The sequence below is a fragment of the Rissa tridactyla genome, chromosome 7, assembly GCF_028500815.1.
Source record: "Rissa tridactyla isolate bRisTri1 chromosome 7, bRisTri1.patW.cur.20221130, whole genome shotgun sequence".
In the NCBI taxonomy this organism is placed as follows: domain Eukaryota; kingdom Metazoa; phylum Chordata; class Aves; order Charadriiformes; family Laridae; genus Rissa; species Rissa tridactyla.
In genome coordinates, this window is record NC_071472.1 from 53,681,733 (window position 1) to 53,947,395 (window position 265,663).

The window sequence follows — 265,663 nt, forward strand, 5'->3', positions numbered from 1 at the left end:
ACACTACGTTCCTCTCTTCCCTCTTCTATTTTGTTCTTTCTTTTTTTTTTTCTTCAACGTCTTTCTACTTTCTTTTCCTTTTCTTTTTTTTCCTCTTGTTCTCACTTAGTTGTAGCCCATTCTCAGAAGTTTTTTTGCACATAATTCTGGTATCTGCATCACAGAAATAACTCCAGTTAAACAGCCCTCGTGTTCTAGGCTACTAATCTTTGTAATTTCTCTGTGTAGGAAAGGTAGATAAGATAGGCTAGGTATTGCTCCATGTTACTGAGGAGGGTGGGTTTGTTTGCAGAAGTGACAGTGATGGGTTTTTTAAAATGTGATAAAATCTCTTTTTCAGTAGAACCCTATATTGGGAAGTAAGTGGTCAAGGAAACAATTGCTGGACTGGAACAATCTTGTTTATAACAGCCAAGGGAAGTATAAGAATAATTCCAGGTATGAAACACAGAACAGTGACAGGCCATTTCGTTTCAATTACTGAACAGAATGGTGTTCTCTGTATCTGCTCTTGAACGGTCAGGTGCTTATTACTCTTAACATCTAGGCGGTTTTTTGACGAGCACTATCATCTGGAATTGGTTTGTAGTAGAGTTAAAAGTTGAAATTTGGCTATTCCAAGAAGGCTGAATAAATCGTCCCCTAATGGCAAGCCTTAAAATACCCGAGATCTAGATGGATCTCTTTTCTCCCCAGTCACAAGCAGGATATCTGCATCTGTTGGGGGGTGCATGGCGGGGGGGGGTCATAGGTCTAGTACTGCAGTAATGGACGACATGGCTGTAGAAAGCTCCGTAATTGCACTTAAAAAAGTGTTCACCAGATTATTTTTCTCATATTCATAGTAGGAATTTTTGTGAAGTAACCTGCAGGTTAATTTCCTTTGTCATGATTAGTTAGCTGCTCAAGGATTCGATTAATAATGATTTTGTTCTGCAGCAATTTGAAGAACTTCCTGTCGTTACCATGGGAGCAGTCAGTGTTTTCTATTGCTCTATCTGTAAACCAAGTATCTTGGAGGCAAAGATAAAGAATCTTTTCTACATAAAATCTCTTGGTAGATTTGTAAAGTCTGCCGTATGGTTGTTTCGTGCTAATACCTATGAAACGGCATCCGCAGCAATTTGACTTTTCTAAGTCCGCTGGGAGTAAAATGGAACATCAACAAAGTTTGCGGCCATAAACACAACCATAAATTTAAGCTTCTTGGAACTGTCTTGACACATTGTAACTAGTGGAAGCTAGTCTTGAACTTAATTGTTGTTTCAGCTCGCACCTACGCTTAGTATAAATACCGAGGTTCATCTCTTCCTCTCACAACAGGGCTCTGAACCAAAGACTGCAGTCAGTCAAGGTCTTCTCCCAGACCACTCGGGGAGTTCTGCTCCTGTGCTTTGAAATCGGAACTATCTGTAAAGAATAGAGAGATTTACAAACTTACCTTGGAAACATGGAACTGCGAATTGAACGTATTCCTACGGGAGAAATCATCCGCGTGGTTAGTCGCAATGGAGAACGCAAGACTGTAAGCTTTGTTTTTATTGTGTTCTTTTCCCTTCTTGCAGTGTTAGTTACAGGATAACCAGTTTAGTAACCGTTATTCTGAACTGAGAAATGCTAGGGCAAAAATAATGAGGCTTCCGCAAGACTGGCTGGTCATCGGGGTGAGTGTAGCTGTGTTGTGAACAGTTTTCTCTCCTAGGATGAAATCGGTAGCAATGAATGTTAAGTGACTGGGAGTTTAGAACATGACTAAAGTGCATTTCCTGGAGAAATACTTCAGTGTACCAAAGTTGGCCTGACTTGCAGGTGGTGTATTGGCTCAGCCACAGTTATTCTACCAGAATTTTGGGAGCACTTTCAAACTACAAAGGAAGGGAAACAGCTTTGAAAAGAGTATTTTGATCCTCTTCAATATCGATTGTCCGTATTGTCACTGCATTCATGCCCTGAATGTTACAGGAAGGTTCACACGTCAAAAATTTAGTGGTAGAGGAACACATGAATGGACCGTTATTAGTATCTTGAGGAATGGGGTATTCTGTTCACTTGTGATTTTTTTTTTTTAATTGGGTTCAGGGTTTGTTCATAAGCAAATGGAAAGTCCACGAGCAGATTATTTCTGTTTTTGACATGGTAGATGTAAGTGGTTAAGAAAGACACAGTACTTTTATAAGAATAATTTCAGTTTTCAGTACTTGGAAGGAATGGCCATTGTGTGTTTTGCTTCAGAATATTTTCAAACTGGATTTGTAGACTTGCTAATTAAAAGAGTCTAAGCAGAAGGAAGTGTACAAAAACTTTTAAAAATCCTCCTTGTGTTTAAATGTACCTAAATGCAACTGAATTTGTATCTCTTTGTCATAGGTACTTCTAATAGATTTTCCGTTCTGGTGGCAGATTGCTCTGGGCAGGGCCATCTTGTACTGAAGCACACATCTGTGCGTGTCGCTGCAGTTTCCTAGCATTGTCTTTCTAGTAAGTAATCTGAAACTCCATCTGAAAATTAGCTAAGGCAATTTGCTCTGTGGATTGCACAATTGTTAGGTAGAGTCATTTTACTGCAGAAAAACCTGAGAGGTCTGCCTTGTGGGGAAAGGAGATAGTGGCAGTTGTGGTGTTCTTTGGTTTCCAGTAACTGGTCCGGGAATGTTACTGACTTATTTGTAGTGACAGTAGAGGACACTGGCTGGACTGAATCGCCTTTCCCAGAGGGAACTGTTCCTTTAAACCTTACCCCCAATAGCGTGTGCCAGGATCCTGGGGGAGACATCAGAGAGAGAAAAGCTATTAGTTCAGCTTTCTGAAAAGTTTTAAATACTCATTAGCAGTCCATAAAACCGTAATTTGCTACTTTGAGGACAACAGTCTGTGTTTGTCAAGTACGGTTGGTGCTGCAGGAGTGGCCAGAGAATAGTAGTTTCTGATGTCCTGTGCTTAATACAATAGTTAAAGATACTTTGAACTGTTGCAGGAATGGGAGCTGCAGAGCTTTACTGTTGCAGCTCCGTGTGCTTCAGGCTGTTAGAATTAAGTCATATGGAGAATTTCCTGGGGATTCTGGCTGGAGTGCCTCTGGTATTTCGCACGTAGGTGGGATGAACCAAGATACGTGTACCTGCATCCACCCCGGCTTTTGGGCAATCGCTCCAGAGCGGGCTTCGAAAGATACGCTTTTGGTGATTCTCCCAAACGGGGGTCTGCAGGGAGGGGATGGTGAAATCCTCCCCGGTTTTCGAGGTTTCTCAGTTGTGCGCGGGGTGGGGTGGAGGGGGAGACAGGTGCGTCTGTAATTGCGGGCAACAGGAACGCGAACCGGTGCAGTGCGGAGGCTTTATCAGCAGGATGCTGCTGTCCCGAGCAACGCCATCAGTGCGAGCGGGTTCCTGCCCCCGCGGAGGAAGAGGTGGGGGTCCGGGTGCTGCGGGGCCCAGCGCTCCCCGCTGCCGGGAGGTGCGGGGGGAGCCGCCGGTCGCCGCGTCCCGCCCCGCCGAGCTGACGGCAGGTGAGGGCGGAGGCAGGGCCGCGGCCTCCCCGCCCGCACTCCGCATGCCCGGCGCTCGGACATGCTCACTAGCGGCGCGGCGCGGGCTCCCGTGGGCAGTCGGTGCCGAGGGGCTGGCGGAGCCGCCGTAGGGCCCCGAGCCGCGCGTCCCGGAGGCGCCGAGAGCAGGTGAGCGGGGCGGCGAGCAGGGGGGCTGGGGGGGGCGAGCGGCGGGGACGGGCCGCCCCGCAGCCCGAGGAAGGGGGAGGGGGAGGGATAACCGCGGCCGCGATCACCCGCCCCGTGCTCGCCCAAAGGCACCGGGGCTCGGCCACATGGCCGCGGGCTGCCGGGAGCACGCTGCCGGCTCCGGGAGGTGCAGGGCGGCAGCCGGAGGCGGCACCGGACGGTCGGGGCTTTGGCCGTTCCCCCTGGAGTCAGCGCCCTTCCCGGAAACTCTGAAATTTCCACGCTAGAAACAAATGACCCTTTGAGAGTAGCCGGCATCCTGGAGGGTTCCCTCCGCTCCCCTTCCGTAGCCTTCCTAAATACTCTCCGTTAACGCTTCTCTGAGTTTAGCCCAAATACAGGGAGGTCCTGCCCGGAACGGGGTGAATCCTGCCGGGGCTGGAGTGGGAAAGGTGTGGTTGGGCGTGGGGGCAGGAGAAAGGCAGCTCCTGAGCTGGAACGTGGCCCTGTCACGGCCAGCATGTCAGGGAGCTCCTGCCTTATTCTTCTGAAGAATGGTTTTCTGTACGTACCGAGCTTGTTTTCTACGTTCTCCAGCTCTCATGTGCTCACTGGTGATATGTCCTGCAGTTATATTTATTCTGGAGTAATTCTTCCTTGTTTGCCAGTTGCTTGCGCCGGTGCCTAAAAGCACTTCATGAAGAAAGCTCGGTATTTTTAGTCCTCACTTACAGGTGGGGATGTTGTCAAACACCGTAACTTCTTTAGCTTAGACCACAGGTCTGTCTCCCTGCTGAGACTCGAGGGTCCCCATCTGTTGTGCTGCTTTCTGTGCCAGTCTTCCCCTTTTCTAATACATGATTTATGGAAGGAGTCTGACTCTCTGCTGAATGAATGTCTCATTCTAGTAACTTGAACTTTCCAAGTAAGCCGGCTTGATCTGCATCCTCATGTTTGGGGGGATTACAGGATAAAAAACGATTCTGGGTTACAATGCAGAGATTATTCTGTTTTTTATTCTTTCTGTAATAGTTGCTTGAGGTGGAAGGCTTCTCCGGAACTGCTTGTAGATGACAGCTGCCCAGAGTTAGAAAGTGACAAATGAAAAAACTTGCTTGTTTGGTGGGACAAGCCATGAACACAGAACCACATCTTAGAGTAACTGGGAAGAAAGACATTTTTCTTTTGTCTCCTTTTGGAGCAATAGACAATTACCAGCTGTCAGCACCTTTTCAAAACTCTTTTAGAAACTGCCTAAGGCTTACAGAACTGATGAGTTCTTAATTTTTACGGTAGGCCCTGGTATGGCAACCACTGTCATAACGCTTAAGGATTTTCAGTTTTGATACTGGGTGAAATCCTGTGTTTTAGGGAGGGCCAGGGTAAATATAAATCTTGTCTTCTGTTCTGCCTGGCAGGGACCAATGGAGTGGTAGACTGAACGCATGCTAGCCTAATTTATCATGACATAAAGGACAGATTTACTTATTTTTTTTTGAAGAAAAAAAGAAGTCTGAATCATAATACACTAAGGGAGTGAGAGATCCCATGTGACTCAGGATCCAGAGTGTGTAATTTCTGTTGTCTTTTGCATAACTAATAGCAAAGAAACTTGTGATTTATGATGCACCATCAGAATTTATAGTATAGAGAAATCATATAGATCCTGACGCAATCATTCAAGCCAGGTAGAAGTTTGTTTGTTTGGGTTTTTTTTTTTTAAGTTTGGCCTCAGCCCACTGGAGGTAGGACAGTAAAAAAACTGAGGGCCGAGGAAGCTTAATAACAGATCAAATGTGGTGTTTCTTTTCTATAAATGAGCTCAAGCTCTGTGGAGGCCTTTATGCAAAGGTAAGATAGTCTGCATCTTGTTCCAGTAGAATTCAGGCATTTGGGATTTTTCCTGTTGTTTGTAGTGTCATGTTGCTTATAGGACCCAGCCTCATTGTGTTGGGAACTGCGTGCTTTCTAGGAACAGTACAAATTCCTCTACCGCTGTCAAAATGGCCAGTCTGCACCAAATGCAGGAGAAACAAACTGCAGCAGCTGGGCACAGTCACAGAACAACGTATAAGCTGTAGCTCCCGTGTGTCTCAGTCCATGGGCCCCTCCCTCGGCTGTGCGCTCTCACCTGGCAGTTCTGAATAGTTCCAGCGTGCAAAATGTTGAGGATGGCTGGGCTGGAGCACTTTGCCTGCCAGTTCGAAGCAGTAATGGGTGAGGACTGTTCGCAGAGTGCTTTCAAATAACTAATGCCTTCTGTAGGACGAATTTATATCTGGGGAAATGCAATGTGTTACTGGCACTGCAGAAAAGGAGGTGGAGAGAACTGAAAGTACAGCTGATTTTCCTTAGGATGGTGTGTCCTACTGCCCTTTGTAAGGGATGCAAATGTAAGTAAATCACTTGTCCTTTCATACAAGCTAAAGAACCATTTATAAAGGCGTATTTATATGTTTCTAAATGTTGCTGTGGGGAAAACCATCTCTCTTGTGCTTTGGCATAACTGTATTGATGACAGTCAAATGTGGTTAACTTTTCAGAACTTTTCTAAATTAAAACTGAGTAGTCAAAACAAATAGGTAATTTGTCTGGAGCAGTTTCCCAGCTCAGCTTGTCGTGTGAGCACATGAACGTCTCCACCTGCACAAAGAATACGATGGCGCAGGGAGAAATGTCGTGGATCAGGTGGGGATTGCTCCATTGGTAGCAGCCGTGCTTTGTACTGGCATAAAGCAATTGCAGTTATAGCATGTGTTTGTCTTCCGCCAGGGATTTTACTGCGTTATATACCGCTTTATAACCAACTTGTGAGTGATGTGGTTGGCTTTGATGAGGATTACTATTCCTGACTTCGATAGACACCATACATCTAACCTTCTATCATCTTTCTTAGTGGATGAGGTTTGAATGGCTTGTCTTTCTGTGAGATTGTAACACAGTTATTTTTCTGCCCCGAGGGAGCCACTTTTACTGTGCCTCTGTGTGGATTGAATGATCTCTCTGCTGGAAAATACCCTGCTCTGTGTTTTGTACCCTCCCCTGCATACTGTACTCCTTGGTGATGCATTAGTGGGGTCGGTGGCCAGCCCTCCTCGCAAAGTATTAATAAAGGTGTAAGCAAGTGGTATAAGTAAATATGAAAGGCTAACGAAGTTTGTTATGACATCTGAGTGGACAAATCTCAAGTAATTTGTTGCAACTGAGTCATGTTCTGTGGGGGTGGAAGGTCTAGTATTCTTTAAAGCCCTGCCCTGCATTATTAAATACTCTTCAATACACTAAGGAGCAGCAGGGCCGGTACCTTTTCTGTTTAATATATGTCTTTAGTGTAGACTGTCCTGTATTAAATTCCTGTACTGGAAGGCGATAAAGGTTAGTATTTAGAATTCCTGTGACATTTCTGCATGCATGGATAGCTGTCCCTGGCAGCTTTTTTCTTTAGGAAAGCACTTTGTCACGTGTGAATGACCAGCTAGCTGTTCTTCAGGGGGACACTTGCAGCCCTTTAACCGGTACATTGACCTTGGTCCAGCTTGGCCACCACCCTTCCTGTAATTCAGTTCAGCAGCTGATAATAAATGGCAATAGATTTTTAACATTTGGCAGTACCTTCGGAGTGCTACAGTATTTGTCTTCTAGGGAGTAAGGTGCTGGAGCTGGACGACACAGCAGCCTGCAGTTATTGGAAAGTTTTGTAACCAAATGGGCAGTCTAATTGTTGGTGGCAAGGAATGTTATGTCAAAATGTGTTCTGATTTTTGCCAGGAAATGGACAGTCTGTGAATGACCAAAAAAAGCCTCTATCCACGCTGTACCAAACAGATTTTTTTTTTCTCATAAGGGAGCTTTCTAAAATCATTCCTAGGCAAAAGTGCATGTCGACAAAAAGACAATTACGGTGGCCTTCAGCCTGCTGTTTGGATGCAGACGGGACCTCATAAGCTATAGCTGCTTTAAAAGGCTGTGCCTTTAAATTATGATTTCAGTAACTGCTTTTGAAGGCACTGTTCTGGTAAAAGTTTACCACGGATGTTTGACTCTATTTCCTTGTAGTGTTCTTATATCTGACCAGAGATTTCACCCTTACAAAAGGTAATGTGGAGATGTGGTCCTAATCTTTGAGACAGCGTGTACTCATAGCTGGAGAACAGCCGTTGTAGTGGTTTTAAGACTTCAGGGAAACCTTTGGGTCTTAGCAGCCAAGGCTGCGTTTCATTAGTTAGAGTGATCTGTGGTGCCTTATGCCAGCTGACCATCACCAGGTGTATTTGTCCATTTTACTAATGAAGAGGAGGATTATTGAAGGAGCTGTAACTCAACTAGAGACCAGTGTTTGTCAGAGGATTTTGGTGAGCTTACAGTTGCATTTTTTTCTTCATTACCATATACTCAATATTTTATGGCTGTCTTTACATCTGTTTTTACCACCTGCTGCCTGGCCTAGATGGCATATTCCTGTCCAAGAAAGAATCGTCTTCACTTCAGAGCTATAATGACAAACTGAGAACGGCAAAGAGGGTAAACTGGGCGCTCTCACTGTGCTTATTGTTCATGGCTGAAGGGTCCAGTTAAGTCAATGTCCAGTTATATCATGAGGAGATAGGGATCTGTTTAGCTTTTTAGAAAATTAAATTCCACTGAAACAGTATAACTGGAACCACAGAAGTAGGAGGAAAACTATTTTCCATTCTGAAGTATGTCTTTGTGTAGTGCTGCGAGTTGGGTTTTTTAAACTTGCTAACAGTAACTAATAACTTCTACATTATACACTCCACACTGAGTCATTGTTTACTCAGGGAAATGACTTTCAACAGCCAGACCTGTTTGCTAACTTTAATAACTAAAATATGCAGTTCCACGCATTATAAGGCAGCACACTATAATCAACATTTTTTAAAAACAAAACCGGACACATATTTGCAACGCCACACAGTGTTGCATTATAAGTGGTATTTCTGCAGTTCAGGTTTTGGTCTGCAGCAAAGGCTGGTGTGTCCAATGGTGCAGTTTTGAGAAGAGGGAGGATTATTGCACAAAACTATTGTTGTTTTTTTTCTAGAGTTGTATTGAACCTTCCAAATTAGAGACCAGAAAGCCTTGTTCTCTGTCCACACATCTTGTTGTTTTAAATAACAGGTTGTCTTATACTCTTAGGATTTTGGAGTCTGTTCAGAATTGCCTCTTCTGCATCTTGGGAGGGAAAGCCACACCTTTGCACCAGGAAGCCAGGAATTCTCTGTCAGAATTTGAACTTAGACAGCAAAACAGATGTTTCTTTTGCTTTATTTTAAGCAAGCACTGAAGTTCAGTTGTGAGCAGTTTTCTTGCCTTTTCTTGACTGTTTATCTGCTATTTTGTGTTCGCACTTTATTTTCTCATGGATATCACAGGTAGCTTTCCTATCCATCCATTACAACTATTAAGATTATAATAACAGCCAGGGTTTCTATACCGGATTGTTTTTTGGTGTACTGAACAAACAACGCCAAGTGCACACAATGCAACTCCAATAGGGTTTCTCCATCGGTTTGTTCATGCGGGAATGGAGTGGGGGCAGCTGAGCGTGCCTGACTCGCGTGTGAAGGGACAGTGTGGGAAGAGTGTTTGGACTGTTAAAATGTAACTTCTGAAGATATTTCAGATCTTCCTTTTGCATTTATGCATTTCTGAATGTTGTGGTCCGTTCTCTTTCCTTTTCCTTCAGAGCTACTAAGTAACACATAATTAGAAAAATATTGCAGCTTGGAAGAGAAGATTCAAAGCAATATAATTACTGGAAAAGCATAGTAATGTATAATGAAGAACTGTTTTTATGTCCGTTGCACCTTCCCAAAAACAACAAACAAAAAAAAGTACCTATCACATTTCTCAAGGAAACCAAATGCTGCATTTTGAAGAGTGTATTCAAAATGTGTATTTTGGGGGTAATAGAAGGGATGATTTATGCAATTTTATGAGATATTTCTAAAACAGGCGTGTGAGAGTCCCCAGAACATTTAAGAAAAACATGTGACGACATAATGACATGGGCACAATATCTTTTATTTTTGCCCGATAATTAAAGAATACATGGGTTGATGGTTATGGGCCATTTATATATTTGGGTAAAGCTTTCGGACATTATTTGTCTCAAGTATAAACTAATCTTATTTGAGATAACTGCATCCCAATACAAGGAAGAAGTATAAAGGAAAGGAGAGAAAAAGAAAAAAGAGTCAAAGACCTTTTCCCGGAGATTGCTGTAGGCAGTGACCACCTTGAAACCATCCTCTGCTGCGTTGGTGAGATCAGGGGGTGCCTGGTGCTGAGCGCATGGCAGGTAGCAAGTGTTGGGAGTGAGGACTTCTGTGTTGCTCTGGCAGCTTGGTCATGAGGGCACCATGTGAAGAGGAAATGTTGCAAGAGACGCGGAGTTCTGTATGCAAAAAACTTGTGGAGCGAAAGGGGGTGTTTGATCTCTCTCTTTAAACAAACCTGACCGGTTGCCAAGTGTCTGTTTCTGCTCTGATGATCCCTTGTCTAGGTGGGAACGAGGGGAGCTCCTTCCAACCTTAAGCCTTGAATGTATTTACCTGGCAACTGCTGCCATCCAAACCACTTTCTTAGGTCAGTTTGCAATGGGAGGAAAATTCCTCGGAGTAGCTCTGTGTAGGATGAGAATGTGAACTATGTCCAGGCTGAAGTCCATGGAACATAGAAGCTGCGCTCACGTAACTGTTTACTTTTTTCCTAGAAGCTTCAGGTAAGTTGGCTGTTTGTTGTTGAATGCATTTTTGCCTGAAATACAGGCCATCAGAAATAGGTAGCCTCTGTGAAAGGATCACATTGCCACCTGAGTGGAAACAGGGAGTGGAAGAAAACCAGTGTTGCTGCAGGTTGAGTGCATGTGTCTGGAAAGAAATCTTTTCCGAGCATTGTACAAGCAAGCTATTACTTCATGAGGAAGTTTTTGCTGTGACGAATATTGCTTTTTATTTTGGATAGGCTAGAAAGGTAAATTCTTGTGTAAAGCTCTAAAAGTAGCTGTGAGCTTGGTACCTGGCCTGTTTTGAGCAGTGAATTTCTCTGGTTAATTTCTCCAGCACTGTGCTGAACTCTTGAAAGTGCTTTTTAGGCCATGCTTTCACTGGCCCCAAACCAAATTATCTTAATTGCAAACCACTTATCTGAACTGATGGTTAGTCAACACAAATGTGACACAGTGCTTGTTAGAGTAGAAAATCAATCGGTGTTTAGTGTGGGCTGGATTGAGATTTGCGGATTTGATAGGGAACGAGAGGGTTCATTTGGGTCAGTAACTGGTGCGGTGATGAGTGTGTGAAGTCAGCTTCCCCCCTCCTGCGTGCATCCAAGCTGAGTCCAGCATCATCAGCCCTTGTTTCTAAGGCACCTGCCAGAAAGTGTCAGTTCTTCACAATCTTGTTGAATAGCAGACCAGTGCATTAGCTAGGCACGTTTCTGCTTCTGGTGTGACATATGTACCCGCATGCGTCAGGTTAGGTCATTTATATTGCTGATTTGTGATCATGGAACACTACGGCTGACAGTCTGTAGCCTCTAGTGTCATTCCTGTCCTTTTTGTGGAGGCTGCTGGTGGTGATAATATGATAATACACATGCATCACTTCTCAAGGTTTTAAACATTTGGAGGCACGTATATGTGTAAAGGGTAGGGGACAAAGCAAGCAGCCAGAGAGTCTTAGAGCTTCCTCCACATCGCTCTCAGTGAAATGCCCTTTCTTTACCTGTCTGCCAGGAGGATGTAGTCACCCAGTAACTAACATGAAGTTCTATTTAAGTCGGTTTTGCTGTAGTTCTCCACTCCCTGCCTTGTACCTGCACTAGCATCCGTTTCACCCTTTGGTTAATCAATTGAAACAAAGTTTGGAGAACAATGATGAAGGAGAAAAAAACAAACAACCTTTCTGTTTGTTTAGTTCCCTGAACGGTCTCATCACAGAGCTGAACAGATCTCTGTCCCTGTACAGAGGAAGGAGTGGGCCAGGACAAGCACAGCTGGGGACAGAGGATATCAGCTGTGTAGGTCAGCTTACAACAGCCTGAGACTGCTCTCTGGCACCTTGGAGGACACTTTCCGTGCTCTTTTCACCCTGGAGAAGTGTCTGTAATGTAACATCGTAGGAATGATGGCTTGTGTAGCCGTTCTCTTCCTATGCTACTGTTTTTTGACCCTTGAAGTCAGTGGTAGTGAGGAGAAGTTTGAGTTTGCTAGAAGGTTCTGCAGTCGTACTGGGGGACTTTTGTGCCCTGGTGTGTGGGCTGGTTGGCACTAAAACCTCCCAGCTTGTGGATGTGGAGCTAGGCCAGCTGTTTGGAATGTAAATGGTAATTAGTTGTTTTTTAAATGTTGCTTTTATTAAGCTTTACAAATAGGATACACTATCTGCAGTCCACTTCTTGTAATGGGGATTCCCAAACTAGAATACTTATTATAGCTCCTGAGCAGCACAGTAACCATCTGCCCATGGAGTGCCTGCATTGCTGTTGCCCATTAACGTGGTATCAGGTCAGGAACAGAGGGGCACTGATAAATCCTGGTGCAGCCAGCCAGGGAAAACCGCGCTTAGATACTGAGCCAAGGGAAACTGGTGTCTGTTCTGCCACTTGCCTAAGCAGCATGCAGAGCAGGTGGGGTTCAAAGTGGGGAGCGTGCCCCAAGTCAGAGGGGTTGGCCACGGATGTCTGGTGTGTTTTGCTCTCTCTGGAATAAATACACCTCTGCTGCTTCCCAGAGCATTGCCTATCGTGGGAGAGCCAACGCAATGAGGGCCTGGAGGGAGGACCCCCTGCCCAGCTGAGGATGCGGGGATGCCCACTTTTGCACTGGCTTTCAACAGGTCTAAAGGTTCAAAGGACTTTTGGGCCCTGTGGGACTCTTTACCAAGGTATACGTGTGGGGATAGTAGGACAGGGTTACTGTGTTGTGGTATCTGAGCATGACGTTGTAATCGACGCAGACAGAAAGGGTAAGGGAGAAGGAATTCATTTGGCTGCCAAAACCTTTCGTGCGAGAGGTTGGATCTGGACGGGTGCCCGTTCTGGGCATACACGCAGGTTCCTGCAATTTGTAGCTGCTATTGCTGTCACCACCAGTAGTGGCACCCAAGTAAATAAAATTTCGGAACGCCATCCTGCAATAGAAACTTCAAGAGGCTATTTCTAGACGGAATTGAAGCTGCATGTGATTTAGTGGACTGTAGCCTCATTGTGAGGGTAGAAGGCAACCAAAAGTGGTTTGAACTGGAATTCTTTAGAGTATTGTTGCTAATGCTGGAGTGGGCAGATGGATTAAACTATTTTGGAGCTGTACTCCTTTTTGATACCATACTATCACTCTTGTTAAAGAGGCTTCATAACCAGCTAAAAAAGCTTGGCAGTTGCTAGTGCAAGCCCATATTTTTAGGTGCTCTATTGATTTTGTTGATTCCGCCCCCCCCCCAGAAAAAGAGATGTTCTGGCAAAAGACAATTAAAGAAACAGCTTTAAAATGTATATACTAAACACAAAGATTATGACCCAGCAGGTAAACTGGAGCAGCAGAGGCAGTTATGGGTTAGCACTTGGATTTGTAAATTTTGGAATTGTAGGGTTCAGCTTTGCAGAGAACGGTAGTACCTGCATGTCGCTACTCCTGTGACCCATCAGCTGTTCCAGTAATTCTCCAGAACATGGAATTTGTCAGATCACCAGACAAGTGTGTGCTGCCTTTGTGCTGCCTGTCACAGACACCAGGAATCCCAAGAATGCGAAGGACACTCGCATTCCAGTTCTGTGTGATCGCCCCTTCCCTCCTCCTCTAGGGGCTAGCGGAAGCAGGAAAGGGGGTCAGGCTCGAAATACAAAAATGAATTAGTGAATATATAGTAGATAACGCCCATCACTCGCTGTAGTTTGCCACTCCCACTCCCCCCTCATTGTGGAAAGTCTGATTAAAGTCAGCCTCTCCGCCCTGACTGTCTGAACCATACATACATGCACAAATGCCAGATTCTCTTCATTCCAGGCTGCTGACTTCAAGAAGGACTTGCTCTGACAAGCTGGAAATGAGGGCTGGCAGCTTCGGCTGCAACTCAAAGGCTTTATCTCTCTTAAGACACTCTTGCTAACATTTCCCACCAATACTGTTCTGCTGGTAGGAGCTGTTGTATACACAGGACGCCATCAGGCACTTATGAATAAAGCTTTACGTTGTGTAACTCTCCTTAAAACAGGCGCTGAAGACTTCACAGAGCAACTGGCATCAGGCCCACAGCAGAGCTTGCTCTCCTTGCGCTTCAGCCTCATTATTTGGGGAGCGGTAGGGAGAGTCAGCTCAGCCTTTTGATTCTTTTGTGCCCCTACCAAGAGCTGGTGTTCTTAACAAAAAGTCTACTATCCGGCCTTCAGCTCCCACTTTGAATATGTCCCTCGGCTGATGGTGCACGCACCTCCAGCTTTCACAGCATATTCCTGCAGTTCATCACCTTGGCCTCTCTCTTTCCTCTCTGAACTGAACTCCCCCCTGGGTATCCCTTCACTTCTTCCCCACCTCACCACAGCAAGCACAAGTTCTTTGACTTCTAGGATCACTCTGGCTCCACCAGCAACTTGTTTCCCTGATCTTGCCTCCTGGCATTATTGCTTCACTGCTGCTTCTGCTCGGTGAAGGATGCCAACTGTGTCTACCTGTTAGGGTTTCTTTGCGTGAGCTTTTAAGCTGTCTGCTTATGGTGCGTATGCAGTCTTTCACTTAGGACATTTATACTCCCTGACCTATCTCAATCAATTGTTGAACTCAGCCTTCAATAAATGCTTTCCTGGAGTGGAACCTATTTGAGAGATGTCATAATGGTTCTATAGAGCATCTGCGCCAGTAATTGCAAGATGGCCAAGCTCTTACGATGTTATTTTTCTTTCAAAATGAGTATTAGAGCAAGTATATTTTTACATTCATATAATATTTATGTGGAATTGAGATAGTGCATCAAGCTTAAAGTTAAGGCATGCACCCAGATATAAAAATTTATCGTAAATCAAATTTGTGTAGTCATTATGGTTGTGACGTGATTTGGGCTTAATAGGGTATCTTTGTCATCATCATATTGCTTCAGAAGCCGCTTGCCACTGTTATTTTAGGTTGTGGAGGGTGTGTACATGTATATTTTCTAAAAACCGTAAGATCTACCAGTATCAATGTCTGCCCAGTACTTCACAGATTTCACAACTGGCTGTTAATAGACAAAACTTTTTTTTTTTTGGTCTGATTTTTGAGGGAGGGCTGTTTTCACAGAGGCTGTGGCCTTGACTTATGGCCATATAACTAATCATGTTGAGCAGAGAAGGGATCCTGCTAGCCTCAGCTCCAAATCCTCTCTCTTAACCATAGGACTGTGCTTTCTGGACATGGTGTGAAAAAGATTGGTGAAACAAAAGCGCTCGTTTCCCCTTATCTAGCTTAACGTGCAAAGAGCAGGCAGTCCCGAAGCAGCGATATGAGAGAATCAGAATCAGCATTGTAGTGAGGATTTTGAACAAGAAGCCGGCATGAGGTACCCATAGCATTTAACCTCTGTGTTTTATTCATCCTGGAGCAAGTGTAATTTAAAGTGACACCTCTATAATTGATGAAGTATCTTTTTACCGTTTGTTTAATTACCAGTTTCAATGTCTAGAAAGCAGTGGATCAATAATTTACAGCGATGAGCTTCCCTGTGTCCCTCTGTTTGTCTAGTTCAGCCATACAAACAATAGCTCCTGAAACAAACCCTCAAGTTTTGATGCTTTTCTTTTTCTTTGTGATTTAAAAGAGATTACCTCTCTTTTTCCTGCCACGGGTGTACTCCAACACAACTGAAGCTGATGGCAGAGCTCCCCCTGACCTCAGGGAAGCAAGGTTAATCCAAGGCTTGCTGGGCACACTGTATCAGCTCTCATCTTGTTGCAGTCTCCTCTCCTTATTGCTACAATAGCAAATGATGCTGCTCTGGCAATATCTGAGAGCTGTTAGAAAATTTAAGCAAAGGAACCAAAGCTGCTGCCTGTGTTTTATATGTATGTCTTACCTTATAGGCTTTGATAAAGTCTATTGATTTTTCTGTGGGATATACCTATTCTTGAAACTCATGGGCCCTTCTTTCAGGTTAGAGCTCAGATTCCCTCATGGTCCTGCGTCACTCACTACGGAATCTGTGCCTGTCGAACCAGAGGAATGAAAGTGTTTCCTTCTCAGTGCGATGAGTCTTCTGACAGTTCCTGTCATCATGCGAGCTGCCATGGACAGTAGGGTTTGCCCAGGCAGCATCACAACAAAAGGTCGAAAGATCCCCAGCCACTATGAGATCTCCAAGTCCTTGCACCTCTAGCAGGATGTGGCCTTACATGGGAAGGGGTCCCACCTATGCACTGGTGGCCTCAGGGCAGAAGAATACCTTTCACTTCTTTGAAGCTGTGCTCATCATCTGCATCAGCACAAGTGGATGCTTCCCGTTTCCTGCCTTTATCCTTAGGGGTGCTGGTCCTCCTCTTCTAATGGAGAGCAGAATGCTGTGGGACAGTTGGTACTTCTGTTAATGTCACAGCTGTCACAACCATCTGATTATACCCAAGTAACAGGAGCTGTGAATTCCTTCAGGATCTCTCATTTGAGTTGGAGGTCACAGCCCAGAACTTTTCTTTGAAACGGTAAAAGTAAAGGGTCAATAGGAAGATTGCCGGGCCTGCCTGTGACTACCTATTTTATCTGCCTCGGCAGGATTTATATGGTTTTTCAGCCACCCAATGTAGGACTAGAAGTAAATCAGAGAGCGAGAGAGAAAGGATTTGGATGTAGCCACAGCTGGGGAATGAATATTTCCATTCACTGCATAGGCCCATGTTTATCCAGATGTGGAACATGCATTCCTGAGAACCACAAAGGAATGGCCTCCTTGATTATTCTTTAGTGTGTATTTTGTCTTTGTTTTTGATTAAAACTATGTCCCTATTAATGCAGAAAATGTTGAAAATGCTGTGAGCAGGATAGCGTGGTTGTACTCCGTGTAGCAGGATAGTGAGCAGGGAGTTGAAACTGTCTCTCGGAGACCAGATATTCCTACACTTCAAAGGGTACTTATTAAGTTGCAAGCCAGTGACTTTTTTAAAAATTTATTCTTTTTTTAACATCAGCGCCATTACTTCTTTTACTTTAAAAGAATCCTGATTTAATGTAGTTCTGGTTCAATAGGAGAATCAACTTTTAAAATGTTGGAAAACGATATTCTGGATCATTTGATGAGTGCAAGCTGATGCTGGTGGATGTGGAATTCCCTTCTGAAATGATGTCTATATTTTCCAAGCATCCTGGAATTCTTCTGCCAGCATGATGGCAACTCATCATTCCCTTTTTACTGTTAACTGAGAATATATCTATTTTTGGATAAAAATGTTTGCAATTCGCACAAACATTAAAGACTTTGTTCACTGTGGGATCTGTGGGGTTGTGTCAGCCTGGTCAGAAGGAGATTACCTCAGACAATACCCTTCATCTGGTGGCTTTTACCCTCTTTTTCAGAAGCAGCAGAACAGACAGGGTAAAGGGAAGCAGTTCAGACATAAGCCAGCTGCAATATCATCTGCCCACGTGCTCCTGTTGGTTGCCAGGCCTCAAGGCTGACACGCTGCCAGATAGCCAGTCTGCGCTGCGCGTCGACTTTTCTTTCGGCCGCTTTTGGAAACTGCTTAGGCCATTTCTTTTAGCGTAATCTGGAATTTCTACAGATCATTGGATATTCTTGTTTTTGGGTTCGTGATCTAGTTTTACTCCAGACTGTTGTTGAAACTCTTTCCTTAAACTTTTCATAGGGGACTTATGCCATCACAATAAATGTCAAATGCTCTTTGTTCCCTTACAAAGAAGGGTTTGAAAGAAGTTCAGTGCCATATGTGTTCCTAATAGTTTTACTAGAACTTATTTATAACTTCTCACTGTCCCAAAATAACTGCCTGCCTTAGGCCAAGAAAGTCAGTTTGGGACAGAAGGGGAAAAAAAAGTGGTGGAAGTACAAATTGTGCCTGTAAACTCCACACTTATAAATCATCAAATTAAAAACTACTTGACTTGTTTGAATGTCTAAAGCGTTGAATGTGCCCTTTTTCTGGGCTCACAGAACTTGGCTGCGCTTGGTATTTTGTTGTTTGCTTACAGCATTGCTAAGTTTGCATTAAAAAAGAGTCACACCCAGAACGAAAATAAGAACTCGTTTCTCCCAGGTATCACCCGCTTCTGGCAGCAGAATGAGATGTCGCAAGAATGCCTGCAGATCGGTGTGTTCTTTTTTTTCCTTAAGGGACCTATAGACACTACATGGAAAAAACCTGTGACAGATGCTGTTGTACCAATATGAAACATTGCTCATAGCGACATTTCCCTAAATTCGGGGTACAGATTACACCGATATATACATCTTTATGCTCCTATAAACTTTCCGTACTAGGGATTTTGTTATTCCACTGACAGGAGGGGGGAGTAGAAGTAGTTGTTGGGGCATCGCTCATGTACAAGCGATTTTATAAAAAAAAAAAACCACCAGAATCTCAGGAAATAATTCCACACGTGATCTTCTCTCCTGTGCTCTTCAGGAAAGTTTTAGTCATTTGGCCTTTATTTTTCTGACATTGGAGCCTTCAATATATCAATATAATCTGTATATTACCTGTGCTCTAGTCTCCATGTAACAGAAAAGTTCATGGTTTTGACAGCAAACCAGGAGTTCAACAATAGCTTTATTCAGACTTTACGCAAATGAAAAGCTTCACATTAACTAAGAGAAACAATTTCATTTGGCTATTTTGGAGGGAGGTATTTCCTTTTTAAACTATTTTTCATAGTACCAAATGGTCGGGGTTTGGGTGTGGTGTGTTTTAATGCAAAGCTGCATTGATGAAAGTTGTCAATTAAAAGAAAAAAGGGCAACGTAGGACAAGTCAGTCAAGTTTAGTTGTTTCCTATAAAGCAGTCTGATATAGTAGATAAATCTGTTACTTGGATTTCTGTAAAGTGATGTATGTTGACACAATTAAGAATAATGTCATTCAGCTAGCCTTCCCTAGGTTTCAGCTTTAACCCACTAAAGAAAATAAAGCAGCTTAAACTTACTGTTTTGCTGTCAGCAGTTCTAAACAGACAATTCCTATATTTAGAGAAGAATTTTACCATTATCATCGGGGGCAAATTCTCAGGAGAAGCCGGGGGAAGCTTGGGATCCTATCAGTGTAACATTGGTAGGGACGGTTGATCTCTGCTTCCAGATTCCTAGTCTCATACCTGTGATTCTTCTCACTTTTTAGAGCCAAGAGAAATATCTTATTTCTCCTGGAGCAGACTTTTTGAAACTGAACAAACAACTTACTGACTGCATCCTTTGACTTGGTACGAAAAATAAGTAAAGAAGACAACAATATTAGGGGCCAGGATTAAAGGTGAGACTTCGTAATGGCTTAGATGCACAGGGAGCTAGTTCCCAAAACATTGTTTTATCCAAAATTAGTTAACTTTCTGATACCACTGACCACAAGCAATACCAGCACAGACCATCTTTCTGAATTGCTTTATAATTGTTATGCAGCAGTTACTGCATGAGAAAAGAGGCATAAGGGCATTTAATCTAAAATGCTTTCTTGTAGTTGGTTTTCTCTAAGAGTTGTAACCATTTGTTTAGTGGTTCTGCCTGTTGCCTGCACTTGTTTTCACCCTCACCATCCAGGCAAGAATGTGAAATATGTAATTGGACAAAAATTAAAGGTCAGTTTAAAACTCTTCAGAAATCAAGATGTCCCTAAAGATAAGTTAAATACGAAACATCCTCTTGGGACAGAATTGCTATATGCCCTGGAAAGCTTAATACAACCTTTTCTGGGCAGGTAGTATGGGGACAAGGTGTGAACAACTGGTGAAGAACGTACCTGAGAGCCTGGTTACACTGGAACAATCCTCTTGAACGGTATAGGGAATGGTAAATCTCAGCCGTGGTCTCATCGGGACTGTGAAGCTCCTGAAGCTGTGATGCAGAGGAGTGCTTCTGCCGTCGAAACTCTGTCTTACCGTCTCATCAATGAGCCTTTCATAAGGCTTGGGTGTTTTTTTTTTAAGGCGCTCAGCCTGACTTTGTCATGGCAAACTGACCGTTTCAGCTCAAGGAGGTCTCACCAGCTAACATGTTGAAAGTCTTGGCTGCGATTTGCCCTCAAGTTCCTCTGAAAGCCGTGTAACTCTGCAGGGCTGCATTTACAGACAGAAGAGAGGCAGGAGGTAGCAGAGCTACAGACAGAAAATTATTTGTACATTTTGTCACAAGCATCTATTGCTGTCAGAAGAAAAAGTCTGGGTGATAAACCTGTCTAGGAATTTACATTGTACTCATTTCCATGGCAGCTATGGGGCTGTGTCAGACTGTGTTTGCTCAGCAGGCTTCTCTGCGCTGGGAGACGAGAGATGGAAAGATACCCCTCGCTGGGGATCACAGGGGAACGCTCCAGATACATCACTTTATCCAAACGAGGTCTTTGTGAGCATTGTTGTAGGAACTCCCTGTCATTTGTGTAAGAAGGAGGAAAATGCGGCTTTCACTGGGGTCGCAGGTTTTGTGTCTGTTGAAGTGACAGTAGAACGTGTGCATCAGAGCTACGATGGCAGCTCCAGACAGGAGTCAGTCTGACAGTTCTGCTGAGACACATGCAGCTTGTTGTAGTTCCACGCAGCTGCTGCTGAAACTGTTGGCCTGCGAGACATTAATACGTACAATTACGTGGGAACGCTTGGAAAATTTAGTTAAATGGCTCCTTCCACAGGTGCCCAACACCTTTACAGTTTGAACCAAAATGAGTGAGAGCTGCCCAGGTCACCAAACGCAGCAGCAAACAGTTGTGCTCCATGGAGGGCAGGTGGGGGCTGTCAGCCTTCCTTCTCCATTAGCGCTGGCCACGCCATGCTTTAGGACAGGGATGTGTCTTTTCCTCCCCTTTCCGAATCAGAGATGTGCTCGGCCCTGGTTTGCAGGTGCTACTCTGTAGATTTAAAAGCCTGCTCTGTCTGTCTTTTTCCTCCCATGAAGAAAAGCAGGGGCATGATAGAAAAAGGACAAAGCAGCTCTAATTTGTACATTTAGTTTTGTGTTTGGGGCTGTGGGAGAGACCCTTCTCTGCTCAGAAGAAGTCATCACAGGTTCAGTGCTGCCCATCTCTCCGGAGGGGAACCTTAGGTTACTCCACGCTGCCTTCCTGCAGAGGACTGATGTGGGAAGAGCCCTGCTCTGCCTGTTGTGTCCCTCCTCAGTGCTCTTGTATGTTCTTCTTTTCCAGACTGCAAACAGTTTAGTGCTGCTCTGGCCTTATATAGTAATTTCCTATTATTAGAAACATTTCCTTGGGATCTTTGCTTAGGGAGTAGCAGAGGGAAATCCTGTTTCCTTCATCTAACATGCAGGCAGAGCACCAGTGTTCACTCTTTCCTTATCTAGTGTCGATAGAACAAGAAGTTTTTGTTATGATATGCTTTCCAGTCTTAATCCCTTTCTAACACTAAGCCTCAGAAATGCAGAAAAAGAAACTGGAAGGAATAGGAACTGTCAGCCACTAATGTGAGCTGTAAGGCGTTGTCTGCAGCCTGTGAGTTCTGCCTCTTCTTTCTCAGCCATGTTTTTCTCTCTCGGATCTAGTCGTCCGGATGGGTTGGAAAATAAATTCTCTTTTTCATGTTGTTGAAAAATAGTGTGAATAGGGTATTCCACCTGGGTCTGCCGGGGTATTGATAGAGAACTAATGGCTGTGTTAAAAAAGAGAAACAATTATATATTAAGGAGGGATAAGTTTTTGGTTTGCGTGCAACAAGAATGTGTTTTTAAAGGAGAGGCTGGTCACTGAAAGCACAGAGATATGCACGGGCTTTGAACACTTAATTTTTCCTGTGAAAACATTTTTTCCCCTTAAAAGGAAGATGTAGGTCCTGCCACTGGGAGTGACTGTTTAGAAAGTCAGTTGGGAGGAATGCACATCAGCTGAACTGAGTCAGGCTGTTTGTATTAACAGCTCCCTCAAAACGGCTCTACTTGTGCTTGCCACAGACGCGGCAGGGGAGCTGCTTAAAAATGACTGTATCAAAGTAAAGGCAAAGCAATCAAACTGAATTAACTGTTGTTTTTAAACTCTCTGCTATTGAAGCTGGTTCGGCAATTACGGTTGGATTCAGAATGGGCAGGGTGCGTTTGTAACATCAGCGGAAGAGGCGACTGTTGCTGTAGCAGAGCCGTAGCACGGGGCAGCGGGCGAGTGGGACAGGGTGAGAGCAGCCACATGCGTGAGACAAACTGGCATCGTATTAGGGGCATCTGGTATTTATAAAGTGGGACTTTGTTCTGACGGTCACTGTCAAAGCCAGTCATCCATTTCTGTTTCACTGGTTCAGCAGAGAGCAACAACAAGGAAAATTTATCTTAATTTGTTAGATTAACCCAGTTTCGGTTTTCACTCACGTCACAGACCCAGAATTATTGTGTGTGTGCGGGAGCCATAACTAAATACGAGTGCTGCGTATGTGCTTTTTAATCTGCCATTTCTCAAACGCATCTATCATCAGAGGTATCAAAATAGTGAACAGCACTGACAGAGAAGGTGTAGCAAGGAGAGGTGTGTGTCTCCATCTTCATTTTTTTCCCTAATATTCTTATTTATTTGTGAAAGACTGAGCTTGGGAAGACGAGGTGTTTAGTGTTCTCACTGTTGAAGCTTTCTTGAAACAAACAAAACCAGTATTGACAGTTTTAGGCATTACAAAGCATAAATTAGAATCCAAAATAATAATTTAAATATTCTTTGTCTTCTGGTTTTTGAACCCTTTTGGCCACACCTATCATGTTTTTAAGCTTTTGTCTATAATCGTGCAAACGCATTCACACAGAATCGGAGAATTCGGAGAACTCGTGATGATGTCATGAAGTTTGCAGTAACGTTAAGGAACTTTACCATCTTGAGACACCTTTTGAGTGAGTATAACGGGTTTTTAATTTAACCTCTATAGGTCTGGAGTTTCATAATTGACCAGGAATGTTGTGTCTCCAGGGACCAATGTCCTATGTCCTGGCTTCTGTTCCTCACTGCTTGTTCAGGGGATAGCTGGCTACTCTCTGCATGGGGAATGAGGAGATGCATTAATACAAACAAAAAGAAGGTAAAAACCAGACAATTGTTAGCGGAGCTAATGGTAAGGGGAAGAGGTTCTGCCTCGTTATCAAGCCTGTTACAATATTTAATGTTGCTTCTTTGGCAGGGCATTGATTTATCCAGTTATTGCGCAGTGAGGTGTTCGTCCTCTGCTGGAACAGGGCTTTTTTCCTAAGCAACGGGCCAAATGTCCATCAGAACCTCCAGTTTCTGTTATAGGGTGTCTTGGGAATGTGAGGCATTTTAATTAGTTTTAGATCAGTATAGCCTGGACAGCAGGACACACGTGATAGGTTAAAGAAATTTCTATTTTTTAAGACGTTCCTCTGACCTGCGAGAGGAAGGGCTCTCAAATTCCTGGCCTGTTTGGGGTGGTTTGTTTCCCATGGTATCTTTGCCAAGTGCTTTCTAATTATGGAATGTGTGTTATTCTGTAGTTCTTTTGCAAGGCAGAAATAACGAATATTATAAAAATCCAGAAAAAAGATAATATATATATTGATAGATGAACTTGATGCATTTTGCTTTTGGAATCATGTAGATGGGATCCATATTGATTTTTTGAACAGCATAAACCCAAGCGAGCGCCTCTTACCTCCAGATTTATTTTGTGCAGTGGAATCTGTGTGACGGAGGGGAAGACCGGTTTGCTGATGGGGCTGAACTCTCTTTTTCAGCCCAGCCACTGCTTGGGGCTGTGGCTTTGCAAGTCCCGCGCTGCGCTGTGAGCCCGTCGGAGCAGGGCCGACAGGAAAGGCTTCCAGTCCCCTTGCTTTGAATGTGAAATTGTATGCAGGGAATCAGCTGCTTATCAGCAACCAGCAGAGCAATCCCAGTGCTCTAATCCCAGCTTTGTATGAGTCACTTCTAACTGGTGAGGCCTGGAAAACTTGATTCATACCTCTGCCTGTAGTTGCCTGTACTGGTGATACCGACCTAGCCAGCCGTCCTCAGCAGAAATCACAGACAAGGGCTGGGCTCTGTTGCTGGAAAGGAAGAGCCCGGTTTTATCACCTTAGTAGTCCGGGATCAACATCTTCTAAATCAAAATTACGTTGGTTATCTCTGCTTTCCGATTATTTTTTTTTTTTTTCCTTTCCCCTCCCAATTTAGGCTAACCCACACACAGCAGTGCTTTACTCACCAACAAGAGCAGGGCAGTAGTTCCACTACAGAAAAAAACCAAAACATTTTGAGTAAAGATCTTCACTGTGATTAAATAAATAAAAGGGTTCTCCCGCATGAAAAAGCCAAGGGAAATGTGTAAAAACAAAAAATAAAATCCACAAAACAACAGCAAAAAAAACCCCCACAAAAGTACTTCTGAATGCTGGGCTCATATATTCTCCTCTTACGTGGCATTTTCAGGGATGAGATGTGTTCTGAGAAGTTTTAGGAGGTGTAAACTAGGGGAAAGGTGAAGTTGTTAATGTGAAGATAACTCTGTGCTAACACATACCTTAAAATTATATCATGAGTTTTATTGACTCTGTTGTTTGGCTGCAGCTAGACTGATTTGAGAAATTATGATGGAGAACTGACATTCTCCTCCTGAAGAATTAGAGCCGCCAGGCTACAGCTCTAATTGTACTTGGAAAACTCCTGGCTCAGGGCTTGCTGTTGGGATTCAGTGATGGCTGATGCCGCTCAATTTGGGAAACGTAGCTTAGATTACCTTTGATCTTACCGGTGCTCCTGCTCTGAGCAGGGCTTTGGAGTTAACTGTGCATTTCTTTCAATGCTCTGAAATACACCAATGCTAAATCCCCCTCTGAAACGTGTCCTGAGGCTGCCTCCGTTATTAATTCACCAAACTCCTCAGTTGGCTGACGGTAAGAAGTCAATAAAATTCATGCCAAATGGTTGTGCAAGAATTGAGAAGTACCATGAATAATTTTTCCAAATGGAATCTGACGAGGGCAGAAGAGCTGGTGGCACCACGGCTCCTTTCAGAAGTGTTATTCAGGCTTCGTCACAAACCCTTGTAACTGCTGGCACCTTCTTCCTGTGAGGAATGACATCCACCGCAGCGCAGGATCTCTGGGATCGATGCCTTGGGTCAGAGCTAATTAGAGAGGAGCGCTGCACCGAACCACGGACAACATCTGCTACATCGCTTGGGTTTTAAATAGCCTCCTGTCTGAGCAGTGGCCATGCACGGTCTTGTTTTGCTTTAAAAAAGCTTTAAAATAACGCAAGTAGCTTTTTGATTTAAATCATTTTACTTTAAAGCTTGACTTTACCCTTTCTGTAATAGAATTTGAAAATAACGCATTTTGATAAGAAAAAAAAAAAAAAAGAAAACACAACAACCCTCTGTAAGCAGAGCTGACTCCAGATAGCGCCAGTCATGAAATATCAGGAGTCGAGGTTGGGAATGAGTTCATGGCTCTGCGTGTTCAGTGGTTAGAGAACCTGCCTTTTGGTGTTGTAGAACTTGGGTGATGACTGCCACGAGGGACTGCTGGAAATGGATTCCAGCAACTGAGATGCTTGTCAGGGTTGGTTCTGGGCAGATACGTAGCGCAGGGCTTACTCAGTTGTGCTGCCTGTGTTCATATCTGATCTGAGACTAATACACCTAAAAAGGCTCCTTAGCCCTTTAGGGAAAGAGAATTGGTTTATTTCCACTTTCTTCTGTTATCCTATGATCAGGAGGAAAGCCTTCCCCTCTTAAGAAAAGAAAAATCATGTCCTCCAAAAGAGTTTTATGATGACAAAAGGGCATTATTGAGTTTGCCACCTCTGTTTGCCTGCCTGTGGTAGTGAACTGGTCATGATAGCTGACATTCAGTGTGATACCTGAATTTCAGAAGTCCTTGAGCAGATGCAATAGGGAGTCTGCAGTAGTCTCTTTTCAGAAGATGATGCACAGCAGCAAAGATTATGTTCCCACTAATTTTGATAAGGTTCTTGTAGAAAATTACATGTTGTTTGGATCAGGCTGATGTTTGGCAAATGCAAATGTGGTCCCCTGCATTTAGAGCAAATGGCCTCTGAAGATTTCAGCTGGTGAGTTTGCAGTCTTAGACTGTTTGAGACCTAACTGCAGGTGCAAGTTAGGTGTTTTACCTTGTTGTGTGTGTGTGTGGTGCCCTGTATGGTGTGGATAAACCTGCGTCTCGTTTGTAGCCATTTGCCATGCTCTTGGCTAATCACAGAGTCCCATATTACAGATCATTTGGAGGGGATCCGTTAGGAGGGTGGTATGGAGGAGAAATGGGTGGCAATATTCTTTGTGCAGGTTGCGATTATCTGTGTCGGGACACATGCAGATAGAAACCCATCATCTTCGTTAGCTGCTACGAGTCAGATCAAACGGCTGATGACTTTTTTAGTCACTGATGCTTGGGAATGGAAGGTCCTCTGGCTTGGGGCAGAACTCATCTCCTTCAGGGTCTGCCTGCTCGTAATGTCAGCTGCTTGTGACCTGGAATACCTGAAGAGTGGTACACTTTGGCTGAGCCCCGTGCCAGGGCAATGTACGCTCTGTAACAGATCTATAGCTTTATTTGCTATACCTGTAATTAGTTTTAGGGTGGACACATAGCTTAGACGATTGAGGAGCAAAATAATTAATAGAATCATAGAATAATTTTAGATTGGAAGGGACCTGTGGAGAGCTCTGGTCCAACCCTGCTTCCAAGCAGGGACGATTTAGATCAGGTTGCTCAGGCATTGTCTGGTTGAGTCTTAAATATCTCTAAGGATGGAGTTTCACAACTTCTTGGGGGCCCTGTTCCAGTATTTGAGAGCACTCATTGTGGAAAATTTCCCAATACCTAACTGGAATTTTCCTTCTTCCAGCTTGCACCCATTGCCTCTTATCCTTCACTTTCCACCTAATGCTAGCAAAGCCTGTGTATACGTTTTGATGTTTGCAAATGCCCGTATCTCTGGAGGGTGGGGTGGTTTTTCACACTTACGGTGTAGCTGTGGCCATTAATTTTTTTTGTGAGAGACCAAACTTGATGGCCTCAGAGACAGCTAAATATGCTACTTCTGTTTGCAAGGGTTGGAGACGAGGGACAACAGTGGCTTGACTGTCTCCGACTAGGAAGGGTCTTACTTGGTAGTGCAGGTTACTTTGCGATGAGGACCTCAGGGAGCTCGATATAGAGCTGGTGTTAGCCAATATGCTGGGTCCTGGCAAGGGCAGACACGGCAAACTGTCTTACCCCTGCACTCTTCGTGGTCCTTCGATTTGCCGCGAGAAGCGACTACAAGTGTAATTGTAACCCTGGGGGGATTTTGCTGTGGTTGGGGGGAGCTGGGGGTGGGTTTGGGGAGCTATCTTGATGCTGCCGCTGTTTCAGTGCAGAAACATGCCGTAACGGAGCTCGTCACTGCCTGTCCTGTTTTGCTGTGGTTTTGCATGTTGGGCTCTGCACCAGGTTTTCCAGCGCCTGTGATTACTTTTCTTTCCGTTTTTCCCTGTCGTTGGGCAGCGGGGACTCCGCAGGCAGAGGACAGCTGACTTCTCTTGAGCTCTGTGCCTCCCTCTCTCCCCTCTGGGAGGGGAGGAGAATTCCTCTCCCTCTCCCTGTAAAACGCCCTCCCCAGGATGCTCCAGTAGGAGCTGGTGGGAGGGAGGGAATTCTGACTGCACCGAAAATGTCATGAAAAAAAAAAAAAAGGCAACTGACAGAAGAGAGGACTTGTCCTCAGATTCCTGCTTTTTGCAGCAGCGTAAACTAAGTCTCTGCAAGGGCTGCGGGAGCTGGCAGGAGGCAGAAATGAAGTTCAGAAGCGCGGTAAGTTTTATTCAACTGTTTTCGTGGTTTTGCAGCTTTCAGATGTGTGTCTGGGCTGAGGAGAAGGGAGATACATTTTCAAGGTTTCAGCAGGAAAAGTGAAAGGCTTCAGCCTGCTTTGCGGAAGACCCTTTCGTTGGAAAAAGGGGTTGAAATAGGATTAACAAAAGCAGGAGATTGATGTTTTGAAGAGGAAGGCAAGGTGGGAGTTGAGAAAGTGGGAAGAGAGGGGGGGAAAGCCGTGCACTGCGTTAGGGGAGAAGGGTGGAGCTTTGGCTTGGGTGGAAGGGGCATGGGGATGTGAACGTACCTACTGCCGCCGGGCTCTGCTTGCGTCCTTCCCAGGGACATGGGCTTCTTTCTCTGACCACCACCCTAGGGAAGGGCAGGAAATACCTGCTTAAGGACTCATTGCCACTCAGTTCCTCCAGGCTGCATTTGCTTTAGCAAAACTTTGTCCATGTTTTAGCGGCAACCAGAAAGCCTGGGTCTGTGTAACTGCATCGCAGGACAACCACCGGGAGCATAGAAAAACGAGTATGTGGCAAAAGATTGAGAAGACTAGGATTGTTACCTGGAAAAAGAGATGAGTAAGAGAGGAAAAAGGAAAAAAAACCAACCAAAACAATAGCGCCACAGAGAAGGCAGATCATGAGCTGTGTTGTAACATAGGAAGGGGGACATTAAGTGAAGTTAAAGGTTGCCAAAGAGATGCAAAGGTTATTTTCATACAATGCATAACTGAGCCACGGAATTCACTGACACTGGAAAATGTTGAGGTCAAGAATGAGGGAACGTTATAAAAAAGAGAGCATGTGGGCTTTTGTCTGGATAAGAATGTTCAAGGCTTTAATTGGTAAACTTACCAAATTTAGGAAGAGAAGGATTGAAAACGTCATGTCTGTAGATTTAAGCATTCTGACTGTTGAGGAAGAGTTAGCATGGGACGGGAGTATCCCGTACCTGCTCAATCTAGAGATCCGTACACGTTTTCCGGAACAGTCTGGTGTTGACCACTGTCTGAGAAAGGGTCTCGGCGATGAAGGGGAGCACAGAGCTTCTGGAGGACCTGCCTGGTTCCTCCCTGTGGCAGCACATTTGAAGGTGGAGATGATGGTGCTGGAGAGGCTTGTGCTTGGATTGCTATTGGCGTGGAGGACTGCAGGAGCCAGCAAACCTCTGCACAGCGGTGGATGTAGAGAAAGGGTTCTAGGTGTGTGACGTGAGTGTGTGATAAGCAGCGGTGTTGTCTAGGGCGGTGCTTGATATTCTCCGAGAGAATATGTGGGTGTGGAAGTGCCCTTCACATGCCCTGGGATTGCGCTGGAGCACTTGTTCTGTTTGGAAAGTTTTACTACCTTTGAAAGACATAATGGTCTGAAATGGTTGTGTGGGGTGTGTGGAATCCAGCGGAGAAGGTGGGAACGTCTGGTGTGGGGAAGGCCAGAGCGCTGCAAGGGCATAAGAGTGTGAGACCCGTGGTGTTTGCAGGGAGAGAGGCAAAAGGATGTGTGCGTTTAGGGGGAAATAGAGCAGCAGTCGTCAAAAAACAGTGAAGAAGAGCACAGGGTCAGCACCCCCCTGGTGGGGGAGCAAGTGTATGCCATGAGTCCTATCTGTAGGGCAGCGTTTGAATTCCTGCTCCCTTCTCACCTGCTCGGTGGTCTGGTCTGGAAGTCAATGGCAAAACTTCCTCGGAAGGGCAGTGATCCGAGTTTTTGCTTTTTTATGCCACCTGTCTGTCTGCTGGAGCTACTGTGGGATGTACAGGCTTGTGACCTGCGGTCGCAGGTAGTCCTGCTATGTATGTGATCAGCAACATCTTTTAATGAGCAACAGCTTGTGACATCTGGTCAGGAGCAAAAATGTCAGCTCCCTAAATATAGAAATTCAGTGTATTTACTTTTCCAGCCTCGGCGATCTTTCTGGTTTGCCTAGTTCAATTTCTTACTGCTGTTTTATACTTAGCTTGCTGATTGAAATACAGCATCCCCTCTTAGGGCTAAACATTTTTCTTCTCCTTCAAATCTGTTCTTCTAACTACTTTTTCTTTTCACTACTAATTGCTGCTTCTTTTTTGTAATTTACTTCCCACTGCCTATCCCCCCCCCCCCAAAAAAAAAAGTAAAGTCTAAAAATTATAATTACGTTATAAACATTGAACAAATGATATTACCTGCTTGCCGTGCAAATCTCCATGGCTTTCTTTGGTTCCTGGTCTGTCATAATTTGCATTTCTAATTGACATTTGAGCTCCTCAGGTATGGATTCTTACTATCCTAAATGTTGCAAGTGTCAAATGTCATTGATTAATATATTAAGAGTCGTAATTACTTGCAGCAACATCCACACCCTGGATTGTTGTTTTTCAAAAGATTAAATTTTTGCTTTCACAGTTCCAACTCCCCACGACCTACATGCATTAATAGATACTTAAAATAATGCACAGAGTGTGATACATTGCTCACATTTCCCATTCTGCTTGCATTTTAGGGTGGGAGATTAAATGTCTCTGTAGCTTGGAAAATGAGGGAGGCAGAACTTTAAGGTCTAGGCAATTTGCTAGTGGGGACAGCAAATCTTTGTCAGAGCAGAATAAGCTTGCTTACCCTGTATTTCCGATTATTTTATGTTTTAATGTATTCCAGTCTGTCCCTACTTAAAATATGGAAGGCTTCAAAAATACATTTTTTTACAGAAATTAGGCAAGGAAGTGGCAATTCTTTCTCTTTCGTATAATTTTTTAATAGCGTATCCTATAGTTAAATCCATTCATCATGTGCTTTAGGATCGGGAGGGAAGTTTCAGAGAGGGAGAACCAGGTTCTGAGCATGGGCAAGTGCTCCCTGACTCCAGACATTCCTTTGTTGGCGATGTATTGCTCTAAAAGAAGCAAGAATAAAAACTGATTCTGCTATAAATGGTCCTCGAGTGGCCGCTGCTGACATGGTATCTTTTTTTGCAAGTTGAAGTTGCTCCTTTTAACTCTACTGGTCTGCGTCATCTGAGTTGTTATCTGGCGTTGATCCCGTTTGATCTGACAGCTCTGATTTTTCTTAGGGCAGCTTACCACCTTCTGTGCTCTTCATTGGGCTAACATAATTAAAAGCAAAATAAAACATTTTTTTTATTTTGTTATTACATTTTTTCATTAAGCAAGTCCAATAAGTGAGATTTGGGTTGTATAGATTATTGTCTGAGCTCAGATGGCTTCAGAAAGCGTGGGGTTGGTTGCAGAGGAGTTTTTACGTGAGATACGGAGTTGCCTCTCAGGGAACCCTCTTTCCAACCCAGCTGTCGACCAACAGAGTTTTCTGTGTCCAAAATGTGCAGTTAACTTTCACTGTGGTGAAAGGGAGGAGGATCTGAAGTGGCTACACTTTAATCTGTCAGGGATTCGCTGGCAGGCGGCAAGTGCTTGACTTAAGATCCCTTGGTCCGCGTCCACCTCAGTTGTTTTCATTATTGCTTTCTCCACGTAGAAAGAAAGAAGAGCTATCCCGTTCTGCACCTCAGGAATCGACGCCCTGAATAAAATAGTTGATTTTTGTCTGCTCTACTGTCTAGCCCACGCCGTGTCCAAACCCTTTCCCAGGCTATAGAGTGGAGTAGAAATCAGAGGATTTTTTTTTTTTTTTTTTTTTTTTTCTCCCTTCCTGCAGCTTTGGCATGGCAGGGAAGAATGTCTCGCTGTCCAGGAGACAAATGTGTTTTAACTGCCACCTCCCCACAAGAAGTTCGTTCTTGGTTCAGACTTCTTATTGTCTTCCAGAATCTAATCTGAATTTTCCTTCCCTCTCACATTTGGTTCTTGCCTGTTCTTCCGTTCCCGGCTTTGTAACTATTTCTGGAACCCGCAGATCAATCATCTTTCACTTGATACCAAGATAAAGATGCCTGCCTCTTTCCATAAGGCACCCGCTTCCTGCCGTCGCTTAGTGCAAGTCTCCTGGTCTACGGATGGATACTGGCTAATCCGTAAAAATGCATTGTCGGAGGAAAATATTGAAACATAAATTTTTAGATGTCGAGGCAGAAATCTTGTTTACGTTGTGTGACTTTTCTTTCTAAATCAGGTGATTATAAAGTTTCCCTATTCCGTGTAAGACCATTCGCTTTGGGAGTTCCAGGTGGTTTCACAAGCATCGCTCACGGATGCTCCGGGAAGGTGTGAGTTGCCAGAGCTGCCCATTCTCTCAGCGATCAGCAGCACTTGTGTGTCTGGAACTGCTGTGCCAACACTGACCACTCCGGTACCCCTCGGGGAACACCAAGGCTGGGAAATTCCTGTGTAAAAGACTCCTTCCTACACACATGCTGTGCTGTGGGGTATTGCGTGGCCATAGACCAGCCGGTGGACAAAGCCATGGCAGGAGTTTCTTGCTCAGTTCACATCAGCCCTGAACTCCCGTGCTGATGGCAGAATTGCCCTCCATCTTCCATCACAAAAGAAGATTTCCCCGATGCGCTCGGACTGAGCGACTCAAGTATTTTGGATTTTGTCGTGCAGAGCAAAAGGTCTCGGTTTTCATTTTTGAGGTGTGTTTTAGATCTCCAAGTCCTAAGCAGAGGAAAGTCTTTATCAGACTTTGGCATTTAGCGTCATTTAAAAGAAAAATATTTGTTTACACCTTCACAATACCATGTCAGAGACTCACTAGTTCAGTTTAGGAAACTCTCCGGTATAGTCTTGAGTGCTTTTGTACTCCCAGGAGCTCTTTGTGAAGGGTATTTTCTGGTCTTGTTGACTCTGTTGTATGAATACAAAGAAAAGCTGGAACCTCAGCCAATGTAAACCTGGCTCTGCAGGCTGCAGTCAGCGGCACCAGTTTACACCAGCTGAAAGGCTTTCCCAAAATTTAATCACAAGGAAGAAAAAGGCATGTGGAAGTGGTACCGCTGTGGTAATTGCACTGGCTTGGTCCCCACCATTCAGGAGTGACGGCTTTTCCTTTCCTGGCGGTGAGCCACTGTTGTGCTCACGGCTCTGGAGAAGAGATTAAAAGCAAAGAGCGGGTTAAAATAGTGTGGGAATAAGTCCCTTGGAACTGCACCTTGGGGTGGGATTGAGAAACGCCGTGGCAAAAATCAGCCTGGGCTCTCTCAAGCAGGAGTGACCTTTAGGACGGTGATTTTTAGCATGGGATGAGAGACCGGTGTGAGAGAAGGCGCAGGCACTCCTAAGCCTATAGGCACCAAGATCAGATGGAGATTGCTCAGATTTTTGTAATTCCCAGTTTGCAGCCTGTGCTGGGTGTGGTGTTAGCATGGTATATCCTACAGAGGTTGGGATCCTGAGCACGGTCCTTCTCCTGATTCCTATGGGCAGGGTGAGCTAACCTGTCTACCTGTTCCTGTCAGAAGGACACCTTTCCTCCTTGCCCTGCATCCGACGCCCACCTTGATCCCATGGTAAGGTGATTCAGCTCCTTACGCTGGCAGAACAATACCAGCCGCTTTTTTTTTACCTGCTCATTGTTTTGCTGGCTTAGTGAGTTGCATCGGTTCAGTTTAGAGACAGGTAATTTCTCGTGTTAACTCATGCCGGGAAGGCACATCCAGAGGAGGGATGCGTTCTGGTTTGGTGGTGGTGGGCCCTTAGGCTGCACCTGCCTCTTAGGTGGTAGTTGCACAAGCACTTAGAAAAGGCAGGAACTGGCCCAGCTGCTGAAATACTTGCCCCTGCCCATCTCCACTGTGGCTGAGCCACCAAATCTGTCACCCATTGCGAGCGATGATGTGTGGAACCAGTGTAGGAAAATGACCTGGATTAAAATAATAAAAAAAAAAAAAAAAAAAAACAAAAAAAACCCCCCAGAGTTAGTTTTAGTCCATGTCAGATTTCCAGTTTATTCTTCTAGTTTATTGCACAAGTGCTAGAGCCCAAGGGCGCAGCAGCAGAGAGGGCAGGTGAGATGGCATGTTGCCTGTGTTCTCGGCATCGGAACAGCTCATCATCTGCTCCGTTCTCTTAGCGGCCTCAAGGAAAACTCATTTTCACAAAGACGGGTCTAATCGGACCCTCACGGCCTGTATTCTCCTAATTATCTGGAATACATGCCCCCTGCCGCGGGGCTTTTGGAGTTGTCCGAGCTGATCTCGAGCATAGCACCGAGCAGGGGCTGCTGTAAATGAACCGTACAGCAGCCGGAGGCGTTTTGGCAGAGATACATCTGTCCACTGCAAAGACGCTAAGGGAGCCACTCCTGTCCACAGGCAATGCTCTAATGGTTAATTAGCTGCACTGGAACATATTTAACCCCCCAGACTGCATTTTCTAGCGTTAATTTACAGCCACCGGATTCGATGTCTGCCTGCTAACACAAAATAACTAACATTGTAGTTATTTTAATTTATTCAGTGCCTTAATGTCACACTCATCATTCAATAGGAAGATATGATCATCATTGCGATTTTTTTTTTTTTCTAAATACTGTTGTCTTTCCCCGCTTTCTTCCTTCTGCATTACTTTTCTGTTTCCGTTTTGCAAAAAGTATTTATTTCCACCTCCTTTTACGTTGCATCTGTTGAAGTTATTGGCAGTCAAATAGTTAATGTTGACATTTTAAGTTGGTGGTGGACTTGGACGTAAGCAATAAAGCAAAGGAGCAAACGCTGGCACAGAGGAACACACATTGCTCGGCTGCGGTTTATGACTGATGTTTATATTTGCATTGAACTTAGGCTTGGGAGGGTCCAACACTGCGATTAAAGTTTATATTCTGGAGAATCCAACAGCATCAGGTCGACTAGGTAACCTGGTCACATTTAATTATGGCTGAAAAGTTGCATTTAGGTGTGGGGTTTTTTGGTTGGTTGGTTGGTTTTTTTTTTTTATTTTTAAAGCGACTGAAAATTCCAGGTAGTTACGTTGTTCTCACGGAGAGAGTTTGTGGCTGAATGAGAAGAAAAAAGCGTGGGGGAAACTGAAAGCTACTTAGCCTTAAATGCCAGTCCCAGAGGAGGTGGCCGAAGTGCAATTTTCTGGGTTGTAAGTAGGATATAGATTGCTTCTTCCAGAGGCTGGATGTGTACAGCTGGGAGCAGCTTGTCCTGAGCGGGAGGGAGTGGCTGATGAAAGAGCTGCTGAAATTGCTAAGTGACGTTTTCTGTGAAAGTCTTTAGGATTATATAAACTTGGATTAACCGTGCGAGGGTGGAAGTTTCTCCTCGGTCATTTTTGAGGCAGCTGTGTTTTAAAACTGTTTTCATAAACTTACCCACTTGAAAACTAGTTATTTTCTTTTGGGTTTTTTTTTTTGGCCTTTGTTCCCATTACCTTGTCCAAAACCTGCTCGAGAATTGCACTGTTCTGATAGAAGGATTCTGATTTCTAGAGTTTATTTCTATGTGATTTATCTCTGTTTCCTTTGCCCGTGTCGTCCTGTATCTCACCACCTTCCTTCTCCAGGGCTTATCCCTTTCCTCTTCACCTCGGTTGGCAAAGAGGGTAGAAGAAGCCAAGAAAGCATTTTGCCGAAGATGTGGAGGAATTGGTTTGGAAAGTTTTGGGCATTTTAAAAAAAATTACTTATGAAAGTATCTGCATAATTCCTCCCAAACTGGATCTTTCAAAGCTTAGAAATCAGGCCTTCCAGACCATAAGACTAATTAAAAAAAAAAAATAAATAAAAAGGGAGATTAAAACGATATTTCGTTGTGGTGTTTGAGCCATTAGAGTGGATCGGGATTGGAGATTTTCCTAGTACCAAGTTGTAGGAGCTAATTTTTCTTTCTGAAAGCTGCTAGTTTCATTGGATGACTTATGCCCAGGCACTGGGCTGTTGGGAAGGAAGCCAATTGTAACTTGCAAAATAGGCAAAACTACCCTTGTAAATGATTGGTAAGTCTAAGCATCTGCAGACTGAGGGAATTTGCACCCGTTTGGGCCCAAATTTATACTTCAGTGGGTCTTACCTTGATTACTACTTAACAAAACTTTAGCTAAATTTTCTTCTGACCAAGGTTGGTTTTATTTTTTTTTTTTTTTTTTTACTTTTCCCCTGCACACCATCAGTCCCAGTGCTCTGACCACTATTATATCTTGAGAAGGAGCAGAGAGGAACTACCTGACAACGTGAGTCGGCAAAAATCGTCCCCATCGTTGTGCAGGGATTTGGGGCTGGAGGACAGCGTGGCGGCAGGGAGTCCGGCGTCCCCGGTTTGTGACGCTGCTACAGGAGAGGGTGCCTGGGCTTCGCTGTTAGTGCCTGAGCCCGCTTGGGAACGAGCTCCGGCAGTGTTTGTGCCGGTGATGGTGGCACCCCAGAACCAAAAACAGATTCTCTGAAATGCATTAGTGCGTTAGGGAAGTGATTTAGGAGAAGGGTGCCCGCTGTGAGGAGTTTGCAAAGTAATTTAAGAATATGATAAGGAAACGCAGACAGATGTGAGGCAATTTGTTTAGTACCTTCTATCTCCCGTCTATGATTTCTGTAGCGTCTCTCGTCGTCTCTGCCTTCTCCATCATCTGTCCATTGGGTAGAAATTTTCCCTGCAAGTGGCGACTGAGTCACTTGGTGCACGTTTCCTCTCCCGCTTTTAGTACGTGAGGTAGCAGTAAGAAGTCAGCAGACCTGTGTTTTCCAAAGATGGTTGTGTCTGAGCCGCATCACGTTGAAAATGTAACCTTTAAAAAGAGGGTCGGGGAATAGAAGTTGCTTGATGCGTGGGACAGATGTTAGTGTCACAGTCTAAATTAGCAACGGTGGCATGGGATGTGGAAATGCCCATTTCTCATTCGTTCTGAAGTTTCCCAGAATTTTCCCATTGGGTATCTTGCTAAAGCTTTTAAATTGGTCAGCAATGTGAAGCTGTTTGCTCATGAGATGAATCATCATTAGTCATAAAAGATTCCTTACCTCGAAACGACTTCCCGTTATGAAATGAGGGAGAAAAGCAGAGAGGAGGACACATTTCAGTCTCACTCCTGCTAAAGGACGCCTGGGAAAGGAAATCCAAGTTTTATTCATTTCATGAAATGCTTGTTTCATTGATTGATTCCTCTAAAGTGATTGGAAACTTAGCAGTAGCTTTTCCCTAATGCTGGCTTGTCTTCCATCAAAGCAATTAGTATAAACCAACGGATAAAGTGTTAGTATACATCGACGAGCATTTTCAACAGTAGTGGGATTATTCTAATATCCTCTCCTGGTTATAGGTTGTCCATGGGTAATTGTGGTTAATCGTTCTTGTATGGAGGCAGCGAGCTGCGGACAAATACACAGATATCCCAACTTTCCTCTGCTTTTGGTTGCAGGGAGCGGGGACTAACGGTATTCGGCTGACCATGGAGAGTGCTCTGACGGCCCGCGACCGTGTCGGGGTGCAGGATTTTGTCCTGCTTGAGAACTTCACCAGTGAAGCAGCGTTCATTGAAAACCTGCGTAAGCGCTTCAAGGAGAACCTGATCTATGTGAGTAGCAGAGTCGACAGACGTCGAAGTGTTCCTCAGTGACCTGAATTCGGGCGTTTCCTACAGAAGCCATGCCACAGCTTTGCTCTGCAGTTGGAGGGATTTGGAGATGGTGGTATCAGCTTTAACAGCCCATGGTTGCTTGTGCCAGAACCAGTCTGGGATGCTGTCACGTTAACAGATGTAGGGACTCGTTGCAGTGCTCCAGTTGAGCTCTGCTGGCATTTACGGGTCTTGTCAGCTCTGAACATCCAACTCACACCACATTCTTCCATTTCGTGAATTCACTCTGGTGGGCTTTCAGCAGCCCCAGGCTTGAACTTGATCCTAAATGGTGTATCAGAAATAATCCAGTATTTGTGCTTGTTAGAAGCACTAAAACCGTTTGCCAGGGTAACATGTCTAGCGTAACTCCCGCAATGTCATTCTCGCTGCGCTAGGAGGTCACTTCTCCAGCCCCCTTGGCCTCTTTCAAAGCCCTCAGCAGCATCCCCAGTGCACCGGGGCAGGCGGCCCTGCCCTTGTCAACAACATCGCGCCTTCAGAGCGGTCTGGGCTCTCGGAGAATCCGCTGCCAGACCTTCTGTAACCTCTCTACTTTGTGTTCTCTTTTCCAGACATACATTGGCTCAGTTCTGGTGTCTGTTAATCCATACAAGGAACTGGAAATCTACACTAAACAGAACATGGAGCGATACCGTGGTGTCAGCTTCTATGAAGTTTCTCCTCACCTGTGAGTGGCCTGTGGGTAAACAGTGCGGTTTGTGCCGTTCCCACGCAGGCGTGTACAATAATGACATGTGAAAACAAGCAAATAGGACTTTTCCTTGTCCCAGATGCAGCACTAAAACTCATAGGGATATAAAGGATCCTTCGGAGGGTGTGGTGTACAGCTCTTTCTATTCCTGTTCCTCTCTCCAAAGAGGATGAGTTGCCTTTGCGAGAGCGGTATTTGGAAAGGGAGTTGGTTCCTTCCTGGCTGGAGGAACAGAGCTGCTTACCCAGCCCTGGCAGGACCGGAGTTCATTGTTCCAGGGTTACTTGGGGTCTGCGTGGCCGGGCTGCGAGTTTCCCCCGCTGCTGCGTCGCTCGTTCAGCACAGGGCTAACCGGGGGAAAGAGCGTGTCTGTATGTGCGGGGGTTTCTTTCCTACCTCTGCTGTTACTGCCCGACCAATATTTATCTGGTATTTCCCTTGTTGCTAAGATACCGTCAGCCTGTTGGAACACGGAATGTATTTATTTACATGGTCTGGCCTGGTGAGCATTCCCAATTTCCCATTAAAAAAAAAAATAAAAAAAAGTTTGAGGTTTAAAGTTATTTTTGAAAGCATTTGAATTTTTTTGTCGGACTGAAAGAGAAAGATGACTAAGAGCTGAGGACATTTGGCTCCAAAATGTTTTCTTTCAGGACGAAGGGCCAAATTCTGAGCACCTCTTGGAGGTTTTTTTGTGGTGTTTTTTTTTTTTTCTTTTCTTTTTTTTTTTTAAGAGGTCTTGGAAGAGTAAATGATATTATTTTTGAGTGAAATATTTGGGTTGTTTCTTATTACTGGCACGTAGCCCGGGAGAGTAAGCAAAGCAGAATGCGCTGCAAGCACAGAGAGGGAGAGAAACACCATCACTTGGGAACGTCTGAGCACTTGAAGTTGTATTTTTTTAATGATAGAAATGTGATTATTGTAGTGTTTCAGACTTTTTGCTGGACCTATATGGGGGACTGTTGAACTTGAAAAATCCTGCATTCAAACCTGCTAAGCTCTCCCCTTGATGCAGATGTGTACCAATGAGTCCTGTGTCCGGTTCTGGGCTCCCCGGTTGAAGAAGGCCAGGGAACTGCTGGAGAGGGGACAGCAAAGGGCTACCGAGGTGCTGAGGGGACTGGAACACCTCTCTGATGGAGAAAGGCTGAGGGATTTGGGTCTCTTCGGTCTGGAAAAAAGACAGCTGAGGGGGGATCTTACCAACGCTTATAAATACTGGAAGGGGGGGTGTCAGGAGGACGGGGCCAGGCTCTTTTCAGTGGTGCCCGGGGACAGGACAAGGGGTAACGGGCACAAACTTGACCATGGGAAGTTCCATCTCAACATGAGGAGGAACTTCTTTACCCTGAGGGTGGCAGAGCCCTGGCACAGGCTGCCCAGAGAGGTGGGGGAGTCTCTGTCTCTGGAGACATCCCAAACCCGCCTGGACGCGTTCCTGTGCCACCTGCTCTGGGTGACCCTGCTCTGGCAGGGGGTTGGGCTAGGAGTTCTCCGGAGGGCCCTTCCGACCCCCGCCGTTCTGTGGTTCTGTGTAAATGCATCGTGTCTCTGTGCAGGTGCCCCGACTAAAGAGATCTGCCCCGAGAAAGTGACTGGCAGTGGCTTAAATCAGCGCCGGGCAGTTCTGGTGAAGCAGCCGAGGGTGCAGGGGCAGCAGCTCTTCACTCCGCTCTCAGCTCTCACTGTCCAACTGTTGTTGCCCCGTAGGTTCCATTCAGTCCTGCCTTCACCTGGCCTGGACGCAGCCACTTCTGCCCGTGATCAGGGCACTCTCAAGGGCTGCTTTGTCCTTTGGTGAGAATTTTGTGATTCTCTGGAAAATCACTGGGGCTGTGGCTGCTTTTATATTTGTGTAGGAGGTACAGGACTGAGCACGATGGCAATGATCACGCATAATGTGTAGCACTGTCAGCTCTGCTTTAATTCCTGTATGTGCTACACAAAGTGACTTAAATCACAAAGTAGCTGATTATTTCTTAGGCAGTTCTCTTGTTTTAAATAGTCCCATAAGAAACTGTAAAACCTGCAGCTCGTGAGAACTGCACCGAATACCGGTGCTGCTCCAACTGGGAAAACAGTATTTTTTTGTTAACTGTTTTTAGTGTCCCATTAAAAGACATTACATTATTTGATTATTTACATTACATTATTTGGTTATTTATGCATTTAAAAATATTCTGAGGAGCACTGAATTGCTCTTTAGTGTAGTACTCTCTGCTTCTCTTTTTACAGTATTTCAGGTGTCTCTTTTCCTCTTTCTCTTATTCTAAACTCATTCTAGAAAGCCAAAATACTTCAAGATTGCTATTCCAGTGTCACGATAGTTTAAGGCTAGACCCAAGCGCTGGGTTCTCTGGGAAGTGCGTCACACGTAGTCACTTAAAGGAGAAAAGTTATCCCTATGGGCTTGAAACGCAGCACACTTCCCAGAGTGATCTGTCACATCCTGTCCTATTTATAGCCGGGGGATTCAGAGATGGTGACTACAAATGGGACCATAAACATCTTTAAGTAAAGTGATCCTGTATGTGGTGTGCATGACCGCCAGCTTCCTGCGGTACTATAAAACCCCCCAATAAAGGCACGCAGTCTGGAGGGAGTTCTTTAAATTAAATTTACATTTATTCAACTGTTCAAAATACTCCAGAGACAGAATTTGGATGGGGAGAGAAGGACTGGATGACTTTAGTGGGGTAAGTGTGCAGTTGTGTTGCTAGGTAGCTCATTGGTGTTGCCTTAGCACCGAGTATTAATAGACTTGAGAAGGCCACGGCTGTTATTTTGGTGTGATTATTTGTAATTAATTTCACAGCATGAGCATTTAGAAAAAAAAAAAAAAGGGGGAGGGGAAAAAAAAAAGGAAAACTAGTTAAAGGTTGTCAAGTGTATGAAGGCAGGATATCTGCTTCATCACCACATGGAAGACAGCTGAAAATATTGTTATGGAGGTCTCATATGAGCGCATTATGAAGGGCTAATGCTGCTCTTTTCTCTTACTCTCTTCCATCGCCCCTATCTGCTCCTTCTCCTCTCGCTCCGGAAGCAGGTACCACTATTGTCAGACTCATCCTCACGCTCTCTGGTGGTGTAAAAGCGTGTGCGATTCTTGTTATGAGACCCCGTCTGGCCTGTTGCAGGGAGGAAAAGAGAAGAGAAAGAAAAAGCAGCAAAGGAAGAGCGGGGCTCCGGCGCCAGCAGCGGCAAACCCTGGCTGCACGCAGGCGGGAGGAACCCTCGAGTGTTTTGGGTAGCATTTGCCCTAAGTTGGATGGAAGCTTATGGAGCCTGCAGGATGCTTATTAGTCTGTGCTGGCTTATCCAATTCTTCCTGCCATCCGAGAGAAGCTGTGAGAGGTTGGGCTGTTGTGGAGCCACCCAGATAGCAAAGTGTAGTTGTGACCTTCCGAGCGTATCGTCACTTAATAGATAAATTGGTATAAAGATCAATGGAAAACGAGATGTTTCCTGAATGTAAAGGGTTTTTTTTGTCCTGCAGGACCAATGTTGAGAGATCATGTATATTTAGAAAAGTAAGTTTATCTGCACCGTTTAGTCGTCTTCTACAGAAACTCTTATCATTGGAGAGACTCAGAAGAACGGTTTTTAAAAGAATTTGATAGATTTGTGCTATCACGCTGCAGAAGCTTTGCTCGGTGGTTCAGATGTGTATGTAGTGCATGTATGGTCGTTAAGAGGTGTCAGAAAGTGCTCACCGCGATCTCCTGTCTCGTCACCAGTGCGCAGAAGCAATATGCTCGTACCCAGCCCATGGACACATACTTCTCTTTTAGTCTTAGTTGAGGAGTCTCTGCCCTTCACCTGTGGAAACAAACTAACGCCTGGTTGTTGTTGTCCCTTAGCTACGCCATTGCAGACAACTCGTACCGCTCCCTGCGCACGGAGAGGAAGGATCAGTGTATTCTCATCTCTGGGGAGAGTGGGGCTGGCAAAACGGAGGCCACCAAGAAGATCCTGCAGTACTACGCCGTGACCTGCCCGGCCAGTCAGCAGGTCGAAACCGTGAAGGACCGTCTGTTACAATCCAATCCTGTCCTGGAGGTAACCCTAGAGCGGGGAAGCTTGACATTGAGCCACACCAGCAACACTCACATTTTCCAGCTGAGGGGGTGGGGGCAGCCGGACCCCACGGGGCCTGGCTCAGCTGTCGGTGCAGAGCCGAGAACGTATCCTGGGAACGCTGTTTCACGGCGTGTGGGCTGCACACGGGGGAATCCCGCTCTGCTTCCCAGCCAAAGAAACGGCCGTCTGCCGCTGAACTCGCTGGCCCTTCCCGTCCCACCGGGAGAAGTTCTGGAGTGGGCCGGCTGCCGGCAGAGAGAGGCGTTCGGCGTGGGAAGCGTCCTGCTGCGCTGCATCAGCGTGCAAAGCCAGGAGCGGACAGACGCGCTGTGGGCAGCGTTGCCCTCTGATAAATGCATTTGTGGGTGCATTTTGTAGTGCTGTGGTGTCCTCTAGTGTCCAGTCCCGAGCTGTCTTTATAGTCCCCTTTGATATTTCCGCTCCGTACTCAAACCATGCTGCAAACCGTGCTGCGTGTGCGGGAAAGGCGTGCTCCCCAGGAGAGGGGGGAGCCTGGCAGGATTGGGCTTTTAGGATAGTGCCTGCTGCGAGCGGAGCTGCGGGTGACCATAAGGAAATAGCCGTGATGAAGGATGGAGCTTTGAAAAGACTGTCAGACGTGACATATGTTGTCAGCAGTCAACTGGCATTAAAATCAGCTTGCTGGGGGAGGGCGGAATTGTTTTCAGAGACATGCTCCATCTGCAGTGCTTGCACTGGGTATAAAGATCAGCATTAGAATTCGGGTAGCAATCTGTTTCCTTCTTGGTTTCCCTTGCAAAAAGGACAAACCCAGGCTTTAATGGCTGCAAATAAACAACTGGCAGCTTCATCAAAGTGTTTATAAATAATCTTATTAGATACTTATTTATTTTTCTCTAATCGTTTTCATTTCAGGCCTTTGGAAATGCAAAAACCCTTCGGAATGACAACTCCAGCCGATTTGGGAAATACATGGATGTGCAGTTTGATTACAGGGTAACTTAAAATTTACTTTGTACTTCAGAATTGGTCGCGGTCATAGCAGGCCTCTGTTGCCTGTGCTGCCTTCTTGTACTGATGTGTGTGTGGAGCGATGGTTTTGCATTCCTTTGATGACAGTGGAAGCAGAGTCTATGGTAGCAAAGCTTGGTTCCAGAGGATTTTGTAGAACACACTTCCCTTTCTTTCTTCCTTCATTCCTCTATATTAAGAGGCAGTGAGATTAAATCCTCTTCTGGGGTATATGTGCACCATGCAAATGGATGTTCCCAAACGAAATCCCCATGAGCCAGCTGTGATCTGAAGATAATCTCTGTCCTGTGTAACTTTGCATGGTGTTTGTTTCGATTCTGCTCCAAATTGTCCCACACTACGAAGATGAACGTGGTGTGAGGACTGAGTATCTTGGCGTACTGCAGTCTTTTAATTTCTGTTGAATTCCTTCTGAGAAGGAATTTTACCCAAGTCAAGATCCCATTCAGTATGTGCAGTAGCCCTGATCTGTGTAATGGCATGTTATTGTCACTTGATGGCTCGTTTTGCATACGCGTCAAAACTCCCGTTGCCGCTCTGTTTTAGCCGAAACAGAGATTGTGATACAAAACAACAGATAATTTTCTGTCTTCATAAGCTATCATTTTGTATACTATTTGTTTTTGAATGGACCACCAAGAAGCGGAAATCTTTTCCCCTCTGTGTATGAACTATTTCAATGTATCTGGTTTGATTTAGGGGGCTCCTGTGGGGGGCCACATCTTGAACTACCTCCTGGAGAAATCCCGAGTTGTGCACCAGAACCATGGCGAGAGGAACTTCCACATTTTCTACCAGCTGCTAGAAGGAGGGGAAGAGGACTTACTGCGAAGGCTGGGCCTCGAAAAGAGCCCGCAACAGTATCACTATTTAGTAAAGGTGTGCATTTTTGCGTTAACTAGTTATTCTGATAATATTGTTATATTATAGAACTGATACTTTCTCAGATGACTTTGTAGTTTCCTTCCCTCATTTCAAAAATAACACCGCGATGACTGCTATAAAAATAAGCACATGGCAGAAGCGCATCGAGCACGAGTAATGTCCTTGACAATTATTTACTTACTTATATCAAATTGTGTCTTTTTAGGGTCACTGTGCAAGGGTCAGCTCCATAAATGATAAAAACGATTGGAAGATTGTGCGAAGAGCCCTGTCCATTATAAGCTTCAATGACAACGAGGTGGAGGTAAGACACGTTTGGCAGCACAGCTGATTTTCCTGCTCTTGAGGAATTTTTCTGCTTTGATTTGTTATTTCTGACCAAAGGCAGCCTTCAGAGTGAACGTATTCTCTGCAAAAATTCTGAAAAAAATACAAAATGTTCTTGTAAAATGTTAATTACACGCAAAAATCTCGCTGCCTTTTCTCACCGTGCTTTCATTTCATCATCCTGGCTTCTGACTGTTGCTTCCGTCCTAGGATTTGCTGAGCATTGTGGCTAGTGTCCTGCATCTGGGCAACGTGCAGTTTGCTGCTGATGAGCAAGGAAATGCTCAGGTCACCACAGAGAATCAGATTAAATACCTGGCTAGGGTGAGTACCGCCAGTTAGAGAGATATGCCGTTAAAGATGAATTAGAGAGCTTTCCTTATTTTGAACTTGGTACCATCGTATCATTTTAGAATATGATTTAGAAGGTTTCGTAAGTTTACTTTTATTTGACCTAAATAAAATGCAAATATTAACATCAAAACCCTTTAATTGACAACTTCTCTATTTACCACTTGATTGACCGCTGACTTGAGGTTCTTGCCTTCAGGCAGTGGGATAAGAATAGACCTACTCCGGAGAAGAGTTTTAAAGAAAGAACCACCCTTGTGGCCTTGCTCAGTCGGTTCTTTGTGCCAGAACAATCAAGCCAATTTATTTGTTAGGTCGCATCACTGCCAGAAAGGGGTGGTGTGTGGGAGGCAAGGGAAGGATTGGCGCTGTGTAAAGTCTTGCAGTGAGAATGGGAAATGAAGGGTTGTTCCACTGGACCGTGCGTTTGAGGACTAGCCTTTCTGGTCTCTTAAAACTAGTACTGATAAATTGAACATACCGCTTCATAAATTAATTGAATAACCTACTGTTTTGCAGCTTCTAGCAGTTGAGGGCTCTGTTCTTCGAGATGCGCTGATCCACAAGAAGATCATAGCAAAAGGGGAAGAGGTGAGAACGTGAACTGCGGATCTGGGAGGTGCATGGAATTAAATCAAGCTAGCGATATGCCGTCAGCGCTCTTACCAGAGCGAAACAGTCCAGTTCTCACTTGTCAAAGGAGGTTGGCAGTGCAAGTCCCACAACCCGATGGTGACTTGCAGCCTGTACGGCTGGGAGACGATGATGTGAGCTGAGCCCAGGCAGGATGCCGTTGAGTGGCTGTTTATTAGCAATGAACTAGGGAAACTGAACCCCTCAGTGGAATGGCTGTTGAGTGGCTTTTTTTCTCCTTCTGCGTGCAGCTAATCAGTCCCCTGAACCTGGAGCAGGCAGCCTACGCGAGGGATGCGCTTGCTAAGGCGATATACGGACGCACTTTCTCCTGGCTGGTCAACAAAGTTAATAAGTCTCTTGCTTACAAGGTAAATGAACCTTTTGTTTGTTGATCTCCAACCAAGCGTGAGAGGAAGTTTCAAATCTTTTAGCTGCAAAGCAGAGAAATGGTAAGCCCTATGCTGCACAGTGATTTCTAAATTAATTTGTTTTCCATTAAGAAGAGGGTAAGGAATTAATGCTGTAACTAAATGGGTAAGATCCCGTGATGGGATGGATCGTAGCTGTGAGTACAATATCAACGTTTATTTTTTGCCATGTTGCAGGAAGGAGAATTTCCAGGCTGGAGAAGTACAACAGTTCTAGGATTGCTTGATATCTATGGATTTGAGGTTTTCCAGCACAACAGGTTTGTTTCAGTCGGTATCTTTGAGTTTTGAGTAAGCTCTGCATGACTTCAGTCATCGTAGTGTTTTCTCTCCATTGTGAAATAAGACATTATTCCATCTGTGGTCCTCTTAGTAAGAGAGAAAGAGATGGCATTTCAACTTTAGGAAATCAGTTGAGTAACTGATAATCACAGGGCTCCCAGCACTCGGGGCATCCAGCTAATATTTAGCATTTACAGCTGTTAATGTTCCTGGTGTTTTAAAGAGATTGTTGTCTTTTGGGGGCGTATTCGTGCGATAGCTTGAACTCTGCCTTTGTCTGGCTCTGGCACAGTGGTGGCTGTTGTTGTGGTGTCGTTCCACGGTGGTGTGAATGGGGAAAACCACCTACGAAACTCCAACTGTGTCAGAGTCTGGAACCTGACTCTGGCTCATAGCAGTGAACCAACCGAGACTCTCAAATGTGCAGCCTTATGGGCACTTCTTAAAAGTTTTTGTGTTCTGCCCTTCATGTCTGTTTTTCCCTCCTTCTGGAACTCTTTCACGAGATCCACTGAATAATAAACTTACTAAATTTATACGTGCAGTAAATAAACATTTCGCAAAATCTGTTTATCCTGATTTAGACAGAGATATATTCATGCTGCTGCCCGCTAATTATAGCTTCTTTTGTTTGTGGTACAATGTTAGTGATTATTTTTCTGATTTTTGTTTGCAGCTTTGAGCAATTTTGTATTAATTATTGTAATGAAAAATTGCAGCAGCTCTTCATAGAGCTCACGTTAAAGTCAGAACAAGAGGAATACGAGTCGGAAGGCATAGCGGTAAGAACCAGCATCATCACGTCCTCTGTCTCCTTTGTAGCACCTCCTGCAGGCCAGAGGACAGATTGGAAAAGGAGCTGCTAATAATGGTCTGCAAAGTAAATGAAATAAAGCTCTCTTTTTTTCCTTTCTTTTCAAAACGCTTTGGTAACTGTGTGATACAGCTAGAAGTCAGTAATGCCATTCCAGTCTTTTATTCTGATAGAAAAAAATGCTTTTTAAAGGGAATGTTTGGAAAACAAATTTGATGAGTGAAAAAGCTTTGTTTCAAATTTGACAGAAAGATTATTTAAGTAAGGTGCTGTCTGAAATGCTCTGAAATGTTCATGTTTTTTTTCCAGTCTAGAATTGTTTTCACCCAAGTGCGATTTCTTTTCTTTGTAGTGGGAACCAGTTCAGTATTTCAATAACAAAATAATTTGTGATTTGGTGGAAGAGAAATTCAAAGGTATCATTTCTATTCTGGTGAGTTGACGACGCCTTTTTAAATTAAAAATTTTATAGAATCATAGAACAGTTTGGATTGGAAGGGACCTTTAAAGGCCATCTAGTCCAACCCCCCTGGCATGGGCAGGGACATCTTCAACTCGATCAGGTTGCTCCGAGCCCCGTCCAACCTGACCTTGAATGTCTCCAGGGATGGGGCATCTCCCACCTCTCTGGGCAACCTGGGCCAGGGTTTTACCACTTTCATTTGAAAAAAAAAAAAAAAAAAAAAAAAAAAGTCTTCCTTATATCTAGTCTAAATCTTCTCTCTTTTAGTTTAAAGCCATTACCCCTTGTCCTATCGTAACAGGCCCTGCTAGAATGTTTGTCCCCATCTTTCCTGCAGCACCTCTAGGGACTGGAAGGGGCTGTAAGGTCTCCCCAGAGCCTTCTCTTCTCCAGGCTGAACAACCCCAGCTCTCTCAGCCTGGGGCAGTGTAGTGGAAAACATGGGGAAGAACACGGGGAAAAACCAAAGATCTAAGCTTTTATTAGGATTATTTGGGCAGGTAGGAAGAGCTATGATAAACTGACCAGTGACGCCATGAAAGGTCGTATTGTATCACCTCCCTCTGCTCTCAGGAAAGAAACTTCCAATCCAGGCAGTCCGGAAGGAGGCACATGTTTTCCTTTTCAGCTCAACAATTCTTCTTTTGTTGAACTAAGAGCTGGCCTACCTGTTAAAAGGCCACAGGGTCACACTGGGGCAGTGTTTCAGTGAGAGAGAACTAGAGCTGCCCTGTGGGCTGACGAGCGCAGCAGGAAATCGATACTAGAATGTGTGTGTTTGTAGGATGAAGAATGTCTGAGACCTGGGGATGCCACAGATACAACGTTCTTGGAGAAACTGGAGGAAACTGTGAAGAACCACCCTCATTTTCTCACGTGAGTGTTCCCATAGCAGTTATACCGGTAGGATCCAAGCGTGTGATAGAGGCTAGAGCCTGAATCATTCCTAGATGATGTTATAAGTCATGGTGTGTATGGCAGTAGCGTCCTAGGTATACTGGGTCCCGCATAAAAGATGATCATGTTTTCTTTTGTAAAGAGCTTAGATGGTGAGTTAAGGTAATACAGAATAAGTTGTCATCACTAACTGCCTTGCTTTTCTCAAGACTATGCTTCAGAATACAATAGGAGCAACACAACCCTTGTTACTGACTTCCCTCTTCACCGATCTCTTCTTGGCATCCTACTGCTAATACGTCCAAGGAATTCGCAGGCTGCGGCTTCTTGGCTCTTCCAGGATCTGGCCCAATAACTGAGGTGTGACAAAGGCGCTGGTTTGGGGTATTAGGCCAGATCATTCCTCAGCATTGATGACTTGAGTTAGACGTAGGAATAAGTAGAACGTGGAGCAGAATTTTACCGGTAAAAGTAGTGTTCAGAGGTGTATATGCATTAGAACGATTAAGCAGTGTTCGCGCTTTTGAAATTGAGAGGCTTATATTGCACTAACTCACCTTTGCGCCCACCCGCTTCCCACATGATCTTGATACCCTCCTCTGACCTGGGTAACCTGTCCGTGTTGGCGCCGCTCCAGTTTGATGGGCGCGAATTCCACATTTCACCTTTCAGACTGTTTACTTCAGTTTTGGAGCTCCAAACGCTTTCTTATTCTTACTAAATGTTCCGCTTGTGCTCAGATGAGGCTCCGTACGGCATCTCGGGACTATGCCAGCCTGCTGCCAGTGACATCGCTGCCCTCTCGCCTGCTGCCTCTACTCTGATTTCATGTGCGCACAGAACCGCTCTGCAACCTCGCCAGGAAGCTGAAAGTTCATACTTTTGAAATAAACATAAATACATTTTATGACATTTTTGTCATTTGCTGGTTGATAACTCTTTATTTACTTTTGGTCTTGAAAATCGGCAAGGAAGATTTATTCTCCCGCCCCTCCGCTGTGTTCCGCTCTGGGATCAAATGCCATAGTGCTCTTTGAAGTGATTCCCCCCAGTAAAACAGATGTTTGTTCCTTTTATTTCTCATGAAGCTTCTTTGCTTCCTCACCAGGCACAAGCTCGCTGACCAAAAGACTCGCAAATCACTGGGGCGGGAGGAGTTCCGGCTTTCGCACTACGCTGGAGATGTCACCTACAGCGTTGCAGGTAAGTGTGTGCGTCATCTCCGCTGTCTCTCGCTCTTTTCTCCTCCTCTCGTCCTCTGCCCTTTGAATTAAAACAGCTTCGCTACATAGTAAAGAAATACCTCCACGCATCGTTTCATTAACCAGTTTAATTTCCCATCTCAAATTCCTGCCTTGTTGCGAAGTTCCTGCGGAACCGCGGTGGCAGCCTGAGCGGTTTCTTTTTCTTCCAGGTTTTCTAGATAAAAACAATGACCTTCTCTTTCGGAACCTGAAGGAGGTGAGTGTGGACGGAGGACGTTTCCAGTACGCAGCAGAACGAGGAGTAGGGTTTAAAATGGGGTGGCACCTGAGGGGAAAGATTCTTCTAGACTCCACCTGGAGAATGCCTGTGCATAGGGCTGCACTACGAAAAGACAAATTGAGGTGCCCAAAGTTCATTTTCTTATTAAAAAGCAAAACTAAACAAACAAAAAAAATCCAAACAAATGGTTTTGTCCCATGTTACTTTGATGGTTCTCTGAAGAATACTCTGTATTTTATCTCTGAAAATGTCTCTCTGCAGACCATGTGCAACTCTGAGAATCCTATCATAAATCAGTGTTTTGACAGGACGGAGCTGACAGACAAAAAGAGACCTGAAACGGTAAGAACACCAGAGCTGGAGGGAAGTGGGACTGTTTCCTCTTTCTAAAAGACGTGTCCTGTCTAACGTGGTAATCCAAATGCAAGCCTCTTACATTTAAAGCTGGGAAACTGAGGTTTGTTCTGCAGTCACAAGCGCTAGGGTTAAGTCATTGCTTTGTACATGGTTTTCTTTCTTTTCTCCTAGGCAGCAACTCAGTTTAAAAACAGCCTCTCCAAACTCATGGAAATTCTGATGTCCAAAGAACCCTCCTACATTCGTTGCATGAAACCAAACGATGCTAAACAGGCTGGTATGACCCTGCCGACTCTTCCTCTTTTTTTTTTTTTTTCTTTTTTTCTACGACAGCTATATATAGACCACTAGATCACAGTCAGTGAGGCACAGAAAGGCGGTCAAATGAAGAAGTCCTGCAAGATTTTTTCCTTTTGGGTTTGTGCCAGAGCTGCTCGTAAGGAGATGGTGGCAGTACCAGCAGCCAGGAGTCGGAATGGGGGCACTGGTCTTGGGTGGAGTAGGGTCATGTTTAAAGTGAAAAATTATTGACCTACGTAACTTCCTTTTAGTGACCTTTATTCTCCCTCATTTCTTCCTCCTGTAGGCATAGAACATCCTAAAAGAGAACTCCTTTTTGGAACTAAATATAAATGTGTAGTAAAGGATGGGTGGGAAAGACTGAAGACATAAAGTAGGTTGTGCGGGACTTGCACCATGAGGATGGGTTGGAGGTTAAAGATAACTGCATAAGATATAACCAAGAACTGAGCATTCCTCTTCTCCAGATGAAGGCACAGCTGCGCATTAATCATGTTTCTCTGTTTTCATGCTCTCTCCAAGATCGATTTGATGAAGTTCTAATCCGACATCAAGTGAAATACCTAGGCTTGATGGAGAACCTCCGGGTGCGCAGAGCTGGGTTTGCCTATCGAAGAAAATACGAAGTTTTCCTGCAGAGGTAGGATGACCTTGGACTTCTCTTTCCTTCTGCTCTTGGTCCCACAGATGTTTGAGGCTGGGGAACTGTTCTGAACAGCAGAGAGACAGCCCTTACACCTGACAGGCTTATTTTCTAGAGGGAGCGAGAAGCACGGCCTCTCGCCCTTTCCGTTGCCCTGTATGGACTGGATTTCTCTCCCTAAGGTTTCTTCTGCTCTCAATTTACAGGTACAAATCACTTTGTCCAGAAACGTGGCCTACGTGGGATGGACGGCCCCACGACGGGGTGGCAGTGCTGGTGAAGCATCTTGGCTACAAACAGGAAGAATACAAAATGGGACGGTTAGTTCTTCTGTTTTCTTAATTTGAGATTATGAATCACTGGACTTCCACGTCGCTGCTTTTAAATAAGGCTTCTCTATCTAATGGGTGAGGAAAAGACTAGAGATCCCAAAGGGGATGCTAAGGGCAGGAAGCAAACTTCTCCGGCATGTTAAACGTAATTCTGCATTTCTATTTCTAGAACAAAGATTTTTATCCGCTTTCCCAAGACCTTGTTTGCAACGGAAGATGCTCTGGAAGTGAGGAAGCAGAGTCTGGGTGAGTCACACACACTGCAGTAGCTTCGTGGACAGTTAGCTGTCTGTTTTCTGATTATTATTTTTTTTTTTTTTGCTTTTTGTTGGGAGAGAGATTTTTTTCTTTAAAAAATTGACTCTCTTTCTACCAAAATCTGCTTGGTCACAATTTCCAAGCTGCTGTTTTTCTTGCCATTTCAGCAACCAAAATGCAGGCCACGTGGAGAGGTTTCTACCGTCGAAAGAAATTCCTGCACATGAAACACTCAGGTATGAGAGAGAGAGAGAGGAAAGGGCAGAGCTGGGTAATGGCGTGGTTTGAAGTGGCCATTGCTGTCAGAGGTGACTTGCGTTTGATGTGCAAGAAGGAACATTCCCAAAGCCTTGCTGGAAGGAGCGTGGAAGCCGTCGGTGTGGTACCCAGCCCTTCCGCCCTTAGCCTGTGAGACTCCGAGCAAGAGAAGCAGACGTAACTCTTGTTCACGCAGCACTTCCCACCTGCTGGGGCTTTTTATTGACATTCATCCCTTGTATCATATTATTAAGAACTTATATTCCTTCCTGTATGCCGCATTGAAGGCTCTTTATTTCCAGAAGGGGCTTTCTTGAGCACTCTTTGTTGCCAGTTTCGTGTCAAGTCAGCATTGGTGCATGAAGGAGCTCGCTTTGTGTAAAATCTCCGTATTATTTTCAGCAATAGCAATCCAGTCCTGGTGGCGGGGAACCTTGGGACGCCGAAAAGCTGCCAAGAAGAAGTGGGCAGTAGAGACTATCAGAAGGTGCGTAAAGAATAACCCAAGCCATCAAATGCTTATTTCTCAACAATAGGATGATAAAAATAAACTTTCTCGTCACTTCAGTATGTTTTTTAATAAATTACAACTACTGAGTAAATTCCAGAAAATGGTTTGGTTGGAAGAGACCTCTAAATATTGCTAATTTTGATCACTTTTCTAATAAACATTTTCTCTTCCTCAGGTTTATTAAAGGTTTTATTTACCGGAACCACCCTCGCTGCCCAGAGAATGAGTATTTCCTTGATTACATCCGCTTCTCCTTCCTGATGAACCTCAAGCGTAATTTACCAAAAAATGTTTTGGACAAATCGTGGCCAACTCCTCCTCCCTCGCTCTGTGAGGTAGGCACAAAGCAGCGGGTCAGGTCAATCACAGGCAGGATGGAGGAGGCTAACGGCAGCGTTGAAGACCACGGGCCACCAAAGGCCTGCAGGGACCCTCCTGCTGTCAGAGAAGAACGAACCAGGTTCTCGCTCAAGTTCCACCTTGCATTAGCATCTCTGCTGGTAGAATTAATCCAAACATCATCACACAGGTGTAACTGGTGTATCTGTAAAATTATCAGACCTATAGCATTGGAAGTTCTTGGGAGTCTGGTGCTGTTGCAACACCATTTTCTACTGGTTTTCTGAAATTTCTGAAAATTTTCTTCCCTTTTTCTCTGAACAAATTAAGTTCCCCCTGGACAGTGAAATTGGCTGCAATGACAATGTGATTGCCTGCGAAGAACGTATTAACACTTCCTCTATTGCCATTATTATTCTGCATCTGGCAGAAGTGGGGTTTTAGCTCATCAAAACAAAATAGTGCGGAAAGGCCCAGTTATCCAAAGGTCTTTGTTTGGTTTGCGGGTACAGCTGGAAGCAAGGAAAGGCAGAGCAGCGTCAAGTGGGGTGCTCCTGGTGTTTGTTCTCCCTTCTAAAGCAGGTGGAGAACCTCTTAGGTGGAAAATCAACTTCCTATTACTTAATTAAGTAACAAAACAGTATTTTAATTCAGCAACGCATTTTCTGCAGTTGCTTCTCCTCTGCCTGCACTGTTTGTCGGGTAATTTTGAGCTGTTTTCATGTCCTGTGCCACTTCTTCAGGCGTCCCAGCTCCTGCGCCAGCTCTGTATGCAGAACATGGTCTGGACCTACTGCAAGAGAATCAGCCCCGAGTGGAAGCAGCAGGTACGAGACAACTTTACGTTATTTCACAAACTGCGCTGGTGTTCCCAAGAAAAGGAGGGGGGTTACTGTAAGAAATGAAGGAGGGGAGCAGCCGGGCGGGAGGGACAAGGGCACCGCTACAGCAGCCGTGGGGAGCTGGAGGAACTCCTGAATCACTGCGTTCTGCGGCGGTCGGTTAACAACTCCACAAGAACGTGGGGGTTTTTTTGTTAGGGACAGAAAAATAAAAGAGCAGAATGTGCCTTAAATAAAAGAAAAAGCATTATATACATATTCAGTATTAAACAGTGGTGTTGTGTATGCCCCTATATAATTTTTATCCTGAAAGGCCCTGTTATTCTTCCCATGGAAGATAAAAAATGTAAGAAGCTGCATTATTCCACTTGTACCGTATAAAGTAAAGAGTAGGAATTCTGCAGACACAAAACTAGTCATTTTCCAAACAGAGAAGTTACATGAACAGTTACAGCTGCTGTTCTAGGTAAAAAGAATAAAAACTCCACTGAGATTTGATTCATCTTAGTCCTGAAAAGGTAGGGGGAGGGAATTTTTTTTTATTTTGCAAAAAGGCTCGGTGAAGGGACATAATAGGAAATGCGTACATTAAACCATTTAGATATAACTGTTAGGAGATGATAGTAATAGTTGCCATTAAGCTTTTTTTTACTGCTTAGTATATCATACTGCGTGTGAAGGCCTGCAAAGTATTAAGCACATGTAATGAAATGCCGTAGATTAGTTAGTGGCTGAGCCTGTGATTAAGGACACAGGATTAATAGCAGCCATTATCGAGCTGGAGGTGGAAACTCAGCAGAACACTTTCTTTTCCCCAGCAAACCAGACTCACTGATAAGGAGCATCTTTTATCCGCGTTTTTACCCGTAAATCACCCAGGTACTCCATACCGTGCAATAGCACCCAGAACGTGCATTTGCCCTGAATCACGCAGAAGGGCTTTCCTGTCTCCTCGGTCCCTGGTTTTGTTCTTGTTCTGAAGGAGCACACGCTGGGAGCCAAGAGCACGGGTCATATTTACAGTGCGGGGTGACCGCGTCCTGGACTAATGCCACCGTGAAAGGGACCAAAGGTTTATGGTGACTAATCGCCTGAGCGGGCCCTCCCAGGGCACTATGGTACCTCAGCGAATGGTACTGTTTGTCAGAGGGGGAAAAAAAAAAAAAAGAGAAAGGAATTTCTTTTCCGCCCTAAAGATAGGGGTAGCTGTTGAAAATGTAAAAGGGAGGTATGGAATACTTTGGGTAATTTTGTGACTCGTATGATTCGGGAGGTCAGAACTAGATGATGACTGCTAAAAGAAACAAAAAGGGAACATCTCCTTTAAGACAAATTGATTTTTGTTCTGGAGAAATTTTATCCTAAACAAGAATACATCTTTCGTCCTTGCAGTTGGAACAAAAAGTAATCGCCAGTGAGATTTTTAAGGGTAAAAAAGACAATTACCCTCAGAGTGTTCCGAGACTCTTCATCAACACTCGACTTGGTGAGTAGGTGTTGCGAAGTTTAACGGGAAGAAGCGGGGGGGGATTAATCTACTCTCTTCTTGCTAGAAGTTTCTTTCTGACCTCCGCCTCTTTGGTTTTAATTATAGGTAATGAAGAGATAAACGCTAAAGTCCTTCAGGCTTTAGAAAATGAAGCAATTAAGGTGAGATGTGTGTCCTAATACTTTTGTCAAGCTTCTAGGAAGACAGGAATATCAGGAAGAGTAGATTTCTGGAGAAAATACAGCAAGAATTTTACATTCTATTAAGCGTAATGCCTTAGAAGATAGTCTGTGGGCCGAGCTGATGGCTCAGAAATACAATGTGGAGATTTGGGCAAGTTTAATTATGTCAGTTGAGAATCGAAGGGGTCGCAGGAAAGGAGAAGCCTACACAGCCTGAAACTAAACCTGGATTTGTCAAGCCCGCAGTCAGACAGCTCAGAGCTCCTTTAAGTCAACAAGGAAATCGGTGGCAGAACTGAGAATAGGACTCCAAAGAACTGTCTCCATTCCCAGTTTACCAGCCCCCGGTCCGTACCTCCCCCGAGCTCTCTAGGCTAGAGGGAAGGCAGCCGACAATTAAACACGTTGCGTTTTTAGCACTGTTAACACTAATTTCAGTATGCAGTTCCTGTGATCAAGTACGACCGGAAAGGATACAAAGCAAGAGCGCGGCAGCTGCTTCTTACCCAGAGCGCAGTCGTCATAGTCGAAGAATCCAAAATCAAACAGCGGATCGACTACGCCAATCTGACAGGTAAGAATGGTGACATAAATGGGGTTTGGCTCACTGGACTGAAGTCAGGCCTCACCTTGGCTACAGATAGATAATAAACAATAATCAATTTGCATTTGTCCTGGACAAGAATGGAATTATCTGATACCGCAAGCATTTTAAGTCTGTAATATCTCGAAACCGAATTTTTCTAAAATTAAATTCCTTAAAATGTCACAAAAATTACTCAATTCGTCTCCCCCAAGCCCCCTCTTAGGTCATGCCCCCATTGCGCATCTCTCCCGCAGGGGAGTTGCGCCATTGTTAGGTGGCAGCTGCCCAGGCCGCTGCTGCAGCTTCCAGCCCTCGCAATGTCCGCCAGGGAGTGGACAGTCTGAGAGGGAACTTGGTCAGAGAAAACGGCCGAGTCTGGTGCATTCTCCTCATTACTTGGCTTTGTCCGAAACCTCTCACTTAACAAACAGCTTCAGCTTCGCTACGGTTCTTCTTTACAGGCAATTTTGGTGCTAATCATTTCAGTGTTAGCCTGAGGCAACTAAACCGCATTTGTAACTGTCGCCCTGTGAAGTGGTTTCCAAGGGCAACACTAATTTTGGGTTCTGTGACTCCCCTAAGACACCGTGATGGCAGAGAGGGCTGTCTCTCTCTGCTGGGTCTGGGCTAGCTCGATTTAAATAGCTAATCCGGTTTGTGTCCAGTGTCAAGATATTAAACAAAGTCCAAAAACAAACTATGAAGAAACAGACCCTCCTGAAACACAGCGTAGAGCTCCTTAACTCACCCCTACCCACCTGCCCCGGGGAGAGGATATTTTTCATGGAGCAAACGTGAGAACTCACAGCAGAGGCTGAACCCCTCACTCCCTGCATGGTCGGACGGCGTTGCTGGCCGGATGAGCAGAAATGCTGAATTCAGAGCCCGAGGCGGTCGCGGGACAGCATAGGGAGAACCGACAGCAGCTCAGGGCCGGACCCGCGAGGACCAGCGAGCGGCTGCGGGTTCAGCCTGCCCCCAGGCCCAGCTGCCGGGCAGGCAAGGAGCTCACGGCAACGGTAACGTCCTGGAGCCAGGCTCCTGCGGCAGCGCTGGCCTTTCTTACCACACGTGGGAAAACATGTAAGACAACAGTGACCGCATTGTTCCACTTGTCCCTCTCCTCATTAGTACCCCAGTACTCGCACCACTCACCCCCCTACAGGGCTAGAACGAAGAGTGTGTCCAGTGGGTGCTGAAAAGTAAAATTTCGGTCCTAGGTCCCTTAACTGGCCAAAGTACCTCTTTTTCAAGTCCGTGAGGGTGATGGGAGTTTATAAACAGGCATTCTTCCTACTCCTGATGGACAGAGGCATCTGAAAGTTTCTTTTCCGTCTCCAAGAGCACAGTTATGAGCCGATTGTCACCTTGCAGCCTCTTCAGCCCCTCTGCTGTCATGTTAGCGCAGCGCTTCCGGGCAGCTCCTCAGCTGTCGGGTTACTTGGCGTGAGAACGACAGTTGCTGCGTTCCTGGGAGAGGGTCTGAGACACACGCGAGACTCCTCCGGAGCTGGGTTGGGTGTCAAACGGCCGTTCTCTGTTGCAGGCATCTCCGTCAGCAGCCTGAGCGATAACTTGTTTGTGCTGCACGTGCACTGTGAGGATAACAAACAGAAGGTAACGGGAACTCCTCCGTCATTTCTCCAGCCACCTTTAGAAAAAGTTTTAAAGGCAGAAAGAGCAGAAGATCCAGCTGGGAGCCGGGGGGGCACACGTGGTGACACGTATATAACTATTTGGTGCCAACTCTAAGTAGCATTTCACTTCTGTTGACTCGTGCTCACAGATGGGGTTCACCAGTGACTTGGTCACTGGCGGGATTGGTGCTGTCCTTGCCCCCATTAATTGATACCCTGTAAATAAACCAACTGCCCTCGGTGCAGCGTGACCCACAACAGAGACCCCGGAGATCTCCGCCAAACCACGGTCCGCTCGGAGAAGCGTTTTTCCCATGCTGACCTGCAGAGAGAGTTCTGTCCCTGTTAATTACAGCATCATCATTTTGGTGTACTGACACTGTAAAGCCACGACCGTAAACCACCGTCTCTTTTCCCTCCCAGGGAGATGTCGTACTTCAGAGCGACCACGTGATCGAGACGCTAACAAAAACAGCCATGCAGGCAGGCAAAGTCAACAACGTCAACATCAACCAGGGCAGGTGAGTGGTTTTCTTGCGTCGGTTCCGACGAGAGCTCTGCTTCAGCATTAAAGGGCTACAGAAACATACGGCATCAAAAAGTACTAACGCATCTTAACTCAGGCTCCCCTTCCCTGAACGAGCGGATCTGTCACAGCGAAGCATCGGTGCGAAGCTGCCACTTGCACGGGAAGAGGGTAAAACTAAGCTAGCGCAGAGGCCACAACCACTCATCAAATCTGTTCTTACCTCTTTCTCTTGGCAGCATAAAATTTACAGTCGGGCAAGGCAAAGAAGGCATAATTGACTTTATATCGGGATCAGAACTGCTTATAGCCAAAGCCAAGAACGGCCATCTAACAGTGGTGAGTACAGGCCCAGGCTGGTGAGAAACAGTAGTTCACTTACGGTGGATCCAGGCCCAGACAAACCCTGTTTGCAGCAGACGGACACGTGCCGCATGCCGAACGCGCTGCCCTGCCCTGCCAGCCTTTTCCCCAGTCGGAGCCGTGCGTTGGGCTTCTCTTCCTGCAGTCTTGAAAAACCGCCAGGATTACTCAAACCTATCAAGTGATTGTCCTATCAATCGCTTCACCCCCCCGCCAATTCAGGCTTTAACGCTGTACTCTGTTGCAAATCAAATTTTAGCAAGAGGATTTAAAAACGTAGGATGCAAAAAAATAAATCCTCTTCCCTTCTCACATTGTTTGTAGTCTTCCCGCTCATCAGACAGAGTCGTGCAGTTGATTTATGCGTTGTCAGATTAGAAGTTGTTCAGAAAAGAATCCACAGGACGCTGAGACTGCACGCGCCCCCCTGCCCTGCAGGCTGGCCGGCCTCAGAGCAGCGCTCACCGTTCCCACTCCGCGCCTCACTGGAACGGCCCAGCCCGTAGGAGCCGCGGATGTAGCGCTGCCCTATGGAACGCCTACAGACACTGCTCAGGAAGAGAGAGTAGATGTGCACGGACACGCTCAAGTGAGGATCGGGCTGCTTTTATTTGCTGTTAACAGCAAACCAAGTAACTTCTTGGACTATGAAGAAACACATCCTATAATTTTTTTTCCCCCCAGCTTTTGCAAGCCATCCCTAGGAACATTATTTAATTATTATTATTTTGCCCCTCTGTCCTCCTTCCTAGGCCATGCAAATTTGTATTCTACCGCTAGCCTAGGGAGAAGTTTTCCATATAACCTCAGGAAGTGGGGTGTAAGAGCACCCCGGACTCCTCGAACTCACAGACTTGCCAAAATCTGCTTTTATTTCCCGCTGGGACTGGGCAACTTCAGCACTCGGGAGCAGAGCAAACGTTACGTACTGTAGCATAACAATTCCACAAGCCAGTCTTTGGTGCTCTTTAAAGATGTTTAGGAGCTAAAACCGTTGCAGCATCTTTGTTTTCAACACCCCTTCTAGCTTCTCTGTCTTCTCCTGCAGGTTGCTCCTCGTTTGAATTCTCGATGATAAAAGGTGCCACCGCGCCAGGACCTTTTCCTCCATCAGCCTGACTGCACCCTATACAATCGGCTGGACATTTTTCCCAGCAAAATCCCCCCCTCCTTCCTCGCTTCGCTCATTCTGTTTATCGTTACCAAAGACCTGCACTTTCAGAAAAAAAAAAAAACCCAACAAAAAACACAAAATACATCTTGCTTTCTTGTCTTAATACGAAAAGTTCCAAAAGAAAGGCCTTCTCTTCCTTACCTTAGTGGCAAACGCACGGGTCCAAGGCGATGGCCGTGAAAGCATGGCTCATGAAACGCGTTCAGCTGGGCTTTGAGGGAGAGGCAGCTCTGACTCTTATCAGAGTTTAAGCCCTGATGGAAACGACCAAAATTTGTGCTTGTCGTCATCAAAAAGCACAACTAGGAAACAAATAACTCTGCTGCTTTGTCAGCCAAATCAACGACATGCCAAACTTTATATTCCAAAAGAATGTTTTATGAAGAATTTTGCTCTGAGACGTTTTGATGCTTTGTGTTACAATATATTAAAGCCATATTGTGTAAATGAGTAAAACCCTGTAAATACTTTATAGCCGAGTATGAGAGATGCACTACAAGAAAGGGAGTTGATGTGGAAACTCTTTATGTTTTAGATTTGGAATTTTTGTTGGTTTTAGTTTATTGATTATAAGGTATTAACCTGAGAAACCCATCACGTAACTTCTTCACTCATCTGGAGTGAGAGACTCTCACCTTTTTTTGAAGTCACTTGTCCCATTTGTTGCTCTATAGTAATATTTTTATACCGTAGTAACTTTTTTCATATCCACACATCCAAACAAAAATGTTAAGTAATAGAAACTGCAGAGGTCACCACTTCTCCGCGCTGCTCTAGGCTGGAAATGAAACGTGAGCTTTCTCCCTCACAGTTCATCAGGCTCAGAGCAGCACCTTCAGAAAAAGTTGCTTTTCCTCATTTTTAGCGATAACTGGAAGTTTGAGTTCCCACGATAAAGCTCCACAATGTTTCTACAAACGCCTCTCAGTACTGCCTTAAGAGGAAGAGATGGCTGGTTCAGCACTGCTGGCATTACTGACCATCTGCCCACAGCGCCTTCGCATGGAAGCGTCTTCCCAAGCGAGCTGTGTCACTCCACTGCTAACCCAAAGCTAAAGGGACACGCGTCTCGGACACTAACTGGGCTCAGCCTGCATCACCGGGGTTAATACTAAGCACCTTTATTTAACAAAGAACCCAAATGGCTACAGGGTGGCCAGCTGCGTGTCAAATACCTGCTGACTGCAAACCACAGCTCCAGCTTCCATTTCCAAGTTCTAGACCTCAACCAGTGCATTTTGCACCCGACTTGCCTTAGAAATCCTTCACCTTCCACCTCTATCCCGATGCAGTAGCAACAACAGTTACAGCAAGCCCCAAATAAAATATAACCAAACACGTTGCCACTCACGTACGATGGGCTCGGTCTCCTACTCTTTGGTTTCTGACATGACGCAGTTGTCAAACACTGCCCCAGGCCTGGAATGCTGTATACGCGTAGTGCATATACGCCATCCCTCTGTATGTGCTCCGCTGTATACACTGATCAACGCTCTATACGCTATTATATAACCTCTTCAAGACTACGCTAAATAAATTTTTACAAAAAAAAAACCCCACAAAACACTTTGTCTTTGTTGTATAAACTCTTTTAACACTTAATGTTTTTGATAGGGAGGGTACCTGAATCTTTGGTTCTCGGGCCCATCTACTGCAAGGAGCAGATTATTGCTAGAGATTCCCAGGCCATCGGCTAAGCCGGGCGGACGCGTTAAGATTAAGGTGTTTCCCTTCTCTCCATCCGCGTAACTGGGCTGGCTGAGGAGCGCTGTGAGGGCACGTGAGAGGAATGCACCGACCAGCTGAGGGCTTTTTGTGCCTTCAGGAAGGGAAAGAGGGACACATGGTGTGGAAGAGCTTCCGACTCCTGCGCCGGAGGCTGGGCTCGCAGCCGGACTACTTACGGCTAAGACTGGGATCTTACTTTAGCTCATATCTGAAGAGCAATGCTGTTCCTTCTCTTTTTGTCTCCCCCTCCAAGTGTTCCTATTACAAGCAACAAAGCAAAGTTATTCTTGCCGAAACAACTAAAAATATAAAAGAAAGTCGTGGTAATATTTGGCATTTTTAATTTAGGTTTGTTTTATTTAAGTTTAATGTTAATTCCATGCTGTGTTTCAGTAAGAACAATACAGATTCTGTATCTGTGGCTCCAGTCAGATATCCAGTAGTACAAATTAGCTTCAAGTTACACATACTGAACAAAAGAGGTTGAGCGAGCGAAGGGAGATGGGGAACGGGGAGGGAGAAAGAAAAAATATTGAACACGCATGCAGGCTTATCAATGCCACCTTCAATGCTAACCTGCTTTGAGGAAAAGTAAAGAATAGGCAAGAATGAGCAGCCACGGATTGTTGAACTGTTACCAGCACCATGATTTTCAGCAACATTTCAGCAGTTTGGAAACTTTTGTTTTTATACAGTAAAACCACTACAATATATGTCCCAATGCAACCTGTAACTTCAAGCTAAACACCTAATTAAGTTTAAACATTGGTATAAAATTCAGTTTAAACAGTTATAAAAAAAGAAAAATGCCACCACATGCGCACTACCTTGCCATAACGAATCTCTCCCCTACAAGTCTAATGGCCTTCAGGTGTAACATCCACGGCTGATGGCAATCACCACATCTGGCAGGAGACAATACAGTAATGCTGAAAGAGCCTTTACGCAGTCCTGTTAGTGTCTTAAAGAACCTAAAAGCTGGCACCAGTAAAATCCACAGAAATTCACTCTTGCCTTTTAAGAACTTTTAAACTGTGTAAAAAAAAAAAAATAAAAATAAAGAAACCCAACAGGGCAGGAACCTAAATTCTGAGACCCAATGTAAAAGTCAGATTTGGTGGTTCTCAGAGTGACACTGAGGGTTTTTGTGGGGAAGGGGAAGGGTGGTCAGAGATGGGTTCTCTTGTTGGCCTTTGTGTCTCACTGGTTTTCATCTTCCACATCCTGCAGCGCTTCTTTATTCTGTTCTTCACCTATGAAAGTGTCAAAGTAAAGGAAGATGTTAACTTTGAGAAGTGAGACCTGCAGAATGGTTTAACGAGCATCTAGAGATTAATAGTTTCATGCAAGCACACACGCTCGCTCACACGCTTGCAGAAATGACACACACACACACTCATAACGCAGCTAGTTCTGGGGTGAAGCGTTTCCATAGAAATTAAGCCTTATAATCACCTCGTCACATTTCATACAGAACTGCAGCACGAGCTATTAGACAACGTACTCTGTCATAAGGACAAACAACAAACCACCATTTCAGAACACTGAGATTGCGCCTGTGATCGGTCCTGTTGATCAAGGGATGAACAGCCAAGACAAAAGTCATCAGAACGGCTGTAGATCAACATCCTTAAGTCAGAAAATACCTTCCCAAGAACTTCATCTCTACTCCAGAGCGCGCTAAGGACATCTATTCACTAGCTACAGAAATGAGACTAAAACAGTTTTTGGAAATTAAACTTCTTTTTTTGCCCAAGTCCACTCAAGTCTCAACAACAGCGAAGTTGCAGTCGATTTTGTAACACTGATGTCGTGTATTTATTAAAAGTACCAAAGGGAGTGTGAAAGAACGTCCCTGCTTCAAGTCCAACGTGAGAGGAAACCCCCTCGGCTTGAGGTCATTAAAGGAAAACATTTTGGGGTAATTAATTTCTCTTGAAAAATTGGCCAGTTGGGACCTACTCAACCAGGCTGCGACATGCAGTGAAATGGAAGTCTACCCATAAAGGCTCTTTGGTTGTACCGTAGCTGCCCCTGGGTGAGCTGCATGCGATGCCTCCGGCACGGCTGTGCCGCATTCCTGCTGCAACAGGATAAAGTTTAATGTACTTCAGCTAGTGCCGTAACACATGCACGATTAAGTTAATTGATAAGAGAAACTGAAAAATGTTTTCTTTACAATTATCCTTAACCATGTGAGATGGTACTCTCTTAAGGGCAATAAACAAAACCTACCAATTAAGTTAACTTGCAATAAAATCCAATCAAATGAGACTAATGACTTTCAGCATATAATCAGAATGCCTGCTCAGAGCATGTCCAGATTCAGAATTATCGCTAGGTACAATACAAGGTAGATTCTGGAAGAGGTGGCCTAGGAATACGAGGCATCTGACATTCGGCATCAATAAAATTTACAGTTAAAGTTACAGAACAGATCATTTAAGAGGAAAGCAGAGGCCCTGACCCAGGAAGACTATTAAAAGAAGATCTGAGCATGCTCTAGCCAACACACTTAAGCAAGTACTCCTTTAACAGGCGATGGTGAAAGTACTTTTCATGCCCAAATATTTTTAATATCCATCCAGGTATGCAGCTCAATTCCCAAACATGTAAGTTACTTTGGATCTTAGTCAAGCGTATTGGACCTGGACAGGTCCTGGAACGGGTCACAAGCTGGTAGAACATTGCTTAGCCCTGGAATGGAGTCAAAGATACAAGCAATTTATCAGCAGCGAGAGAGTGGCAGAGGCAAGCATGATTAGTGATCGGAAGAAAACGGACGCTGAGAAGTTCATTAAGCCATGACGAAGACTTACAAAGTAGAGTTTTTAGGAAATGAACAGTTGGACTTTCCTTTAGGAATCTATACAGCAGGAAAGAAGGGGAAAACAGGAATCATATGAAGACGACATTACAAGCGTGAAAATAAACTAAACAGCTCGTCTATGACATGGTTAAAAGATACAGTAAGTGAGATGGAAGAGTGCAGCAGCTGAGTAACACCTGATTTTACAGTCATTCCCTACAACCTACACAACTGACATCAAAGCACACAAAAGCTTAATGCAGAAGAACAAGCCTTTTTCGAGTCTCCCCCACCCCTTCGGAAACTGGTAATTGTGATGATCTTTCTCAGCACCACTATTAACTTTTGCCGATCTTCAAAGGCTCCAACCCATTTCAGAAATACGGAGTTATGGAAACAACAGCGTATGAGCGTGGTATGAAGAAATGAGAAAACTCTGCATCTATGTCTAACCATTATGCATAAACACCGTATTTTTTTGTGGACATAAAGAACTGCACCACGATTTTAGTAGTTCTGCAGCATTTTCAATTTTGCAATCATTATCCTTCTGGTATGCATGATAAACAGTAAATAGGATAATCTGAAATACTTACGAAGAACAAAAATATCTGTTTTCATGCTATTGATCTAATTATTAAACAAGAAATTTGAAACTAGATTATGCCAAAAAAAAGCCCCCGTTAATCATCTTGTTGAACTTCTCTGATATGCGAGATAAACAAAACAGACATTACTCAGCTCTCATGCAAATATCAACAGCTTTTGGAAGATGTTCCAATGCCACTGTCTTGCAACAGCAATCCGGCTATTTTCTCAGTGTTCCCACAGAGCGCAAGGATATTTGCATCCACCAAAAAAGCATAAAATAGAAGGTCGTATCTTAATTGTGGGAATTCGGAAAAATTTCTTTTTCCAATGCCTAACCATGGCAAGGAAGGCATCTACTAATACCTGCCGTATTTCGAGCAGAGTCTGTACAGACCCATCCAGGATACACACGTGTGCTTCCGCACCCTTCGGTAATTTTACATCTCTGAAAGCAAGATGGGATCTCTTGCAAAAGACTTAAGCAAGAGACTTAGATGTAGCATAACCTAGGAGCCAAGACCCCGCAACAGTGACAGTTTTCCCAGTTCTGTCAAAAGCCTGAAGTAATAGGGACAAATCGTGACCTGCAAGACTCGGTTCCCATGATCTACGCAAAGAGCTAGAAGCTATCAACTAACAATACTTTAGAACCAACCCATCAACCCCACAAACACGGGTAGCCAATAAAAATTTAAGAGATTCTACAACTGCTTTCAAATGGACACTACACCAACAGAGTACTGCAAAGTAATGCTATACGGTTATTGCCATGCTTCAACTAACATCTTACAAAAAAAAAAATAATTTAAGGCATTTATCTGAAGTTAAGCAGCAACGTTGTTTCAAACCTCTGTGCATTTCTGAGTACCCAACAGACTGTAAATAGGACTGACTTCCTCCGTCCCCCAAGTTAAAAGAAAGACAGCCAGCTCTTTCCACGTGTCTCTCCAGGACATGATTTTTGCAGAAGAAAATGTGAGTTTACCCTTTCTAGACAGAGAATATGTTTAATTCACTACCAATCATCTGTGCAACAGAAGGCGTAACTCTAAAAAAAAATATACAAGAGTAAATTTATGCTTCGCATTGTATGTGAAAGAGGAAAAAGTCCATTTAGAATGCAAAAGAAAACCCACTTAAAAAACTTTAAATAACTATTAAGTGTTAGTAAACAGGAGTAATCAATGTCCCACGCTCTGGTACTGCCAGAGGACGCATTCAGTATTTGCTCTGGCAACAGCCCACTTCAGGAGTCACAACCTAGCATTTTTGGGAGTATTAAAGTACTTTAAACATCTTAAGTAGGAAATTAGATTCCCCCAAGCTTTTTTTTTTCTCCTGCCCTCGTAACGAAGTATTTTACAAAATCCCTTTTCCTTTTTCCTCTTCTATTCATACTCGATTCTTCATAAGAAGAGCGAAGATACAGAAAGCGCTGTAAGGTGAAGTCATTAGTATGATGGTGGTAAGCCTTCCACTAAAATGCCAGCAGAAATACTGAGTGACCTGAAAACAAGGGGGAACTAAATCATTTGCAGGACTCCCTCCTGCACCAGAAATTCACATCCGATTGGAATGGCAGCCATAGATGAACATGACAAGCAATAGGAAAGAAGAGCTGAATGACACAAAGTCACTGCTTTTAAAATAATCAGATGACTAAACAGCCAGGTGGGGAGAAAAAAAAAAAAAGTATTAGTGTTACTAATTCTACACCACCTGCCTTCAAGTGAGAGCTGAAAAGCTTCTCGGAAGAAGCTAGTGTCACCCCATCAACTTACCCACTGTTAAGAAAAGACACCCGTTCAGGCAGGTCAATTATTAGGAAAGACAGAAGTAAAACACCACACCAGTCTACATCTCCACGCTGTTTTCTGGGCAGAGATGGGGGCCAGCAGCATTTTGGAACAGTTTACTTACCATCACCCTGCATGTCTGAAGTCCATAGTGTCAGATTATCACGTAACAACTGCATGATAAGTGTAGAGTCCTTATAGCTTTCTTCACTCAGTGTATCCAGTTCTGCAATAGCATCATCGAAAGCTGCTTTTGCCAACCTGTAAGCACAGAATAAAGTCAGATTTAACATCGGTTGCAAAACAGATTTCAGCAGCACACAAGTTAAACCTGTGCCTCTGAACACCTATCTTCTAGTCTGGCTACACAACATCCACAGCTTCTGCAACAGTGGTTTTTTTATATTAACAGTGTTCAGACATTCAACCAAGTATCTCCCTCCCAGCTTCAAAACCAGTCACTTTGTGTGCTTAAGAACAGTATTTTTTTTTTTCACTCAAGAATATGGGTTTTATTAAATATTTCTACATCTTGAAGTACAACTGATCAAGGTCTCCTAAAAGCTTAAGAGAAAGTATATTACATACCCTACAATGATAGGAATAGAAGACAAACGATATTTCCTTCAATCCTCACTTTCATGCTTATATCAGCTGAATCTCTAGAGACAGATGAGCTATTGTCATTCTATAAATGCCCAGAGTTCACAGAAATTAGTAATATGACCCCTCTTACCTTGTATAACAGCCAACAGCAAGAGAGGCAAGTTAAATCATCTCACACTTTTTGCGGGGTAAGGGCATGCCCAGAGTTAACATGGCAAGCTGTTAAACTGCCATTAGTTGATCAATCCAAGTTATCCCTACCCTGCTTCCCATACATAATCTACTCCCAGATAAACAAATGGGTTTGGACTCAAGAGAAAATGGCAAAGTTGAAAATCTTTCCAATTAATTGACCTCAAACAGAGCAAGTCATCAACTACTAGCAGGAAGAAAACCAGCCCAGTGTTCCCACTGAAGAAAAGCAGTTACCCAAGCAGCAACCATTTCTGACTTGTTTGGTATTCACATAAAAATTTCCCAACTTGCCAGTCACTACCTACCTGCAGGCACGATCAGGAGAATTAAGAATTTCATAGTAGAATACAGAGAAGTTGAGCGCAAGTCCTAAGCGGATAGGATGTGTTGGCGGGAGTTCTGTCATTGCAATATCACTAGCAGCTTTATAAGCCACCAAGCTATTCTCTGCAGCCTCCTTCCTGTCATTCCCTGTGGCAAACTCAGCCAGATACCTATGGTAGTCCCCCTTCCTGAAAACAGAAACAGACGGTCAGTAGTCCCTACTTCCCCACCAGCCACTAAATTAACAGCTTGGTTTGAAACTGACGTCTATATATTCACACTCAGAGGACGCTGCTGCTGGATTACTGTCTAGGCAACAGTGCATTAGTACTCGAGTGAATTTTAAGCCATCAGGCAGGAAAAACAGTTTGGGTTCATTTTCTTGTGTTAGTACATGAAATCACAGTATTACCTTCTACATTATCAACTGTCTCTGTACAACTGCATCTCACATAAACCAGACAAGTTTTTGATCTGAAGCACAGAGATAATTCCACTAGAGGGGAAAACACTCCTGATCTTTTCAAGATTTAAACTATGCTTCAGAGAGTACAAAATATGCAAATTAGCAACACAACAACATACTCCAAGGCCAAGTTCCATTTGGTAGTGCAATTTTTAAGTTGATACTACACAACAGTTATCTGCCTACCTAATTTTCTTCTCTTTGTCAGTGTACAGCTCATGCAAGAAAGCACCTCATTTAAAAAAAACGGTTGTTTCTTACATCTAAGAGCTGCACAACAGCTTATATTAAGTTCTCATGACCTTATTCCAAACAACATCATCTATCCAAACCCACACAATCAGGACACTTAACACCTCAAAGTTGTCAAAAAGGAATATTGGTTAGATATGACCAAACTGCCTTCTTTCTAGAAGCAGTTACCGTGGTTGAGTGGGCAGCAAACACAGGTATAGCTACTTTATTTCTGTATCTAGTTCAAATACAGTAAGAGGTCCTTACCTCACCAGAGGATACTTACATTTTGTAATAGAAAACCTTGGACTCGCCAGTGTTAGCTGCTGGAATGAGGTGTTTGTCCAGTACATCCAGAATGTCACAACAGATTAACTTCAGTTCAGTCTCAACCTATAAAAAAATCCAAAACAAAAAGGAGGCCAGGTTAGCACATAAGACTAAGAGCTATTTCAAAAATATCCAAGTATCAAACAGGTAACATCATAAAAATCCAGAGAGGGGAGGACAGAAGGGAAAAAAAACAAAACCAAGAACAACAAATTCAGCTGTTCCACAGGTGCACTAAGCAAAACAGTTCTGCATAGTTAGCTGGCACACAAAAAAAGGCAAGGACTGGTGTATGATGAAATACATAACTGAGTAACGGAATTATGAATTCCCTGGAAGACATCTTGCTAGACAGCTGCACTAAGTCTGTCTCAGGATATAATTCCTTATGCAAGGCTTGCACAACTCCTAATTTCTTAAGTTTTTGATCCTGGAAGGCTGCCCTAAAAGTAGCAACGGTGAATGGGACAATTTGAAGGCAATTAATACAAATAAAGCTAAACTCCATTCTGCCCCAGAGTTAAATGACACCTTCAGAACAAGGTTCTAGTGACTACTTGGGAGACAAAGCTCTAACAGATAAAAATCACGGTGCATCACAACAGAATAAAGATGTGCCACACAAACAAAAAGGTCAGATACAAGAGGAAAACAAACTCCAGAGGGTACAAACTTTAGAAGCAAGCACAAAAAGCCAAAGCACAACAACTCTGAGAAAAAGCAGATGTCATCTACGCTAACAGTGTGATTTGTGGTCAAAGAAAACCAATATATAAAGCCTTACTTAAAACCAGATAGTGTGTTTTAATAGCCAAAGCTGAAAGCAGAGTCACATCACCTTCCATTTTTTCTGATTTAGAGCATAAAGCAAGGTCTATGAGGTTAGGTTTTACCACAGAAAGTTTCGCACCTGACAGCAAAGAAACTAAGCATGCCCAAAAAAAGCTAAAAACTGTCTTTTCACACCACCGCTGCCAAACCCAGACTTGCTCTCAGCACCCCGTGTCATTCACAGTAGGTGTGGTTTGTTAAGTGCAGACAGTAGCCTATTGCTGCTCTTTCATGATTTCACAGTAACTTTCATAGCTACAGCTGAAGACAACTTTGTCTCAAGCTACTTTTATTACTCTAAAGTAGACATTTTCAAGCAAAGACATCAACATTAGTTTCAAGAAACTACCAATAACTGCACGTCTTGGATCACATGAGCAACCCCACTTAGTCCCCTATCCCTTCCTATTCTTCCACCCATGAAGTTATATGTCCTTCATTCTTTAAGCATTTTTCTTGCCATGTAGTACTTTTTTCACCAGATAGCTCCCAAACTATTGGAGTTTGTAACCACAACACCTATGCCAAAAGCTGTTAAAACTACATATCCAAAATAATGTTAAACTGGCACATACTTACACATACCAATTTGTACAAAATGACTTAACAGATTTGCAGAAGTTCCTTTGGAGAAATTAATCTACAGCAAATTTCATATACAAACAATGTCAGAATGCCCTAACATTCAGGGAAGGTTTAGATACTATAAAGTTACATGACAAACGCTTATGGAAGTTGCTGAAATATGGTCACTTCAGAAGAATCTACTTCATATATTCTTGGGCTACAAAAGCTATAAAACCTTTGGCCAGCAGTCAGTTCCTGCAAACTTCTTTCCTCTTGATCCTCTTTTTCAATGACTTCTTTTGCAGAGAGATCTTCAGCAAAACTGCAAAGAATTAAATCAGTTTCTAGTCCTCTTTTGTTAAATAACCGTACACGTACAAACTTCTTTTTCATCTCAGACAGACCTTTTTCAGCTTTGCTTAAAGGATCAATCACACAAGTTATCAGAGATCAGCTGCTGTCCAGGGCAATGTAAATGTCCTGACTAAGCTTAGTTTAAAAAGATTTAATACAAATCGAGTTGATTAAGAACAATACAAAAACCCCACAACAAAGCCCTAAAAGCTCTTCTACCAAAAGCATCTGTTCTAGACAGAGTGGCTCAATGAGCTCTGCAAAGCAGCAAACCAGCATGAGAGCCCACACTAAGCCTTTTAGAGCGCTCAGAAAAAGTAGGTTTAGGGTCTATCACCATTCCAGCTTCAAATACAACAAATGGTACTACAGGCTCTGACCAGCAAGGAATGACTGGTCACGCCAACGGGTGCATAGAAGCCTCCACAATCCACCCTGCCTCTCCTTCTTTTAACGGTAGTGCTGGCTTAATCAGATTCCAGACTGTGTTCTTAGCTCTGCAGATACAAAAGCTTGTAAACCACCCAGCGATCTAAATAAGGAAACTTATTAGAAGCAACCAGGAGAAGGGTAGCCTGTACTAGTTCGTTGACCTGTTTTAATACGTAGGCCCCAAAATAGCTGCACCTCACAACTGAGATGCAACATGAAACTAGAACGGTAGGAAACAGTTGCTGAAGCCTGTAACCTACCCCCTCCCACCCTGCCAAAACAGACCGAGCACCCGCATTTATGCCAATTCATAGCCTAAGCTTTCTAAGAAGAGGGGAAAGAGAAGAGAGCCCTGCAGCTACCCTAAAACACAACCCAGGTTGTAAGTCAGAGCACTAGAAACACATACATTCTCACATGCCACAAACACAGACCAGTAAGAGGAAGGTGAATACTTGTCCTATGCTATTAGGGAAGGGATTTGGTTTTACCGTAAGGAAGTGAACTGCATTATGTGCAGACATACAGCACTTCATCCTCTCAAGGACAAAGAGTGCAAGCTTCAGTGTGTTCTCATCTACAGAGATGCAGTCAGATGAGAAAGCCAGAAGCTCTACATTTGCGTATCCAAATGGACCAACAGGACACAGAAAAGCAGCCTCTGTACAAAGGAGGCAAGTAAGCGGCATTTCCCCCCATGGCTATGTATGTGTTTTGCTACATTTATCTTAAGTGGCTTGGGTAAAGGCACAGCCTGGCATCTTCCATCATCTCTCAAGTGTTGCCTAGTGCATGCCTCAGTAAAAACCAGCCTGGCCCTATGCTGACAACACCATCATCCCTTGAGTTCTTCTCCAAGTCACACTGGCTAGTAGCTCAAACAAACTCCAAACATTTTTAAGAGCATGTCCTAAATTATAATAAATACTGATGTAGACCAAAACCACCAAACAATTACTTTCGCACAGTACACCTTCCATTTCAACTCAGGCAGCACTCTACCGCTGAGCAAGGTCACACCTGGTTCTAGTGGGAGGCAAGAGATGTGTTTTTCTACAGATGCTGGTTCTCTCCAACTCCCCAGTGCTCTAAACTTGGCCTGTCAGTCCCCAGACAAGCACTGCGTTGGGGTTTTTTCTTCAGAGCCTTCTAAGACTGGGAAGGGTCTTCCCAACAATGCTGAACTTACTCTGAAAAATGTTACAATAGTGGGTATTTGTTGACAAGGTAGCATAACCAGAACTCTGCCAAGCCTGGACCTCAGAGAAGCACTGAGCATGTCAACAGGGCAGTTGTGCTATTGTTCCGGCAGCGGCAGCAAGAAGCATCACCCAAACCTCTGCAGTATGTTCTTCAGGCCCTTACTGGTCCCATGCCATCTTGCCAAACCCTTTAACACTCTCCTTATAGCAGATGCTAACTCATACTACCTCTCCCAGCAGCCACAAACAGGATCTGGTCTTCAGCTACAGACAATACAGAGAGGCCACTAGGAAAAGGCAGACTAGAGCTGAGTAGACTCAGCTGGCCTTTCTCCAGTACAGAACTACATTACAGTTCTCCACAGCCCTCTTCCACCTAAAGCTGCTGCGATAGCTATTCCCTTTAAGGATTTAACAGCTGAAGATACTGTTGGCATGGCACTGCACTTCATGTGGCCTCTCCCTCTAGGTACTTCAAGGACTACATACATGTATTTCTTGCACACCAGCCTGTTCTGCACGACACCTGGTCTCTGTAAAGACAGACATGCAGAACAATGCCTTTTTTACGGTCCTTTCAAAGACAAGAAAAGAGTCTTTTCGCTATTAAAGGATCTTTGGCAGAAGATAGTAACCACCCACAAAGCGCTGTGCAAAAAAACCTGGAAGCACACAGCATAAGACAAATTTAAACAATCATCAGATAGCTATTGTCTTATTTTGTTTGGTCTCAGAAAGATTTTATACACCCATCAAGAAATGGTATTTGGAACTGTATGTAACTGCCAGAGCCTCATCCCATCAGCATGCCAACATAAAATTAGAAACTCACAACTTTAACAATTCCATAGAGCAACAGAAACCCTGTGAGTCAACAGAAAGTAGTTCAGAGCCATTCCTGAGAAAAGATTTCCAAGCCAACATCATTTCCATTGGTAGTATATGAATCAGTGCCAGGTGATATAATACACTCCACTGTTTCTCTGGAAGTGAAGATCTGAACCATGTGGAGGCACTTGTCCCCAAATAATGGATATTAAGTCTTTGCAGAAATGTGTGGGATTTAAATAGCATGGGAGCATGCCTGCTCCGTGCTAAACCATCACTTAAGGAAGGGGGGACGGGAACAACAACTCGCTGTTCTAATAGCTGAAGGTTTCATTAGCCCTTACCGATGACTGTCAAAGCTTGCTCCAAGTTCTCCATTTTAGGTAAAGTTGCACAGGCTGACTAGACTCAGCATGAAGTTATGTGCATCAATTTTTCCCCCTCTCAAGAGAGAGAAAATAACAAGGCCCTAGAGGTTATTACACACGCAAGTTTCACAGTTGAGATGACCACGACATCTTAACATCCCCCATCCCCAGGAACATGGAGTGCTTTATCTGAAAGTGACTGCTTTAACTGCTACCAGTGTAACTGACCAGCTTAGGGACAAGGAAAAAGAAAGAAAAATTTGTAATTTAAGAACTAGACGCTGTCAGAGAAGCCATACTATCTCAGCACTCACTTCAGCACAGGCATAGCTGTCTGAGCTAATAATAGGTCTGCCAGTTCAATTGTACAAGACTAACTAGGCAACTATTCTTCACTGCGTCACCCAACTGCTAAGCACTGAGTTTACGGCAACGCCCACCAAGTTTTCATCTGGGGGAAAAATTAACAAAACAAGGCCAATTGACATGAAATGCAACTATCACAACGATAAAAGGTAGAGGAGTCAAAGAAAGTGGCCATTTGGCTTACACCGCCTGTGTTTATGCCAGGAACAACACTGAAGATCCCTCCCCAATGTTGGCATTTCAACAAACAACGTTAAGATTTTGAAGTCTGTAGGACAGGGTACTGCAATAGCACCAAGCGTCAAAGTCTGTATGAGCCAAAGCTGCTTATCAGAACTAGAAGCTTAACAGCCAAACACTTCTTTTGACATGGTTAGTTTTCCAGAAAAAGTTGCTTGAGATAAGTCAGGTTGGAGGGGAAAGAATAAGGCCTCCTGAGCACATGCAGCCTCACACTCGAGTAAGCAGGGAAGAAGCAAAGTGCCAGCACAGCTCAAATGCTTAGCAGATACGTAGACGCACTGAAGGAAAATCCCTCCCTTTCTCTTTGAGCCTACTGCCCTTTTGAGTGTTTACACAAACACACCCAACCTCTCCCCTTCACCAAGTATATCTGTTCTCCAGACAAGGAAAAGAACTTCATCCTTTCAAGACTGTCACCTTATTACAGCTCACCATACCACAGGCAACCTAGAATACCAGGGCAGTTTATGGCAAAGGTAACAAAACTGGACCTTAACTAAATGGCATTATGCTACAACACCAACTACATCTTACCATTTGCCGATATTCCCGAATCATTTTTAATTTATCTTCTCCACCTTTGTTTTCTTCTTTCTGTTCAATGCTGCTGATTATTCTCCAGGAAGCTCTTCTGGCTCCAATCACGTTTTTATATGCAACAGAAAGCAGGTTTCTTTCTTCCACTGTCAACTCCACATCCATACCAGCCACTTTCTTCATTGATTCAACCATTTCTAGGAGGAAAAGGTCAGACAATTATTCTCATAGCTAAAGCATCTTTCAAACCATTCAAAAGAAGTTGTATGTTAATGATAGCTTATGAAAACAGGCTCCCTCCTCCTTTCATACACAGTTATTCCTCACTTTTATACCGGAATGTTCCAAACAAATCAATGAGCATGTACACAAAGGAAGTATCTGATGTGCTTTTAAATGCATTTGACAAGGGTCCCAGAAAATTCTTTAGAGACAGTTGTTTTGGGTTTTAGTTTTTTTTTTTTTTTTTTTAAGAGACAGACAAAAAGGATTCAGCATTAGCAGCAAACACGTTTTTCACAGTGGATAAGAGTTATCAGCACAATCCCACAGGAATGCGTGTTCTTCAAAGTGTTTCAGAAAAAGCAGCAAATAGGGAGAAAAGCATGAGCAAATATAAGCTAGCTTTCAGCACAGTAAGGATAAATTGAAGAATACAGAATGCTCCACTGATTTTTTTTTTTTAACTGGAATATAGTGTAATGGGGTAATTAACCAAAAAATACAATCCAGATTTGAACAGATGTAGAGAGTACGAGTACTGTTATTAGGGAAATAAGTCAAAGTTCCAAGATGAAACCACCAAAAGAAAAAGTAGGTGCTTGGAGAAGTAACAAAAAAGTCATCCTGAGGATAACCAGAGCAACCATATCCACCCATGCCAAGCAGCTATTTACACTGAAAAGTAACACACAAAATATAAATTTATAATTTAAACTTTTTGAAAAGGTCTTCTAAACCTGAGGTTAAAAAAAAATATTACTAAATATACATTTCCTACACTCAAGTGGAAGGAAAACCTTGAACTACTTAAGATTGGTTATAATCCTTTCATTACCTAACCACATTATGATTGCTTGTGATGTATTAGAAAAGTAAAAGTCAAAAATGTTAAATATAAACTAATTAAGAGCCTACTATGAGACATCCAGGAATGAAAAGCTTTGTCCTGCCACACAGTGCTTCAGTTCATTCACCATTTACCTTCCAGCTTCTAGAACTGGTTGTAATCCCACAGACAGAAAACAAGACCGTTAATGAATGAGACTAAGCCCCAACTATCCCATCTATTCAACAGGACAACTGTTTCATAGCTATTTGCCAGGTAGAGCGACACCAGAATGAGAGAGAATCATACAATCATTTAGGTTGGAAAAAGACCCTTAAGATTGAGCCCAAAAATATTTAGCTTCTGCCAAGAGCATGATGTTGTGATTAGGCTACGCCTCCCATAATATGAAGCTTTACTATTCTGTGGTCTATTTACCTTGCCCACTCATCATCCCTCCTCCATCACTTTACCTCCTTATGTTTTGCTGTGTCATGGCAGCATAAGCAATGGGAAACTGATGAAGCTTAACTGTCAATTTTTCCCTTGGGTGACAAAACTCACAATCATAACAGGCATAGACTATTTCAGCAATGGAAATTGTAGGCTCAATCTTTTTCCCTGGCAGAAGCAATGTTATCAGTCTCCAACAGGTCTCCATGCGTGCAGGACAAAATTTTATAGTGGCTCTACTCTTACCAGAAGCAGAAAAAAAAACCATCCTTACCTCTACCAGTAGATTTTCCTTCTCCAGATCATGGAGAGTAACAACAACAAAAAAACCAATAAGGATTTGATAAAATCTTTTAGAAAACACCACCCTACTATTGTAAAACGGTAAACTGTTTTTGCTGAAAATTTCAAGAGTTGCCCTAAAACATTCCACATACATACAGTTAATATTAACATAAGCATACAATCTTGTAATTTAAGCTAGCTACAAGTTAAAGGCAATATGATATAGTTACAATATGCAACTTAAATAATGCAAGGACTATGACTTGTTTCCTGAAGGATGACCCTACCATCTATACAGAGAATTTACTTCAAAGCTGTAAATTTTTTTAAATTATGGGAGTTAAGTCATCTCATATTTTGAAGTTTCTTAAAACAGCAGAGCTACGCCCAAGACAACGTGCCTGACAATTAATTTTTGTGAACAAAGATGACGAATGAGAATTAAGACTTGCACTCTCTGCTACTTGGGTACCTTTGCCAAGCTCCAGCAAGAAATGCAGGGCTTGTCTTTAAGCTTAATGTTTAACTGCCCTCAAATAAGAGTAGGAATTGAAACTGCACTACAGCCACAATTTAAGAAATTAACCTGTATTTGTGAATGCACAGCCCTCCCTTCAACCATTAGCTGCAGAAGTTCATGAGATGAAAAGATATCCTCTATGTAAATACAAATCATTTAAAGTGTAGGAAAAAAGAGGGGGTAGTCATACCATACTATTCATCCATGATGTTCATTCCCAAGCATCCACCATCAATCTGAAGATCTTTAGTCAAACACACAAGGTTTTACATACATGGCGCACTTAACTAAGCAAGATCACATTAACGTTGTCCCATCACATCTTCTCTGATGTTATGAAGACCAGAGGAAAGTGAGTAACACTAAAACCTTCTCTGGAAGTGGAAGGTTTCTCAAGTACACCATGTCTTTTTTAATTACACTTCCAGCCTTGTGCACCCTACCAGTAGTCTCTAGCAGCCATACAGCAACACAATTGGGATTAACTACAGAGCATTTCAGTCACTAAGGGATGTACTGCAACACTTTTACAGAATTCCTGCTTCTTCAGGAAGTAAAGTAACTATTCATACCTATCTCTACAATAAACAATGATACAGATGTAATAATTACTCCAGAAGCGTGGAGGTGAGAAACGCGTACAGTAACAGTTTCCAAGATCTTCTGGCCTATATCAGGAAATTGCAACAACTAGGGAAAAAAATGAGCAAGTTTTATCAAGTGTACTACAGGTTTCCTTCACAATCACTTCCCTAGAGGCAGACTGGTCTAACATGGAAATTTACAAGGAAAGAGAACTACACACAAGACTTGCTGTTCCCTGTAAACAGGTATCCGATTCTAAACATACTACAGATGTAATCAACTGCTTATCTTCTGCAGGATTTTACCCATTGCTAGTCTAAAAACCTACAAGCCCTTGAAACGGAGGTCCAGCATCACTGCACACTGGAGGACAAATCAAATTTAAGCTGAGCAATAGCTTTTACAGAGGCATACCTAAGACCCAGTCCCACAAGAAGCACGGCCTCTGTCAGTACATATTAGTCCTTTTGCATCTCTTCAGTCTTCTCCAGAGAAGGTCATTAACTATCACCTTGTAGAACCACCATGACCACAGAAACAATGGTGTCAAAAGAAAACTGCTCAACTACCAGAAAATAGGCCTTGTCACCCCAAGATTTTTACGGCTGTGAGTTGTTAATAAACCAAACAGACTTTTTACCAAGTGACAGTAGTGAAGAATAAGATGCTGGAGGGCAGGGGGAAGCACACGAGGTTTTCTACATTTGCACAGAAGCACAAAATCCTCAAACTTCAACAAGTCTTCATAGTAGATACATACTCTCTTTTAATACACTGACGAAGGGAACTGAAAGGTCTTCCCTTCAAAATCTTAATCCTGTTACTAGTTAAATACACAACCACAGATTAAGATCTCACCCTAAACAAGTGTCTTACACAAAGAGAAAAGATTTATCAGTCTACCCACAAAACTCTTGGAGAAAAAAGTTTCCAGTTTAGTAAAGAGCCCAATTTTACCTACAGTACAAAAATCTTGGCTGGTATTTCAACAAGACAAAATAATTTCATACATATACCTTGGTCTTCCACGGTAAAGCCATAATCCAGCCCTGAAAGTTTAAGCCTGATGAATAATCTTAAGAACGCAGGCAATACAAAAGCAAGAGGACTGCGTATCAGTATCTTCTCCAATAGAAAACTAATTCTATACAAAAAAAGAGCCATATATGCCTGCCTACAGAACAAATATTTTATATTTTAAGTGCAGCTTTACCTATCTGGAAGATTTCACAAGGAGGTGAAAAGCTCGGAGACCATTCAAGACAAAACACAAGTCTGAGATTACACCTCAGTAAGAAGGATTAGTGCAGTAATGACAACTTGTTGCATACACAATCCAGAGATGCTTACACTGCGTTATGGACAATGTAGTGTTATACAGATTCTAAAAAGACAGAGATTGTAGTTTAAGTGGTGAAGTTCCAGCCTTTCAGTTGATTGTGGCTGTCACCTTATTATGCCACCATCAGAACAGGAAATCCCAAGAGTGTAAAATGTGGAAGGATAGGGGAATATTCTGGAGAATGACATGCTTGCCCTAGATTTATATCCCTCCCCAGGCATTTGCTGTTGGTTGTTGTAAGAAATATCGCAATACATAGACATTTGGTCTCATCAGGTTTGTGTATTATTACGGAAAAAAGGCACTTGAGACTCAAAACAACTACCTAAGATACAAAACTGTAATAATGCCCATGCCATTTTTTAAGTTCCCACATTCTACTACTATGACTAAGATGCTTGATTCCTCATCGCAAACACTGCTGACTCACCTCCAGCCACTGCAGAGTAACAGTAGGGACACACACATGCATAGCTTGTAAAACAAAAAGGTTTTGGACAGTGGTTGCCACTACAGTAAGTGCTACCTAAAAAAGATTTTTAAGACAGGCTGGTACATGGCTTGGGATTGGGTTTTTTTGTTTTAATATGAAAGACAAAGATTATGCCTTACTCTAAGCTAAAAAGTAATGGCAAAGTTTAAAAGTGATGAGAAGCATGCCTGGTAACCACCTACTAGGGACCAACCCACAGAATTTGTACAAAGGGCACAGTTGACAAGGAAACTTAGTGGGTAACAAAATAAAGACTGCCTCTTTGCCAGATAAAGATGAGAAACTAAGTATTTTTTCTTCTCAAACTCTAGAAATCCAAGCATCTCAGGGGAACTGGAATGTCCCTGCATAAGAAAATACAGAAACAGGTGATGTACAGCAAATTTAGTGGAAAGAATAAAAGCCTTCCCAATACAGGATACAAATACAAGAAACAGCAGGCCATACCAAGGAGTAGCCAGTATCTGACAATCCTATCAAAGTTTGTGCTCGTACCAGAAACCACTTGGCCTAAACAAGGGCTGATGCACTAAGGAAGAGAATCTGTTGGGGCATAACTACAGTATTGGCAACCTCTAATTCAGGTTATCATATAGCGATTAAGTCTCTCATTAACCATGATGCTACGCTTTCCAAATTTTTTGTTTGTTTTACGAAGCATCTAGTTATATAGCTTATGACAGGGCACACCTAATCTGACTTTCAATAATAGACAGTATCTACTTCAACCTCACTGATGAAGTAACTATCCCTTGTCACCACACCCACTGCTTTAACATTACCGCAGGAAAAACAAGAGTTAGAAAATCTATTAGTGGTGTGCTTAACTACCAAAAGAGGAACTACGTAAGTGCGAAAGCTTGTTAAAATAAGAACAAAAAAAGAGCTTGTTGAGTAACGGTGGTACAGAGATGACTTGATGGTCAGGCATACTGAAGGCTCAAATCAAAACAAACCTTAGGAAAACCCAGAAGGTGGCATTCTTAAATACTATGAAGTTGATAGTAGCAGAAGCACAGCACTTCAGAAGCCTCAAGCTGTGTTTTAAGTTTAATCCTTTCTATTCTCCTTATCTAAGTGGAATAAAGCAGACCAAGATCTTCAGGCTTCTAAGCTGCTGCTCAGTATCTATTTCAGCATTTCAGGAGCTAAAAGCTGCAAATAAGCATCCAGTGGGATGTGACGAATACGGCAGAAAAAACACACGTTCACCACAGAATACTGCAATATTCAGAGAAGGCTCAGTACTAGTCTTGTACTTGTTCATTCTTGGAATGAACAAGAAATGATCAGTAGCAAGTCTCAAGAACTCAAAATAAAGCATCTGATCCTAAACCGTTGTGCACAACCTCAGTTAAGACTAGCAGCAGCAGCAAACAAAGTGGCTAACACTGATTTTCAAGAAGGGTTCCAGCAGACACTCAAAAGGAACTACAGAACCATTAACCTAACACTCACAAGGGGTCAAGTTAACAGGAATTACATAAAAAAGAAAACCCTGAATGATTGGGTATATGCATAAACCATATATTGTAGAGCATGGCCTTCTGTAAGTGTAAGTAATGCCTCACAAATCTACTGCGATGCTTTGAATGAGTCAAGCATATGGATAAGGAAGACATGATTGATATAGTCTACCTGGATTTCCCAAAGGCATTTGACAAGGTCCCTCACCCAAGGTTCTTTAAGGAACTCAACTGCCATGGGTTAGGAAGGAAAGTCCTCACATGGATAAACACTTGGCTGAAAGACAGGAAACACGGCATGAATATAAGACTCAAGTGTTCAGAATGGAGAAAGATCACCCATGGAATCACACAGTGATCTGTGCTCGGAAGCATGCTCACATTTATAAAGTAATCCAGAAAAATGGAAGCAAGAAGTACTAACTTAGCAGTAGCAGCAAACTGCTGAGAACAAAGGAAAAAAAAAAGAGCTGAAGAAACGGGGGCAAGCGTATTTTCTTCATTAAGTGATCAGTGTAACTGTGAAGATAATGTTCACAGATTGCATTTTCCCTATACCGGCATACCTCCACCTGCCAACAGCGGGCACCATTCTATTCACTACAATGATTTGCTCCAAATTCAAGCCAAGAGCATGTAGGGCTCATTTTTTCATCCATTAGGAACTCTTCTTCCCAACACACTATCACATTGCCCGCATTAGGTTCCTCCGTTGCCTTAAGAAATCCTGCATTTGGCAAGTAAGACTTAAAAGATGGCTAAACCAGTACGGCAGCTTGCAGGGATGTGGGCAGGTGGCTTTCCCCTCTATCCGTATCAATGTCTTCATGCCAGCTCAACACTTCTTTGACCTCTCAACTGGGCGATTCAGGTCACCAGCTCAGAAAACAAAAAAAAAAAAAAAACCGTGCTTGTTATTTAGCGAATTGAACTGGCTCTAAGGGTCAGACTAGAACCCAAGTAAACATGAAAAATAGCCAGGGAAGAGGACATCCCTCTTTCAATATCAGATTAGCTCACCCCACTTTGCAGCACTGCACCCTTAGTTTCTAAAAGCATAAAATAAACACAACATTTATGCTTACACACTACATAAATTTTTGCAATTTTTCTTCAAAGGTCTTCATGTGCTTGGAGCGCCTTGAGTAGATTATTACAGGCAATCAAAAGCAGGGTGCAACTGAGGTACTAAAAATTCATAATCCTACCTTAAGATCATTATCTAGAGCATGCCACGCTTATAACAATGTACGAGTTTTATACAAACGAGCATAAAGAACCTAACAACTATATTCCCAGAAGTTAAGACAGCCAACAGGCGGGGGCAGGGGGGGGAAACACCAAAGAATACCCATCCTGCACAGTGGCTTAGACTATGGGGAAAAAAAGAAAAAAGCAGCAGGTTATCCTGCTATTCCTTGTATAAGGTTTGTAACAGCTGGTGCAGCCAAGACACTTCCAACATTTCACTGCATGACTCTGCAATATACAGTTCTACAAAGCATACTTGTACTGTCACGAATTGGAGAAATACATGGGTTAAGGCCAAATTATCCAAGTAACAGTTGTATTTTCTGCATAATCAATCCTATCATAACTATTTCATGCAACAAGAACATAATTTCCAACTCATCACTATCATATCATCAAGCTGTGAACATATGCTTTTCTAAATAAAAGAGGGTTTATCCAGCATTTGTAACAAAAACTTTAGTTTGAAAGCAAACATGGGCAAATCTAAAGACTGAGCCTCATCATACATTTCTCTTCTTGATCAAGATCTGCTACTAAGTAATCTTCTAGTACAAGTAACTCAAGAGTACTTGAGTGTAATGGACACCAACTCAGCTACTGGACTCCTTGCAGAGAACCAAACCGTCTGATTTTAAAGGTTTGTCTCCTTTGGTTGCTCTTGGTACCTCAGAAGAGTCAAGAAGGCCATTACAGAAAAGGGCCTTTTCTCACACAACTCTTTATGATCAGAAGTCAATTTTTATTTAGTGTATAAACAATTATCACTTAAAAAATTAACAATCTAATCCCTCCAACATTGTCTTGGCCACACTCTTAGATTCCTATGCTTCTTAGGGACATGCTGAGATTTTTCTGCCATTTAGCACTTTCACATCTACCCACTGCAGAGACAAAGAGCAGTCATACCCCACATCACAACAACGTAAGACCTTTGACAGACAGGTATTAAGTATTAACCATTAATGTGGGGAAAAGGAAAAAAATAAAGCCCACCAAAAAAACCACTTAAGTGTGCTTGACATTTGCTTGAAAGAGATGGGTCCTCTGCAAACTGAAATTAATATGCAACTTAAATTCTAATTTGTGACAGTTTATTGATTCTTCATTAAGCTGTAATTTCAAGACCTGTTACTACGAAACATTTTTTTCTAAAATGAGTTCAAATCTTGAATTAAGTCCATTACTGCACACCTTACTGCCTTCATAATAAAGACGCATTTCCCTGACAGACAATTTATAAAAACAGAGGAGTCAGCTGTTAGCTCGCTGTATTGGGAGCCAGGAGAGCTCTCAAACAGGTGTTTTTTTTTTTTCTTCTCACCTGTACCTTGATCTATTATCTGTTTTTTTGGGGGGGGGAAAAAAAAAAAAAGCCCCAACTATTTCTCATCACCTAAAGTCATACCGTATGTAAATCTGAAGCCGTATACTTCAAGACCTGTAGTACAAAACTGCTGCTTAGAGTTTAAGTATCCACTTGCAGACTACCTTGTGTCATAGCAGGTTTCTCACCTGATTAAAAGAAAGACGTTACCTAGCTTCCACAATGAGCAATGTGGACACAATGGTTTCGACGTTCAGCAGCAGCCTATGGGAACGCAGATACACACATTCTCTTGATAAAAAGAACTCAAATGCCAGTAAGGTAATTTCACAAGCCAACACAATGTCACCTACTGCAATTGTTTTCCAAAAAAAGACAATTTTAGTTCTGTATTATTCTATTAATACTAGTCTTTGAAGGAACAGCAGTTAAGTGAGATTTCTCACAAAGCTTCCTGTATTGTAAGTAAGCTTCCTGGCATTTTGTGATTTGTCATGACATGCCTGAGCAGATCTGTGACGATAGTAAGACACCCAAATCTCTTAATATCTCTAGAGATCAGGGCTTAAGTGCTACTTACACTGCAAAAGTACCTAGAAAGTTGTCCCTTTAATCTGGGCCAATGTACCGAGGACAGCATAGACGCAGGCCTAGGTTTCCAACGATTCACAAGTATACCTTCCAAGAGTTTGTAAATTCCCTAAGTGGGTCAGGTAGGTAACACCAGAGAAGCGAGTCAGATGCCCACCATCAGTGCTGCTATAAATGCCATAAACCATACATAAAAAACAACCCACCACACAACACTCTGTTAAAGCCTCAAGGAAAAAGAAGATGGGGCAGAAATTAATGCTATCCTAACATTAAACATGAGAAATTGTCATTCCGCGCTCACATTCAAGTTACACAAGAGATTTGTATTCCAACATATTTGTAGGCAGTACTTACCATCACACCATTTTATATGTGCCAATTAATAACTATGACCTTATGATTGTGTATCTCAAAGATCAAACTGAAGAGCAAAATTAAAAATAACTTAACACTTTCACCATACTGCTTCCCACACAATTTTGTTCACAGAATTATTTAACAGTCTCAGCTACAATCTTGGCAGAACTGCTGTATTTCATATAAACAAGAACAAACGATGCCAATAATTTTTAATTGTTTCAGCTGAACAAGAATACAGAATTAGATGCTAAAACAGTATCTACAGTACATATTCTTCCAGTCCGTAGACATGAGAGACACGAAGATGCATTTAGAACAGCTAGCAGAATGAGAGGGTGCACCTTAAATGTGTTTACCCAACTTGATTCCAATAAATTTTGGAAGTCTAAAACCCACAATGTTGATTTCAACATGACAACTTCAAGTTTAGTGTTCCCTCCTAAATGAAAACAGTCTCATTACTATTCTGAAGTGATACAGCATAAGAAGTCTTTTACATTTTGATCTAGCCAGTGTGTTTCGCAAACAGCCATGATACTGGTAGAACAGAAAGTCCATCAAGGGAAATGCTGCACCAAGGCAATCCCTACTAATCAATTTTTATTAGTTGACAGGAAGGGTGATTGTTTTGCACTGCAGATCTCTACAATGGGTAGAGTCTGATTACCTCCTAAAGAACTGATTTACCCCTGACTTAAGGGAACACCAGAAAGACATGCCTCGAAAGCTCCCGAAGACAATGAATCCTACAGGACGTTGGCCAAGCATCCACAGAATCATAGAATGGGTTGGGTTGGAAGGGACCTTAAAGATCATCTAGTTCCAATCCCCCTGCCATGGGCAGGGAACACCTCCCACTAAACCAGGCTGCTCAAAGCCTCATAGAGCCTGGTCTTGAATACTTCCACAGATGGGGCATCCACAGCCTCCCTGGGCAACCTGTTCCACCACCTCACCACTCTCACAGTAAAGAATTTCTTCCTAGAAACCCATCCAACTTGGGTTTCCACTCAAACCAAAGCCAACACCTTCAGTTGCACTGACTCACCCACACCAGGTAGGGAACCCTTTCCTCCCTACTCACCAAACCAACTCCAGGAATGCTGCTGGAACTGGGACTGAGGGTCAGGGGGAAGGAAATGCATCTTCCCATCTCACACCCTTTAGGGCAGGCAATAAGATACTGAAAGAAACAAAACCCCGGCAGAAGCTGCACTCTTACTGTGGGATACGGAATTGCATACACCCCTCTGCCCAAGTCAATTGATTTGTACCCCTGTATCTGGAGGGTTGTTTTTTTTTTTGGGGGGGGGGGGGGGGGGGGGGGGCATTTTCTTCTGTAAGTCCTTACAGTTATTGTGGAGACTATCTGACTCATGTCACTTAGTGGAATTCTTAGTCCTACCTAATTTCCCTACTGGAACTGTCACAGAAATCAGTCTTATTTAGGCCTTCCTTTTTTTGTTGTAATTTCTATTTTCCTCCCCAAAACATGCATTTTTCAGATGTTCTGCAATAGTACTATCAGCAGCTTTCTAAGCACAACTCAGTAAAAGTGTCATCTGGCGAGAACTTGATCATGTTGTCTATGAAAATTATGAACAGAAAGTATTTGGAGTGTCGTCTTACCTCTAAATGAAGTGTAATTTCACACATTTTACATACAAGAGTATTTATTTCACTTGAAGTGAATACACATAAGGTCTTAGGGCAAAAGTAACAGCCCCAGAATTGTAGTATCACCGAGAAAATTAAAGGCCCTTTCTATTACATGCAAGGGAAACAAACAGGTTTGAAGAAACAGCCACAAGACAAATGTTTTTGGGGCAACAGACACCATCCAGGGTTTCCAGTTCCTCCCCTCCACCAGTTTTCCCCCAAATATGAAAAACTCAGGCATAGCGCACAAACTTACAGGGGAAAAAGAATGAAAAGATGATGCTGGAAAGTAAAATGAGCTGTAGTAATTTCTACCACATAATGAAAGCGTATACATTTTCTTTAGGCAATTAAGTACCAGGTACTCGATCCCTCCAGGGTAAGAGCTCGCTCTCTCTGGGTTTGCCAGGGGCAGCAGCATCTCCAACCGCAGGTAAAGGAAGAGAAAGAAAAGCGCTAGCCCCCTCCCCCGGGACCCACCACGGCGAGCAAGCCTCTCGCCAGCATCGCCTCCCGAGGGGCGAGAGAGCCGGGCACCCCCCTTCCGGAGAGCACGGCACTGGGCGTTGTCTGCGGCGAGGCGACCTCAGCCCCACACCGCGGAGCTCAGCGAGGCCCGGGCCGAAGGTAAGCGAGGCCCGGGCCGAACAGAACCACCTCAAGCCGCGCCGGTCAGCGGCACGAAGAGGGGTAGTGGGGTCTCTTTGTCGAGCCCCCCGAGGCGGGGGCGGCTCCCCTGCCCCCCCCGGGACTCGCCCTTCGCGGCCGCCATTTTATTCCCGGCTTCTGCCGCCACCGCCCCCCGAACCGGGCCCCGCCCAGGCCCAAGCCACCCACTTGTTCAGGCCCCCCATCCCCAGCTCCACCAGCCCCTCAGGGCGCTCCCAGTCGCCATTTTGTCTGTGCCCCCCTCCTCCGCCCCTACCCCCCCTCCCCCGCCCAGCCGCCATTTTGTGGCCGCTCCCTCCCTCCCTCTCCCCTTGGCCTTGCACGGCCTTCCTAGCCAGCGCTCACCATCGTAGCGCTCAGCCTGCTCAGCCAACTTGGCCTGATAGACGAGGTCCTCCCGATCGTCCATGTCCTGCAGGCGGGGCGGCGTCGGGGACTGCACGGGGCGGATGGAAGCCGATGGGTCTGGGGGGCTCAGCAGCTACCAGCTCGCTGCTCTCCGGGCAAATATGGCGGCAGCACCTCCTCCCGCTGCATCCGGGCACTTCCGCGAGTGCGCGCATGCGCCCTGCGGCCTCCCATGGCAACGGCGGCTCCTTGGCAACGGGCGGGAGGTGGGGGCCGGAGCCGCGGCGGCGGGAGGCGGCAGCCGAGGCGGGGGGCGGCGGGGCTGGAGCCGCCCGTTCCCCCGTCCGGTTGTGGCGGGGCCGGAGCCGAGAGGGCGCCGTTGTTCTATGGAGGCGGAGGGGCGAAGTGTGGGGCCGGTGGTGGCGGGGTGGGGCCGGGCGGCGGGTCCCCGCCGGGCTGCTGCCGTGAGGGCGGTCCGGGGGCGCTCGGGGAGAATGGCATTTCCCTCGATGCATCTGGTGTCTTTCTCTCAGGGAACGTGTTTCTGCCGCCCTCAGACGCCGACAATGCTATTCGAATACCTCTCTGTGTGGTTTTGAACAAATCGCCGGTGTGCTCCATCCTTAACGGTGAATCTAGACACGAGCGAAAGGCAGAAGGTCCGATTTAGCAGGTTTCTGCAATCTCTCCAGGGTGTTTAGTCAAGCACAGGATCACCTCCAATGCAACGTCTGACATACAGCATGATTAATTTCACAGCTTTAAGAGGCTAGAACTTGAAATTGAATGTTTCACAAGTTCCTCACAGAGTTCTTCTGAAAAAATGGAGCATACACTGAAATAATTGAGATTAACGCCTCAGTTTGCAGAATTAGAATGGTTTGAGAAAACTAAAACGGATTATGCTTGCCTGGTATAAATTTAATCTTCAAAGATTTGCTCCGGGTAGCTGTGAATGAAGTCTCTAATCTCTCTTTTTCCAGGGTCTCCTAGGACGAGTGGGTTTAGAAACTCCCGGCCTTCCTGAGGTGGAGAAGTGCACAAAGGCCTCGGCAGTTTTGGATACACAGCAGAAACCGAGCAGGCCCTGGCACCTCTTGGATGCAATATCAGGTACCCTCCTATTTACTCTATTGTGCCCACTGAAATGGCCTCCTGATGCGCGACTGAGGGCTCACACCGTAAGCACCATTTAAAGGACATTTTTTTTTTGAATCGTTTATTGTTTCCTGATTCATTTTAACACACTTAATTTCAGTTGGTGAACAAGAGCTTTAGGGTATGTAAAAATTACATAACATTACGATTTTCTTCCAAATAAACCTAAAAATGTATCAGAGTGGTGTTTATATCACTGTTTGCCTACTCAAAAAATCAAGGGTCTGTTTCCATGGGATATTTTGGGCCCTGACTTTTTTTCACATCTCAGGATTATCTAATCAGAATTCCATAAAAGAAAAAACAAAGACATTAGTGTGTCTGGACTAAGGTGAAAATTAGGTGTCAAGTCCAGAAAAAAAAAATTGCTGTTTTCAACTTAGTCAAAATATGATCAGAAAATGCCGATTTTGTTGAAATTGTGAATCATCATACACCTTTACCTCTGAATTGTTTGTAAATACATGCTGCCATTACCAAGGCAGTTCTGGTAGGCACCCCAAAGATCCCAGCAGCATACAGAATCACCACTTATTTGTGTAAATATACTAAATCTCATTGCAAGACTTGCAAATCGCCTCCGCACTTCATAAATCTTGACCAAGACAGTCTGTTTTTCAGCACCTGAGACTTAATTTTGTATGGGAGCTTGCACAACAAATTAGATCTGCATCGATTTAGGAACTTTTCTGTGATGCTCACGTTCAGCAGGTACTCAAGTTATAGAGAGCCCAACAACACAAATAAACCAGGCTACTTCAGGCATACAGTTGCCAAACGTGAGGTGCACGCTTGATACACTTACTCAATTATAGCTTATTGTCTAAACACTTCAAATATTTTTGAATGCACTTGTTACAGGTGGCATGCGAATATTTGGAAAGTCGTCAGGGATCTGGGAAGCATGAGGAGTAAACAGTCTAATGCAGGGAAATACCGAAAGCATAATTTGCTGATGCAATCCTTGCTTGCCCCTTGCACCCTCAACTTTTACATAAGTTGATTCAACCTCTACTGCAGCCAAAAACCACTGTTGGAAGGAGGGACAATAATTTTCTGCATGAGCCCTGTGTTACAGCAGCTCACAGAGTTCTGTGAATACCAGTCCGAGGTTAAATGGCAGGAGGGCATGACTGTCAGGGAAGCATGGAAAGGCATGTAGAACCTCTTCCTTTTGGCTGCAGTGAGCTCCGAAATTATCTCAGGTAATCTCCTTAAAAAGCACTCTTGCATAGCAGCTCTGCTGCAGCCAAGTTGCGTGAACGCTGGAGCAAAGCAGTAGGCAGTACTTTTACCTACGAAAATTTAATTTTTTTCCATCTGAAGCTGATAGAGTAACCTTTATTGTGTGGAGACGTAACAGGAAAACTTGGCTGACATCTCAGTACACTTAAATGTGAAGTCACTCATTTAGCAAATAACGTCCCACTTGAAGACTCCACCAAACAGCAATGACCGGGAAAGTTATCTGTAGTAGCCGGCCAACTGAATATGAATCAGCTAAAATATGAGTCATCACTGTAATGCAGTGACTAAGAAAACAAATGCTGTCCTTACCCTTACCAGCAAGGAAAATGATTACGGTAGTACCAACGCTAACAAGACTGAGTCCTCGTATACTTTTACAATGGACACGTACAACATGACCTTTTCCATGTAGCAAGAGCCTGTGGAACTGGGGAGCACCTCCCGAAGGGATTTTGGAACGCCTCAAGGTTTTGGTCCATGATTAACTACGGCACACCACGTTAAAGAACGCACTAGCATGAGGCTAGAACTGTTCTTTGGTGTACACCCCAAATTAAAGTGTGTCTGGCTTTAGATATAGTATTGCCATCAAGATCCTATCCTTGGAGGCCTAGAGGCCACTTCCCCTTGCAGCTTTTAAGGAGAACAATGGCAAAAGCAGGTCTAATGCAGATGCATGTTACAGATGTTCTCCCACATGGATAGAGGCGTTCTGGTCCTCATTTTCTGTGCCTCATCCCTTGACAGTACACTGCAAATCTTAGTCTTTCATTGAAACAGTGCTCTCCCACTACCACACTCAGAAACACGTCCGTCTGAACCATCAGTAGACTCTTGTACAAGATTCTTGTTGGTTATTAATTTGTATCCTTAAATCTACATTTTTACTAACAATTCTGAAGAATGAATAAGCAGCTTATTCATCTTTCCAAACAGACACACACAATCCAAAGAATCACCAAACTCTTTCCTGATAGCCCGTGTAGGTAGAAGTGAGAACAATAGCTACAAAGTCTCATCTTAACACTCCTCATGAGCCCTCTTCTGCACTGAGAATATACCTTCCCTCCCCACCCCTTTGACTCAAGGAACTCAAGCGATTACAGAAAGTCACCTTGTTTCAAAAGGCCGTAAGATTTTACTGGTTGGTAAGTTATTTTAGTTACCTCAGTTTATTTTACTTCTGCAAGTGTTAATTCTTTTCATACGAGTACGAACAATTAAAAATGGCCATGCCTGCAATTCTATGTTTAGATTATTAAATGCAAGTATTCCAATGACAGCTAATTGAGAGTGACACCAAGTCAAAGTTTTGGCTATACTTTTATTTACTTCACGTACTATGAACATATACATTACATGCTACAAAAAATAAAAAAAAAAAAAAAAGACTTTAACTGTCAAGAAAGTGGATAGTGTTATAATACAATGGCACATGTTCATATTTTTCTTCAAACTGGTTTGGTTAGAATCCTTCCCCAAAACCATTAACAAAAATGAAGTGTTTTAAGATGATTAGAAATATTTGCATTATTAACAAATACAATTCAAACAGATTAACAAGATTTAACCAGGTCAAATATTAGTAAAAAGGCTGGGGTTTACCAAAATGAAATATATATTAAAAAACCATAGCAGCCAGTTGTACTTTTTAGTGTGATATAATGTATAAATGCACCAGAAGAACACAGTGTAATTGAGCATTCTGCTTTCACGGTGTATTTCTAGAAATGATTATTCTAGTTCTAACACCTGCCTATGCACAAGAGACCAAAAACACAGCCAAGTAGAGACAAAAGATTGTGACCAACATTCTTAGCAATGATTTTTTGCACGCATCGGGGAGAAGGGAGGGAACAAATAGAAGAGGATAAACAAAGGCCACAAAAGGATTTAATCTACATGTTCATGAACATATGTTCTACTTATTTTCCTTTTAAGAGCTTGATAAGTTGAAATGTCTATTTCATCCAAATGCAAACATATTCATTTCTATCACCTATCAAACAAAATCACATCTCAGCTTAGAACTGAATAGTGGAAAACAGTTGCATTAATGTATCAGTTGACTAAGAAAAAACCGCTCGACAAGAACGTAGGATTCTAGTGCAACAGCAGCTATTAAGACTCCTCTAGTTTCTTTTTTTTCTGCTCTTTCAAAGTGTACAAATATTCGCAATTTATACAGTCTTAACAAAAACACATCTACAAAGTTTGCAGGGTATTTGCTATTTAGTTCAATTTGTCTTTCATATTAAAAAGGCAAGATTTGCATAATATAATTCCTTTCAAAAAACAGTTCTTTTGGTATCTTAAAATAATTGCTGATTGGAAAGGTACAAACATACAGGCTTTCATTAACTGCAATTGGAAAAAACTTCAGAACAAACTGTGTTACTCTAAGAACACACAGTTCATTATGTTTCTTTTGCAATACCTGAAGAAAAATATAAGCATATATGGGCAACTGATAAACTCAGTATTAAGTCTGTTATTTAGAGTGCAGCCATTGAAAAAAAATAAAAAAAATCAGTCATAGTAAATGTCAAGGTCAGAGGAAAAATACAAATTAGCCTTAAAGAAACCAATGTGTTACAGAACCTAGAGTTAGTTTCTCAATTTTTTTTCCTCAAAGTACATTTTGTACTAAGCTAGAAGAGATCCCACAGTCACTGGCATATCACCCTAACCAGAACAGCAATCCAAGCTAGCAGAGCACTGCAATTCCCTTGGTACCATTCTTACACCACTGCCACAACTGTCAGTTTGCTAATAACCTTCAGTAGTGCTTACGAGACCGGTGATGGAAAAGTATGATTAACGTACATTGGCGTTAGTCTACAGAATTAATGAGTGCCCATTACCTGAAAATTAGTCAGACTTGCTGATGGATTAGTTTTGAAGTAAAACAACTAGTACTTAAATATAACAGAAATATTATCGTTTCCAGCATGTTACACAGTTCTGAGGTAAAGTGTTACCAGTATTCTGTTGAACGGGTCGGTGCCTTGCAGCAATAGCCTTTGCAGTGGGAACTAGCCCTCGCAGCATTTCCAACCAATGAGCCATTCTAGTCACACAGTTTGCATCAACCAAAATAACATTTTCAGTTTGATACTATTTAGAAAAACTGTTCTGTATGGATTACACTGTAGTCAAAGTTACAAAATTCGCTTAAGTTTGGTCACTAGAGTGCTGTGTTTGGAAAACAATCCAGGGTACAGGCAAGGGATAGTTACTTCAGTGTTTAATTTCAGTTTACAAAACTTACTGAATCCATTCTGATTTATGTTAGAGAAAACCAGATAATTAGAAGAACAGACTAAAAAATAAAAATAAAAATCAAGCAGTGCATAATACCACCTACTCAATGCACTGATTTGCATTATGAGCTATGAAGCCATATTTACTCTATTATGCCTTTTGAGAATCAATCCAGAAGCACACAAGTATTTTCCATTAGTTTATTAAAAATAAAATCCTCATGAATTCACTATCAAATATTTTACAGATAGGAATTAAACCAGAAGAGTCCCCAGAGTAACTTTAAAATAAAAGTAATATTTGGTTTGTCAGTTCACCATGTTTGACACCGATTTGTACTGTAAGAGTATTGTACAGTAGGAGTATTGAAGAATTCTAGAAAAATTAAACTGGCCCTATATAATTTAACTGTACTGGAAAGCAGTGTCAATATTTTAGTATATTTAGTGACTCAAACACTGCTTTAAAGCTATGCATTAAAGTGCTACGCACGTATTTATCAGCACTGATACGGATGTTTACACTTCCATAAGCCTTATATTTCTGGATAAAAAAAGAGATATTGGTGTGTTAATAGAAATTTTAATTTAAAATCAGCTGCTACGTTTGAAGCATCAACAGTACTGAAGAAATCAATCTAGTGTCCACAAACTTCTAGAATTCCAAGGTGGATTTGATCTGTCATTTACCATTAAAATGGCAAGCATCTGTAAATCATAAGGCTGTCCCCAGTGGGCTCTACATAAACCTGTACCGTGCATAGTTAGCTGACCATGCAAAGTACTATATAGCCTTTCCAGGACAGAGAATTCAGGATGGAAAAAAAATATTGGAGAAAGCTCCAGGATATATTTGTGAAATTTCTATCTATATATTGAATTGTCTAAGGTTGATGTTCATTGCCTGAGGAAGAAGCAACATAAGCAATAGGACCGGAGAGAGCTATAAATGTTACCGTAACATCTACATTACTGCTTTCTCCAACTGCTGCTGCTGGCAAGGTCCAGTCCGCTGTGCACATGGACATAAGCAGGCATTACAACCTATAATCATGTACTAGTTCTGCCACTTGACACACAAGTTATCTACTGTCGTACCCTGAATTACATGACCCTTGATTAAGGAATGGTGGTGTTCAGTCCCAGGGGTTTGCAGGTTATCAGAATGCTTATACAAGCAATACCGCTTTCGAACATCTGTCGGAACATAGTCTTGATGGCATCTGCAATAAAAACAAGTTGAGATTGTTCCCATCTGTAAGCGCAACTGTTGAGCCACACTCAGCTGAAGTCCTCGTCAGGATTCTGTTGATCCAGCAGGCGGACATGCGTGAATGGAAAGTGACCACGTCTGCCGTTACATTCTCCTTCCCACTGACCACTCACGTTAATCTTTGTGACCTTTACCAGCTCACCGACCTGAAGGATGAGAAATAAGAAAGTGTTATAATTCAAAGAAAACACACAAACTGGGCTGCTACCCCTCCCCTTTGGTGTCGATCACCCAAGTGTACCAAGATACACTTCTATAAAAAGTAGTTTTAGTCTTGACCATTTTTGATAACATCAGCCTACCACTCAATGTCATTCACTCCTGAAGGAAGTATAGAGAGAAAGAAGGATACCTAGATTAGGTGAGAACTACCTAAACTGAAGAGCCTGCAATCCAACACCAATCTTTCAGAGCACTCTTGGGACTTGACATCAGCTGTTATCACATTAAATGCATCTCCCTGAATTGACACAGGCTTGTACTCTGCTTATACTGCATCAACCTCATTAAGGGAGGGACGGCTTGCAGGTGTACAAAGTGTGCACTAATCTGCAAGTTAAACAGCTTCTTAATTTTGAAATTCCACTAAGTGTTTTTTCAGGTGGTATTGAAAAAAAGTTCTGGATAAGTGGGGTCTATATATATACACAGCCACAGATTGTAAGACATTGGGAGAATACATAGGGCCATAAGAAGCAGTGCCATAAGGCTGCTCTGTCCTTACTCTGAGGATCCACAACCAGCCACTACCAGAGGCGAGGCCAGATGATCTTGACCACCATGGATTTCTCACATAAACTCACTCCATGGGTTTAGTAAAGACAATTGATGCCCTCTCCTTCTGATATCTGAATTGTTTGGCTAGCAAAATAAAAGAATGGTTACTATGGACCAATGAAACAATAAGGTCTAGTTTAAAAGTATCCAGTTCTAATCTACTACACTAAATAAAAGCATGGTAATATATCTCATATTCTAATCTCCAACCTAATGTTCACATAACCAATTCTAAAGGTATTGTCTCCTTTTGACAAAGGTGGAAAACTGCACTGCAGTCCCTTTCCCAAGGCTGTGCAGTCATGTAGTTTGAGTTGGGACAGCAAATCTAGCTCTAATCTGCTGAATCTTGGAGGGTACTTTAATTATGTAGCACTTATACAACCTAAGAAAGCATAATTTACATTGTAAATACAGTCACTGAAGAGTTAATAAGTGCAACATTGAAAAGCTGTCTACCCGTTTCTAGCTCGCAGTATAAAATTTTATCAATAATCCTATTTGCAAGTAAAAGACAATGGTTTTCAGAATTCTTCCTGGGTCACAGATGGAGAATGCTTTTGGGATAGATATACTCTTTTTTCTTTCCCTAATATTGTAAATAAACTCTCAAGGCATGGCCACAAGCCTTACTGCATTTCATCTAGAAATTTACTGAATATACAGTTACTAGTTTACACAGATGCTCATCACCGTGCTCCAAATTAATCCAAAATGGAATCTCATTATTGTCACTTTCCAGGCAGTGAATGAAGAACACGGAAAACAATTTAAGATGTTACCAATCTCCATTAACTTTACAGGTTTTAATCGCTTGCAATCTTTCGCCAGAACAGCTTTTAACAGTTCATAAATTCAAACCACTACACAGACATTTAATTAAGCTTCCCATACCTCTGATGATTACTTATCTGGTAATGAGAGGCACGCTTGGGACTCTTGCTGTAGAGCTTTATTTTTTCCTTTTGTAGTCATTAGTATAGACATTTTAATGAATCATATTTTGAAGAAAATCCTCTTACGTATTTGCTACAGGCAAAAACGAGCCCTTCCTCGAGCACTGAATGCTAGTTTCAGCTCTTTAGGAATTTAATCATGCAACGTGTGTAATTTTGCTACTGCTAATAATCACTTGGGGGTTGTATGAATAAAAATACTCTGTTGACCAAAACAATACATCAGCTGTAATTTAACACAGATAAGAATAAATGTGACAATCCTAGAAGTAGAAAATCTTATTTCCTAATCACGACCATTAGAAGAACACTATCCTAGATAACTTTAAATTGCTTCAGACCTGGATATAAGCTATGTAACGGCCTTCAACAGCGAAGTATATAACCTGCAACCCAGGAGGAAAGAAAAAGCACAAGTTGTGCTTAGCTTGCTATCTCTAAGATTTTTTTCTTAGACTGCTGGCCTCTCTGCTCCCAAAGAACATCACACACTACTTTATGTTCATATAGAGTTTATCTCAGATACCTTACGACAAACTCACCTGCAAAAGGTGGGTTCACCAGTGCAATGATAGTGAGATAGAATATGGGATGCTTGTGACACTGCCCCACTCCCAGAACCATCCTGTAGCTGTTTGGTTGGTTTTCAGGGGTGTTACAGGGTCATTGCAGCAAAGGGACACCCATTTATAAATTCTCCTTACTACGAGGAGCTACACCCAAAATTTGCATTTCAGTAATTGTTAGAAGAGGAAAGACCTCTGAACTTAAATATTCCTTTTTCACCGTTATGGTAATTTCATTTAGCAACCGCTCTCTCTGATAGAATCCTTCATTCACATTTCTTTCACATATATCTTTAGACCTGTCAAAGCAGGACTGACTTGAAGTAAGCATGGGTCATTTCACAAATGCCGGCTTAATAAAATGGCTCAATTAACTCCTTCATAACTTACAGATCTTTCTAGATCTGCTTTGAAACTCTGCATATTTATCTTTAGTTCAAACACTCTCCTGAAAACAATACACAGAACCTTAAAAAAATTACCCATGTACAAGTGCTGGAATTTTAAAACATTTAGACTAGAAGTGTACTCTCTGAATCCTTTTAATGTTGATTTACGGTATCATTAGCGTTATTGTGCATCATCCCACCAAGCACAGCACCTCAAGAACAAGACTGTACCCTGCTATAAAGCCAGATTTGTCTCAGTCTTCATCAGAAGTTTTAAAACTAAGTATATCCCATATGCTTCAAAGCAAAACTGAAGATTCATGTGAAGACTTCTGTATGCTGTGGTTTTATTCCAAGTACTCCTCTTTGGTAAGGTCAAAATGGCAGAGTTCTGCTACTGTTACAAAGAAAAAAAATAAATTGATCGATCTCAGAGTCATTCACCACATAGATCTTGCCTTTTTCTCCTCTCTTTTCTCTTTAATATAGACTGACAACTCCTCAAATAGGTCCAGTTACAAGCAAAGTAAAAGTTATCTTATTCTGATGAATCTTTTTTCTATAATACAACACAGCCTTTATTAGAACATAATTTGCTCTGATCTTCCTTTCTTGAGCTCTTCAAAACCACGTCAGTTTTAAAATAATAGAACAGTACAGATATTCTGTTGGCAGTTTGGGCCAAAAATGTTTGATGTTAAGAATCTATTTTCCTAAGAGAGACAGTGGGATCCGCCCCCACCCATGAATATTGCCAGATTTAAGGATAAGAGTTTTAATTTGGAAAGAATCCCACTTTCTGTATTTATAGTTATTAAGAGGTCTGGGCAAAAATGGGCTGATAAGGTTTACATAATGCTTTCTACTAAGTTATCTAAGAAAGAGATCTCTAAATAAACAGAGAAGGAACACCATGAAGTGAAAGGGAACGTGAAAAAAGGAGACAACAAGAAACAGTACTTTGATAGACAGGATGAAGAAAAACTTGGAGAAAGCGAAATGCATAATGCTATTTTCTCCTGTACAGATACTGAAAGCAACTCAGTAACATTGCAATTTGAAAAGATAAAAGCTGCAAAGCAGTGAGAAATGCTTACTAGAAGCAGTGATAAATAGCTAACATTTTAAAACTAAACTTTCCCGATATTATATACAGACTAAAGAACCACCACTATTACTGCACATCTTAAATGTGGAGCTGTAGCAAGACAGGTATATATCATCCTAACCAAGAGGTTCCACATGTCAACTAGTAAGTATTTAAATACGTTTACAAGGCCTACAAACACCATTGTTCTAATATAATGGTAGCAAGACACTATAAATCTTACTTCTATCCTTACACAGATGGGCAGAGCCTACACAATTCCCAGTCCCCCCTCCCAAACACTTCAGCTATCTAGCCTATTATCATGCGTTAGTTAAAAACACTAGTAGTGCAAATTAGCTCAGAACAGAGATGTTCTCCATGAAACTACCCTTTCTAAAGCACAGGTATCAACAGAACTAACAGATCAGCCATGGCTCTTACAAGCTGTTCTTCAGCCCATAAAGGATTTTGCTTTCACTCAAAGTTGCTTATGACGGCCTAGTTTATCAATATTTTCTCACACTCTCTCTTTCACCCCATGCTACTGAAGTGTGAGTTGGGCAGCGTTGTGGGGTTCTAAGTGAAATAAAATGTAAAGTTAAGAGAATACTGGTAGCACACTAATAAATAAAACAAAACCCAGAAGGAAACCCGAAAGGGTTTTGATAAATATGCCACAACATCATCTCCAATGGCTCAAAAGAAATCTAACGTCTGGTAATTGCAACAGTCCACAACAACATTCAATATTTCCAAGCTCTAGGAGGCGGCTGGGTGTACAGAGTGGGAAAAAGAAGAGATAGCATTTTAGGTTGTATGAAAGTCTGAAGGTTACAATCTTCACATTTCCCCAAAATCTGACTTGGCATAAATTTCTATACGTGCTTTTCAACCCAAAAATTTGTGTTCTGTATCCTGGCTGTCTTTTGATTCCAAAATATAACAGAACGTATAGTAACTCATGAGTGTATTTACATGGCTTCCCTAGACAAATTTTTACCTACAACAGGGAAACATTTCACATCTCCCAGGTTGTACATCAATTATCGGATCTGTAGAATGTGCTGCATTTGCCAGTTCTGTACGAAAGGCACATACCTATAGTTGCCACATCACTGAAATACCTTTTGTAATATGCATGATTAAACAAAGTATTTGAGAGTGAAGAGGAGATGCTCTGACTCAGCACAGAAACTGTTTTTTCCCAAGTACTTAAAATGTTATATAAACAGGAAGTCAATTAGGTATCAGGAAATTCCAGAGCCTTTAGCTCAAAGAAAGCCTAGATTAAAGGATACAATTTACATATCATCCTAAGGCAAAGGTCTGCCACTGAGAATACCTTCATCTCAATTTCCTCAAATGTAACTTGGGGGATAACTATCTGATGCGTAGAGATAGAGCACTATTCTCCTTTTTAAGAGGAAGAAAAAAAAAAATCAAAAAGGGCACATAAAAGTACTTGATCCTATCAGGAAGTGAATTAAACTTAGGGAAACTCACTGCTTTATTACAAATCATACTCCATCAATCACTGCTTTACACTAAACCACCCTAACGAATTGTAATGTATGTTCCTGCTTCACAAACAAAAAACCGAAGTACTCTGCTCGAGATCAAGATGTTATAATAAAACCCTATGTGCGATCATCATCTCAGTCTATGTAATTTTAAAGTGACTATCAATGTTTCCACTGATTGCTTTTACACTGCTGACAGATTGAAAACAAAAACAAGAACCAACCAACCCAGCACACCTTTTAAAGACAGGGTGAGGCAAGCAACAGTGAATACAGGTTCAGACACACAACTTACAAACTGCTCCCTCTCCCTCCCCCCTAAAATAAAAGATTTCAGAAATGAAAACATGGATGGGGAAACATTTATGTTAGTGATGTTTGACAAAAGACATGATATTGGTTCAGTAACCTAAACATGCTATAATAATCAAACTCTAGTCTACAAGTGACTCTAGTCACTTATTCATTTTAAAAAAAAAAAGCCTTTATCCATAACTTATTAATCGTGATGTAAAACCAGTATTACAATGCTTTTCCCTTTCATATTCCTACAAAACTATAATGTGATTGAAAGGGAAATCCCTTGAACAGATCTCTTCCTTCTAAGTTTTGCCCATTATGTACCTCCAAAGCCAAGGCTGTCTTGTCGTAGGCATTAGGGACTCGCTTCTGGATAACCCGGGCATAAATAGGGCCATTCTGAAGGTTAGGGAGCGGAGTGTTGATGCTGGGCTGGGCATAGGGCCCTGGCTCCGGCCCACCCAGTGGTTGTGGGTGGGAACTATCCTGGTTACCTCCAATCAGAGTAGATACTGAAGCAGAGGAAGGTCTATACTTCTCGACGTAAGGAACAGGTATCATTCCCCTCTTTCCTTCGCTGTCTTCTGCATTCCACCATTGCTCTTCAGGTTTATCCCGGATTCTCAGTATGTCTCCTTTCTTAAATGGAAGATCTTCTTCATCATTTCCATTAAAGTCAAAGAGAGCTCGCACATACTCAGCTTCCTCCTGCCTGAGGATAACGCCACTATTCTGCCTGGATCGGGAAACTGGTTCTATCAAGGTTGTAGTGTCCAAATAGTGTATTTTGTAGAATTCCAGTAAAGATGGCAAAGAATCAAATTCTTGGTCACCTATTCGAAATCTGGTGGGATTCAACCCTGAAAGAAGAAGGCAATACGTCAAAGACAGCATACAACAGTTAAAACTGTTAAATAAACATTTGAGAAGACAAATATATTTACAGATCAGTAATTTGATACTGAATTTGGTCATCTTTAGATTAACATTCATTGTATTCAGATCTTCTGTGTAATTCTAATCAAAGACAGCACTATCACAATCCTGAGGATAGAGTTTTATTTTTAAAGATTTTGTCAAAGAAGGAAAAAAGAAATAGTTTGGCACTGCCAAACTTTCCAACTTAGGATAAAAATAACTTGTTTCCTTAAATGTTGTATGGACCCAACAAATGAAAACGTTCAGTACATGTGAGTTTCTCAGGAGCCTATAAAATTTTCAGTAACAGACCATTCCCTTTTTCCTGTTTTATACTCTAAATCTAGAAACCAAATGAAATTTTGGTACAATTTCGAGGAAGTTATTTTTATTTTTTTTACCTCCCTTTTGCAGTTCAAAGTTATTTCAAAAGGACAACACTGCAATAATGGTTCTTTACCTGTTGCAATGTATCTTGGGTTAAAGGCATGGACACTACAGAAAACAGCTTAGCACAGCAGCAAACAATTTATGTGAATGAGCAAATGAAGCTATTTTTCGTTTTGATAAAAGGTACCATTATAGAAATTATGTATATTTTATGCAATGAAAAGCAACAACACACTTTTTATAATGGGCATAATTCAGTCTTTTAATCTCAAGTCTTACGGTTTCTTTGCCATATTTGTCAGATGGAACCTACGCTATAAATCTGAACCCCAGATACATTAAAATACAGACGATGTTCATATTCAAGTCATTAGAAGCACCAAAGTGCAGATATCCATTTCAGTTTTCAACCCGTGCGCTGCACTATTTTTCCATTTTATGTTCTTCGGGCTCAGCTGGGGAAAAACATACGCATGATGTTCTATTTCCACCATGCACCATACCCTGGGTAATCAGTTATGGGAAGAATTGTGGAAGGCTGGGGGAGGGTAGTGGAGAGGAAAAGATTTATGCTTTAATGAGTAACTCTTTTAGCAAGAGAGAGATGCTTACTTTGCAAGTCTGTTTCTCTGCAGGGAATATCTAACAGTTCCGAGACTTAGCTCTTGAGTACAAAGCTAGCAGAATTCTTCAAGCTGTCACTGATCCAAAACCCCCTTCAAAGCAGCACTGTCAGCATGGAAAGCTAACATTACAAGAAGTTCTTTCAAGAGAGCAAAAAGGGGTTCTAATAGAGAAAAGGGCAGATTCAATAAGATCAACATAGACAAACACCCGATAAATAAGTTTTGAAGTATCCTGAAGGAACATAAACATCACTGAATCTGGTTACAGGAAATCCAAAGAAGCAGAACTAAGTCATTGGAAAATGCATATTTGCATGCATTAACAGCCCTGAAAGACTTTCAAAAGAAATGAGCACTGAGCCAAAACACAAAAGCAATACCCTCAAAAAATTACAAAAAAAACCCCAAAACACAAACTGGCTTCACCAAGAGATAAGGAAGCTAATGTAAATGCCAGTAAGAAACATGAAATATAGAAAGAGAACATTCCACACCTTATTCTCCCAAAGCATAATGCTGGAAAGATGCAAAAACTCCCTCAACTTTTGTTGACAAGATGTAACTTACAGCTCTAGACTTAGCAAGAATTCTGGAATTTCATCTCAGTGGCAGTTCTTAGCTCTGTGGTCTCACAAGAGATTAATTCTGTCTGGCCAGGCAGCATCCCTACAGCACTTCAAAACATCCACTACATGAGCACAGAATATGCTCTGGGAATGCCGCACTTCAGCTGGCATTGGAAGTGGGAAACCAGCCTCTGTAACAAGTGGTAAAGACACCATGTTTCAGACAAACCTGGTGACAGAACACAAGCGTGTATCTGCTACTATTTCAGATGTGGACCTTTAAGGATCAAGGTTTATGTAGACACTTATGTCAAAAGAAAAAGTCATAGAAACTTTAAGAGGACCAGGGCAGCAAAGATCTTTGAAGTCATACGGAGAAGACTGGAATCTCACGTAAGTTCACTGACATGGAACTTATTTCACATACCAGAAATCTAGAGCCTAAAACACTAAGTTACCTTTGTAAAACCTCCTGAAATCTCTGTCTCCAGCAAAGTAAGTGTCCGCAGAAAAATCATAAACTCAATAGGACATGAGGAGTTCAACAGTAACATTCATCAGCCTTGTCAGCACCAAAATCATCACTAGGATTAACAAGGGGTTTTGCAATGTCGTTTTTTTTTTTTTTGTCTTTTGAACAGGTTCACCCTCTTGAATTAATGCGTAACAGCCTGAAATAGCTGCCAAATGCACCTGAATAAAATGCACCAAAGTTGGACTCTAAGAGGAAAGTCCACTGGAACCTTACATATGGGGAAGGAGCAACTGAAATCAGAGTACTGCATCCTTGGAAAATCACATCCTAAAAGATATTTTTCCACAATTGAAGGAGAGTGAGAGAACACAGACTCTCCAAATACATTCTAGGATCAGAAAGATCAATGCAATCCTTGAAGGAACAGATAAGCAAAAAGGAGAGACATCATCTTCACAAAAATAACACTCCCAGAATACCGCATGCACTTCTGAAGCTTTTGTTTTAAAAAAAAAAAAAAACAAAAAAAAACCCAAAACAAAAAAACACAGCTACAAAAATCTAAGGCCTGGAAAACCTTTTTGCAACAACCTTTTTTATCTACAAGCTTAATCCAAATTAATTCCCAAAGAATATAAAGGCAGCAACCTCTTCACGGGAGAATTTAGATAGAAGACTTCTAAATTCAGCTAAAATAGGCATAAGAAGGACAAAATAGTTGAAAGTCACAGGTCGTAAATAAAATACAACTACACTTTACCAAGTATGCAGTAAACTTTCCACCAGCTTAAGTCTTTTGTGTCTGCTCTTGTTCAGTGACAAGGTATTGAGCTGAATGATGCCTACTTATGTAGCAGGGAAATGATTCTATTCAGTACGGGCTTCAGAGTTTTGTCATTCCCTGGTATGCTGAAATTCAAAGAGTAACAGACTTCACGATCAGAGGAATTCTTCAGCTTCTTGTTTGAAGTGCAACACATCACATACCTGTAGGCCAATGGAAAAATTAAGGCAAGATCTACCACAAGAAAAAGTTACAGCATAAGGCAAGTGCTTTTTGGAGAAGTAGAGCTCTTTTCCTTCATGGTTCTGGGACGGTTTTCTTGAAGGCACAAGTTTGAGCAGCACGTTGTCCGCATCTTCTGAGGGCTCTCAGGAAGAAGAGAGGGCGTGCAAAGGTAAGTTGAGCTACTGGAGGAACTTTAGTCACTTCCTATTAAAGTCAGACAACCAGAGCCCTAGAAATTCTCTTCCCAGCTCTGCACAGCCGAAGGAAGATGATCTGCTCAGCTCCTCCTCTACCAGCAGCACTGCTCAGCTCTGTAAGATGATTCCTTTGAACGAGAACCACAAAGGGCTGAGTATCACCTTTCTTATTTATTCCATCCTAGCTCTATCTGCGCAAGGACTTAAACCTGATTCCATCCAATTCAGCACGTCAGAACAGCTAGGGCATCCTCCGCTCTCAGGAAGGCAAGGAAAGAGTTAAAATTCAAAGTGTCCCAGAATCAAAGACAGTTTCAAATCTGGACCCTGTCAGTTCTCTGTTTACGATGCATGTTCCCTCCTGACAAAACACTTTTACGCTGTGTTGGCTTCATGTCAGTCTGGAAAAGATTGCTTATATATGTTTTAAATATTGTGCAGATACTGGGGAAGTGGAGGTATAAAACAACTAATATGCTACTTCTTAAGAGTGCAGGCAGGTGGTGTAACCACAAAGCAACTTCTCACTTTCTTAGCCATCTCAGGGGTTTTACATTCCTCTCTTCACTCCAATTGTGTTAGCACCACTAGGCTGTTTTCCCTTTATTCCTAAGCATTGGTAAGCTTTCCTTTTGCAGGCAGGGAAGACCTCACAGAAATACATGTTTTCATTTTTGTTTCTAGATCTAGTCTGTAACAGTGTCCCTCCCTCACAACTTATAAAGCTCGTTTTGGGCAAGACAGGCTGTTCTTATCAAAAAAGGTTACTGAGACACAAGGCCTTCGTTTCAAAGACAAGACATCCCAGTGATGTAAGCCAGTTTCCTCCCGGAGCATATGGGAACTCTGCTATGAAGCCATCACATTCCAGCCTGTGTGTTGCCCCAACCCCCATAGGGACACCTTTTCCCCTTGTCCTTAAGTACCTCCCTACTCATGCCTCAGCAAAACAAGTAAATACCCATGAACACTCTATAAAAACAGTAAAACCCCATTCATAGCTCCTGAGAAGAGCTCTAAGCACGCCAGAATATTCTTACATAAGTTACATATTGCCATTTCTGCAGATAATCAGAGGATGCGAGAAAAGTAGATGTGTAACGCATACATGTTCCAAGCTTCCAACAGTTTGCATTTTAAGACCTTAATACAAAAATACCACAAAAAAATCCACACGTGTCAGAGTTAAATCATACTGCTCACGCCTACCTAAACCCACTTCATACAGAGCTGAGCACGGATATCATTATGTAAAGATTACCCGACTCCAGGAAGTACAGTCTGAATTTTTTAAAATCATAATGGAAGTGATTTAGAAGCGTAAGTTAAGCAGCATGTTCTTAAAATGCATACTTAGCGAAAACACCACCTTCTACACAGTATCTATCATACTTTCCTACTTCAGAGAGACAAATTTTACACCACTATAAGGTTTCTGGCTTCACTACATTGTACTTTCAATAGAAAGCATATCTTTCTTTAGATATTTTAGGCATTTTGTTTTAGTGCATATCATACATTTTTACCCCAGACTCATATGTCAAATTGCAAACATATGATGTATTTAAATATTTCCTCTATTGTCCGTTACCATGCTAATGTCTGCATGGAGACTTTGTCTTCTTTGGGATTTCTTTAGCCCGTGACTGTGATATTTCATCACAAATGATGCCCTAATTCCGATTCAGTCGTTAATCTCCACCTCCACTGGAAACAAAGTGTTTTTCTTTCCCATAATTCAGTGATTTATCCTGTTTCCTTTTAACAGCCTTAAAACATTTCAGGAAGACATGGCTATTTTGAGAATTTCTGTTAATTTCTTTTTTGCTTATGCTGAAAAATCACCTGCGAGAAATTAGAAACTGCAGCATATCAGGCAAAAGGTGAATTTAACAAAAAGTTAGCAAATTTATTTTATACTTTAGAAATGGAAGAAAATATCACGGTTTTGTGACACTATGGCTTTTTATATTAGGGAAGCCAAAGCTCCTCATCTCATTCATTCTGTATCGAAGCTAGGTTCCTAGCATTCCCTACACCCAGCAGTGCTAAAGCAGTCATGAATTGCACACAATTACCGAGACAGACAAACAAAAATCAACCTAAGAACCTGATCTGGCATATTCAGATTCAAATTTTCCCAGTGAGAAGTGTGCATTTGCCAAACAATCAGTTGCTAAAAAAAAACCCCAATACCACGTAATTAACATAGTAAAGTTGTTCTTCCTAATGTTTTAGCCTGACCACAATAAATAAGCATGAAAAGTTGCAAACATTTACCTCATTTTACTGCATTAGCTTCCCTATCCAAATGTGAAACCATCTTCACTCTTCTACCAACGTTTTCACTTCCCTCCCATTGCAGAACATCCCCCCCACTTACTTTTTTCTGAAAGAAAAACTTAATTACACTTTAAGTGTAATTTAATACAGACACACCCCCGCACCTTCTTTGGTTTGAGGGTGAAAAGAAAGCAGTATCAGCATGGAGGCATGATTTATTTAAAACTACTAAAATCTCAGCATAGTAGTATCTGTAGTGCAGGAATGATGCGTCACCTATCCTCTTAACATCCAGGAGGGGAAAAAAAAAAGAAAGAAAAGAAAAAGAGACCAACCAAAACATAATTACACTTTTTAACATATATTAAGCCTACTGTGCCAACAGCCTACACAGCTACAATAGCAGCTACTCTTCTAAAACACATAAACATTTAAAACAGGGCATTGACTGATTTTTTTAAAAAGAACACCAAAACTCCAGAATCTTTTAACAGCCACAACACCAGCCAGCCCATAAGTGACACAAAACGTTACTGAGCTTAAGAATGTAACACAATAAAAAGTTAGGATAGCAATGTACTAAAGCGATACCACAATAACACGAAAAACGCTGTTTTTCCAGAGATGCCCAGAAGTGACAGGCACACATACTCCAGTGTTTTTCATCACTAATGTCTTTAAAATCCTATTAGGCTGGATTCCACAACAAACCATCCTGGTAACTTATCCTGCTAAACGTAACACCAGTCGTGCATTTCAACAATCCCCGCATCAAGCCTCTGCAAACCTATGGCAATAAACCTCTGTCTTCACAAACATGAAACAACAGGGAGCCCACCACATCTTGCGGCAAACCATTTTACTACCCACACCAGTAACAACTTCCACTTTACTTCCAGCTCAATTCAGCCATCTTTAACTTCTACCTTGTGGAGCTTTTTGCGACTTGAGTGCACGCTGCAGTAGGTTCCTGGCATAAACACAATAACTTCAGGCTTTACCAAATTTGCCAATTTGAAATGTTCCCCTGAACAGAGGAAGTTACTATATAACAGTGCGAACCTACTGGCAACAGTTTCCGTTTTTTCTTAGATTATCTCCTTAGTCAACTACAGACTGTGCAGAGACTGAAAAATCCTTTCCATAACAAGTACTGTTGCATCTTCCCAATATTGGTCTCTTATTCCAACCACAGATCACCATCAGAAAGTGTAGCAATTCATATACTGTTTACTTTCTGCCAAATAAGTTTGCTAAATTTCTTACTATATAGGTTTACTACACTTCAAAATTACATAGAGGTTCCTTTCTGAGATGCTAGCAATACACCCACATCATTTTGCACGCATTAATATCCAAACTTCAGCAGTTCCACTCCCAACTTCAGTGATGTCCCCAGCAGGGATACTGCTGCCTTTCTATTTCATGTTCTTATACATCTAAGGACACCGCACGGCTGGGGGCTCTTGTTCATTTAGTTACACTTGTACTTGCAGAAATGCTGCTTCTCATGGTATGGTTTTCCCTCTGACACAATCAGTATCTTCTCTATAAGCGTTACACTTAAACACATTGTTTTCATATTACATGTTAGGTTAATGAGGAATAATATAAAAACTTCCCTTTCAACACCCGGCGGGAAAACACATGAACTTCACATCTGATTTAAAGGAACAATTGCCTTTACATTCCTGAAGAGTTCCCACTACTTAAGCTACCCACGTAATACTTTGGCTCGTGACTTGAAATTTAGCCTCACAGTCTGCCTTCCAACGCACAACTGTCTTGTCAGAATTTAGACTCTTAGATGACACTTCCACAGAACCGTCCCCCGGCTGAGATGACATGCAAAATTATTAACTCTAGTTTATGAAAACAGAAGAACGTGCGAGCGCTACAGCTGTAGGACCTTTCAGGAGGGCTGCGATAAGCGCTCAGCTCCAGTGTACGTTTAAGTATGATACCAGGTCGCTGGAAGGCAGGTGCAGCCAGACGGCTCAGCTCGCTCCGTAGCCCCAGCTGCAAAAACGCGACTTAATTCCACCACAAAGAGCCTCACGACTTAAAACGCCGCCCGGGAGGCGAGCGGAGCCGCCCGTGGGGAGGCGCAGACCGGGGCTGGGCTCCAGCTGCCCGCCCTGCGGCGGCAGGGGCTGGGGGGCACCGCCAGCCCTGGGGGTCACTCACCCGGGGCCCCAGGGCCCTCGCCGCCGGACCGCCGGCCTCCCGCCGGCCCCAGGCTGTTGACGATGTAGTGCGAGACGCGGGAGCTCTCAGACACCGAGAGCACGAAGTCGCCGGGGATGGTGCCCGAGTCGCGCACCAGGAAGGTCCCGTGGCGCTGCCCCTGCAGCAGCGACACCGCCTCGGCCCGGCTCAGCCGCCCCCAGTACCAGCTCGCCCGGTCCTCGGAGTCGAACTGCCCGGCCATGGGGGCCGCCCGCCCGCAGGCCGCACTCGCTCCCCCCCCACCGCCGGGCCCCGCTCCGCGCCCAGCCCTGCCACCCAAAATGGCGGCCCCTGCCCTGACCTCACCTACCGGATGTGACCTCACGCGGGAGACGCACAGGGAAGGCGTGGCGTCATCTCCCCGCGCGGTCCGTCGAGGCGGGGCCCTGATTGGAGCCCTGCGCATGCGCTGAGGGGGGGCGCGCGCAGGGCGGGCTGAGGCGGGAAGGCGGCGCTGAGGGAGCGGCGGAGCTGAGGTGGCTCCTCGTTCGCTGAGAGGTATCGGCGAGGGCTGTCCGCCACCCGGATGGCCGCTCTGGGTGCTTGGGAGCAGCACCGACCGGGGCCGGGGTCCCCTCATGCCTCGCCGGTGCTCTCACATCGGCCTCTCTGTCACGGGCCGGCGGAAGGAGGGTCCGGGGGCGTCGGTGTAGCCCGGCCTTTGTGTCAGGAGGGCGACCAGGACTTGTCTCTGCAGTTGGTGCATCCCGTTGGAGGGCTGTAGGGTAACCCCCTGCGTGTCCCAATTCCTATGGCAGTGGGGTTGGAACGAAATGATCTTTAAGGTCTTTTCCAGCCCAAGCCGTTCTATGATACTATGACTCCAGCTCGCTGTGGTAGCTTGTGTGAAGCCAGGCTCGTCTGCGCATTAAGGGTGCAGCTCCCTGTGTTTTTTCCTCCAGAGCTGTGCCAGCCCTCATCTTCCCTGCCAGCTGCACATTCCCACCCCACAGTGGTGCCACCACAGCTGTTTTCATGGGGCTGCAGGCTGAATTGGGCCAATGAGCTGTTCTGGGGTTAAAAATAGAAAAAGTTTATTTTTACGCAGGACAGTTCACTGACTGTGTTACCGCAGGGGCCTGCAAACAGGGAAGAGCTTAAGTTCCACCGGTGCCACAGGAATGCGTGTGTGCATGCACATGCACAAAATATGAATGGAGCAATATTTACCGCTTTAAGATTGTTCTCCAAGATCTCTTAAATTCCAGGGTAATATCTATAAATGTCTATTGAATTCTGTTCCACCTGTGCTCAATTCTGTGAGCTTTTTCCAGAAAGGAATGTGCTTTTCCAACTGTGTGGTCTCCATGTGGCAGCACTTGCATAAACACAATCTTAGACCACAGCTGCCCTTAACTGTAAGGGTGCTGTGTCCCTGCCTGGCTGACAGCATCTCTCCTTTCTTCTAGGGCGCTTTGGAACGTGATAATTGTCTCAGGGATGGGACTTTGGCATTGTGTCGGGTGACTGGGGTTGTATTAACCTTCACAATAGCCCAGTGAGAAAATATTCAGTTGTACAGGTGGGAGCCTGTGGTTCACCAAATATCTAAGAAAACACCAGGTACTTGATTTCAACTTGTCTGATGATTTAACAAATGAACATCCTTCCTCTGCTGTTCTCTCTCCAGATGGACTGTAGGTAGGAGCCAGTCGTAATCTATTTGGAAGCTAGAGTCCCAGTTTCCCTGGTGACGTGTGGCATTTGGTAAGCCAGTTGCATGAATAGCACGCTTCCATGTCAGGTTTTTCACAGATTTGAAAAGCTGCAGGTCCTTGTTGAGAGGCCAGGACACTGGGAGAGTTAAATTACAGCAGCAAGACAAGGTGTCCGTTCTGTTCAGTCGTTCACAGACTTCAAACAAACAAACCAGGACTTTCTTACAATGGCAAAATTCACCATTTTTCTGACTCCACTGTAAAAAAGTCTCCTTTCGACCGAGGGCCCACAGGCTGCTGTTTTTCCCCTCCTTTTCCCGTCCCCACCCTTGTACCGCATCTCTCCGCCGGTTTTCAGCTGAATCGCAAAACCGCGGGAGGTTTTCATCAGGTTTGGGTTCCTCTGCTGGAAGCAGCTGGGAATCTTATTGCAAGAGTTCCCTCTGGTGGTCAGGGATGGGGAAAGGAATAACACTTCCCTGCTGTCAGACGCTCCGTTTGCCACTTTTACACTGAAATGATTTCTTGTTCAGTCATTTTCTGGGCCTTGTAACAGCCTTTCCTGACTTAGGGCTTCTCCAGATAATGATAACCTTTTCCAAATTCCCTTTTCCTTCAGTAGTTTACTACCCTTGACCCATCCGTTCTGCACGAGGGCTACAATAAAGGTGGAGCCCTGCTGCACAAACCTGCTTCCTACACAGGCAGGGGGATTGCAGCCTGAGGCGAATGTGCAAGAAAGTCTCAGAAGAATAAAAATAAATGAGCTTGTCATTCTGAAGAAGTCACTGTTAATAACGAGATTTTGAAAGAAGTAAAATATCAAGAGAATATTCCATTCACTGACCTGGCAGTAAAAGCCCCACTGGCACCCGGGCTTTGTTTTCCTCTCCTGATTTGATTGTCCCATTCAGCCTAGAGATGATTTTTTCCTAAGGAGCTCTAAAACTTTGGCAACTGATCTGAAGCCACAGTTAATTGGTAGAAAGTTTCTTGCTGAGTTTGGTGAAGGAAGTCTTGAAATTCTGCCAGGCGGAGAGCGCTGTGGTGCAGCAGTGTTCTGTCCTAGGCGACATTCAAGGGTGTTAAAACAAAATAAGGAAACATCTGGGTTAACTGAAGGCTTCGCCTGCTAATGACAGCATCCTGGTGTCACACAGTCCTGCCCCAGCCAGGACTCGAAGGGTTTGGCTTTGGAAATCTGGTCTAGATCACGAACGGCAATACCGTGCCCTACTTACAAAATTAAAGGAGGAAAAGGTGCATGGTTTGGTTTCTTTTCCCCGTGAACCTCAAGAAGTAGTGTTTTCTGCCACAGAAATGTGCTTCCTCTTGCAATTATTGCAATTATTTTGGAATCCGCTGCTCGCAGGATGTGTCTGTGTCCTGTTTGCTCCTGGTGTTTAGGTTCTGGGTGGGCGGCCTCTACCGTAACTGTTCACACCGGCCTTGGCAGCGTCGCCCGTGTCAGAGGGTCCTGCCAGATGCTGGCTACATGATGTCACCGCCAAATATAGCACTTTTGGTGAATGCAGGTGACATTGGCTATTGTGCAAAAACCTCTGCACAGAGACTCTTAAAAATAAATGAGCTTGGAGTGTGTGATGGGTAGCGAGAGGATATATTAGCCCCACTGGGTTATGCGTAAGGGGAGGATGTCGCCAGCTGCAAAATTTCTTTGTGAAAAGGTCAAAATTTGCCAGTGGATTTTGCTGGGAAGTCCCGTCAATTGGAGGGAAACTGACATATCGCAGGAGTATTTTGGTTTGAAAATGTGCAGAACTGAGGAATGGAGCAGCCTAAGCAGGGTGCAAGGGTCCTGCAGCAGGGGAAATATTAGGAATTCTTACTGAAATTGGCTGGTGTGGCTGAACGGGGGTGACGACGTGGCGTGGAGCCCTTCGGTTGTGGCATCACAAACTGGAAACGACGATGCCAAGGCAGGAACGAGCCCTCGGCTAGAGCAGGGTTCTGGTCCGCTGTGTGCGAGAGGGACAGAGCTGATTAGTGTTAATTAGGGGAACGAGGAGCTTGTTGCATGGGGAGAGATAAGACCAATACGGTTATTTAGGCTGAGGGGGGAGAGGGCTGCTCTCTCCTGAACACTGGGGTGGGAAAACAGCACTTGGCAAAGAGAATAACCGAGCCCAAAACCAACGGGATACAGACACTGCGGAGAGCCGTAAGCTGAAAATTCGCTTTGTTTTACCAGAAGTGTAAAATTCCGCCGGGATCTTTCTCTAGCACGGAAGGGGGGGCAAAATGAACACTTTAAGAATCCAGATCGCTGTTTAAACAAATTGTTGCGGGAAGCAGAGCCTGCTATAACGAGGTCTGGGCCTGCCCCCCGCCCCGGGTCTGTGTTTCCACACACCCCGCGCTTGGCTCCCCGCTGAGGCAGCCCCTGCGGGGAAAATGGCGGCGGGGCCCTCCCGCTCCCCGTGGCGCTGGAGGACCGGCGGCGCCGCGCTCTCCCCACCTCTCTATGGCCTGAGACCCCCTCCAACCGCCTCTCGCCTCGGGTGGCGCTCTACCCGCCCGGACGGTCTCGGTGGTGGTTCCGGGCGGCGGCGCTCTGGGCGGCGGCGGCGCCGTCTCGCTGGCCGAGCGGAGGGCGGGCCTGGCGGAGCCATGGCGGCCGTGCGGGGCCTGCGGATCTCGGTGAAGGCGGAGGCGACGGCGACAACGGCGGAGGCGCGCGGCCCGGAGCCTGAACCTATGGAAGTGGAAGAGGGCGAGCTGGAGACCATCCCTGTGAGGCGCTCGCTCCGGGAGCTCATTCCGGTGAGGAGCGTGCGGTGGGGTCACGGGCTGGGGGGACAAGAGGACCAGCTCCTGAGGGGGGCCGGGTACGTGGGGGGGTGTGAGGATCTGCGGGGGTTTGTAAGGGCATTTGGGGGTACATTCGTGGGAAAGGGGGCGACGTGGGGTGTGTGCGGGGAAGCGATGGGGTGAGGATGGCGGGAGAAGGGGCATGAGGGGGGCTTAGGGGTGTCTGAGGGGAGTTTGGGGGCAAACTGTAAGAGGAGGCGTCCGGGTTGTGCTTGGGAATGAAGGCAGTAAAGGAGGTGGTGAAGAAGAGGATTTGGGATGTAGTGGTGGACTGTATACGGCAGCTGTGGGTGGAAGAGTGTAAAAGCAGTGCTTGATGAAAGGAACGCAGGGAATACCCAGAGTGGGGAGCAGGGAGGTTAACTGGGAGAACTGAGTCAGAGGCACTGGAAATGCGGGCCCTGATGGGTGGGGTTTGAGGGTTTTCAATACCCCTCCCCCCCTTTTTTCATTTTTGCTAATTGTTCCCGTACGCATTTTAGTAGGATTAACGTTTAATACCTAAAAATGGGTCAGAGTTCTTCTAAACTCTTAAGTGGTCTTTTGCTCTCAAAACTTGTGTGGAAATTACTTTAGAAACAAATCTCTAATTAACTGAGCTACCAACGTGCCTAAGCTTCTACCAAATATGTAGCCTAAGAGACAGCACCCTCCTTGTGCTTCGTGACTCAACCTTAGACAGTGGGGGTTTTAACTTTAAAAATAATGTTTATTTTGCTTTTTCTTTTTAATAACTAAACATTTGGCAGCATTAGACAAACTTTGATGCTGTTACTAAGAAAAGCAGTTAGATTGTGCGTACTTTGGTATTTCTAAACTGACACTGGCTACTTGCTAGAAAAAGTCCTTTAGCCAATATAATTATTGCAGCGCAAGTGTAAACGACACATTTATCCCTAGAGAAAGCAAGATGTTTTCTTCCAGCCTCAAGCTGGTGGTTGTTCTGAGGGTGCCAGGGTGAAGATGTACCGTTTTTACATATGCAAACCATGGAAGGGGCAGAGTTAGGTCACTGGTCCAAGGTCTGTGTGGTTTAGTGCAGTCTTGTGAATTCCGCAGTCCTGATCAGTGGAAATGAAACTTGTAATTTCTTTTTTTTCCCCACATAATTCTCCATTTATACTCTTTATCAGTAGGGTGGTATCAAAACAGTAATGTTTCATCCTGATGGTATTTGGAAGTGGGGTTTGAAATAACGGTAAGAATGGAGTAAAACTTAGTTGTTTAGGTGTGGATATTGTTTGACGTACTGACTTTTGAGACTAGAAGTTGCAAATTGATACTTCAGGAGACAGGTATCACTGTTAAATCCGTTCACGTTTACAAGGAAATTATACCTGAAACCAAAACGGTGGAAGTTTTAGTTAGGAAAAGTGTTTGATGACTTCACCTGGATTGCTGAGAGGGAGTAAGTAAAAACCTAAGCAGTGGCAGAAACTAAATTTTGCCACAGGAAAGAATGCTTACAGTAAAGGAAGTTTGGTTCAGTTCATATGCTTTTACTTGACTGACATCAGTGAGGGTTATCGCTTGTGTGTACCTGTCTGTCTAGGGATGCGTCTTGGAGAAGAGAATATATTTCTTGTAGAAGTGGCCCTATTTTTTTTCAGCATAGCAAGTATGTTGCTTTCAGTGTTCATTGAGATTTCGTCACTGTTTTGCTTTGTTTCAGGACACTAGTAGGAGATATGAAAACAAAGCTGGAAGTTTCATTACTGGGATAGATGTAACATCCAAGGTAATTTTTGTGTTATCGTTCTTCAACGTATTTTAATTATTGCTACTGGAAAGGAGAAACCATTTCATTTATTTCTTCCCCAACATGCACAGAAGCTTAGCCTCATGTTCATATAGCTGACATTTTTCAACAACTAGGGAATTCTCCTTTTATTGGTTGTGGCCTGTATCAGGACCTGATATCTCTTGTAAACTGTGAGAATTAGCATTTTTAAGTTACAAAAATTTGTGTGCCAGAACCTGAAAATGTTTCTATTGAAATTGCCTTGGTGCCACTCGATATTGCAAAACAAAGTGCTTTGAGACAAGCCGGCTGTGGGTTTTCCTCTTAGGTCAGTGACAGAAGGAAGAACAAGTGCTTGGCAGGAAAATCTAGTTTCATTGCCTCGTATCTTCCAAGGGAATCTTATTGTTTAATTATTTAAGACATAGTTTGAAGAATGTGAACAGCTGTTGCATTTAAATAACTTAAAGTTACATAATTCTGTGTAACTTAATCCTGCAGTTCGTCTCTGTACGTTTACTACCAAATTGGCTGTTGTTTCATATTGTACAATTGACCACTGTATCTAGCACTTGGTAGTGGAGAAAAAGCGTTTAGTGCTATACTTTATAGGACTGATACAATTTTACATGTTCTAACAAATATGAATCCCCACCACAACAGTGTGTTGACAAATGACATGAATTCCCATTTTGCATTACAGAAGCTCAGAAGACTGTGCTTATCAAAGAGTACAAAAAGGATTCCAGATGAAGGCTGAAAATCAGCTTTTCGGCTTTAATATCTGGCTTGTGTGCACTGTAATTTGGTAAATAATTTGAAGTTCCCCTCGTCAGGGCAAAGGTGTCGTCTGTTCTTAGGTTCTTTAATGCTGCAGCTCTGAAAAACTTTAAGAAATGTGGTCAAATACATTTTGGCAATCTTTAAAAACTAGTAAAAAGCCCATGTTTATTTGGATATCATTGGTGGCAGTTCTTGTGTAATCACAGTTGTATTTCAAATTTGACTTTGGTTAGTAAGGTCCAAAAATCTATAATGCTTCCTAATAAATTCTGTAGAATAAGGAGTTTCTCAGTCAGTTTCAAAAATTACACAAGACCCACATAAGCTGTTGCTCATGAGCTACTTAAAAGCAGCTTGAATTGCCAGTCTAAATAAGATCTCTATAGTCAGCACTCCAGCTAGTATTGTTAAATTCGCGCTCGGAGAGGCGAGTTTACATTTTTGTATATATTTAAAAAACAGACAGGGAAAATTATTTGTAATCTTAAAAGATGGATTTTGCATGTGGTAGAAATGCTTGTTTTAAGAGAGCTTTTTTTGAGCACAGTCTCCGTATGTTTGTTAGGAAGGAAAAAAAGATAATGTTACTGTTCCATCATGGAGTCTGAGCATTGTCCAAGACACCTTGTTTTCCATGCATCTTATTTCCCATTATGGTGTTGGGCTTAGATTAAAACTATTATGTAGCACAGAAATGTTTTAGTGAATTATTTCTACATTCTGAAACTTATAAGTCTCTTAAGAATTGATAGAATTATTAATATAGATTGCTACTGTCTGTTAGATTGTATTTTAAATATCTGGTCCTTCAGTGTAACTTGTTGGGAATGCTGCTGTGATTCCTGTTTTGACTGCATTGTTTGGCATTTCACAGGAAGCAATTGAGAAAAAGGAACAAAGAGCAAAACGCTTTCATTTTCGAGCTGAAGTGAATCTCGCCCAAAGGAATGTGGCGCTGGATCGGGACATGATGAAGAAAGGTATGAATTTATCTAACAGACAAGAAGAAAAGATCCCTTTGTTTACTTCCTCACAGTTCCTTTCCTTGATATATGTTGTAATATTTCCTGCGTCCCCAGAGGTTTTTCCAGTTCATTGCCAAAAGAAATCACTTTAGGTTATTTTTTTCATGTTTTTGTTTTAATGCCATTACTTTTTAAACTACTTGACAGTTGTCATTTCACTCCTGGATTTTACCAATCCCAGAAAGCAGAAATAATTTTTAATGTACCTTATTACTGTTTGGCTATGGCACCTAATGCTACGTATCCAAGATTCATTTTCTGGATCAGTACTGCTTTAAGAATGTATAAATTCTTTGAAAAGACCGTGTACGAGCGGAGGACTCTGTGTCCCATGCACAGTGAGATCAGATTCTGTGCTGTACGTACAGTGAAGCTGGCTGGTTGCGCATGTGCTCTTAGATGGCAAGCTGGGCATGTTGGAATATAAGCAGACCAGCTGGGAGATGTGTGCACAACAGATTGGCGCTTTTGGCATTCAGTTAGTTCTCAGGGCTTTTTTTTCCAGCTGGCGGCTTGGATCTGCTAAGCCGTGGCTTATAACAGCTCTCCATCAGATGGGGAAGTGCTTTGTACACATGTCCTGGTCACAGGCCTCATTAGTATTCCGGCTCTTCAGTACTTTATGGTAGTACTTTGGCAGCATTAAAAAAAAAAAAGTTATTAAGGCAGTTTGATTGCTATGCAGTACCTGCATTTACCAATGCTTGTAATGTTACTTCTTTTTAATTCTCAATTTATTAAAGTTTTGCATTGTGGAATAATAATTCCAATTATGATGTTTTAGAATGGCGTACATCATACTTGCTTTAATTAGCTTCCCTTTAACTTCTTTGAAATGTTTGCTTTATAAACCCATATGTTACTGATATAAAAGCTTGCTCTATAGAAATGAGTACCAGTTTTGTATCTCTTCCTCTTTACAGCAATTCCTAAAGTGAGACTAGACACAATCTACATTTGTGGAGTGGATGAGATGAGTACCCAGGACATCTTTGCTTATTTCAAAGAGTATCCTCCTGCTCATATTGAGTGGCTAGATGATACATCATGTAAGTAAATGGTTTATTGTTTGTAATTCTTATTCTTTTTTTAATATCAGTTATAGCTGTACTTCAGATGTCTTAGTGGCTTTCAAAGTCTTTGTCTGTCTCAATTTCCCTGTCATTTGCCTTAGTCTAAAGAGATTTAGAAGAAAAGAGTTAATAGCATATGGTGAAAATCAAACCCACTATCTGGTTGTCTATTTATTATTGGAAAAATATAGCATAGAATAACTTGCAGGTCTCTTAAGTGGGGGGAAAAAATGTCTAAAATTTTGTGCTGCTTACGTCTTGACATAAATGGTATACCCACTTGTGAGTGTCAGAAAAGATGACATTCTGAGAGAAGGTTATTGAGCTGTGTGCAGTTAGGCAGGTTGGTACGCTTTTGTGCTGCAAAGGAGCAGACTTGCTGCCATATTTGTTTAGTGCATTCTCAAGTAGAAATTAGTGGGTGTAAGAAGGTAGCAGTTGAATGTGATTTACATAGATTGGAAAAGGAATGTAAATTCACACTACAAGGGCTGTTTCGGGGCGTAAGCAAGCAGTGAGATTGCCAGAAAGATACAAGGTTGTTGACAGTCATGCTTTCTTCGGTGATATTAATGAGCGTGCAAGAGCTGTTTGCTACAGTTTGGCGCTGGATCATGGAAATGGAAGGCTCCAAGATTGTCATGTGGCTAGAAATACTGTAACTGAAATCGCAGAAAAAGAAGTAGGAGCCAGTGCAGGTTTTCCAATTGGATTGGAATTGCTGGAAACTGATTTAGTGACAAGCATGGCTGAGACCTGAGAATTAGTTGCATGGTTCCCTGGAATGACCCTGAAGGAATTACGTTCAAGTGCCAGACGAAAGATACGGTATACTACGAAATATTGGTAACCATGAAGTCACTGTGTATGATGGCTTGATGTGCTGCCACAAGGTGACAGAAAATTTGAAATGCAGTGAGCCCTGGGTGGACAACTGCAGTAAAGAGCTGCTAGGTGAAGTTGTGGTGATGTGTAAGATAGCGAGTGCACAATTTAACTTTGTATCAGAGGCTACATTTCTAAGATTGTCTGATTATCCTTTTTCTTAGATATTAGACGTGTCAATTTAGTGTGAAACCAGAGTGAAATTGCAGCGCAAAAATGCAGGCTTCAGAGTTGTAATGGTACTTTACCCAATTATGGTTTATACACACATTTTTGAGTGATTAATTTTCACGCTGTATCTGAGTTAGCATGTCAGCTACATTTGGTGAAAATTCCAAGAAAAACATTGTCTTTTGAGGATAAATTTGAATGGTAGAAATTTTAACATTCCCAACTGAATTACATCTCAAGGTGTCTTAGGGCAAAGGTGAATTTAGACAGTGTTCTGTGTTTCAAACTGATGAACGTAAAATGATAAAGGCTTTGAAAATTCGGAGATGTGATGAGCAGGTAGGCATACATAAATGAAAAGTTATTAGCCAATCATTGAAGTTATTAGCCAATCATATCTGGGTGTTCTTCACCTTGTAAATCTTGTCTGTTCAAATAATTTAAAAGAGAATCTTTTATTTTGGGACACTGTAGTTTTCTTCATAGCTGAATACACTCTGCTTAACAGCAGAGCAGTAAATTACATTTGTTGCTGTATTTTGCACTGAATGCATCCATGCAGAAAGCTTTTGTTCAAAATCTATTTCTAAGCAGTTTTAGCTCTTTGAATTTCAGCATCTATAAAATGCTTTTAATTGGCCTAGTAAGTTATATTTTGGTACCATCTGATGATACTTAAGGCACGTATGAGGCATGTACCGAATCATGTTGTTAACCTGTGTACACTGTAATCTGTGCTTGAGCAGTCTCTCCTATTTTCCCACTTTTTGGAAAAGATTAACAGAATTCTGCAATGAGGTCCAAGGTTCTGTTAAATTGCAATTCTTTTTAGGGGAAAAAAGTCAAGGCTGCTTTCTTCTTTTTTTTTTTTTCTTTTTTCTCCTTTAATCACATTTGTGTAATAATACAGTCATGAAATACACTGGCCCTGACGCAGTATCCTCTTTTTCTGTGCTCAGAAAGCAGTCTCTAATATATATGGCAGTGATTTTGGTTTTGATCAGTTGTTTGTTGTCATGCAACGAAAGCTGTGTTCCCTCCAGTTATCAAGTGTGTTGAAGAACATGACTTCCTCTGCACGAGGTATATTTGATGACTTCTTTGTCATGTCACTATATAAGAGCATTTCTGAGCTTTTGTAGTAATTTCCCTCCAGTAAGGCAGTGTATGTATTTACAAATTAATGTATTTAAATTATTATGTATTTAAATACACTGTATTTACAAATTATGAAATTTATTATTTTTCTGTGTGTTTATATATGTCATAGGTAATGTGGTCTGGCTTGATGAAGTAACAGCAACACGAGCTTTAATAAATATGAGTTCCTTGCCTGATCAGGAGAAAACAAAAAGCAGAGAAAACAATGAAGAGAAGACAGCTGAAAAACCCAAGAAAGGTAGATTGAGATATGCATATATAGACATCATCTAGTTAAATCAATGAAACTTTAAACTTGTGCTTGGGTATTGCATAATCTAAATTACTGAAGGAGCTTCTGTCGTACAGTTTCAGGTAAATGTATTCTGCCACTTTAAAAAAGGCTTTCATCTTGGAAACCTTTTGAAGAAGCTGCTTCTTAAAAGGTGGGTTGGAGCTAGACCAAAAGCAGTAATTCAGTCGATACCGAACATGTTAGATGCAGGGTCATATTCAGATATGATATTTATAGTGGTACATGTTGCACAGAAATAAATCAGGGTGATGTGCGTATAAAGGCAGTAAAAGGATGGATATTAAGTGTGGAAAAAGCAGGTGTAAGAAAATGTCCTATTTTTGAAATACCACAGTTAATTCCTTTCTTGATACATTGCCATCCTTTAAATTCACACTGATGTGACTGTATCGCTTCACCACTGTATATATCATCTCTAAATTTGGCCGTGATACTTTTCAAGAAAGCAGCGCACTGAAAGGTCAGTTATAAAAGAGCAAAGCAGCGAAACTACATCTTTATGTTGTGATAAATTTGGTACCTGAATTGCAAATTGAATTGTAAATTTATTTTACTTTTATGGGTGAAAGTTTAAAAATCAGGCTTTTGCTACCGTAGGACTGCTTTGGTGTTAGACTGGTGTGATAAATTACTGTGGTTCAAAGTACTGCGCCACACAGTACAAAGCAAAGAGAGATGATGTATTTATTAACTCTTCCATAGATATTTCTTAACCGTGCTATGTGAACAAAATGCAAGTAGCCGATCTCTCTATTAAGTATTTGCAGTGCTACCAAAAGCCTTTCTAGAAAGTCGGGTTTAGGGTTTGTAAAACTTCTGGGTCCTTCTAACTCATCGCCTTTTCTTGTTGCTTTTCTTTACAATGCAGTGGCTCCTCAGTCATCCATGTGACTTTAATTTTTGGGCAGATATTGATAATGCTTCAAGTAAGGCTTATTATAAAGTTTTTGGAGATTAGTGACTGTCTTGTTTAAATGGAGCATAAATATATGTATTTAATCTTGTTGGCTATAAATTACATATTGCGTCATCATTACACCACATCTCAAAATAAAAACTGCCATCTAAATTACTCCTACATAAACTTGTTCACCTGTTCATCTGGAAAAGTGGGATATTGGATAAAGTACAAACTGTTCAATTACATCTTAAGGTGTGAGATGCATACAGGTATACTGGGGTAATCTGGCTCCGTTGCGTTCCTTTTTTAGATAGGAATTTGAGGGCTTTTTGGATGTTTAGGGAAGCAAGAGACTAATCTTTACTGTGAGAAGCTTATTGCCTGGGCGGGGCGGGGGAGAAGTGGTGCTTGAGTGCTGTCCCTGATGGAACTTAATTATTCAGGTTTGAATTTGGCTAATTTGTTTACAGTTTGGTTAATTGCACTTTACTCCTTTCTTCGAACTTGGGTATATTTTCAGGATCTTTTGAACATCTGCTGCTCTCTATTATAAGTTTTCAAGTCTATTGTTGGGTAAGAGTAAGAACTCCGAAGTATAAGCATGTTGGTTTTTTTTTAAGTCTCTCTATGAAGTACTTTGAGATCTTTGCAAATGATATTGGTAGATGTTGGTAGTTGTCCATAATCACTACTTTTCTTTTTTTCCTGAGGACTGAAAAAAAATATTCTGATAGAAATTTTCTTACACTGTGCTAAAAAGAACCTTGAAAAATCTATGCATCTCACAATTTTATTAGTTCTGAAAGTGTGTTCTTTTTTGTTAGTTAGTTCACTTTGAAATTAAGTCACTAAGGTTTTTTTTTCTCCTGCTCTCTCTCAGAAACTTCTAAGCTTTTGAATAATAACCCATTTTACATTGTTAGTATAGGATACTTGTAGGTCCTTGCAGCATTTTAAAGGGAGGCTGAAGGAAGTAGGCTTTTATATGCCTTTTACAGTCTTGGCCTTGCTGAGCTCTCTCATACCCTGAAATGCAGGGCAATTGCATTTGCTTTCAAAGAATTAAATTAATCCAAGTGTGCTGCTGCAGGCAGTTATCTGCACAGGGCCTGTCTAGTTAATGTTATTCTGTGCTCATCTGTGCTTCAAATTTCTGTGGACACTTACTGTTTTAATTATTCTGTAGGCTGCACAGAAGAATGGATAACACCTTCCGTTTGATTTCGGAGAATATAGGTAATAATAATCAAATGTGACTGACGCACTAAAATGGAGGTTATTTTTTCCCCCCCCGCTTATTTTTCTTCTTAGAAAAACAGGAGGAAAGTTCTGATGATGAGACAGAAGAAGGCGAGGTTGAGGACGACAATCAAAGTGACGTTGAGGTGAGTACAGAAGGAAAGCGAAAACACTATTATGGAAGTTCTGCTCCGACTGGTGTAAAGTCTTCATAACGTTCTAGTTATAACCATATATATTTGCAATTCACAATTTAGTTATCAAAGTAAATTAGATGGGGAAATGACAGGAAGTGCAGGTATGCTGTTGGTGAGAATAGCTACGTAAGAGTGTTTTGTGAAAGTAGATTTTGAAGAGTTGTAGGGCATCCAGCAAGTAAGAGCTAGACTGGCTGCTCCGTTTTGCTGAGAGGGGGCAATAAAAGAACAATAGCGGACGGCGGTGGCCTTTCAGCAGTGAAGGCAGAGCTTAGAGACAAATAGGATTTAGGCTGTCCATAGATTCGGGTGGGAATCAGTGTACGCATTGATGTTTTGTAAGTAATTTAATCTTCACTGGCTGAATATATAATAGGTGTGATTAGTATTTTGTTTAGGAATGGCTCAGTGAACACTCATACATCATGGAAGTCTGAATTTTAGTTTCTATAAAGCAGATGTAAATGAAAAAAAAGCGCCTCTTGGTCATTGTATGAAGCATGAGAACCTGTTAGTAAAACCATTTAGGTATGAAACAAGCAAAAAATTCAAATAGTTGTTTTCAGTGTCCAAGTTGTGCTATTTATTTTCTGCATTTCAGTCAGTAGTGTAGTGTCATTTGAAAATTATTGGATTTAATAATCAGAGATAATGTTATGAAGCAAGAAAAGGAAATATTTTAAATCTTCAGGGCAAATTACTTTAAAAATTGACAATACGTTGTCAAGAAAAAAAGCAGAGTTCACTTGAACATCATTTGAAAAGTGACTTAATAATCGGTTGATTGCTTCTCTGTAAGCAATCCACTTTTGTTCAACGGTAATTTTATTTTTGAGTCCAAAATACCTTTTTTGCCCCCCAAAGTTGGATGCCCTCTCCCAGGTAGAAGAGGATTCTCTCCTGCGTAATGATCTTCGCCCTGCCAATAAACTGGCTAAAGGAAACAAGCTATTCATGAGATTTGCTACTAAAGGTAAATGAACAGCTTAACAAGCATAATGAATTAATTGCTTGTTGTAGTTTTTATTTGTTAACTAATTAATGACTCAAAGTACCTAATTTTTATTTGCAAAATTGTTAGGTTTTTTGCTAATCATTAGATATTAAGATTTTGCAGTAAATCCGCATTTAATGTGTGAGTTAAATCCAGTTCAAGTTGTATGAGAACTATTGTACATAAAATTTTTATCTCGAGCTCAGGGCATTCTTCCCAATACCACAGAACAGGTTTTATGATGCCCTTCTCCACAGAGGTAAATTTCGCGTTTTATAAATATGAAAATCATTTGAGATGCTAACGAGGTGTTAGTGGAAATGACTGCTAAATACAGTTGAGATATTAAATGGTATTTATGAGTAAAATGAAAATCCATATAATGTCTGGGCCATGTGGGAAGTGAGACATCCATAAAGAAAAGAAAGGCCGTGATTAAGGTAAGTATAGCCTCCAGCACTGACAGTGGGATGTACTGCTCTGTTAAGCTGATATGTAGAAACTCAGTCTCCCTAGAATTAAGTTTCTGGACACAAATAAAACTGTGGTGGTAGGAAGAATTTCAGAGGTGTCAGCAAAATTGTATCCTTCACGAAGGAGATTAAAGTAATGCTGACCTCTAAAACATATTCAGTCTTTGACTGCATGGTTATTTATTTTTATGCTAGTGTTGTAAGATATATTCTAAGAGGGAAATATTCCTTTTATGTTTTTTCAGATGACAAAAAAGAGCTGGGAGCTGCAAGGCGAAGCCAGTATTACATGAAATACGGCAATCCGAATTACGGCGGCATGAAGGGAATTCTTAGCAATTCTTGGTGAGTATTGGGCAGAGGAATTGGAATGGTGCAGTAATTGGACAAGGTGGTCTAAAACTGTTGTAATTTGTGGATTTTCTTTCTCTTCAGTTTATGTAGATGCTTCTTATGCATAAATAATGTTTTTGCAATGTGACTATGAATTTGCAAGGGGAGTGTTTTCTCATGAAAATAAAGAATGTTTGTACTGAAAATATTTAGAACCAATCTCTGACATAAATGTATGTCTGCTATTAAAGTGAGTCATAATTGCACGTCTTAATCTAGGACTGAATATGGCTCATTCATTATGCCTTTTCTGTGACAGGAATGTCATTCTTTTTACGGTGTTTCAGGAAACGAAGGTACCATTCGCGTCGAATCCATCGGGATGTGATAAAGAAAAGGACACTTATTGGGGATGATGTTGGCCTGACAACTCCTTATAAACATCGTCATTCAGGTAATTGATGCCGGTGTGTCAACCCTTCGACCCTGTAAGAACACAACCAGGGAATCGAGGGCTGAAAAGGACCTTCAACAGTGCCTCGTCTAATCCCCTGCGGTGCAGGAAAGTGACATGTACTTTTAAAAAAGATAACCTATAACTGAATCACATTTTAAGAGGTTGCAGGGAACAACTGAGGCAGAAGCTTCACACTGCTCATTGGCTTACCAAAAGAGCTGCTACTTGTTACGCGGTGTTTTTCTTTTACAAATTTAGGAGATGAGGGCTATAGTATCAAGGGCAAAAAGAAGGGATAACTTAAACTTCTTCACAATTTGTCCTACTTGCTATGTCAGTTCTTCTGTTCTATGAAAAAGCAAGCTCTAGATGTAGAACAATAAAGATTAGAAAATTCCATTAATTAGGCTTGAATATCTTCATCTACTCCCTAAGGTAGGGGGTGTGCATTAGAAAAATAATTGGTGTAAAAATCTTTGGTGTGAGACAAATACAGTGTCAAAGTTTCATATGAGTGGCCTGTTAAAAATACAGCCGTGGATGTGGCAAATCTCGTGGAAAATTTTGCATGTTAATAACATACTGCTTTCTGAAAAGGTGCTTGCATACTGCTGAGGACTAAATTTAAGTTGTTGATTTATATTTAAATCAGTATATGTGATAAATTCATACTAATGATAGTTTCTTTTTGGCATTACTGCTTCCAGGACTTGACAGGATTATCACGGAGCCTGCAGTTGTCACATTAAGCCCTGCGAGATCATAGGAATTGATGGTTCAGGCAGTATGAGCTGCACCTACTACAAGAGGCAGTTGTACTTTACATATTCAGCCCAGCTTTATGCTTGAGCAGGCTTCTGAGACAGTAAACACCATGGACCTTTATGTCCTGTGGCGACTTTCTTCCACTTAAACTATTCTGTAATACATATTCTACTTAGAATATTTTGCAAAATATTCTCTCTCCTTAGCCTCAGAGAACTACAAAGACTCATTTGTAGGGGATCATTAATTACAGTGATGTTTGTTTTTGTTTTTTTTTTTATTGGTTTTAAGGTACCTTATAAGATATGAATGATAAACTTCAGTTTATCAGAATCTGTTTTGCTACAGGCTTAATAAATGTTCCTGAAGAGCCTATTGAGGAGGAAGAAGAGGAGGAAGAAGATCAGGATATGGATGAAGATGACAGAGTTGTGGTAGAGTACCGTGATGAACTGCAAGCTTTCAAACAGTCCCGAGACCGCAGCGCAGCAAGACGATCGAGTGCTAGTGCATCGGATTCTGATGAAATGGACTATGATCTTGAACTGAAAATGATATCAACGCCCTCTCCCAAAAAGAGCATGAAAATGACAATGTATGCAGATGAGGTGGAATCTCAACTGAAAAATATTAGGTAAAAGTTTCTTATTCTTTAAAAGTAGCAGTGAAAAGGCAGTCTAAATTTTAATTAGTGACAGAGCTGTCAAAGCTTAAAGACAAACTGTTGAAGCTACTCTTTCAATTCTTAACACAACTTTGTAGTAGATATTTTAAAAAGAAATACAAAATACAGAAAACGCTGATACAGGCTTTTAATTGTAATTGACATTTGTAAAATACGGCCTCCTTTGCAGATTTCTGTAACCCTGCTTATTGATAATAGTTAAGCTCAAAGTGGAATCAATAGAAATATATGCAAGCAAGCACAGTTAACTTCTTGCATTTTGTAGCTAGGCCAGGGAGAAAAAAATCCTTTCTCTTTTCCTTTTACCCCTTCCTTTTTTCTCAGAAAGAAGAATGACCCTTAGAAGTTGATGACTAAAAGGAATTTACATTCATTATGGGCATATTAACCAAAATCACATATAATGTAGATTATTAAAATAACTTTAACGTACGTCCCTTCAGTAGTATGATTATACTTCATTATAATGTCAAGTCTTTCAGCAATTTTCCGGTTGCTTATCTGCTCTGAATTTTGATCCAGAGACACAAGCATAAGGAGACAAACTCGATACCTGCCTTGAAATGGTTACTGAGGTATTCATGTGATTATTGCTAAGTTTGGGATTCTGGCTGGAACTCGTGCTCTTCTAACTAATGTTTTTAGCTCTGTTTCTCTAGAGAAATCCTGATATTACTGTTTTCTATGATGTAATTTTCATACAAGAAGACTTAAGAACTATACTAGTTGTCATTTCATTTGAGGGATGTTAAATCTATTGCCTGTTTTTTTAGGAATTCCATGCGAGCAGATAGCATAGCAACCAGTAACATCAAAAATCGGATTGGCAGTAAAGGATCATCAGAGAAAGTCGCAGATGTAAGACTACTGTTAGAAGAAAAACGTCAGAATAATACTGGGCCGCGTCAGCCAAACAGCACTGTAAAATCAGGTAATTTTAAACTCTTATATTGTGCAGAATTGCGACTGGCTCATTAAAATGGATATATTCACTTCACAACTGTGCTCCACTGCAACTAACAGACCTGGGGGAATTCCGTTCAGCAGCAGCTTCTGCATCCATACAGTTAATTTTTCTTCACTAAGAGACTGAATTGGGGATTGCTTTGGGGAAAAATTAAGTACATTTGAGTGAGAGTGACATTTATTTTTATCCAATTTATTTGCCTGTTTCTATTTCCCTCTGCTTTGTCTTTTTTGATTTCCTCACTCCTTGGTGCAGAGACCGTACAACTCTGAGGAACACAGCATGTGGGGGAGCTCATGTAGAAAACGAAACATGAAACACTAGCTACTTACATGAAAGAACGTGTATTATGTGATCATAGATGTATTTTTTCAATTGGCAGGGTTTAGTTTTTGGGCTTAATTGACTGATGCTTTTTTGACTACGGAATGTGTAATTTCAGCTACTTTTGACAGTACATAGTATGCAGGATTATCTGACTGATAAATGAAAGGTACTCTTTTGTATCAATGTAATGTTGAAGTTATGTTACTGTCTTTTACCCCTCCTGCACATTTTTGGGTTCTGACAAGTTGGCACATAAATCCTGTGACTTCGCCTTTATGTTTTTGTTTGAAACTTCTTCAAGACGAGGAATACCTAGCTAAACCAGGTAAACTTCTGAGCGTAAGGCTCACATCATGGGTTAAGTATCAATATATTTTGGATTCTTATATTCTGTTTTTCATTTTTTTCTGCAAAATATCAAGCAGTATTAGAATTCTAAAGCAAGATATCTGTTATCCAAAAAGAATGGTTGAAGGGGTACCAATTTTTGTATAATCGTACCTCATGCTGGATACATACATGCTGTGCTGCTAAAAGAGAAATGCAGCAAGCCATGGCATAACTTAGTTTTTTGAATTTAGTTTTTCAATCTTCAGGACATAGCACAACCTGAAAACATTAAATGTCAAATTTATTGCCAAAAAAAAAAGAAAAAGAAAAGTTAAATCTGGCTAAGTTTTATTGCAGACATTGCCAGGACTGAAATCTGAGTATGGTGGACTTAATGAAAAGAAAAGATATAAACAGAGAATCTGTCTAGTTTCAGGTTCTTCAAATTGTGCGATGAGGGTAAAATTAGCTGGCAGAGCTAAAGTAAATGCGTCGTGATTTTTGTAATTTTAATCACTGAAAATATCCCTAGATGTGCGGCAAAGACTGGGAAAAAGACCACATTCTCCAGAAGATAAACCTCCAAGTAGTACCTCTGCTCCTCGTCGAGAACCAATATCAGATGTACACAGCCGGTTAGGAATCCCCAAACAAGATGTAAAAGGCCTCTACTCTGATACCAGAGAGAAGAAATCAGGTTAGTTTTCTGGAGAAAATGTAATACTGCAGTGCCTTTGATTTTAGAGTATGAGAGAAATCTGAGCAGAAAATCAGGAAGCATGTTCAGTTGAGTGAAATTCAAGATGAATTTGCAAATGTTTGTTCAGAGCTTTGAAATCTAAATACACGTAGGTAGGTTGAGATGAGTATGTTTTATGAACAATATTTTTCCATAGCGATACTTAAAAGTGGAGGACTACTTTAAAATTGTGGTCAAAACGGGGCCCTAAAACAAGCGTAACAGATGCAATGGCACTTCAGACCTGTGTGTAGCATTCTCTGTAAATGGGAAACAGTGAACAGGACTGTGCTGAGCCTCCCGTATTTTAATTTCAACTACTGCTTCAAAGCTTAGTAAGTTCCGTGCCAAACGTTACTGTGGGAGGAGTACGAGGAGCTTAGGGATGTGGTGAATTTAAGACTAGGTTCCTCAGACTGCCTCCAGAATTCCTCTTAGTCCTGTCTTTTTTTAAAAAATGTTTGTTTTTCATCTGACTAGGTAATTTATGGACCCGGTTAGGGTCTGCTCCGAAAACACAAGAAAAGACTTCAGATAAACCCGAAAACTCTGTGGCATCTCCAGAGGAAGACGATTCAGAGCTCCAGCGGGTTTGGGGTGCTCTCATTAAGGAAAAAGAACAGTCTCGGCAAAAAAAGAGCCGATTGGATAATTTACCATCTCTACAAATTGAAATCAGCCGAGAAAGCAGTTCTGGATCTGACACTGAATCATGATTGTTTTGACATTCTGATCCTCAAGATTGTGACTCTGCCGTGTGGCAAGATTTCCTTTGCCCAAAAGCTGGACACTGGCAAAGACTCTGCAGTGAAGGTTCCAGAAGTGTCTCTGTTCCTTTTATACAATAATAGAGATGCGTTTACCACTTGAAACCTAAAGCAGTCACGTTTGTCTGGAGTCTGTGGTTGGCCCTGTGTTACGTAGGGCATTGTCATATATGTTTATTACAGCAAACCTGTAGTTAATTCTAGCAAAACACTTTTCCCCAAGCTTTGAACTTAAAAGAAGAGGCAGAAGTGCTCTGTATTTTTAAGACTACCTTTTTGTTCTTAATATTTTTGACCTGGAGCCTTTTAACAAAATATTTTACACAGTTCATCCAAAGAACAGGGCATTTCGTAATCAACATCATTGCCTTGCCCTTCTGGCTCTTACCAGCACCTTTCCTTTCCTCTTGAAGTAATAACAATAATGCTTCCTGGGTAGGCAGCCAGCAAGGATAAAGCATGAAGGGACTATGACGTTCCCTTCCTCCAAAATACTGAATGTAAATCTAAGCGAAACGTTTTAGTACGGTGAAATTTCACATAGTATCCAAGTAGCATCACTGCTCTCAAGGAATTCTGCTCATTTCTTTTGGCGATACTCTATTCTGCTGTAGTAGGGATTGAGATGTTCAAGACTGCAAAGTTGGATGGTCGAGAATTGTGTAAATTCCCAAGGGTTTAAATTTTTTTTTTTTTGTTACATGATGAGAAATTATATTTCCTTCATTTTATCTGTATTATGTTTCGAAGAAATCTAACAATTTAAAAACATCCACTTTTATATTTGTGAGAATTTTCATGTTGGCCACGGTGAAAGCTATAGTGGTGTTTTCCTATGTGCTGTTTAACTGTATATATATATATATAACTAAAAGAGAAAAGGAAAACTATAGGATCACTGTCTCATGTCAATATTTTTGAATGTTCTTACTGTGTAGTACGCGTGGATGTGCACATGGTTGACTTGTTACCTTCAGCTTTTTTACCCGCATACCCTCTCTAGGTAGGAAAAAGGTTTGACTGGTGTGCACCTGCAATTTTTTCTTGTTGCCTATGGCATTTATTTTAATTGCCAATAATTCTAAATAAGGAATAATGCTAGCACATCACATTCTGGTAAACAGAACAAGTAGCAAAAACATTGTCTGCTACATTTTGATAGTCTGAAAATTTGTTTGCTTTGTCCCTGTTTCCCAGGTTCTTTCAGTCCAAAATGTCTATGAATATCTCTTCCCCTTTCTGCTCTTTAACAAACAAATGGTTTTTTCCCCCCTATTTTTGTACTAAGTTGAAGTAGGTTTGAGGCTTCACAAAAGCAAGGAATCTGCAATTAACTTTTCTTATTGCTTTATTATGTGTAAGAATAGCAGCATGTAAAATTAACGGTAAAATGAAAGGTACAGTGACTAGAAGGGTAATCTGGGGACTGACTGGGCTTCAAGCCTTATTATTTCCTTGTTTTTTGACACTCATCCTTGATTTTATACTTAATTATTGAATATATAAATATGTCTCATAAAAGTACTGTTGAGAGTAAAGGACTGCAATGTCTGATCACTGTAATAATTCATTTTAATGTGCGCTTTCATTAATAGCCCTTCCAAAGCTTTCAAATAGAATCATACCCATACCGTACCCATTTTTCCAACTTCCTGATAAAATTTATTTAACCAGTGTCTTTTTGCCAGTAAACCGTTGTGTTGTATTACTGCTTTGAATCCGTTATGACCTTTCCTTTTCCTGAAGGGAGATAGTAGATATGAACCTGGTCTATGAAGAGGGGCATCTGCGTTGTGAACCCTGGCATGATTTAAGCTCAGCAGCTGGTTGTGTTCTACTGTTCATGTTGCTGAAAACCGCTGTGTTTCCGTGTAAATACTCACAACTTGAGCCTGGTGAAGGACAGACTAACTGGTATGGAGGGCAGAATGGGAAGAGAGAATCTCTTCAACTGATAGAAAAGACCCTCAACTGGGTGAAATCAAGAAAAGCGATGTAGGCAAAGGCTCGTGTTGGAGGAATAGGAGCCATTGACACCAATGGCTGTTTGGTTCTGTTTTCCAGGTAGTCGTAATTACACCTTACGAATGTCTCCACATTAGTCGGGTCTGTCATGTTTATGGTTAGAGGGGAGGGTTACGTGCGTCAATGAGAGCATGGTAGCCTAGCTGCAAGAAAAATAGAGGTTTACTGTTCAAGGAAGGGACCTACAGAGAGGTTTGGCTGGTTGGTTTTTTTTTTTTTTTTTCATAGTTGAGTGTTTGCCTGGTTTTGCATTTTTATAGTGTACAGAGAAGCCTTGAAAAGTGTTTGCTGGTATCAGGGATTCTAGCTTTGGTCTTCCTTAGTTGCCTGAACATGAACTGATGGGTTCTGATAATTAAAAATGAGCACTGAATCTGTAGCGAATGTTTTTTCCTCAACATGGTTAACTTAAATCTATTTGATCTAGAGAGAGATTGCATAGAGAATTTTGTTCTAAGTCCCCTTTTCATTGTGGTCACCTGTTTTGCTCTTAGCTAACGTGTCCTTGATCTTGCACTGAACTCCCAAATATTAATGTATTCCAGGTTAGACAAATTGCAATGTCAGTGTAAGGAGGAAAATTAAGTAATTAGAACTCTTTGTGTAATAAAAAGAATGCAAGAACCTTCAAGGAATTTGATGCAGAAATTAATGTTCTGATACTGAGAAGTGCAACGTGCGTGTTTTACTAAAATGAACTTAAATTGCAAGAAGTTGTTTGGCTTTTGCTGGAGGATCTGTGCCTCGAAGGAAAAAATGGTTCTGAATTTTAGGTGACTCGTTATAGGACCACACTAGTCCTTCTTCTAGCAAGTTTTTGCTGTGTTGAAAAGCTATTTTTTTTGGTAAATGGGGTTCAGGGGACTGTTATATTGTGGAAAAGAGATCTCTCTGCCTGCTGCTCCCCTCTGGCCCGTGTCAGTGTGGGGCGGGGGGGGACTTCAAAGGGAGGGCCGCTTTTTTACAGACGGGGGCGAGGAAAGCAAAAACCTCTTATTTTCGGTTCAAGATGACATTATAATGTGAAAATAATGAGACTTTTATTTTAAACAGCTGTTCTATTCCAAATAAAAGTGGTCCGAAATCACTCCGACCTCCCCAGTTTTGCTGGAACGCGCATAACCAAGGGCAGCGCTGCTCCTCTTGGCGAAGGGCCAGCGGCTGCTCCCTTGGCTGCCCGCAGCGGGGCACATGAGGGTCCCCGCGCCGAGCTCCAGCCTGTCCCAGCCCAGTCTTAATGAGCCCGCTTTCCACTTGCCTAAGGTCAGGGTCCCACCAGCCCGGGACGCTGGGAGGAGCCCCAGGCCCGGCTCCTTCCCGGGCCACGCTGCGGGAAACGGATGCCTCGGCCCTCCCCCGCCTGGCGGGAGCAGTGGCACGGGCCGCCCCCCCGGCCGCGTAGTGGTACGTCCCAAGCCTTCATAAACGGCGGCCGGGAGCGTTCACGCCCTTTCCTCCAGCGTGCGCTGTGCGAGGTGGGATGGGGCTCGCGGGCCGCCGCGTGCGGTTGGACGTTGTGGAAAGCGGGCAGGGGGGAGGTGGAGGAGGCCGGTTTATCGTTTAGCAGGCTGAGGTGCGGGTCTCCCCCCTCCGGCAGTGGTGGGTTGCGCCGTGCCTCCCCGTCCCCAGGGCGGCTCGGGCCGGGCCCGACCATCCGAGGCAGCCATGGGGGGCGGTGTGGCACGCGGGCGGCCGTTGGTGACGTGCGGGGAGTGGGGGGTGGCCTCGGAGCACGCGGCGCCTGACTCCCCTTGTCCCCACAGGCCGGCCATGGGGGCGGACACCGGCACCGGGGGCCGCGCCAGCGGGGCCGGGACTGCTGGAACGGCTCCACGGTAGGTTACAAGGGGGTGGGCTGGGGCGGGAGGCCTGGGGGCGAGCGGGGTGTGTGTGTGTGAGGTAAAACCCCGCGGGCGGCCTGGTGCTGCCGTTGCCCAGCTCCTGGAGCTTGGGGGAGAGGCCTCGGAGGGCGAAGCCTCTTCACATTCGGTTCCTTCCTCCTCATGAGCCTCCTGCCTGCTCACTTGCCCTTCTGAGGCAGGGTTTTGCCAAACTCGGAGCTCCGCGAGGCCTGTGGAGGTAACGCTTTTGTGGTTTGTGCCGGGCATTCGTATGCCTTCAAGGTTTTTTTATTTTATTTTTATGGCGATATTTTTCTAGCCAAGAGGTCACTGTTTTGCTTGTCTGATGTGCCAGACCCTTTCTGTGCAATGAACGTCACAACCTTAGATCCGATGCTGTGTGAAATTTCAATTGAAAAATTGTCCTTATGGTAAATGTAGCCTGGCGAGCTGAGTAAGCGAGATTTCTGAGTTTCCTGACTAAAAACAGTTTAGAGAGGATTGTTGACTACTGAAAGGTGCCCCATATAAATATTTTGGTGATTCATGATATCAGTGCAAGCACGGGTGGAATTGCAAGCAGGCTGTTGGTGGTGAAGTTCTGTTTTTCGTGTGTTTTTGTTAAAAGTTTTTTTTTTTTTTTATGGATAAACGTACTTAATAATTGTTTAAAAATTACTGCTCAAGAGCATTCTAGTAATACTTCTCTTGCTTTTATTCCCACAGCAGAAAGATATCCTGAAGTAAAGAGTAAGTTAAAGTCTATTTTGAACTAAGCTTTGCAAAGTTGTTGAGAAAGTTCCAGGCCTTCTATGCTAATGGTGTAAAGCAGTTAAATACAGAACCGTTAATTGAAAATAACCTGTAATAATTACATCTTAAAGCAAGTTAAACGAATAAAAATGAATTAAAACTAGTTTTACTTAATGCCTTTTATAAACATTTATAAAAAAGTGGAAAATCTACAGCTGTTGGTTCAAGATGATACAATTACAGTGTTTTAAGTGATGAAGTACAGAAGCTGTTGATGATGATAACCCTGAATAGGAAGTGCCGTCAGATGCGAGAACTGACGATAACCTTCTTATTTGTCTGAAATAACAGCTGCATGCAGAGTTTGAGTTCTAGAAATTTGTATTCTAGAACTAATCAGGCAACTTTTCTTTGTACTTCCTTAGTGCTCCTGTGACACCTAACGTAGCTTCATGTCCATCTGTTTCACTTTATGTGCAGAGCCTGGTCTTTCCAGCTAAATGTGACACAATTAGGACTGGGAGTAGGTCGCTCTTTGGAGATGGCCATAATGTGAAGGTAAGTGATGAATTTCTCTGGATCATGTAGAGCTTTATACCAGGTGGAATCTAAGTTGAGAATAAATGAGACTTACAGGCTGTCAAAAGCTTGAGGGGCATATTTTATACACTTCATAGCTTGAATAAATCTGTTTTCTGTCCTCTCATCCGCAGAATTTAAAGCCTGATACGTATTTCCTGGTATCTTTAGGTTAGGTATAGCTTGCAGGTCTCATCTGCCATGAGATGATCGTTATTAATGCCTGCCAATTAATGTTACAGCTCTTCACAAGTCCCATGGAAGGCGGTGAGACAGCAAGAGCAGGAAATTCTTCTGGGTGAGTTTAGTAGTTCATTGTGATGGTTTTTGGCTACAGTCTCAGAAACATGACCTAGTGGAGAACGTTCTCATTGACTGTGTTTCTAGTTCTGCCTACTCTTAGCTCTAAAAGTATAATTGATGAAGTTCTATGCAAATACTTAAAATAAAATGTGGACAGTAAATGTGTAAGAGTAGTTGTCTTCTGCACTACAGTTTTGCTGACAGCACTGTAGAGCAAAGGGATAATGGTCTTGCTTCTACTTGAAATGTATCAATTTACCTAAAGATATCATATGATGAAACTAACCAAAAATTGCTGGAATTACCGGCAGATTGACTGGTGGTGAGCAAAGGTTTTTCTGATGATATCTCCTGTATTAACAAATGGGTTAATATTTAGCGTTCAATGGTTTAACTTAACCCATGCTGTTGTATTCCAGGTGTTTATGCTGAAAATGTCTGAGGAAGAAGGAATCCAATAAAACATGCTGGTGAGGTTGGAGACTAATGTTTGTAAACACTACATGTTTTTCTGCACTAAGGTCTTAAATGGTAACAGTTGCAGTTTTGATTACACATACATTAAAATTCTCTCAAAAAACCCCAACTGGGTCTGGTTTTTGTCTCTTCACTGCATTAAGGAAAGATTTTCCATTACACAATACATATTTAATAAACATGCTGAGCGCTCCTGTAATTTGCTATATAATACGATAAAGTAGATGTATACACACTGCAGATAGCGTAATTGGGTTTTAGTTGTGTAAGCTTTCTATCTGGTGTTTGGTAATTTACTTGCTTTAAACAGTTTAAAGAAGCGATACTAATACTGCTGCTGTAATTACTGGAGAGATTAGGCCTTAAATACCCCTAACAGCAAGAAGAGCAAATGCAGCTATTTCTGTAGCTTGTTCCAGGCTTTATGTTTCTTCATTATTTTGGCCTCAACCTTTGTTTTGAAGCCTGCTACAGAGATGGCAGAATCTGTTCCTGCAGCAATAGCACTCTAGCTGATGTTCTGCATCTTTTCTAAATAATGGTCCAAATGTGCAAATCTAAAATTAATTGCCAGATGTGGAGAAAGGGAAAAGAGACGCGTACTCTGCGGCTTGTCAGCATTCTTCAGTGTCCCTAGTATGAGTTAAAAGGGCTGCTTCTGTGATAATGACTCATTCCGAGATTGGTCTGCAATGGATGTTGATAAACAGAAGTTAAAAGCGTTCGGGGGGGGAATCTTGGGGACTTAAAATAGAGGTGCTTAAATAAAAAAAAAAAAGGCATCTGAGGCTGAAATTCCTTATTATATTCGTTACGCCAGTGTAACTAGGAGGCTATAATGCTTCAATGCTCTTTATAGGAGGTGTAGAAAGTAAGATTCTCATCAAACCTAGAGTGATTGAGCGTGTCCGCGGAGGCAAACTTTGTGCAGATGTTGCTGATCCTTTTGCCCACTTGGTGTCAGCAAGTGAAAGATTTTTGTACAGCCTTCCATAGCATGTGCTTTTTGAAAAAGGTCACCATCATTACTGAACTAATTCCTTGTGAGCATATGCTTATTCTCTGAGAAGAACTGAAGTAATGTTAACTGTACGTACCCAAGTAGAAGATGTTTTGGTGTTGCTTCTGAAAGTCAGACTTTGATCCAGTTGGAAGATTTCTAGAGGGATGTGGCTAGGAAACAGCCACTCAGGACAGATAACAAAAACAGTCAGAAGTGGTAGTTTGTGATTAATAATGTTTTCACTGTAGCAGTTTAGTGTGAACAGCTCATTTGCCATAAAATAAAAAGCAGGATACAGCTTTGCTTAGGGGTTTGCAGTCCATAAAACCACTGTCACAGTGCGAGCTTGCTTATTTTCATGACGGGACAAAGGAAAAAAGCGGTGGTGACAGCGGGACATAAACGTTATTCCAGTCCTGGGTCACACGCGAGACTTGGGGACTGTCCCTGCTGTGACCGCCCTTCCCTGTGCGATGTAGGTAAAGACCTGAATCTGGTTCTTGTCTTTTACCTTCTGACTGGATTCCCTGAAAAAAAGAAGGTGCTACAGGTTGTTGCTGCCCATCCGGCCTCACAGGCCAGTGTCCTTGTCCCTCTAATAGCACTGCTGAGCCCCGACGGTTGTGAAACTGGTGGAACTAGTACATACACCTGTGCTTGGGGCATAAATTGTGCGAAATGCGGGGTTTCGGTTTTCTCACTGAAACGTCGGAGTTCAGTACTTTCATCACGGAAGAACAGCTTTAATGTTTTTCAGAGAAATGCCAAAAAAACAACAGAGTGCCTGATGCTGTAATGTGCAGGTAAATGAGTCTGGGTTTTTCCTAGGCACATTACTGTGATACGCGCAGGGTTTAATATAAACATTCAACCTGGGTAATGGAGCATGCAAAACTTGTTTGGAACTAATTCGTTGCTTTTTATCTGAAGGTGTATTCGAGCAGTATGAAGAACAGGTTGCTCCAATGTTTATTTTAATTAAAACTTTAGAGTTACATTCTGTTCCAAGTGTTTTAACGAAACAACTATTTTTGCCTGATCTTAAGAGCTTGTGTGTTAGAACGTGTTGACAGAAGCCATTTCTTAGCTGATATGATACGCATTGGAAATAAAAATGGTTTGGGGGGGTTTCGGAAAGAGCACAAGAAATCTGCCTTTTTTAAATGAGGATCTGTACGCCATTAATGATAACGCCCTCGGTAAACAGAAACAACTGGGATAACGTTTGCTTGACTATTTAATGTGCTGTTTAATTTGCTCAAGATAGGTTTGCTGCAGCTTGTTTTTGTAACTGTGCTTTCTTTCTAGTATGTATCAGAATTACCTCATTAAAATAGAGGAGAATTGATTTGGGAATACTTATGTAAACGGGAAACAGTTTATCTGGGTTTATTGAGGTTGCAAGTCGGTGGTGTCTATTCTAGTTAACTATTCATGAGTTTCATTTTGGTATTACTTGTTTATTGTTTTCATCAAAAACAAAGTCCCTCAGCAGGGATCCTCTGACAGGCTGGGTTTTGCCACGAGGAATGAATGTTATTTCTATTGGAATATGATGCTTTTAGAATAAAATAGGTGTCCTAAACGTATTAATATGCTCTTACGTGGGAGCATATATAACCTTACTATTCATCTCGCAGTGCTTGGGGGGAGGGGAAATAAAATCCTTCTGTTTTGATTACATTTGGAGCACATCAGCTTTCCAGTGTTGGGGAATAAGCAACAGAAAAAAAAAAATCCCGATCTAAAAATACAATTATTTTGGATTTCCTAAAGGTTTAAGAGAACAGTTGGCAAGAGTCCCTGGCGCTTAACAGCAGACAACAACCACAGGTAAATCGAAAATAGATGAAAGGATTAAAGCAGAAAGAAAAAAAAATATGAAAATAAGAATGGCTGAGTGCCGGTTTTCAGCAATAGGAGACGGCAATGTCACGTAATAACGCGTTTGTGAGAGGAAACACGGTGATTACGTATTATCCACAAAATAACGTGCCACGACTGCTGAGGGTGGCCATTCTGGGTAACGGCCTCACAGTTTGTGTCCGTCCTTCTCTACTGAGCCCGTGTGGAGGATGCCGGCTGCAAAAACCACTTTTGTGATTTGAATACGTATTTAGTAGTAACTCGGCTCAAATCTTTGGGCTCCTTTTCCCATGGGGCACTAGAGAGGATTGGATAGGACTGATCCGGAATCTCCGTTCAGGGAGTTTGTCGTGTGACTCCGGTAGCGCGTGGCGGGTCACGTTTGAGGCAGAATGGATTAGAATGGACATTGTGCGAATGGTTTCCTCGCGTGTGCTGGGGAAGGAACGCCGGTGTCATCCCTTTCCAATGATGCCTGAAAACAATGAAGGAGAGGGAAGGGGAGCGTGGTGTGGCTCGTGTCCTGCGGGGGGTGACACATTAACCTGCCTGGCGAGTATTCCCGTTTCCTTTTTGCAAAATCATATGCTTCACATTTCATATAAATGCTGGTTATGGTCATTATTTCCTGGTTAGTATTGTAAAGCAATCATATCTACATCAGCATTAAAATAACCACCCATGCAAAGCCATAAATTACTATAATTAATATATCGTAGCTATTAACTAAAATCTAAAGATGTGCTCTCTCTTGGCTTGGTGGCCGCTGTTTCAGCGGACTCTGTTTTAGCTGGCTATGTCCACTTAATGAGGAGGGAGGAAGGGGTATGCTGCATATTTCGCCTTTTCAGAATGAAATAGGTCCTGATTTGTGAAACTTCACTCCTTTTCTCCCGAAGGCAGGTGGAAGAGCCGTCAATTTCTCGACCCTTCTCTCCCCCGTGTCAAATTAGCGAAGGAGAAGCAGGGCGCTGTCAAAGAGGTGCTGTTTTCTAGCAAGGAGCGACTAAGATGATATTAGTGTTGTGCAAGGAAAATTTATGGGTTTGTTTTCTTCCAGCGGCTACATTAGCAAATGTTATCTGCTGTCGTTTCTGGGATGCTCCAGGCAGCAAAGGGTGAAGGCTTGAAACGGTCCGGGGCTGTCCGGCTTTTCCCACCTCACCTGGGGCTCAGTCCCCAGCACCTGATGGACCTTGTGCTGCCAGAGCTTTGTCCCATTTCACGTCTTCCTGGGGAGAAGGACGAGGTCGACGCGTCATTTAGTGGTCTGGTAGGAGAAAGGTGCACCTCATTTTGTCAGTGCATGTAATTTAGTGTCTCAGTTTTATGCTGAAAATCAATTTTAGCCCAAATGTTACGAACCGATCCTAATACCGCTTAAAATTGTAAAAATTTAACAGGTGGAATTTGATTTAGGCCATGCAAGGAGGACATATAAAAAAAACAGCATGCGTTTTGTGCTCTTGTACCCTAATTCAGGAGGAGGGAGAATAACTTCTCCCCGTTTTGCCACCTGGCACACGAGCCCACAAGACGGTGCAGTCACAGAATCACGGTTCAACTTCAGAGCGTTTATTATAAAGAGATTGTGCAACCTTGGAAGATGCTTGTTTGGGGAAATATGATGGTTTTCCTGCTGGTTCCTCCCCGGTTGTCTAATAAGATTTGCAACTTCCATTAACATGCAGAGAATCCCCTGCGCAGTGACAATATCACCCTTTAATTGGCTGTTAATAAGGTTTCTTAGTGTAGGACCAGCAAAGGCTGAGCCTCCCTTTTCTTTGACGCTGTGCAGTTAATGGTCCCAGCCCCAAAGCGTTTCTGGTCTAAGCAGGCAGCGGTGACCCGAGAGCACATGAATAAACAGTGCCATGGGGAGCCAAAGGAGTTAAAATGTGGTTTTCTTGAGTAAAAATAAAAATATAAAATTACCTTTCGCTCAAATGCCTGCAGCCTCAGGACCCGGCCGCTGCCCGAAGCCCTGGGGTGGTGGCTCCTGGGGGGTGGGTGTTGAGCTCCAGCTCAGCTGAAGTCAATGAACACCTCGCAGCCCCGCACCTGCCTGGGGAACTGCCAAACCTGGGCAAGATGCGAATGAGAAAATCATTCGTACGATGGAGACTGACTTCGCAATCCCTGCTGTTTTAATCAACTTGAAATGTTAAGAAGTTTCATCTCCAATAATTAAGACCTTTCCTGTACATGTGGGTTTTCTTTGTTTTGTTTTGTTAGACTCCTGTTAGTTTTTTGCAAGTCAATACTTAGATTTTTTTTTTTTTTTTTTCCATAACAGGGTTTTTATTTGTCATGGTTTGGGGTAAAATAATTGCACAGCACAGTTGCAACACGAACTCTCTAAACAAATGAAATAATGATCCACATTTCTAAAGCTGCCTGTGGCTTTCTGGTGGGCTGTCCCTGTTTTCTTTATCATTTTAATTGATTTTCTAGATTTTTTTTTTTAATTACCTCTTTGCTTGTCCTTTTCCAGATCCTGTAGGAGGATAGTTTATTCAGGTTTGGTTGTGTTTGTGGGGTTTTTTTGTCTTCTGTACACATGCTGACGGCATTTGGTGAGTTGTGTTGGCTGTGAGTTTGTGTTGGGCGTCGTCGTTAACTGAGCGGTGGAATAGGCTTGAGGTTTGATAGCACATTCAGAGACAAAATTCCCAGCTAAGTCTAAGCTTATCACCCAGATAATAAATTTTCCCCAACAGCTTGGACTTTATTAATAAATACCTGGGTCAAGATACCAGTGGTATCAAATATTCCTATGGTCATTCGGTTACCAGAGCCCTTACCTGACAGCAAATGCAGTGCGAGCGTTGAGGTCATCTAGGAATACGTCTGGTTAATGTGGCCCACGATAACAGCAGAGGAAATGCCTGGTACGATGCGTTACATCGCTGGTGCCTCCATCAGATAATCTCGAAATGAAGCTGTATTACCTCCTCCTTACAGACGGAGAAACGGGAGGTCAGAGCCTCGCTGGGGTGAGCGAGTCAAGGGAAGGACAGTTTGGTCAGCTGTTGGATAAAACAATTTTATTTAACTGTGCCAAATCAGATATTTATTACCTTCGACCGTAGCAGTAAATAATAAAGTCTTTGTGGCGAGCGCTCCTCGGGATGCGAAACACACCGGCATCCCTGCCGTGAGGATGATGAGAATTGTTTCCGAGCACGGTGCCAACTGGGAGCTTTGAAACGCGCGGTGATTTCAGAAGGTAATGGGAAGACGCTGTACCAAGGTACGTGCGCTTTGGATTTGATTTAATATGTATCCAGCCCATCTCCCTGAGCCGGCCCCTGCGCTCCTTTATGGGGGGAGGAAGGTGCGGGAGGCGATAGAAAGCTTTTGTGTCAGCGCCAGGCCGTTTGGTAGCCCAAAACGGGCGACCACATCAAGGAGAAAGTATTTCAAAGCTACCGCTTTTTAAGCTTCAAAAAGGTCTTTGGAGATGACGGCAGCACTGTGTCGCTTGGCAGCGTATCAGAGGCCAAAGCCGAGGGGGGAAAAAAGGGTTTTGGGGAAGAGAGCAGGACCGGGGTAACAGCAGTGACGCCAAAATTGTTTGAAGAACTGATGTGATGCCCAGAGCACGTCGTGTGGGTGAAGGGACGGCCCTGGTCTGATGGCTCCCCTGCTCTGGGTGGCCGTTGGTGTAAAGTTCAGCCCATTTTTTGGGGTCGGTTTCTCTAGTGGTTGTGTGAAAACTCATTAGCTTGTGTCTTTGGAGAGAGTTTCTGGTACGGCGGGAGGTGGAGAAGGCAGCTCTCCCTCCAGGGGAATGTCCTCTCATCCAGTGAGCAGCAGGTTAAGGTGCTGGGGTTTGCTGACGGGATGCTGCAAAAGACACGTAAAGGACCATGGAGGAAATTGTAGAAGTTAGAGGAAAGAGATAAAAAGAAAGTAGAAAGTGTCAGTAAAATAACACAGTACTTGGGGAAACTTTTTCCTTCCTTAGCATCTCTGCGGAGCACGTTCGGGAGCCCAGGCACTGCGGAGGCGGATTTTCGGTCGGTTCGGAGAGGACGTTTGTGCAGAACTGCAACTACAAAATCAGGTTTAAACTGGCGGATGCAGCAGAGGCTTTTTCACCAGAGCCCGTAGGCTCATCCCTCACAGGCAGGCCTTATTCCTGATCCGAGGCATTAGAATGACGTCCAGTCACTCTGGCAACTTCCCTCACCCCCCAACAGCCCCGAAAACCTCATCACCTGTTAAAGAGCGAGGTCTGCAGGTCGCCGCAAGAAGGGGCGGCCCGCTCTGTGTTGACCGACGTTAGAGCTTGAATAATCTCAATTAAAAGGCTGGAGGCTGCTCGCAGGGTGGCGCAGGGCTTGGCTTGAACGAGGTCGGGACGTTTGCTGACCTTATTGATTAAACACCTGGTGCTCGTTGGGGGCCCCAGGTGAAGCTGTTCACCTCCATTTCATTTTAAACATCCAACTCTATTTAACATTCCCCCCACCTGATAGCTCAGGCACGGGGCAAGGACTGTTGGGGCTTTTTTTGTTGTGGTTTTTTTTGGTGGTTTTTTGTTTTTGTTTTTTTTTAAACTTCCTTTCTTCCCTCAGCAGAACCCAGTACTTCATAAAAATAATACTACACTGATCTAATTCCTCGTGCCGTGCTCGCAGGGTGGTGGGGAGTCGAGCTCCAAGGATTGAAACAGCAAAGTTCTGGGCAGTGCTGGGTGGTTTTGGAGGAAAAGCCGCATTTTCTGATGGACGATTAAGCAAGAAGCCTTGGAAGTTAAAGACTAGCGGGCAGAAGGTCACGGTTGCAAGAGGAGGAAGAGGTGGTACCTACATCCGTGAGAAGAGGAAAATTAAAGCAGGTAGGAAAAACTATGATTTCCCAGAGACGCTGGTGTCTAATCACACCCTTCAGGTTTTCCTAGAAATTAAAGAGAGATAAGGAAATAACTAGTGGTCCTGGGAAAATGCTGGTCCTGGTGCACAGAGGGATTTCGAGAGGAGGCTGTTGCCGTCTGTCACTCTGGAAGAAGTTTTGGTGGGCTGGGAGGGAAAGGGCAAAGAAACAGATGATTTAGGGGAACACAGATTAAAATAACAAGATAATAGAGATCTAGGCACTTAAATACATCAGAGTGGTATAGCACAGGCGATGTTTTGTTGTGAGAACATGGCATTGCTTCAGAAATGCCCTGGTCCGGAGCTTATTTCCTATCAAGTATTACCAAATCGCTTGACTTCTGCTTGGCCGTCACCGTCAGAGAATGCTGGTTTGACCCCTTTCACGTGAGCTGCGCCGAATTTGGCTGGGACCAGCTTTTAGGTGAGGCTCGCTTTGGCGCACGTGGAGCTGGAGCAGCCTTTGCCCGTCAGATGGGTAATTTTGCCGACCCGCAAACCTGAGCTGCTGAGATCAGTCCCCGAGATGTAGTTTATACGAAAAGCGCCACCTAAATTAAAGCTGCGGTTCGACTGCGCGCGTGCGCTGTGTTGCGTAGGTGTGGGGGGGGGAAAACAGCTGTTACCTTCTGCCGCTTCCTAATTAGCGTTATCGCTTAAAGAAGCAATATGCACTCAGGTTAATGAGCTAGAACGAGGACAGTTTCAGCAGCGAGAGATGTGGGGAAGACCAAGTTTAACTACCTCTGAGAGGGTAAGCTGCATTGTCTCCCGGCGACGCTGGGGACTCGCTTCGTTTAGCGCATTGCAATCATCTTCCCGTGCCGCCGACGTGCCCAACGGGCCTGACCTACCGCTGGTGGGAACCGAGCTTTGGACCTGCGCTCCAGAAAGGAGCAGCAGTGAAATGCAGCTGGTATCTCCCAAGTATTGCAGTGCTTTAAGCCGTTCTGCCGCTTTGTGGGGTTTGGGTTTTTTTTTTTTTTTGGGTGGCTGAACAATGGAGTGATTTTTACAGTAACTTTTGGCAGTTGTTGGGAAAATGCGTATCATCCACTTGGCTCTAAGCACGCTGGCAAAGCCGCTCTTCTTCAGCTGCGTGGAAGGCAGAAGTGGGTGCTTTGTTCTTTGGAGAATCTCCCCCTTCTAATTTGCCTGATTATCTTCTCCTTTCCATCTCGTGCACAGAACCCGAGCGTAGCTGGCAGGCTTTCCTGGCGCGCAGAGGCACGCGAAGGGCACAAAGAAAGGCCAAGTTTTGCATTTTAGCCTGCAGTGCCTGTGGTGGAGGGGAGCTCTGAGCTCGCAAGAGAGCGCAGCTTCCCCCCAGAGCGGCTGGAAAAATACTTAGCCTTTAAATTCATAATTTAACAAGCAGGTGTGTAACAGCGAAGGAGAGGAAATAAAACCAAAAAGTAAAGGTTAAGTTCTCCTGTTGGAAGGGCAAGCGGTCTGAAGCAGATGCCTTTTATTTCGAGTGTCTGACAATCCGTGGACCTCCGAGATTTTCTGCCCGTGTCTCTACGTGCAGGACTCGGCAGGCGTTTGGTGAGGGCCAGGTTCGCGGGTGCCAGAGCGTGATGCGCACGGTGCTGGGAGAGCGATCCTTCACTGCCTCGTACTTCGTTTCTACGAGACGAGCTGCAATTGCGGGTCTTACCCCGAGGCAGTAGCCAAGAGGCAGCTGCAGAAGAGGAAAGGGGAGGCTCATTCCCCTGGTGATGCTGCTGGATTTCCCATATTTGTTACAGCCAGCGTCCCTTCCTTTATCTTGTACTTCTCCATATATATATATATATATGTGAGTCTCTGTATATCTACTCCAGGAGCTCACACCTGTGGGAGAGGGATGCCTCTAATAAGCGCTTTGAGGTCTAACCGTCTAGCTGTGACTTTCACGCTGTGTTTCAGCATGGTGGTCGCCGGCGGTCCTGCTGCTGGCGGGGGCCTTTTGGCTGCTGCTTGCGATGCAAAATCCTAATCCCAGGGCCCCCTCCCCGAAGGCTCGCGCGCACCCCAGGGGAGCTCCGCTTTCCCCCAGGAAAGGGCCCGGCAGGTCACGCAGGGAGTCGCAGGGAGAGCCAGAAATAGAGGAGCCTCACCTAGGACCAGTGATAAATGCACGGGCCAAATCTTCAGTGAGTTATATATTGATTTTATTTATTTTTATTTTTTTCTCCCCTTCTTGGCACAGCACAAGGCAGTGGCCCTTTGCTTCTCTTTTGTAAACTGCAAATGCTATTTGTGCTTCTGCTAACAAGTCGCGGAGGGGTGCAGCGCGCAGCAGGGTTACCGACGAGCCGCGCTGGCAGCTGATTGCTCCGCCAAACCCGCCAGATGCAGCTATGCCAACCCTTCTTGAAGGATGCTCCACGGGTTTATTTTTCTCCTCGGGTTGAGTTAATAAAATAGCAAAGAAGAATGAAAGGCGGCACGGAAGCCACAGAATCAATAAGCTATTAGGAGGCAGAAAACTCAGGGAGCAAAGTTAGAAATCTGCACAAATAATTAAAGGTGGTGGCGAACAGGTTGCGTCTTCTCTGGCTCTATTAAATCAGGTATTCGGTTTTATGTAGAACCGTAAACTAAGCCAAAAGTAAAAGCAGCTGTCTTCTCTGCGTATCTACTGAGGAGAAGATAGGAAATGCAAGCCCAAAACTGCCAGAAGGGACTATAAACAAAGCATCTCCAGCCCCCCATCGATCATGAGTAATTGAGCCATGGGTTTATGCGGTTTAGATGCAAAAAGCTGGCCCTGCTCCTAAATACCCGCCTGGCAGTGCCAGCCTGGGATCCAGGGCTCCTTCAGTCCTTTCCAGTTCGCAAAGCTCTTGCAGTTCCTCCTTGTGAACAGATTCTGCCGTTGACGTTTGTTAATGGCAATGCACAAGCAAAGCAGATCAAATACTTACTTTCCTGGCCAGTTTAGTGATTATGGCTGCTCGCAGAAATAAGCTAACATGCAAGTTTTGTCCTCAACAAGCCTTCAGCTCAATAGAAACCACATCTTTGGGATGCGCAGCTCTGTTTTGCCGTTATTTTACGATGTTGCTTGGAGACGTTGGTTATCGCAGCCTCTGAAAAAGGAGGCCGGTAAGTTTGGTTATAAGCTGGACCGTCTCGGCAGGTAGCAGAAGAGCAGCAGCTGCTACCGCCTGGCCAGTTGCTACTGCCTTTCTCTGCAATAAAGCTTCCTACGAGCGATCTGTTGTAAATTAACTGGTCGTCCATCACGCAGCAGCTTTCCGCTGGGCAGGCAATTAATGGCGCAATCAATGCAATCCACTCCATTTAGCTGTGACCTCTGAAGGCTGATCTGCCAACTTAATGCTCGGAGGCCGAGAGCCGCGAAGCGAGCCCTGGCGGGCTTTCCCTCCCCGCTCTTACTGGCGCGGGGCACGCGGATTGCACGGCAAAATCTGCGAGATGTTTCCAAAGCCAACATTAATCCCGAGAATTTAGGAAAACCGGTCTTCAAATCCATTTTATTTAAAGAAGTAAGTTGGGAGTCACTTTTGCTGGTCGTTGGCTTTGAGTGGGGCGGTGAAAGGATGCTGCGCCGGGCAGGGGCCGTGATGTTCCTACAGCATCTGCTGCGAGAGAGCCCTGGCCAAGACCCGTAGCCTTGCCATAAGCATCAGAGCAATAGGACGCATCAGATTTTTTTTTTTTTTTTTTTTTTAATTATTATCGTGGTTGTAGTAAAAGGGAAATGTCACAACTGGGTGGAATATTTGCTCACTGAAATGCAGGAGGTAACTGAGGGGCTGGAAGGGGAAGGTGGCCTGATCTTTGCATCCCTGCTCATGGGAGCCCGGCCCTCCCCGGTGCTCAGGACTGGCCATCTGGCGCTTTGTCCCTGGGGGCCCTGAACTATTTCGGCATTGTCCTTATCACTCCACCAAGGAAAATGACTCCAAGCAGCATCGCACGCCCCTGAACTGCAATGCAATTCTGGTTCAGAGCTCCTTGATCAGCAAGAGCTAAAGCCCCTCTGGTTTCTAACTGTGCTGGCTCAGTGTTTTGTATGTAAAACAGGTAGTCCTTGAGGGATAATAGTTACTTTTCTGGATACCGCTATATACGTTTTCCCCTATCAGCTGAGCTCCAGCAGGCTGTTCCCTATCTCCAGGGCCAGTGTTAAATGCAGCAGCGTGAGCTGCCAATAAATAATGCAAAAGATTCCCCTAGACAGGACTTTTTCTTCTATTAGTAAAGGGAAAAAATACCAGGCTTCAGGTGGCATGGGAGCAGCTGGGAGTTTTAGCCTAAGCTCCTCCTGTTTTTTATTCCCAGATATGGCGGGTGAGGTTTGCCCAGGTCTCAGCCTTCTCCCTTTTCGTGTCCTTTGTTGTAACCCCCCCCTCCAAAGTCACCTTCTCCCTGGGAGAACCGCAGCCTGCAAACATCTCCCTTCGCTCCTGCTGGTTCCTTCTCTATTTAACCAGGTGCGGCTGAAGCACCCTCGCAAGAGTTGATTTTCCTCGCAATAACCAGCGTATTCCCGTAGGTTTTATGTCCTGCCTCACGGCCTTCAAAAGCACTCCCCAGCTGTCGAGCTATATTTTAGGTGGAAAAGGCCTGGTTTTGTGTGTGGCCTGACTCATGGTTTTGGAAGGAGAGGCCTTGGGGTGTGTGGAGGGCTGGTGGCTCTTCTCTGGACCCGCCTGCTCAGCAAAACGGCAGCTCAGCATTCCTAAATTTCGGATATTGGGGTCTCCATTGAGATTTTGACATAGCCCTGCTCCGGCAGCTCGGTGCGCTCCTGCCTTCCGGGGCTGGGTGGCATCCGCACCCAGGAGCAGTGGCGTCCGCTCGGGAGGCCATCGCTGGGCACCGACCGTGACAAGCGTCGAAATCCTCCTCGCTCCCTGCGGAGTGCTCTTCCCGCTCCCCAGGCGCCGCGGTTTTTCCAATAAGTACTTGTAAGGACAGTAGAAGTCAGCCGTCCGGCCGCTCTCTGGGTTCTCAACCAGGTCAGCTGTTCCTTGTTTGAGAAACACGTTTTTTCGCCTTGAAAACCCACCTTCTTTTGCGGCGGGGGCGATTTATTTTTCGTTCGCCCGTTCCCCATGAACAGCCGTTTCCTACAAACCCGCTGCAAAATACAGATGTAAGAAAAGAAAAAAAAAAAAAAAACCAAAAAAAACAAAAAACAAAAAACCAAACCCAAACCCCAGCCTATCCCCACCCCCCGTCTGGTTTAATTACCGTTTCAGTTCTCCCCCGCAGTGCCGTGCGCTCCCGGGAAATCCTCCGCGCGCTGCAGCCCTGCCCCTGTGTATTTCTTTCTTAAAGCTTAGAAGGAAATGAAAATAAATACAACGCGAGCTGGGTTTCGCGAAGGCAGAGAGGAGGCCGCATCTGGAAAAGCCCCGTCCTTTAGCAACTGCCGGTAAAACCATTTGCCCGGACGCCCTCCTGCGTACCCGGTATTCAGTTTTTTCCTCTGAATAAAGAAAAGATGAGGAAGGGAGGAGGAAAAAAAAAAAAAAAAAAAAAAAAAAAGATGGTTTGTGCTAGAGGTGGGTGTGATGGGTGGATGTGAGAGCAAAGGCGGCGCTGGGCTGTGCGCGGCAGGGAGAGGGGCTGCGATCCCCCCCCTGCCGGGGCTCGGTGCTGGTGGGGAAGGGGTGGCGCCTGCCTGGATTCGGAGGAGCTTTTTTGGTATGAGCGGAGCGGGGGTCGCGGTGGGGTGAAAGAAGCGGGCAGCCTGGCAGCCAGCCCCGCGCCACTCTTTCCCCATCGCTTCTGGCCAGGAGCCGTCCTGCCCCCGCGCAGCCAGCAGCTGCGGGCGTTCACGCGTATGACCAAGTCGGTGGCGTTTGTTGCTCCGCACGGCCGTGCCCAGGCTATTGCACGGGGCTCAAAGTGGAGAGCGCGGCTGTAACCGGTGCAGAGAGGTGGTATGTGCCCCTCGTTTTGCCTTCATGGACAAGCCGTCCCTGACCACGCGCGTGTAAACGCACCGTAGGACCCAAACCTATTGTATTTCTTATTTTTTGGCTAGCTTTGCGTGGCAACTAGCAGCCATGATGCGCTGCCTGCAAGCCCCTATCTTGAAAGCGTTCGACCAGCTGGTCGTGGGGTGCTGCAAGGGAAGGGAACGATCCCCATGGAGCCTTTAGCTCCACTTCATCATCATCTTAGGTGATCTCTGTTGCCCCAAGGCGATGGAAGGAAAGGCTGAATCTCCAAAGCCCGGCAGGTTCTGGCACTGCTGGGTCGTCAGCTCTTTTGCTTACAGCCGTTGAGCACTTGAGAACATCTCTTGAAGATGGGGCCCACTGACATGAAGCAGTGAGACGCGCATGGCTGGAGGCTGTTGAAGGACTGTGAGTGATGGATCTGGTTTCCCGCTCGTCCTTCAGAATTTAATGCTACAGACGTTTAATACAGCTGGAAAGAGCGTCTCCCCTCGCTGTGTGCAGTCTGCTGGCGGAATACAGCCCCCGGGGCAGATAAAAACCCAACTGCCCCTGGAGCGAAGGACGAGCAGGATCACTGCATGGTGTTTCCAGGACGACATCTGCGTACCAAAGAGGTCAGGAAGAAATGATGTCTGTTGCTCCTGTAGGTACGGTGCATTGGCGAGGTGAGGTTAGTTGGTTTTTCCTGTCCTCGTGAGCATCAACAAATGAATACCGCTAATAAGGTCCATCAGTTTCCTTGGCAATAGCAGGTACCGGTGATGCGCTCCCAGTTAATGGAACAGGGGAGTCTTTGCGTTTCTGAGGACACGAGTGGTCCCTGCACGAGCTCAGGAGCTTCCTCTCTTCCCCTGCTGCTCAAGTGAGATGTGCGAACCACAGGAAAGCGCTGAAATGTTTGTGCTCGAGTGCAGAGCCAGTCGCGGTGCGATAGCCCAGCGGGGTTTCATCGCCTGGGGCAACCTCTTCCCCCAGCCAGTCGCCTCCCTGGTGTCCCGTTAGTCCCTGGAGTGACTTTTTTGCCTCTCTTCCACAGCAGTTTTGGGTAGGGATTTGGGCGGGTTTGGGTAGGCGTTCCCAATCTTCTGCTCCTCTCCAAAGGCCTGGCGAGCAGCAAGCACTGCGTTTGGCCACAGTGGTTTTGAGCTTCTCGACGTCCCCAGACAGCGCTTTCTGTGGCTTCCTCGCTCTCCGGCGCAGTCCCATGCTCAGGGGTGACCACCACCAGCCCCTCTTGCCTGCTCCAGTCTTCCAGCAGCCCCAACCCCCTCCAGGGAACCCCCCCTCCTCCTCATATTACATGAATAATCACCTTCAAAACCCAAACCGGGCTCGTGCAGGCTCTTCTGAGATAATCCAGCTGGAACGAGCCCTCCGGAGCGCGTGGCATCAGCCCTTTCGTGCCCCTCTCATTCCTCGCCTACTGTTTCGATTCCCCTCCGTGTGGGCTCTTCAATCTGTGCAGAGTGATTTCCAATTACATTTTTGTTGCTGAAGGCATAAATCTTCTCCCACAGACTCCTTTCTTTCCTGCACAGGCAGATCTGTGCGTCACTGGGGGAGATAACTAACCGAACCAGGCTTGGATGTTGGATGGATTTTTTTTTTTTTTTTTTTTTTTTAACTTTCTGGTGGCCATTTCCTCCCCTCTTTGACAACAAATGACCTCCATCGACTTTAATATCCTAACAGCAGTGATTTTTCAGTACTTGAATCCTCCTTCTAGGGCCATTTAAAAGCTTCTGACCAGAACGAGCAGCCCCGGGTAGGGCGAGGAACATCGATTATACACGCAGTGAGCTCCAAGCTTGTTTTGCTGCTGATGGGCTGAGAGGGGAAGCAATCTCGTCCTGCTTTCTTGGAAAAAAAACCAAAAAAAAAAAAAACCCAAACAACAAACCACTTTTTCCTGAGCCCACAGAATCATCGTCATCCTGAAGTGGAATAAATGGCTAATTGACCCAATTCACACTGCGGGGAAGAGACTGATTAGCTAAAGCCCTCTGGTTTTTACAGCTGAGTAACGGTCTCTTCTAGAGCTGGTTTTTATTTTTTTTCTTTTCTTATGGAAGTCGGTAATTTGGCGCGAGCTTCAGCCTGCACAAGTATATTGATAAAAGGTCCTTTCTAGTTATTTCCCGTTCTCAGAAGGGCTAAATCCGCACTGGGTGTGGAGACACCGTCTGTGCCGGAGGAGCAGAGCTGGCTCAAGCAGTGCGACGCCTGCACGGGGCGAAGGGCTGAGGGACGTGGGGTCTGTCTCTGCAGGCTCCTTCTTTGCAGCGTGGTCCTGGATGATCCCATGAATCATGGCCAGCAGGTCGAGGGGGAGGTGATTCTCCCCCTCTGCTCCGCTCTGGTGAGACCCCACCTGGAGCTCCGTGTCCAGCTCTGGAGCCCTCAGCACAAGCAGGACATGGACCTGTTGGAGCGGGGCCAGAGGAGGCCACAAAGATGATCCGAGGGCTGGAGCCCCTCTGCTGTGAGGACAGGCTGAGAGAGCTGGGGGGGTTCAGCCGGGAGAAGGCTCCAGGGAGACCTTAGAGGCCCTTCCAGTCCTGCAGGAAAGCTGGGGAGGGACTCTTTATTAGGGAGTGTAGCGATAGGACATGGGATAACAGTTTCAAACTGAAGGAGGGTAGATTTAGATTGGATATCAGGAAGAAATTCTTTGCTGTGAGGGTGGTGAGACACTGGAACAGGTTGCCCAGAGAAGCTGTGGCTGCCCCATCCCTGGAGGGGTTCAAGGCCAGGTTGGACGGGGCTTGGAGCAACCTGGGCTGGTGGGAGGTGTCCCTGCCCAGGGCAGGGGGTGGCACTGGGTGGCCTTCAAGGTCCCTTCCAACCCGAACCATTCTACGGTTCATATGATTCTATGAAGGATCATGATGGAAGGAACCTTCTATGAAGGTTCATATGATTCTATGAAGGACCAACCACAGTATTTCACAGCAGAGGGGGACGGCTGGGACGAAGTGCTCCTGATTTACAGCAAATCTGTGTCAGCGTTGGGCGCAGAGCCTTACGTTTAGCCCTCTGCAGCAGAAAGCTGAGCTGGTGGCTGCTGGTAGCCCCTTGCAGAAAGAGCCTGATAAGTGCAAAATATTTCCTGGTTGATTGATGTGTTTCACAGCTGGTAGAAGCTCAGCTGGAGGGGAAACGTGGCAGGAGCAGCCTCCAGGGTGGTTTGTGTTGGTGAGGGGATTGAGCGTGGAAAGCATCAATAAATGACGCGGCGCTCTAAATGCAAAGTGCCTCTGGTTTATGAATTTGCACGGCTAAACTGGGGGGGTCCAGACGGATGCTGAGGCCCAGGATGGCTGGTTCCTGTGCAAATGCTTAGCAGAAAATAAAAAGCTTGTGGTAAGGAGCTTGTGATTTAAATAATTTAAACAGACAGAGGGGCCTGAGCTGTGCGTGAGAAGGAGGGGAGCCCAGTGCTGAGTACTGAGGTACTGAGCAAACCAGTGCCTGACCTCTTACAGAAGAAATCACCGGAGTTTGCTTTTTTGCAAGGAGAAATCTTGTTCTTGATTAAATTCCTGTACGCTGAGTTAACAAACGGCCATGAGGGGTGTACTCCTGGCACAGCAGCGCAACACGTGCAGGTGGCGGAGGAAGGAGCGATGGTGGGTTCGCCGCCCCCATCTCAGTGCCTGCCCTGGGTTTAGGCACAGGCTGTACGTGCTGCGTATCCGCCTTTCCATGCGAACAAACCTACGTGCCATAGGCTCCGAAGAGGCAAGGAGACCCCAGCCCGTGGCTCCTGGGGAGGGGGAGAAGTGCAGCCTCCTCCAGGGATGGGCTGATGGTTAGGGATGCAGCTGGGACCTGGCTAACCTGGTGCAGCGCATCTTGCTTAATTTATACCTTTACTAAAGGTACCTTATTAAAGCCGTAGCAGTGGTGGAACCAGTCCCCAGGTGCTGCGGGAGAGGTCTCCGGTGAGTTAGGACAAACCGGCTCCCACCAGCGTGACGTGTGAGCCCCTGCCATGGCTTGGGTGCTGGAACAAACATTATATAAAGAGTCCTTGCCGCAAATAAAAAGCCATTTCCTTCCATGCGCTAAGACTGTAACACTGGAGTCCTCACTATTCCTTTCTCCCACGTTAGTTTTGCACGCTGGCCGCATTTAAAATTTAGCAGATGCTTTTATGATGCTTCTGTGTCCACCTTGTGCCCACCCTGCAGAATCCAGCCCATAAACTGGATTTTTATTTTTTTTTTTTATTTCTCCAGCCAGCTACAGCCACCTTTTTTTTTTTTTTTTTTTTTCAAGCACCCCGGAGACCCCAGAACTACGGTGCTTTAGCACTGGTTTTTGCTGGGGTGCTCTGTGCTGCCAGCTGGGCGTTTCGACCTGTACAGAGGAAAAATTCAATGCCGGGTCGTTATTAAACATTGTCCTTTATTTTGATTACGGATAGCTCCTTTATTTCGGACAGAACAGTTTATTCGCTGCAAAGTTGTTTGGTTTTTTTCATGCCTGTTGGAAAGAGTTACCATTAAAATTCAAAAAAAAAAAAAAAAGGAAAAAGGCTTGGATACATGCAAATCATACTGAACATTGCCAAATGTATTAAAACGAGTAGCAGAGTTTCTTCTAAGTTATCTACTTGCGTACGGAGGAGAAACAACAACCCACGGCGTGAAGCCCCTCTGGAAAAAGCTTCCCGGTGCGGTGATGTTAAATGAACAGAGCCAAAGAGACGACCAAAAAAGCCCGGCGGCGTTTGCGCCCAGAAGCAGCAAAACCCGGAGTAAAGCTGCGAGCTGGGAAAACCGTGCTGTAAAGCCGGTCGGGGATGGGGCTTTGAACAGGTAGAAAGGGGCTCCCCCTTAGCAAAGGGAGTCGTGTTTGGTCCTTTGAATGTAAGGGAGAGGAGGTTTTTCACACTTTCTTGTTCTCCCTTCCCCCCCCCCAGATTTAGGATCAAAGGAAATTCTGGTTCAAAAGGGCCCATTCCAGCGCTGCTGCTCTGGGGTGAGCCATTTTCCATCAAAAAGAAGATAAAATCAAAACCATGTCTCTTAGAAGAAAAAAAAAAAAAAAAAACAAACCAACAAAACGACATTTTTAGAAACAAAGCACTTCTGGTCCAGGGGGCAACGGACGCAGCCAAGAGACCCAACAGCCTTTCGGAGGCTTTAAGTCTCCAGCCGGCCGTGTCCACCCAGCCCTCGGTGGCGGTGACACAGGGATGAACCCCAGCGTTATTTTTTTCTTTTATAAATCTTCACTACTGTGGTCTCTTTTATCAGCAACAGGAACGAACCTGAGCTGAGCCCCGGCGCCGGATTTTGCGGGTTGCGCCCCAAAACGGATCAAATACTCTCAGCGCTGCTGGTGCAAGCTCCAGGTAGCGCGGTTAAAAGCGCCGGGGTTATGACAGCGGCAGGGCAGGTGGGAAACGGGATTTTACATCTGAATAAATACTGGGCAGGCACAAGTGCCAGCCCCGTTCCCGTAAGGCTGGAGGGCGAGAGCAGCACCCAGGCACGCAGCAGGCTGGGATTTAGCTCCGCGCCAGGAAAGCAAAGCTCTCCCTCGGGGCTGGCTCACAATATTAAGAGAAAACATCCCTGGTTAGCGCGTGGTGAGACTTTCGTTGTCTCTCAGCAGATACGCTATTCATCAGCCACTCCTGAAGCCAGGGTTGGAAAGGATTTAAGGTTTATCTGGCCGGTAGCCCTCTTTGGGCTGACCGCTGTCTGTCCATCGCGCCTGGGAGAGCAGCTGGGGTCAGGCTGGATCCAGCGCTAAGGAAAGGGAGCCCTTCCCCGCAAAGCCTGGGCACCTTCCTTCTCCCCTTTTGTGCTCCTCTAAGGGCCCCATGTTACACCACCTTGGAGATGCTTTTTTGAGAGGTTAAAAAAGCATAGCACACCACTACCGTTTAAAAATACCCGGCCAGCTTTTATAAAATACAAGTATTCAACACAATCACCTTTACGTGTTCTTTGAAAAGAAGCAAGTTGACATTCATCGCAGGGGAGGAAGGCAGCAGTCCAGACTCCCGAAGCATCCCACCGTGTGGACTGACCCTCCAGCACCTCCAACACTGAGGTCTCAATTTTAAGTCATCCTTGCTCAACGTGCCCACCCAAGATCCACGGAGCCAGACATCATGTCTGCGGTGTCGCAGCACCTTGCTCCGAGTTGGGGAGCTCCCCGGCCTCGACTGTTCTGTCCGTCTGCTGCAAGCCCATGTTGTCCGTCTTGCCTGGTCCAGCTTGCAGGTCCTCCTGGCTCTCGGCCAGGCCATCTTGGCTCTCCAAATCGCTTACCTGACCCTCGCCGAACTCCAGAATGGTTGGCAAGTTGCCTTGCTTTGGGCATCGTCTCTTCAGGCTGACCAAGAAGGGTTGTGGCAAGGAGAAGATGTCCACATTGTTGCCAAGGTCGATCCAGGTGACGCTGGGGAACTTCTTGGGGTCCTTCAGGGTTTCGGTGAGGTCCCGTAGGATGGCTTTGGTGAGCCGGTTGCCGTTGAGGGAGAGGGTGGTGAGGTGGGGCAGCACGCAGAGCACCGGCAGCAGCTGCAGCAGCATGTCATCCGTCAGCTCCGTGAAGCACAGCTCCACCGTGTCGATGTGCTCCGAGCTGTGCTGGAGGTAGGACGTGACACGGTCCAAGTCTTTCAGCGTCAGCGGGATGCCCGACAAGTCCACTGTGTTGTCCTGAGGCTTCCCCATCAGGACAGCTTTCAAGCTGCAGGGGGAGAAAAGGAGAGGGACGTTAATGTGGGGGGACGTCTCTGCTTGGTGGCTTCACTTTGGGCTCCCCAGCTGTTCTTGGAGGGGGAAAGAACATGAGTTATTTAGGTAGGATGTTCGACTGGGGCTCACCATCTCTTCTGTAGAGGCCAGGAGTGTGTCTGTGCAGTTGGGGGGGGGGGGGGGGGACGACGGGACGACAGAGAGACATTCAAGGCTGTTTATTGACAGAAGATGGCCAGAAACAAGGAGGCCATATTCAAAAAAACATAATTCAGAAGGAGCACAGACTTCTTTTATACAGCCACTGCAAAACCCTGGCATAAAGAGGCTATCCTGCTGCTTTTAAGGGTGCAAAAAAAGGGTGAGGAAGCCCTTCATTAGCTGGACAGGAATTGCTGGTGTAACTTCTCCCACTGCTGCTTATGAAGCTCTCTTTGAGCAGGAGGACACGTGTTTGTCCTCTCGGCTGTACAGGTGGGACACCGAGACCCCAAACCAGAATGACTTTAGTCCAAGCCAGCAAATGTAGGATTAGACACCTGCAGGGCCGGGTAGTTTGATCTAGTATTTCCAGTGTTAGACCTACTATGTCTCTTCATTCCAGCTGCCGAGGAGATGAGGACTATGGAGAAATCCTTAGATAAATAAATTAATTCTCACAATGGCCCTACAGAGACTCATTAGCATGAGCGAGACTGGCGTTTCACGGGTCAATTTATCTTCTAAAGCGAATCAAAGAACACATCTACAATGAGGACCTGTCGGCAGACTAGCACTGCTGAGGACTTTTTGCTAATGAATTATTCTGAGTTAATTAGGAGGTGGAAGGAGCCTCATGCATGCTAATCGCTCATGTCAACTTGGTGAGCACACGTGTCTCACCTGCTGTGGTGGCACCGGCGTTAGCCTCACGCCCAACCAGCCAGCTGCAGAAATGCTTTTGCCTTCCACGACAGCCTGAGCCGGGGAAGGGTCCTGCCCAGCACCTGTCGGGTTTTCTAGCTAAAAAACCCAAACCAGCACTAACACTGCTCTTCTCAGCCGCCGAGCAATGCCCACCGCCGAACAATGCCCACCACCTCTGCGGCACGGATGCTCAAGTGCGTCTGCTCCGCGGCCATCGCACCTTGTTTGAAATTCATCTTGCACAGCACAGGCAGATGTTTTTACGGCTGGTCCCGGCGCGTGTGCCCCAAGCTGTGAGCTGTTTGTGACCTGGGGGTGGGAGCAGGCAGCTGGGACACGTTGGGCTTTTCCCCTGAGGAGTTATAGAAGTAACTCAACTAGAGAGTTGTAAATTGCACTGAGCTTTGAGCTTTAATTCATAAATAATGCATGGGCAACCTTGCAAGGTGTTGTGAGCTCCCCACTGGACTTTGGGGCAGGAGGCCGCCGTGCTTGGTGGGGCAATGCAGCTGATGCAGTCAGCAAGGCCGCTAGCTTAACGGGACTTCTCTTGGTTTTAGCAGCAGATACAGGACAAGCTGTGGCAGGGCCGCTCTGATATCCAGCCTGCCATCACACACACCCACCGGTTGATGAAGCAACTGCATTCGCACTTGGGGTTGACCTGTTGGCCAGATAATGTGATGCGGTGGAGGACTTGGGGCCAAGACGCTGCTCTGCTGCCTCCTCTGGGCATGTTTTTTCCAAGCTGCCCAGAGACTATTATTTCAAGCAAGGGGAAAAAAGAGAGCTTTTTTTCTTCCCCCCAGGTTGTGTCCTAGTTAACAAGAGAGTCTCCAAATGCAGAGCTACTCTTCTGTTCTCTTGAACGGCACAAAAGCCAGGTACTGGGTGCCCATGGCCAAAGGTTGGCTACAGAGACCTGGCTATGACCCAGCCAAGCTGGGTTGAGAGCAGGCAAACTCCTGCTGTACTGGTTTTAGACCAGAAACATCTCACAAAACCTGACCGGGTTGCGATGGGGAGGCTGGGAGGAGTGAAAGAGCTCTTTTAGAGCTCCCTTGGTGATGCTACGTTACACTCCATGGCCTGTTTAGCAGTACTTTGTTCTTGCTCCTCCTTTGAAGATCTTATTACAGGGAAGAAATGGACGCAGATAAGCACTGGGATTAAAGTCAACTTCCATCTAGAGGCTTGGCTAAACACTAGGAAAACAAACTCTCTTCCCAGTTTCAATCTGCACTTAAGCCGTGGCTTTCTGATACGGCGCCGTGGCAGAAAGGGAGATAATTCTGCAGATCCTCCTCGGCTCGAGCAGGTACCGAAATCACAGCTGGATGCAACAAATGTGCAAATGGCCTTGATCATCAGCTGGCTCTCGGATTGCAGTCGTTTCACAGGAACTATTTGTTTTCAGGGAACACTCCCTAGGAAAGAACTAAATTTGTTTTGTTTTTTTTTCTTTGTGGTTGCCTGAGCCCTTGATGGGCTCACGTGGCCCAGCGCAACCCTCCTGCTCTAATAGAAAAGCACCCGCCTGGTGCGCTGCGAGCAAAATGACCGAATTTCGCCTAAACGAGGTTGTGCAATGTTCAGGTGTCCTTAAGGAAATCAATTCCCCCCTCTCTTCATGCCCCAGAAAGTGCTCAGCTGCTCTGTGTGTGTTATTCCGGGATTTTATGTTGGAAGAGAGGAGCTTGTCCCGGCTGCGGTGGCTGCTGCCAGGGGGGACATTGCCGTGGCCTGGAGCAGACTCGAGTCAGGCGGGAGGGGAGAGACCAGGAAGGGCGTTGCGGGATCTGGGGTAGGCAGTGAGTCTTCCCAAAAAAAAAACCAACAAAAAACCTGCTTGAATGGCACGAGACCATATGGCAACTGCGCAAATTAATTTCTCGTCCTTAAAAAACGTGGGTTTGTGCAGCAGCTCATCACTGCACAGCAAACCCGGGGGACCTCCATCGGAAGCCATGGGAGATGGGGAGACCGGCGAACACCTGGGATGTCTTGCAGAACTATCACCTGTTTCTTAACCTGACACGTAGCCCTACCTAGGCGGCTGTGCCAGCTCACGAGAAACGTCTCGTCCAGTGGTCGGGGGAAGAAAAAAAATCCATAATGGAGTCTCAAGAACAGAAATCAGCAGAAAAGGGACATATCCAGCATGGTTAGGTAAGATTCCGAGGAGGGGCAAGATCTACAGGAGCGAAACCAAACCAGCCGGAGGCAAAGCCACCTCCTTCTTCATACGGCACCAGGAGCAGGAAAACCAGAGCGCAGCGGCAGCACGCAGGGCTTTTATGGGTGTATTATCAATTTAATATGTGGTTTCGCTTCTCCAGCTCGGAAGAAATCCAAGAGGGTCGTTCCTCCGGCTTTTCAGGAACAGTTTTCGCTGATACAAACTGAAGCCCCAGCGCAGAGCTCTGCCCTGCAGGGTCCTACGCCGCCGAGTGGGATTTTTTTTTTCAGGGGTTAAACCCCAGCATCCCCACGTGGGCACAGGCAATCCAGTGGGAACCGTGAGCACGGCTGCGTGCTCCAAGTCTCTGCACTTGCTTCGAGCATCCTAGCAAGAGAGTTGGGGTCTGAAGGGAAGAAACCAAACCAGCCCGATGGATGAGCCGCCCGTCACTAAGGGATTTTACTATGGGCTGAGGCTTTAGCGAGTAACAGGAGCCCAAGCCTATAATCATCCATGGCAGGCTCTGAACCCGTGATTTAGGCCGTTTCAAGGGCACACAAATTTGATAGCAAACCTTTTTTTTTTTTTTTTTTTTTTTTTTAACAAATCTTGGCTCGTTAAGTGACTTATTGCACACATCAGCCGACGGTCGGGTTGGGGCGGGAGGACAGGCTAATGAGACCTGCTGCGACCGTTTATTATTTTTATGCACGTTTCAGTTGCTGGTTTGCCCTGGCAAAGATTATTCACGCAGGCTGCTTAGCCGGATAATTTCTATAATTTTAATCTTTCTTTTAATTTTGGTGCAATTAGCACTTTCCCATCTGGGCTCCTCTCAGCCGCAAGACGTGGTGAAGCCGGGATGCGTCTGCTACACCCCCTCTAATGTCACCTTAACACTACATGTGTTACCAAACCTGCGCTGCAGAGCGGAGTGGAGCGTGATGGAGAATGCTACCGGTTATTGAATTTTTTCCCGGCTGGGAGCTGGGCCGTGCAAAGGGGCTGGAGGAAGAGTCAGAGCTTGGGCTTGGTCCCTCATCCCCTTCCCCTGCCATGGGCAGCAAGCTTGGGCTGCAAGAGGGCTCACTCTGGTAGCCCCAGGCTGCTCGGTCTAAGCCACGGCAATTAATAACTTGGTCTTTGTTTTTCAGACAGGTGCAGCCGTAGGCAACGAGCGACCCTGCCTCAAACCAGCCAGAGAGAAGTTATATGTCAATGAATTGATGCAAATCCCCTGCGGTAAGATGCCAAGCTGCTCTTCCCCAGGGATGTGGGTTTTTAAATCAAAATGGCCAGGGTGAATCTAAGCGTCGTTGAGCCCTTGCTTTAACAGTGTGAGGTTAGTCTTACAGCTAATTTAACGTAAGAAACTAGCTCAAAATTTCCAGAAGCAATCAGCTTTGGAAGCTCTGGTAGAAATAACTGACCTAGGTGGGGGGGCTCAGTCCTTGAGCACACCTTGGTAGCCGGAGCACAAGAGGGCTCTTAAAAAAGTTACAAAACTGCTGATGTTTTTTTTCTTTGTTTAATATGATGGGGTTTTTTTGTTATTATTGGTTTTGGTGGTTGTGTTGTTTTTTTTTTTTTTCTCGTACAGCAAGACAGATCATACAATGTAAAAACTATTATTAAATGATCGGCGCCGAGCTCCAGTGGGTCGGTGACTAATATCCTGGTGTTTAACACATCTGGACTCTCCCTAAACTCTCCTGTGCCTCGGGGACCCGTCTCACTGCTGCGGGGGCGCTTCTGGTAGCGACAGCTGGTGGTTTGCTGGGTTAGCTGGAACCTCACACCCCACAACCCCCCCGCAGTAATTTAGCAAGATCTATACTTATCCCTTCCCAAAGTCTCATTTAACCTGTACGTGGGCGGAAAGACAGCTGTTAACGTGACGCGGCTCTCTCTACCGGTGATTTTTTTTGGCAATGCTGGGCAAGAAACCGATGAAATAGTACGTTTATTATTAAAAAAAAAAAAAAAAGGATGTTCTTATGTTGGCAGCTTCTTCTCTCCCATGTGTACCGCCGCATCATTTTTTGGAAGCAGCCCCGGCGAGCGAGGTGTAGCGAGGCTGGGCCAGGGCGATGCTTCGGGAACAAGCTCTTCCCACCTCAACTGAAAAAAAACAACCCCTCAAACCTAAATTACTCCTGGTTTGCTGTCTGGGAGCCCAAAACTGGTTACTCACTGTCAAATAAAGCAGGTAGTATCCCTGCAAATAAGCGATAACCATCTAAAAGCATGACTAAAAGAAGCATTCAGGGAGTGAGCTTTGTTCTATCCAGCACGGACACCCCCTGCACGGAGCGATGCTGCCTGCCTGCCTTCATGGAACTTCTCCTGGGACTTCTAGTGTGGCTTTAATTTAGCAAAACCAAGATAACAAAGGGAGAATGGGGATAACTTCAGGGCAGCTCTTTTTGTTGTTGTTTTGAGCTGCTTTCAATATTGCTTCACGTTTGGTTTTTTTTTTTCCCTTGGAGCACGCATACGGTTTGTGCCAGCAAGCAAAAGAGAATTTCTCCCTAGGGCTCTATCCTTTTTCCCCTTGCCCCGGAATTTAGCTGATACCTACTGAAAAGGATTGATTATCTTGTACAAATAGCCTTTTCACCCTGACGAGCTGCGGTCCGTATCAAAGGCAGAGGAAATCTCCCGAATCCCTGGGGCAGAGCATCCCCCGGTTCTGCTCTTCTGCAGCAGCCTACGCACAATCTGTCCCTCGGGAAACAAACCACCCACCCCAAACAGGATTTAATAAAAATAGTTCTGTGGATATTCTCGACCATCTCGTGGAAATAAGGGGGGAATATTACGTTAACAAACAGCCGTAACAAACTTTTATCCCTGCCATGAAGTTTGCCACAGAAGGGCCCCAAATCTCTGCAGGAAGAGCTTACCATTGACCAAATCCCGGCGAGCTTCAGTGGAGGATCAGTTACGCCCACTTGGTTTCGTCCTCACATTTTATGAGGATATTCCATAGGGGAAGACACAGATTTTTTTTCTCCCAGCTGGAAAAAGTCTACGGGGTTTTGACCACTGTCATGATAGGATCGGGTGTACAGCCGTGCACTAAATCGTGCTTTGGCAGGACGCTGATTTATATACACTCACGCTGAACTGAAAGCTATTTTGCGTCTAGCATTGAATCAGATCAAAAAAATGTTCCCGTGAACAAGAATATTGATGTTTAGATCAAAGAGAATTAAAAGAAAGGGATTTCCTCTTGGTTTAAACTCATGACATTTCTCTAAAGCGCCGCACAAACCGGGACACGAGACAGTGATGTGCCATGCAATAAAGTATAACTGGGCTATTGAGCCACTTCCTTGGAGGACAAAGGGGTGGCTCAAGAAAAATGGAGAAGGGACAGCCCCACGGAGCGACGAACTACAGTACGACATTTGCATATTGCTGCTCAGAAAACTATTTATGAAAATATCAGCAAAAAGAAAATTATTGAACATAACGAGTCATCAGAAAAAAAAAAAAGTAAAGCCTTGAGACAAAAGACCCGGCCTGAACTACCGGCGGTATCAAAGGCGAGTATTAAATAGCTTTTTCCAAGTCCCTACTCCTGCTTCAAGTGATGACAGTCAGACGCTGGGATAGATAGTTTGGAAATGGAGGGAAGGAATACAGAGAAATGCGGGTACTCTGTTGGTAATAACGCTGACAAAAGCTTAAGTTGTCCAGCTCCCCCAGGCTCAAAGGAGGAACAGCGCTAAGAAAAGATAATCGTTAGCTTAAAGGAGGAATGTGACCGAGGTATATATAATTATATAGTATATCTAATGCAATATATATTATATATTATTATATATTACATATCGCATATAATATATATTTTACACATTGCATATAATATATATTATATATTAAATGCATATATAACAATAAGGATGAGAAAAACAGGGAAGATGAGAACAGACTGCTCTTTCTTTGTCTCTCTCAGTGCGTGAGCCGATGGCCGCCCGCGGACGCCGACAGACTCAACTCCCCGCGCGTAAAAGGGAGGAGGGCGTACACAGAGCCCAAATTAACCTCCGAGCTCCGGCCACGGGATGTCACCCGGATCAAGGGCTTTGCGGGAGGTCCGGAGCGGACAACGGCGCTGCTGTGGCTGATAACATCAAAAGCCATGTTAGGATTTAATATAGAAATAAATAGGATGTGGGTTTGGTTGGGTTTTTTTCCCCCTGGAGCGCAATGGTAGAAATTCCGTGATTCACCCAAACAGGCCCCTTTCGCTTCATGGCCAGGGCTGGTGGTTTGCCCCACCGTGAGCAGCCTGTTGTTCCCCCCCCGAGAGGCACTGGCTGGTCCAAAGGCAGCGCCAGGAGGTTGTGGGGGGGGATTTAAAAATACACACGCAAGTGCCTCTGTGTGTGTGTGTGTTTTGCAGCTGCTCTTTATTTAAACTGGGGAGAGGCATTACAGTCCCAGAGCAAAAATGCTTCTACTTACGCCAGCGGCAAGGAAAGGAAACTCTATTTCCCAAGTTAAGTTAAAAAAAAAAATATATCTTTTTAACAGGTTTGTGATGCTGCCTGGTTGAATACTTTCCCTTTTTTTTTTTTTTTTTTTCCTTTCTTTTGTTTTAAAAAAGCAACCAACCCAACGCATCAGACCATGAAAGATGAAATCCCCAAATAATGTGGACAGAGCCCAGCTCAGAACTGGAGGTGCCAAATTCTCCAGAATTCGGAGACACGCAATGCCTGTTTGGCCCACCACAGCCCATGTTCACCTTTCGCTTCGTTCGGCAGCTTCCTTCGTCAGCCCCCCGGCGCGCGTGTGTGCTGTGATTAGTCATTAGCTGGTTTAGCTCGTTGTTTATGGCCACAGAAAGGTTTAGCGGATTATTAACAGCGTAGTTTGAAGTCTGTTTTTCCCTGCCTTTACAAACGAATAGCTTGGAAAGATTTCACGCCTCTTCTTAAGAGAGATTCAGGGTAAAGAGGGTTTTTAAATATATAAATACAAAAATATGTAACTTTAAAGCCCCTTTAGAGCTTACCAATAAACACGTAAGAAACTCCTAAGTCTTTACTGCTAAGAGGGAAAGCACCAGTGTGGATTAGTTATTTTGGTCTCTTCTTGTTCCAAAAGCCTTCCCAGTTTTGCTAAGCTTTGCAGTTTTCACATCATAAAGTCCAGCCATCCCCGTCGTGAACTCCCTTCCCCTGCTATCGAGACCCCAGCCCGCTCCTCCCGCGAGTGCCATCTGACTTGGGGGGGGGTAGGAAGGGCCTGGAGCTCATCATTGGGGGGCTTCTGCTCCTAATTTTGGCCCTGATGCGTGACATCAAAACTTTATTATGGCCATTTGAGCAACCTGGTCTAGTAGGAGGTGTCCCTGCCCATGGCAAGGGGGGCTGGAACCAGACATCTTTAAGGTCCCTTCCAAACCGAACCATTCCGTGATTCTACGATTTATAAAATAGTTGTGGCTGCCGGGAATGTTTTGTGGGAACCACATCACCTGACATCCCTGGGCAGGATCTCCTATTGCCATTGCAAGACCAAACACTGGGCTATTTCTCAGATCCAGCACATCATTTTTTTAAGCGTCTTGTGAAGACCATACCTGGAGGGAAATGCTAAATTTTTCCTCTACGTTTTCCTCTTGCAGCAGGATCCCCAGCGCTGCACGCTGCTGGTCGCTGCCGGCCTGACGCTTGCAGCAGTATCTCCTCCGCGTGCCCGAGTGCACGGGCTGCTCCAGGAATAGCTCTTTGTTTACACGTCTTTCCTTTCCAAATCCCACTGAATTTTCTTTGGCTCCTCACCAAGCTACGCAGGCCTGTTCCTCCCCTGTTCCAGGCACAGAGCTTGGGAAGTGCATGGGATAGCTGATGGGAAGAGCAATTTCTGTGCACCCAAGAGCATCCCCCGCACCAGGAGACCCGACCCGGGTCTTGCAGCTTTGGCTACGGTGTGATACTGGAAGGACTGTTGGCATCAGCAAGATCTTGATCAATAAACCCTTCCCATCACGGCGAGATAAAGTCAAGCACCTTTGATTTATATTTCTTTACTAAATCACTCCATACCTGAGTAACGTCTCCACAGACACCTATTAAATTCTAAAAGCTTTTGACACAAATAACAAGAAAAAGTCAGTTTTATCCCTGGATGAGTGCCGAGACCCTTTCCACCAGCCTCAACTCCTTCATTCCAACCCGTCTGATGAAAAGCCATCCACTAGAGCGCAGCGTCACCCAGCCCTTGGTGCCTAAAAGCCAGCACATCACCCCAAACCCAGGTCAGGAGGGACACAGCCCTGGTGTGGTGAAGGGATGAGATGTCACCGTGCCATCGGATGTCCTACTCACAGCACAGCCCTCGGCTCCTCTGCTGGGTATGTCACACAGACTGAGTTATCTGAGAGCTGGTGGTGGCTTTGGGGAGATGTGCTCAGACTTTGAAGATCCATGTCCGGCTCTAAGCACGCCTAAGCATCCTAATATTGAAATAATTCAAATATTCAAAATAATGCACGTGTGAAGGAAGGAATCCACTATTTTGGGTACAGCATCTCTTTGGGGAGAAACAAAGTGCAGAAGAAGAGAACGGAGAACAGAAGAAACAGAGAAGAGTCTCTGGGTGGGGCTGGGTGGATTAATTTACTTTTAACATCTCCCAAAATACCCCTAATTCCACCCTAGAGCATTTTTCTCAGGAAAGGAAATAAAGGACATAAATTTTCTTTGCATTAAGCATTTTGGCAATGCGATGTCCTTTTAATTAGTCCCTTTCTAAGGCTGATGTGCCTCCAGCTCGCGCTGGCGCAGAGGAGACGGGAAACCACGGGGGGAGGAGGGTCGGGCAGCTCGGGTGAAAACTGCAGGCAGGGACTGGCTTCTGCCCGCTCTTTCATGGGCACAGGCGCTGCGGGAAGCGTGAAGGCTGCATTGGTTTTGGAAGCTGAGAAGAAAAATACCAGCATACGAAAAGGAACCAGGCACATTTAAATTCCTTTCAATAACTTGTTCAAAGGGGAAAAGAAATCTGCAGTGTTTTTTGGTTTCCAGTCCAAACCACATGAATTTGACCCGCTAACACTGGCCAAGGGGAAGGCACAGATCCATCACCCAGGAACTCAAGGGAAGTCCATCTGGGTCCAACTGCGGGTGCTCGCGCCCAGGCTGCTGGAGAAGCAGCTGCCCTTGGTGGATATTTGGTGATGGGGCCCTACGACGGCAACCCCTAGAGAAGGTCCAGCGGCAAGGTTAAACCAAACGAAAACTCTGGGATGGACCAAAATTGCACCTACTCCTTCCCATGGCCGAGCTCCCTCAGGCAACCGCTCTTCCCTTGCAGCTTCCCACAGTCTACTGCTGCGCGATTCCTGCTGTGTCATAATTTCACGGCGTCTCTGTGGTATTCAGTAAAAGGACCCAATTAAAGCTTTACAAGCGACAAGCTTCTTGGAAAATGAAGTACTGTTATCTGAAGAAGCAACTTGACAAGTATCTCCAGTAGGGATAATTAAGCAGAAGAGCCGCTTTCATTTGCATGCCACACAGCCAGCTCCTCGTCATGGTCCAGAGCCACGGATTCAAATACGCAGTGAAGCGACGGCCTTCTGCGCTGTATGAGAACCGCCGTTTATGTGTGGCAAGAGCAGGGATTTTTTCTTCCCCCAACTCGTTTTTAATTTCCTGCTAAACAAAATTCTAAAAATAAGCATTTGGGATCCATCAAAATGCTTTGCTATAATTATAACTCTATTTAACTTATTGCAAAAAAAAAAAAAAAAAAAAAAGTAAATATCCTGCTGTTGGAGTACTCCATTTTTCTATCCCCGTCCTCCCCAGAATGAAATGTATTTATATACTCCTTCCTACGATACATTTTGCTCTCAAAAAAATGACATTTTCCTATAGTGAAAACGTGCTGGAATATTTCCAACAAACTCTACTCCAGCGTAATAAGAAACTGCAGCTGATGCCCCATTAATAACATGCATTTGCAGAAAAGGCAATTTGCACAAGTGCCAACAGAAAAACAATCAAGAATTTAAAAGAAAACAACATGTTGGGCTCGTTGCTTCCGTAAATGACCTCCTGGAAGAGAACGGGACCGGAATAAGAAACTGCAAGTTTGCATGAAGAGAAACAACAGTTTGCAATAAAATAAACAACGTTTTCTTTAAATTCTAACACAGGGGGGAAAAAGGCCAAAAAGACTCTTGGAAAGGGACTTTTATGATTGAGTATATTAAAAATACCCAAGTAACTATTGGATTTACTTGAACAACTCCCCACTAGAGAGAAAGGAAGCTGATGTGCTCTGGTTTGACTGGGAGAAGGACCTTTGAACTGCGTTGCAGTCCTCAGCCTCCAAGGGAAAGAGGCCATAGGAAGAGAAATCACTAGCAAACTGCTCATGAAAACATACGCTTTGCTGCCAATATGTTTAAAACAGTTCCAAACGGGTGAGTTGAAAGGAAGAGGAGGAAAAAGGAAAGGGCCGGGGAGGTTGAGAGATGGGAGGCAAGAGGAAGGGGCTGTGAGGGACAGGAGACCCGTGGGGATGGAGGGAGCATGGGAAGGGGCTCCAGCTGGGAGCTGGCTGGTTGAAATCCTTCATTTGGTTGCTTGAAATCCTTCATTTCAGCCTCTGCCTTTGGTTTCGTTACCACTTTGTCTTGTCCTTGCAATGGATGACCCCGCAGACAGACTGGATGTGACCCCCAAGGTGGGGCGCGACAGCGTGGCTGCTGCCTCTCTGTCCCCCTCGTCACAAATTTTAGAGAAAAAGAAATTTGGTTTTAGACATTTTGCCTATTCACAGATGGAAGGGGCTGTTGTTAATTATCTCCATCCCTTTCCCTTCATCAGGAGGCAACTGGGGCCCGGGGAGCTTTGGCGTGGGGGAAACCACACACCGTTGGGCAGGGTGGATTGAGAAGCATCAGCTCCAGTTTACTTCTGCCCACCAAAATCCTGCCGCAGCCCTCCAACCTGCCCCTGGTGCTGCCAAACATCAAAAAAAAAAAAAAAAAAAAAAAAAGCCCAGGAAAAGTTTGCAGAGAATGGGACGTATCAAACCAAACATGCTTTCACTGACGGCTTGAGGTTCACACTTTGTAGAGGCTGTTTGTGTTTCCTGTTCCTTGAAATAAGTTAAATTCCATTAATGCAAAGCAGAAGATAACAGGATTTTTGTCTGGGGGAGGGGGAGGGGAAAGAAGCTTCAACTCTCATCCTCCAGCCCAGTTTTCTCATCAGAAACCAGCCCAAAGAAAAAAAAAAAAACAAAAAAAATCAAACAAAACAACTCTCCCAACTGCTCTTCCTGCAATTAGGGAGTGATCAGCTGCCAAAGTGTGTGCCTGGGGCTTCGCTTTCCCTAAACTGTTTATTTTATGGGAGCACAGATCACATTTGGAAGAGTTTAGGCAGGCGGAGGTCCCCCGTTGCCTGTGCTGCTCTGGTGAGAGCCGGAGCACGAGACGCGGCCGTCAGCCCGGCTCCCGGCGTCCTCGCTTGTCCCTCGCGCTGTTTGGGAAGAGGTTTTCTCCAGGGCCAGGAGCTGATATCACCCCGCTCCGTTCCGCCCCCCCCTCCAAATCCTTGGCACATCTTCCATTGCAAGCCAAGGCCCTGCCCTTCCCACCACCATCCCGACACCAAAGAATCATGACACGGGTCCTGACGCTCTCGTGGGTGGATGAAAGGGAAACCACCTGCTTCTGCTTCAGCCTGACAGCGGACACATTTCAGACAGCTGGTTTTTGGGGGGACTTGTACCCTTCACCCAGGGCAGAGGGCGGACGAGCCTGCAGATGTCCCATAGCTATGGGGCTGGTGTCCTCCGAGCCAAGGTGAAGGCCTTTCACCCGTTGTTTGGCCTTGCTCTCAGCTTTTAATTGTAATTTGCACATCTATCAGTCCAAAAAAGTCCTGTTCTGTGTGGCTTTCAATAAACAGACATTATATTGGCCAAGAAGCCCTGGTGCTGTCACCGCCCTGCTTCCCTGCAGGGGCGTACGATGCTCAGCGAGGGACGAGACCCTGGGCATTAGTGGGTGTTGAGCTAACGAGACTTGACCGGTGTGTGACTGCCTCCCCGAGCCCCCCCTGCCCCGGGAGACGCAATCTGCTTCTCATTAACCTGCCCAGAAAATAACGGGTCCTACCCAGCACAGCAGAGCAGAGCGGCCATTGTAACCTCAGCTTTCACGCGCCGCGCAGTAACAGAACCTAACCTGATCCACTACTAATTCCCTGCTCGTGTCTTCAAAAGAAAACGGGATGGGGTTTTTTTTGTAGCTTTTTCACATTCTGTTCCAATGAGGAGGTTTGACAGTACTCCTGTCCTCCTCTCTTTATAAGTACAGCAGAAACTTGCTCACTGGAGTGGGGGTGTGTGAACCTGCTTTATTTGCATCCCACAGGTTCCTTTTCCTGCTGCTGGGCACGTTTTCTCGTGCAGCTTTGCCACCTGCTCGTAAAGTTATTCCATTTTAACAGACCCTTTTCATGAGCCCGGGGTCAGCAGAAAGCAGGCGCTACCATTTCTGGGGCTGCAAAGCCAAACAAAGGACAAACGAGTGTCTTTAACCCCCCAAAGAACACCCACTCTTCCTTCATTGCTTTTGGCAGATTGTTTCCCCGCTAATGCTGGGGATTTCAGCATTCATCTTCCCTAAAAAGCTGAAAACCGAGCAAATATTGGCGGCGAAGCTGGGCCTAACAGAAAAGTCATTTCAGATGCTGCTCTTTACAGCCAGCCAGCAGCGCTGCCCAGTTCCCCCAGTCCCTACAGCACTGCAAATCCTTCCAGACAAGCAGGAAAATCAAAAAAACCTTCCCTGAATTGTCCCTGGCGGGCTGTGTAACCTACTCGCTTTTCCGATAAAAGACAGGCCCGTTGTGTCAATAAATCCGTTGTGCCAATAAAACTACAGACCAATCACCCTCTCCCATTCAGCTTTCTGAACGCAAACAATTTGCCCTTTTTTCTGGTTTCTGTACCCATCAGCGATGAGGTTTTGTGCCGCCGTGCTCCGAGCTGGCTATTGGAGGGGGATGAGCGATGCCGGAGAGATCAGCGCAACAACAAATCTTCCCACGGTAAGGAATTTGTTCATATCACTGGAACACACACATATATATTTTTTTTCCAAGTCTCCAACTCATCATCTTCAGGACGATGAGCCACGTTTTAGCCCTCAGTGGCCAGCATGACCCGATAGCTGATTAAACCGGGGAATGCAGGAGAGGCCACGCTCCAGATGGGCACTTCTCTTAGCCAAGATGCTGCCAAGGAATACAGCGAGGTGAGAAGTGACCTTCACGAGAGAGTACGCACACGAGGAGGGAGCACACGAGGATGGCTTCCTCTCCCAAAAACCCCCGGCTCCCAGTCCGGTGTTAACCCTGGACAAGGGGTGGGTGAAACACCTGGAAGAACATATTTGCCACCTTGGGCTACACGTTGCTAGACAAAAGAAATCAGTCTCGGGGCTGAATGCTCCGTTCCTCAGGGATTGGGATGTGTCAAAACACAGGCTGCCGTGCGTTGGCGAGATACGCCACAGCCAAAGCTGAGAACTGAACACGGGCAGGGTCTACACCCCTTTTCTTGGAGGTGCCAACCAGCTCCTTTTGAGATGCAAAAGATCATTCTGCACTTTCCTGAGCCCTGCTGGGACGCTCGGCCCATGGCCGAGGGGGGGGCTTTTTTCTCCACCCCATCACCCATGAGCCAAGGGGAGTACATCACGTCTAGTCATAGAATAATTTGGGTGGGAAGGGACCTTTAAAGGCCACCTAGTCCAACTCCCTGGCAATAAGCAGGGACATCTTCAACTAGATTAGGTTGCTCAGAGCCCCATCCAACCTGACCTTGAGTGTTTCCAGAGACGGGGCACCTACCACCCCATCTACAGCCAGGAAAGCTCCAGCCGTGCCGGCCGCCGGTGTGCTCGCACTCCTCATCGCAGCCCTGCTGTGACCTGCACCCGGCTGCTCACATCTCCTCGTGTCCAGCTCACAGCCTTCCCCGGTCCGACCCTCCCCGCCTGGGCTCTCCCACTCCTGCCAGCCCCACAGCAGTGCACCAGAAAGAAAGAAACAACCCAGATCCAGCCCAAATACACCTCGCTGCCCCTTCGAAATGCTCGATGCCCAGATGCCACCATTCCAAAACCTTCATGCTCAAAACCTGGGTCCAGCCCTTCGCCTCCCCACAGCAGCAAGGAGCAGCGGCGCTTCCAGGGCTCGTACCACCGTCCTCCTTCGAACCGCTATTTTAAAGCATTATTTTCATTCAAAGAGAGCAGCAGCGGGCGCGAGAGGTGGAAACTCGCCCCGACAGCGAGTTCAGAGCCCCAAGTCAAAGCGATGGATGAGCTCACTAAACACCTTCATTTACCGCCGCTAATGATGCACCATGTGAAAGGGCTTGAAAAAAAAATTTTAAAGAGCCTCTATCAAAGTTTCATCATAAAGCTTGATTCTCCTAATTGGGAAATATAGCTGGGGGTGACAGCCACGCTGGGGCCAGCTGGTAATTAGATGGTTGTCGCTGCGCGGGGAAGTGATGTCTTTCTTGCGAGGTGGCGGGGGACCAGCCCGGTGCGGGAGCAGCCGCCGGGCCCCGGGCAAGGGCGAGAATTGCCCCTCACCGGCTAAAAAGGAACTAAGGCAGCGGCTGTTTTGGACAAGACAAATAATCACGGGGTGTTTGGAGGTCTTCCAAGGCGGGGAGGAAGCGCGCGTGCGCGGGGATTCGTTATTCCACCAGCTGATTCCCTCATTTAAGAACAATTTCTACTGGTTGATTCCCCGCTCTGCAGCCCAAGTTGTGTGGCTAGATTTAAATAACCACCGCCGTGTGTCAAAAGCAAAACTAATTTCCACTCCCCCCAGAAGCAGAGGAAGTGGAGGAGTAATCATTAAAAAAAAGAAATTAAGAAAGTCACACTTTTCGCCTTTTCTAATCACGCACTGGACTAGAAAACGTATTCAGAGGACCACAAGCACCTAAGTGCGAGGAGGTGGGATGGATGTTCCCTCCAAGGGGAGGAAAAGAGGAAAACTACTGGGTTATTCCTTAATTCATTGCAGGAAGGGAGAGGAAGGAGGAGGAGGAGGGTGGCTAGAAAAGGAGGTCTGAAATCACCGGTAGTGCCTGTGACTACCTGAAGCTTTTAAGGCTGCAGCAGGAGTGTGACCAAGCTCAGGAAAGCACGGAGGCAGGAAGGGATGTCCCACTGCTCTAAGTCACCTCATCCCAGCCCCGCTGCCAGATTTTTTTTCTATTTTAGGATATTTTTTAGTACTTCTGGCTGTCAGTTCGTTTGCTCAACAAGGGAACAGCAAAGGCAATTCAAGCAATTTGTTATATGAATATCCTTGATGGATATTCAGGGTCGATATCCATCAGTAGGGGGGAAAAAAATGGGACTCCACAGTTTGGTTTAATTGTTTTAAATTCCGGAGCAACCCAGGTGACTTGTGGAGGGCAAGGAAGAGGGTAAGGGCTCATTTTACAGAGTGAGTCAATGGAAAACCTTAGGCCCCTTCCAACGCGACAGCTTGCCCTGTAGCACTGACCCGGGTGGCATTTCAATTCGCGTGCATTATTTACAGGTTAGCTCCAAACAGCTTAAAAAGCAGGTCTTTGCTAACGCCAGCTCCTTCCGACGGAGCGAGGTGAGATGGGGCTGGCACCTGGGAAGGAGCCGCAGCGTCCCCGCGATTTTGCAGCTCTAAGGGATGATCTCTCCGCCAGCAAAAACGACAGCCGTGAGATGCCATCCATCCCAGCTCGCCGGCAATGACCCTTCAGCTGCACAGAGCACAGGGACAGACCGACCAAACCGGGAGACGCTGATGCTGGATGATGTGGGCGAAGCCAGGGAGGCAGCTGCTAACACACCAAAAGGTTTGGTAGGTCGGACGTGTCACAGGAATAGAGACCAGAACCAACACAGGACAGAAAGCTGGATCGTAATTAGGAAGCCTTCTTTGCAACGTGTTTCATTTGAATGTGCTGAATAGCCGGAGGGATAATAACCACACGTTTGCACTCTTTAACACTGTAAATGAGAGATCCTTAACGCTGCCCAGCAAAGCACCCAAACCCAGGAGACACCAACCCAAGGGCATCGAGCCCCACTGCGGGATGTGACTCTGGCCATCCCGAGTGATGCTTTACAGCTGGTGTGGGACATGTAAACCTGCATCCCAGCCAAAATCAGCGCTGCCTGATGGCTTCTTTCAAAACATCCCTGCCAGGAGTTGTTTCAGGCAGGAGAAAGAAGAGGCACTTGCTGTGCAAAGGGTCACTGCCTCCAGCAGCAAGCCCTCGGTGGTCGGGGCAAATTCCCTATTTCCAAGTCAAATTACACCAACCCCAGCCCCACGTGTCGGAGACAGATGCCAGAACCAGACGTTGCTGCTGAGCCACCTTCTCCCAAATGGCCAAACCTGACGGCTCCCCCCACCAGCGACCGGCAGCCCCAAACCTCCTGCTGACATTTCAGATTAGACGGACACTCATCCCACCTCGCGTGGCACAAAATCTCTCTTCCTTTGCAGCCTGCGTCTCTGGCTCTTGCGCTCCGAGCGCTGCATCATCACGCTCGCCTACATCTTGTTTTCCCCAGGTTTGCTGAAAGCTTGCAAATTCACAGCCGGGCTCAGCCCCTACTAACTTGTTTGCACACCCATGTCACAAGGTCTTGAAAGAGCCCCAAGGCAGCCATGGAACTTTCTGATAAAGTGAGGACACCGTGCTCCCTTCCCATGGCTGAGCCCTCTGCAAGAAGAAGCACTCCCGGTGCCTCCTCAGCGGTTGCCAAAAAGGCTTTTCTGGATGCGCAGGGCTGGGATTTGGCCTGTTTAATCACTGAGTCATCTGCCCTAAATCTCATCGGTCCCACTATCATCAGAGCCAAAGCACCGAGCATCAGCTTTCCCCCACTCCCTTGCTTCAGCAGAGCGATGCTTGCTGTTAACACACCAGGGATTTTAGGGGAAACACAGCTGCCCACGGCCCTCTCAGCCGTGAGGCTTCGGAAGCTGTGCCAGGTCGGCAGCAAAGCAACCCCGTACATCGAACCTCCTGGCTGCCCTCTTACCTCTTGGGGTTTATCAGCGCCAGAGGCAGCGGCTGGAGCTCAAGGCTTGATGCTGCAAAGTGCCAACATGCTGTAAACACTCTCGGTAGAGGAGCTGGGATGCACCTTTCTTCCAACAGCTCCATCAGAATCATAGAATTACCCAGGTTGGAAGGGACCTTTCAGATCATCTAGTCCAACCATCGACCTAACTCTGGCAAAAACCATCACTAATCTAAACGATATCTCTAAGCAGTGTGTCCACCCGTCTTTTAAATACCTCCAGGGATTTAGATGCCCATGGGATGGGATGGAGTAGAATGGAATGGGATGGAGTAGAATGGAGTAGAGTAGAGTAGGATAGAATAGAATAGAGTAGAGTAGAGCGGAACGGAACAGAACAGAACGGAATAGAACGGAATGGAACAGAACAGAATAGAATAGAATATTTCAGTTAGAAGGGACCTACAAGGATCATCTAGTCCGACTGCCTGACCACTTCAGGGCTGACCAAAAGTTAAATTAAGGGCATTGTCCACATGCCTCTCAAACACTGCCAGGCTTACGGCATCGACCACCTCTCTGGGAAGCCTGTGCCAGGGTTTGAAGGCACTGCTCCGGTGTGCAAAGGGGCACAGCATCCCTCGCTCACGCACACAGCTCCGGGCGGCGGTGCCTTGTCCCAGCAAACCCCTCCTGGGCGGTCAGGTCTCAGCACGGTGCTCTCCGGAGCCGCGCCAGCCCATTTGTAACCCACTGGCCTGCAATAAACAGCCTGATGTATCATCTGATTTCAGCCAGATGATTTCAACTCGCTGAGCATCTGAGAAATTTACCCAGTACCTTCATCTTCGTTGCCAAACGGTGCCCCACGGCGAGCAGCCCTTGGCTGGGACAGCTTCAGGCAGTGCCCAGCAGCAGTCCCACCTTCCAAATGCCACGGCAATATTCATCAAAAATAACTCATTGCTGTCCAAAACTGGACGATCTTCAGTAGAAATGAAGAACAAAACGGGCGATTTCACCACCTGCTTACCCTCCCTGTTTGGCAGGTTTTGGGGTGTGCAAAATACCCGCATTCCCCAGCAAACACGGGGAGCCGACCCGACAGCTCTCGCTCCGACAGGCACCGGAGAAATCAAATTTCCCCTGAATATCAGCAACAAGCGAACAGGATGGCAGCTTCTTCAACTGCCGCAAACAGCACGTTGCAGAATTATTTCTTAATCACAGCCCAGCTAAATATTTGCTCCCCCGGATTTGCAGTGCTTCACCTTTCCCCCCACACCAGGCATTTAATTCGCTCGCCGTTCAGTCCTGTTTTCACGGCGCCAAAGGTCACCCCAGTGCCTCTGACTCTTAAATTCAACAAACAAAACATCGCGGCACTTTCCTCTCGGCTTCCCCCGGGAAAGACAGGTCACCCTGTCATCTGGTGCAGACTGACGTGCGCTGGCATGTCAAGGGACCCTGGCAGGGGGACACGCCAGGCTCGGTCGGCACCGGAGAGCTTCTCCTCTCCGCAAGGCATCTCGATGGCTTTTTCTCCCAGGCTGGATCCCATCTCAGGTCAGTCTCCGCACAGATTCCCTCTGAGAACCACACTTTTAACTGTTGAGGGCTCTCCAAAGCATGGGATCAAGCCGAAATCGGTTTGCCCTGCTGGAGACGGAGGAAGCGGGCAGAAAAACCCCGTCGATGGAAGGGCGGGCTCGGGACCAAGCACTGATTGTATCTAAGCTAAACACCGGCCTGTAAGCTAGGTGAAAAAGCAATTCCTTCCATTTGTTCCCGGCCTGCTACTTGCTGACGCTGAAGCTTTGCTGTAATGATGGCACAATGGTTCGGCTGCTTGGCCGGGGGAAGCCGGGAGCCAGCTCAGAGCATCCTCGCTGCACCGTCAGGTTCATCCCTCCCTGCCTGACGCACAGACGATTCAGGGATAAAGCGCACACCAGGGACAACCTGGTATTTATACCCCACTAGCCTTAAAAGAGCATTATTTAAAGCAAAAGCTGCTTAGTGCTGTACATTATTGACTTTGAAATGACTTAGCTTTTTTTTTTTTTTTCCTCTCTCACTCAGCAAACAGATGTATCTTTCTCCAACCGGATGAAATCCTTCCCCTTTTTCCCACCCGGCTCAGCCTGCGCTGCTGACCTGCGGTGGACGATTGCCGGCCTTTTCGTCCCCTCCCCTCCAACACCACACGCCGTTCCCACAACAAGAAGGACAAAACGTTTCACTAAGGTTTTCGCACGGTCGCACAACGCCGGACCCGCCAGATGGGATGTCTTCATGTTAAACAGCATTTTTTTTTTTTTTTTTTGGAGAAAGCATTCATCAGATTTTCTACATAGCGGGGGGGGGTGGTGGTGGTGCTGCGATGCACGCCTGGCTGTAGATAGCTGCATCCCAGCGGGGTGTCCTCGAAGGGTGATTTCCCAGGGATAAGCCGGCTCCCGACAGCCAGGCTGGCGCCGGTGGGGACGGGGCAGCTGCCCAGCGCCGCTTGCCAGCGTCTTCCTCTTTTTTGGGAAGCGGCTTAGCCATATTTAACCCCAGGCTTAACCTGCCCACCCCACTCGCTCACACTTCGGGTGCCAGCGTGGAGCAAAACATTTTGCCCAGCCACCTTGGTGGATGCAAAGAACCAGCCCCAAAACCTTGCTCCGGAGCAGCTATCTTGGAAAATGGACCCTCCACAAACAAAGCAGCCCCGACCAGGCAGTTTTGAAGCCACATAGACCAGCAGAGAGCAAAAATACGAAAGGCGCTGTGCTTCCAGGCACGCGTGTGCCAAAGGGAATAAATTCAAGAGGCAGGAGCCCAGAAGCAGCATCAGGCGGAGCAGCACTGGGAACAGAACAACTGACAGCTCAAATCATGGTTGCTTCAATCCCAGCTGTAAAAGAGATATAAAGTCATCTCTTCAGGACCTTTAAAAAGTCCAAAGAGTCCCAGATTGGCAGATGTAGGAAATGCCCCATGGCCGCGAAGGAGACAGAAGTGAGAAGGAAAGAGGCGATAAAAAGTGCAAAAAGTGCCCTCCTGGGGTACGCGCTGTAAAATCACCCACACCCAAATATTTCTCCCAACTCCTTATTGTCTTCTGGTACCTCAAAAGGTTTCTCCCCCCCTCCCCCTCCTTTTTTGTTTTGCTGGGGTGTATGCCTTGAACCGCAGCAAACCTGCCCGGTCACTGTGCCGCGTGTGGCTAAGAGCCATATCAAACAGCCGGTCACAGCGCTGCTGGAAGACAGCCCCCCTCCCAAGTGTTGCAACAGCTTCCAAACATTTCTGCCAACCTATAGAAAACACCCTGGTTTTTATGTACGTTGGCCAAGTGCTGCGGGTACCAGACCAAACCTAGGATGAGCATGTCCCGAAGGAGCCGCTGGAGGCCATGGCTTTGTGCCAGGCACCCTCAGCACCACGCGACGCCGGGGGTGCCCAGGGGCGTACCGGGGATTTGCTCCGTCTGTCTGATAGAGGGGTTAACGCCACACCTCACCCCCCTGTGGCTCTCATTGCCGCGGCAGTTCATTAATAAGGCTGAGCAAAGTGCCTTCTCAATCGGAGACGGACACCTGAGCGGAAAGGCCAAGCGAAAAGACACCATGAGACAAGCAGGACGCCGAATGCCCCACGGGTGGGATGATGCTCGTGGCGGGGGGTACCACTGACCGCAGCCGCCCCGGGGCAGATCGGAGACAGCCTCGAGCTGCAAAATCACTCGGCACATCTCCGACAGCAGCCAAGGGAGAGGGTTGGGTTTTTTCGCCTTGCTCATCCTCCCCTTGTTTTCCGCTCTCTCTCCAAAAATCTTAGCTCCCTTCTGACTTCTTCTGTGTCACTCCAGGTCTTCCCATCACATTAAGTCATCCTTCTGGTACCGGAGGATTACTTAATCCCCACGGTTAACCCTCGCCGTTCCCAGCGCTCACACAGGGACATCCCTTCGCATCGAGCAGATCTGCAGGACCTGCTGCCCGGGGACTCCCTCCTGCACCACCAACAGCTGGCACAGTGACGAGGGACGGGCAGGCATTAGACTCTTTCGGTGGTCATTTAATATTTCCAGAGGAAAGTCTGGTCGGCCTCAGCCAGGCTGGGATTTGAATGCTGAACCATAGCAATATGCAGAGATTAAATTCTAATTTCCAACCCTCTTGCTACAGACAAGCACAAAAGTAGGGTACGATAAGCTTGGAGATGGCCTCTCTTGTGCTCTTAGGGCAATTAAGAGAAAAAAAAAAGTAGGAAATATCTGCAATATTTCTAATGCTGCAGGATAAACACAGGGAAATGCTCCCCTCCGCCCCAGTAGAGCTCTTATTAACAATCGCCACGCAGAGGCAGACAGCGGTTGGTATTTAGTGCCCACCCTGGGAAACGAATTGCTTTCCGCCTGCATCCAGACTGCAATCATCTCGGAGACAAACAGAGCTCTGTGCTACAGCCGCAGCCAACGCACGGACAGCCGGAGGTGGCTGGGAGCTCTGCAACAACACGCCTGGGCAAGGACAAGGACAAACATCATCCGCCTTCTGCTGCAGGGGGGTGACAGCCTGTCCCCCACCCCATCTTTTTTGAGCCATCACCAAACCGCAGCCCTTGCAGCAGGCATTGAACTCCTGAGGTGGATGTCAGCACAAGGATTTATAGACTCAGTGACCACACAGGTGCCACCAGGCTGCAGACCTTGGTCACTGTGATTTGACCCAGCAAAGGTTCAGAAGATCCACCAGGGTCAGGAGCGCCTCTGTCCCTCACCCACCTCCTCCTGGGAGATGCAGGACCCTACCTGTAAGCCAGGCACCCCACTGACGAAGCCTGACGGCCTCAGTTCCCAGCCCCAGGCAGCCTGAAGAACCACCAAGACCCAGAATTTTGCTTTTCTCCATCCCAAACAACACGCACGAAGTCTCAGGCCACGCAGGGAGAAGCAAAGGTTTGGAAATCGCCTGCTTCCCACTGCAAAGGCCGAGCCATTTGCAACACGCCCCGAAATCACGGCACCAGGCGATACCCCAGGCTGGATTTTGTAGCATTTGCTCCATATGCCGGAAAACACTTTGCTGCTCTGTCCCTTTTGATCTCCGCGACAGCCAGGTAACATGGGGCAAAATCAAGTCCCATGGACACAGACAGATCGCCCACGTGCGGGTCCCAAAGGTCTCCGGCTCACGAATGCTCTGCTCTCCTGCAGCAGGCACCAGCACGCCAGCTGTGCACGCACACAGGCAGACAGAGATGGGATTTTAATGGAGAGGAGAGACTGCATAATTCTCCCTCCAGCCTCCTCCCACCCACAGCGGATTCGTGTTGGATGCTCTGAAGAGCCCGTTTGTTGCAGGAGCTACAACTTCTCCTATCGCTCGCCCACAAGCTCCCGGCAGCAGCGGAGGATTTTTCATCCACAAACATTCATTCTCTTTCTATTCTCAAAAGGAAAGGGACATTATTCATGCACCGGGTTTCCCCCCCGCCATGAAAACTCCCCCCCGCCTTTTTTTTTTTTTTTTTTCGCTTCACAAGGGCTTTGTAGATAAATGCACGCAGGCACTGCAAGCAAGTACGAAAAATCAGCACCCAGCATTCCTCCAGGACAGAAGCGGTTTGTGCCCCGACGAAATTAGGAGTGGGATGTTAAAAGATCGTTCCTACCAACAAAATAAGGCCGCTTAGCCCCCGCGAGTTCACCGCTAAATCAAAACACGCTTTTGCTTGAACAGTTCTCTTCACCTGGCTGCCAAGCGAAATGGAGAACGTGGGTTAAAAGCTGCCCCAAACTATCCGTTTGCACTTTCAGCCGGGTATTTTCAAGGCGATTTCTAATGATTTGGCGAGCAACTTGTCACACTCTTCCACTCGGAAGAAAAGGGGGTTTAGCTTTCCAAGCAGACAGGGAGCAAGGCGGCCTCGTCCCAGGCACACAGCACCCTTCTGTGGGGAAAACGTACTGGGAGAAAACCAGTTCTCTGCATTTCCCCTTGTGAAGCCGGTTCCTGCCTCCGTAAAGCAGCAGACACGGCTCCATCCTCCTCTCCGGCACAGCTGCTCTGGCAATACCTATTTTCCCAGCCCAACGGATCCCGCGGATGCGCAAACCCGAGCTTAAACCCCAAATGTCCCCAACCCCAAATGCACCACGGACCTGAGTGTTGGGGACAAGGCAGGAGGTGGAGGAGTGGAGGAGGATGAACCAAGCAGGATTTTCGCCCTCAGCAGCAGTTATTTTACGCCACGCTGACGGAGCTGGCATACGACGGATATGGCACACCGGCCGCCGGACCAAACCCTGCGGATATGAGGGGCTAGAGGTACCAGGCCTTTAAACCAGCTCCAGGAGGGCTTACTTTCCACCCTGGGCTACCAAATGTCCTCCCTGACTCGTTGCTTTGTCAGCAGCTGCTGCAAAACAACGTCTTGCCGGGCTAAACTTGCCCTCGGTTCTTACCCAGGCGCTGCCGGAGGGGTGCAGGAAAGTGTTGCTGCACCTTCAGCCCTGCTTAGGCTGGGAAAAATCAAAGAAAACACACGCAATATTCTGTCTTACTTTATCACGCATAGCCCTGTAATTTGCACATATTACACGGAGAAGCACCTACCATGCAGGGGCTTTTACACCCCCCGGCGCGGTTCCCATTGAGGCAGGGCCACAGGCAGTAATTTCCCTGCCGAAATGTACGGCAACAGAGAAAAAACACCCGTTTGCTGCGTTCGCCCTGTTCATACCAACCCTCACAGAGAGACAGAAAGTGACAGCTACTGTCGGTCACTTTTATGATTAAATATATCCTCCATCTCAGAGAACTGCAACCCATTTGAGATACCTTTCCTAACCTGTCCCGAGAGGAAAATGATGGCTTTCGAGCTGCAAAAATGTTCGAGACGGAGAAGAATCAATGTTGCCAAAGTGGTGAGCCACAAGCCAAAACGCGTGAGGCTGCCAGGCCCCCTTCGCTGAGGAATCAGGAGCTCGCCCTTCGCCCTGGCAATGATGTACCAAGGTTATAGACGAGCGGGGCATCCTCCTGGGTGCTTGGTTCTTACCATGCCCTTAGGCAATACCTACTTTCCCAGCCCAACAGATCCTGTGGATGCCCTTAGGCATGTTAAGAAAACAAAAACGCAGAAAATTAGGCTTAAAGTTTAAGAGAGTGAAGAAAAAAAGGTACCTAATATTGAGGTCTGAAATCCATATGCAAATCCCTGAGAAGAGACCTGACTTTTCATAGAATCATAGGGTCGGAAAGGCCCTCTGGAGATCACCCAGCCCAACCCCCTGCCAGAGCAGGGTCACCCAGAGCAGGTGGCACAGGAACGCGTCCAGGCGGGGTTGGGATGTCTCCAGAGACGGAGACTCCCCCACCTCTCTGGGCAGCCTCTGCCAGGGCTCTGCCACCCTCACAGCAAAGAAGTTCCTCCTCATGTTGAGATGGAACTTCCCATGGTCAAGTTTGTGCCCGTTACCCCTTGTCCTGTCCCCGGGCACCACTGAAAAGAGCCTGGCCCCATCCTCCTGACACCCCCCCTTTCAGTATTTATAAGCGTTGGTAAGATCCCCCCTCAGCCGTCTTTTTTCCAGACTGAAGAGACCCAAACCCCTCAGTCTTTCTCCATCAGAGAGGTGTTCCAGTCCCCTCAGCACCTCGGTAGCCCTTTGCTGTCCCCTCTCCAGCAGTTCCCTGGCCTTCTTCAACCGGGGAGCCCAGAACTGGACACAGCGCTCCAGATGCGGCCTCCCCAGGGCAGGGCAGAGGGGGAGGATGACCTCCCTCCACCTGCTGGCCACACTCTTCTTGGTGGCCCCCAGGATGCCATTGGCCTTTTTGGCCACAAGGGCACATTGCACACTTTTCCGAATGCAAAGACCTCAGTGGTTCCCGGTGTGCTCATGCCACCTTCTCCAAACCCTGCAGCTCCTTCTCTTCGCTGACCTTGTCCCTTCCTGCCGCAGTCATCTTAAGAACCCAGTGGCTATTGTGGTAAAACACAATAAATTAGCGTAAACAAGATTGTTCCTCAAGCGCCTTAGGAGCAATGTCATTTTTCTGCAGACTGACATGTTAGATTAATGCATAACGAAGCAGGAATGCGGTTTAGCACGGACTGCTGCTGCTTGTCGAGCGCAGATGAAAGAATACCCTGTTTAAACCGGAATTTAGATGAACAAGATCCAGTGCAACAAAGCAATAAAGGGGCTTTTGGACTGGAATGAAGGAGAGATGCAGCCCAGAAAGCCCGTAACCGAGGTGGCTGCTGCAAGTGGACGGGGGAAAGGCAGCGGGGAAAAGCACAGCAGCAGAGACGCAAGAAGCCACAAGAAGAGAGGCGAACGATGTGGCATCCCGTCGAATGATGGTGGCATTCCATTGAATAATGAGACATCCCATCGCAGGGAGGCAGCGACAGGTCCAACTCCGACACGCTTTGGAGCCCCAGGTTGGCAAAGGAAAGAGAGTTGGCTGGAGCTAAGTAAAGCCACCTGAAAAACCCGTGTGAATTGAGAAAAAAAAAAAAATCAGATTGTTACTCCTCACACGTCCCAGCGCTGGGAGGAGGGTTTGCATGAGCGAGCGCTGGGAGCTCTGAAACATAAAATGGGTTCAGAAAGTGAAGAAAGTGTCACATTGGCTCACCCTGGTGCGGAATCCCCCCATAAGCTCTGTGCCAGGCTCAGGGCAGGCATGGGCTTCCTTTTTGGGTGTTTCTCCGCGGCTGCAGAGCAACAACAGAGTGCAATGAAAGGGAGCGTTAAAAAAATCTACGTATTTGGGTCCAGATCGACCCCTTTTAATTCCAGCGCTCAGGCTGAGCTGCTCCACCCGAAATTCTTCCATGCTTCACACTCATCAACAGGATCTGTGTGCAAAAAAGGGTTTTAACTGAGGTAAAACAGGGCTAGATCTGGAGTTACAATATGAATAATTGATATTCCTTCAGAGCTGCTCCCTGCTCATCCCGGCGGGGCAGGTACCACCGCTCTGTCCCCTCCCTGGTGCATCCCTGGCTCCTCTCCATCGCTCCTGTGCTCAGAGGCAACACAGAGCAGCAAGTAAAAGCTAACGCACCGGCCATGACTCTCTGGGGATTGGAAAGACACAGCAAAGCCATGGAGGCTGTTTCCCCCTGGGAAACACCTCCTCCCTCCCCACAAAGCACACAAGCCTGTTCTCCAAAGCAATTACGGACGCGCGGAGCTTTGATTAGCAGTTTTGCCTTCGTGATGCTGAAGGCAAGCGCTTGGCAGCAGGAGGAGCAGGGAGATTCCAGGATCTAATTCAACTCCTGCTAGTTAAATGCTGGCCTGTGATCGTGTCCCCAGGCAGAGCCAGAGCCGTACAAATTCCTTTAGCAGGCTGGTTTCATCCTCCTGCTATTGGCTGCCCTACCAGGCAAAAAAAAAAAAAAAAAATCAGGATTTTCATCCTGAACGTTTAATATAAATATATGTGATTCAGAGGGAGGCACGGAGAGGGAGACAGCGAGAGAGAGACAGACGGATTTATAATACGCCAAAAAAATAAGGTCATTTGGCCCAGGTCTGGGCGCCGCGGTGCCAGGCAGAGCGGGGCGGCCAACGCTGGGAGCTTCTCCCTCAGTTTGGCTCTTTCCGTGCACGCGCTGAACGCGGCCCCTGGGGTGAGATGGAAACGGGAAGCGCTAACCTCCCCCTCTGCCGGCGCGGCAGGCTGCCTGGCCATCGCGTGGCCCACCAAAAAAATCAGCTCCAATCCTTTCTATCACCTGTCCCCATCCTCCTCCTCCTCCGGCTGCTCTGCTTCCCATTATCACCCGTAAGGAATACAGCAGTTATGGAATACAGAAAAAGCAATTTTCCGTCATAATTATTCCACCACATTTCTGGGGAGACTAATCACAGTTATTTGGCTTTGCACCGCGCTGGGTCGAGCTGTGCTGGCCGGAGAGCTCGGCAGAGGTACCAGGGGGTCCCAGGAGGGGCCGAGCCACCCCACTGCTCGTGGCTACGTCCCTCACTGCCCAATGGAAATGCCAACAGGCTTTTAGTGAAGAAAGGATGCCATCCCACTAAAAACTTGCCTGTGGGCATCTGAGGAGGTGGGAATACAATGACATCCACCACCCCTTCACGAGGCCTGAGCCCTGAGAAACATCCCACTAGTGTCTGAGACCCCCTTGATCCCACAACTGGGGAAAACCTTTTAATCAAAGAGAGGGATCAGCATCACACTAATGCATCCATCTCCTACAAATGCACTCCCCACCGCTCCCGATTGTAGGGATAATTAAACTCCAATTCCTTCCCAGGCCCTTCCAACCCGTCTAACCCAGCTGCAGGGGACAGGGGACTGTGGAGCATCAGGAGACGGGCGCAGACGTGAGCCCAGAGAAATGATGCCTCTTAACGAAGCCAGGGCTCAGATTACGATGTGTGTGTTTCTGCTTGTTACGAGTCAGTGCGCTAATGAGTGTGTCTCTGGCAGACAGGACCCAGGAGCACAATGCATCACAAAGATACAGATTTCTAATTAACAAAGTATTTTTGAGTAACTCCACAGCTCCAGACCGGGAGTTCTCCACAATAGGCTCCACCAATCCCTGCCATTGTGCTGCAATCCCTAATTATCGCAGGGAACCAGGGAGAGAGCCAAAACACTCAATACAAGGTCAAGAATCACTGTGCAGGAGACAAGAGACCAGGTTTCCACAACCAAAGCACATGGCTACGTCCTTCCCACGGATGGACCCTCCAGGGAGGCTGCAACACAGGACAGGCGATGACTCCAAATTGTCCCTTTCTGACCGCAAAGTTGTCTTGCAGGAGAGTGAGGAGACTTCTCCAACAAGAAAGAAAGAAAATGAAAAGACAGAGCAAGGAAAGAAAGAATCACAGAATGTGTTGGGTTGGAAGGGACTTTTAAAGGCCACCTAGTCCAACCCCCCTGCCATGAGCAGGGACATCTTCAACTAGATCAGGTTGCTCAGAGCCCCATCCAACCTGGCCTTGAATGTCTCCAGGGATGGGGCATCTCCCACCCCTCTGGGCAACCTGGGTCTGTGTCTCACCTCCCTCACTTTAAAGAATGCCTTCCTTATATCTAGTCTAAATCTTCCCTCTTTTAGTTTAAAGCCGTTACCCCTTGTCCTATCGTAACAGGCCCTGCTAAAATGTTTGTAAAAGTTGTAGCATGATAAAACCAGCTACAGAAAGAGCTGGGAAACCATTTCCACAGGCTTTGTTTTTATTTCTGATAAAATGGGCCTATCCTCTCCTTCTCCACCAACCAAAGTCTCTCTGCTATCACCGCATCAAGCCGAAGCTCTTTTCCTTGTGAAGAGATGGATGCAAAGAGAGGCTCTATAGCTCCCTGGTCATTAGAGCCAGCTACTAATTACACCCCAGAGCAGAGCACCGATGGGTTGCAGACTGCCATCAGACACATAAAAACAGTGCGGAAACTTAATATTTGAAAGTTTCTGCAACATCTGACAGGAGGGCTGGGTCAAACCAACGCTGACACCCAGGAACAAGAGCCCATTGCTCCCTTGGAGGCATCGCAGGGCCCTTGCAAACCCCAACCCAGATCAGGGGGCGCTGGGGAAACACCCGCTGGTTGTCGGCTGCGGAAGGAATTACCCACCAACACACACATCAGATCAGGAGCATCCCTGACGGGGTAACTGCTGGCGCACAGATAAAGCAGTGGGTGCTCAAGCACAGGGAACACGAGAGAGACGCACTCTCTATTCTCTGTACGTTCCCTACATTACGGCATTTAGACCTTGTTGACTTCAACGTCTAACAAAGGGTTGGCTTCAACTCACAGCCACTTCCTAAACGAGCATCTAAACCAGAAACCCAGGCAAACCCTGTCCTACAAACCCTCACCATGGCAGCCAGCACCACGTGTTCGCAGCCCCGGGGTCTCTGCCGTGCGGTCAGGGCTCATTTACAGCCGAAACCTCACCCTTGCTATTAAAACCATGAAAAACCTCAGCTATTTCCCGGCTCAACCAAGGAAAGCGAAGCGTTACGGCAGGCTTGTAAGATAAAGCCTCACAGATCTCTGGCACGCGGACACGCTCGCACAACTGCTCCAAGCTGATAATTAAGGACAGGGATTTGTAATTAAAGACAGAGTGGCACAAAGCGCTGCTTTAAATTTTTTCATTTTCAAGAATTTCTTGTCTTTTGGGCTGTAAAGAGCTCCCCACTGCCACATCAGTGTAACTTTAATAACGCCCCGATGGGATGACAAGGGGTGTGCGTTTCCTATCCTAATTAAGAAAAAACCCACCAGGGTAACTGAGCCGCGGGGTCGTTACCCGGCTCCGTGTGTCGAGCCCAGCTCGCGGGGTACAGTCTTGAAGCCCCAGCATACCGCCTCCATTTCTGACGCCTTATGGGAAAGAGCAAATTTTAGTCATCAATACATCTTAAAAACGCTCCTCGACACATAAGAGTACAGTCACGGCCGCTAACGGAACGGAGGCGTTCCTGCACGTTTGGGTCTCCAAGCACAAGAGGGTGCGAGGATGCTGAGCCAGATCTCCGGGAGACGTGGTCCTAATCCCGTTTGGCCACACAATCCTTTATTGCCTTGTGTCTCTTTTCCTCTTGTGTTATTTTCCTCCCCTCCTCTTCTCTTTTCAGACCAAGTTTTTTCAGGGGATTAGTCTCCGCTATGGCTACAAATAGCATCTGCTACAACAGGAACCAGAACTCTCTTGGGACCATGAGCCAGCACCTAGATACAAATCCTGACTCTGCCGGATTGCGGCTTCTTTTGTATTCCTTATTTCCTTAAACAAAAATAATAAATATATAATGCATAACGTTATAGAAAACAAGGAGCCCTTTGCATCCCCATCAGCCTCATCCACAGGTTTTTCAGCTCCGTGCATCCGGGACATCGGCAGTCGGGATGCTTTGCTGAGGATTCGGGGTCATTTTCTCTCTATTTTTAATCAAACAGTTCCCTTCGGGCAAACACGCTGCAAGGCACCGTGTGCATGGCGACACATGCCTGTACGCTAATTACCAGCTAATTAGGATGTTTTGGAGCAGTTTGTCTCCTGGTCTCCGATGCCCAGCACTGGGATGTTTGGGGGATGGATGGTTCAGGTTTCCCAGCCCGTTCCCCCTCCCCGTGCTGCTCTCCCCTGCAATCGGGATGCAACGCGGCAAGGAAAATGGAAAAGGAGGAGAACACCTCTGGGTGAGCACGAAGCAACCTGATAACACAACCACGCACGGGGGGAAACGCTGGTGAGACAGGAGACGACTGAGGGGTTTGAAGGCTGTGGCAGGCTGAGAAGGTTTTGACCTCCCAGCCCCGGCTAATGCTTTTAAGCCCTTTCCTTCATCGCGGTGGATTTGTTCCTCCTGTCGCTGCAGGTCTGCAACAGGCAGCTCCCACCAGCACCCACATTTGCACACCACGGCCCAAAGCATCGTGGAAAAACCCCTTCCAGCTCTCCTGAGCCTGGGGGTGGCCTGAGGACGCAAGGACCAGGGAGGGGACAGTGACCCCCCAGGGTGACAGTGGCTTCCGAGAGGTGACTCACCAGGACTGCGGCTTCCTCTTCATGATGCCCTGGCGTCTCCACTGCGAGTGGGGGCTGAGGTGGTAGGTGAGCTGCCGGCAAAGCTTCTCCATGGCCCCGAGGGAGTCCCCCTCCTGCAAAGACAAGGGAGGGACGCCAGGTAAGGTGTCTGCAGCGTTACCGGGATGCCCCCGGGATGCTCCGACCCTGGAGCGGCTCCCTACCAGGAGCTGGCAAGTCGTAAAGGACCACGCTAAAAATTGTAGAGGAATTGGGAAAAAGAAACCCCGCGGATCGCTACAACGCTGCAAGGATGGAGCGTCTCGCCAAGGGCCACCCCGTCCTGCACAGCCATGGACGTTGCTGCTGGAACGTGAATGCACAAGCCCTGCCTGGTTAAGGGTGACAAGGTCCCTTCTTGGGACCGTTATCGTTTGACACCACGTAATAGCTTTCAGCACTAAAGTTTTACAGAGATCGATTAAATAAACCAAGCAACCCATACGTTACCATCCAAACCGGTTTCCAAAAGAGCAAACACTAAGAGGCTTTGTAGGCTGGTGGAGATCTCGGGAACAGCACGCATCAGAAACTCTCACAGCATATATTTATTAGGAAAAAAAAAAAAAAGCTTCAGGGAAATCGGGGATTTTGGCGAAGTCTTCTCAATTCTGATCAAAATTTCACGCAAAAGGATAGCGGCTTGGAAAACTTCAACTCTGAAAGATTCTAAGAATCTGGTTCTAGAAATTTTCGTTCCCAAAAATAAAATAAAATACAAATACTGGTATCTTGACGATTCAATCGTGTTTCATTTCAAGATCTTTACATAGCAATGCACGGTGTGACATCCAGTAACGCAAACCACTCATCTTGCCCTGCCTGGCTTGCCCTCTGAAAGGTCCCAAGCAGTGATTAACTCCACCTAAAAAATAATAATGATTAAAAAAACCATCAAGATGTGACAATTTGTGGCATCTGCCCGGTTTTATGAAATTGCTGCATCACGGAATGTCTTCGAGAAGACGCAGGAACTGAATAGGAAGCCCTAAAATAAGCGCTCAGCCTGGGCTCAGCTCACCGCTGCGTGCTCAGGGTTTTGCTGTGTGCTGGGAGGAGCTGGGCAGGGGATGCTGAGGAAGACGCTCCATCTTCTCTGCCCGGACGTCCAATTCCTGCTGCCTTCACGTCCTCCCTTGGAGCCCGAGCGCCCCGGCAGAGCTGGGAGCTGCGCGTTTCGTGCAGCCTAATTCACGCGATATATTCTCCTCCCTCACCTCCAAGTCGGCAGAGCGGGACCGGCCTTATAAAGACATTATAAATATTGAATTAACCAAGGAGCGATAGGGATTTTGACAAATCACCTCTGGCTGTGCAGGGGAAACAATTACAGCAGGTTTTTCTCAGGGGAAAAAAAAACAAACACACAAAGCCAGGACAGAAAGAGCATATCTGCAGATGGCTGGAGCAGAAATATCAGCGTAGGACTTGTGGTCTTCAGCTTCTCCATTCAATCCAGCCTGCAAGACACTAAGGCTTGAGAGAAATGGGGGTAGTTTTCTCCCAGACGTGTCCAGGTGCCTACAGGGCGACTACCATTAACCAAAAGCTGATTTAATTCGGGGGCGATGCTTGCCCGGCTCCAGCCGCGCAAACCAGCAGCCGAACGACGGCACCAGCCCTCACTCCCTCCATCAGGCGCGCGGCGGCAGGTGATTTCGGCAGCTCAGGTGGAAACTCCAGACCCAGAGACACCAGCAGGACACGGTGTATGGAAAACGCTGTGTCAGCACGAGCTGGAGCTGAGCTGGAGCACATCTGAGCTCCGCAAGCTTTTGACAGCCGTACCCCCTGCTTCCCAGTTTGCGGAGGAGGAAATATGGGTTTAAGAGCACATTTAAACCCGTACTTCTCAACACCTCATTTATCACTGCGCTTAACTTGAAATAAGGGTTTTAATCCCACAAATTTCCTTTCCATTCCATTCCATCCATCAGCCTACGCTAAACCTCAGGCATGCCGAGATCTCCCCTCCCGCTGGCGACCTTGCGGCAAGAAACATCTACTGCCCTAGTCTTGGGGATGGATGAACCCTAGGAGGCTCAGCCTGTCAAATTAACACAGAAAAAATAATGAGAGGGAAGGTTTTATTTCATGTTTTGCGCCGGAAGGCCTGGAAACACATTGCAGCCATTCTTTAATTAAAGCCTCAAAACATTTTAGGAAGGCAACAGCATACGCTGCTCCCTGGAACGGCTCTCCATTCGCTCCCTGCCAGCAACACCTTCCTCGCTGCGTAACCAGCATCCCAATGCGAGAAGAAAACCCCACGAGTTTTGACACCTACCCTATTTTTTTTTTTTACCTTTGCATAATACCCCCACCAAGCTGCCTGGTGCCATCAGCTTGCGTTTAACCATTTTTTTTTCCCAGCTCCTCCTTGCAAACCATTGCAACAGCCCCGACATGACAGCGTCCACCCTCAGCACCGCGCGGGGCTTTCCATCTCCAAGCCCTCACCGTATCGCGCGGAAAAACTCTTGTTGGAAAGGAAAAAAGGGGCAAAACTGCTGCGGAGCCAGTAGCCACCGCGTAGCAATTCAGCGCTGCACGTTGCCTCCAATATAATCCTGAAAGAGACAATTAAAATTGTCTCCAGTATTACCCTGACAACTCAACAGTGGGGGAAGTGAAACCATTCCCAAGAGGAATGCGGCAAAATAGCAGAGAAAGTAAAATAAACAAGTTTTTGCTGGTACAAATGTGGCAGGACCGCCTTCCCTCTCCAGCAAGGGATCTTCCCCCCGGGCAGCGTGCTCGCGCCAGCCCTCGGTGCGCAGCTGCCAGACCTCCAGCACCGTGTGTCCAGATGGCGGGTGGAAGCTCAGACCTTGAACTTCACATCAAGCTGATTTCTGAGAAATTCAGCCCAAAGAAACCCCCTCAAAGAACGCAGCAAATCATCCATCAACACCGATACAGCGCATCGAGGGCTCCAAGGAAAGACGCTAGAGCAGGGCAAAGCATATTTTAATCCTTATCTCTCTACATCAGCGGCCGCAGTCAGCTCATCCTTCACAAGGTCATCCCCACCAGACCACTCTTCCAGCCCTTTGATCTTCACCGGCAAGCTCAACTCACAAGCCCTGCAGCTACTGGGCTACTTCTATTTTGGGGTTTTAAAAATTAATTTAGAGAACACAATTTCAGCACACGGCAACTCATGCATCTCCTTCTGGTCTTGGTACCATGCGAGGGTATAAGCCAGCAACAGAAGCATAGTCTTTTCCGCACTGGTCTGTAGATAAGTGCCCCAGTTTAGCACTGGGATAAATAAACGGGCCATTTCAGAGCCTTCATAAGAATCGCAATTTTGGGGTTGGGCTCCTTGCTTCTGCACATCTCATTCCCATCACCGTGCATCACCTGCCCACGGGTGAGACGCAAACCTCTCTGCTTCGAGAACCCACTTTTTTTTTTTTTTTTAGGTATCTTCCTAAACCTCTGCAATTCCTCGCCAGAGCTTTGCGGGATGCTCCAGAGCAGCCCCAGCCCTGACCCCGGCGTACGAGAGCTGCCCTGGGGTGCACAAAACACGCGCGCAGAAGGAGGGATTTAGCTGACGCGGTGCCAAAGGCAGAGCTGGACGCTCGTCTGATGGTTTAAACAAAGGCTTTTTCACTGTTTGTGATCCAAGTCTATCAGGAAATAATTGAAGCTGACGCACACCCTGGTGGGACCGAGCCCAAGAGCTTGTTTGCAAATTGAGTCAGCTTAAAACTCAGCCCAGCTCGCTCGTGTTGACAAAGTTTTAACCTCGCTGCCCGGCGGACGGGGAGAGCGACCGCACGCGGGGCTGCCCGGAGAGCGCGGGGTTAGTGCTTTACACCGGCAGGAGGGATGATGCTGAGCGCTATCCCCGTAGGCTTCCCGACGCCGTGCCAGCATTACACCCTGACGCCGACCTTCCCTCCGATGCAAGGTAACACCCCTGCTCTCCAGCACGATCCTCTCTGCTGGGTACCATCAGCATCCCCGGGCGTGATGCACGAGAAGACATAAACCCCATTGGATGCAGACGGATGCTGCTGCTCCCCTCTCTGCTTCCAGTCGCTAATCACTTCCCGCAAAATCAAAAGCAATGGCCAAAAAGTCCTTCTGCTCCGCTTACATCAGTCTATATCGCATCACTTAGGCGAGGTCAACATAAGACTGGGGTGGGGTTTTTTTGTGGTCAGAGGGCAAATGAGTGGCAAGGCAGACTGCCCTCAACCTGCAGAAATTCAAACCAAAGCAAACACTGTGTGCCCTTTCCGTAGAAGGGACGATAATCAAGCACAAGACATACACAACGAGAGCCGCCATTTTCACTAAGCACATTGTCTCCCCACCGGAACCGAATTGCAGCAGTGATCATTCCCGAAACAACACGCAGGGATGAATCTCCAGCAAAGGCATCGCCAGCGATAGCATGGAAGACCTGGCTCCTTCTACCATCAGGCATGTGCAGTGCGCGTGCGTGGGAACGTGCGCTTGTTACTCTGGTTTCCAGGCTCCGGGAGGAGAACTGCAGAGCATCGCAGGGTTGGAGAGATGGGACAGACCACACAGGGAGTTCAGCTTTCCCAGCTGACGACACTGCCAGGAAAAATATGCCCTTTCTCTTAGCACCACGCTCGCAGGCCAGCTGATAAATGCTGGTAACGATGCTGGTGACGAGCCCTCAGCTGAGCTAACTCCCTACAGATCCATCAGCCACACATCTGGAAACATCTGCGAGTTTGCAAAAGCTCTCGGTGCCGGGATCTTGCACGCACCTGTACAGCTCCTACATCAACAGGGAGAGAAACCTGTGCCGCACACGCAAAAAGACTGCTTTGAGCAGCACCCGAACTGCGGGCAAAAGCCTCTGTACAAGGAGCAAGAAAGCCGTATGGCACCCGCTTCCCTTCTCCGTTGTCTTGGCTGCTCAGCTGGAAAGTTTTCAGGAGAAGACGAGTCTCGCAGGGCGCGTTTATGCAGCACCCCGGCTCTCCGCAAGACTCATGGAGCCCACAAAGAGCAAACGCTGGTGCAAGCATCAGCTCAGAGAAGCAGTTTTTGGGCAATGTCGTGGCTCCTACTCGACCACGTCCTCTCCAAGCTGGCAGAGACCCAGCGCAGTTCCCGGCCATCAGACGGGATGCTGAGCGCGGGACGGAGCAGGGATGAGGGGAAAGCTGAGAGCAGAGGCTCTTCCCTGCAAAGGGCCCCTTTCCCCGTCATTCCTCCTCTGTCTTCGCCTGCCTCCAGCCCTCTGGAGAAGGAGAGGGCTGCTCGCTGCCAGGAGGCGCCCGGAGATTCATGAGATTTTAATCCTTTAACAGATTTCAGCTGGGAGAGGGATTCATGGCACATGCCCCATCTGCGATCCACAACCAGCCCCGCGCCAACGGCATCTTGTTCGACTGGAAAACGAGGGAGAGCGGCACGAGTCGAGCCCCGTCTGTCCCCACGGTAGATGGGGTGACCAGGCATGTGCCGGGGACCACCAGGCTCCTGACCGCAGCTCCAGCCCCGAGAGGAGAGCTCCGGATGAAGGGATGGAGCAGCAGCGCTTGAAATGGGACTCAGTCAAACCCCAGGGACAAATTGGAGCAGGTAAAGGCGAGGAGCCAGGCTCATCCCCCTCGTGTCCTGCTAAACCCACCCTGGTTTCTTCACGGGGACCTGTTTTATCCTCACCGATGGTCTCACCTGTGGCGTAGGAGAGAAACTGTTCAGCCCCTCTCAGCGCCGTGCACCGAGAGGGCCCGCGGGTGAGGTTATCACCCAGCATCTGCACGCCACGTTCAACCACAAACGAGCGATCCTTGGACGCCTTCCTCGCTGCTCGGCCGAGGGAGGGAGGAGGGGGTAATTGGAAGCAGAGGGAGGAGGGGGTAATTGGAAGCAGAGGGATGACACCACGGGAAAGCAAACATGGGACGAGGAGGACGGTGTTTTCGCTGGGGATAAATAACCGCGGTGTCACCGCCTGCCCTCCTCGCATCACCGTGCGGCAACGGCACCGGGGCGATGCAAGGAGGTTAAGAGTTGTATTCACAAACCGGATTTCTCCTCCAAAAGAAGCAGCCAGAGAACTCGGAGGAGGACACAAAGCATAGGAAAGCCTTGTGATAAAGATGTTATTGCAAATTAATTTGTTTTCATTGAGAAATGAATCACCAGCTCCGCCCCCAGCAGCAGAATCCCTGGTGGTGCGCGGAGCCCTGGGGGGGGTTGCAGCGGGGCCAAACATCGTGTAAAATAGGCCAACATTAATGATTAAAGGGCCCTGGTAAAGAATTCCTGCTGCAGCACAGCAAGGGATTGACCTAAATTAGAACAATTAGCCATTGTCTCGGGTCGGAAGAAGCGACAGGTTTTTGCTCGCATTATTACATAGCCCCATGTTTCTGTCACTTGCAATCAGCCTCTGGGGGGAAAAAAAAAAAAAAAAAAAAAAAAAGGTGCCGTACTGCAAATCTTAACATGCAAAAAGTCCCAAATTGTCCCTCCAAACCCATGATTTTGACTTAATTAAAGTTTAAATTTTTTTTTCGCCTTTTCTGTTTCTTTAAAAAAAAAAACAAAACCCAAAAACTTTCAAACTTGCATCATTCCTGTCAGGATGCTGCAGGATTTGCAGCTGCCACTTCAGTGCGCAAAAAGCTCTGTCCGCGCACAAACCATTGCAGCCACAGGGAAACCGCGCTCACCCTGGGAGCACCGTTCCCCGCATACGAAGTGTTTGGTGTGGAGACCCCTCAAGCCACGATATTTGCTTTCCACAAAAGTTCAGTGGATGCTGACCCTTAAAACACGACCTATTTCACACCCAGACAATACAGAGAATGATAGATTTCCTTCCAAATCCTCCTCCTTGTTTCATTTGTCTTGGGTGATTAGCTGGGACAATAGGATAATCGTTTGGACTATTGAGTAAAAAAACAATTGAGAGGGAAAAAAAAAAACCAACTACGCTCACAATGGTAAGCTGAATTATTACGCAGTAAAACAAAGACATAAAATAGTGAGAGATGCTCTAGGAAGCTCTAGGACAGATCAACCCCAACGGCTCTGACATACCTCAAATCAGTTATCACAAATGAGCGTGGAGCAAAGGAGAGCCAACCCCCAGGAACCTGTGCGGAGGTAGGGAGAGACTTTGGGGGTTGGGAGGGACGACAACAAAATGAAGAGGAAATTTTCTCTCAGCACTGTCACGCGTCCCCATGTGCAAAGCTTTCACAACACCAGGAGGTCCCTAACACGTGCCAAAGCTGATGGGCCACCGGGATCTCCAAATACCTAACTGGGAAGGCGACAAGAGAAGACACAGGGACACAGGCGATTAGTAAGCGAAAGCCACGTCCACCATCCACCGGCACAGAACGGCTGAACCCCCCACTCCAACCCAGGTCAATGCAGCAGCCAGGAAAAAGCTCTGCCCACCCAAAACCTGCAGCCGCTCCCGTGGCCCCGAAACGGCTTTCCTGGGCCGCTGCCACCAGAACGGCATCCTGCTCCCCAGAGCCGGGGCCCCGGGCTTTAACAGAAACCAAATTTACGATGCCTTCCCTTTTGATGTAGTCACGAGGAGCTGAAGTCATCTAATGGCTTTCTGGTTTTCTTTCTTTTTTTTTTTTTCTTTTCTTTCTTCTTTTTTTTCCCTCCCCCCCACCTCTTGCTTTCAAAGTGTGGGGCTAAATTGCAGCCTATTGTTGCATGCAGACATCTGCGCTGCAGCCAGCCCCAGTCCCAGCAAGCCACCACCAGACTTCCCTTTTGAAACCCTAATGGAGGTTTTCTCTAGCAAACCATCCTCCTCCTGTGAGACCAGGAGCCGAGGAGGTAGGAAAGGCTTTAAATCCACCGTTCCCCTCCCACCGAAGGCCAAAACATGCCGACAACCAGCCGGCAGCGAGCGTTCAAGGTTGGTGTGAGATCGTCCCACCACTGCAGGAGGCTCCGTGGTTGCTCCTACCTACAATCCCATCCAGGTGTGCAGAGGAGGATCCACGCCAGCAACAAGCCCCTCTTGCTGCATGGCTGGTCAGTCATTGAGTTCCTCGGGCAAGGCATGAAAGCGCACATGGAAATATCCCCTTTGTGCTGTAGGGAAGAGCTCTCCAGGGAAACGTCCTTAAAATATCACTGTAAGGATATTGCAGTTCCCTCTCCATCATTCCAGACTCCTCTGGGAAAAGACCCCAGCACGTGGGGAACGAGCGAGGAGGCAGATGATACCCAAAGGCAAGCAGATATGGGCACGGTGGACGTAAGTGATATATCTTGACCACACAGAGGAAAACTAAATCCAAATAAAGTGACAATATAGCTTTAAACGGGTCCATTCAACCACCCCATACGACCATGCAGAAATTATTTTGCAAATAAATCAAGGCCATTTTAATTCAAATTAGAGGAGAAACTGAACAAGTTTAATAAAGGCCATTTTAATGAGGTTGTTCCCAGCAGGGATCATGGCAACTGAGCTAATCCACTTGATCTGTCCTGAGGTTCCCCAGGTACGCAGCCACGGGGCCAAACACCGCCCGCGCCTCCCCCTGCTCAAGGTTAGGGCCAAGCTCTCACTGGCAGCAGAGACATGCCGATGGCTTTTGTAAGGGAAGGATGTGCCCCATGATTAATTCACATTATGAAACAGCCAAGAAAAGAACAGCTGGTCCTGGAAGAGAATGAAGATCTCTTATATGAGAAAAGGCATTTGCGTTCTTACAGGAAAAATGCGTTTTTGTTGGCATGGGAAATTCAGATTTGGGCTTGGTGACCCCTCTTCTCAGCATGGCTCCAGCAGCGAGCTCGCTGCAGAGTCCTTCCCAGCCATCCACACAGCAGCAGGAGGTTTGAAAAGACAACAGAACCAAACCAGCTCCTGATTTCCCACCGTGGAAGGGCACTGGGTGGTGGAGCTGGGTCCATGGGGTGCAGGATTTGGGTCACGGACCTGGGAACAGCCAGCGAGGCCCTCGCAGACCTGTCAAATTACCATGTACAGCCAGGTCCCTTTCTTGGAGGCTCTCTGCCAGGAGATGAGTGTCGCCACCCTGGACAAATCTCTCATTTCTGTTCTGCAATGTTGTATTTTACAGTGGCCACTGCGGGTCCACAGGAACCCAACAGGGCTTACAGAGGGCCAAAGCCTAGCATCAAATAAGGTACTGTATCTTATTTTGAATCACCTAATATGGGGGTATTTTCATATAAAACTCTCTCATACATTAGGAAGTGGTTTGTGGGAAATTCTACGGAGAGTATGTTAAAAGATACACAGAAATAGAAATGCATAGACAGAGAAGTTGCACAGAAACAATGCAAACCCACCAAACAGCTCCAGATGCTCTTTGGATACGGAATGTTGCTCGCACTGGAAACCTTACTCCCTTCCTCCTGGTTTGCTAGGGCATAGGCTTTACCATCAAAAACTCCCTCTTAAGAATGGGCAGAGGTAACAGCAGCTGTCTAAAGTAGCATAAATAAAAGGCAAAGAAAAAGACGGCTTATTTTTTGAGGAGGAGAAGGACCAAGCAATAAACTATACTTTGATAAAAGCTTATCAGAAAGTAAAACTTCCCGTCCAGCAGCAACCCTTGGAACGTTTTGGAGATCTTGCAAGAACAGAGAAGAGGAACCACTCCTCATCAGCATTCCTGATCAGAAAACTCATTCCATTACCTGGCAAAACCCAAACCCAGCAACCAAACCACCCAGTACAATCTCAAACCCCATGCCCAGGCCTGCGGCGATCAGGCCAGGCAGGCTGAGACAGGAACGGCAGCCCCAGCTACTGCACAACATGACCCAAAGCTGAAAATGCTTTTGCATAAGACTCGTTGAAGTTTTGGGCCATGATTAGCTGCAAGCTCTGGGCTGAGAGCATGTAGCACTTCTGGTCTTCACCACCTTACTGGAGAAACCTGACACAGTGGCAGGAGCAGTAGCTGAAGGTGTCCCTTAGCAGATGGCAGGCAGTCCTTGCCAGGGCAGACAGCATCAGCTCTGGCAGCAAGCTCGGCAAAATTAACGTTTTGTGGAGTCTTGCCTGACAGCAGCATAAAACTCAACAAGGGAGAAAGTCAACAACTGGTGCAAAACATAAGGGGCCCAACCTGGGGACTTCTGGGCAGGAGGTGCCTGCAGGGACAACCAGGCTCTCGGCTGAGGGTAACTGCCTGACCCATCGCTCCTCGTCACGCTCATTGCAGCCGGTCTTCAGAAGGTCCTGTTAACTCCTTGGTCCAAAAGGAGCAACTGGCTTTGGTCAAATTAACCAAATGCTCAGCCATCGAGCGTGGCGCATGCGTCAACTTCATGGTTCAAAATAACCCAAGTGCTCTTCTTCCAGGCAGATCTATCAACGGTGCAAACCCTCTCCCCAGCTCAGCCCAAACCACAAAGGCGCAAGACTGCCACGTCTTGCCATCACATGCCCGTTGCAGAGATGGGAGCGGACATGAACCTCCTTAAGATGACCAGCACGAGACTGAGCAACAGCAAGGTTAATTCTTTTGCTCTCAGTGACGGATTTGCTCCTGTTCAACTCTTGCAAAAACCAGCCAGACCAGTCCAGCTCTGGACTGGCCTGACACCACAAAGCCACTGCCAAACACGGGAAACCCATGGCTGAGGACATCTGCACTGGACATCCCGACACAGTACTGACGACCTAAGACGACCACAGAGTACCAAGGACACCAGCAATTAAACCCTGCCTTGAACTACCCCAAAGTAGGAGCCGGTGAAGCTGCAGCAGCAGCAGAACATTGAAAGCGGAAATTTGTAGAAACAGAGAAATGAAATGAAAGCCAATTTTGCAACTCAGATACTGCTATAAGAAGCGCTCATCATCCGCTTTGACGAAAGGCCAAAGTGCGATGCGTTAGATCCGGTGTTGACACACCAAAATGAAAAGCAATGTACAATAGGGCCTATCAAGAGAGCCAGAAGTACAAGATGAATGGCATCGCAGCAACTCAGGAAGTTATTCAAAAGGATCCTGGAGTAATATTGCACTTGGACTTCAGAGAAGCAATTAAAGAAGGCAATAAAATTCGAGGTGATAGATGGCCCTGAGGGGAGCATGTAAGATAAAGGGAAATTGCAAAATAGAATATAAAAATCTTTTGTGAGAGCTACTGGAGGGTACCCAGCTTAGCTTCCGCAGCAGAGGATAAATAAGCAGCAGTCACAAAACGACGCGAGGAATGGCAGGGGATCCGTGTGCTGCTTTGCACCCAACAGTGGCATTACCTGATGCCACCGACTCCACCCTCAGCTGAGACGCACACAGCAAAGCTGTGACTGCAGGGGAGGCTTTTGAGCATCACCACTCCAACATGTGCTCCTGATCCGCACGGTAAGGTCCTCAACCAAATAAATTGGACCCACTTCAGCGCTATAAACAAAGTCACTAATGGGAAGGCCATCTAGATGCCAGTGTTTGTTCCTGGAAGGGTCACTGGGTCATGCTTTTAATGACAAATGCATCTGTATCCTTCTGATAGACGCAGGGCGTTATCATAAAACAAAGCAAGCAGCTAAAAATCCAGAAGAGCCATTCATTACCCTGGAAATATCTCTGCAAACAACCAACTCGCGCGTTAATCATCGTAGCTGGTGTAGAACAGCAAAGGCAGAAAAACACCCGAGGTGCTGGGCTGGCCAGACTGCAAACGAGAAGAGGGGTCGGAGGTGCCGACCTCTAATGTCTGCTGAAGTCAGCGTATTCGGTGGACAATGGCACTCGCCATCCTCCTGCATGCACAGACAGGGAGGACTGACGCGGGAGCCTTGGGGGACGCAGAGCCCCCGGGGCAGCTCCTCCCCAGTGGGGTTCAGCCGCTCCCCATCGCTCCCTGCCACCGTCCAGGAGCGGTCTGCGGGCAAAGCTCCCCCGCGTGTTTTGGCAAACAGCATCATCCCTCACCTACAGACCTGCTGTCTCTACTCACCCGCGTGGCCCCAGGCCGCAGCAACCACCGCGTCTCCACGGCGACTCCTCTATTTGCTTTTCAGGTTCTCAGAAACCTGGGTTGGTTGTTGTTTTTTTTTGCTGGGGAGCGATGCGCACGGGATGGAGATGGATGCTGGGTGCACGAAGCTTGGCACGGTGTCCATGATACCTCCCACCATCCTGCCTTGAGCAAACGCGGCTCTTCAGCCAGACCCTGCCCTCGCCACTTTCTGCAGAAGCTGACATTTCTCGGGGGGGGGGAAAATCCTGTTGGGAAATGCAGGTTGGAGCCCAGCACCCGCTTTTGCTGCTAAATGCAGGAACCGCTCGCTGTTCTTTGTACCCCTCTCACCCCGGGGTTAAACCAGAAGTAGATTATTTGGTTATTTATGTCCCAGATGCAGGGCAGCACGTAGAGATTTTCCCAGCCCAACAAATCTCCTACGGAGCCTGTGTCTCAGCTGCACCGCACCGGATCCCACGGGAAGCAAACCCCCGTCCAGCCTGTTATTGCTGTTGGAGGAGCGCAGGAGTGTCCCCAGGATACCACTGCAAATATTTATGTCATTCCATGGGGGCTCTCAGCCCCTCGCCACAACCCCTGGGAGTCTCCTGACGCGCACGAGAGCCTGGGAAGGGGCGGCAGCGACCCCCCCTTGCATCGGTCCCCGCTGCTCCCCGCTGCAGGCGGGCACAGAAACGTGGATCCCAGGGCAAGGGCATAACCCTTAGAGCAACGCTCGTCTTCAGCTCATTAACCACTGTGGGGCCTTCGTAGGCACAAGAGAACTGGGAATTTTCTTTGGTTTTTTTTTCTTTAAAAAAAGGAAAAAAAAAAAAAAGATAAGATGACAGTAATGAAGCAGCAGCTAATAGCAGTGGCTGCGCTCCAGCCAACCTCTCCCAGTAACAGCTCCAGGATGCAGCAGGGCTTGAGGGAGCGGGGTCGCTTCCATCAGGCGCTCCAAGCGGATGCGAAACTACCGACGCAGACACAAAGAGCTGTGCTGGGGATTTCCTGGAAAGCTGGGACGGAATGGAGGAAAGGGAAAGAGACAGAGAAAGCGGGAGGATTAGCAAATTACCTAATGATCGCAAAACTCTTTGAAGATGGAGAGGGTGGGATAAAGCTCTTACCCAAATCCCCAAATATCCTAAACTGTGAGATAATCGCTTGCTGGACTTTGGCCAGAAATCACAGTCCCTGTCATCTATGAAGGGCAACTGCTGAAAATCCCGCTGGCAACTTCCCTACCTGCCAGACCTTGGCTCTTTGCAGTTCTTTAGTGCTTTTTGCCCAACAGAGACAGCGCAGCTGCATCCCCTCTGGAAGGAGCAATCACCTGGTGATCCCCAGGAGGAGGAGGACACCTCGTACTCGTGGGTTGAACCAGAGAGAGGGGCTCCTCTTGCCTCATCAGCACCCCACGGGGTCCTGACCCACCCCAGATCTGCAACGCTGCTCACCGACACATCTCCTCCGTTTGGCTGGGTGAAAGCATCTCCAAGACCCCAAGACAGCCAGACCCCCGAGGAGCTGCCCCGACGAGGTGACTCTGTGCCGGGGGCTGCAAAGGCAAGAGCTTGGAGATCGGTAGCAAAAGGCAAAACTTCTCCTTGCTCCGAGAAATAGCCTGAAGCGTACATCAAGACAGCTGTGATGCTGCAGAGGGGCTAAACGCGAGTAACTCTTCAAATTCTAGGATCAGCGCTGGAAACGCGAGCGCTTCCGAGAGCCAGAGGAGTTTTGGTTCAGCCAGTGGTGTGCACAGCCCGTCCCAACGCCAGGCATCGCTTTCCCCTATTGTGAAATGCTGATAACGTTCTTTCCCTTCTTCGCACAGGGCTTGAGGACCCAGCCTGGAAAGGGCATGGAGAGCAGCACGGCAGCAACAGTGCTTTATCCTCAGGCGCTTTCAGCTCACCCTGAATTGCCACAGCACCTCCGACCCCCCCTGCAAAGGCTGACCACGCTACCCAGCAAAGAAGCTGAAATTTGGCAAAACAATGGATTTTTTTCTTCCAGTCCACAGCACAGGGCAGGATTTGGGGCAGGCAATTACACCATCCTGTAGGACCCTGTACCTGCATCACCCAATACTCCTGAGCCCTTGCTAGCTAAGCTCCACGTGCTCCTCAGCAGGGCTCGCTTCTCTGCCCTTCCAGAGACTCTGGACGCGTCACTACCTCCATCTCTTTCCCCAGACACTGAGGAACTGCCCCTGCCTTGCCAGGAGAGCAGCACGGGTGCAACAGGGCTAACCAAAATACGTCCTGGGCACCGACAGCCTTCGGTGGTCAGGGTTGAAAAACGGGTGTACCAGCTGCTCGCAGCCCCAGAACAGCTGAGATCGGGTCATAATATCTTTCACCCAGCTTGACAAACGGCGAGCAGGACTTTTCTGCCTGACCCAACTCAGGTGTGGCCATAACCCGTGGCTGGACAATTCCTCAGCCATCAGCAGTGGTCTCTCAATAGAGAGGACACCCCTCCTTATTAAAACCCTCAAACTCTCCTTGCTAAACCATTCATTTCTGCAAATCCACACTGCCGGCAGACTGTTTGCTTGCTTAGTGTTCACACACCTGTGGGTTAGGCTGGAAACAGAAATTAAAACAATCATCCCAGTGCCCAAGTCACCCGGCTCTGCCCTCCAGCCACACCGCGGGAGAGGTCCCCACCACTCTTCAGTGCTCCAGGTAAATAAATACGAATGCTCCCACGAGGAGGCAGGGAATCAATATGCTTCCTTCCTTTGTGGTAAATTATGTTCTGATTAAAAGCTAAATGAGCTGAACTCAAATGTCAATTACCATCGGAAAACATCAATAAAGTACGTTGTTACTGTTTAATGAGGTACCCGTTTCTTCAATCCATCGTTTCCCTCGGGGACACTTACTCAGCGTTATCGGAGAGGCTGCAGGTGAAGCGTGTGGCAGCACGGACAGTCCTGGATGCTCAGCTCGGGATGGGAAACCGCCTTTGCACCGGTATTTCTGTGCAATGACACACAACTGTTGGCTGCCAGGGCTGTGCCAGGAGGGGCCTTAGAAAAGACTTAAATTTAACCAGGGCAACTAGAGCCCTTGCCAGCTCTAGTGAAAGCAGCTCAGCTTCAGTGGTTCACCCTCCTTCATCACAGTTCTTCCTAGCAATATTCCCCATCTTGTGATTCTCTGGGAGCAAGGGACAGGATCAAACAATGCCTGCTTGATCCAAATTCGTTTTGTGGCATGGATTGTGTACCAGCGGCTCTTCGATGTCCTTCTTAGGAGACGTTTTCTGGAGGGGAGCGATGCGTTGAGTAAGAGACCAGGGACTCAATTCAGATGCTCTCCCCATTCGTGCGCTCTCAGTCTCTATCACATCGACAGGGCTGAGCAGCAAACCCTTCCCCTGTACTAATAGGCTGAGTTTTCTGAAATTTCAGAGCATTTTCATCCAGAAACCAAAAACTGCTGTCTCTGACAATCCTCTGGGAAAGCTAGGATCAGTCTGCAGGCAGAGGAGCAGAGCACGCAGGAGACAACTGTATCTTGTACGGACTTGAGGGTCCACTACGGAAGAGGCAGGTAAGATCTGGCTTCACCACAGAAGATGGCATAGATGGAAAGAATATCTTCCAGAAGACAATCTGAACCCCCAAGCACCGCATCTAAACATGTAGTTTCTTCTTTTCTGTCAAGGCAGAACTGCTGAGCCCCAGGTGCTGCCACAAGACAAACGGTAGACCCTTCTCCAAGAGACGTCACCAACGCTAGAAGTGAATCTTGCTTGTCACAACCCACAGCAGAGCATCTCTTATGGCTCTTTTTCTTGCCCATCATGAAGGGGAGGCCACCAAGAAGCAAGGCGAGAGAAGCCTCTTCTCTGTCCAGCCACGGAGCATCACTGGGAGAGTCAAGAGCAGAATCAGGGGGGATCTGTGTCATCTCCTACGGGTTTTTTTTCTTCTAGAGGAGAAGAAATTGGGAAGAGAAATAACGAGGCAGCAAAGAAACAACTGACCCAAGGAACTGGTAGATCCTTCCAAAATGCAGCCACGGACCTTTCCCTTCTCTTTTTGGCATTAAAATACTTGTGCTGACCTGCCCCCTTCCCCCTTCTCTTCTGCTTTGGATTCAGCTCTGAAGTTTATCTTGGGTGCTTGCCCTTTTCATGAAAGATGGGGCCACCATGAAATGTCTTTTCCTGCTCCTGGCTCTTTTTTTAATCTTCTGCTCCAGCTCTGACCTGTGTGATGTCGCCCATCACCAACAACTGCTGCCACCCAAGACGCTCTCGACTGCTTGGCAGAAGAGGGGAAGCTGCGCACGCAGTGCTTCGCACATCACTCGCCGGCTCGCGTGGCACCTGACATTTCGGAGGCCTTGCAAAATCCATCTCCGAGCCGACGAAATCCAGCCTGCGGCATTTAGGAGGGTTTGCAGATGGTTACGCAGTGGTTAGGAAAGGTCGTCTTATTATTATGGGAACTGAGTGAGGAGCCCGGCAATTCTGCCAGCCGGCATTGAGATTTTGGGTTTAAGCAACCCAAAAGAGATAAAAACATTAAAGTTTGGTAAAAGTCACCCTGGCCACACTGGACTTTTTTTTTTTTTTTTTTCTTTTTTTTTTTGAAAAGCCTCAGTCAGCTCATTCAATAACCATTTGTGTTTACACAACCTCTTTCATCCCAAATTGTGCTGCAGCATTTCAGAGACTTTCAAATCACAGCTCCTCTATTCATTGACCCCCACATGGTATCAGTTAGGTAGCTGGGAACGTGAGAAAGACTTCTTTGTCTCTCCAAACTGCAGTGAGAGTCGCACACGCTGCCGGGCCTTAGCCCAAACCCATAAAAAACTCAAGACTTTTTAATCCGAGGGCAATTTTTATGGCACTGATAACGGGGTGTGCTGGGTGGGCTTCCCCAGGCTGCCCCCCCACGCCTGCCTCTTCTGCGCTTAACAGGCTCAACAGCCTGAATTTCCCTTGGAGACACAACTGGTATATAAAAGTGGCCATAATATGGCCAAAATGGGCTGTAATTTTCATAAATCAGCCCCGGCACCCAAGGGAGATACCCAGCTAGCCAGAAAGGGGGGTCACCCCATCACACATGGCCTCAGAGAAGGGAAAACAAAGCAGCCCGGGGGTTAAGGGCAGGCAAACCCTACACACAAAACACATTATAGTGCCTTGCACAAATAGAAGCCACTTCATCCCGCAGCCGTGACGCTGGCGCTGCGGGAGAACGCAGATTTGGCACCTTTTATAAGGTGCTATTGCTTGAAATATAGTTAACATACCTGACATTTTAATGTGGTGGTGGGTTCCCCCCCCACACACACACACACACCATGAAGCGTGCTTAAATAAAGGGTGGCACCCTGCCGCTTCCCCGCTGGTGCAGGCGAGGCGTATGGTTTTAAAAAGTAAAAAAACAGGCGCCAGCAGAACAGTGCCACGGATCAGACTGCGATTGACCGCTCGACATCCCCACGCGCGAAGGGGCCGAGTGCTGGGGAGCAAGTTCATCGGGGGGGGTGGTGGGGGGACGAGGACAGCAGCGGCTTCCTCGCATCACACGGGGTTTGGACAAGGAGGCTGAGGCAGGGCTCATCCCCTCGCCCTCCGCAGGTCCCATTTCACAGCTGAAACGGCAAATTTGCCAGCGGCGCTGCCATCACAGCCCATCTAGGCCTCACCATTATTCCCTTTTAGCCTTAATATTAAAAAAACGTCCAAAGTGCATTTTTCCCCCCGTTTCCAAGGCGCTCTGCTCAGCTTTAGCTCACACGCAGGGGCTGTAAAGAACACCTATCTCTTTCTTTAGAGAACATCATCTCTCCTTTTGCAAAGGAAAGGTGAGCAGAGGGCATGACACTTCGGAAAGAACCGGAGTTGTCGTTAATGGGGTCTGAGCTTCGCAGCCTGTTTCATACTGCAGAATATTTTAATGTATTGCAGATGTCCTCGATACCCGTGAAGAGAGATCTTCACACTTGGAGCAAGACCAGCAAAAAAAAAAAAAAAAAAAAAAAAAGAGCCATTAATACAGAATACAACTGACTTAGTTGAATCTCCATCATCCCCTTCGCTTTTATACCAGCTATTTGGGGTTTTACAGAGTTTTCTTCATAAATCAGCTTCCTTTTACGATGTTTCTTACAGCAAAGAACAAATAATACTTAGTGTTGTCATCGCACTTTGCATCTGGAATCCCAGAGCTTTGTAAGAAGATGCATTTTCCTTGCACGTCTAATAGCAAAAGGGAAAGGTAAGAAACTCGTCGGGGCTGAGAAACTCACCCAACAGACTGTGCCTGAGCGTCCTTCGATGTGTCATCCCCTCGTACCTGTAATTTCAGCTCGTACTGCCATAAAAAATGACCGTGACGTCAGAAACTTGGAATGATAATTTGAATTCAAGATCAAATAATAACACGTGTTGGAGGAGTCGGATTAGGTGCTTCGTTTGGGGATAAAGGCACTGAGCTGACAGTCACGGTACCCTGATTATATTCACCCTGTATAAATTGAGTTTATTAATACTGTTTCAGCAAAATAAGAGCAAAAAATGCTCCTGTTAGCTTCAACACAGCTCCATCAGAAATAACACATTTCAAAGAAGCAGGGCATAAAAAAGCCAACGTCATCTGTAAGTTAAATCCATATACCAGGGGGCTGAAGAAGGGTTAGAAATATATTATTTCGTCCAGGTCAAAATAACCACTTTTTCTTTCTATACTTTCTTGTTTTCACGGGTGACAATTCATGTAATCAAGCCCACACTGCAAACCTGATCGATTTAGAGCTCCTGCAGGAGGAGACACCTGAGCCCGGGACGCGGCTAAGCACGTATTTCTCGAATGACGCAGAGGCGAACAAGAAAATAGATCTTCGCTCTATCCAGAGCTACGCGGGCAAAATCCATTTTGCTTCCAGTCCCAGCACGTCACCTCTCCAGCTACACCAATCTATTAGAAGAGTCTTTAAATGCCCTCCCGAACACATTGCTGTCGCCGTATATGTTGAAAACCGTGAATTTTGGTGGGGAAGCTGAGGGCCACGTCATCTGCTGTAGGCAGCTTCCACGCCGAGATGTTTGCCCGCACCTAGCGCCCTACGTGCAACCGAGATTGCGCCTTTCACCCGTCCTCTTCGCGGAGCTGCAGCCTAAGAGGCGCGGGCGCCAGGAGAAGAATGGACAGGCAAAGCTGAACTTTGGTCCCGGGTTTTGCTAAGCTGCTCCGCCAGTCCCTGCCCAGCCGCCCACCGGCAGAAAAGCCTTCCTCCACGGAAAGCGGCAGGATGGGGATCAGCAAAGCCAAAATCTCACTTTGGATCTACTCCCGGCAGCCTTCAGGGGGCTGGAGGAGCTTCCACACCCCCCGGCTGTTCCCCGGTACCTGGGCACATGCCCAGGACCGTACGAGTTGGTGCAATCAAACACCCCGAGGTCGCAAGGGAAAAAAGCTGCCTTTGCCCAAGGCTTCACTGTGTCCTCTCCCCGGCTCCGCTCAGCGCTTACCCCACGTTCAACAAGTCCTCAAACCAGAGGAAAACCTGACTCACTCCCTATCATGGTCATCAGTCATCCATACATGTGGCTTTGGTCTGTGGAAAAAGAAACCGGTTTAATTTTCCAACGGTTTATGGCCAGATATTCCTGTTGGCAAAAAGAGCTGTGAATTTTTTACGGGGGCCCTTTGCTCCTTACGCGTTTGTGTTCTCAGCTCCTTCGCCTGGAACAACTCCCGCTGGAAACCCGAGCGGCTGCAGGAAAGATACGGGGCATCGGGGCAGCTCCGTCCCACACCATGCGGCTTCGCCAAAGCATTTTGTCCCCTTTCCCTGTTTCACAGGGACGGGCAGACATCGTCTCGGGGGCCAAGAGCACCAGCAGCACCCACTGCCTCCTGGTTCAGCGAGGGGCGGCTGTGGGCTGTGCCTGGGGCCGAGCCGCTTTCCGAGGAACCCGCCTGGCACCTTTCCACAAGGCTGGAGAGAGGCAGGAAGATAAAAGACTGCCCCAGGCAAGGTCACGGCCATGGGGAAGAAAACACTTGTTCAAATGTCTTTGATCCTACGCAAACAGCCCCCTCGAACTCGCGCTGGAAAACTTGCTGCACAACATGAGAGTTTCCAGAAGAGCAAAACTGCCTCTTCTAAGGCGTAATAAACCCCCAAAGGTTTAAAATAGCTGCACAAGGTGATAAATACGGAGTGCAACATCTACGGGCATCGCTCAACACAACGTTCACGTGCAATGGCAGCATTTATTCGATACGAAACCTTCCCCGGCAGCAAAGCCCCAGCCAGAGCGGGGCAGTTGCTCTCGCCCGGCTCCATTGGCGTTTCCGGAGGCACCGCGCGGTCGTGCTGCAGGCACGTCCCGGCCCCTCCGGGAAGGGGTGCTCAAGACACCCCGTTTTGGTTGAATCACCATATACATTTGTGAGCAGGGATGGGACCGAATCCAAACCCCGACTTCCAAGTGATACGGAAAAGAGTTTTCACTTGGCTCCTTTAGCAAAAGTCACCCGAACACAAACGCCTCAGGGAAGGCTGGGATCTCGGCAGGGTCCAGAGAGACACCATCCGGCCTTTACACACTGTATCCTGACATCCATATGAAAGCTCACCCAAATGATTTCCGCACTCGGGCTCATTCAAAGCACTCCAGGCTCCTCCAGCGCAAGTTAAACTTCTTGCCTTGCTGCTGGTTTGAATTTACTCGCTGGAACAAGCATCCACTGAACTGCGCTGAGCCACAGCCACGTTGGAGAGCCCAGGCCAACTTTTTTTCTGGCCATACAGACCAGGACGTGTTTACCCAGAGCTCGGAAAAATGATTCAACTTTTATTTTAGCTCAGAGGAGAGACCAAGGGGTCACCTTTAAGCTAAGGGTGGTATAAATAGAGGCTGCGTGGAAAGAGCAACGTACAGGGAAGTGCTCTCGCCAGGAGGGAGGAGGAAAGCGAGACCCCAGAACTCCAAGCAGACACGTATTTAATAGAGCAGGTTAATAGGGACCAGGGTCCAGGTCAGCCCCATCTGTCCCTCCTTATGGACGTGGGCAAGTTCACAGCTGCCTCAACCTACATACTCACGTATATTCGTGCCACGGGATGGAACGGCATGCTTTTGGCCGGCAGAGCAAAAGCCAAAACTTCTGCAACAGTCCTGGCCCTGAGCTTTCTCCTGCTCTCGTAGGCGGCTGCCAAGTCTCTGTCAAAGAAACTGCGGGGAGGGAAAGAAGTCTGGGGGAAAGGAGGACCGGATGCTGGAAAATAACCCAGGTGACTAAGGCTTGCTGGTTTGGGGGGACATAAAGAAAATCAGTGTCTCGGAATATCACAACCAAACACCAGGATGAAATTACTTTTCGCCCAGCGCACAGAGCTGCCAAAAAAAAAAAGGGGGTTTAAAGCAGGGGTGGTGGCACCTAAAGCCCAAACAAGGCTGGACCAGGAGCTGAAGCACAATCCTGCTGTTGCTGGACTTGTCACCTGCCTGGTCCCTACTTTCCTCTCCAAGGCAACACCTGTATCAACCTCCCAGGGATGCTCCAGGACTTAGCAACTGCCTGTCAGCCCCTGAGGATGCCTGACGGAGCGCCTCACCGCGCAGCAGAGTATGGCGATATTTTCTTTGCTGTATCAATACAGCTGTTGCCGCTCTCATGCGAACACTTGCCACCTGCCGGCATTTGCCGCAGCAGCCTTGTAAGGGACCGCCAGCCCGGAGAAGCCATCGCTTGCTCCAGCACCAAAGCAACCGCATGGCCTGGTGCAAGCCCTGAGCCGTGCAAAGGAGGGGGAGAGGAACAAATGCATCCAACGAGCAGCATCTCATGCAGAAGAGCCTCAGTGCTACACAGGCTGGATTTATTCGGGTTTGCTATTGCACGTTTTACCACCACGGTTTGCCAGAAGCCCATGATTCAGCATTAGGAGTTTGCATCTCTGTGCTTACACTGGCACTAACTTCTTCGCAGCATTTAATGCCAAAGGAAACATGCAGGGAGACATGCGAAAGCAGGTATTCGGCAGCGGAGCAGTTCGCCATTGCATCAGCGGCCTCGGGTTATTTTTACGAGGAGCACAGAGCGCACACTTGGCCGCGGCTCGTTAGTCTCCCAGGGCAAAACGTGGAGGAGAAACCAGCTTAGTCACGACGCTTTGGAAAAGGGTAACCTCAGCGGGGGAACGGGGCCTCTCTGCCTGGAAACAGGCCCGTCAAAATAGGTTTCTTCAGTTTCCCATCTCATTGCCCCATGGGGGAGGAGAGAGGAAAAGATCTTTTTCTCCATAAGAAAAGGGAAAGGGATATATTGGTATCCCAGCATGGGTTTACCTACTCAGCACAGGGATGTGTCTACATCTTGAGCTCACACCGTAGGACATGGGACATCCATCCTCAGTCTGGAGATGGAGATTTGGGTCCCTGACGTCCCCGAGCCATGTCTGCACGCTGCTGCACTCGCTCCACCCTTCCCAACGCGGCTTATTGAGTGTAGGGAGTTTTATGAAGCACTTCCAGAGCCAGTTTCACACCGTAGCCCAGGCAGACACACCCCGAGCATCACAGCGGTTTTTCTTCAGCAAAATTAAAGGAACCTTTAAATATTCCCAAAAAGCAATTTCCCCCATTTTTAAACAGTGGTGGAGGTTATTATTAAGTAAAACATCCACAAGAAACAGCAGTGAATGACTCTATCCCTTCATACACTCTTACAGGAAATTAAAGACGCATTTTTAGCAGTAAGTACAGGAGAGCGATGCCTGCAGGTCCCAGCTCGGACCCCAGCCCTGTCGCACCAGGCACACCATGCCCATGGACGGTCCCTTCCCAAGAAGAGCTTAAAAATTCCACGTGCAAATCAAAAGGAGGCAGGAGATGGGTAAAAGCCATACAGTTCAGCAGCAGAGATGAGAGCGGATGAGCTAGCTCGGAGTTCGCTGTCTCCAGGAGGAAAAAACAAACAAACCACCCCCCTCCCCAACAAAATCCAAGGATACAGAGTGCAACAAGTGTGCTTTTGGCAGAAATTCAGAGGCCTGATGAGCTCACAGGGACCTGCTGGGAGATACAAACATTCCCTCCAGGAACACCCGAAAAATATCTGGGGTTCACTGTGTGACCCCCAACAGGAGCTGGGTCTCACTCTTATGGCCCCCCTGAGATGTGGCTGGGACACTGGTGGTGCTGGCCTCCAGGAGGACCGCGGGGAGGGCTGCACCCCTCCATGTCACAGAGGATGGACCCACAGACATCAGACACCCACCCCACCTGCGGCATTTGCACCTCTCCTCCCGGCTCCAGGTGACGTCAGTGTATCAAGTCTTACGTGCAGTAATGAACCTGGATGATTGATGCCCTGGCGCTGCTCCAGGCAGCATTTTCCCAAGGGCAAAAAAGGCATGGGAAGAGTTTGGAGGACACGGCAGGAGAGTGTTGGGAATAACGTGGCCTGGGAGGTGGTTCCTGGTGGCCCTCAAACAGAGCTCCATCACATCTGCAACATGACCAGAGCCAAACGCAGGTTACGGGGGTGGAAGGGCTTCCTTTTTGCTCAAAGTGAACTTTTTGGTAGCTTACTGGTTCCAGACAGCAAGTTCAGGGAAGCCACGTAGCTCCCACACTCCCAGAGAAGGTCTTAAGATGAAGACATCCCACCAGGAAGCTCTGCAAACCCTCCTTTGGGCTTACCAGAAAACATCACTCAGCCTCTTCCTACAATTCCCATCATTTGTTTTAAATGTGACTTTAATTCCTGACAGGCACTGTGCAGGGGAGAAAAAAAACCCACGACCATGATAGATGAGCCTTCAGCTCCCCCACCACACTCTGACCTCTATCAGACAACACGAAACACAGACAGAAACGTGTCTTTAGGAGGAAGCCCATTAACGGGAGTTTCAAGAGGAGTTGAGGGAGCATCAGCAACTACAGCTCCCGCTCACCCTACAGCCTGCACCGTGCTTTGCAGAAGAAAGCCATTTCCTCTGAAAGGCGCGTATCTTACATATTTGCAACCTGTTCATCTTTGGTGCATGACACGTCACCGTGACTGTAGTGCCAGGACACATCACACCGATTCAGTGGAGCTCCCAAAAATTACAGGTAGGGAACTGCAGCACAGGACTAAGCGATTAAAAATCCCCAGAGATCTGATGCCGCCTACATCTCCTGTGATCAATGTCTAGTAGCTTTTGGTCTTCTCTCCTATCCCTCTTCCTCCTCACCCAGCGTGTTTTGAGAGATCAGATGTTTCATACCTTTCTAAGCCTACGCTGCTCTGCGAATCAGACACAGATGATATTGCTTATTTAAAAGAAAGCCTGGGGAAAGAAACCTTAATTATCCAAACAGCCAGTGGCCACCACACAAAGTCACACTTACCATGGAGGAGAAGGGAGGGAGCCAGCCTGGGATTTTCAAAAGCCCTTATGCTGCTATAGCTGCCAGTGAGCAAACGGGGCCGAGCGTTTTAAAAGCCCAAATCTGCCTGGGGCTGCGCTCACAGAGAAACCTGCCCATGTCCGAGCCCAAACAGCAGCCCACGGAGGCTGCGCTTTGTTGGGAACCTGGCCTTGAAGACACAAGCCAAGGACTCTCTCGTCATTTGGGGTCATGATAAATATTGCTCAAGGGCGGGGAACGGCCTGTTACCCTCGCGAGGCAGAAAGTGTTCCTGATGGGGTAAGGTCTTTAACACAGAAACACAAAGTGGCAGAAAGTAGAAATACAAATTTTGCACAGGCAAAACAAACGGCTAACACACAAAATACAAACATCATGAGGCGAACGTCACTTGGTCAGCTAGAAAGCCCAATACCGTGCAATCAAACCACAATCTCCGAGCAGGTCCTCTTCATCCAAAGACACCCAAGCACAGCAGTAACCAGGAGGCTTTTTCCCTGGCACTCAGGGAGAAGCTCCATGCTCCCAGTAGAGCGGTTTCCCAACCTACCACAGTTTTGGAGGTGCGACGGGACCATGGTACCTACCGGTTTGGGGCAGTGGATGTATCTAGCAAGGCTGATGATCAAGTCGTGAGTGATTGGATCCACTAGGTTTCGAAAGCTGGCGTATCGATAGAGGACATCATCCAGAGAGGTCGATTCCATTCCTAGATCCTGCAGAAAACAGGTAAATGAGCAACATTAGATGTGCTACAAAAGCCAGGGCTAGCATGGATCTTAAAATTAGCCCACATTGGTGGTCCCCATGAAGAAGCCAAGAAGAAAGTGATCCCCACCACCATCCAACACAAGGAAGGGACAGATGAGCACGTCAGCCTGGGGAAAGCTGCACTCCTGCACTTGATCTGCTCTGCAAAGAGGCGTTAGGGCTGCAGGATGAACACGCCGGTGCCTCTCGCAAGCCATAAATCCACCGAGCCAACAGTATGCTTACAACAAGGTAAAATCAAAGATGACTCCAGAGAACAGGACAGCTTGATCGCCATGAAACTGGAATTGGAGAATAAATATAGCATAGATGTGCTGTATTTATTCTCCAATAATATAATAATAATATTGGTCAGCTGGCACACGGATGAAGGAATGAGACTAAAACTGCAGCAAGGGAAAGAGGAGGATAAATTGGGGGGGTGTGAAGAGCAAAGTGCTGGACTAGATTGCCTGGGGAAGGGGTGGAGGCTCTGCCGTTGGAGACCGCACATGGATGTGTCAGGAACAGTTCAGATGGAGCTGATCCTGCCCTGGGGATGGATCAGACCTCCTGAGGTCCCCTCCGAGAGTATTTTCTCTGATTTTCAATGCTTGGACATAATAATTTGAGGAATTTTGGCAGAGAACTCATCATCATACGAAATACGTTAGTGCACAGGGACAAGGAGGAGTAGGGTTATATATAGTTTACTCTTTTTACATTGAATATTTTATCTCCACTATGTTTTGTTCCCCAGCAGCAGCCGATTAGGGGACAGGACAGCACTCCTCTCAGATGAATGCACATTGAGGCGAGGTCCATCAGCCACCCCACAGGATGGCCAGAGGCAGTCCATCGAGGCGATGTGCCTCACAGGTCCCATCCAACACCAGAGGTCCAGGAGAGCTGGCTCATTTCTCCAGTCCTGCCTTACTGGGTGAGCTTGAGCAAGCCACTGCCCTTTCGCCTTTTATTTTTGACATGAATGAGATGTTTTGTATTTCTCTCCAAAAGCCTGCTTTCACTTTTAAAGAGTGAAGCCCAGAAGCAGCCTCCTCTGGTTGGTATGGATAGGATTTAGGAAAATGAAGACCTACAGGTTCTACTGCATTTCAGGAAATTCATCTCTCCTTCGGGTGTCACATCCACCTTCCCATAGCAGAGACACCACCACACCTACCCCAAGGCATTTACTTTCCAGATGACCTCTGCAAGACTCAGTGAGCAGGGACATACCCAGGCTGAGACCTGTTTGCCACCCCGCCATGCGTTTTGGCAAGACAGAGCCCCTACACTACTAAACCAACGTGGAAACGGTTGTTTGACAGCCACCACTGAACACTGGAGATGTAACTTGGTAAGGAAGAACCGACCACCAGCATCGTTCCAGTGCAAACACCTGTGTAGGAAGCCACAACCTCTGGTCCTTCAAGCCCTCAACTGGCAATGGGAGCTGGGTTTGTAAGCTGCAGGACTGGTCCAGCTCTGAGTGTCTATTCCCACTTCCTGAACCACATCACTGCACGAATGAGGAATAATTTCAACTATCCACGAAAAAGCAGGCAATGGTGAAATCCTCATATCTGTATCTCCAAGACCCCCAAGAACAGCCACGCTGGAGACAGAGACTTATCCACAACTACATCAAATGCCAAGTCCTCCTCCCACGTAGCTGGTGGCATCTGGCATGAAGAGTTTCATGACGTTTGAAAACACACGTGTCTCTGCAGGTGAAAAGCAATGGCAGCGCCCCCAGGGGTTAATCGCGTTGCCATCAAACCAAACAGGCCCAGTTCTATGCAGAAGCTGAGGCTGAAAAGAGCTGAGCTGCAAAAATGAGATGGAAGTTTCTGGTGACGAAGGAATGAGCAATGCAAGAAACATGCATAAAAGGGAAAGCATTTGGCGCTCTGGTCCTCTTCTTAGGGAAAACCAACCAGCTACAGAGATGAATTGCAGGAGGGGACGCCAAGGGCAGGGGGTGCCGTCGTGTGGTGCTGGGAAAAGCAAAACATAAAAGTTATTTATAAGGTGCCAGTAATAGGAAGGTGCCATGTGGGAGTCTCAGCCTGGCTAAGTGACTCAATTAAAAAAAAAAAAAATAATGAAAAGTGTCAGACACACAGCACAGGGCTGGGACAATCTTATCCACCATCATCCTGCAAAAAGCAGCCTTCCTGACCCTCTTTTTATTTATAGTTTCGACTATATAACTTGTTATGCATTGAACATCTTGCACTTCTGCAGAACTTGCCATGGGAGGACATTAGAGCATCTCACAAGCGCAAATTGCACTTATCACCGACAACCACAGGTACTTAGGATGCATTGTAGACAGCAAATTATCCATGAGCCAGCAGTGTGCCCTTGTCGCCAAGAAGGCCAATGGCATCCTGGGCTGCATAGGGAAGACTGTGGCCAGTAGGTCGAGGGAGGTCATTCTCCCCCTCTACTCTGCACTGGTGAGGCCACAACTGGAGTACTGTGTCCAGTTCTGGGCTCCCCAGTTCAAGAGGGACAGGGAACTACTGGAGCGAGTCCAGCGAAGGGCAACCAAGATGATTGTGGGACTGGAGCACCTCCCTTATGAGGAAAGGCTGAAAGAGCTGGGACTCTTTAGCCTGGAGAAGAGAAGGTTGAGCGGGGACCTGATTAATGTTTACAAGTACCTAAAGGGTGGGTTTAAGGAGGACGGAGCCAGGCTCTTTTCAATGGTTCCCAGCGACAGGACAAGGGGCAATGGGCACAAGCTGGAACATAGGAAGTTCCGTTCAAATACACGGAAAAACTTCTTTACAGTGAGGGTGACAGAGCACTGGAACAGGCTGCCCAGGGAGGTTGTGGAGTCCCCTTCTCTGGAGATTTTCAAGACCCGCCTGGATGCAGCCCTGAGGGATGTGCTTTAGGCAATCCTGCTCTGGCAGGGGAGTTGGACTAGATGATCTCTAGAGGTCCCTTCCAACTCTGAAGATTCCGTGATTCCGTGATTTAAAAGGAAGGCATCGCACAGAGGCATCATCTCCCTCAGGGAGCTGGGCAGAGCAGCTCAGTGAGATGTTACGCCCCGCGGATGTGAGGAAGGAATCCATCTCAAATACGCGTCCCAGCCAAAGCACCGCAGCTCCCAGTCCTCCCAGTACAAACGCAGCTTTTGCCCCGCCACGTAGAAGTGCAGCAGGGCTGCATAGAGCTGCCGTCGCGAGAAATCAAAAAATCAACATGGCAGTAAGAAAGTAGCTTTATGCGGTCTAAAAACTATTAAAAAAAAGGAAAAAGAAGATAATCACAGACCTGACGACCTGAGTAACCTCCCTTTGTACATATCCACATGGATAAACACCAGGCAGAAAAACAGAAATACAATTCAGAAGCTTCAGCTATCAGAAATCCACGATCCCCGTCAGTCCCACGGCACAGATGGGGACAGGAACGTGCGGCCGAGGGTGGGGACTGTCCCCAGGTGCTGGCACCACTCTACAATTTAATCAGTTTAGGTGTGTGTTAAAAGCCCCCTGAGAGCGCCTTCCTCCGGCCGACGTCCCCGAGCTCAGCTGCTCCAGGGTCACAGTCTGCAGCTCATTGTTGACAGCCACACACGCAATTTGTTAATAATTTACATGAAAAAGTTCCCTTTCTCCTGCCCCCAGTGTTTTAATACCGCAAATCCAAGCCAATGACAACTTGGCGCCCTGCAGTAAACTGGAGCCTGGCCTGAGCTCAGAGATGCTCCGGCCCCAACGAACCGCGTGGGAAGGCACATTAGTTGTAGGTGCTGATGCTCTGTGACTTCAGACAGGCTGAAAATGATCATCTTCACTTAAAAAGTCATCTCTTCCATCTTAAGACACTGGCTGTAGCAGCCAGAGGGATCTCGCGTTGTGTGCAATTACAACTCGCGCCACAACCGAAGTGACAAGTCTTCATCGTCCTGGTTTCCTTGTTATTTTTAGGGGCATCGCTGCAGCACTGACTGAGATAACACTTTGCTGACTCTTCGACTGCAAACAAGCCATTTGGTAAAAAAAAGCCGAGGCGGTTAAACCCACACGAGCGGGGCTGTTCTCCCTTGCCGGGAGCACCAAAAAAAACCCTCAAACCAACAAATCCAACTGGCCACTAAGCCCAACCACCCAACGCGCCCACTGATTGCAAACACGCCTAGTTTGAAATACAAAGCGGACGAACTGACTTACGATCTATCTCACGGCTTCTGCCAAGTTTGCACTTAAAAAAAAAAATAAAAAAAAGGATTAATCTCAGCGTTGCAATGCGGAGCCGAGATGCGGGCGTGCGCTGCGCTCCCCAGCAGCGGCACTGGGACGGCCAGCACAGCCCACCAAGGCTGCTCCGGCGCCGTTGGGTTTAATTAGGCTGGAAAAACTAACTCCTTCGTTCAAGACCATCTTCATCCTCGTGTATTTTGGCACCGCACAGCTCCGCAGGTGACTGTACGGAACTGGGTGGGTTCAGGAGCTCAGGCTCCTTTGCAAGAGGGGGCGGGGGGGGGGAAAAAGGGGAGAAATAGAAATTGTGCAGATAACGTGCAGGGAGATCCCCAAAGGAAACTCCCACTCGTTCAGGGAGAGAAACACCTCTCCTAACAACCAGCGTGGATGTTGCCTTCCCAGTTTGGTCGAGCTCAACATTAGGATTAAGCAAACATCAAGCAGAGCTGGATTTGGCCCACGGTCATACGGCATCGCTGGAACCACCACGCGCTGCCGAAGGAAGCAGTTTGGGGGCTTGGTAGAAGTAATCCCGCACACGCCGCTCTCAACACACTGGGATCTTTGAGGATCAAACCAAGCTTAGCATCTTGCCACTTCCCTTTAAGCATCTCAAAACTCTGACAATTTTCTCTTAAGCTAAAATTAAAACGTAGAACCAATAAATCAGAGAATTTTCTCCTCCTCTCTCCTGGGAGAGCTTACATTTTTCACATGAAGTATTCCCTCCTCCCTCCTGGTACACATTTTTTATGCACAGATGTCTTTCTCAGCTGCTCCCTAAATCTCTCTGCCACACCAGCATTGTCTCTTTTCCACCACATGTAATATTTTAAAGCCACTCAAGGCTGAAACTTGTTCGAGGCCAAGTGATGAGCTCATCTGCAATTTAATAACTTAACACCAGTTCACGCTGTCAGCAGCAAATCACGAATCGCTGGCTTTGGAGAAAACGCCCAGCATCTGGCTCCTGTCACTTGGGTGTTTTCTCAGCACGTTCCCTTTTCCTCGGGATATCTACCTGGATAGCAAGTGCAACTCTCAAGTAGGAAGGGTGTAAGCGTTTAAAACGATGGTATTTACGAGTCAGGCAGGACCATGGCTTTCTTGGTGTAGGCTGGAGGGGGGCTTTTCTAGCGTGCACCCAAACCCCCGCACCCTGCTGAGATGGCTTGGGAAGGTTTGCTCACGTGTGGCAGGAGAAAGGGAACATCTCTAGAACATCTCTGCATCCCTGAACCACCTCGAGTCCTGACATCCCCACGGACACTGGCAGGAGGGGGCCAAGAGGACATTTCCAGAGCAGCACATTCAACAGCACATCCGCCCGCGCGAGGCAGCCGGAGCCGACTCGAGCAGGATTTGGAATTAATGACACAAAACAAGCAGAGAAAGTCAGGAATGCAGAAATGACTGAAAGCAACCCAAAGGCTGCGAGCGGATCAAAAAAGCACCGGGGAAGGAGCCACAGACGCTGAGCACATCAGCTCAAGTCTTGCTTTGCCAGGCAAGGCTAAGGAGCAGGGAGAGGAGATCACTTTGGGACTAAGTAGAAAAGCAAAAGTCTTGCTCAATCCATTTCGCTGCGCATCCTCCCTGCCGTCACTCGTGACCTTCCTGCAATTTGTTTGATTTATTTCCAGCTTTGGGAGGCCAAGAGAGAGTCAAACCACTCATCGGTCCTTGGGGATGGCTTACCCACTGGAAGGAAAGCTTCCTGCCACCAACTAGTTGCATTCAGCCTCCACAGGAGGAGCCTTCTGCAAATGTAGCAATGCAAAGCTATTAGAATTTTTAAAAAAAAACAAAAAACAAAAACCAAATCAAACCGCACCACAAAAAAAAAAGTGAAGGAATTTGAAATTTAAATCAAAGAAGTCCAGCAGAAAAATGTAATGCCTCCCTCCACAACAGCCAGCGACGGAAACTTCCCAGCCACAGCCATGAAAGGCATAAGAGAACCCAATTATTTGGGAAAAACACCAAGCCAGGTGAGAGCCCAGACACGGTCAGGTCTGCTGCTCCACAGAGCTAACGCTGTGCTCGATGCTCTCTTCAACCTGGGTCCCTTTCGCAAGCCCCAACCACAGAAACCGCCTTTCTACCCAAAAACCAGCCCAAACTAAGAGCTCGCCATTGACTCCCCCAGGCCAACACTACCCAAGCAATGCTGTTTTCCCAGTGAAAAAAGAAAAATAAATGCAAGGCATTTAGGAGCTGTACTCCCGGTTTATCTTTCCCTAGTGCCAGGTAAAACGACTTGTCATTCTCCTCCTGCTGCCTGTCAAAAAATGCAGCACGACAACAGCTACCAGTTGAGCAACAGGCTTTTGAAGCTCCAGGTTGTGCTTCACGCAGTATCATGTAATACTCCCCTAAGCCACAAGGAGCCATAAACAACGGAAGTCAAGCCCGTTTTCGCTTCTTAAACTATTTATCACTGCAAATTGAATTGCAATTAGAGGAAGATTCAGCAGGTCCACGTAAGAAGCCATACAACAAAGCAGGTCATGCTGTCGCTGCTTTCATTAACACGGAAGCAAATGCAGTTACCAGCTGCCCAAATGAGGTTACTGTGTAAAAACCACCCCGAGCTTCTGCAGTCACGGCTGCTCATAAACATCCCGATAGCTGCTACTTTGGCCAGCACCTCTTCCAAAACTGTTTCTTATCTCCACTAATAGCCAGGGCAGCATAATGAATTTCCAAGCGGAGAGACTGGTATTATAAACAAGGCTCGGGCACGAAGGAAGAGAAGGATTAACATTGCGGGCAATCAATCATCTGCAGCAACTTATCTGGGAAAAAATGATTTCACGAGGTGAGCATTAGGAACGTGGTGAGTAAGGTCAGCTCAGAGAGAGAGGCATGTGAGATGTGACTCAACAGCACGCACGGCGTGGGTTGCTCAAAGGCTATGGGGTTGGTTTTCTTGGAGGACGTATTTTGCTGCTCTACCCCCACGCCTTGTGAAGCACCCCTTTGAAAACAAGCAAAAAAATTATTTCTTGCCTTAAGTCCTTAGGATGTTTGGAGTCCATCGCAAGTCCTCCAACGTCTGGTTGACTTATGAGGTTAGCAAGCCACTGTAAAACTTGGTGTTTGTGGATTTGCCAGCTGCAACCGGCTATGGCTGGCCACAGCGTCCAGGATGAGCCTCCACCTCTTTTGCATGTGATGAGCCCTCCAGTATTTGCTTCACAGCTGGTAGGTTTGGTGCTGCTTTGCTTTCGAAGACGAAGCAACATCGAAGTGCATGGCAGGAAAGTTTATCTGCCTGGCGGATTTATCGCAGCCCAACAGCCCTGGTCATCCGCATACACCCCCTATAAACCATCCCTTTATACATTGCAATAAGGTGTTTTACACATGCTATAAACAGCTTAATTCTTAACTAGGTATCCTAAGGAAACAAGGCTGAACTGGTCACGCTGTCCATCCGCCTCCTTCTCCTCTCCCCCAAACAGGTCTTTAACACATCAACCAATTTCATGGGTTGAGAGAAGAGTAAAGCAGCTGAAAGGTAACGACTTTCCAACAGGTTTTGGGAGAAAACAGACCTCAGCAATGCAAAGATGCCCAACTTTGCACCTTTGAAGAGGGCAGGCAGCAGTTATCAGCCACACAGGGGTCTGGCTGTCACCAGGCAGCCGGTGGTCGGACCAGTACGTCTGGATGGAGCATTGCAGAAGGCACCTTGGGAACCTCCAAAAAAACCCAGCAATTACTACTGCAAATTTCTATGTCTAATCCACCAGAAGGGTGCAAAAATGGAGTTTAAACATGTGGGATATTTTCTGTTTAAGAGAGGAAATACCAGTTTGTAACCAACAATTGCTCATTCAAGCCTCAAGTGAGGGTGCAGTTAGAGAAGAGTCAATGTTTCAGGGAAGAAGTAAACATTTCCCTGGCAGATTGACTCAAATAATAAATGGTGGCAGCTTGAACCCCCTCCAGGAGGCTGGAATTATTGAAACTCGGAGAGACGGATTAATGGGCAGAGATACGATGGTGCCATCCATCCAATAAACAACTGCGAGTAAGAGATGTGCAGAAGAACGCGCTGCGTTTATTTTAAACTGTGAGGCAAATGCAATTACCCCAATTGGAGTTTGGCCAGACCACAGCTAACAGACTTCTTCAGGAGAGCGCCTGTGGATATTTAATGAGAACAGATAGCTTCTGCTACCCACCCCGTTTTGATTTACAGTGGGATCCCAGTATAGAAAAAGCTTGAAAACACCATTTGCAGAGGGTGACTCCAGGTCTTCCTTTGAACAATTACAAAGATTTAGATCCATCGCTGCCTTTAACACCAGCGTTCGTCTTAAACTCACAAAATATTATTCACTCATCCCTTCTAAACCAGTGGGAGCTGCCCCCATCCCGGTTTCCCAGCCAACCCGGTGCATCGATCTGGGGCCGTTGCTCCAGCTGGGGCTCCAGCCCCAAGCCAGGATCCTGCTGGCCAAGCAGAGCCTGCACCAGACGCCTTCTGGTGGGACTTGCCACCTTTTCCTCCTGCTCCCCGGACGGATGGGTGACAACAGCAACCTCCCAGAAGTCTCAGCCCTAAGGCACCAGAACCTCTTTTGCTCTGCACCGAAACGCTCCCAGGGAGAGCGATTCCCCCACGGTTTTCCTCCTGCAAAGGAAAGATGAGGGCAGAAAAAGCCGCAGGTCTGAGGGCAAGATGTGGAGGAGGCTGTGAGCAAACACGTCGGTCTCTCCAGTTTGCCGACGGCCGAGTGCAAACACCGAAGGGCCGCTCTCACGGCCTCCTCGCCTCCCGCTAGCCAACTCCACCCAGAGCCCACCACATTACCTGGCTAAAATCCAAAGAAAAAGGTTAATGCATCAACCCAGCAAGACGCCCACCCTATTCACTCTGCTCTTGCTGCTGGAACTCCCATTAACAACTCCGCGGTGAAGCATTAAAAGGAAATATGATAAATTTAATCAAGCATTTGCCATTTCTTCCTTCGTGTGTCTGCTCAAAGAGCTTGCTGGAGCAAGCCGGATGCTGACTGGAGCATCCAAAGCACAGGTCAGAAGCAGAACTTCAATTTATCATTCTTTTTGCTCTGTGACTAGTGCCTTTGACTATTAAAAGCAGCAGGGGTTGCCCAGGGACTCTTGCCCCAGCACGGGTCAGTGGCTGATCCCCAGGACGAAGGCTACACACCTCTCCCCCCTGCCACCCCACATGCAAAAAAATACTTATTTTCCCTTGCAAAAGTCCCTGAGATCTCTGTCGGAGAATGGAGGTACAGGACAGGGTGCATCTCATCTCCCGTCAGGTAATGATCCAGGTTTGTCACCTAAGCTCAGGCTGCTGTCAGTTCACATGAAGACGGTGATTCATCCTCTTCTAAGGCAGCTGGGCTGAGTCAGTCTCTGGATGTGGCTGTCTCGATCAGTTACCCGCCAAGAAAAGCCCCTCTAATTAGCTTATCCTAGACATTTAATGTTTAGGCAACTGGAGCAGGAAAATCCCACTCGTACTGTTCTGACCTTTGTTTTCCAACACAGCAAGCGCGGAGCTCTGCATGGCTTTCGTACCCGCTCTTCCAGCCACAGAACAGCCCCAGCTGTTTTGCAGCTGATCATCCATCAACACTAATTACATTTTTAAGTCTTGCTTTAGGCCCTCACTGTTTTGTTGGGGGTAACTGGGAGCTCAAACAACTCTTATCCTTGGAAGGTGACAGCAGAGGCCTTATGGGCACTGAAGAATTTTTTGTGCATACAGATATCCTACCACGCTGTGTTCACACGCACTGAATACACACAGGCATACCTTTATAATAAATATTTACAGAAACAACAACAAAAAAGGCAGAGCTGAAATCCCTGCAGGAAAGGGGAAGAGGTTTCCAAATAGAAGATGACACTGTCAGGTGGGGAGGAATCACGCGTCTTCGTAATTTCCACTGCCTGTTAGGGACCGCCCCGGCGTCTGGGCATACAAGTGAACGGCTCCTGATACAAGAGCAGCATTTACAATCCCACGTCTTTCCCTGTTTGAAATTACAGACCACTCTTCTTGCACACACTACAACTGATGAGAGTTCCTGGAGCAACACCGAGCCTACAAGCGCTTTGTGCAATCTGCTCCTTATCCCCCACCTGCACATACTGCATTTCATCAACAGGAACGAGCCAAACGCATCCCTCAAATATCTCTGCTAAGGGATATGCTAAGAAGAAAGTCCAAAAATCTTGACTCAGATGGCTCAACCTTAATAATGAATCAAACATTCAACAAGGCTTGAGCGACTGTGCTGCCTGTCCATCCTTCCACCTCTCTGTCCTTCCCCAGGTAACCAGGTGTCCACCAGTCTCATTAAACTATGGGAAAGGGGCAAAAGTCTCAAAGGTAATTAAGGTCCTCTAAGTTTTGGGGAATTGGTGTCAGTGGAAGGAAGAGACTCCAGTAAGGGAAGGGGCAGGACTTGGGTGCGGTGCACGCTGCATGGCAGCAGATGGATGGACAGGAGGACAGATGGTCTGCAGCTGGGCCAGATGGTCCACAGCTGCGGTCAGGGTTGCCCGGCTGGGATCTCAAGGAGGACACTGGGAGCAGCTGGGTTTTCCCAGAGCTGAGGTTTGGCTGATGTGATGGACAAGCCAGCAGAAAAGCCAGCCTCGCCTGGTCCTGCACTGCAGATCACCCTCTTTTCTAAACAGAAAAGATGAGAGAACAGGAGCCCTCACCTCTCACTGCTCCCTGCTCTAATCCAGCCACTTTCTCCGAGTTGCCCTCACTTCACAGATTAACACGACACAGCATGAGCTGCCTGGCTCTGACATTAATTCTGTCGAACCAGCCTCTGGTTAGCGGGAAAGCAGGATTTATTGCCTTGGCCCACTTGAGCCCTGTCTCCTGTTTCCAGCAGCTGCCACCATGAGAGATTTCAGGAGGAGGTCAGCGCGGGTCTCCTGGTGTACACCAGCGCAATGCTGCCTGCCGGGTGAAAAGCCCTCTCCGAGCACAGCGTAACCAGCTGCTCCCGAGTGAAGCAGATGCCAATACAGCCAAGTACAGAAGGAACTGCACGGCTGAAAGGCCACATTTGCTTTTCTACCCATCCAAAACGCTGCTTTCTGAAGATCTCCCCTCCTCTCCTCAGCCAGGAGAGCTGTTGCAATCCAACGATGGAAAAAGAAACCCGAGAATTTCAGGGGATCAGTCAGGTCTGTGTTGGCAGTGCTGCAGCGGGGATTACCCACACCTAGCTGATTTGGGGGGGGTTGGTTTGACGTACAGCTCTGCCAAGCAGCGAGCACACGGATGCAGCCACGCGAGCCACCGGGAAACACTCCCACATCATCCCCACGTACTGAAATTCCCAGGCACGTCACGCTGAACCTGCGGCGTCGATAATGATGTTACCATATCACCGGGAAGCCTCCTGGACCCCCCACCACCTGCACCCCAAAGAAATCAATCCGTTACTGCACATACAATAAGAGCTTGCAATCCAATAACTGCGATCTAAAACCTGGTTTCACTTCCAAGCCCTGGGTTGATTATTATTGCATTAGCTATGGAGGGATGTATTGTTACTGCTCAATGGATGCTAAGCTCTACTTCAAAGGGACTGAATTTCAGCGGTGGGAGACTATACAAATGCTTCGACAATTGCTTTGGGATCCTTCAAAGCAGATAGGTGCTAGAATAAAACCTGAGATCTTACTGATACAGGGGTTAGTAAAAATAAGCGTCAATGATTCCTCAACACAGCTCTTCTCCAGAGTAGGTTATTCAAGGGAAGTTAATTTAAGACATCTTTGAGAGAGAGAGAAATATTCAATTAACTCCTTAAAGCGGCTGCCGCGGAACAATATGAACGTTACAAAAAGATCATTTAAATGAACAAATTGCAGCTGACTCCAATAAGAACAGGTCAAGCCTTTTTTTTTTTGTGCCATTTATCCCACTGCAAGAAGCCTGGGTGAGAGGACAGCAGGGACAGAAATGGGTTTGGGTAGACAGAGGCAAGGGAAGAGTCAGACACTGCAACGCGCACCACTGGCGCTACCCTAAACACACCAAACATCTCCAAAGCCCTGCCACGCTCTTGGGCTGCCATCAGCACCTCTGGAAAGCAAACCCACGGCTGAATCAGTAGGTGAAATGTTTTGCCATAGCCAAAACCACGCCCTGGTAGGCAAGGCAATGGGTACGATCCCCTCCTGTCTCAGCCTGAGCACCCCCTCCTCTACGTGTCGCTGCAAGACGACATGTATTAGAGATTTGGCACTGTAAAACCTTAGAGGGAACAAGATCCAGGTAGATTTTAGCTCAAAGCAAGAGATGAGAAAGTAGGGTTGAACTTGACATTGAAATAAAACCTCCCTGCCCCTTTTCTGCATTGAGACTTACCCTGAGTTAACAACAGCCTATTCCACGCCAAGGATGAAGCCTCTTTCCATGCTTGGTACCTTCTCCACAGTTAAAAGAGACAAAGGAGCAGAACAAACAACTCCCACAGCACCAAACTCATTTTCTTACTTAAGACAGAGCAACGGGAATGGAATAAAAATAAAGGTTTCCACAGCTTCTATCGGCTTGCCAAGAAGGCCAGCATCGCACAAGTAATTAACATGGACAACATGAATTTCAATTCTTTCATTTGCAAATCCAGCATCCCAGTTATTCTCAAGCAGGGGCAAAGTCCATTAATAAAGCAGCTTCATGTAATGGGATTCAAAGCGATGGCAAATCAATACATAACACACTTGTATGCTAGAATAATCTATGCTTCGCATAATAATTATGGTAACTGTAATGCTGCGCATTTATATGGAGACATATTCAAGACCAGCCCAGGCCACCTAACGAGCTCGGCGGGGTCTGTTTCTCCTGCAGTGGGATGCAACCGGCACCGGGAATGAACGGCTGCCGAAGAACTGCCCAGCAAGAAAACCAGATAAACCTGCGCCTGAAGCGCTTGCAGCAGGGAGAAGAAATCAGGGAGGATGCTATTTAACACAGAGGGCTGGCACTCCTAACTTCACTCAGAAAAAGGGAAAAGGATATATTATGTGCCATCATGTTCTTGTGATTACGATGAAAAAAGGCTTCCATCACTGAATGGAGATGCACACCCATGGTTACCACCCAGCGTGTTCCCAAAAGCCACGCGAGGGGCAGGGGTTGCTCGAGCAGCGCAGGGAAGGGACAAACTCCTCGGCAATCCCATCTCTTCATGAATTAGACTTGGAGCTGGCAGCCCGTTTCTCTCCAGACACCGAGAGCAGGCGGCTCAGAAGCAGTTTCATTAAACACCCACCACACACACTTTTACACAAAGATACCCACCGCGCCGAGCCGGTGAGCTATCCCCCTAATTACGGGATGATAACAGACACGCTCTGAAACCAGCCACATCCACGCAGCACCAGCCTAGGGAGAAGCAGGGATATCACCCACTTCTCGGATTAACTCCTAATGAAGCCTGTGAAACGCCTTTTTTGCAGGAGCTGTGCCTAAAAGCACGTGATGCCAAGGTGATGGGCAGCACGAGAGCAAAGCACGGCATGGCTGTACAGCTGAACCCCAAAGGACGCCTGGCACCAACACCCACAGGCAGTGAGGGTTTCCCACCGGCACTGCTTTGCCTGCCATGCTCCGATCACCACCGAGCTCCACGTCTGCATGAAAAGATACTGCAAAGGTGTCAGAGCTGACTCCAAATAGAGAAGTACAGCAGGAGCCATGGAGAGCTGCTACCTGCTCTGTCCCCATCTCCTCCTTCTGCTTTCAGGCAGGTTACTAAATCACTTTCCCAATTTTTCACAGGGGAAGATGATGATCAAAGACTCCGTAAGTCTCACAAATGATGGAGTTATTCTGGTTTTAGGGAGGTACTCCCAGCCCCGTCTGTTATCGGCAGCAGGAGTCAGGGCTCTCCATGTTAGCTGCTGAATTGCTGCACCATCTTGAGCAAATAATTTCTCTATTCGTCAGCTTCCCCAGCAGCAAGATGGAGGAGAACACAACGGAAAGCTGAGCAGATCTACAGCGGTGCAAAGGTGCCTGAAGATGCAGGCAGCATCCTCCGCATCTTGAAAAGCCTGGTCCCCTGCCCTGGGGCAGTGTGAGCTTATTGGGTTACTCCCCATCACCGCGCTGCTTCGTCCCCCCAGGGTGAAGGGAGGATGCAGAGAGTCTTGCCCTGAACGAACCAGAGAAGCTGAGGCTGAGCAAGTTAAACCCCCATCCCCAGACTCACACTCTGCTGCCTTCTGCCTTTAACATCCACATTTGCAAACACCTTCAGCTGGGAGGCCACGGTTCTGCCCTCCTCCTCCTCCTTCGGGATATCTTATCTCATGCTTGCCAAGTCAGAAAACCACTTAAATACCTGATTAACTATAAGCACATGTTTAAGTCCCACTGAAGCCAAGAGGCTTTGATCAGCAGAGCACTTAGTACAGGTTTTTCCTAAGCAAAACTTCCCTTCTCCGCTGCCCAGGCCCTTCACAGCAGCACAGGGTACAATTTGAGAAGCAACGGCCAGGACACACTGCGGCCACCAGCTTGCCAGAGCGAAATGCAGCTTAAGAGATCAGCAGCAGAGCATTTAGCACTAAAGCAGGCAACGAGAGCCCAGGGGACACAGGCAATTTGCAGGCTGGGCTGGTCCGAGAAGCGCTCTGCCCTGCGAGAGCCAGCGCACCAACTCGCCAGCAAACGCTTCCAGTAAGCGCTATTAAGATCCTCCTCTTCATTTCACCGCACACCGCTGCAGAAGGGCTCCGAGGGCGGTGGCTGCGAGGGATGTGACACGTTAACCTACGCGTGGCCAGAGACCCCCGCGCTTGGCCAAGAAGAGAAATTCTGCCCAGGTTTCATCTCTGGTGGTGAACGGACACAGAAAATAAACAGCCTCTCTGCTTTGCTCCATGCCTCTTGCCCTCTTTGCAGGCTCTGGGTCCTCTCCCGAGGGGGAAGAGGTGCTCTCTGCACCCCCAAACCCACAGCAGCACCCCCAGGCCAGGCAGGGTGAAGCAAGGACATCCCCTCCTGCCCGCCCGGGAGCTGCCTCCCGCTCAGAAAGGCAGCAGTACATCCTGTTCAGCAATAAGATGTGTCAAAGTCCCCCCCGATTAAAAATTAGAATATTTCTGCTTTGTTTGACAGTCAGAGCCATTAAGCTGCTCATGTTGATATTTCATTTCCCAGCGAAGATGCCGGCAGCGTGCGCCAAATGAACTCGGGATGACCTAGACAGAAAACATACCTTTGCCCAGGAAGCTCCTACGAAGGAAATTCAGCATGTGATGGATTTGTGGCGGTGCAACGCCCGGTAGATGATAGCACGCGATTAGCCGACGCTCGTGCGCGATAACAGCCGTGCCTCAAGCTCACTTTGCAGGAGACAGCTTCATCCAAAACCTGCTGCTTCCACTGCTGAGTCACGCCAGAGCCCCTGCACTTCCAGCTGATGCAATGCAGATTTCAGTACCGGCTTTTACTTCTCATAACCACCGATTAGGAGTTTCCTTCCACCAGTGGCTTCTACCCAACCTCTACTGCTGGGGTCTGAGACGAGGACCAAGAGGACCACCAGTCAGTCCCAGTAACAAGGCAGGAGGCAGCTCGAGAAGAGGTTTACATTGGAGATCGCGATTCCTGTGTCAGGTCTTATTCTGTTTTAACACCCACAGGAGCACGGCTGAACTCCATGCCCTGGCACTGAGGATAAAAACCCGGATTCACACAGTTGGTTCTCACAAGTTTAGCATGGTCAGAGAGGCCAAGACACAAGAAGGAAGCGGTGCCGACAGTGGGCTGTGGCTCACAGTCCTCCACTGACCTGCACACCACCGTGCCTCCTCCTCTTCCTCCGCCCGAAGCTGCTCTGCATCTCCCAAACACCTGGCTCCACACAAATGGGTTCCCTCATGAGGAAGGTAGAGCCTCTGCACCAGCAAAGAGTCGCTGTTTGCACGGAACAGGCACCACGGACTCAACCATTAGATATCCCATTTGGAACCAGCCAAAGCAGGAGTTTCCACTGAGGGATGGAGGTGCCCGACAGGCCGCAGGGGTTTCCTTCTTGGCAAGCAACAGTGAGGGCCAAAAGGATGAAAGGACAGCTGGTGGGTGACTCTGATTTTTGGCACTGGTTTTCATTCAGATAGAAGAGCCTGCGCTCTCAATGAAGATGCTGACATAAACCTCCATGGGGTGGTTTTGGGATTAAGGCTTGTAGCATCCAACATGTCAGCTGGTCCGGGCAACCCTCAGGTCCTTCATCTTAACACTCTGCAGTCTTCATCCACAGAGAAGCAAAGCAGTTTTCCATTTAACAAGTTGCCTACAGAGCCTTCCCCCTACCTTATCCCAACCTGGTAAAACCCCCAAAACCAGACTGAACTGGACTCGAGTGTTGAGGTCTCCTTGAAGTGGATGGGCACTAAACAGAAGTATTATTTCAGCCCACCTTTCCAGGCTTTCTCTTCAACTGGTCCCTAGATAAACCCTTCAGCTGCATCTCCTGAACTAGAGTAACCATCCCAGCTCCACGTGGCTGATTAGTTGCCCAAGACCCGTAGCCTGCACATCCAGCACCAAGGCACAGGCCACCTGATGGGCCGACTCTTGTCACCTCCAGCCCCGCAAGGTCCAGGCTGTCAGCTGCAAAACAGCATCTTCAGGCACCATGTTGGAGAAACCACATCGTCCATCACGGTGATCCAGCACAAGCATGGGCTGATCTCTCCCTTCAGCACACAGCTGGCAAGTCAGATCAGCCCCTCTGCCCCATCCCTAACAGCTTTAGGCTGTTCTCAGTACGTGCTGTTGGCTTTTCCTTTGTTTACCCTACCGCAGATCCTTCCTGCTCCATCAGTTCCCAGCATCCTTTTGAATTTCACCCCCCAAACGTGGCTGTTGACCCCCAACACTGCTGCCCACACCAGTGGGGTCCAACACACACCACCTCCGGGGCATGTATCCCCATGGCTCACGCTGGGTTTTGCTTGTTCACTACAAGGAGACAACTTCTGGAATGCTTTTTGCACCTGAGAAACTTGCCTATGAGTTCTCCTCATGTAGCCTGCGAGGACAGCCAAAACCTCCCCTTACACAAACCTTGGAGGAACATCAGCAAAGCACCCAGCAAGAAAAGCCTCTCTCTCCATGCCCTGGGCTATTTCCCTGTTTCCTTACAATGTGACACCACCGTAGGAAGTGTCCCCAGACAGCAGCAGAGGCCTGAAATGCCGGCGGTAACAGAGTACCCTGCTAATCCCTCGTCCTTCTCTGTGGGTGGTTGAGCCTTCCTGGGAAAACTAAACTAGACCCCATGAAACACTATGGACAAAGAATATTTCCACAGGTGCTAGAACAAAGCCTTTGGCCCAAAACTCTCACCACAGCTCCGGCATTACAAGCCAGGAACATTTATTTTCCAACTTCAAAATAGCCAACACTAATATTTTTGACCACCAGTTTCTCCCGAAGCTAACAGCAGAGACCGAAGAACCCTAGAAGCCTTCAGGATGCAGGACCAACTTCTTAATATTGTTTTCCCGATACAACGGCAGGGCTGAATAATTGATGAAACTTGATGCAAGACGATGAGCTGAGCAAGAGCAAAGCCAAGATGAGCTCATTGCGCAGCCCCGTCTGCCGGCAAGCCGAGCTTTCCCTCCCCTGCTCCGGTCTCACTGAGACATCCACAACCCTGAGCTGAAATTCCTCAATTGGCCATGAAACAGCTGATTTCAATATCAAGACAGCACTGAGACGTGACTAATACAGTCATTGGGCTGGTTTCCAAGTGTAGAAGCCACTGGCCCGTGGCGAACCAGACACCTACAACCTCACACACAAGGGATGTGGGTAAACCACGGCATTCGCCATGGGCTGGGCTGGCATTTAACACGCAATAACACCAAACGAGTCATGGGACCTTCTTCCCCCCCAAGAAACGCCAGAGAATCATGCTTGAAGGAAAGACTCCTTTTGCAAGACATTAAACAAGAAGAAAGAAAACGTTGTTTCTCTCTGAAGATGCCACAGGCTGATGCAAAACCACCGCTGACAAGTAAATAGGTTGGAAAAAGCTACTTCTGAGGGCCGGCAGGCTGACAAGCAGACTTAATATGTGTTATCACTTTCCTTTTTTACTTTATCGTCCCTGAATGCCTGCTCAGAAAGAGATAAGGAGCAGCTGCCCCAAGCCTTCCTCGTGGCTCTGCCACCTCTGGACACCGCCGTCCCTGTTCTTGGGGCTTTCCCCGCTCCAGCGGACGCTCTCCTTCCCCTTTAGCGGGGGGATGCTCAGCCTTCCTGTCCCTCCATGCCCTCTGCGAAGTGAGTAGGACAGATGCTTCCCCCCTTCCCTGGGTTTTGGAGGGGGGATGAAGGCAAAGCACGGGGAGGTGCCCAGCTGCTGCAAGAGGGGAGCCACAAGACCCCATGTGCCCGCTTCCCAGGGGCCATACACCTTTGCTCTTCACCCGTTAGCCCTGGCAAACCCTTTTGGCCAAGCTGATCAAACCAGCCCCTTTATGGTTTGCCCGGGGCTTTCTCCCGACCTCTGCTCAGGGCTGAGCACAGCCCACCAGCGCCAGGCAGCGAAGCCACGTCTCTCCCCACGCGCCACGGTCCTGCAACCTGCTGCTCGCTCCCCCCATGTCACCACCTCTATGCCGCATTTAGCTGCCGTAACGGTAAAACCTGGGTCAGGCCAAGAAAATCCTGCCTAATGCAAAAGCATCGCACTAACACACACGGCAGAAGCTCGTAACCCCCAGGTCCTACTGCAGAACCCGACCACAAAACCAGCTTTTCTTTCTCACCACTCTTTCTTTCGCTTTGTGCAACTCCCTCTGGAGAGAGTTTCGTTCCATTGAATTAGCAGCAGAGCCCGGAGCACCCGAGCTGCAAATCAGCCCTGTGGCATCCTGCCGGCTCGTGGAGATGAAGTATCCGGAGACGGAGCTTGGTCAGCGCCGGGTCCCACCAAGGCTTTGCACGTGGTGCTCGGCAGCAAGATGTTATTCTCATCCTTCTGCAATCAACAGAAGCAAACTGTGAAATGACCTAAACCTGCAGGAATGGCACTTTATCCCTGCCTTTGGGCAAACCAGGACAGGGATTATTTCAGGCTCTTCCACATTTTTGCTCCGGCATTGTCTCCTCTGAAGGGAGAGCACAGAAGCAAACATGAGTCCTTGTGGAAAATACAGCTGATTTACAGGATGTGGCAACACTAAAAGAGAATTTTTTAAAAAATGGCTTGCAGGAGAGGAGTTCAGTTTATTTTCTTTGTGTTGGTGGAGAATAGCAGCTGATGGGCAAGAGATGAAAGCACCCCACGCAGAGACTCCTCACCACGTTTCAGGGAGTTAATCTCATCAGAGAACTGCTTTACATCTGTTTGAACAGGGATGGAGCAGTCGACCGGAGCCAAACCTTGAGCTGGTGCCGATGGGCTGACCCTGTCACCTGCCCCCGTCACCTGCACCCTGCCAACTCCTCCACACTCCTCCTCTGGACAGTAACAGGGTGGGAAGGAAACCAGAGGGAAGACTGACCAGACCCATTCATGCATGGAGAGCATGCAGGAGATCAGAAAGAGCACTGATGCTGTTTCTTTTTTGCAGTTCAGCCTATCCGTTTAACGACCAGTGCCGTGCACTGGAAAGTCAACCGGTGGTACGGTTACAGCAGCCGGTCCCCATGTGGGAGCAGGGACCTGCTGTGCTGGATGCTGCACACACACGGAGTCCCATGTTGCTTATGATGCACCCGGGAGGTTTATAGAGATTCACATGTCCTAAAAGCCAGGACAACCCGGAGTCCTAGCAGCTCTCGGAGCTCCCGACACCCTCATCCTAACGCAGCAAGGCCAGAGAGAAGAAATGCATCTTCTGGCATTCACCCGTGTAAAGGAGTGGATTTTTTTATACTCAAAAAGGAGATGTCAGAAAGCAGATGTTGGGCATGTATAGTTCAACGACACCTTTTCCCCCTGCTTAAGTCAAATCAGTGAAATAACGCAGCTGAACACTTCAGACCTGCTTGCACTTGCAAGTCCCAGGGAGGAGGAGCTCTCCCGAACGCGGGTCCCCGCGCATCCCGATGGATGTGGGTCCAGAGCACGCTCCTACTTCATACATGGGGAAACCGAGACACAAAGGAGAGTCCCCAGCAGCATCAGCTGGGGCTACACCACCCTGCTATGAACAGCATCGGCCACGGCGCCATTTGACACGCCGCCATCTCTCATTTGGGGCAGAAATAGGGCTTTCACCTACACCCATCAAGCGCTCACTTGGGTCAGGGTCTTTCCCGAGCCCGTTGTAACACGGGCATCGTGGCCCCGCTGCAAGTAACACCACACAGACGCGGAAGGAGCCAGTTTGCATCACCCACGCTGGTGATGCTCAGTGGTTTTAAGGGCACTTGGAAATATGGTTAAGAGCCACGCTTCTAGACTGAAGAGAGGATGAAAAGCACAGCCTCACGCTCGGCGACGGCAAGGACAGGAGGCACAGCTCCATACCTGCAATAAAGAGGGCCACGCTGAATGCTCTTAATTCCCCTCCAAAGCTATCAAGCTCTTAATTCCCCTCCAAATCTGTCAAGCGCAGCCCGCTGTTCAGACCGGCTGTATAAATCGCAGCCCTCCGCCCCGCTCGCTGGGCAGGCAGTCTGTAATTCCCACTCTACAGCCTGACAGGTTGGGAACAGCACACACAATAATATATTGATTTCGTCGGCTGTATGAGAGGCTGCCAGGCAGCCTGAGGAAGGGAACTGCCGAGATGAGGGTTTCCTCTCAAAACACCCGCAGAAAAATAGGATGCTGATTGGGAAGGTAATGGATGAGCCCATCAGCTGGGGAAAATTAACTCCGCTTTTCGCAGGGTGTTTCAAAAGCCTCCCATCTTCCCACCCCAAGACTCAGTCAGCGCTGTGATTTACACCACGGGGAACTGGGAACCTTGCCCCTCGCTTACAGGAACATATAATCAAAGGAAAGTCAGTAGGTTTTGGGGGTTAAGGGAAGAAATTAAGTATTTTCACATGTTTTTGTCCCATGCTTGTGTGTTTTTATTTCCAGCATAAGATTTTTAACTATTAGGGAGAGCGGAGGCTATTCTGGGCTGGGATCTGGTATTTCGTACTTGGCTCAGAGGGAAGAAGCTTGGAAAGTAAACTCTTTCTTGAAGACTTTCATAGTAACTTCCCCCTCTGGCACCAGGGAATTTGGATGCTCCTCAGAGGATCCACCTTGGCAGGTGCCTCCAAACTAGGGCTAAGTGAGGCTTGGCAGCTACAGGGGTGGGATCCTCCCAGATCACTCAGTCTCTTCCCAGAAACCCAACGGTAAAGGCGCTCGGCTCAGTAAAGAACGCAGTAAATGCCCCACCTTGCTGAGGAAGAATTAAGGGTTGTACAAGGATTCAATTCAACGACATTGAAATTCAATTAATACTGCTATTTAAAACAGCTTTAAATATTAAATACATTTACTTTGAAACGCTCATTTCAAACAAGCAATTTAAGGTGATGCCAACCTATGGTCGTGCTTTAATATTAAACAGCTCACGTTAGCCTAGGCAAGCAGGACGTGCCGGCTGCCGAAGTTTTAAGGAAAGTCGCTGATGAAAACACAACCAGAAAAGACTGAAGTACCAACACAGCTTTGGGGAGAACCTGGCTCTCTCACAAGGACAAAGAAAACATCTTCATTTCAGTTAATTCACCTGGTCCAGCTCAACACCTGACTTCAACAAGCCAACGAACAAATCAGGGGTACGACGGAGCAACGTATGTTTTCCAATCTGCAAGTAAACCAGCAACCCGAGAGGCCAAGATCACTAATTATGGTGACCAGAAGTGTAATTCATTATGTAAAATTAATACTAGAGTTAATGAATCGACTAGCTTTAAATGTAAAGTGTGGTTTGAGATGTTTACTTTGTCTGCCCTACATATCCAGCATATTTTGAGTTTAACTGATCAAATAACATTAAAATACTAGTTTTCTGCATTTTAAACTCTTGTTTTCATCTCCATGTAACTTGAGTCAGAAATACAAAAGAATAAATCAATCATGTAAACCCCAAATTCACCATTTCCCACCAGAATAAAAACATACAAAATTAATCACCCGGCCAAACAGCTGCCTAAATAAACGCCCCCAGATACACCAGGCTCCTTGCTCGGAAAAGGAAGTATCCGATTACACCAAGTAGAAGCAGCTCTTTACAACCAAACAGGAAAACGTCCTCTTTCTTACAGAATGACAAAAAAAAAAAAAAATCCTACCCACAAAAAAAAAAGCTTCTTAAAACAAGATTCCCTCCTTGCTGATTTTGGCTGCGGTCACCGCCATGGATGTAGGTCATTCACACTCGCATCCCAAATTGCTTGACACTTTCTGCCTTTGCCCAGGAAGCCCACAGCAGCCATCGGGCATGAGATTTTCCTCAAATACCCTCTTCTTCCAAGCAGGGATAGCTGTGTCCAAGTAGATGGGATACAAGGAAACATATGAAGGAACATCAGAACAACGGCAAGCTTTGTTAGCCCTGCTTATGGGCCACCATGGATCAACAGGGACCTTCAGAGAGGGGACCATCAAGGATGGGCTGTTTGGACAGGTCCAAGTCCTGCTTCTGCAGAGACTTGTGCTTCACTACCCTGAATTTGGTGAGCTCAGGCTGGACGTGGGCCTGGGGCATAGTCAACACAAGCAAAACCCATGGTAGATGCTGCAGTGGGTACAACGCATCCCTCACGCATGGGAGTTGGGGGTCTGCCTCAAGGTGCTCTTTTACCTTTTGGGGTTTGCATCCTTCAGAGTCCTTCAGCTCTCACCCCCACACTTGCCATTTCGTGGGACGCCCAACCTTCTGCTTTCCACTTCTCGCTGCAGCTGGGGGTCTCCCAAACCGCGGTCAGAGAGATGGTACCAGTCCCCACCACACGCACTGTGCTCCATGGGACCGGCTCTGCAGGCAGAGAGGTGTCCCGGCAAAACCCCTCAGCACATCTCCAGCTAAAATAACCATTTCCCACCATCGACTGCAAAAGGCTAAGGGCATGTCTGCTCTCCTTCCTCAGCAGATTTTGCTTTCCCCTGCTGGGATTTAAATCTTGAGCCAAAAAGATCCGCCTGGCCTTGGGGAGGGTGGGGGCGAAGGAACAGCCCTGCAGAACGAGACAGCAATTAATTGCTCGCCAGCTCGCAGCCATCCCCCGAGTGGGCTCAGTTTAAGCATCCCCAGAGGCAGAGGAAGAGTCAGCTCCGGGAGCGATTCCCAGGGTGGTACCCGGACACAGGACACGGGGCTCCCAGGTACAGATTCCCTTAGAGCCCCTTCGGTCTCGCAAACACAAGGAATCTTTATGCAAAGAAGATTGCTCCCTGCGAGACATAAAGATATGAGAACCATTAAAGGCACTATTTTTATTTTTTTTAAGATCATGTTTTCCAAGCTCATAGTGCTTCGGAGAGGGGAAGGCAGGGGCCAGCGCTTGCCCGGTGCCCCCCAGCTTGACTGAGCTGCTCTGCACCCTACAAGCCCACACTGATGGCTCACCTTTTCTAACCTGGCTGACGTTCGTTTTCCCACCTACCACTCATTTTCTCATTTTCTGTGGCTAAACGTAAAGCAAGGAGCTGAGAAACCCAGCACAGGCTTCCCCATCCTCCAAAGAAACACACAAACCCATCCCCTGCAGGTGAGGGTCCTGCTCAGAGCAGGCTGGTTGGTTGGGCTCTCCTTTAATTCATTAACGTTCATTTCAACCCAACTACTATTAGAAGTTTAGGGATAGTGCCTCGGAAGTCATCTCTTGTGCAACACATGAATGCAATCCCCTGCCCGCCCTGATCACACCCACAGTCGTTGCGAAACCTGGCCGGGACGGGCAGGCGGAGCAGCGCCAGCGGGAAGCAGGAGCAGGTCTGCAGCGGAGCAGCCCTGGAAACGCTGCTGCTGTTTCTCGGAAACCAACCTCAAAGGCAAAAGGGGACATTAAGGGATGAAAGCAGCAGCTCGATCCACTGCCTGTGGACAGCGGACCTCAAGGAAACCCTCCGTGGGCCAACAAGGATGCGCAGGCTGTTGGAACCCGCGCAAAACCCAGAAACATCTCGTAAAGAACTTCCTCCACTGATAACAAACCTGCTCCGTGATGGAGAGAGAGCCAGACCTCTAGGGAGATACAACATAAAGAGGCCCTGAGGAATGAGATATCCATTGAGATACCCAAAGGCATGAGGAAGGAGACATCTCCCGTCGGCTCCGGTGCGTGTCTGAGGCTCTCCCTTGAGCTGGCGATGCTCAAACCCTCCCACAAAGAAAGCGTCGCTGACTTTGAAAGACATGAAGTCTGAAAGGCAGAGTGTCTTGAAAAGATCTGAGAAAACCAGAAAGCTCGAAGCAGCTCCTGTTCACAAAGCAGCAAGGTCAGAGCCAGGAGTAATTGGAGCTAAAACCCTCAGCTTGGGGAGGAATGGAAAGGACAATTTGCTTTTGCTTTTAGAGGCACGATTAAATTTACCATTAGCTGGTCTTTTCTCCAAAATTTGGAGAAGAAAGAGGCTGAGATACACAAAAGAAAGAACGGGAATTATGCATTAAATCACATCAGGCTTTTGTCTGGGACCTGCAGAAGTTGTTAAATGCTAAAAAAATCCTGTATCTCTTTGTACAAGAATTAAATTAATATTAATATATAACCATCTCCCTTACCTAAGAGGAGGCCGTGGTCTCCACACACACACCCCCACACCCCCAATATTATGGAATATTATTATTGATCTAAAACTATGAAGAAGCTACAATATACTGAATTTCACGTGCATCCCCCTGTATCCTTGTCCCCCGAGACCCCCAGCACACCATCACAGCGCAGGTCGCAGCGCCGGGGCCCGCAGGGAGGTCTCTCCCCACACAACCGTCACTCCCACGCGCTGGCAAAAGACAGAAGACATCCACAGACACAGGGGTTTTACAGTTTGAAGCAAGATAAAAAGGAAAAGGAAAAAAAAAAAAAAAAAAAAGAAGACAGACCTGCATGCCAGCCTGTCTGAGGGCTGGAGCCCCGAGCGGCTGCGTTTTACATCAGATGCGAAAGCAGCAGCAGCAGCCTGGGGGAGGAAAAAAAGACACATTCCTGCTATTCTATAAACAGATAAAGTGTTGAATAGGGGCTGACTTGCCAACTGCAACCATCAACCTCTCCTAGCTTGGAGATTTCTGGCTCTGGAGGGGCACAGGCAGGACCTTCTCCTCCGTCTGGGAGCAGCGGGGTGCCCACCGCCCCTGGCCGGCGGCAGACAGCCCAGCCTGGTCCAGCCCAGCCCGGCTCTGCGGGTCCAGAGGAAGGAACCCAGGGTCAGATCCAGCCGTTTCATCTCTGACCCTTTCAGACGAGGCATCCCCGTGCGGTATCACCTCCCGAGCTCCCGCACACGTGGGAGCCACCACCTCCCCAGGCACACAGCCCTCAGAGCCAGCAGCGCTTCCAGCAGCTGGGATGGGGGAAAGGCTGAGCCGGGAACCCTCGGAAAACTGGCCATGGAGGGAGCTAGTCCAGGACACGCTTCTCAGATGCAAGATATGTGAACATAGATCTCACCCCTGCTCAGGCCTTCTCACTGCCACCCCTGTAGCAAGCAGGACTTGCCCAGGTGTGTTGAGTGTGTTGCATTAATGCACCCACTGGCAACACAGATTTCTTATGCGTGTGATTCCCCAGTTCCAGCAGGGACGTCCCTGCTAGAAGAGAAAACCCGCTCTGCTCCGTGCCAGCGGCAGGGTGAGCATCACTGCTGCACAGGGGTGCTCCAGGGACTGAGCCCACGCTGCCAAACACGCACCACGTCTGCCCACCCTGGCACTGCCTGACCTTCCCCCCCTCCCTGCATCTCAGCATCCCCAAAGGACACATTTAGGAGGAGTAGCAGCAGCCACTTTCCAGGGGGTTAATTAAACCCAGGCTGCTCAGATGCCAAGCAGACACTGGGATGGATCCACCTGTGAATCCCACAGGGGAAGGAAAAAGAGCAGAAGGAGCCAGGACGGGAAGCAAGTGGAGAAAGGAGGCTGCAGAAGAGCAGCTGGCAGCGGGGCAGGGTTATGTCGAGACGCGCAGAGACCCCGTTTGGGGCAGAAAACACCCCACCGCTGCCAGGCGTGGCCATTTGCTGTCAACGCCACCAGCAGCCTAAGGGTTAAAAACAACTGTGGGGAGCGCTGGTGGTTTCGTCAGCCACCCAAAGCAAAGGAAACGAGTGCTGATCCCAACGCCGCCCCATCGGGTTACCCAACTTCCACCGTGCGGTGACGGGTGCTGTAGGCAGAGCGGGCACCCGGCCTGGGCCCTGCTCCCCGTCCCTGGGGGCTCCCGATCGTGACAATACAAGCCCAATGCTGCAAACCCCGTCATCACTGCCCCGCTGAGCTGAGAAAGCCCAGCCCCAGTCAACTCGGATGCATCGGCTGGTCTTAGCCCTCAGGAGGAGGAACCAGGCATTTGCTCGCATGGTAGAAATGATGCTGAAGGTCCTCCAGCATCCCAGGGGTCACAGGATGCTCTCCATGGGGATGATGCCCCACGGCTGGTGTGGGCAGGGCCAAGAGCAAGCACAGTCCAGCCACCAGGCACCCGCGGGCTGTGGCTAAGCTGCATCGGATCAACCAGACCACAGCGCTCCCCAAGGTCTGCTCTAGATGTCAATTAGCCCGTCAAACCGCATGGCTGAGGAGGAACGTTGAAGCAGTTTTGGCATCGGCAGGGCTGAAGCACGTGCTTCGAGGCCAGTGCAAACCCCAGGGGCCAGCATCCTTCAAGGGGAAAGTTTGAATCTGTGACAAGGCGGCACCAAAAAACATCCCCTTCATCCTGATGAGCTGCCAGAGACGCCGCAGTCATCTCAAACTCGCCTGACAACATATCCACCTCCATCGGGATCTACTACGCAACAGCACCTCTGTCTTTTAAGAGTAGTTTGGGTAAATAAATAACCCTGAAAGCACTCCTGACCCACAGCATGTACCGCAAAGGTGCACATCGTGTAGCACAAAGTGTAACACGCAGACCAGGCTGACATCGCGCCATGAAATGCTTCAGGAGCTTTTACTGAGCACACGAAGTTACACCAAGGGGCCAAACGGGTGCCTGCTTTTCCAGCCCTCCTGGGTATAGCGCTGCCCAGCTGGTCTGAACTCAAATAAACCTTCCCCTCCCCACCTCAGCATCTCTGAGCACTCACGAGATGCCGGAGCCGGCTTCCCAGGAAGATTTGGAAACATCCGCGTTTCTCTGAGAGATCCAGAGGCGGTGATTGCCCTCCCCAGGAAGGTTACACTGGCCTTTTGCCATCTCATTGCTGCCCCACGGGCTGCCCCAGCCGTCAGCCGTGGCTCGTCGCCGTCACAGCCCTGTGCCAAACTCTCCCCAACAGCTCCTGCCTCCCCAGAAAGTGCAAAATCCCGAGCACTGGGGGAAACGGGGTAGAAAATAGGGACAGGTGCGATACACATCACAGGGACAACTGGGATAAATAGCCCTCTGTCTACATCAGCTGCCATTTAATACACTTACCAATGTTAATTAAGCAGAAGAATTGCCCCCAGTAATTGCTTTTTAATTTTATCACGCAGCCCTTTGCTCTGGTGTAGTGGGGGGAAAGCCATGGGAGCCCAAAGTGAACTATCTCTACATTAGCCATTTTAAAAATTTTTTTTGAAACTATTCCCCCTGGCCAAGCCCCCTCTTACGATGAAGATATTAATCCTTTAATTAACAAAGCATCCCTGTGCCACGCAGTCCCCATGGCACCAAGCAGCTGCTCAGGAGTAGCAGGCATTTAATCACCAACCCAGCGGGACAGACATCAGGACACGTCGTGCCTTGCTCCCCCCGGGGCTGCAAAACTCAGGGGTCGGCTTCGGATGAGGCAGGGGAACATCTGCCCACACGGCTGGGATGTATTTGGGGGACAGACCATGGGGGTCGCAGGCTGTCCACGGCAAAGGGAGGTGTGGGGTCTGCATGGCTCGGTGGGCATCAGAGCACGTTTGCCCACAGTCTCTTTTTACAAATTGCAGTTACGGTGTCACAGAATCACAGAGTGGTGGGGGTGGGAAAGGACCTCTGGAGATCATCCAGCCCAACCCCCTGCCAGGGCAGGGTCACCCAGAGCAGGTGGCACAGGAACGCGTCCAGGCGGGGTTGGGATGTCTCCAGAGACGGAGACTCCCCCACCTCTCTGGGCAGCCTGTGCCAGGGCTCTGCCACCCTCAGGGTAAAGAAGTTCCTCCTCACGTTGAGATGGAACTTCCTATGGTCAAGTTTGTGCCCGTTACCCCTTGTCCTGTCCCCGGGCACCACTGAAAAGAGCCTGGCCCCATCCTCCTGACACCCCCCCTTTCAGTGTTTATAAGCATTGATAAGATCCCCCCCCTCAGCCGTCTTTTTTCCAGACTCAAGAGACCCAAATCCCTCAGCCTTTCTCCATCAGAGAGGTGTTCCAGTCCCCTCAGCACCTCGGTAGCCCTTTGCTGTCCCCTCTCCAGCAGTTCCCTGGCCTTCTTCAACCGGGGAGCCCAGAACTGGACACAGTGCTCCAGATGCAGCCTCACCAAGGGGGAGGATGACCTCCCTCCACCTGCTGGCCACACTCTTCTTGATGCCCCCCAGGATGCCATTGGCCTTCTTGGCCACGAGGGCACATTGCTGGCTCACGGTCATCCTGTTGTCTACCAGGACTCCCAGGTCCCTTTGCCCATTCTGGGGCTCTGATCCCTCTCCCCTGCCCTTCACCCCCCGCCACTGCCCAGGCGAGTCCGGCTGGAGCAGAGAAGCCACCGTACAAGTCCTGAAGCTTTGCCGCACCTTGGACCTTGCCATTTGGCTTCTGGCCATCTTCAGCGCCTGGAGGTTTTATTACAATACTTTGCCCTCTTTTTCCCTTTTCTGTTTGTTTCTTTTTTTCTTTGAATTCCTGGAACTGCTGTACACCTCCTGCCCCGGGCAGGTGATGCACAGAGCCCACAGATGCCGCCTCCTCTTCTTCTTCTTGTTCCTCCTCCTCCTCCCCTCTCCCACCAGCCCAACTCCGCCGGAGCAGCAGCGACAGCAGCAAAAGCCCAGCAAAAACTCCACGTCGAGCCATAACCAATGGCAAATTCTTTGAGTGAAACGTAATGTGCTGGGAAGCGCCTCACCATTTCACTTGGGAAAACGATCCGTTTGGCAGCGGAGAGGAGGAAAACATGCTTTGTTTTACAAATCCTCTCCCCAGCAGGAGAGACACTCCCAGAATTTAATATACTGACAGCACTTGGCTGCTTTAACCACTGAAACTCAAGAGTACTTTAAAAAAAATTTTAAAAAAACCCAAAAGTGATGCGCTATATAATATTAAAGCCTATCCTATCCTGCAGCTGGTGGCATCAGGCACAGCAATTCATTGGCACAGAGGAGCCACGATTCTCCCACTGGTGACAGCAGCAAGGTCGGGATACAGGGTCCCAGGTTTCTCTAGGGGCTGGACACCCTCAAATTAATTCAGTTTTCTCTGAAAAGGGTGAGGCCCCAGAGCAGCTCCTTGCGGGAAAGCAGAGAAGATGCCAACAGGTAAATCCAGGAAGTCGTTTTACAGCAGAGAAACTGTATTCAAAGTTGTTCAGCACAAGAATTACTCCCGTGAAAGTCAACCGGCTCCATCCAGGTGACTACCAAGCTTCTCGCAATCCCGAACGCCATAAAAGGCCTCAAAAAATGTTACGTATTTCAGTGTATTTCCTTCTCCTCCAAAGTGTTTAACTGCCAAAAGCATCCTACGTGCAGCATCGGCGAGGATGGCTTACGGGAAAACACTCCTCATCCAAAGAGGGCAGCGGATGGCACTTTTTTGGGAGGGGATTTCAATTTTGCAATGTGGGGTTTGGGCTCCAGGCGGTCGACAGCGTTACCGGAGCAGATGGAAAGAGCAACCGGTATCTCTAGCTAAAGAACCTGTCGTTAAATTGGGCTGGCTGTGCCAAAGGAGCACGTACCCTTTGGAACGGCCGCTGCCAGCTCCAGCACGCAGCAATAACACAAGTGTTATTTTGAGGGCAGGCAGTGGGATCGAATTGCCTCCGCACCGCAGACCGCTTCTGACCTCTCTGAGGAGCAGCCTCAAAGCAAATAAGTCCGTCTGCTGTTCACATTTTTTACCTTTTTAAATGAAAAGAAGTCTGCTTCGTATCTTGCAACCACCAAGCGTTCTTGGAAACGCTAATTAATCCTTACGAGAGCCTATAAAGAAAACAGCATCGCTCCCATTTCAGGGGAGGGGAGCAGGATGGATCAAGTTGGTGAAATGCAAGAAGCCATACTAGAAGCTGGTGCCCGAGCGGACCCGTCCTTGCTTCGGCACAATGTTTAAAATAGAAGTTTTGCTGCCCTGCCCTGTTACAGTTGTGTTATCAAACACAATTTTTGTGGGGGCCCTGGCAGGAGAGAGGAGAAAACCCCAAACCTCGTCTCGCAGAGGGTGGGTTGCACAGGATGTTACGTCAAGGAAAGCTGGTCCGCCTCAGGTCTGGCAACACGCTCGCCCTGCTCAAAAAAAAAAAAAAAGGATGGAGCACCTCCAAACCGCGGGGATGCTGTCACCTACCCCCTTCGCTAGATGCTGGGCTGGCTTCACAACTTGGTGAAGTCAGTGGAAAGGCGCCCAGTGACCTAAATAGCCGGGATTTTCAACAGATAAAAAGACTAAACAAAACCGAGAGCTGGGCACCAGGTCACTAGGTTTGCTCGAAAACCGCAGTTTTGCAGCATCAGCATCATCCCACGTTTACGTTAGTGACTACCCCGGACCAACCAACACCACAAGTCCCTCTGCGGTGGGTGCCGTACTTACAGCCCATGAGGAGCGGTCCCTGCCCCACCACGCTCACCCGTCCATCCCTCTTCTCAGGGGAAGCTCGTCCTTCCCCCAAAATCCGCATTTTCAGGCCGGGACGTGGCTCATGGGAGCTCAGCCCTCCAAGACTCCCATTGCCTCGGGAATGAAACAAACATTCCTTGCAGCCACCGATCACCCCTAAAATGCCGCCTCTCAAAAATCAGCCCATGGAAAACCACAGCAATTGGGATTTGTTCACTGGGGCATCCCACACTCGCTACCCAGAGGCAAGGAATAATACCGCCTCATTAAAAACGTGCTCTGAGTCTATTATAGTATCTAGGACAAAGTGTTCCCTATTTTGACACTCTAAGATATATTTTATCAGAGCAAGCTCTTCAGAAACACTCACTCACAAAGACTTATCTGACTGTAACAGGTTCCTCGCTTCCCCCAGCATTTTAAAATTAATTTCTAGCTTCCCCCCCCCCCCCCCTTAGTCAGATGACGGGATGCCCGCACGGTCAGATTTGTCACTGGGGCAGCCGCTGTGACACATCCCAGCTCCCTCACACCCTGCACGGCCCATGGGGAAGGAGAGGACAGTCCGGAGCACCGCTGAGAAAAAACAGCATCTGAAACCAGAGAGAAGTTGGGAGCGACTCACGGTACTTCACAGGCACCAAGATTTATTTTTTTTTTTTTGGGGGGGGGGTGGTGGTGTTTGTTATAAACACCTTCTAAAATTAGCACCCGCCTTTCTGCCAGCTCCAATGGGCTGCTGGGGCAACGGTAAAACTTTGGCGGGGCTGAGAAGGTACAACATTTTGGCACGGATCTGCTGCCCAACTCACGGCCGCTTCTGCCCCACGAGGTTTTCCCGGCCACGTGTTTGACCCGCTGCGGCCACACAGATCCTGCACGGAGAGGTCACCGTCCCAAAGAATCGAACCCCCGGCTCCCGGAGAGGGGACACATTTATCTCCGAAAAATCACCTTATCTCCAGGTTGAGAGTAAGTCACAAGAGCTTTCTATAAAGGAACACAACCACATATGAAACTGCTCAGATTTCTCAGCTGGACGGGTCCAAAGGTAGTCCTGAGTCACGTAAACCATCCGGAAGAGGGTTTCTTAGCCCATCGACCCTGGCCGATGGGGTAAATGGAAGTGTGCCGCTCTGGGGGGGGAAGAGGGGGGGTTGAAGGGGTCAGGGACATGCCCAGAGCAACACATCCACTTGCTAAAAAGTTAACAGAACCAGAAAATGGAGGGGAAAAAAAACACAAAACAAAATCAAGAAGAAAACCACAAGACTCTGGACCAGCTGTTTTCACACGGACAGACTGACACAGGGCAGATCCACGGGGCAAGAAAGCAGCTGCCAATGCCCAGATGCCCAGCAAAGATCTGAGCAACTTTTCCCCAGGTGGTAGAACTGGTTACGCCAAACAGCTGGGTGCCTGGCAGGCTCCTTTGGGAGAAAAATCAAGCTTGAAGCCAGGTCTGTTTTCAGTTTGCCTGGAAAAACTAGCCGTTTTTCAAAGCCCTGTGTACCCCAGAGCCTTGAAAATACCCAGCGCTTCGGTCTTTTTATCACTGTCTATCAGTAGAAAAGGTTAAATGCTAATTTGCTGGATGCAGAGCTCCTCAGCTGCCTTTCTGTTTGCTCACAGCAACTTTCCGTGGTGTTGCTTCTCAGCTAATGCCCAGCTCAAACAGACTTTCAAGGGGAAAGGTCTCGCGCTCCGTACAATTAATTCCTCGCTCTTGCACAGTGTCTCGTGTGCTCGTTTCTACCAGCCCCAGCCAACGCTACCAAAACTCCACCGAGGGATTGTGTGTCACAAAGAACAAGATAAAAAGCAAAGCTGCCAACTGTTGGTATTCCTGAGCTGGGAAGAGCTGATTCTCCAAAGCTGCAAGCTCAAATTGCCGCAGCACTTTTACAGACCTGCTTTAAACACCAAACTTTTTGAAAGTTGAGTAGGAACCTCCTTGAGTGGGCTGTGCATACTGCAAACCCCAGAGCTACCAGCGCAAGCAATGAAGGGAAGGAGAAAAATGCACCCGGCAGGGTTCCTCGCTGCAGACAATGCAAACCACCTCCCCGGGGTTATTTTCCCATCTCCCACACCGTGACCACCCTGCAGCTCCCCGGCCGCTTCCCCAAAATTACGCCATGAAAAGTTAGACCCGCAAAAAACGGAGCGTGCCCCCTCTTTGCTAGCAGGCTTTCGAACCTGGGACGCGTTCCGCTCCTAAGACTGCCTTTTCCCCACCGCAAAGCAGGCAGCCCCCCCACCCCCAGGAGAAACCTGCCCATCCTCACCTGCCGCAGGTGCCTCAGCAGCTCGGTGGCCTCCTCCTGCTTCCCCTGCTTCACCAGCACCAGCATGTCCTGGATCATGCAGATCCGCCGGTGGTAAGGGGGCAAGCTGCTGCCACCGCCCTTCCCAAACTTCTCGCCGGACTTGACCACGAGGGAAGCGAGGAAGTCCCCCCTTTCCCTGGGGGGTACCTTCTTGCGGTGGTGGGCCGGGGGGCTCTCCCCAGCGCTGCCCGGCTGGCAGCCCTTGGTCTGCTTGGTGCCCATGGTGTGTGGCCCCGGCTCCCGCAGCCCTGGGGCTGCATGCAAGGGGGGGGCTTGCGGCCACGGAGATGAGGTACAAGGGGGTGCAGAAGGGAATGGAGGGGATGCACAAGGGGGTGGGGGGTGCACAGGGGGGGTTGGGTGGGATGCACAAGGGGTTAGGGGAGATGCACAAAGGGATGCACAGGGGGTTGGGGGGGATGCAGGAAGGGTTCAGGGGGTGGACGAGGGGTCCAGGAGGTGCGGGATGGGGCTCGGCGCCCCCCGGCAGCCTAGCACGGGGGCCGGTGCCCGGCGGCGGGGCAGCTCCGCTCCGGCAGCCGGAGGAGGGGGCGGCTGCGCCCGGCGGAGAGGAGCCGCGCCGCGGCCCCGCCACCCCGCTCCATCCCTGCGGGGAGGCGAGAAGCCGGGATCCGAGGAGCTCCTTCTCCCGGCCCCGGGCGGCGGCAGCGGAGCGATGAAAGCGGCAGTGCTCAGCCCTGCAAAGCGGCAGCGGCTCCGAGCCCCCCGCCCGGGGCAGCCCTCGCCTCCTCCTTCTCCTCCTCCTCCTCCCGGCGCCGAGGGGGCTCCCCCGGGGAAGGGAGGCGGGGGGCGGCCGCGACTTGGGGGCAACTGTTGCGCGGCGAGGGCTGGCCGGGAAGGCGGCTCGGCTGGGCTCGGAGCGGCTCGCCCGGCTGTGGGGTGCATGCAACCGGGGAGAGCCGGGGGAGGGCCGGGGGCGGGCACCGTGCACCGAGGCAGGGCTTGCGGAGGAAGCTGGAGCCGGACGGGGCTCTTCCTTCCTCCTCCTCCTCCTCCTCCGCCGCCGCCGCCTCCTCCTCCTCCTCTCGCCCCGCAGCGCTGGGGATTGCGGGATGCATCTTGGGGGGGGGAGGGGGGCTGGTACCGGAGGGGTTGCACTGGGCTTGTATGGGGGGGGTTGCAGCGGGGGAAAGGAGGCACCGGGGCTCGGCTGCTGGCAGCCCCCAGGAGGCAGCGTGGGGCATCCCCGCTGGTTCCCGGGGAGGAGCACGGAGGGGTTTCCCGCTGTATTCTCACCCCAGGGGACCTCCAGGGACTTGGGCCGTGCCCGTCCCCCGCAGGGCTGTGCTCTGAGGTGGGGAGGTCCCCGCACGCAGCCCTGCCTGTCCCCTCGGGTCCTGCGCTCACCCCGTCCCCGGGGTAAGGCACCGGGCAGGGACCGCTGCGGGCAGAGCATCCTGCGGGACTCCCAGCTCCCACGCCAAGCCATGGCTGCTCCTGCCCCTCCTGGCCTCCTCCCTCACCGTCATCCCTGTCAGCAGCTCGCTCCTGTGCCCATCTGGAAGTCACCGCTTGTGCCCTGCCACCCCCTGCCCAAGCCAAAGCCCCACCACCACCCTCATCCAGCGCTTGCAACTGCCCCTTGCACACGCTGCTCCTTCCAGCAGCTCCCCATCCAACATTCAGTCACTCCTTATCTTCCAGGCACTCCGCTGGCAGGGCTTAGGGCATGGATTAAAGCTCTCGGATAAAGATCATGATGAGCAGCTCTTCCAGACAGGCACCACTCACCTGCTGCAGGAGACAGATTGCTGGAGAAATGCCTGGCAGGAATAAGCTTTGGACTGAGGAGGCCCCAGCGGTGGCCTCAGCCCCTCTCCCGATGCAAGGGGCTGTTTTCCAACCTAGACACGCAGCAAACTCTGTGCATCCACCTCCATGACTCTGCTGGGCCAGAGCAGGAGAAGACCCAGTGCCACCCTCGTGGAGTTAGAAATAACTCCGAAGCAACACATGGGAGCTTTTTGCCTCCTTTGCATCCTGCGCACATCCACAAACACACAATTATCATGTTCCGTCAATGAATAAAAGGCAGCTCTCCTCAACAGCCAAATGGCTGGAGGCCCACGTAGTTGTTTCTAAAACTCCAAAGGCCAACTGCTGTAACGCATTTTTATACATGGACTGCGAGAACGGTGCAGAGCCCCACTGATTTCAGCAGAGTTTCGTTCTGTTTTACACCGCTGTTCTGCACAGGATCCAAAACCAGACCAAACGCTGGTGTCTCCCCCCCAAGGTGTATCTTACACTGCTGTCATGAGCTAAAACCTACATTTCACTGGTCCAGCCCTATCAAGTTAAGCCACATGAGAAAACACGCAGCAGCGTGGTTTGCAGAAACCACGTAGTGGTGTGAACCAGAGGCCTCACCTGGCAGTAAATCTCCCCAGAGAAGTCAGGAAGAGGCAGCCAACTTGCCCATGTCAACAGGAGGCAGTGGGAAGCGATGCCTGACACCCCCCCAGCAGCACTTGCCCCTGCAGATTCCATCCTAGGTACGGCCTCCTCCCTTTAAAAGGCTCAGTCCTCTTTGTGCTATTAGCAGGGTGATAACGCATAACGACATTAAACAATCAAACGCTGTTGTGACCCTGCAAGGTGCTGCGCGGGGCCCATGTCGGAAAAAACAGTTGAAGGAGTATAATTTCAGACCTAGAGCCTGACACTGTGCCCCAAATTTGATGAGAACGGGACTGGTCACCTCACACATACATTCTGCATAAGGCGGTTTTCCCACCTGAATCAACTGAGCATCCTCAGCACCTTCCTGAGCAGCAACTGCCCGCTCAGTCCTGCCGATAACGTACAACCTCGCTGCCTAACAGCAGCTGGGAGACAAGGTGCTCCCAGCCCTAAAATCCTCTGGCCTGTCCCCGAGTTTCGTTTCGGAGCCCCTTCTTTACCTACATCTGTAAGTCTGTTGTCCAGCAAGAAGCCAGCAAGATTGGGTTGGGTCACCTCTCCAACAAAAATATTAAATAATGGAAAAGAAGCAGGAAGAGGAACCCCTGGCAGGGCTGGGATCCCCTGCTGTCCCCTACTTCATCCAGGATGAAGTGAAAAGTGTGCACCTCCATTATGCCAAGAGCCACCAGCCCGAGAGCCCAGTTACCTGCAGCCTGTCCAGTCAACGGCCGAGCCCCCAAAAGTCTCATGAAGCCTCGTCTCTGCCGGGAGCAGGCAGCGTGGGTCCTGTGCCCATTGCAATCTTTGTGCTGGTCCATACCGGCTCTGGTAGCGGTTTGCAATGCAGATGCTTGTCCTGCAGGGAAAAATATGTGGACATGACCATCCCGGCTGAGCCGGGAGGAGGATGCTCTCACCAGGTTGGGTGAGTGAACCCACCCGACACCGTGCTCCTGAGCTCGCACAAGACCTAGCGGCCACAGGGACAACACAAGGCCGGTTTGCAGCATCCTCACTCACACCAAGAAGCACCAGTGGGAGCTGCTCATCCCTGCAAAATCGAGATGTACAACCTGCTCTGAAGAGAGAAACCATTGAGGGGCACGGGGAGAAAACTCTTGATAGTTCAGGATTTGATCTTCTAAGACCATATCAGGCTAAACACACCTTGTTTCTAGGGGCATGTGGAGCGCCACATTCAGCTCGTCGCTAATTTCCCCTTGCTTAAACACAGGCTGTTTTTGCCAGGACACATATCTCTGCACCAATTCAGGCCCATCCAGTGGGCCATTTCACATTCGCGGGGGACCACCATCCCCATCCCCTGGGGATCCCAATGGAATGGGAGCTACAAACCCCCTCCCTTCACCACCCGCTGCCCTGGGGAGAGGGGAGCCGGGCAGAGCCGCATCCCGGCCCCGGAGGCAGTTTTGCACAGCAACCACGGCCCCGAGTAAATAAAGAAAACCCAACCTTTGCACTTGTGACACTTCTGTCAGCAGAGCAGAGAGTTTAGCGGCTGCTCCTGATCAGGTTTATTTATTGCAGACAGGACAAAGGAAGAAAGGAGTGAGGTGCATATTCTTGTTACACCAACGCAAAGCAAGCACCAAGCGCTGCGGATAGGATTTACGCTGCGCGTGAGCGGATGCAAAGGCACCGTGACCATTCATGACCACCCGTGAGTAACCTCCAGGCTCAGCACTGGTGGTTCGACGGTACAAGACATGCAGATCCCTCAGTAATGCTCCATCCCGGAGCGTTACTCACTTCTAGACCCTCGAAAGGGTCTCATCCGGCTACAGACTCAACCTCATGGCGACACTCAGCTTTCACACACAACTTTCCACACACGCTCAAAACACCCCTGTACAAACCAATTCCACCCAGTTGCCGAAAAACCCGCCCCTGGCACTTGTTTGCTGGGAACCCGGCCTGCCCTGCAGCTCTGCGCCGGCTGGAGCTCGCTCTGACCGATGAAATATCCTGCTAAACTCATTACCCGATCCCCAGCCAACATGCATTTTTTCCTTAGTGCAGATGCGTGCAAACTGCAAATTAGTAGATGTTTGTCTAAGGGAGCTTGCTTTTTTTTGTTTTACTCGAATTCATACTCCTTATGATAGCTAATATTAAGGGTCTGTTAGAATAGTCCATTGCTTTAAAAGGAAATAATTTCAGATCACGCGACCGTGGAAGAAAACCTTTTCTCCTCTCCCACAAAACTCTGATTTAAGAACGTTCTCACTTCTACATCAAAAAGAAACTAAAGCTTTTCAATGCATTATGCAGAAGCCAGGAACTATCCACACCGCATGGGTCAATAACCTGATGGAATAAGCTGGCGCGCAGGAGATCCAACATCAAATGCCTGAAAACAGAGACACTTGGCCTCAAGTTCCCTGACAACACACGTGCGGATACCCACCGCCAAACTGCTTTGCACGCGTGTACGCATATACCTTTGGTTTCAGATTAGTCACGCGTAAAACTAACTTCCCGCTTCCAGGAAGGACTGACTGGTTTTAGTGGAAGATCACAATCTCGTTACACTTCTCTCTTGCCAGCCCACTTGTGTTGTCCTTTGCAATGTTCTTTTTAAGGTGCTGCAACTAACCCCGGTATCCACGTGCCTACAGGCTTAGATGGGGGAGATTAATTTTGCAGCGTACCTAAGGTAGAAACCCCCTTTCTGATCTCAGGTTTTGACCAGGATTCCCATCCTAAACTGGAGAATCTGCTCTGGACAAGTACGGACCAACGTGGGATATTCAAAAGAGGAATATTGCTCAAAATGCTCGTAGACCTCAATAAATGGGTGTTTTGCAAGACACCCCCACCATCACTTCTGTGTTTGAGAGCTCTAATATTCCACCTGAGATGCCCAGCCACATGAAACCTTGGAGTTCATGAGTTCTCCTTCACCTGACAGGTCTTGGGGCGGGTTCTTGGCAGCTCAGCTCTTGGTCTAAACCTCACAGTTACTGTTTCTGTAGGAAACAGAGAAGAAACACACCCAAATTCAAGGGCGGTTGTTCATTTTGCTGTTCACACCCCCAGCATTTAACCATTTCATCACCCCCAAAAAACTTTTCCACAACCCAGATCTTGGGCAGGACCAAACAAAGCCACGGCAATCGCAAGCGCTTGGAACACCAACCACCTCATCGACGCCTCTCCCTTCCCCAAACGTTCAAGGCGTTCAAACCAGAGACTGAGGTGGGACCGAGCTCTGCTTCTCATCAAACTCTCTTGCTTTGGAGGCAGCGCAGGCCTTGCTGATTTTTCTTGATAGGGATGGAATGATTAGGATTAATTTTAAATGTCAGCGTCAGATTCAGGTTAGCGCTACTCAGTATGTGGAAGGGACTAAGCTGACTATAAGAAATGTTACTTTCAAGATGGCATTTAAAGGAATCTCAGAGTTAATGTGATTTTTGCCTCTTAAAAAAATAAACAAAATGGCCTTACTATAAGACACCACCAAACCCAGCAGGAGGAGAGCGGTCAGTCTCAACGGACAATCTCTGGGGAAGAAGGCCAAATTGAAAAATACGATTTTAAAAGAACAAAAGGCTATCCATATCCTAAGCTTGATTCAATTCAGCTTTGACAAGGCACAGCACTGAGACAGGGTTGAAGGGCCTCATGAAATGCTGCAAGATGTAATTGCAGATGAACTAAACTCCAGGATAAATGGGACAGTATAATGATGAGAAACATTACATGTACTGAGAGATGTTTTTAAGGAGAAATGAAAGAATCTCACGTAGGAGCACTTATGTTTCCTCCAGGCAATGGATGAAGTCTTCCCATATTCACCTTTGAATTAATTCTCCACGTTTGGCCTAAGCTAGAAAAGGCAAGTGAAAAGGAATACAAAAAGATATCCCTGTCTTCGTTCCCCAAAGCGAAGGAGAACACAACCTGAGCAGCCAGAGAAATATCGGCACAAAGTAGAGAAGTGCCTTCCTCCTCCTCTTTCTTGCTGCTTGAAATCTGTCCTGACGCTCTGGTGTCTGTTTTCATCGTCACCCAGGGCAGACGGTCAGAGACAAGGAAAGGAGAGACGTGGGGATGAAGGCTGGTACCAGGGTGAAAGAAGGACTACAGGCCAGAGCACGCAACCGCCAAAATCCCCAAACCACGCTGCGGAAAGCTTTCTTCTTCGCTATTAATGTACGATGCCTTATTACGTTTATTAAGCTGGACTAACTGTACCTACACAAGCTATTTTAGTGGAAAAGAACTCACATTTAAATCAAACTTTAACCCCCTTCCAAGCAGTTCTGCCTGGCACAAGAGAAGGTCCCTCCAGTGCTCGTTCACGGGGCTTTTAACATTAAAAAAAATAAAAAAATAAAAAATAATCCCACAAAGGCCACACTCAACACCCAGAGAATGCATGGGGTGGCGGTTGTTGAGGTTTTTGTTGGTTTAGGGTTTTGTGAGGGTTTTGGGTGTTTGGGGGTTTTTTGCCACTGATGAGCGTTTAATCAATTAGCTCAATCAGTAAGAGTAAAAAAAATATTTATTAGATGACAGAAGCATTTCCTCAGTAAAAAGGGAGGGCCTGTAGAGGTTGTAACCTGCGTTACGCCCGCGGGTGCGGGGAGGGTGGATCCCTCTGCATCAAAACTGATCCCAGAGGGGAGCAGGGACCAACCCGCCTCCCCCCCGCGCTCAGGTACCGAATGTGCACGGGCGTCACTGTCAACAGACGCTTCTAAAAATCTCATCTTTTTCCAGATTCAGGTGCTTCCCCCCTTCCAGTGCCACCTCTCCCTCCTCCCACATTTCCCATGCAAAATATGTCCAAACACAAACCCTTAACCCTGAGAGAATATAAAAATACTTAAGCTGCCGGAAGCAATGCATCTTCCCTTCACGTGATGGCTTCAGCTTTTTTTCCACTCAACAATCTGGATGCCGTGTTTATAAAACTAAAAGACTGTTTACACACTGTCCAAAAGTTGTTTAGCAAGAGGTTAAAGCTGCCAAATATTTTCCTGGAGTCATCTTGAAAACTACCCTCTGCTTTCCCTCCAGCAGGACTGAAAAGGCTTGGACAGTTTTCTGCACTTTGGTCTGCAGGGAAAAATTATTGCCTTGAGATGTTTAGCAGTGGAGGGAAAAAAAAAAAAAAAAAAAAAAAATCAATGAGCATTTTTATGGAGAATTATCCTTTTGTGCTGTTAGGGAAACGGACAATTCAAATATGGGATTGGGAGTCAAATCTCTGGGAGTGTGTTCTTGAATTTTTCCTGAAGGCAGCTTTGTGCCCTGGAGTCGCATCCCTTTCCAGACTCTGGTACCCGACCCGTGATGGGATGCGAACACCCAGCAGTGCCAGCGGGGTCAATCCATCACCAGCAGAGCACGGCGCTGAGGTCCGTGCATTAGCAGCGACGGAGAGCACCACGGGCTGTTGCACCCAGCCTAAACCGAAGGGCTGGTTTATCACCGGGAAGTGGGAACCCCCCCCCCAGGACCAGCCCCATACCTGGGAAGCGCTTTGCCAGGATGGCAGCCAGCCCTCCTGCGGGAGCCGGCCGCTCCACGCCATTTCTGCGGCCAGGGAGAAGCCAGCGCGGCGCCCCGTCGGAGCCAAGAGCCATGAGTCGGTTTGACTCACGCTCCTGATGCTTTCCAAATGTTTCCCAGCATCCAGATGAATGTTTTGGAGGGGCCGACCCCGTCCGTCCCTGCAACAGCCCGACTCCGACCATGTTTGGCCTTGGGAAGAGGGGTCATCTGTCATTACGGGAGCTTATCGAGTCCGTTTTGCACGTGCCGGTGTGTCTGGATTCAGCACTCTGGTTATTTGCTCTCTAATTTCTGATCGGGATTAACGCCCCTTTGGTGGAGGTGGCTGGGGGTGATGGATGTGCTGCTGAGGTGGCTTCTGGGGACAACGTGGGGCCACAAGGACACAAACCAAGCTCGCTGGCCCATTTCACAGGGTGGGCACTGCCTTTCCAGCCATTACTGCAGATTCCCCATTCGAATCGTTGGCTTCAAAAGGTTTCACATACCATGAGCACCGACGTCCCCAGCCATGCCTGCCCCTGGGCTCTTCCATCCTGACCCTCCTGCTCCTTCCCTGCATCATCTGCTGCTCCAGGACCCGAGATCAAGTTGCTGCTAATTTGGCAGCCTCAGACCCATCAAATCTCAGCGCCAGACGCGGGGGAATAGCGATGCCAGCCCCGTTACCTTCATAAATGTGCACAATAAACTGCCAACTGAGCTCTATGGAGCTTTTTGTTTAGAGGAGGAACAAAATAACCTCCATCCACCCGAGCTCTTCGGGTTGAGTAGGTGGAGCTGAACTCGGGGGTTGTTGATCAGAAACAAACTGGTGCAAATCCTATTTGTGCAAAGCTGCTTAAACCCTCTGGTTCGGAGCCTTTTCGGTTTGCCTGGTGCAGGGGATGGGCATATTTGCTGATAAGGGTCAGGGAAAAAGCAAGTTCAGAGCCTGGGTTTGCCGTCAGCCTCCGCACCTGAGGGTTGCATTTCAGGGAGGCTACAAATCTGCAGCTCTGCAGGATTAAAATAATAAATGAATGAAAAAAAAAAAAAAATCTAGGCTCAGTTACCTGCTGCTCGACAGAGCCTGAAAGGAAAATAAGTGCAGATGGGAGGGGGAGGGCAACAAATAAATCCCCATCATTTCATCTGCCTTTTGGCTTGTGTACGTTCATTGACTGGACGCGTCCTGGGTGAGCCGTGCTGTCAGCGCGTGCTCTGTCTGGGATGAAGGAACTGTTTTCGGGGCATTCGAAAGAGCAGAAAACTTAGGCTTAAACTCTGTTATGAGAAGCAAACTCCGTCCCGTGCAGCACAACAGCCAAGTCTTAGTTTAATTGCAAAATTGAGTTTTACCCTCCTCATTTTAACTTTGCTAAAACTGAAAGGAATTATATTCTATTTAGAGGAAAGAGTGGCATGGCGCGTTTTTCCAAGCAGGAGTAAGAAACCCAGCACTGACCTGCATGAGGATTTGGACCTTCCCAAAGTCCAAAGTGACGCTGTGATCCATCTCAGGCACCTTCTCTATTCACAACACTGAAAAGACCCTTCTTTTGAGAAGGAATAAGTAAAGTCTTTTGTGTTTAAATCTCTCAAGCGTGGGGTAAAACTGACCTAAATCCAAGACTTCCTGGCCACAGAGAGGCTTAAACAACGGGTTTCTTTCCAACCTGGAGTAAAAAGTTGATATTTCAAAAATAATCATTATAAATCAAAGTTTTCCCTCACCAGTGCAAGGAAAACTTTCTGATTTTGGAAACACTAATTTCCTTATTCATTTACTGTGATGAAGTGACTGGAAGCAAGGCAGCTGCCATCAACGTTACACCGTGTTTCTCTTCAATTATGCATCTCCTCCTGCCTTTGTCCTCCCTCTCCGGGAGGGTCCCTGGCCCGGCTGGGCTCCGGGAATGGACCTGGGATGACGCTTCTCTCCAAGCTGACCCAACATAGGGTAGACCTTGCTGGGAAGCCTTGTCCATGGGATAAAATAGGCAATAATAAATAACTTGCACCATACAATGCACCAGCAGCAAGACTCAATTTTGTTTCATTGAAATAATGAAAAGTTTTGGGGTCGTTTCAGCAAAACACGGTAATGCGAGTCAGGCTGACCTGATCCAGCACGATACACTTGCTCGGCGCTCCCCTGGCAGAAAACACAGCCGTGTTTAATAGGGAATTTGCCGAGAAATCCTGAGTGCTTGCGGGGTCACGGCTCTCCATCCCCTCCCGCTGCAGCAGAGCGGCCCAGGGCTTTGCAAAACCAAGCCTGATTTTAGATTATATCAAAAGGATTTATCCAGGCATTAAAATCCCAACGCTTGCTCCGGTCCCCGAGCACGTCCCCAGGTAAGCAGCGCTAATTCCCAGCCAAGTTACCCAAGACCGCCATCAGCGGGTACGGCTCAGATTTTAACCCTGCTGGCAAACGCTCCCTTTTGTCCTCTGGTCACCCCCAAAGGGTCCAAAGAGTTGGTGGAACTGAGGATTTTTCCCTTTTCCCACCCAGCAGAGAAGCCCAGACGCCGGTGCTGAGCCACTGGAGCTCACTCAGCGCCAGCTCCTGGGCTTGTCCCTATCCGACAGCCCTGTTCACCATGAGGCAATTAATTAACCAGCGCTATACGAGGGGGCTGGTGAGGTCTTCTGCATAAAAAAATTTGTTTCCCGGGAAGAGGGGGAGGGGAGATGCAGCTTAAAACATTCCTTGGGATGCCTAAATAATCCAGCCCAGATGGAAAATGTGTTCATAAAAGGAAGACGTTAAATACAAAACAACTGTGGGGGAGCGCAGAAGGGCAGGAATGGAAGGGAAATGGCCGGGGAAGCGCAATTCACAGCCTTCACGCTGCAGGTGATACCCACTCCTGTGAAATCCAAAATCTGCTCCTATTCTATTTATTTTTTTTTTTTTCAATGGCACAAACGGAATTATTTTTCTCATCACGACAAGTGGAGGTAGGACAAGAAAATAACAGCACAAACGGCTTGATGAAGGTAAACGGAAGGAAAGAAACCGCAGCTCTCTTAAGGAGAAAGAAAAACGGGGCTAGAGGAGGAGGATGCAGGTGGACAGCCCTCTCCCCTTCGCAGATGGGAGCATCAAAAGTTTAGGGCACTTCAGAAAGAAAGACAAGCTGTGCAGATGAGCCACGAGCCAAAATTCAGACCTAAAATCTAGGGAAAATTTAGAAACAGTGCTGAGAAGCGCGGATGTATTCTCCCGTTACTGTAGGGCTCCTTTCCTGGCATTGCTCAGCACCTCAGCGATAGCGCGTGCAGGAGGAAAGCAGACACAGAGATTAGAAGAACAATGTTTTTAAATGCAGCCACCAGACCTAATCTCAGGGCAAGTAAAAGCAATAGCCACCATCATTTAGTAAAATTAACATTAAAAACTGTCACAGGAATCAACGGCCAAAGGATCAGACCTTCATCACGCCTCTGCGGAGGCTCAACGCAGAGGCCACCCTCCAAACCCCATCGAGTGCAGGAGTCCCCAGCTCCTCAGCAGAGCCAACACGCTGCCGTGCCCACAGCGGCATTTTTAGGGCTATCATCAGCGCAGCAATAACAGCGATCACTCCACAGCTCTTCAACGACCCGGAGCCTCTGCTATTACCAGCCGGGTACGCTGAGAAGCTCTCGCCCTGGGACAACCTGTTCAGACACTCGGTGATTTATTATTTTTTTTCCAGCATAACAAGCACAAATTAACCCAAAGCCACAAAAAGATTCAGCAAGGAATAGACAAAGCTCATCCACGTGCCAGATGGTAGCAGTTCAGACCAAACTCAAAGGCCTCTTCCCTGCTTAGTCTTCTCAGCCCTAATCTAGAGAAAAGCCCTCGCTTCTTGAGCAAAGAGCTTATTTTATGCAGTAAGAAGATGAGGGTGTTAAATCTTGGAAAGCCAGGGGAGTGTTGCTATTTACAGGAGGGGATGAGACATCCCAAGACCCAACTGCCTCAGATCTTGCACTAAAATGTTCCCAGTCTCATCCTTCTTTGTAAGTGGGGGCAAATCAGTAGATGACCTGGGATAACCTCTACCCCCATCAGGAAAGAAATGCCAAAGCTCTTCAAAGTAACTTCAGTTGGTTGTGATCATGGCTCACACCCCTGAGAGAACCATTTTGCCAATGTGTGTTCACATTTTCAGACATTTTAGACGCAGGTTTTTAAGGCTACGCAGACTCCCAAATGCTAGAGTAAGCCCACTCATAAGCAAATCCCCGGGGAGAAGGCAAGCACAGTCTCTGGATCACACCGAGATCACACCGAAGGCTATTTGCAGGTGATGGAGTCTGGATTTCCATCTGACACCTTCAGAAGAAAACCTGTGCTGGGACATGTTATCCCAGTGGCATGTGTGGCATCAGAAGGTCAACCCATGGACGGACAACGGACACACCAGGTTTCCCTGTGCTGTCCTGTGGGAATGCCCTGGCCACAAATAGGAGGAAAAACTCACGAAAGCACAGGGAGATCTCCACTCTCAGGCACCTTCTAGTCCTCACTCATGCTATCAAGACGGCTGTCAACATAACCAGCGGCATTTCTGCTGCCGAGGACAGGAGTGAAGCCGGCTGCCTGGCAGCCGCAGATAAGGGATGAGCAGATGGACATGGGGTGTGTCCCGGGGGGTAGGAGGGAAAGTTACGGGCCTGAAAGTCTTAAAAGGCAGAAGAAGAAAGAGAAATCAAATCAAAGTTAAATGCTGCAGCTCTCCCTCTCGCTACAACCTTCAGCATTGAAATAACCCAGGAGTGCTTTGAATTCCTGCAGAGAGGGCTCTGAACACCTGATTTTGGATTCAAGCCGCAGCACAGAGCAGTGAGCACCAGCAGCGTTAACCCCGAGCCCGGGGGGAAGCACCGAGCCCTGTCTTTCTTCCAGACCATCCCAGGGAGGCTCACAGACCTCGCCACCCCCACAATATCCTTCCGAAACACCACCTCTCATTTAACAAACGTGGATACAGAGATGCCAGACTGCCACCTACGACGACAGCAGCCTCACACCGACGCTCTTCCCTGCTGGGAGGATCCATCCTGTCCCCGTCCAGGGCTTTTTTCCATCTTCTCAACCATCAGGACAAAGAGGTTTTATTCCTGCTTTGCAGGCAAGGACATGAAGCAAGAGGCAGACTGGAGCAGGAGCATGAGGTGGTCTCCAAAAACCAGGGTCAGAGTCTCTCTCAGATTCACCAGAGGTCGTATCTTTGCCACAACAGGAGAGTTGATTCTTTTTTTTTATTATTATTTAAAACCCTAAGCTGCAGAGGTACAGCTCTGCTTCTTATTCAAGCCTGCTTTCTCTTAAGGCAGCCCTAGCTCTGTAAAGCATTTCCCGACCAGAAACAGCAGTCTTAAATTCTCCATGAACAGCGGTTAGTCTCGCCACAATTTTTATTGTGCATCATGAATTTTAATGGAAATCCACACAAACCCAATCCCTCAGCACCAAGGCATCAAGACAGGCGAGGTCTGTACAAGGTGAGAGGTGCTACTGGTTTTTTTAAACATAGTCACAGAAAATACTTGTGGTGGGTGAGGGAGAGCCCAATGGAGCTACTTCCATCCACGGAGAGCGTGGAGCTGCCTGAAACTTAGACATCATTTTGTGCAGTCCCTGCATCAGAGCAGGGTTTCCTGACTTGGGTGCTCCATATCGGCATTTATCAAAGCTATGGCAGCCCCAAAAAACACCCCAAAACCCCAAAATGTAACCGGTGAACCTGCTCACTCCCATCTGAGACACAGCATTTCCCATCCCGTCCCGCCACCCATCCACGCGCTGGAGGTGACCCCATGCACCAGCAGCGCCCCCGCTGTTACCACCACCCCTGGATAATCAAGGCAAGAAGCCCCAGACACAGACCCCAAACCAGTCCAGAGACATCAAAGAGATTCCTGGCTTAAATGATCTTTCTGGCACTGCCGAGGGGGTTCTTCTCTGTTGTGGCTTTGGGAGCAAATAAATCCATCGCTTTGCTTTCTCTTTACATCCCTCTTGAAAATGCCCGTGCCCCAATTTACAGACATCCACGCTGACACGACACAGATCCCTGCCTGCCCACATGGAACGGGTTAGTGATTCACCCTCTGGTTTCAGCACCTCTGGGAGCCCAAGAAATTAAATTAAACTCCTCGAACACATCCTTGGCATCTTCTCCCGGAAGGTTAAGACAAGTAACAACCAAACACTTCCATTTACCAGAAGGAAAAGCAACTAACGCGCGGCACGGAGAAGCTGGGGTGATGTGATGGATGGACAGTCAGTTCAGCGGAGGGTTTCCCACTTCCAGGAATGGGCTCGCTCACAGGCTGCCAAAGGTTGCAGCCTTACTGGCAGCTTTCTGCAAGAGCAAAAAACCAGACACTGATGGTTGGAAGTGACCTGTTTTGGGGAAATGAGCAGAATGATGCCCAGAGCACCCTCTCCCCCTGAAAAGGGCAGCAGGGAGGGATGTTTCCCAAAAATCTTTCGGCAGCAAGGTACCATCTGCCTTTGCAATCAATGGCACGCTTATGGGCAAACCTGTGTGTCACGTGAAATTAGGCTGGAAGAGGAGGCAGCAGCATTACCAGCATTACTAAAAAGTCCCAGAAGAGACAGACCCCACTGGAGAGACCTCTCCAGCAGGAAGCTGATGGCTCTCCTGGGCTGTCCCATACAGATACAGCAGCTCCTGGAGACATCGTGCTTCCAATGTGAACATTTGCAATCTGCTCTCAGGAAACTTGGCCAAGAACAGGAGAGACACATTGTGCTATCTGCAAGAGTCACAAGCCTTTGGCCCTCTTGAGGTCACACCACGGGACTCACACGGAGAGCACCTACTCTCCATAGCAGCTCCTACCCCACGTACCAGCCTCCTCCGTCACACCACAGCAGAGCTGTCTCAGTGCTAAAAGCTCCTACAGGCACTCTTTGCTTTTGAAGATCCTCCAAGAGATGCTCTCGGTGGAAAGCACGCTACCATCTTGCCCTAAGTGTGGCAGCAAACAAAAACGCGGAGGCGTGAGGGCATCAAAGTCTCACCAGGAGCAGCAGCTCTCAAGTCACCGAGGTTTCTGACGTGCAGGACAACGCACATCGCTCACCTGCCACTCCAAGTAGGTTTTAAGCCACACATGGAAGGATTCAACACTACCAAAAACGTTGGTTTCAGCAAGTTTCTGTTGCCCTTGACCTTAAACACCAACCCTGTTCATACACAGCAGCTCATGCCCTCAAGCAAACCTTTGCCAGGCCCGTTCCCATCCCCAAAGGCTAATGCTCCCCACGGCTGGGTAAAGACCACTCCGCTCTAATATGATGGTTAAAGATATTCATGTGGCAGCCAGCTCAGTGCAGCACCAGACGGCTTCAAGGGACTTAGGGCTTGTGAGAGTTCAGCAGAGATGCCAGCAGCAAATGGCAGGTAATGGGAGAAGCCCCTCGCCCTCGGCAGCAGGGCTGCGAGCACCCTCCATGCACAGTGTGCTCCTTCTCCTGGGGAGCCCTGCCACGTCCTTCCCATCCCATCCAGCAATGGCAGCCTGGACTTCATTAGTGGGCAGCTGTGAACTTTAGCTCAAATTTAGCTCTATCTGCTGCTGTGATGCCACGAGTGACTCAAGGGGTGATCTCGATGCTGCAGTAGCTGGCACATGGACCTGAGGCTGTATTATTCAGTGCATGCTCACACTTAGCCCTCCAGTTTTCAGCAGCGAATCTGCTCAGATCCCAGTTCCTGAGATCCCCCAATGATGGGGAAGTGCTTCTTGAAGTATTTTGACTTTGTCAAGGCGACCCTTCCAGGGGGCCATTATCTGCTCCAGCGTATCCAACTACCCTAGCTGAGCAAGTCCCGGCGGCGCTGGGCTCCAACAAGCCCTGGACGCCAGGGGACTCCTTCCTCCGGCCAGTCAGCCCAAACACAGCAGCTTTCAAGCTGCTTTAATTGACACTGGAGTCTATGCCAGCCTCCAGCTGTGCCCGGGCTTTGAGAAGATGATGGCCACCTTGTGTGCCCGGGTATGGGCTTCCCCCCGCCCTACAGTCACTTGTTTGTTTTACGCATGTACGGTCATGCCCAAGCAACCAGTTGGTGGAGGGAGCTTTTCTGCTGAAAAGCTGCTTTGTTTTGATCTACATCCCTTCTGCACGCAAGCCGCTGGGGAGACAGGAACCCCCGCAGAAGGGGTGCCTCGACACGGGGCCGACCGTGGTGCTCCGGCGATGGCAGAGCATCCTCGTGGGATCGGCGCGCCTGGTGCAGGCGCTGCTGGGAGATCTCCCGCGATGAAGGCTTCCTGTATTCCTACAAACCATTTTATTCATGCACAATGGAGTGTCATAAGTAATTACGAGCAGGCTGTGCTCCCGGAGCACCAGGTGCTGCACGTTTTGCCGGAATTTGGCCTCGCTTGCTAACAGCCGGCAGGAACTGTGCAGGCAGCATCTTCACTCAAGCAAGATCCAAGGCAAGGGGAGAAAGGAGAAGAGTTCCCTCATCCACCACGGCCAGGAAACACGGGGAACGCGGCTTTCTTTAAAACAGAAGATGGGGGAAGGTCAAATCCTCCAATTAGGTACCTAATTCCCATTCCCTTCAGAGCAAAGCGAGCCACGGGATGCGGGTCCTGGTCAAGAGAGAATGTCTTGCTGCCAGCAGGTTTTGAGCCATCTTCCTGGAAACATCGCTTCCCTCCTCCTTTGGTAATAATTCTGTTGATATTAATTCTGAATTAAGACAGACCCTGTGCTTGTTAGCCAGCACCAGCATCAGACCCGAGGGGCTGAAGTTTACGACTGTCACAACAGAGAAAGGCAAATCCTCCGCAATGCTGCCTTTAATCGATAGCAGGAACAGGCTTGTCTAATTGCTTTGACCTTTGGTCGGTGAGCCTTCCGCCCACCAGGCTGGACTTCAGCGGGGGAGATCCACAAGCCCAATTAATTCCTTACTGATTTCCTGCTGTTCCCTTTCCCTGCCTGGGAGCAAGACCCAGGAAAAACAAATTCCTCAGACTTTCCCCAAGCAACCTCAGAGGTGGAAGGACCCGCAGGAACAGAACCGAGCCCAGGTATCGGGCTGTCGCACCGAACGGATTGAGGAGCTACTTCTCTCCAAGGCTCACCTGGAGCGAGTCCCAGTTTGTAGCTTTGAGCCAGTCTAAAAGCCCTACAAAGAAGCTCTGGGAATGCTACAGGGCTGTTGTATGAAAGATTTATTTCTAATCAAAAGAGTGCGTCTGTGGCCTGGGATGCTGCTCAGGGGGTACCACACACCTACTGCTGAGTGAGCACTAATGCTGGGTGGGCTGTTCACTGAAAATACAGGTGGAGACAAAGAGGCATTGTGTCAGGTAGGAGGTGTTTGGGCACAGCGCAGTCTCTCGCTGTGCTCCGTGACAGCAGGGGGACGTGGCAGTGAGCCGGGCTGCAGGGGGGGAGCAGCACAGGCACGCTCCTGGCTGGCACCCAGAGCCCCCCCGAACCCAGCAGGTCTCTGTGCGCTGGCTGGGACACCTCTCCCACGGGAGATCTCACAGCTTTCCCTTTGCCCATCGGCACCTCGGCTGGGGCGGGTGCAAGAGGAGATGCCAAGGGGCACGGCCTCAACTAGAAGCTATAGATAAAGTCAACCTCGCTGAAAAATCCCTGTCTTCTCTCCTACAGCTGACCCCGCTGCACAAAACCTGGGCACTGACCGAGTCCAAAGGAGCACTTGGACTAAGAGACCAGGTGGGAGCGTCGGGGAAAGGGCTGGAGAACCGCTGCTTTTCAATTTTCCGTCCCTTCCTAAATGAATCCTCTCTATTTCAAGGGGTCCACAACATCTGACAAGGAAATATTTATCAGAGGAAGCAGGGAAGCAGCCTATGTTTGCACCACTGTTCCTCATGCTCGTTCAGGAGATGCAGACCCTGACTCCCACCAAGGGCTGCTCCCACTTCCCTTTGGGATCGCAGGAGGGCTACGAGGTCCCCGTGATGGAACTTTTCACTACGAAAAAGACCCTTGTAGCTCCAGGCAGAGCCACAAGCCCTTGCTGCTGACTGAGTCCCTGCGGGGCCCTGGCTGAGCTCTGCTCTGAGCAGGCAGGGTGGCAGCACAGACGGACAGACAGACAGATAGCACGCCCTGGACAGCCCTCAGGACACCTCACACCCTCGCTCTACTGCGGATTCCTCATGTAGCTTTGCCAGAGGTGATTTCCCCTGCCCCCGCCATAGAATCACCTAGGCTGGAAGGGACCTTTCAGATCATTGAGTCCAACCATTGACCTAACTCTGACAAAAACCATCACTAAACCGTATCTCTAAGCACTATGTCTGCCCGGCTTTTAAATTCCTCCAGGGATGGTGCCTCAACCCCTTCCCTGGGCAGCCTGTTCAATGCTTGACAACCCTTTCAGTGTAGAAATATCCAGTCCAAACCTCCCGTGGTGCAACTTGAGGCCGTTTCCTCTTCTCCCATCACCTGTACCCTGGGAGAAGAGCCCGACCCCCCCCGGCTACCCCCTCCTTTCAGGGAGCTGTAGAGAGCGAGGAGGTCTCCCCTCAGCCTCCTCTTCTCCAGGCTGAACACCCCCAGCTCCCTCAGCTGCTCCTCACCAGACTCCTGCTCCAGACCCCTCACCAGCTCCGTTGCCCTTCTCTGGACCCGCTCCAGCCCCTCAATGTCTCTCGCGTCGTGAGGGGCCCAAAACTGGGCACAGCCCTCGAGGTGGGGCCTCGCCATTGCCGAGCACAGGGGGCGATCGCTGCCCCGGTCCCACTGGCCACACTATTCCTGATACAGGCCAGCATGTTGTTGGCCACCTGGGCACTCTGCTGGCTCATATTCAGCTGTCTGTTGACCAACACCCCCAGGCCCTTTTCCACCAGGCACCTCTCCAGCCGCTCTGCCCCAAGCCCGTAGCGTTCACGGGGTTGTTGTGACCCAGGTGCGGGACCCGGCCCTTGCCCTTGTTGAACCTCCCACCGTTGGCCTCGGCCCATCGATCCCGCCTCTCCAGACGCCTCCCGGCCCTTTCCCCGCAGGATGAGGCGGGGGGGGGGGGTGTCCCAAACCCCCCACCCGCGGCAGGAGGCTCCTCCGCAAGAGGCCGCGGCCCCGCTACCGGCCCGGCCAGGCGGGCCCAAGGCTGAGCCGCTGCCGCCATCTAGCGGCGCTCCGGGGGAGAGCCGGGCCGGCCCCAGCAGCGTCCCCCGGGCCGGGCCCAGCCCTGCTCCCCCCGCAGAGCCCCCTGGGGTGGGCAGCCCCCCCCCGGCGGGGCAGTTCTGTGTCTCTCGGCGCTTCGGATGATTTGCGTGCGGCGGTTTCAGACTCACTCTCCTGACCCAGACCAGCTCGTGGTTTCGCCTCGTTCCTCGGCTCTCTCAGGTCACCTGCGCGAGCTCTGGTATCGCTGAGGATTTCAGGGATCCATGGAATCGTCAAGGTTGGGAGGGAGCTTTCAGATTGAGTCCAACCATCGACCTGACTCTGACAAAACGCATCGCTACCCCGTGTCCCTCAGCACCACATCTGCCCGGCTTTTAAATCCCTCCAGGGATGGCGACTCAACCACTGCCCTGGGCAGCCTCTTCCAACGCTTGACAACCCTTTCTGTGAAGAAATTTTTCCTGATAGCCATCCTAAACCTCCCCTGGTGCAACTTGAGGCCGTTTCCTCTTCTCCCATCGCCTGTACCCTGGGAGAAGAGCCCAACAGCCCTGGCTACCCCCTCCTTTCAGGGAGCTGCAGAGAGCGAGAAGGTCTCCCCTCAGCCTCCTCTTCTCCAGGCTGAACACCCCCAGCTCCCTCAGCCGCCCCTCACCAGACTCGTGCTCCAGACCCCTCACCAGCTCCGTTTCCCTTCTCTGGACGCATTTTCCTTAGAAATTTTCATTTTCAAGCTGTTTGGTCCCTCCTTGAGCCTTAATGAACACAGCCAGGCTTTCAGGAGGGTGAGGCTCAAAGGTTAGAGCCAAGTTCAGCCACCCCCATTGCTGAGGCCTGCAGCGAGCCCTCAGCCCACTGACCATGGTCTCTTAAACACCTTTGAGCTCACTCTGAAGCCCAGTTTTGCCCCACAACAGCAAAAGCACCACTGGAGACATCCCTGCAGCCCCCCACCCCACAACCCTCCCCACAGGCAGGGACTCACCAGGGCTGGAGGAATCCAGTAGCTCCAGCGCAGCCTGTTCCCATCGAAGCAGTTACTCATACCACACTGAGCCATCGCACCCAAACCATCAATTTACTGCCTGAAATACCTCTCCAGTGTCCCCTGGGGACACAAGTCACCTCGCTGGCCAGGGAGCAGTGCTGGGGAGTGACCACCCTGGCTCAACCGCAGCCTCCACCACCCAGCTGAGGAGCAATCAGGGCTGAGGAGCAATCAGGGCTGATGGGCAACTCCTGTGGGCAATAGCCAGGCTCCAGGTCACAGCCTCCCCAGCTCT

The 265,663-nt window shown here is 46.9% G+C and overlaps 5 protein-coding genes and 2 non-coding genes across 21 annotated transcripts; 4 read left to right on the top strand and 3 right to left on the bottom strand.

Annotated features, from left to right (window-relative positions):
• The first annotated feature begins 1,383 nt into the window (after nucleotides 1-1,383).
• Nucleotides 1,384-59,321, top strand: MYO1C (myosin IC). 3 transcript variants are annotated; one of them, XM_054209963.1, is made up of 32 exons: nucleotides 1,384-1,525; nucleotides 36,881-37,036; nucleotides 37,654-37,769; nucleotides 41,660-41,858; nucleotides 42,777-42,857; nucleotides 43,593-43,772; nucleotides 43,984-44,082; nucleotides 44,316-44,429; nucleotides 44,976-45,047; nucleotides 45,341-45,460; nucleotides 45,698-45,780; nucleotides 46,479-46,584; nucleotides 46,969-47,049; nucleotides 47,864-47,955; nucleotides 49,085-49,179; nucleotides 49,391-49,437; nucleotides 49,723-49,803; nucleotides 49,990-50,095; nucleotides 50,641-50,758; nucleotides 50,968-51,081; nucleotides 51,263-51,339; nucleotides 51,519-51,587; nucleotides 52,012-52,096; nucleotides 52,296-52,455; nucleotides 53,203-53,286; nucleotides 54,694-54,787; nucleotides 54,896-54,951; nucleotides 55,411-55,546; nucleotides 57,105-57,175; nucleotides 57,619-57,716; nucleotides 57,961-58,060; nucleotides 59,133-59,321. In XM_054209963.1, exons 1-32 carry the CDS (start codon nucleotides 1,451-1,453, stop codon nucleotides 59,157-59,159), a joined length of 3,192 nt encoding a protein of 1,063 aa, XP_054065938.1. In that variant the 5' UTR covers nucleotides 1,384-1,450; the 3' UTR covers nucleotides 59,160-59,321. The 3 variants fall into 3 exon arrangements, with proteins under 3 accessions (XP_054065938.1, XP_054065939.1, XP_054065937.1); XM_054209964.1 differs by lacking the exon at nucleotides 1,384-1,525 and adding an exon at nucleotides 3,480-3,673; XM_054209962.1 differs by lacking the exon at nucleotides 1,384-1,525 and adding an exon at nucleotides 27,350-27,621.
• A 1,994-nt stretch (nucleotides 59,322-61,315) lies between these two features.
• YWHAE (tyrosine 3-monooxygenase/tryptophan 5-monooxygenase activation protein epsilon) lies at nucleotides 61,316-86,664 on the bottom strand. 2 transcript variants are annotated; one of them, XM_054209971.1, is made up of 7 exons: nucleotides 86,463-86,664; nucleotides 74,063-74,262; nucleotides 68,294-68,400; nucleotides 67,289-67,495; nucleotides 66,307-66,443; nucleotides 63,806-63,852; nucleotides 61,316-62,239 (listed from the first exon to the last, which is right to left on the bottom strand). In XM_054209971.1, exons 1-6 carry the CDS (start codon nucleotides 86,524-86,526, stop codon nucleotides 63,845-63,847), a joined length of 723 nt encoding a protein of 240 aa, XP_054065946.1. In that variant the 5' UTR covers nucleotides 86,527-86,664; the 3' UTR covers nucleotides 61,316-62,239; nucleotides 63,806-63,844. The 2 variants fall into 2 exon arrangements, with proteins under 2 accessions (XP_054065946.1, XP_054065945.1); XM_054209970.1 differs by lacking the exon at nucleotides 63,806-63,852.
• Nucleotides 86,665-90,175: 3,511 nt separating this feature from the next.
• Nucleotides 90,176-107,999, bottom strand: CRK (CRK proto-oncogene, adaptor protein). Of its 8 annotated transcripts, XR_008467580.1 has the most exons (5): nucleotides 107,657-107,999; nucleotides 99,330-99,865; nucleotides 96,327-96,489; nucleotides 95,683-96,005; nucleotides 93,445-93,553 (listed from the first exon to the last, which is right to left on the bottom strand). XR_008467580.1 is itself a non-coding variant. In XM_054207698.1 (4 exons), the coding sequence occupies exons 1-3, from the start codon at nucleotides 107,898-107,900 to the stop codon at nucleotides 96,331-96,333; spliced, it is 939 nt and encodes a 312-aa protein (XP_054063673.1). In that variant the 5' UTR covers nucleotides 107,901-107,999; the 3' UTR covers nucleotides 93,425-93,553; nucleotides 96,327-96,330. The 8 variants fall into 8 exon arrangements, 4 of the variants coding, with proteins under 4 accessions (XP_054063675.1, XP_054063677.1, XP_054063673.1 ...); XR_008467581.1 differs by lacking the exon at nucleotides 95,683-96,005 and having other exon boundaries at nucleotides 93,425-93,553; nucleotides 96,327-96,492; nucleotides 99,500-99,865; XM_054207698.1 differs by lacking the exon at nucleotides 95,683-96,005 and having other exon boundaries at nucleotides 93,425-93,553.
• A 3,331-nt stretch (nucleotides 108,000-111,330) lies between these two features.
• NCBP3 (nuclear cap binding subunit 3) lies at nucleotides 111,331-134,583 on the top strand. Of its 5 annotated transcripts, none has more exons than XM_054207693.1 (18): nucleotides 111,909-112,140; nucleotides 113,861-113,926; nucleotides 115,587-115,692; nucleotides 116,661-116,786; nucleotides 119,137-119,265; nucleotides 121,535-121,608; nucleotides 122,524-122,632; nucleotides 123,372-123,471; nucleotides 123,807-123,913; nucleotides 125,030-125,315; nucleotides 126,140-126,297; nucleotides 127,523-127,687; nucleotides 128,210-131,996; nucleotides 132,285-132,356; nucleotides 133,089-133,112; nucleotides 133,596-133,673; nucleotides 133,937-133,992; nucleotides 134,417-134,583. In XM_054207693.1, the coding sequence occupies exons 1-13, from the start codon at nucleotides 111,988-111,990 to the stop codon at nucleotides 128,443-128,445; spliced, it is 1,815 nt and encodes a 604-aa protein (XP_054063668.1). In that variant the 5' UTR covers nucleotides 111,909-111,987; the 3' UTR covers nucleotides 128,446-131,996; nucleotides 132,285-132,356; nucleotides 133,089-133,112; nucleotides 133,596-133,673; nucleotides 133,937-133,992; nucleotides 134,417-134,583. The 5 variants fall into 5 exon arrangements, with proteins under 5 accessions (XP_054063671.1, XP_054063668.1, XP_054063670.1 ...); XM_054207695.1 differs by having other exon boundaries at nucleotides 111,950-112,140; nucleotides 133,541-133,673; XM_054207694.1 differs by having other exon boundaries at nucleotides 111,950-112,140; nucleotides 128,210-131,989.
• LOC128913212 (small nucleolar RNA SNORD49) lies at nucleotides 133,386-133,460 on the top strand. Its single transcript, XR_008467876.1, has one exon. It is a non-coding gene; the product is annotated as a small nucleolar RNA SNORD49 (small nucleolar RNA).
• Nucleotides 134,268-134,341, top strand: LOC128913218 (small nucleolar RNA SNORD65). Its single transcript, XR_008467882.1, has one exon. It is a non-coding gene; the product is annotated as a small nucleolar RNA SNORD65 (small nucleolar RNA).
• A 17,969-nt stretch (nucleotides 134,584-152,552) lies between the features above and the next one.
• On the bottom strand, nucleotides 152,553-245,589 carry LRRC75A (leucine rich repeat containing 75A). The gene is made up of 4 exons (XM_054209557.1): nucleotides 245,213-245,589; nucleotides 211,597-211,725; nucleotides 186,618-186,730; nucleotides 152,553-154,870 (listed from the first exon to the last, which is right to left on the bottom strand). Exons 1-4 carry the CDS (start codon nucleotides 245,474-245,476, stop codon nucleotides 154,285-154,287), a joined length of 1,092 nt encoding a protein of 363 aa, XP_054065532.1. The 5' UTR covers nucleotides 245,477-245,589; the 3' UTR covers nucleotides 152,553-154,284.
• Nucleotides 245,590-265,663: the final 20,074 nt, after the last annotated feature.

Bases quoted from the DNA above. Each gene is read 5' to 3' on its own strand.
- YWHAE (XM_054209970.1), bottom strand. From the start codon at position 86,526: ATGGACGATCGGGAGGACCTCGTCTATCAGGCCAAGTTGGCTGAGCAG. The intron at 68,401-74,062 runs GTAAGATGTAGT...ATTTTTTTATAG, and splicing joins TTCGGGAATATCGGCAAATG to GTTGAGACTGAACTGAAGTT. The intron at 66,444-67,288 runs GTAGGTAGTGAC...CTGTGCTTACAG, and splicing joins TCTCCTGATCGTGCCTGCAG to GTTGGCAAAAGCAGCTTTCG.
- MYO1C (XM_054209962.1), top strand. From the start codon at position 27,487: ATGAAAAAAAAAAAAAAGGCAACTGACAGAAGAGAGGACTTGTCCTCA. The intron at 52,456-53,202 runs GTAGGCACAAAG...CCACTTCTTCAG, and splicing joins CTCCTCCCTCGCTCTGTGAG to GCGTCCCAGCTCCTGCGCCA. The intron at 57,717-57,960 runs GTGAGTGGTTTT...TTCTCTTGGCAG, and splicing joins GTCAACATCAACCAGGGCAG to CATAAAATTTACAGTCGGGC.
- NCBP3 (XM_054207693.1), top strand. From the start codon at position 111,988: ATGGCGGCCGTGCGGGGCCTGCGGATCTCGGTGAAGGCGGAGGCGACG. The intron at 121,609-122,523 runs GTGAGTACAGAA...TGCCCCCCAAAG, and splicing joins ACAATCAAAGTGACGTTGAG to TTGGATGCCCTCTCCCAGGT. The intron at 127,688-128,209 runs GTTAGTTTTCTG...TCATCTGACTAG, and splicing joins TACCAGAGAGAAGAAATCAG to GTAATTTATGGACCCGGTTA.
- LRRC75A (XM_054209557.1), bottom strand. From the start codon at position 245,476: ATGGGCACCAAGCAGACCAAGGGCTGCCAGCCGGGCAGCGCTGGGGAG. The intron at 211,726-245,212 runs GTGAGGATGGGC...TGTTTTCTGCAG, and splicing joins TGCTGAGGCACCTGCGGCAG to GATCTAGGAATGGAATCGAC. The intron at 154,871-186,617 runs GTGAGTCACCTC...CTCCCCCTGCAG, and splicing joins AAGAGGAAGCCGCAGTCCTG to CTTGAAAGCTGTCCTGATGG.
- CRK (XM_054207698.1), bottom strand. From the start codon at position 107,900: ATGGCCGGGCAGTTCGACTCCGAGGACCGGGCGAGCTGGTACTGGGGG. The intron at 99,866-107,656 runs GTGAGTGACCCC...TTCTTCTTTCAG, and splicing joins CGAGGGCCCTGGGGCCCCGG to GGTTGAATCCCACCAGATTT. The intron at 96,490-99,329 runs GTACATAATGGG...TTGTAACAGTAG, and splicing joins AGACAGCCTTGGCTTTGGAG to CAGAACTCTGCCATTTTGAC.